Consider the following 288,358-nt stretch of genomic DNA (forward strand, 5'->3'; position numbering starts at 1 on the left):
GCAACCCCCTGCGGAATGTCGTGCCTACTCAACCTAACAAGAACCGAATGCGGGCAGGGGGCGGTGAGTGTGTAGCACCAACCGTGACTAAATGAAGCGTCCGCTGAGAGCTACAGACTGTCAATCGCGAGTGCGAGCAGAGATCGTCTTCTGCTCATCGAGCACATCAAGGGCGCAGACCGACGCTCGAATGATTATATAATCCAGTCACATAACGCACGCCCAACGATAACAGGCGTGTCGATGTAGCGCAGCGGTCTCGTTCTCCCTTCCGTGGTCCGCGCTTGGTTCGCGCTCTTGCTCCGTGAAGCCGCACTCTCCGACAGTTGGGGAGCGCACTCTCTCGCCTCCCGCCCCCTCTTCTTCCCCTTCCGCCTTTCCTAATCTCTGTCGCCGCCAAAGCGAAGCCTTCGTCACCTCGGCGCGTATCGGTGCTGCCTCCGTTCGACGCAACCGAGTGGCGTGTCGTATTGACCCGCGAGGTTAACGCCGCGGCGATGAGAACAGCGCCATATGCCACCCAGTCCCTCCTCTCCCGCGCCAAACGAGAGAACCCCCGACGCACCGACGACGACCAACGCGTCGCCGAATCTCCCCCTTTCCCACGTCAGCCCTCCACAGCGCGAAGAGATTCTGCGGCTGCGTTGGGCAGTGCCCTCCTCCACCCGCCGTGCTGCACCTCAACCGCAAATGATTTATCCACCCGGCCGGCCGGGCGACGCTCCCGGCTTCGCGGGTGCTAGCACAGAGAGGGAGACATTCGAGTGCGCCGGTGGTGCCACCTGACGCACTCCCAGAGAGCAAGGGCGCTGCTGTGTTCAGTACACGGTGTAGTTCAAGTGGGTGTATCTGCCCCCCCCCCCCCCTTAACTAGCGGCACCCCACAGTTCTTTATATGTCTCCTATTTCGGTGTCGTTTCTTGCCGCTTGTTTCGTTTCCATCGTTAAGCCTTGCTACGAGCTCTACAGTATACTGACATGCATTTAAATACAGGTGTTGGCACCTCTACGAGAAAGAGCGGAAAGCGTTTCCTTTCTGTGAGATACGAAGAAATGTATGGCGTCATTGAACTGGATGTGGCAGAAGGCCGAAGATCTCGAAGGGAGGAAGGCCATGTTTAGGTAAAATTTGTGTGAGCAAGTAAACGTTGCTGGTACCCTCTGTGGTTGCTTAGTGGTTATGGTGTTCGGCTGCAAAGCACGAGGTCGCGGGCTCGAATCCCGGCCACTGCGGCTGCATTTAGATGGGGGCGAAATGTGCAAACACCCGTGTACTTAGATTTAGGTGCCCGTTGAAGAACCTCAGGTGTTCTCAATTATTCCGAAGCCCGTCACTACGGTGTGCCTCATAATCAGATCGTGGTTCTAGCACGTTAAACCCCATAATTTTTTTAAAAACATTGCGCATGTTTTCAACGTCTTCTCAAGCCACCTCACGCTGGATCCTAAATGGGGAACTTCCAGGCCAAAAGCCCACAGCTCTTTTGTCTCCGGAATCAAGATTAGCCAATCTTGAGATACAAGTCTCTAGCACAAACTAACTCACCTGTACGGTTTGTTGGCAACGTGCACGTAGGAAGATTTCTGCATAAATAGCTGGAGTCCAGGGGTCTACACGTATTTATCCAGAATATCGAGACCTTTCTGCCGTTGTTGATATTGTGTCTCAGTGTCTGTGTGACTAGAGCGCAGTCGTACGTCTTATAAGAAATCTAAGAAATCGTATAAGAGTATGAGAAATCTTACATCAGTGATGTCCTGCAGTTTTCACGTGACAGACATGAATTCGATGTTAAGTAATAATGGGGGCCAGAACGGAGCCTTTTGATAGACCACGGCTTTGCGTAAAGGAACCAAATTCCTCTCTGTCCATCCGCTGAAACTGGTCACCTGATTCTCAGAATTGAACCAAGGTGGGGTGGGGCTCACACTGACGTATAGCTCGTTACCTCGTGCGCTCCGGCCTGCAGCTTCGCATTATGCAGGGCGTATTTCTAAACAATAGAGATTTTTATCGCGAAGCTGTTAATGGCTACTTTCCCCACTATCGTGTCGACGTGTACAAAAAAAGTTAGTGCAATGGCGGGCCGCCCCGCGGCGGAGATGACGCCGGCGTTAACACTGCCCATACGTGGGCCAATCCCGAAGATTACAACGCCGGGCCGACCCGGGGCGGACGCGCAGCTCGTCATTAAGGGGTCCACATACACAGCTTCGCTGGTCACTCTTCTTCACAGAGTGGAAGGGCGCCCAGTTTTTTAAATAAATAGTCTCCGAGCATAGCGAACATGGCGTTTTTGCATAGGAGTTCCTAAGCCAGGCGGACATGCTTTGCCTCTAATAACGTGAGCTTCAGGAAAGAAATAATTTATTTTATAGTAAGGCTCTGAGCGTAGCGAACATGGGAGTTCTCCAATGTGATCCAATGATTCTCGCATTGGAGTTTCTAGACGAGGTGGGTATACAGGGTGTTTAAGTGAACACTTTCAACAAACTTCAAAAATTGCCTGTGGCAGATGGCGCAATTCTAGTGTACTAGAAGAATCGGAGATTACTTGAAGAAAAAAATCTAAATGCACAATCGAATAATTAAAAAAGTCACTAAGTAAGTTTTCACCTACTTACCTTGTGGCACCATGTGGCAATTTATAAATTCTAGCGAGTGAGACTACAAGGCTCATCCACTTGAAATAATTGTGTGGAGGACGCCAGAACCACGATCTGATTATGAGGCGCACCGTAGTGGGGACTCCGGAAATTTAGACCACCTTGAGGTCTTTAACGTGCACCTAAATATAAGTGCACGAGTGTCTTCGCATTTCGCCCCCATCGAAATGCGGCCGCCATGGCCAGGATCGATCCCGCGACCTCGTGCTTGGCAGCCCAACACCATGGCCACTTGGGCAACCACGGCTGGTATTTACGAGACATGCGAGGTCGAAATTGCCGTAAAAATGCACTGCTGTTCCAATTACTTTCTTAACAAAACATCGTTTTATGCATTGAAGCACAAGATAACTGGAACGCCAATGCATTTCTCCGCAAAGTTCGGGAATTAATATCTCAAAACAGGAGTCATCCTGAGAATTCGCTCCAAGTGCATCTGCCTTGCGAACTCCCGAGTTCGAATTTGTAAATTGCAATATGTGCCATAAGGTAATTAGTCAATAACTTAATTACATATTTTTGTGAATTAGTCAATTAGGTATTTCAATTATTTGTGCAAGTAATGTCGCTTCCTCCAGTAGACGAGCTCATGGACTAGAATTGTGCTATTCGACACAGGATATTAAAAAAAATTGAAAGCGTTCGCTGAAACACCCGGTATATCTAATAAAGTGGATTTCAGAAGCATAGTTAGCTAAAGTTTGTTAATTAACTTTCTTATCAGAACCTTGGGGCAATTGATTAGATGGAAAATTTGGAGGCAGTCATATTTGAATCCCCCCTTCCCGCCATCCCATTGTTCGAAAATGTCGAAAAATCACATACAGTTCGAAAAATTCATCGTCGAATTGCAGCGCTCAATCCAGGCAATATTGAAAATGATATTGAAACCAGTATCGAAACCAATATTGAAGCGAATATATCAATATATAAAGCCACCGTCACTTCCCTGTCATCTCGCCGTAAAATAGCATTACTCTGTCTCTTTTTCAAGCTTTTACTACTCCAATCTAGGTAATTCAATCATTTCGCCGGGTCATCTTACCTCAACCCGCGTGGGTAATCAATGTGCAGTCTATACCCCCACCCGAACATATGCTAATCTATCGTAATTTTACGCCAGATACATCAAGGGGCTGGAATGACTTGTCCCCTGCAACAGTAGCGTTCTGCAACCTATAGTCTCAATAATTTCTTATCTGAAGACATCTATTGACAAGAGGCCCACCCGTCGTGTAATACCCCTTTATATATCCGCGGCCTTCGAGGCGTTTAAAAAAATATATATTGTCGTTCCGCTCAGACCGTTGTATACACACAGATGCTCGGCAAGAACGCCAGTGCCGCCGCATGCCAGCTCCGCCGCAGAACCGGTAGAGTGGAGCGTGATGGTGCGTCCACTTCGCTTCGTCCTTTTGGCAGCCAAGCCCACTGGACGTCTCTGAAGACCTCCTAACTCTCCGCGAGTAAACCGCGACGCATGCGACGTTCAGGACATGAACGCGGCGTGGTTAACGCGCCTCGAGAGTAGGTGTAACTGTTGTCGCAACAAAAAGGAAGGCTATGAACAGTTGCAACAACGATGGCTGTTGAAAGGAAGTGAACGTGCCTTTCCTTATACATCCGGAATTTCTTCTCAAGGGCTAATCAGGCTAACTGTAGACAGGTCTCGCACCATATTTTAGTGCGACCTTTCTATCTTTCTTTTTTACTTCCTCTTCTCTCTCTTTTCTTGTAAATCGCAGTGTCCGACCAGAGGATCGCACCTCATGATGATGATGATAATGATGATAAATGATTATTTCTATTGGCATCTCCTTCAAGGAGGAGTGGTGACAAATAAGTGTCCCATACCTGCTTAAGCTAATCACGTATTACATACATGTACAGCAGTCTAGCATTCTGCCAATATCTCCTTGATCTTTTCTCTCTTCATTAAGACATCTATGTCTATATTGTGCAGTTACCTATCTATGCCTGTGACGACGTCGGTTCGATCGACTTCTGTCCTGCGCTTTTTTTTCACCAATGCTCCAAGACGTCTCTGGGTTATCTCGACTGCTGACCAGTTAATTGTAACCTCCACTTTGAATCCCAGCGCTTCTGGAGAGTGGACGATATTGCATCATGATATACCGAGTCGATTGCGGATTTTTTGCTGCAGTAGACACACGCCTCATCCAGCTGCTGCGAATCTTTACTCCGGTATGTTTTTTTTCCCCTTCAGGTCCACTGCTAGAAAGGAGTTTACCCAGCCTGTTAGAGTAATCAGCTGAGTAAATTGCTTGAGTTGTGTCCTGCTGCGCAATCTCACGCCGCCACGCACCGAGGATGATAGGGGAGGGGGAGGAAATAAAGGGAGAAGGCAGGCATGTTAACCAGAAATGCGTCTACTTGGCTACCCTACTATGGGGGACGGGAGACTGGGAATAGAAAGATGATATATAGGGAGGGGAAGGAAAGCTGTGGTGAGCTCCGGCACGCACACGGAGGGCCTGAGTGGGTCAAAGGCGTTCACATAGGATGATAGGGAGAATCTATGGTGGCCAGGAGGGGGTACGGCCGTATGGCTCTTTGAGTGTGCAACTAAATAATGCTGACGACGTCCGGTAAGCATGTCGCGAAAATGACTCGTCACCTGTACCGATAACGCATACGTGAGCGTGTATATCAACGGTGTGGATATACACAACGCTTGGGCAACTGTTGCTATAGCCCGATGCCTCTAACCAGTACATGACCTGGCCATGAACATCCGCATTGTGAGAAGCACATGCGCTCCACTGTTCCAGCATGACGGTGCCGATTGAAGTTGCAAGCTAGAAACATCTGCCTAAAGATACGCGATCCATCTGCCGCGCGAAATCACAGTATAGGTGCTGTTGAAAAGTGCTTCCTCCGCTCGCTACAGGCCATGCGTTGCAGAGCTGCTGTTGGTAACACAAAGTTTCAGTGCTACTTACTCACTGATGCGCACGAATGACGGAGTGCTATGATGGCTTTACTTTCTAAAGAGACTCTATAGACAGGCTGAAACACTTACAACGTCCAGGGACCACAGGCACAAATGCACCAAAAGCTTCGTCACCTCCACCAGCTCCGTCGTTGATACGTCTGTTCCGGCCAAAGTATAGTACGATCAGGTTAGGGATTCACATATCATAGCTTTTGCAACTTTAGAATGCCGTGTATTCCTTAGCGGCTTGCGCACGCAAGAGATAGAGGAAGAGAGGGAGAGGCATGCGAGAAGGGTCTGAGCTTGAGTTTGTTGGTACGGCTTCATGAGGGCACAAAGTGCGACAAACGGGACCTGTCCTCTCTTTCTTGTCCCGTTTGTCACGCTGTCACGCTGTGATGGAGAGAAATGAAAACCTGCCCTACAGTCTAATCATTCCTTCCATAGATGCCCACATACACCGGAAGGTAAAATTGTGGATCATTGCGACGCAAAATTGCCACGAAATTTCTTTCCAGGCGTTAATGTTAACGCACTGCAGACTCTTTAAGCTATATTCGATCAAAGAATGACGAACGCTGCGACGCAGCTTCGGAATTCTTTACCCAATCCCAGATCAGTCAGATGGAATACGGTAAACTTAACATGCACCATACCACATTTTGCAAGAAATAAACTTACTAACCCTTCCTCTGAATGTCTGCTGTCCACTCGGATCATGACAAAGACGGGCAACTCCGTTGTTTGCGCTATATCTGGGAGCTGCCGCATATACTTTGATGCAAGTCTAGGATCTCCTAAAAATGAATTTGGTATTAGCAAGTTTTCGCCATTTTGTCATCTAGCCCAGTTCGGTTTCACTCTTGTTTCTAAACGACGCAACATTGAGTCCCTGGATCGGCGGCGCTCTCTGAACTCCTCTCGATACGCGTTGCCGAACAACTACCTAACACGTGCCAAATAATCATCCACAAGAAACAGTCACGAAGTAAACATATGTTCTTTCATTTTCGGACTGACTTTCTCCCGTACAATACAACTATCTAATCGAATACCTGGCAAAAACCGGTCAATACAGTCACAATTTGGAATGTCCCAGAACGTCCTCCTCTATTTGTACCTTGATATACATATTTATTTACAGGTGTATTTACTTTGAAACTGTTCATTTGTACCAGGTACTGACTTCTGCGATAGACCAGTTCAAAGGCTACAATGTGTGCAATGAATGAATGAAAGGGGCAGAGTGCGACGTCTGCGGTCGTAATTAGACTGTATTGCTCATGATTTTATCGCACAGCGACTCTCGGGCACATCACGGCGCTTAATCTCCTGGCCGAGTTGTCGCGCTTTGAGAACGAGGTTATGGGCTCGATTTCGCTTCGCTGTGGCCGCGCTTCTTTGGAGGCGGTATGCAGTTACAGTCTTGTTCGTTATGCCAAGCTTTGCGGAGCTGCTCAATGGGCCCATCCGCTGCGGAGTCTCTCATGGCCCCTGTGTCTCGTTGGTACGTTATACCGACTTATAGCGGTACGTTTTAAGGTAAGTATTTTTTGCATTCAGGTGTTGGTGTTTTTAAAGTTTGTTGGATTATTAACCTACTCCCCTCTGTATTGTTCCACCCTGAAGGTACAAACAGACAGACAAATAAATAAATAAATAAATAAATAAATAAATAAATAAATAAATAAATAAATTCAATCAAACAGTTAATCCGACCTTGGTGACCAACAAACTTAGGCTGACTGCTCAAATAGACACGCATATTTTGACCCATCTTTTCCTACTCACGCAGCTGCTTGATGCACTTGAATTATTGGAAGGCTTTAAGTGATGGTAGACGGACACGCAGTTTTTCAGTGTCTCTCGTATACAGCACTGCAGGCGGCACACTGCAAGAATACGGACGATGTGGCTTACGAGCACTTCATGCACATTAAATGATGATGATGATGATGATGATGATGATGATGATGCTTTCTTAATATAGGGATGGATTAATGTCCCACTAAGGGTAATGAGGTTGGGGAGTCGCAAGAGGACGGCAGGGCTAAAGCCCCTCCATCCACGCGCCACCGCCGGAAACGTGTATGGAGGGGCTTTAGGCAGGGCTGCTGGCTGTCCGTGAGACGTTACATGACGCACTAGAAGAATCTGCAGATACAACACAAGGGAGGCTATTTATACTAACAGACAGGGGGCGGTGAGTAAACGGTGGCCGTATTGCGCGCCCCCCTACATCAAAGGGCTGCGCCCGGCGCACGCAGTCGAAACTGGTGGGTTTCCGGCCACCAAAGAGCGAAGCGGCGCATATTGTTGTAGGTTCGAGACTAACTTTTGCCGCAGCGGCGTAGCAACTTTTTGTGCCCTCACAAAGTGACGGAAATGAAGAGACGTCTTTACTAGAACAGCGACAGAAATGAAGAGAGCTCCATGAACGCCCACGACAACATACGCCGGAGGAAGATCCGCTGCTTGCAGGCTTCACGCACGCTAGCCGAAGCACTCGTGCACAAGGCCCGCACCGGTACTGCATTTACGTCGAATTTACTTGCGCGCGCTGGCGTGCACAAAAGGAAAGAAGACGTTCAATAAACAATTCATAGGGATAAATGGCAGGTATGTTTGCAACTTTCAACACTTGGACCTCTTAATGATATTCCTGGTATATAGAAGTAGCGTTTGTGAGTTGACTTTCACTTTTAGTATTGTATTAGGGTACTTGTGTGGCTGGACTTTGTGATAGTATGATTTGGAGTGGACTTTTAAGTTTTAAAGCGTTGAACTTATTTCCTTCTTTTTTTTTCATATGTATATGTGAAAAGGGGTAGCCGGCGTCTATTAAAGGCGACATCATCTCCTAAGTACAACATAATAAAGAAAAGAAGCGCCTAATTAACAACAACACAAGAGAGAAACACACATTGTAGGAGCTGAACTAATTGCCATTTCAATTGTTAGTTGCGCGCCTGTCTTGTGTACTTTTATGCATTGCTTTGTAGTTATTTTTGCGCTGCTTTTACCATGAAGATCAACCAACTAGCCTACTTTTACACCGTATTGTTGTTATTGATAACTTGATTTGCTTTTCAGGAATGTCTACTCAGCACTAATTGGAATGGCTGACAGTCCTGCATGTGATGTTTGCGGATGCGAGAAGAACATTGACCATTTATTGTGCCATTGTCCTCAATTTCAAGCACAAAGACAATCTTTGTCCAACACATTGAGGAAATTCGATGATAGTGAACAGACAGTACTAGAGCACCGGCCCCACCGATTATCGGCTCAGAAGGCAGGGAAGGCACTTTTGTGCGTTCTCAGAACATCTGGTTTGCGCGAGCGGCTTTAACTCAAGTACTGTCCGTACACGTATCTACATCTGTCTCCCTTCTCTCGCTTCCCCTTCTTTTTTCCCCCAGTGTAGGGTAGGCAACCAGACTCTTGACTGGTTAACATCCTTGCCTTCCTATGTTCCTCTCTCTGTCTCTCTCTCTCTCTCTGATTTGTTTTCTTTATTTCTTTTTTTCTTTTTTTTTCCAGCAGGGTTCAGCGTCCCAAAGCAGCGCTGGTGCTATGTGAGATGCCATTGTCGAGGGCTGCAGAATTATTTCGACCACCTCGGGTTTCTCTGACATGCACCCAAACCTAAGTACGCAAGATGTTTTTTTTTTTTTTATTTGGCCCCCATCGAAATGCGGCCGCCGCGGCCGGGATCAAACCCGTGGGCTCGTGGCTCAATAGACGAACGATAGTGTGTATGCGGGGAGAACTATGCAGGCGCAAAGAGGCGTGGAACCACTGTCGAAAAACCATTGCGGGCAACTTCTCCTCTCCTGCTGATTAAAAAGAAAGAAAGAAAGAAGACAAAGATGACATATGGAGGTGTGGCGCAGAAGCATAGGCGATCACGGCGGCCATCGACCGTCAACGTTTGTTTGACCTGCGGCGGCAGCGGCGCGCATGGCGTGACGAGACCCACCGCCCTGACCTCGGAACGAGCGCCGCTGGTTGTACCCGCGAGAAGCTCCGAGGGGGGTATACACAAACAGGCGCGCGTTCGATTGCGTTCGCGAGTGCATGCCCTCCTCATAACAGTGCCGCAATTAGGCATTCCGTTCGGGCCCACTTGTTTTGCATCGCGCAGCCCACGGCAGCGCTCTGTCGCTCTGCTCAACCGACTGGCCGGAGCATGCCCCAGGCGCGCTGGTTGTGGCGATTCGTGAAATGCTCGCAATGATTTATTCTCTCTGTCACGTGCACATGCCGCGTCTCTGGCCAAAGAGTTACGACAGTAAAAGTGGGGGAGGGGGGTTGTGAAGCGATAGATGCGCGTATTATTTGCTTCTGGTGTTCCCTGTTGTAGGTTAGAAGTATCTGTCACAAATCCGATTAGTCCGCAACATCATTGCATGACCAGCGTCCGGTAGATCAAGTCCTAGTCGGTGGCTGTTGAGGTCTGTTACGGGGCTTATATTGTGTTGGAGATGTAACCATATGTTCTGAAAGTCGCTATTCAAAAGCGACGCAAGCAACGTTGCCATTGTCAGGTATTAGGATTTATTGAGAGGACGTCGATGGCTAATGCACATAATCGCAACTGTTTTCAAGAACTACCAGCCAATGTTGTTCCATTGCTGCGCAATATTACATCCGCAGTTTTACACTCCAATTTCAATGAGCCAGTGACTAGATGAGTAGCGGTTGTTATGAAGAACCAGCTGTAAGCGTACTTGGGTGTGGCACCCAAGCGTTCTTATGGTGCGGTAGCGTTTGCATAGTCATAGTTGCCGAGATTAAATGCTTGCTTTGGTGGCAATGTAAAAATATCTCCTCGTAATACCGCGCTAGTACCCCTCGCAATGTGTAGCCCCTTTTTTTCTTTTTTTCTTTTTTTTCTTGCCTGGAACTTATCCTGCTTCCAAACATAATATCCGGCTTTAGCGTGACATTTTTTTTTCGCGATAGCATCAGATAGTATGACGTTTCGGGGGTGTATATATAGCGACGAGAACTGGAAATAAATCTATGGTAGAAAGTTTGCGGTGTGTGCGTCAGATGGGCATTTCTGTTGTCCTTGTCGTTCAGCTTGTGCTACGACAAAAGAAGATAAGGTCATAACATCCAACAGCCTGATATCGTACCTCGTTCCCTTCCACTCCCCCTCCAACCGCTCTCCACACGCAAACATATACGTATTAGCATGCTACAACATTGCTGATCGATATTAATTACTACTATTATATATTATTAGGTACGGAAACATACAAACACAAAAGGAAAACAAAAACAGGGAGCGTGCAAGCTGACAATTGCCACCGAGAGGGGCACAACGCCTGCTTACTCTTTCGGGAGGAAGGAATGAAAGGAGGAGAAGAAGAGAAGAAGATAGGAAACAAAGAAATAGGAAAGAAAATACGAAATAGACAAATCACAGAGACACGGGCAAAAGAAAGTAGGAAAACGGAAAAATGTCTATAAACGGGAGGCCAAATCAGCTTTCTGCATGAAACTTAGCAAGGCTCTATAGGCCCGGTCGCGCTGAGCAACACTCCCTCTCGGAAACAGGCAATCATCAAGGGTCGTACACTTGAGTCCACTGAGTCCATATTCCTTAATTAGCAGTGCATGTTGTGTGACGAATGCGGGACACTCCAATATAAGGTGTTACAGTCCTGTGGCTCCTGTTATAATATACAGGAGCCACAGGACGTACACGACGGACTGTCCGCACGTCCTTGACGATATAAACGTTCGCGCACCAACACAGAGCCAACTCTTCATTTCACTAACAGTGCTCTGGCACTACCAGGCAAGAAGCCCCGACCACGAACACGGGGAGGGAACGAGCCGTTTGCAACACGCTGGTCTGGGTGCTGCTTTTTAAAGTATCGGCGGATTAACACACGGGCGTCGTCAAACATACAAGACATTTCTGGGCAGTCACTCCCGTTGTGAGCACAGGTTGAAGCGAGGCGATCAGCTTCTTCATTTCCAGCAATACCCCCGTGCGAAGGTATCCTCTGGGCAATGAAGGACACACCACGAGAAGTGATTTTGTCGGCGGTCTCTATTATACTGCGTAGAATTGGGCTATTGGAATCGTTTCTCAACAGCTTGCTCAGGGCAGCACGGGAGTCTGTAAGGATGACGACCTTCGATGTGCTCATTTCTTCCTCTACGTACTTCAGAGCAACATCAATCGCTGCCAGCTCCGCAGTTGTTGATGAGGATGGATGAGGTATTCGATACACCATTCTTACGTCAGTCGAAGGGCAGAAGAAAGCTGCTGCATGCGCCTTGAGCGTCACTGCTTACCGATGCGTCCGCAAATATGTTAAGATGATCTCCATATATCGATATTAAATGCTGTGGTGCTTAATTCATGAAAATTTTTTACTGCGGATGTACGGCTCAACTTAAGCAGAGCAACGGGCCAAATAAGTTATTCTGAGGCCTACAACGGAACGTGTTTCTTCCTTTGGCCATAGAAAGTTTTCCAGACGCTTTCCTCTTATACGATGACAACGAGGGCCTTTCTGACGCACTGTGATGGCACTTGGCGCCCCCCCCCCCCCTCCCGGCTATCACCCAGCGGCCACCGGAGGCCGAAAAAGCGCCATCCACCGTGCGGGCCGATTTTTCACGTTTCGATCGCCGAGCATCGTACGTGCGATGATACGGTGCAATACCGTCATTGTGGCCGCCCTGTTAGGGTACCAGCAAGGTCAGAGGCTGGGACGTTTGTGATCTCACGCTAAAACTGCCTATAGTGCTACCGGTGACGGACGCAGCTTGTGTAGTTGAAAATCTGCGGCCAACCACTTGTTGGCGGCGCGATTTCAGAAGCACTCCTCTAGATATTCATATACGTATAGCGAAGGCGAGTGTTGCACACGGCACCGAAACGATCTACTTGCCTTCGTTTTCCTTTCTCTGTTCTTTCTTTTCTTAAACTATACACTTATTTATCAGTTGTTATAAGACAATCTTAGTTGTTGCGTTATTATTTACTCCCTATCTTCTTTGTTGATTAAAACGAAGAAGCACCACATAAAGCATGCTATACTAAGCAGCTTGGAGGTGGCCACCCACATAACTGGCAGCTTGCGACAACGGTTACAGAAACAGAAATAGACACAAGCACCGCTTCACTGGAGTACTCGGGAAGGTATAAATATATAAGAATAATGAACCGCATAATGAGACTTGGAGACTGACAAAGAAGCTTGAGAACAAGTTAAGAACCGCGCAAAGAGCGATGGAACGAAGATTGCTAGGCATGCATAACGTCAAGGGACAGAAAGAGAGTGGTTTGGATCAGAGAGCAAACGGGTATAGACGATATTCTAATTGACATCAAGATAAATGAATGGAGCTGGGCAGGTCATGTAATGCACCAGTTAGATAACCGTTGGACAACTAGGGTTACAGAATGGGTACCAAGAGAAGGAAAATGCAGTCTAGGACGGCAGAATACTGGAGTGGAGCGATGAAATTAGGAAATTCGCGGGAGCTAGTTGGAGTTGGTTGGCACAGGACAGGGGTAATTGGAGATCGCAGGGAGAGGCCTTCGTCCTGCAGTGGACATAAAACATGATGATGATGATGATGAGCATGCGCGGATGTGAGCGCAAAAAACTACAGAATTACATGAATGTGATGGTAAAGATGGTAAATCATGTATACAAAGTACAGTTCTTCTTTTACAAAAAAAAATGGGTAGATAGCAAGCGGTCACTCGGAATCTTCAAAAGAATTTTGTACCAGATATATCACGTAAGTTCTTCAAGGAAATAAACGCAAGGTATACATGTCATCATTGCACATAAGCTCATTTAGCAGTGTGAGCATTGTAAATCAGAACATTTGGTTCCCATAATTCTTACAGCAACAGATAATATGTCAGTGTTCGGACGGGCAGTGTTGTATATTATTATATTCCCTGTATGCTGAGCTAACAGCGTTACTGTGTTATTATTGCTCATGTTCATCTGATGAACGCGACTAGTCTAAATCCGTAGAGCGATGACATACTAACTATGCGAAATTTTTCGAACCGCAGATAGCAACGTACGTTGCTATCTCCAATCGGGAACCGGCGCTGACCATAAGGCGCTACGGCAGTTTGAGTGTCCTACTAAAATACGCTGACGCCGTCCGACATGGACATGACGAAAACGGTACGATATACTGAACGATCACAGACGCGCGCTGGTATGAACACTCGCCAACACTCGGCGGGTCTGGGCAAGTTCTGTCCGTAGCGAGGCGCATTCCGAGGCGCGCATGCGCTCATACGTTCTAGCACGCAGTTGCACAGGCGCGCCAGACGCTGGACGCATTGTGCCTCAAGACGAGCGGTCAGTTTGCTGACGCTAAGTGAATGCATTTCCTGCTAAAGACGGCTTTCTCCGCACGCTGGTCTGTGTGTTATACGGCGCTGCCGTTGGTGCGCGAAGTTTCCGCGCTGGTTGCCTGCAGTCCGCCGGTCACCGCCGTCCGAGACATGCCCCGTAGGGGCGCTTAGGGATTCCCGAAGCAAGGTGCCGGAAATGACGAGACGTGGCCCTGACCCCGGCCGCATGTGGACCCGCGGTTAAGGAGCACGCCGCACGGGGAACCGGTGGCCGTGTCGCGCCACGCGGTTGCGCGACAAACTGCGGCGCCTGCATTCACGGGAGATTCGAGACTCTCTTCTCACCGCCGGGCATCTCGCCGACGCCTCCACCACTGGCGCGGTTAAGAGAGCGGGCGCCGCGCTGGCGGGACCCTTATTTAGGCAGGATACGGCTAATGGCTGCAATCAAACCCGCCGCGCTTTCTGGGGGGCGCGCAGTGTGGTGCGCCGCTTTTCCCGCCGACGTCGGCGGGCCTGTTCCTTGCGCCGGGCGTCGTGCACTTATATACTTGCCTCGCACAACTCGACAGGGTCGAAACAGCGCCTCCTCCTCTAGGCTGCCTCCCCTCTTTTCCTCGCTCGGTTTGTTTTCTTCCTCCTCTCGCCGCGCGACGCTTTTCTCCTCCGCCGTCTCGGCCCGTGTTTTCGACGCGACCCTCACCAGTGATTTACGCCGAGGCAGTAAAACAAGCAGCCACGAGGAGGGGAGCATTCCGTGCCAAAGGAGTTCTTGTTATTAAACCCTCGCTCCATTTTCTTCTTGGCCCGGCAGCATGCTAAGCTTTCGGGATGGGCGCGCCCGCCCTTCGACGCGGCCGTGTTATATGGGCGCCCAAGGATGGCGGCAGCTCTGTGCGATCCGCTAATTCGCTCTAATTAGGTAAAGATCCGGTCCAGTTTCCTCTCATTGGCACTGGCGCGCGCGGCATTAGCGTGGAAGCGGCGCGCGCGCGGGGCGCCTCGGCGCCAGAGTCGCAGCGGAAGGAGGCCAGCGCTGGAGAGGGGTAGTCCAAATCCTCGCTGCGAAAAGGAAAAATAAAATGTAAGGAACAGGCCCCGCACATGCACGCAATCAGGCCGAAAGCGTTGACGCGCATTCACCGCTGTCGCGGTCAAATTTCGAGCTCGGCAGTAGCGCTTGCTTTACGGACACGTGGGCGACCTAATGAAAAAAAAAAAAAAAAGATACAAGGATTCAATGGCAAAAGAAGAAAAAAAGATGGGCAAAAGTGTCTTTGATAGCGTGCACAGAGCCCTCAGAGCTTTTGAACAATGTAAACAACCCTGCACAAGCCGCAAAACAATCTTGACGCAAGCAGCGCGAAAAATATTACGATAGGAAGAAAGACGGACACAGTGCCGTCTTCTTTCAATTAAAAAAAAAAAAAAACATCAGATTGGGCGCGTTTAACGTTTCCAAACAGCACAGCACAACGCCATAGTCGTTGGATCAGCATTAATTTCGAGAACCTGCAATTTTTAAATGTTCCACCGATGCACGGTACACGATCGTTCTTGCATTTCGATTTCGTCAGAATGAGGCCGCTGACGGCCGCGATCGAACCCTCGACTTCGTGCACAGCGGCGAAGCGCCATTGACCCTACGCTATACCGCTGTGGGTCGACCTTCATTTAGGCCGTGTTATTTTTTTCGCTGTCTTTGCCGCAAGAATGTAACATAAATTCGTCCAGCAAGCCATCCGCAGAACACGATGGCCTATAGGCATCGCGTGCTGGCATTACACTGCGCGATCTGTCGTCACTTGTAGTTTGGCAGCGTGAAGGAATCACGCGTACGCTTACGCTATCTGACATCAAAGAAATGCAGACCGTGCAAGATACATGCAGCCACGGGAGGCAGAGGGACGGATGTAGCGACGAAATGTGTGTGTGTGTGTGTGTGTGTGTGTGTGTGTGTGTGTGTGTGTGTGTGTGTGTGTGTGTGTGTGTGTGTGTGTGTGTGTGTGTGTGTGTGTGTGTGTGTGTGTGTGTGTGTGTGTGTGTTTTTCACGCAAGACTGTAGAACATGCAAAAACTCGCAAGCTTTCACGGGGTGGGGGTGGGGGGGGGAGAGGGAGATTTTTCGTGTAGAATTATTACAAAGGACAATTGAAAGAATCGTAATAATGATAATGGATGATGATTAAATTTGTTACAAGCTCTAAATTCATAATAATACAAGTGAAAATGTGAACTTGATCGCAGATTTATCCAGCATTTCTATTTACTTGTAATTTAGACAAATGCAGTTCATTCCACCTGATGTTTTTTTTTTTTTCATTGTTAGTTGGCTTCATGTGATTGTCACCAAGAATCGCGCTTTTCGGCTGCCATGATTTGTTACTTCGTAATTGAGTTTTACATATAACATCGGCTTGTACTCTATACTGTTGTACCATACCACATGCATTTCATCGAGGCGACGGGAGCTCTCATTCACGAGAGCTCGAATTCACGAATCACGAATTCGACGAGGGTGACGTTAGCACCTGCCCCCACTGGTTCCTGCCGACGAAGAGTCGCCAAAGGGGACTTAAGAGAGAACCGGCCCATTGTGAAAACAGAGCGTCGCCTCCAGCCGCCCAGTCGGTCCGATGCGCTCTTACAGCTACATGTACGCTATCATCCACTATCTGTAAATATTGTATAAAGTTTTTCGATTCTTCTTCGTGTGCGGGAAGAGTCCGTCTCTCGTCCTCGACCCCGAAGTCACAACAATACCTGAAGGAAGGTATTATAATAAAGAACCTCTTCGTTAATTAGTAGCTAGCGGACTCATATATACCTATGTCCATCTTCTTATAGGAATGAGGACCACCACTCTACAGCTAAATATTGGCTCAGGATCGACGTTCTAAGGGAAGGTTTTGACCACCGGCTTTGCTGGCGTCGCATAAGCATTGCCTGCCTCCCGGGCGGCGACTAAGCGAGATCTCCCGAACTACAGAGTCACCCACTCACCGACTTTTCTGTTCAGGAGTCAGTCCTGCACAGCGGCCATGATTATCGGGCTCCCTTCTACTGCGAATACCATGCAGTTATGAGCTGGGGAATGGGCTCAACGTATCCGTCCATTCGCAAGACTATCAGAGGTTTCTCACACAACATAAAAAAAAAGCGAGGACACTTAAGCTCTTATGAGTTTTGAATGCGAAAACATTAATGTCTAACTTAATGCCGCTGAGCGGTCCTTCGAGTTTTGCGCTGCGAGCAATATTTTGGAGTTTTTCTGCTCGGTATCTTATCGAGTTTTGCGATTAAATTGGTGTCGGTTATGTATTTTTTCGTTCAGTTTCTACGTTAGCATGTTGGTTGTAGACCGGAATCACTTGGAAGATATTGCAGAGAAATCAAGGACGGCGTGTGCCACCGACGTCCTGCGCGACGAGACACGGAGGAAGCAGCAGCAGCCACCAAGGCTGGTACGCGCGGGCAGCAGCTAATCCCAGCGGAGGTGATAGAGGGAGAGAGAGAGGGACGGCGCGCCTGGTTCCGAGAGCGAGAACGCGGCATGCGCAAGCGCGAGTGACGCGACTGCCCCACCGATGACAAACCATCACGCCCCGCGGCGTCTCTTCACCGTATCTGCTCCGCCGAGACGTGCTGGTGACGTGGCGTCGCGGCATTGCGCTCGCCCCTCACGCAACGCCTGGCGCGCTAGCGAGCGCAGATGTTCCGATTCGTCCGCTGTGCACCGTCGAGGCGCGCTCGTGACGTGGCGTCGCATCCAATGGGAATTTAGGTGCCGTTTTATGCTACAGACGCCGGCTTTTTCACTCAAAGGGCCACTTGATGCTTTCGATTCAGTAATTGCGCGGTGGTGCGCTGAATAAAACCACAGCTTATTGTCTTCGAGTCGAGCCATGCAACGTCCACCATTTACTGCGATCAAGCCCTTGGTGAGGCTTTTGTAGGCCTGATTTTGGTGTACGAGAATTGATATGAATAAAAGTACTAACTGTTGTAAGCTATAGGAAATGAGCTGCTCAGAACGATGCGTAGTAGAAAGGGCTTCGGGTTAGTGGGTGTAAGGCCAGAAATGAACAATAAAAGGAAAAGAAAAAATTCACCGACCTAATGCGAAATTTGAGCGCAGCTCTATACGTGTTTTCATTCTGCGATATAATGGCTGGCGCGGACAATCTGTCTCGTACAGCACGTTATAAACGGAGTGAAGTGTAGCGCGACTGCATCGCTAATCTGGATATCGCGAGAGGCAAGCGCATGGGTGACGCGTGGGAGCGATTCACAACAGCCGCCGCAGACACACCTCCGCTCATACAGCGCTTTGTTTCCATATGTCTGACACGCATTACTCTAGCACCATCACGTAGTCATCGTCACTGCAGACCACATCTTGCCTGGTACTAAGCGTTTCTTCTCACGCTTTCGCCATACCCTACTCCTCCGCGTTCCCCCTCATGGTAACGCTGCAGACTCCTCCTCACGCTCTCTTCGCTATCGCCGTCCTTCATCACCCGCTGAGCTCCGCGTTCGCTCTTCTTTCGCTCTGCTCGTTCGGTCAGTTACGAGGGGTGCCGAGGCACGCCGAGACACGCCGACGCTCAACGCGAAACGGACGTCTAAGAGCTGCGCTCTTAAAAGACTTCGCGCCAGCTAAAGTTATGTGCAATATGTCGCACGAAGCGCCCGATTGGACTCGACGATAGAGAGCCGTATGGCCAGGGATTTCGCAGAACTGCTGTTGGCAGCATAGAGTTATGGCAACCGAAGAACAAATCAAGTTCTTGCCGTTCTTTTTATTCTACTTGTGAAAATTCAAAGGAACTTCATTGACGCCATCATCATTTTTTTCATTGACGGGGATGATGGCACCCTACAACCCTCCTTTCAACCGAACCCACCTAAGACGGCGCACAACTGAAATACAAAGCTTGAATGACCAAACTTCTTGCTCCTTTCTCAGAAGTAAAAAGGCCGCGGTCATGAAGCGGCTCGCAGAACAGCTTGTTTGATCCGCAGCCCCCGTGAAGGTGAAGTTAGCGTACAGGAAAACGTGAATGCAGAGGTATAAATGAAAATTTCGAAATTCTGACATAATCAGCAAAATTTTGCTGATTTGTGCTTATTCCAGAATTGAAAAATTCTGACCATAGCGCTACAGAACGAGAGGGACTTAGGGCACAAAGCTGAGATGGGTGTGGTGTGTTGCGCTCGCGATGGTCTAGCCCGGCCTCTTTCAGCCCTAGATGTGTGTGTAGCTACGATTTTTCTGCTACTCGCGCCTTTGGTCAGCGTGGTCATCGCACTTCTCGCCATAGGATACATGACTTGATGACAGGTTCATGGTCGTCTTGCGCTTCATCAGCGTCGTGAGAACACTTTTTCACGCTCAGATGGGGGCTACTGGTATAGCTTCGGAATCAGCAGCATGTTCTCAATAGCGCACGCTGGCGGTGACGTTCTCATGGCTTTGCCGATGCATGATTGTCGGCCTTGATACCGACGGGGTAAGAGTTCGACTATCGTCTCAACAACTGGCCTAGAGCTTCTTGGTGGATGTCCACCTTACGATACTGCTATACGTTCTACGAGACTAAAATAACTCTGCCTAAACCTGCAGGTAGCGCCGAGTATAGGTAATACAGGTGCTCCACACATAATATTTGTTGCTTCTGAGCCACATAGCGAGATTAGAGAGTTAAGATTCTATAAGACACGAAGCTGAATATGGACCGCAACATTGTAGCGTTGCCTTTTCCGATGCTATTCCTCTTCGCGCTTCGATCCTCTGTGGTCATAGTGACGCTCCGCCTACATTATCAATAAAATCAGCCGGCCGTGAACGAAGGATAATACGAGAAGCACAGTGACGAGCGGGAAAGCTTCGCTACAATATCGTGGCCCTGAACTGGATATTGTCCAGAAACTTAGCCATGCGGCTTTCCCCGACCTAAGTCGGAGAGAGGACGCATGTGGATTCTGAATGAACGATTAGCCAGACCATAGCGTCGTTGGCATCGCGCATGCGCGCAGCCATTTTCGGTGCGTGAGGGCGTGTGCGCGTGCCTGCATGCTCGCGCGAGCAGGGCCGATGGTAACCGCTAATCTTGAGGCCTCTATTTCTAAAACCATCCGTTGTCATGCACTAGCCTTACCCGGCAGCCTTACTCTGGAGCCCAATGATGCTTACCCTATGCACCCTGTCTTTTTATTATCGTTTTTGTCGCTTTGATATAACACCGTACATTACTAAAGCAAACGACGATTTGATAGAGCTCTGCCTCTGCAGCGGTCGCCTCCGTGTTCTTTGCGCTTCTTGTTAATCAATCAGCCCCGCCTTCGCATCGCCATTTCCGCCACCAATTGTGGCAGGCCACAAACTGACGTCCTTTCCACCATCGGTAAACAACAGCACGCTCGGTACAACAACCCCGGACAAATATATGTGACAAGGCCGCTTCCAGACACCACTCCAGACCGCGTCGGAGCCGTCGCGCCGCGTGCTCTAACCCATATTTTTTGTCACCCTTGCCCGGCCAAAACGAATAGAGACAGACCGTGGGAGCTACCCGGAATCGTAGCGCGGTTATTAATTAAGCGCACTTGACTCCGCACCCTTCCAGCCGCGGCCCCGTCTCCTCTCCGCTGCTGCTCGTCGTGGGGCTTCTGGGCGATGGGGCCGCAATTGGCGCACTTGACTGTGTCGCCTTTCTTGTCTCCGCTTTGGACCTCGCCGGAAGAAGAAAGAAGTGCGATGGAGGGAGAGGGGGGGTGACAAAAAATGCTGATCACCTGAGTCATCGGGCGGAAAATAATCGTCGCAACGGGTTATGCGCGCCGCGTGCGTCCCCGCCCAGCGATGAGAACAAATTGCTCGATCGCACCGGCTCGTGGCTCCAGCTCGGTGCCGAGGCGCGGCGCTGCCGCCTCGCTGTCGGTTCTCTCGCCGCGAGGAAAACGGGTGTCGTGGGCGCTTGAGTTCTGCCTGATTGCGTTCGCGTATACGTAATACGTGCGCGCAGCAGGCGGCGTCAATTGTACTCCCAGCTACGAAAGTGGCGCGGACATGGAAATGGAACCAAGTCGATGAGCATGTACGTACGTGTACACTGACGGAAGCCCTTTTCCTTGTTTCTGCCACTTATTGATGGCGGCAATTTCGGCTAGTTCTCCTTTCCTCGGGGTGATCGCAGTGGTGCTAACGCGGTCGTCCTTTCTTCGCGCGACTGTTCTTGCGTTAATCGGGAAAGGGCGTCCTCATCAAGCCCGTCACGATCAGAGTGACTGTAAGTGCGCGTGTGTCTACACTAAAGGCTGTGTTTGCTTAAAGTGCATGTTATAAGGGACTCACTCAGTATTTGAATTTTAAAGCGAAGCTGTCTTTGCGAACCCTCTCGGAGATTCCTGACCATGGCTACTCCATGCTGTCTCGCCGAATAGCTGATACCTAAATAAAGAACTTAATCCCGTGTCCAACGGTGGTATCAAACGTCGGTGCCCCAGCACAACGGCCTGATGTTCTAAACAGTAGACCCCAGTCACACAGATACTTCAGTCAACACCAGCTAGCTCCGTGAGATGATAGGCGCGTGTGTGGCCCTATTTGCACCATTCGTGCTCTAGCGTCAGTTTCCTTTACGCCACCACAGACCTCTTCCGCGGCAGCTTATATGGTACCTGGAATGGGGATCGCACAACGAGTCAAGATAGGACACAGAACATCGTCTACAGCAGCTGAATTGATCGGAGTTCGCGAAGCAATCCGCTGCATACTGTAATAAAGCCTCGAGAAATGAACAGTATTCTGTGACTGAAAACCAGCACTGCAACTCATCAGCAATTATATGAATCACAGAACCACATATAGTCCTCTGGTTTATACTATCACGTCTGTGCCTGCTGAGACGTCTCAATCCGGGCATACCATCGCGCTGCAGTGGATTCCTAGCCATTGTGGAATAGGTGAAAATGAACAGGCTGACACGGAAGCTAAAAATAAAAATTATAAAACTTCATTTTTCACGATATGACATCAACGCCTTGCTCCATAGCACGATCAAAACCTCTATGGCGCGACAATAGGACCACCCCGAACATCGGAAAGAGCCCCTCCATAGCCTTGATGCTGGTTTGCGACCCCGGCTTCCACATAGGTTGCGCAGAGGCAAGAAAGCACTCATCCATCGATTACGGCTCAGTGTGGCGTACACCGATACCCTCACAATATCGGACGAGAACGGGACCCTGACTGTAGCGTTTGTCACACTCCCGAGGTGACCGCTCACATACCTTGCGAGTGCCCTCAAAATGCGGCTGAGCGAAGAGCGCTTAAGTCAAGTGTTGGCGCGTGGAGAAAAGTTGACCATGCCAAAAGCACCATAAAATCACTCTTGAACTTTGTATGGAAGACTGGCTCAGGTTGTCGTTTCGAGGACCTGTGAGACGCGAAGATAGTGCGAAATGTGTGTGCGCGATAACGTTTCGTGCGGACAAGGTTACTCCTGCGTGTATTGTGTCTAAAGTCTGCATCCGCGTATTGGACAACATGTATATAATAGTTCATTGTTCCATATCATAGTCACCAACCACCTACCTTTCCCTGTATTTCCCACTTCCTCTTTCCCCAGTGAGCAGTAGCAGGCTAGAGGCACGCTCTCCGGGCCGACTTCTCCTCTCTTTTCTCTTCATTAAAATATACTTCTCCTCCTCCTTTAAGCGATAGACGCCTGAATGAATTGGCTAAATTTATAGCATTTGAATTACCACTTTATGAAAACTTCGTTCCACACCCGATTTCAAGATGCGTGCATTATATATATATATATATATATATATATATATATATATATATATATATATATATATATATATATATATATATATATATATATAATAGCGCGAGAGATTATATATATATATATATATATATATAATCTCTTGCGATTTGCCTCTGCAGGCAGCCGCATAAAGGTGCACGATAAATTGATCTCCGATGAAGATCGTCGGCGTCATATCGCGAAACAATAATTAGTTCAGTCCAGTTTTATTCGGCATCACTAGTTGGTTCTACGGGCGTCATGTAGTGGTGTTGCTAATGAAATGAGGATGCTAAGGCGTTGTGTAAGCTGCAACACCATACCGCGAGCAAAAATTTGCGTTACAGTTGAAATTTTATTTTGCCAAATCAGTTCTGCGAAAGCCCGCTAGGTGGGGGAAAGTTCGTGGAAGTGGAAAAATTGTTAAACCCGTATGGGCTGCCCAATTTAGACGAAACTCAAAAAATATTTGAGCGCGTTGATTTAGGTGCGCGTTTACGAAATCAGGCGGTCAAAATTATTGCGAAGTCCTCCACTACGGCGTGCCTCATAATCAGAATAAATTGAAGGGTTTTACGTAAAACCCCAGAATTTATTTGCTCTTTCATTCTTTTTTTCTCTCTCTTTTTTAAATTTTGGTGGTCCCAAACCAGAGACCGAGCGCGGCGTTGCGTCTCTCTACTGTTCTAGTTTCGTGCTTTTTCTCAGTAATATGAAAGACAGACGACAAAATTCGACCATTTTTTTTCTTATTTCGTTTGTTTTCGATGAGTGGTAGAGAACAATTATTCGAATCGAGCTCACACGACGCAATACAACTGCCGGAGAATGACTGTGAAGCAGCACGAAGTCTCAGTGACAGATTCCAGGGCGCGTACGGGAAAGGTCACACGTTGTCTTTCCTAATGAACAGATTTGGCGTACCACAAGGAAGCATACTAGGACCGCTTTTATTTAACGTCGGCGCCAACGATATTGTAAAAATTGATACTAAAGCTCAATTCGTTATATATGCGGATGACAGCACTGTCATGTTATCTGGAAACGATGTGCACAATTTAACAGTCGAATGGAATGAACTGCTATAAAGATTATCTACCTGGTCTCAGCTAAATCAGATTAAAATTATTCGGACTAAAACTAAGATAATTATTTTTCGCTCCAGGAATAAGTTGCTCCAGTTAAACAATACTACCAGATTTGAGGGTCAAAAAATATACATCATTGACAATCAAAACATTCTTGGAGTTCACTTCTCATCGCACCTATCTTGGGACGTGCACGTGAATTATCTCTGTAAAAAGCTTTTTTCCGTGACAGGGCTTGTATCGCGATGTAGTAATGTACATCGGATAAGAGCCAAAGTGCGGATTTATAATCAATTATTTAACGTACACTTACATTATTGCGCTTTAATGGGGTGTACAACCACCAAAACCAACATCCGTACAGTTTTTATGTTACAGAAGAAGATAATTTGCTATATTGTAAATGTAGGTTGCGATTCAAGCACAAGAGAGACGTTCCCTAAGTATAACGTTATTCGAATTGATAAACTATACACTTTTCTTTTATTACATATTACACGATATTCTTCAGAATTTGCTAGGAACTACATAAAACAATTAGGCTTCTTAGAGCGTCATCGCATTAATGCGAACACGAGAAATCTTGATATACGGTCAATTCTATACTTCTGAACACTCTATAAACATCAGTAGTTAATACATACCGTACAATTCACTTTGATCAAATACAAACATATTGGGAATATTAGTAGGAAAAAACTCCGCCGTACTTTGTTCACTTGTATCTGATGTGATTATTATTCTGCCTTTGTGTATCGTTATCAGTATATATTGTACAACCTGTTTCGTATATATTCTTAGCAAATGTTAAAGTACTGAAAATCAATCTCATGCTGCGTTGTGTAGCTGTTGTTAGATTATCTTGTATATCTAGTATGGCTATAGTAGTGTTGTGTGAAATTCATTGTGCTAAAACTTTTTTTCAAATACAGGTAACTCACCGTGATGGAAATTATGTTTTAGTATTTCCGTTCGTGAGGAATTCCAGCTCTCGCTGGAATTACATGTGAATTATTGAACATGTTCACACACTGTTTGCTGTCCTACTGCCGTGTCTGGTCTTTTGAGTCACGTCGAGCTACATATGTAGCTTTTAGCCCGATATGACCACCCAGCATGCAAAGTGGCGAATGAATTTGATTTGATTTGATTTGATTTGATTTGAATGTCAAGTGGCCATGAAGTTTGTTGGTGTTATCGAAGCACACGTGATTTCGCTTACGGTGCTCACGCGAGCGATTATCTCTGGGTGAAGAAATTCGAATCAATCTTAAAGCTTACATTGTGTCATTATTACTTTGTGAGTTCTTTATCTTGATTAATCGTCGTACCAGCACTAAGTCATGAAGTCTTTAGCCGACACGTGTATCCAATGAAGCAACAGGAAGCGCTATTTAAAGACACAACCCAATCTTTAAATTACGTGCTGTCACCGCTTTTCTATCGCTACCGAGCACCCTTCGTCAGACAACCACCTCCAAAGATTGCCATCTCAGAGAGAAAAAAAAATGACAATGAACGAATAGGTGAGGCATAGCGATCGGCGTCCCTCGCTGAGGGGACCCGATGACTTGAGTAGGAAAGAAGGAAGTACCATTGCGCTTTTTCTATCTCCGATAAATTTAGATACCTGAAAAAAAATTATATATATATATATATATATATATATATATATTTTTTTTTTCGGGATTGTATTCCTTGAACGTCATGGTACTCGTTCTTCGAGACAAGTAGGGTGAAATAGACGCAACAATGAGAAGTGTGGGACAGTGCTGTCGTGTTTTTAAAAGACAAAACTTTCTTTGTTTATGTATTGACACAAAATTACACTTAAATGCATGCACAATATTGGCAAGACTTTGGCCAGGAGAGTTTCATATCTCTCCCGTGAAATTGCCTTCTCAGAGAGAGAGAGAGAAACAAAAAGGGAAAGGTAGAGAGGTTAACCGAGGACGTGCCCGGTTGGCTACCCTACGCTTGGGGAAGGGGAAAAGGGAGAACAGATAAGAATAGAAAAGAAAGAAAGAACAGTCAGTCGCAGAGGAATCTCCACTGTCACAAGCGTTCATAAAATCCAGCGTCATTCAAGAAACGCAGAAGGGCTTTTGTGGCCTTTTGCATGCAATAACCCATGGGCCCTGGTCCAAGGATCTTTTGTTCTAAGAGCGCTCTTTTGTCTAGCACGTTGAGTTTCGCTTGTAAAGTACGTCGTTGAGTGACCTCTGACACTCAATGACGTACAGTGGCAGTGACACAGAAGGTGCTCTAGAGTCTCATCGCATCCGCACAAATTGTACGCCGCACTGTTGGCCATCCCTATCACGAATGAATAGGAATTTGTAAATGCGACACAGTAAAGTTGTTTCGCGAAGGGAGAGTCTAGGTGGCAGGCTAAGTCGCAAGTTGGGGTCGAGAGAGTGCAGGCGGGACTTTGTGAAACCCGGTGAATACCATCGTAGAAGTCTGATGTGGCGAGCAAGTGATCGAAGTTGTCACGCAGCATCAGTTCTTGAGCGTGGTACGGGAACCCGCTAATGTTTTTGGTGAACCGAACGCGCAGCTTCATCTGCGCTGTGGTTGCCGACAATTCCCCAATGGCTTGGAAACCATCGATACACAATGTCGTGGCCGTTCTCGAGCACGGGATTACGAGCGTGCCTTATTTCGTACACTGTCTGCTCGTATAACTCATGACGTAGGGCAAACTGCAGAGTTTGTAGGGCTGATTTGGAATCGCAGAAAATGGCCCAGCAATTTGGTGGCCGCTGGAGCACGCACTTGTGTGCACCTTGAAGAGCCGCAAGTTCTGCTGCTGTAAACGTTGTATTGTGCGAATATGTCATCTGCAAAGAGACGGCGTCTGATGGAACAACTACTGCCCCGGTAGAGCTGTTTGAATTAGTGGAACCGTCCGTGTAAATGTGTATGGGGTCAAAATAAGACTCGTTGAGGAGAAGTTGGCGCTGCTTGTCTGAATGAAATACAAACTCGCCCAGCAAACCACCCTTCTGAAGCGCCCATTCCAACATGTTGCACGGGATTCAGGAAAAGTTATTTCAGGGGACCATTCGAGAAGCCATGTAGAATATTGTTTGTTGAGAGAAGGCGTCGAACTTAGTGGCGAATCCATATATCTATGACTGAATTCCAATACTCGCCGTAGATGGCTAAATAGACAGCTACGCGGACAGCTGTCGTCTTAAGTCTCGTTCCAATGTTGCAATTCTGACGAAGCCGACAAGAGAGACAGTTTCTCTACGAATCAGAATGAGAATCAGTTTTATTTTTCCTCAAGGAAAAATGGACCCCAGACAAAAAGCTGCTCATTGAGCAGCTTGACGAGACCTGGGGCCCTACAGGCAGTGGCAACAGGGGGAAAACAGCAGTGTATGTCGTACACCCGTACAAGAAAAAAAAGCAACACGAGAAACAAATAAAAAGAGAAAGAAACTGTTCGCACCAAGCTATGAAGACAGCATAATATACGCATAAATATGGACGTAAACGCAGATTTACGACTGAGGTCGCCTGTCCCTCGCTGATGGCATCTACCCTCGGAGCTTTGTGGTTGACTCGGAAAGGTGCACACCTCTAGACTTCACACGAGAAATTCACAATTTGTGCAGTGTACTCGACCGATTCCTCTTAATGACGCTTGTGATCGCTTTACAACAGCATTTTGTTTTGTTCTTTTTTTGCCCTTCCACTTTGGTTCAGTATGGTCATCTTCACGTACATGCTGCAGATACAACATACTTTTTATCTTGACTGCGCCTTGAAGACGCTGCTGACCATACGTAGCTGGAAGTGAAAAAAAATTGCACTCCACGAGTTCATGTCCTAACCCATACGGAAGCAAGGATGTGCTGTTGGAATAGTTTCTCCTGGACAACCTAAAAAACTAGGCAAGGCAAAGCGCTGACTAACAACTGACAAGGTGATAACCCTCCCCCCCCCCCCCCCCCCCCCCCCTCCGTCGCACCATCGAGGCAACAATATTCACTTTGCAGCGATAGAGGTGTGCGAATGTTCAAACGTTTGAATGCGAATCGAATAGTCATTGCTATTCGATTCATGTTCCATTCGAGTATTCACTACTCGTAATTGTCAAACATTTGTTTATTTCGAATATTAAGGGGCCCAACAACACTCACTGTAGTCTCAAAGGAGAGAGAACGATGCAAGTGCGGACTGTTCCGAATGATTCTGCTGCAGGAGGAGCTGCGGACGCTGCATAGAGGCACGAGTTCGCAAGCCAACGCACGGCGGCGTGCAAGTTCAATTATTTTCGGTCATTAATGATGAATGCCTCACCTTTTAGACAGCCTAAATGCGAATTTGTGGTCTCGATTCAAGCAAAGCAATTTGTTAATCGGCCATTCGCACCATATGTTTCCATTCCCTAAAAAAAAAAAAAGAAAATGTGCAGTGCTGCAGTATCCCACTTCTTTCTTTGAACGAACTCAACATTCTACGTACATAAATGGTGGCACGCTATTTCCTTTTATTTTTTTTTATTGTCATTGTCGTGGTGCACAGGATAACTGCAAGCAGTTGTTTCTCGTCTACAAGCTACTGAATTGACCGGACGTCAATGTGTGAGCAGTATTAACCGTATTTACATATGCCTGCAAATACGCAATGTAAATAATGTCAGTGCGCTCTTTTTTATGTTTGTTGTTGCAATAGAACTACACGCAAACTTTGTATTTAACTGCGTTTAGAAAACAAATATTATATTTTAGATTCGACATTCGTAGGTTGTTTCTCTCTAATATCCCTATTCCATTTGATTGGGAATCTTCACTATTTGAACACGTCTTTATGAAAACATTACAACGTTCTTTGTTTAGGAAATTTTATATTGTCATATACCAATACCGATTCGCACTGAAGAAAAACACGAGATATTTTCCGAAAAGTGCTTATTCACACCTACACTCTCTTGAAGTGTTTCGGCAGAGAAGAGCAGATCTTCCCAGCTTTGAGGACACATATCGCCAAAAAGAAACTCCTTATACTCTTAGACTTGAGAACTGAAACACCTATAGAGTGCAGGAAAGATACCAAACACAAATACTAGACTTACAGATATCGTGTCCCCTAAATAATGACAATATTGTACGAGAAAAACTTCAATTACGCGGTAACTTATCCCAGTCCGAAAAAAAAATACAGAAGCTACCTCTTAATTGCTGATTAACTACGATAACAACTGGTTCCGTTGATTACCACTGTGCTTTCTACGATTAATTCGAGTGTGTGTGATGTGTTCAAAGATGCATTAGCCTCGCAGTGTATACGTCTTTCACAATACAAGTGCGAAAAGTGTCATTTCTTGTTTAGTCAGATTGTGTAATGTGTCCCAAGTGATTTTTTTCTCGACTTACTATATGACCTGTAATGATACAGCGGTTTATAATTTCACTATTTTTAAGTATACTTAATTTTTTCAATTTTCAACAATGCCTGTGCATGCTGCATTTGGTGCTACGGCCTGATACCTAATCTGTCCTTTTCTTCCACACAAAGAGACCGGACAACGTCGGCTTTCATTGGAAAGGACACAAATGAAGGCTCCCTGCGACATGCGATGTGAAGAACTGAGAGGAACCGAAGCACAGATGTGCAAAAAAATCTACTACCAGAGCCCATTTCTTAACCTGGCTTTCTTTACATAAAGAAAAGAAAGAAATCACCATCTCATTATACTTTTGCGTTTGCAAATGTTGTAGGCCAGCGACTAAATATGCGCGCAAAAGACGTTAACGCTGTTCGCTCGCGACACCCAGCACACGGCTCTCGCGACCCACGCCACGCGCGAAGACATCGAACGACGATGCCGCGGCGCTAAGAGCGAGGAGGTGCTTTGAAACCGACCGGGAGAGACGACGCTGCTGGCTGCAAGAGAGCACCTGAAAGGGCGCTTTCTCGGCAGTGCGCCGCCGTGATTGGGGAAAGTGGCGCTTAAGGCGGGACGCGATCCGCCGATGGCGCAGCGGGAGCCGACGCCCATGCAATCCATAGGCGGGTCCCCGTGCCGCAGGCGTCAATGGCCTGGCAACTCCACCACTTCCGTCCCCCCATCACCTCCTTGTCGAAGCGGAGACTCGCATTTGTCGCGCGCTAAAAGCACTCGCAGTAAAACAGACGAAGGGACGCGTTATCTCCCGTTTGAACAATCATTCTTTCCTGCTCCGATTTAAGCGCCTTGTGTGCAGCGGGACGTACTATATGTAGTGATCCCATCCTCCCCCTTCCCCACTAGCTTAGGTACCTGCTTAGCCTCAGTCTACCGTAAGATCGTTGGGCTGCATGCCTCTGGGTTTCCTAGGCACGTGCGAGGTAGGCCGATTTACGAGTGATGTTTTTTATTGTTATATGAATTTGCGCATACGGCATCTTCTTGAAAACGGCGCGAGCAGTAACTCAACCAATGTACTCAATTTATTCCACGTGTGCACTCTGCATACCGTATGGCTTACAACCAACGCACCAATCGCACCGTTTTCAAGGGGACAAATTGGCCGCTAATTTTCTGTACGAGAGAAACCGTCAGCCAGAGAACTGCCTCAAGCTGCAGAAAACAGGGAAGACAAAGTGGTATTCCAGTGAATCCTGGTACATACCGACATTGAATGAAAAGAAATCGCGGATTAGCTGGCAAGGGCAGGTAATAAAAAAAATTCGCTGACGATTACGATACTCCCTCATGCGAAACTTGAGCGCAGCTGCATAGGAGTTTTCATTTCGCGATATATTGAGGCAAAGAATTTGGGAGAGACATGTAGCAGAGTCACCAATAGTCGAAAACCTTATCTGTGAGTCAAGCGCATCAGCTTTCATACATGACTGGTCGAAGGTTCCAGTGTAATCACTGGTGCCGTTTGGCTTCCAGAAAGTACGACACAATTCGCGTCGCGCATACAATCATAATACAAAACAATCGCGAACCATGACAACCGAAACAAACGCGAACGAGAGCATACCAAACAAACGAAACAAGCGCGAGCGAGAGCTGACGCAAGCAGACGATAGTACGGAACGAGCGGTCCGGCTGAGACCAAGTAGGAGTACGCATCGAGTGGTCGGGCGGGTCCGCATGAAAGCATTTTCCCGCGCGATCGTCACTGAAGGGGCCGCTCTCATTGGTCTCCGCCGTTCGCGGGTCGCGTATTTCTTCTGCCGCTCCACGTTCGCTCTTTCATATTTCGCTTTTGCACTCGTTCACTGGGTTACGACGCCGCCGCCGCCGCTCGCCACAGGAACGGGCCCTTAGAGCTTCGCTCTAAATTTAAGACTGTAGCCTCGTTCCCCTATCACCAGACGGTATACGGGACACGTCTTGGAACGCATCGATAGGGCGGTTGTGTGCACGAACCTGATTTACAAACACAACGAAAGTGTCGATTCTTAACTAAGTGAGCCCACACCAGCACTTGCCTTTAGGTCTTGAGATACTGAGAGGCGGTGACAGCCTTCCTACAGCTTGCACAGATCACTTACTGTACAGCGTCAAGATGCTCTCATCTTCTTCTTCATGCGCTCACGACGATGATGAGATGCGCCAATTGTACTGCTATATTGCCACTCGCATCTGCGCACTAGCGACGTCTACAGAACATCAATTTAACGTCCGCCAACCACGCTGGCCTTCAACTGTTTCCAATGTACTTGGCCTATGGATGTTGCAACCAGCAGGGAGGAAATGCTGCGCACTTGCTTGATATGTTTTTTTTCCGAACAGTGGCGAAATCGTTGTATTTCAATGTACCTATGCAATGCACCCATGTACATCTTGCATATAAATCAATAAATAAATAAATAAATAAATGACTGCATTTGCATAAGTAATTCTCGTTATTTATTGAGTTCATAAAAACAGTGAAGACATGGCGTGTTTCTTTTTTAGTTTTTTTTGTCAAGTCCTATTGTCTGGTACTCTAGGTATTTATGTTTGTAAGGGTGTGTGCTTGTATGGTGTTTACTGGCCATCCAAATTTCGGAGCACATTTGGACTCACTATGCGCTTCCTTTGGTCTCATTGAGTTCGATCTCTTGCTGAGCTTGCCCACGTGGTGCGGGTCTGCATTTTTCTCTAATGTTTTCTTCCTTGTAACTTTTCATGCTCTCACTTTGTATGACTACATAGGAAAGGCGTAGCCGTCTCTACTTCAAAGTGATTACGCCTCACTGTTACGTTGATTTTATACTTTTTCAAGATGACCGGTAATTTCGTCATTCGCATTGGAAAATGTAGCAAAAAGGTTAATACTACAACGTTCTACGAGTGTTCAATAATATTCCTTACAGTGGCGTATAATGCAGAATGGCACCATTTATTTGGGCAACTGTGCGCACATCCACCTTATTTTCTTCAGCCTATTAACGAACAACGCCATGCAATCGGACCGCATCACAATATCTCAATATCTGCGTAGCGATAGTCAAGCTTTGGCAGCGGTCCCTCAACCCTGCTGTACCGTGTACACATTATTGTATAAAAACGTTTTTTTTTTAAATTTCGAAGCCAGCATCGCCTTGGCCATGGGTGACACTCGCTAAAACTCCCAAGGCTAACCTTGTACACGTAGACAAATGTCCAAGAAAGTGGCCAGAAGGACGGCCACCGTGGTAGCTGAATTGGTAAAACACCGCAAGCGTAATATGGGTTCGGCTCACAACTGCAGCTCCTTATATTTGCGTCCATTTTCATTTACCTTTACTTTATTATTTCTACACTTCAACTAAACGTAACAATTAAATTGCTTTCTAGCGCTGCACTGCCTGTTTGGTAGCATGGTTGTGACTCGCCCAAAACTGAGCCCCTCGGATCCCCTTGGTCTTCATGTTCATTTCACCTTGGTTACTGCAACAGAATAACTATTCTGCAGTAATGCATGTACTTGCAATGCCAAAAATGTACCCCCTCCTCCTTGTTTCTTAAACCAGTAATTTCATATTTAGAACACGTGTAATAAACTTCTTCTCACCCCCGAAGAACGTCCGTCGTTATCCTTAATAAATATTATGAGGAGAACGTGCTTGAATTAATCAGTCCTGAAAGAGCAAAGAAAGAAGGAAAATAGAGAGAACAAGACAAAAGCTGTAATGAACACCGTCAAACCATGAACACATGTTCGGGCTCCGTTCAATCAAATGCCGACTCTTCATCTTTTAAAAAACCGATTCAGTGGTTTGATTTAGATAAGCGAATTCTTTAAAAATGGTCATATGAAAGAAATTATGCGTTCTAAATTTTTTTATCCTATCTACCTAACATCAACTTCCTTCTTAATTACTTATTTATTTCTATTTCCTACATTGTCTCCGACACAAGTTGGTCTTATTTTCGACAAAGGTCCACAAGATTTTATGCAGACAATCATTGTCTGGTAGAGCCTATCCACCATTACAGTGCCGTGGAATTAGATCAGTGTTTTGGTCAGTACAAGGCCATCGGAAGAACGCAGCATGGAGTTTCCAATTAAGTGCCGCAAATGCGTATGTCATCAGAAGGAGTGCCCTCTCGACGTAGCTAACCGAAAATTGTTGAAATACGGCCGATCTTTTGAATTATCTCGTTTTAAAGGTGCTGCGAATTAAGTCACGCTGATTCATTACGGTAACGTCCAACAACTGGCCGCGAAGGGGCGGACGTCCAGAACTCGTGGACCTGTCTTAGGCTGAGCCCTCTCATCGGCTATTTGCTGCCCCACACCGAACGACCGTTAACTTCACTTGCAAATCTACAGCATTCGATAAAGCAACAGCCGCTCCCGCGGTATCTCGAAGCAGTCTGCATCTGCACGGCGTCGCGGCAGCAGCGGAGCGAAGAGCCCTCACGGCCCCAGCGGTTCGCGGCCATGCCTGGAGGGGGAGCGACTGCTTCCCTGCACGGCAGTTTCGATCGAGCCGCGAGGCGCGCGCAGGGGGGCGCCAGGCCGTGGCGAATTGAGTGCGCACGCCCTCTCGTTGGTGCGTGTTGCACGTGCGGCGACTACGAGTCGCGCTGCACGTGCCTGCCACGCGATCTCCGTGTGCTGCGTGCAGCCAAAGTTACACTGCCCCCCCCCCCCCAATCCCTCTTCCCCACCTTTAGGGGTACGCACCTGCAGGCCAGCAGGCGTCAGCAGTTGCTCTGTGGCTGCCCTCTAACCTAAGCGCCAGTGTAGACAAGGGGCACATGACTGCGCATACGACATAGCGTGGTTACCGACCAAGGGCCCTGTTGCTATAGCTGACGCAAAGCAGTGTCGCATAAAAAAAAAAACCGCAGCGCTTTCGTATCGGTTCGTGGAAGTTTCTGCTTTTCGAATTGATTTTGCATTATGTGTTTTTTTGTTTATTCTTGATTCGCGGTGTTTAACGTCCCAAATTATAATTGAAGCGTTGAGAGACACGTAGGTGAGGGCCCCGGATTAATTCTGACCATCTGGTATTCTTTAAAGTGCACCAAAATCTAAGTACATGAGCGTTTTTTGCCCTTCGCCACCTTCAATATTGCCAGTAATTAAACCCACGACCTCGTTCGTAGCGACAGTTTCTTTTTTCTTTCTGAATCCTAACGGATATTAAAAGATAAAGCAGTGGATGAGACGTATACATTATATGGACGACATATCACTGTACAGAGTTAGAGGGTAACGTTTTAGTAAGCAATATTTAAATAATCTCTTTAGTGTAGGTGTTAGTGCTGACGACTTTGAGTCAGTGAGTTCTCAAACACGCTTATCATGGGAGCCGTTTTTTTCGAAACTGCGGCACCAGTTTGCGGGAAAAAATGCAACTTCATTTCAATCACTCTTTTTGAACTGCTTAAGGAGCTTAAGCAGTTCAAAACAAACTTGAATATCAACGCATTTTTTGTCACGTAATTTGGGAGTAGCATATCTTGCCACGTTTATAATTTCGTATAACTGAGCAGTGTCTTGTAAACAACTAACCTACTACAATTCGTAAATTAGTATGTGTACCCTAACGGGATTAGTCGTAAGTACAGCGCAAAAGTTATGATACTTTGCTGATTAGTAAACGACGTATTTCGATTGTTCGTGTGAATATGTTGTCTCCGAGTAATGCATCTCAAGGACGGTATCTGCCTCGGGTTAAGCATTTCTGGTACTGCCAGTAAATTTAGTCGCTATAATGCTGCCGGCGATCACCCTGCCCGAGCTCCGCGTATTAAACAGTAGAGAGCTATAGCTGAGCGGGTTTACGGGCGAGCGGAGACGGCAGTTAGAGCGGAGTGAGCGGAGTGCTTTGCTGCGCCACCTGTCGAACAAGGTTGGACTTACTCTGAAAAGATCAGTACGCTCGCTTCAGGTTTTCGATCGCGGTCATCCACTTCACCTCGTCGCCAAACGGTCTCGTTGCTGAAACCTCTCGCCATTTCAGTAGTGAAGCACCTGTGATGCTTTTTCGCCTGCAAACGAGCCAGCGGCGCGTTTTAAGACGACACAGACGACATGCCGCTGTTCATGCGGGTGGTCGCCATGTTTGTTTCGCAAAAACGCTGGTCCACTGCGCGCGCTCCGATGTGGAGACTAGACCAGCGAGCGATAGGCCCGCTCCGCAAGCACCCTGGCTGCCCCAACGTGCCGCACATGCGCAGTGGCGCCTCCGCTCAGCCGCTAGACCCGCTGGCCCCTAAATCAGCTCAGCTGCAACTCCGTTGTTATAGGTGTGCGCCGCTTACTCTTTACGCTCCGCTCCGCGCGGATTTCACGCGCTGAGGCACTGCAGGGAACTGCGCAGAACTTTGCATTTGATTAGCGCGTCTTCGCGAGACGCGAGCTACGCTCTATCAGCTATACTGCGGAACGACCGAGAAGCCATGTGGAGGCGCACTCACGTACCGGTCAGTCGGCTTTAAATGTAAGCATTTCGAGAGAAGCGACCTTCGTTTCGCTGCCGGCATGAGCGTAGCGCGCAAGCGCAATAGCGTTCCCGCTAAGCGCGCTTGTGAGGAAATTGCTAGCAGATGACGGTCTGAGCAGGCTCGACCGTAAACGCTCAGCTAAAACACTGGATTAAGTGCGTTTACGTAGCGTCTGAAGCCCGTCACAATGCATTGGTAACACAACGCATCTGGCAATTAAAGAGACGAACACGGGGATTTTGGGGGCTCGACTTCTTGTTATTCACGAGCGCACGAAGCAACAGGCCTTGGAGCCAGGGAAATCGCAGGGGGAAATAAATGCCATGCTTGGCTGAAATACAGAAATAATGGAGTAAATGAAAAATGAAAGTGGGCGAAACGATAACATGCCGCTGGTGGGAACCGAACGCAGACCCTCCGCATTACCCCGTGTGCTATCCCACCAATTAAGCTACTACCGTGGCCATCCTCCCGTTCACTTTCTTGGTCACTTGTGCGTACGCACAAGATTAGCGCTGAGAGTGTTAGCCAGCGCCGCTCACGAACATGGCGGCGGATGTGAAACATTCTTAAACCGCTCACGTCACGTAGCACGTGAGCTTATACTGTAGTGCCAGGCAGCTTGGGCCAATAAGCCCTCATATTCTATACCTAATGGGAAAAAAACACTCTAAAAACAAAAGAGAGTTCCGGACACTCTCTTTGAGGGAGTATCTGCTTGTCCCATATTTCACTCTTTTCGAGAGAGATCGACACTCTTTGAGAGTGAGTAGGTCAACTCCTCCCGACAATTTTGTTACTCCACCGCATGGAAGTGCTAGTACTCTTCCGCAGAGTGTTAATACTCTCCCCAGACGGGTAATAGTACTCCCCCCCCCCCCCCAGACCGAGTTCTTCTACTCCAAAACGAGTGCTTCTACTGCTTCCAGCCGAGTGTTTCTACTCCTCCAAACAGAGTGCTTCTACACTTTCAGGACAGAGTGCTAGTACTCTTCACAATGATGTGAAAGCATGATGTAGATCCATGGTCACGTTTGAAGGGATTCACAATACTTACATGTGGGGAATATTTGATTCCTTCATAAGCAGCTCCTGCACTTATGGGATGTAATCTGTAGTCGCGGAGTTACTCAAATGAAACATTTTCTTTCTTAAAAGGTCAAAATCTTTATTGATCAGTCACAAGACAAACGGAATAATAATTTCAAAAACATACTAACAAACAAAAAATCACATTACAATGATGCCCATGACTTTAGAACACATCTTGTAATAAAACATAAGTATATTCTCTAAAGTTTCATCAGTATTACAGTGTAGAAATATCCTTTAATTTCAATTGGCTCCTTCTTTTCAAAAATAAATTATACAATGGAAAGTTAAACATAGAACAAACGTGTGCAAACTCACAAAGTATTGAAACTATGATCGAAGAAAAATATGCGCCACATTACTGGCCAGAAAACGCGGTTCTGGCACAAAACGCGTGTAGTTATATGGCAGAGGTTGCCAGATGAGTTGCTAAACATGGGGCTGGTAATGTAGATAAATTTTGCAAGAAACTTTTGTGTGCCATATTCTAAGACAGCAGCTCATTTGATAACGTCCTGTACAGCGTATGGATGTTCCTGACCGATACTACAGCGCATTTAGAGATGTGTTGTATATTCTCATGTGAAGTGGCACACTGTAAAAAATTTCCGTAATTTTACGGGGGATTTCTGTCATTATACGGAGAACTGCAGATAAAAATACGAAAAGTATGTCATATTTCAAAAATACGGCAAAATCTGCCGTTAATATACGGAAAGTGCTCTCCGTATTCAGCTTTACGGACATTTTCACTGTAATCATATAACGGCTATACACTGTTTTGGACGAAACAGAGAGAATTCCGTATTTTTGTTATCTCAACATCCGTATATTGTGAGAAAATTTAAGCTGTCTGAATGAGCGCTCGTACTCATAAAGTTTCAGCTAACAATACTTTATTGAACACGCAAACTGTACGCATTATGAAGTTGCGTACAAAATGTGAGAGCTAGCCTTCTACCAAAAGCTGCAATAACAGATCGTATAAATATATATACGCATCTTCTATTCCGGTCGCAGTTTGCCGCGCATATGGGCTTTGTAACGCTGATCATATGCGCAAATATATGCGTGTTCTCGCAATGTTCTCAAATTAAGCGCTTTTATAGTTAATAACACAGCATATATGTTTAAGTGAATGAAGAGCCGGGGACATACGTGCATACGTAAACAAGCTTGCGGCACTCAGGTGCTGGTGCATTTACGCCAGCATTTACGCCATATACGCCAAAAATTGTGCGCACTCTAAATCAGTACCGAAACGCAGGGAGTGGTATAATGACCGTAACTGCGTTTACATTTGGCAATAAATGGTCTCGAAGGGGACTGGCGGCCTATAGATCCAAGTACAACGGTCGGAGGAAATTTTCGAATGCGGCAAGCAATTAAACCAAATGTCAAAGGGCACTGCTGAACTGCAATGTAGTTGGTTGAACTCATTCCCATGATATTTACCAAATATCTCGTCTCTGACAATAACTGCCCATTCATTGAGACAAATCGATTACGCATAATCTTCACTGTTCATGTGTTAATTCTTGCGATAAGATGTAATCGCAAATATTTGGCGCTTCATCTTGAAACAAGACCGGTAAGCGCGCTCGTTCTTGTACGGTAGAATAAAGAACGCGAACATGCACCGACATGTGTGAACTACTGGAAGGTGACTGAAGATGAAGGACCTATTACCGTGCTAGTACTGTGTATACTGTCAAAAAGAAGAAAAAAATTATACGGAAAGACAGAATGCCCAGTGTCGAGATGTAACGATTCAAGCTTTATTTCTTTTTGACCTAGAATGCAACACCATTAGTTCCATGTGCTTTATGCATGGGTAATGTTATGACACAACTCATTATTTACCCGTTCATTACATGCACCAACCAGCCCAAATTATCACTGTACTAGAGCTTATGGACGCATCGCAGTGCACTGCTTTGCACTTTATTGTAGCACAGGGGTTTGCTATCGCCAGTAGCGAATGCTTTGGTTGACCTCCCTGCCTTTCAGCTTTTTGAATTCTCTCTCCCTTTGTATAAAACGCACTAACTTGTGGGAGAGAAAGCGTTCTCCTCTTTTAGAATTCAATTAATTGTCAAGCAATTATATTGCAGTTCGAGTAACTAGAGCACAAATGCGAAAACGAAACCGATTCTGTTCGGTTCTCCGCGCTCAGAGTGCGGCACCAGGGGGCAGCACGCGCTGCGCGTCCGTTGGAGTGGCGGACGGAGCTGCACATGTGTAGTCAGCCGGCATTTTTCGAGTCGTGTTGTAAGTGTTGTTAATTCGCCGTAAATATCTCTTGATTTGTACTCAAAAGTGGAGCAAGACCCCAAGGAAGAGAGATTGACGCATCGGGAGCGAAGAACAGAAACGATGGATGGTTACGCTGCTTGGGTCTCGGCACGTTCGAATTGGCAAAGTTCCGAATTTGTCGCTGTGTCGTGTACGCTTGTGCGCTCGTCATTTGCCGTCATCGCGCGGAGATATTTGCGCTGGATGTCTTTCACTTCGTGTACAAAACTCTGCACGCTGCGGCATCGAAGAAGTTGTCCTGTGTTTGGGTGCACGTATGCGCTTGGACACGGATAGCCTGCTTGCTCTCAACGGGTGTTCAACAGTCTACGCGCGCTCGTAACTTGCTCATGAGGTAAGCCCATTTTAATCTTATTTGGTTTGCATAACGTAGGTGTTAAAATGATGTGTGGTAAGCCGGTGTCGCGAACAGAAATATTGTTTCAAAAGACCACTATGCAACGTCTTAGGGCAAAAATGATTCATGAATGGGGAAAGGGATCACCCTATCTTTTCAGATCGATTCCAGTCGTAGCGCGATTGGCTCGATCGCAATTTCCGTGAGGTGCTTCTAACCTGTTGTTCACTCGCGTTAAAAGCGTAAAATAAAACTGCGTTCAGTTGAGCTCTTGTATTGACGCTTGTATTGGCTTGAGAGCATACTGTATCCGATACAAGAACTTCTGTTAAAATACGGATATAAATGTTCGAGGCAATAGCAGTCGCTCACTACCTGTGATCGTTACTTTCTTGCTTGGGTGCACGTTTTAATTGTGACCAGAAAAAAAGTTCTTTGCTCTGCTGTGTTTCCTTGGTGCAACTTCTTGCGGTGCAGCAAGACGTGTTCCTTCGAATGATGTCTGGGCAGTCAAGGCATTCGTGTCAGTAAGCAAGCAGTAAACGGGGTATCAGTGCGAAAAAATTTGGACCTACAAGAGAAGCGAATGGTATCATCATAGACTCTTTTATTTGACGAATAATTCAGTTGTGTTACTAAAGCGGAGAGTGGATATGCATGAAAGTCAGATTGTATTGATACTCAGCAAAAACAAGGTAACTTATCATTACTAATCAATCCTTTTCTTTTACTGAAAGGCAAGTTGCTGTTGTGCTGGAGCTGAGAAGAGGTCTGCTGCCTGCAATGGGTCCATCTCTCTCAAGTTATTGCAGTATTGTAGCTCTCAAGGTGAGTGGATTTTTTTTCTCTTAGCTATTTGCCACCTGAATCATGACCGTTTACTTAGCTGTGTAGGTGATCACTGTTAGTGACATTGGAGTGCTGGTGGACCAGCACTCCTTTATGATTGCAACGCATATGACAGAGTGCAGCTGTGGCAGTATGCAAAGGTGTTAATCTATAAGTCAAATTAGGTTCTTTGAGGTAATATGTTAATATATTGATGACATTGGATTGTGGTCTAGCAGGCAAAAATGCTAAACAAGAAGAAATTTTAATTTGCACTTGGTAAGATGTGCAAGCAATTCAGGCTGTTATACATGAAATGGGACATTTGTAGATGTCTTCTACAGTGCTGCAGTCCTGAATTGCTTCAGAGTTGAGTGATACCACTATAATTTCTCTGTAGAGCATGCAGCACAGTTTAGCATTGGGGGAGGCTGGCATCAACAGGCGTCTACTTACTGTGAAGTTCAAATGAGGTGTTACTGTTAGGGTGAATATATATAATTTATGGTTTAATTCTAATCTTGTGTCAGGCAGACATAGTTTACCCACTTGGTTAAACAATAGAGATGTAATATCTATGTATACAAGTATTACCCATTCATTTATGCCATTTAGACAATGGCATAAATGCGTGGGTAATACTTGTGTACATAGACAATACATCACTATTGTTTAACCAAGCGGTGCCCCTGCATGCTAAATTTTACAGGGATATTATTAAGTAATGTCAGCTTTTGTTGTAACATTAAGGCACCTTTTATATTATTACAGATTACCACCATTGTGCACCATCATAGTGTGATATTTACACTAAATGTATTTGACTTTGCTATAAAACCCTGCACAGCAGTGCATCATGAAATTTTTTTTTTATAGTTTCTGGCCTCAGAATGCACTTCACGTTATATTCTTGTTTGCAACAAGACTATAATGCAGGTTTCTCTCCTTATGTTTTGTGGCACTTCAAACTGCGGCGAGCTAAACCACTGGGCAGCAATATTGGATACGCTACTGCGTGTGGAGCTGTCTTCAAACACACACAAGGAATACATCATTGCTTTTTTAGCTCAAAACAACGGACACAAGAAAGACGACAGAACAAGGTGCTACTCTCAACTGACATCACTTTATTGCGTCCCTCCTTTGTAGACAGCAGAATCTAGAAGAACATGCGCTGTGAACACCCATGTGCAGCAACCACCAACATCTGATCAAAAAAGCACACTCATGCGACAGAATCCAAAAAAAACATATTGAGCACTGTACGAGGTTAAAGAAAGCACACTAATGCACTGTGACCCCAATGACTGTATGAAGAAAACTTCCGATAACTCTCTGGCGGAGGTATCACGGCTCTTTTTCAAAATCATAGCATCACGAAACATTGCGAACCTAAGCGATCCATACCAACAGGCACAGGTTCCCATTTGGCTCAACATTGTAAAATATGGAAGTGCAAAGCCATGTTTCGTGATACTTCGATTTTGAAAAAGTGCTGTGATACCATTGCCCGAGAGTTATCGGAAGCTTTCTTCATACAGTCATTGGGGTCACAGTGCATTAGTGTGCCTTCTTTAACCTTGTGCAGTGCTCAATATGGTTTTGTGGATCCCGTCGCATGAGTACACTCTTGTGATTGGTTGTTGGTGGTCTCTGCACATGGTGCTCACTGCGCATGTTCTTCTAGATTCTACTATTTATAAAGGAGCGACGCAATAAAGTGATGTCAGTTGAGTGTACCGCCTTGTGCTGGTCGTCTTTCTTGTGTCCATTGTTTTGCGCTTAACAAAGTATTTATGGATTCACACCAACTAGCCCGCCAACACATTGTGTTGCGGGCACTTCTGAAGTACTGTCTGTCCAATAACCTTGGTGGCATGGAAGCGCCGTCCACTTCTATGCGTTGCTTTCTGTTTCATTGTGGCATCACATTACATTATAATCATAATGTGTATGTACTTTTTCCAAGAGACCCATATTCCTATCCTTGTGTTATATTTGCTGTCGCATTATTTATGTGCAAATGACTGACCAGTGCTCCAAGCTCCATTTTATCGCAAAGTAAACTACTGGTACCTAAACAGTTCTGTATATCAGAAAACCAAAGCTGAACTGCCGAACAGTACCAAGCGGCAGCCTTAGTGCAGTGTCAAGTAGTCAGATTTTATTGGTCATGCAGAGGTGCACAGGATAGCTCTTTATTACTTGCTGAATAATTAAGCTGTGTGAAAACTGAGTATTTACGTAGCTTCAACCACATGCTATTGGCCATTGCTCCTGCCCTCATCAAATGTGGAAGATTATCAAGGCATTTCCTATTCTCTTTTTCCTTATTACAGTGGGATTACTGCATGCGTAAGTAGGAAACGGATCACATAGGCAATCAAAAGCCAACAATGTGTAAACATGGAACATTGATTGTACAGTTTGATGACCCAGAATAAGTAGAAATACACCATAAATGATTGACAATTAACTTTTACTTGACACAGGGCTAGAGCATACAGTAAGCATACTGTATGCTCATACGGTGTCACATCAATTTAAATTTTAGTGTAGCTTTACAGTGTACGCTTCTATTGTTGCATTCTGTCAGAGGAATGGTAATGTTTCGCGTGTATAGCGACTAGACTGTCTATATACAGTAGTAAAAATGTGTGAACTGTATTTTTTAATGATTTGATAGAATGTGTAGCACAATAAAGCCAGACAATCAACGCACAGTGATGTGACTTTCTCTGCACATGTTGCAGGTTCAAAAAAAGTATGGTGGAAGCTGTTGCCAAGGTTCCGACCAGGAAAGACAGCCAGTATAAAAGGGTACACGCCACTGATCTCTACTACAGGGGATGAACAGCACATCGAGCGCCCTCGACTGAAGCTGGCCTTGTCCCAGAAGTTGGTGCTTCACAACTTTGCGGCAGCACTTTGTTGCACGGGTGTGTGGCATTTCTTCCCCTAACATGCCTGCCTGATGTGCCATAACCTACCCAAGCAGTGTTTCGAGGTGTCCAAAATTTTTCCATTGTAGTGTCTACAGTGTCGCTAACATAAGTGGCTTGCAATGGAAACACTGGTAAATCAGAAAAAACTTGATGTAATAGAACACTATCGTATACGGGTTCAGATTGTCATAAAAGTGCTTACCAGACATGTAGAGACCTCCTAAAATGTGAAAAACCACAAAGAAAAGTTTTTCGGCAGCAATATTATCTGATCGCACGCACTAGTTAGTCCACCATATGCCCTGCTTCCAGGACAAGCGACTGCATGACATCGCATTTCCACTGGCTTCACCTGCATCCGGTGCTGTGTGCTGCATCCAGCGAAACATGTTAGAAATCAGTGGTGCACAGTGTTTTCTGTCCCCTTTCTCGACGCCTACTGAACACATGTTAAACTGTTTCCAAAGCAGACAAACAGAGGGAAAGGGCTCTGAACACATTGCATTTTAAAGTGGCTGGTACTGGGTAACGCAAGTACTGTGGCATAGTAGATTTGCACCAGGCAACCTGGGCGCCCAAAAAGGCTGCTGTTTACTTGCAAATGGCCAACATATTGTGAGCATGTTGAAGTACTTTTTTTATTCTCATCGCTTGTTTAGCTAATGGAGACAGCTTTCACAACTGAAGAAGCCTTGGAAGCATGAAACACTTCACAAAACCAGCTTCAATATATCGTGTCTGCATCACAATTTCATGGCTGCATGAGTGAACCCTCTGGTTAACATGTAAGAGAGTTCATGATGTTTGCCATGCATTATCCACTTTATTTAGAGGTCAACCCTATCTTGAGATTTAAGCTGATGTTGCGTTTAGAGAAATTATGGCCGAGAGCCAGCTTTTGAGAATACAGATTGAGCTTGACAGATTAAATGCCAGAACAAGTCGTTGAGGATTTCAGATCAAGAATCTTCAAAGGCCAGTTCATTTAGTGGTGTTAATAATCTGCTCGAAGTTGTTGATTGTTACGTTCATATGGTGCCCAAGCATTGCGGTAACAACTTCACTTGGAGTACATAGCAAGGGTGTATTCGATGTAAGCTTCTGGCTTTTTTTCTGTGTTTTCAAAAACTGGTTTCTTGTTCAGTTTAAATTTTCAAATTTTGCATTGTTGATAAGGTGTTGTGTCCTGTTTCCTTTTCCTGCAGCTTCTTAGTTAAACATCTGAATAGTGAACACAACTTGACCTTTTGCTTGATTGTCTAGATTACATGCCCTCGATGCAAAACAATTTCACTTCAAAACTGCTTGTACCATACTGAAAGAATAACTTTGAAGCAGCCATAGCCACCAATAACACGCAAGAGATGATTATGAAAATTTTAATATTGTTTTTGAGGGTGTCTTAACTATCATGCACCAAGATTTAGAAATATGTAAATGCGATGTAATTAGACAAAATGAAGGTGATGTTTGCCATCGCTTGGAGATACTCTGATTATATTGTGCATTCTGCCTAATTACATAATTCTTAATTAGTTATTAAATATCTCAAATAATTAAATGAAATGTGTCAACGAAAAGTTGTAGAGCAATATGAAAGCCTCCTGATACACTTTTTTGTTACTCTTACTCATTGTGTGCTACATAAAAGTGTTTTTCCAAGGAATAAGCCTGCGAATACACATAAAGTGTCTTGAGTGGCCAGTCATGTGTCAGTTTTGTGGTGCAAAGCCACGAATACAACTTAAATGGGTTCTTTTAAGAAATAGACTTAGCTCAGCAAATTATCTTTCTATGTGCAGCCTGTGGAGACAAGGTTTCTTAGACATGGCCATGGCCCTCAAGGAAGATGCCGAGGCCACAGGCAGTTCCTCCAGTGACCGTGAAAAGGTCCCCTGGGGCACAAGTCTGGTTTGGCACCCCCACCTTTCTCCTGCAGCTTTTCTGTCTACTTAGCTAACCAGGTGGGTCAATGATGGCAAAGGGAAAAAAGAATCAACAGCATCAAACGCAGAACTTGCTCAAGCTCAATGCATTTTTGGTGTGAAGTGTTTCCCTTATCATTTATCAAAAAACGGGTAATAAGTATATGATATGGTCTTCACACGGACACCTCTTTCCCACAGAGAATTAGCTGTAAAAAAAAGCAGCTTATGAAGGCTTGAATATTAGCGAAGATGATGTGGCATAGATAGGATAATGATTATGAATGTTTCTAATGAAGGTAGTGGTAGTAGAGTGAATAATCAGAGTTTATATATAGATTGAAAGACATTTCATTCCAATGCCAGAATTTTAAATCATCCCAAATAATTCTTGCATATTATAGTCTTCATTTTATAGTTCTTGATGCTTGCTTCTTGCTGACATCATTCTTATGCTGCATAATTCACCTGTTATAAATTCCCTATTTCTCCCGTTCAAGCAACTTTACATTCATCATAAGAAACCTCGTAGATGAGTTCCAGAAACTTGCTGATGAGATTAGGGGACGGCGTGTACCCCAGGCTTAGATATGCATTCAAGAGCCTCATATCTTGCAAATGTTAGAAATACTCCTGCTAAGCAAGTTCTTGGTGTCATACAAGGTTATTTGCGAATACGAATTTGCCTAAATTTAGGAAACAGTCAATATAAAACATGTCAAGCGATATCGCTGACGATACACACACATTCCAACTGAACTAAATACAAATAAATATAGCACCAAATGCAGAATCATTGGCATGATGCCATTCTTTCAGTGGAATAAAATCTGTCCTGCATTGTAAATCTGGAATCCTTTATAATCCAGACTACTAAATACTTATGAGGGTTGTGACGTAAAATATGCATGTATTTATTCCTCGTTTTTTTACTTTAGGACCCGATAATGCTTAAACAGCAGTGAAAGAACTGGGATCACAGTACCTAATACTTTATATTGCTCCAGAAACCCGTTTCTCTGCTGATCGCAGCATTCGACACTAACAAGAAGGCACATGACACTTAGGGTGGTGCTATTCACTTTGATTGTTTGGGAACGAAACCCATAATGTACATGTTATGGCCCTGCGTGTCATTACGTTTGAACAACAAAAAGGTAGGGGGTTTGCGTTTTGCAAAACTGCATGGAGGTTTTCACTGTGTGCAATTAAAATTAGGAACCTTCCCAGCTCATACTAAATGCATTCTCCAAAGCTTTAGGTTATACAGGTGCACTACTTTACACAGAACACACTCTTTTCCCTCGTCACAGCTCACACTCTTAGGCAGAGTTACACCCTTTGAAGTGCCCCTTCTTCCACACAACGATAATTGTCATCTGCCTTTATGCATTTCCTTTCTTTAACGCTGCGAGCCCTGTGCTTTCCAGTAACGAACGGCATGCGCGTTATCAGCATGATAGCATTCCCGACAGCAAAGTAGCGGGCGTGGCGTTTTCAAGAAAGGAAACGCATCAAGGCAGATAACGATTATTGTTGTGTGGCAGAAGGGGCACTCCAAAGGGTGTAACTTTGCCTAAGAGTGCAGGTGGTGATTCAGATTCTTGAAAGGTGTTTCATTGTATGGGATGGCACATCGCGCTTCACTTATTTGCAGAATATTGCATTCCAATTGTGTCATATGAGATAAATCCATTAGAGAGCTTTAGCTTGCCCTAAATTTATTACAGCTGTGTACTGGTAAACTGGCCGCAGCTTGCAGTGCTTGTGGAAAAACAATTGTAACTGCCATATTATATGTAACTGTTAGTGCACAGGCATCGGCAGCAGCAATGGTTAGGGTACACTTGTTTCTTCTATTCTGCGGTATGCATCCTCCACCAGAAAGTAGTTTTTTTCGTCTTCCTCTTCTACCATATTGGAATGTGAATAGGGGTGTAATTTGTAGGATATACTCTTGCATAAACTTCATGAGCATTTATTCTTGTCTGTGCCACAGATCATTGTTGCTACCACTTAAAAGCAGGGTGCCTGTTTACAGCACCCGTAGGGAACAATCTGTGAATCTTTAACGAACAGTAAGGATAATGAATAATCGAATAATTTTTAGTAATTTTCAACAAATTTAGCACTCTTTGCTTTCCACTATGGTGTTTTTAAAACTCTAATCTTGGCACAAGGTTTGAGTGCAGGATGTCATTTTGTGTGAAAGAGTACACTTGTGCGCATAACACCTCATCGTCAACATTCTGCTGCACAGAATGTCATTAGCTTTCGTATGCATTGGTCACTATCTCACAAACCGGTTGCTCCTTTGTTAGTTGGAATGTAGCATTTATGTAAAGCACACTTGATGTTCTAACAAAAAGCATTGTGCCCTCTTATCCCCTAATTCTCCTCATTTGATGCCTAGTGTTGTAATAGCATGGTTGACACCATAAGAGTCAGTGCGGTGAATAATTGTGTCTGGTGGAGTAGGGGGTGTACGTTAACTTAAGCAACTTTTCCAGATGACTTGAATCAGTATTGTGGAATGCTGTTTTTTTTGTTCAATCACTGTTACCAAGTTTCACTTTGGTTGTGGCAACAAGTATAATGTAGTTCGCTAGCACTCCTGTCAACACATATAATGTGCAGGCATCTGTGTTGAAAAAAAGACCAGCTAATGGTTTGCCAGGAGCTAAGGTCCATTTAGACCATTAAATTTTGAACTTACACTGGTGGAAATAACTGGTGAATGAAAGCACACCCAGGAGAGCTGACCATAATATTTTCTTTCATTATAACACTGCTGAAGCTTTGAACCGCATTTGAACTGGCTTGTTTAAAAAATGACCCATTTCCTTGTTCAAGTAAGACAAAGGTTCCACAGGAAGACAGAAACTTGAAGCCGTTAACAGCAGCATGAATATAAACAGCGTTCGACGTTTTGCAATCTTGCACCTAGTTATATTATCCATCCCATTTTTTTCCACAGGCTGTTCTTTACTGTTTTATGGTCATACCCAGTTTAATTTTAATGTCCCTATTTTTTAATATTTGGTTAATATATCTTTTCTTCATTGGCTTTCAACAAAATATATATTCATAATGTGCCTTCATTTACCATTTGCAGTGAACTTAACCAGATGCATCTTGATACAAAATTTATTTTCCTTAATTCTTCGTTTTCCTTTTCCAAAAGTGCAAACTGTTTATCTCAAAACCTATTTTGTCTTCTGGGAAGATTGGGTCTACTGGATTAATGACTGCTTACATGTGTACATCGTTTTCTGTTTTGGTCACCCCTACTCTTGGCAAGTACTGACAGCATTGCTCATACCCGCTCCATCACAATCACCACTGCTAAGCACACCCTTCCTTCCTTTATTTTAATACTTTGGCTTCTCTTGACCTATTATATGCACCAGTTACTTCTCTCCCAATGAGGCTAGGGGCCAGTGAGATATGCACAATCCAAAACAACACAGCCAAGGAAAACATTTGCTACCCTAATGACAAGCACCTATGTCGAAATGTTGGCTACAGCAACATCCCTTGTTCCAACAATGTTGATCTACTTACATGTTTTTCTAACACAGAAGTTACTGCTTTGTCATGTTCTGTGATTATACTTATTTGCCGCTTTCTTTAGGATGGATATTCACGAATACTATTTGTTTCTCCTAACAGCAGCAAGTTTATCCTTGCAAGCGTTTGGAGTCAAGAACAACTTTCACCAGGAAGAAGTGCAAGACGAGTGATTGAAGAAAATAAAGTTGCTTCTGTGATCTAAGAACTTGAGGACTGAAATGTTGCACCTTTTTGTATATATGCTATGCAGTGCATTCATATCACAAAGTGCAAAGTGTTTTATCTCTGCAGCCATGTCAGTGTGTTGGCAAGACAATTTTCTCAATGGTGACCTGCTGCTTTGACTATGAGCTGCCTTCATGACATTTGCATTAAAGGAGATGTACTATCGTGGACAAAAGTACCCTGGAAGTGCGAGCGTTGACCAAATTGCATTTCTGCTCAAGACTGCTGAAAACAGTGGGTCACGTATGCACATTCTGAACGCAGATGGTGGCACGGCTGATCCCAGCAAATAGCACACCTATAAAATTCGGTCAACTCTCGCACGTCCTGGGCAATTTTGTCCCCGATGGCACATTCTTCGAATAATGGATATGCTCTGCAAGATGAAATACGGGAAGCACCTGTACTTTAACGGATATAGTACAGATTTAGCATACGGAGTCTTTCGTTTTCTTAATACGGCAAGCACCTGTTTTTTAACGGTTATAGTACAGATTCAGCTTACAGTGTGTTCCGTTTTCTGAATACGAGAAGCACCGTACTTTAACGGTTATAGTACAGATTCAGAATACAGAGTCTTCCGTTTTCTGGATACAGAAGCACTCGTATCTTGTATTACGGTCTCTTTTTTACAGTTGTCCGTTCTACGGAAATGACCGTTCTTAATTTACGGAAGAGTGTTCGGTCACAAATTACCAGCAAATTTTCTGTAAAGTAAGGAAAATTTTTTTTACAGTGCAGGTCTAGCTAGCTTTGCTTATATTTTACATAAAGTTGTTCATGTATGGGCTGCACCTCATTGTTTCTAAGTGGGTCTTATGATGGTTCTGCAGCAATATCCTGCCCGGTCTCAAACCGGTACAGAGGCATATTATATTTCTTATTCGGTTGGCCTCCTCAAGAAAGTAGTTCCCTGTTGCTGTTGTGTTTCATCCGTTACTTTCTCACAAATAAATAAAATTTAATTCACAATTTTATCTAGTGTGTAGCAAATGAGTATAAAACTGCAAGGAGCATTAGCATTACAATCTTGTGCATCAAATTTCCTGTCATACATGGTAGCTCTTCATTCCCATTAGGGTAAGAATGCCATACTTCTGAGGAGCAGCTTTCATAATTACATGACCAATGATTGTGACTCATTGAATATGCAATCTAACTAAAGTATAGCACGGCTTCAGATGTGAACCAAAAATCAGATGTGATGAATATGGTGCATAAAAGGCGACATAAGCGTAAGTACAGGCCGGGAAGTGCACGAAAAAGACGAACAAAGAAGCAAAACATAAATTGAGAATGGCGCCATCCTGTTGCACATCTCTTCCATGCACGTGGATTTTGCATGCGACAATGCATATATACTTGCACAATGAACCAACTACCTGAAACCACAGCTTTTTTCCTACTGATGTTGTTAAGATGCGCTAAAGTAAGAAAAATTATTGTACTTCACAGAATCTTCGTCTCCAAACAAGTACATATGTGTCTAGGAAGTGTAATACATCACCTCACTCTGCACTCTATCTTAAGTCCAGAAGAATAATGTCTACAGAAGCCATGAAACTAAGGGGCTTTTGCTTAACACTATATGTTCACATCCGCCAATTGATGAACAAGTCATCTACTCAGATGCTCTCAGTTCTTTGCATGGAATGCATTTCTACCTCCAGTGGTATACTTGGTTGGCAAGTAGATTGGAGAAACCACAATTTTACTTTTTTTTAAATTTTCAATTCCAAGTGACTCTCCGGCTTCTAAGACGTAAGGTTTGCACCACGGTGTACACAGTTAAAGGCCCTAATTGCTCCCTGCTTTCGCTTCGGAAGGCATGAGTGGTTCTAATGAACTGGTTTTGTGAGCATGCACGTAAACGATGACTTCTTAAACATGGCATTCTCTTCCCCCAATGCTTCCCCTTTCTGGAAACTAAAAGGAAGCCATAATTCTAAAATTAGGTGTAAAAATAGATAAAAAGGAAGACATGAAAATCTGCCTGCTTCATGTCAGCATTTGAAATACAGAATCAGTGGTTTGTATTTGCACCCTTGCATTCACGTGCTGTTCAATGTAAGCTATTAACTCTGTTAAATGTATGTAAGCACCTAACCAAGTATGAGCTGTTGCTTTATATAGTGAACACAGGCACCGGGCTCATTGCAGGTATATGTCATGTCACTAAGTAAATATGCTATTTCATTGTACCACTATTTTTTATCACATGGATACATCCGTTGAGAGCTAAGACGAAAAGCAGTCACTTCTCCCAACTAATCAGCTTTTTTTAAACACATTTCTAACTTTTCAATGACACTTGCTCCTATGTGTTTGTCTCCTGAGAGCATACTTGATTTTAACTTTCCCATCGGAGGCATTACATAAGTATACCATGTTAAGATGACTGCCTAGAGCACATGAGAATTTTAATCTTGGTGTGACATAGTGTATTTAGATTTTGTTGACATTTAGTCAAATGGTACACCCCGTATACCCACAATCTCGTTTTCTTGTCCAAATTGCATCGCAATGTATTTTGATTATTTGGCGTGCGCTCCTCTGCACTACGTGAAGTCGCGCTGGGCTAGCTCTTTGACATCCTTGTGTCCTTGCAGCTGCCTTCTTGCGTTATATAAAGCGGGTGCCTGAAAAAGATCGTGTGCAAAAGTGAACACGAGGACATGGTGTAAAACAACATCAAGGCAGTCAAGGTCATGGCCCTCAAAGAAATTCTTAGCTCTTAGTCTTCCTACTGAAATGCATGCAAAACATCTAAATAACTGCAACAGACAACTGCTAAACTAACTTACATTTTTAGATATAAACAAAAAGAAATCACCGACAGTTTGTACTCGTTCGGCACCAATGTTAAAATACTCCTGCTAATAAATAGACTATTGGTCATTGTCAGATGTCATAGGTCTGTCATTAGTCTGGTGTGTCGCAAACACCATTTGTGACGCATCCTAAGCATGTGCCCAGTGTGCCCCCCGCACCATCTCTGGTTGTGCCACTGCTCAAATCATAATTTAAGGATCATATCTGCAAACATCATTTTCTGTAGGGATGAAAATAAGGTCCTCCAGTTCAATGGATATGACTGGATGTGCCTATAACAAAGAGCAAAAAGGCTTGTTATGGCAAGCTTACCCACATTTCAATACTAGCAAGAAAGTTCACTGCGGCCTGGATCGAAGCTTACTAAAAGGCATGAACTTATTTTCATTTATGAGGTGCGCAGTGGAGTTCATTTTTGACAGACTCGACTAATGCTGCATTTTGAAATGTAGCATTTTACATTCTTGAAGGCATGCAAAAGTTGCAGTTAGACCGCAGTTACTAGTTGTTAGACCAACTCTTTGTTTTGTGTACGACATACGACTGGCAACACGGAATTAAAGCAACGTTTTATTGTTACACTTTATTTCTCTACTAAAAATATTAAAGCACTAAACACAGTTTGATCTGCTATGCAGTAGCAAGATGCACACATAATGCCTGTAACCCCAAGAGGAAGGGTGATTTAGCTGTTCATATGACATAACTCTGAAACGTCAACTCATATTAGCAAATGCACAGGCATGTCCAAAACAATAAGCGTATGCAAAGCGCCCCTGCAATTGTAATTCCACACAGCAGCCCTTACATTCGATGCCGATGCATAACTCGCTGCTTGACAATTCACCGAGTTCCTAGACATAAGCACCCTTTTAGATTCGTACCGGGCTCGAAAACCACAACAGGAGACATAGAATCAGACATATAATCACACCATTTAAATACATGAGCAAAAACAGTTCAGTCTTAGGGCTAAACACCATGATATCGATTTTGTGCGCGACGGCGACGAGCGACGGCTTCGAGCGACAAAACAGGTCGTCGCTTGAACAGATAGCTCGGTTCTGGAAATCTAGAAATCGTCGCTCGTCTCCCGGAAGTGCTATGAGCGACCAGCCAATAGCGCGAAGCCGGAACTGGACGTATGTACATCGCTCAAATACTACCGATTGTCGCGCGGAACGAGCAGACGATTGAATTTTTATACCTGCAAGGATAAGAACATACTGCAAGACCTTCGAAAATATTTTATGCTACTTTTTACAGTGAAATACATGAACCTAAATTACTAAAGCATGCGTCACGCTATTTTCGACGCGTACTTGCAGCCCTCATACCGGCAACACCGGGGAGGAGTCGCTCAAGATCATCGCTCTCACGGAGTACGACTTGTAGGCGACGAGTGAACGCGACAGCCATCTCCATCGCATCGCTTGTAGCTGTCGCGCACAAGATCGGTTATATGGGGGTTTATGATTTATTCAGCATAAAACATGGATTCCTCATGCGTTGTCAGTAAGTTCAAGATAACGCGCCCAATTGACTTCTTGCAGCATGCAGATGAATGCCTGCGGCAAAGTTTCTAACTAGCACTGGTGCTGTACGTAACTTCAGTGGTCGCAGATTACCCATGGGCGAGACACCGTCAAGCGCGCGGCTTATTTATAACGAAAGCATGCCGCCAGCAAAATGACGCCTACTGTTATGTGCCTTTATGTGCCTCCTTATTTCAACAGCGTTCCGTACACAGTAGACTGCCAAATTGAATAAATTCAAACACACAAAACGTACGCTAAGCACGCTCCGCATAGGTGCGGAATCATGGGCTGGTGAACAAACCATTTTAAGCGTCCTCTCGCCTCACGTGTTATTGAACATACCATGGTTCTGGCAGCGTTTGCGATTTTCAGAGCTCTTACGGATTGTGGCAAGTCATAAAATCACATGCAGTTATCGCGACGACTGGCTTTTTCGGTTGACATCGAGCACGGTGCGCTTGCCTAGTCCGTTGTCAATGGCGTCGGCTAAGCGCCGCGACGACTTCCTGGCGATAGCATATCATATTCGAAGAATGTGGACCTAAGTCATAATTCACTTACCGTGGAGGATTTGTTGTTATATCCAACGAATGACGAATGACTGTCGTGTTTTCGCGGCGACGCGAGATGGCTGACTCACGGTCTCCCTCGGATGGCATCCGTTGCTGCTAGCTGGACGGATCACCTTTGTCCGGTGCTGTGCTGTTCCGCGATGTTGAGTGCGCCCGCGGTGGAGCAACTCCGAGTAAAAAGGTAGAGCGCTCGCTCCGCGTTCCTTTGACCTGTTGCTGCCTGTTCTCTTAGTAGCAGAAGGCTGTGTTCTTTGCTCAGCGTGCGTGAGTGGTACATTGCCATGTTCGGGGCCAGCTTCCTACAGTTAAAGCAGAATATTACTCTACGTTTTGTTCTCTATTGCCGCAAGAGTAGAACGGGCATTCTACTCTCTTTCAGAAGGACTGAGTGAAAAGCACATTTCACTCTTTCCTTGGTGACGGAGTGAACAATGCAATTCACTACACTCGACATTTTGCGAGAGTAAAACAATGCTTTGAAGAGTAAATCGGCCGTATCACTCCTGTGATACCCTCCCTAGATTTTAGAGTGAAGACTGCCAAATTCGAGACTGTCGAATCAGGAATCTGTGAAGTAACACCGGAAAAGACTAAGGAAGACCAGCCACGCTAGATCAGTGGCTATAACGTTGCGCTGCAGAGCCGTAGGTCGCAGGTTCAATCCAAGCCGCATTTCGACGGAGGCGGTAGGCAAAAACGCTCGTGTACCATGCATTGGGTGCAGGCTAAAAATCCACAGGTGGTCAAGCTAATTTGGAGTGCCCCACTGCTACGTGCCTCATAATTAGATTGCGGTTCTAGCACGAAAAAAAACCGGGAATTTAGTTTTAAATATTAAAATTAATGGGCGATAACCTATTTATGTCTGGGAGCAACGCACCGCGCCGTCCGTACAACGTTGCGCTGTTATCCCTCACACACGGTTCTCCATTCATATTGCAGCTCGGTATCGTGGGGATATTTGAGGACGAGCTCTTGGTAACGTAAACCCTTATTTGTTATTCTGACAAGAGTGTCATTAAAAGCATTTCATCACTCCAACGTTTGCACAGCCTATGCTTAATCCCTTAATCCCTGGATGCCACACATGCGCTTTATTCAAAACATTTTATTGGTTTATGACGCGTCCGCAAAATTACTGCTAAGAAGTGTAAAAAGGCAGCAGGCCCGCGCCCTGCGGGAACTTTTACTGTAATATTTATTTATTTATTTATTTACCAAAGTACCCACAGCGCCTTCAATAGGCATTACAGTGTGTGTGTGGGGGGGGGGGGGTCTGAGTGCATAAAAGAAAGAAAAAGATGCATAATACAGGCAACATAAGATAAAAGACCACATGTTCATGTCTAAAATATTACAGCATGAAGCGACTGTGAGAACACGTCCTTTGAATTTATTTTCACAATATCACTTGGTAACCGATTCCATCCTGTAGTTGAATTCGGGAAAGAGGATATACTGAACACGTTAGTTCTACATAAAGTTTCTTTCACTTTGGGTTCGTGACAGCTCTCACAGACCCGTAGTCGGGCATATGTAAATAGATCGTGTTATCGATACCTGTTCTTGAATGAACAATATCATGGAACAGTTTTAATCCATGAATTAAACGTCGTTTTTGCAGCATGTCCCACCCAATTTTCTTTTTGGCCTCTGTTACACTAAAATTTCATGTGTAATTTTTAAATACAGATCGCACAGCCTTCCTCTGTACACTTTCAAGTTTTTCATGCTCGTCCTTGTGCAAAGATACCAAACCGTGCTGGCTTATTCAAGTATTGATTGAACACTATAAAGACAGAGTAGAGCCTTAATTCGCTTTGATTAGAAATTGTTTCGCGTTCCTTTTCATAAAACCTGGAAACCTAAATGCTTTGGCAGTAATGTGATCAATGTGACATGTCCAAGATAAATCAGTGCTGAAATATACTCCCAAATATTTAAATTCTCACACAGTGAACAGTTGTATACCGTTAATAGTATAATTAGACTGAAATTGTTCCTTTTTCTTTTTATAAAAACAGATGTGCACTGTTTTTACGCTAAAGTCCATGTGCCATGTTCAACGTCACTGTGTGATCCTGTGAATGTTACCTTGCAATGCTGCACAATCATTTAAATGATTAATAATCCTGTACAATACCCAATCATCCGCGAACATGCGCACAAAAGAGTTAATATTACCACAATTTCATCCTCATTATTCAAAAGGAGCAGTGGACCAAGCACCGACCCTTGTCTGACATCACGTCAGCCTCACCCGATTTCTTCCCTTTTATAACAACCCTCAGGCGTCTAAGCTGCAGATAATTTTATATCCAATTAATTACTGTAGTGTCAGTACCATAAGATGACAACATTTCTATTAAGCAATCATGCTGCACAACATCAAAACCTTTCTTGAAATCAAGAAATATACAAGCTATCGTTCCGACCTTTTCCAATGCACTGGCTAGGTCATCAGTTAATTCTGTGAGCTGCGAGACACAGGAAAATCCACGGCGGAATCCATGCTGGCAATTGTTTAGTGGGAGCTTCTCATTTAAATGTTTAATTCTGTTAGAGAAAAGAACATCTTCCAGAATTTTGCAAACTGTACTAATTAACGACATGGGACGGTAATTCAACACCAAATTTCATGGTCCAGATTTGTGCACCGGTACTATATTTGCCCTTTTCCAATCAGAGGGCAGGCTGTCCTGCTCAATCGATTTCGTAAACAGCAGACATGAATATTTTGAAACTGAGCTCTCACACGATGATAACAAAGCATTGGGTATTTCGTCTGGATCACTTGTTTTTTGTAGGATTTAATTTCTTTAATATAGCTCCAATGCCGTGCAGACTAAACACAACCTTTTCCATAGTAACATCACTAGTTCTAGGAAAATTCGCGAGCGTGTGCGCATGACGAGAAAATACCGATGTAAAAAACGATAAAACATTCACCCTTCTGGACATTGTTATGCACGAATGTGCCGTCGTCATCAATAGTCGGTATTGTTAGAGGATCCTTTCCGTTTGTGTTGAAGATCTGTCACAGTTCTTTCGGGCGATCTTTTATTCTCAAGTCTAGGGTTTTAAGGTAATTGGCCTTTGCTTTTTACAGCGAAGCTATATATGGCTAGCCGATTCGTAAGTCCGTCCATCCGTCTGCCGCCTGTACGCGAAAAACTCCTGCGACGCCATCCCATGCGCATGCGTGAAAAAAAAAGAGAGGCGCGCGATTGTCGGCGCCAGTAGTGACATCGTTGCTCTCCGTCGCCGCCGAGCGCACGCGCAGTAGTTTCTCTCCGGCTCCGAAATGGGTAGGCCAATGTCGTGCGTAGTGCTGAGGAGCAGGCAGCTTTCGATCAGTGTTGCCGCGAGCAAAACCGGGAACGAGCTCGTCTACGCCGTGCGTAGGCGAGCTCGTTAATCCTGACGGTTCAGCTCGTAGACGAGCTGAACCGTAGGGATTAACCCAGCGACAAACACCGGGGCAAGTGGTTAACCAGCTTCGCTGGTTAACCACTTGCATGGATTGCTTGGGCGGAGATTTTTTATGGTGCCATTCATTTTAGTTGTAAGTATTTGCAAGATTTATATTGCCCTTCCCTCCTGTCTTTTTCTAAAATTTATTGTTTGCATTCTGCCTCTTGCTCACTAATATTCGCACACCACCTGTGAACCAAGGCTCAATTTTGCTGCGTCTAGCTGACATCAGCCATGAGGGAACATGTTGCTCACGTAATTCAAACAGTTTACTTTTGAACCTTACCCAGATATTTTCTGTATCAGACGTTTCTGACAGCGTCTAAAAAACATCCTAGTAACGGGCAAGTGCTTCTGTTATCACAGTATTCGCCATCTTATAGCTGTATATTCACCTTGTCCCACTATCTATAACTTTAACATGGCGCAAGTTCAGCTTGTAAAGGACAGCGTTATGATGCTTTACACCAGGTACGACTAGTGTATTAAAAATTAAATTATGTGGCTTTATTTGCCAAAACAATGATCTGATTATGAGACACGCCGTAGTGGGTGACTCCGGAAATTTTGACCACCTGGGGTTCTTCAAGACACTAGTGTATTCTGGTCCTCAGAAGGCAAATCAGTAAATAGTAAATCCAGCACATTATTTCCTCTTCTAGGTTAGAAAACAAGTTGATGGAGTGAAAAACAGCTACACATCCCTAGCAATTCTTTTCCCTAGCCACTATTAATGCGACAGTTAACATTTTCTTAGACAAATTAATTTTAGACAGGTTCAAGTCTCCTGCGAGTACAATATGTTCATCATTTACTGCCTCTATTTCCAGTTTCAAATCATTAAATAGTTAAATTTGGCTTCCCCGTGGCCTATAAAAGGAGCATACTGACACAGTATTTCCATTTCGCGATCGTAACTTCCCTAGATTGATTCAGGTGTTTGTGGCTGCATTTCTAACATGTTAGAAAAAACCTCCTGTTTAAGTAATATAGACGCACCGCGCTCCCGTATCGATCGCTGTCTCTCCGATAAGCCACATAATTTACGGGAAAGATTTCATTGTCACTAATTTCTCTGTTCAGCCACGACTCGGATCCGAGAGCGACAGTAGGTTTTTTTTTTATTACCGGCTTGGCAAAAGAAAATACAATGTGAGTATTACATGGCCATAAAAGACAACTAGTCAATGCCGGATCAGTGTGGTGAGATAAGAACGATGTAGGCTAGTCACTTTGTCCAAAGCACTTAGCCAATCAGGAGGATTACTCTGTGCACAGAAAAATTCGCGTATATATAACACACTTTCAATGAAGTATTCATGTGCTAGGGTCTGAACAATGCGCTCATGTCTAATATCCATACGCGTTCGCCACACACTGTGCATGCACAGAAGCATTAACAGATCGACAGGCACTCCCTCTGGTTCCGCGCATGGCAGGAAGCGTATCCCGAAAGCACTTAACGGCAATTCCTTTTTAAGGCTACGTTTTAGAATATCCCACAAAAACACTGCGTCATGACAGTCCAAAAAGATATGCTCAATCTTCTCCGGTTTTTTGCATATAAAGCAATTCACAGACCAAGGTACAAAAATGCCTTTGCTTTGCAGCCACGGTTTCACTGGGAGAGTGCCTGTATGTAGTTGAAAAAAGAAAGATTTAACAGAAGGTCTTACCGGCATTCGTTTAGCTCTCTTAAGAACATCTCGTTCTGAACCTAAAACAAATACTGTACGATACAACGGTACAGGCAAGAATACATCAACAAGATCTTTGTACAACTTCTTACCAGTAACAGATTGTAAGCAGGTTTCTTCTTTTGCGTGACCAAAAGGATGCTTTTCTGAGAACAATTATTCAAGCTAGACTGCGCGATTCTTTGCCTGATTATGTAGTGTCGTCCATGTATACGGGGCCAATGCCTTTAAGTGCTTTTTTGCGTATAGTAGGATTAGTCATGTGAAGAAGGTCAGCGAAATCATCAACTTTAATTGTGATGCTTCTGCAATTCACAAGCAATACTTTGAGCTTGAAACCATTGCCTCGCTGTCACCCTGATTGTATTACTGAACCAAGTGTCTCATCGTATGTGTACTTCATGTTTTTGAAAAACAAAGAATCATAACGAAGGCTTACTTTATCACCCTCTTTACGGTGTGCTTTGGCGTAATCCCATAACTCCTTTCTTTTCTTTCACACAGTCTCCGAAAAATCTTCCGAGACGCTAATGCTTGTGCCTCTAAACTTCTTTGCCAGAACTAGAATACTCTGCTTGTCTTTATAACTGGCAAATTCAGCTATTAGTGGTAGTTTTTTCTGTGAACTAAACCTGCCTAGTCGGTGCGCCCTTTCAATGCCAACTTGCTCTATCCTTAAATGAGACCGGCACAGTTCTGACACTCTGCTTTTATATTTAACTGCCCTCTCATGTTCATCATTATCTTCAACGCCAGAGTAGACCAGATTATTACGTCGGCTCATGTTTTCAATGTTGTCAACTTTAGCCATCAGAGCGTCTATCTCGGCCCTATTCTGCCCCACTGTTACCCGGCTTTCTGAAACTGCTGTCTGTAGCTCGTCAACTTTATTTATCTTCGCTTCAAGCCTACCCAAGCAGTTTCTTAAGTCAGCCATAGCAACCTCGTGTTCAGCTAGGAAGTTTCCTATAGATGATAACTTTTCTTTGATTTCCTTTCGGCTACTTAAAGCTTCTTTAGAAGTGCACTATCAGGGGCGGGATTCAGCTCATCACCGCAAGCAAACACCCGCCGTGGTTGCTCAGTGGCTATGGTGTTGGGCTGCTGAGCATGAGGTCGCGGGATCGAATCCCGGTGACTGCGGCCGCATCTCGATGGGGGCGAAAACACCCATGTACTTAGATTTAGGTGCACGTTAAAGAACCTCAGGTGGTCGAAATTTCCGGAGGCCCGCACTACGGCGTGCCTCATAATCGGAAAGTGCTTTTGGCTCGTAAAACCCCATAATTTTTTTTTGACCGCGCACAATCAATAACAAAATATAAAAAAATTACGAGAAGCACAAAATGACAACGCCTATACGATGAAGGCTTTTTCTGTTATTTGTGTGAGAACGTACAGGCGTGAAAAGGACTGGGGATGGAACCGGCAATGCAACAGTATCATTATTAAATTAAAATTAAATTATACTTTACGTGCCAAAACCATGATTATGAGGCACGCCGTAGTGGGGTCTCCGGAAATTTGGTCCACGTGGGGTTAAAAAAAAATTATGGAGTTTTACTTGCCAAACGCAATTTCTGATTATGATGCACGCCGTAGCGCTGGACTCCGGAAATTTCGACCACCTAACGTGCACCTAAATCTAAGCACACCGGTGTTTTCGCATTTCGCCCCCATCGGAATGCGGCCGCCGTGGCCGGGATTCGATCCCGCGACCTCGTGCTCAGCAGCCCAACACCATCGCAGCTGAGCAACCACGGCAGGTAACAATGCCACGAAAGCCATAGGTTTTGGGAAAACTAACCTGCATGAAATACAACGAAGTCGCGAACGGCACCGCCATCGCAGGGACGGCACCACGCCCCAGTGAGCGACTTATGTTCCACGGCTTTTGCAGCTCGGAGTGGTGTACGTAGGTCGCCCAAGGTTCGTTTGTCCAGAAGACCCCACCTTCCGAATTCGGTAGCCTGACATATTCCTCTTCCAGCTTTATCATCAAATCCGTTAGGCCGGAATGTTGCCGGTGATGGATGCGCGCAGTCGCCGTCAAGTTCGACATTGTGACAAAGCTGTCGAGAATCGCTTCTTGCGAACACCTGCATGAAATACAAAGTCGTGAATGGCATCGCCATCGCAGAGCCTTCCTTGTCGTGATGCATGTGAATGAGTGGATTTACCGCACAGAACTCTGCGTGTACCTGACGCGTGCAAATAAGAGCATGGTGGCATCTTAATATCAATCCGAGAAAAAACAAACAATCTTATAATGGAGCAAGCGGGCCGGTAGCTTGGGGATTAAATATGTCAACGCAAGCTCATATAATTGACAGACAATATGCACGTGTACGTGTCTTCAGCGTAAACAGCCGGACACACACACACACACACACACACACACACACACACACACACACACACACACACACACACACACACACACACACACACACACACACACACACACTTTTGATGCTTTTCACCGGTTTTCCACCGTAGTATATATAGCGTATCCTCCAACAATTTCAACGGCCGACTCCGAGGGCTTCACCATCGTTGCGCCACGCTCTATATATAGTATACATAAGTGCACCATGCTGGTGCATGCATAGAGCGAAGTGTATCTGAGTGGCACTGCCTTATACAAACCAGAACGAAATGTGTGTATGCGCATATGGAGTCGGCAGCCTCGCGTGTCTTGTTCCTATTAGGGTTTTTCTTCTTCTTTTCTCGCGCGTATAGGTGAGAGAGAGAGAGAGCGTGAGTGAAAGGTGTTGCCCGTTGCCACTAAGCGACGGCCGGTGACTTTATTCGGACGCATGGCCGAAAGGTGCCGGCGGGATTCCGACCGGCGTCCGTTGATTGACGACTCTATTGATCGGTAATCTGCTCGCGGAACTGCGAGCCGGGCTTCTTTTTCCCGGGGGGATGACCCGAAAGCCTGCGAGAGAAAACACAGCGAGAAAAGAAAATGGCACCAAGAAAAGAAAAAAAAAGTTAAAGGCAACGAAGGGTGGCGCGGGAATAAATGAAGGAAAGGCGAAGAACAAAGGGCCGCTGCGTGCTCTCCATTCTCCCGTTTTCCTTCACTGATCTCAAGGCGCACAGGCTCGGGCGCTCTCGCCTTCCTTTTTCTTGTCTTTCCTTTCTTTTTTCCTTCTTCTTCTTTCTTTTGTTCCCTCCCACTGCACTCCACGGCTCTCATGACAAGATTTTTAAGACGCACGCCCGATTGGAGCTCAGCTTTCTCGCGGAGAGCTCCACGCTTGCTGTATAATGTACATCCCACAGTGCGCGCACGCAGACGAACTTACCGCCGCTTGACAATGTATGCAAAATTCTCTGAGCGGCTTTTTTTTTCTGCTGTTTTGTATCTGATTCGCGAGGGAAATGCAAATCCGAGCACCTTCTGGCGCTGGTCGCAGGCAGGCGCTTCTCGTGATTTCATTGTTATCATCATAAGAGGCTAAAAGGTTAAACTTTGAACCTTCATCGTGTCACGGACGGTGTGAGGTGAAGAAACGCCTCCGTCATTTCATTTGCCCTCTTTGTGGAGACTCAATATGTACCGAGTGTTGCGCCGAAGACTTTAAGTAATGCTTAAATAGCATTGCAGCGAAGGTAAATGATCTATTTGTTCGGCTGAACATTAGTTGCGCCGGCGTACATCAGAAGCTGCGCGATGATCTCAGAATAACTCAATGGTATAATTCAATTTTTTAAATATTACTGCAAGAAACATGCTGCGAGCCAGTCATCGATGAAGACATGGGCATTTAGCAGGAATGCTGAGTTTCGAGCTATCCGTATAAGCGAGCTTTAGGGAGAAATTTGTTGGCTTCCAAATTATTGTGTTCAAAGAAAGCCGCCCGTTCCCACGGCAGTGGAGAACAGTGGCGTTACTTGAACAGTTAATTGAACATTCAAAGTTACCGCTGGACCCCTTTGGAGCTGCCCTCAGGATCCCCCGCCTGCTGACCTTGTCTCGCCATCCCCCACCGAGGAACAATGGGAGGCCCTCCTCTCCAGCACCGACCGAGACATCCAGACACGGGTCGGGGCACGAGCTGAAGAACTCATCGAGAAGCACAGCCTGTCAGCCTACGTGGATTGGCCTCCCTCACCCCTTCGATTAATAAAGTTGTTACTCACTCACTTACCGCTACACTTAGCGTTGTGTTGAACTCTTTCATTCCCTTTCATGTTCATCACTCCCATTTTAGGTGAAAACTTAGACATCATCGCGCATTCGTATACCTGTTGGGGTGCAGACGCCTCGTCAAGCAGATTGGAAGTGTTTTGTGCCAGGCGAATACGAAGCATTATGCACCGTTTTGAAACTAATATAGTAACGTGTAAAAAACATCGAGAGCAGTTTCTGGGTCGAATGATGTGTCTTTCATGATTAACTACAGTGGAACAGGGCGTTTCTGAGAGACAATGCGCAAGCTCCTTTATGAGATTAAACAGACAGACCGACAGACAGACAGACAGAGAGACAGACTGTTAAGAACGGCCTGCTGAGGTGCAAGTTTTGCCAGCCAGTTGCGACAGCGGCGTCAAACTTTTCCTGGAAGGCCACCGCAACCCTCTAGCCACGGCGTCATTAAGTCGACTGTGTCCGGAGGACAATACGCGCGCCCTCGACTCTTCGTCGCAGGAGCCGAGATGAGTTCGACGAAGCAGGCTTTGTGCCGGAACACGACACCGCCTACCCGGTCTGCTGCGAGCGGGGGAGTCCCCGAGGGAACGTAGTTCGAGGCCCCTTCCCACGCGCCGTTCAAGACGCAAGACAATGGGCAACTGGCGGCGCGCTGCGGAGGTCAGCTCGGGGAATAAAAGGCGCCTTTCCTGAAGTAAGCCCTGAGTTCTACGAAGTCCGTCTGACGTCGGTTGAGGACCGTGAACCTCGCGCAAAGAAGTGTGTGTGTGAGTGTGTGCGTGCGTGTAATCCCTCGCGCAGAGAGGAGTCTCGTATACGGTGCCTGGTCGAACGTTTCCCTCACCTTGGGATCGATTGAGGACCGAGTGTTTATAAACCGCTGTTGTGCGGCAGTCAGTGTACTTTCTCTCGCAGTCATGCTAGACTGATGAACTGCAACGTCCTTATGTAGATGCTGTAAATGAACCCATATTACTCGTTCTCGATGAGAAGCAGTCCTTCCCTTCAACAACGTCCTCAGCGTGGATAAGTTGGACGACGGCATGGGCCAGCTGCCATCTAATTCATGCCTGACTCAATCTTGACACCTGATTACGAGCGATGGGATTGACCCCCCAATCCTAACAACTGAATGTCAGCGCTGGGATCGTCCTACAACTCTAACAAGACAGACAGACAGACAGACAGACAGACAGACAGACAGACAAGACAGACAGACAGACAGACAGACAGACAGACAGACAGACAGACAGACAGACAGACAGACAGACAGACAGACAGACAGACAGACAGACAGACAGACAGATATTTTATACGCTTTCATAAATATTACTGGACATTGCGAAGTCGTATGCAAATTGGCGTCTTACGGAAGAATACTGAAATGGGACATCTTGTTAATAACTACACGAAACGTGTGACATTGGTACCCATGAAACTTGTGCAGTCAAAATCACATTTACGACAGTCGCGCGATAATCAACAGAGGAGACGAGCGAAAAATGAAAAAAAAAGAACATTTTTTTACAAATAGGTTACGCGCGAAATCATGCTGCCTACAGATTACACATCTCTAAAGAGCGCTCTTGAACAATAATAACGTGTTTCGTAGTGGTAAAACGACCATATCGTTAGCCTGTGGCTCAAAGCTGCTACGAGTTAAAGGTACTAACATGTTATGATGCGACGCAACTCTAGCATTATTGAACTTGAGTAAACTATTTCGACTAATAACGAAGCATAGACTTGGATAAGCTGTCTACACCACAAAGGGATATTTTTTACCTCGAAGGTCAGATCAGGGTGTGTTGTACGTAAAAACATCTCCAGAATTGAGGCATTCAATGTGGAGTTGTTCATACTGAGTTTCCACTGACCCTCAACCAGGCGGTGAACAGCGACGAACGGCGCATAGATGGCGCCTCGCTGTGCGTAAAGCTAGAGTTACTGTATATGCTACCAAAGGTAGCAGAGTTGCGCGTCTGTTTTATCACGCCGCTAGCGTCTCTATTGGCAAAGCGTCATCACGTGGTAGTCAAGCGACCGTGCATGGCGGAGAAGCAGATGCTCGGGCCAATTTTTGTATTTCCCGACGCCGCGGCTGCAGCAAACTGGATTGACACAAGTTACCTCCAGTCAAATTCAAAGCGAATCCGGCCGATCTTGGCGTTCGCTGTTCGCATGCCGGCTAGCTGCGGAGAGCTAGCTATGTAGCTATCTCAATCCTGTGAGAGCAAAACTTTCACTACACTCCCACAGAAGGTTACTTTTGGAATCCCTGCAGTGAAAAGGCACATAATGAAGTGGCACTTGCAGGCGTGGCTGATATCCAGAGTGGCTGATATCCAGTGTGGCTGATATCCAGTGCCTGCTAGTAGGTGGGCACGTTTCTACAGCAAGTCTAATGGGGTACCAGTGTCGAAATGCTAATGGTTGGTCATTGATTCACCAGTAATATTTTAGACTGCCTACACGTTGAGAGCTTTGGCACATAAGCAGGTATCCCTAATGCAAAACCCAGTACCCGGTATCCAGTGTTCAGTGCAGTGCCGGATTATGGGCCCAGTGCCGCACGCTCGATGCTGGGGCGCTGGGCAGGCGCGGCGTACTCGGAGGCGCTGGGTACTGGTGAGAAAAATAGCTCTAGCGCGTTAAATACACGGTGCCTGGACACCGTATATATTTGTTTGGAATACAGAAAGCAACAGAGAGCGTCTTGGTGCAACAAAAAAAAAAGCTAGCGTAAAAATAAAAGAGCTCCGACCACGATTCGATCATCGGACTAACAGATACCAAGCCCGGTTCTTTACCAGTACGCCACACAAGGAGGCGCACACCAGCGGATAATTTACCATGTGAAGGATCGAGGAGCAGTTTTAGTTTCACAAAGGTACGTCTCGCTCAGTCATGCTAGATGCGCTATCGCCCAGCAACTACAACTCACGCTTGTACCACAAAGAAAATTTTGCTGTCCGTATTCAGTAGCATGCTCGGAAGTGCCACAACATCGATTTTCCCTTGCGACGGGCATTTTAACTTCGAAAAAAGTCCTAAATGAACCGCCGACCCGGGACGCTGTATGGGATGTTACTACTGATTTGGATAGCTGTTTCTTGTTCTTCACGCGGAGGATATGCAACGTTTTCTTAGTTCAGTGATGCCTTTCAGTCGACACGTCTGTCTAGTCATATATCTTCGTCAGAGAAGCGCAGGCCTGTGCCGGAAGCCTTCGGCGACAGCAAATATATACCTGTGTTTATGACGCGTCACATCGGCGCTCATCGCTACTTGTGCTGGCACTGTAAACATGAAAAAAATGGTTTATTTAAGAACACCGATGCGAAAGCTGAAATACAGAGTGATTTATCCTTGTTAGACTGCTTGATTCCTGAGCCTAGGCGCGCCGAGAGCGTGCAGACGGACTCGACGGATACGCTAGGCCTAAGCTTCGGTGGGGACCGATCTCAGCTCCTTTTTCTTGACGATCTTATGCAGTCAGCTGTTTCGATGCGCTTTGTTTGCAATTAGGCGGAAAAGCAGTCCACAGGCGATGCAAAAGCGCCCACGGTCGATCGACGATACGGTAGGCATGCCGCCTGCAATAACGGAGTGCGGCTTCGCCGCATAGATTTGGTTGCTTCCCAGGCAAGATGGCGGACCTACGCGCAACTCTGCTACCTTTGGTAGCATATACAGTGACTGTACGTAAAGCCCAATCTCAAGGTCAACGGAAAGAACAGTGCAAAAGACGACAGCGGAATATGTTGTATCTTTCTTTCCTGGCTTCGTTCGTTTTGTAAAGTTTCTCAAGGAGAGTTCCGGCTTTATAGCTGCCGTGAATAATTGTTACAGTTAAAGTGTCCTTGACACAGCATAAATAAAGTGCAAAAGTAAGTGTCATAACTAAAGAAAGGAGCCACAAGCGTAGACATGAAGTAGCGGCGTTCGCCATGAAGCGCGGAGGGCAAGGCGATCTGGTGGTGTTAACGGGAACCGAGCTTTGCGCAACCGTCACCGAACTGCGCTTCCTCATTGTAATGGTGGAAGCCCACGCGGTGACGCGTGCGCTTCAATCAATGGAAGCGCCTTCTAGTGCGCTGTCAAGGCCTGCGCCTGCAGGAATGGCGCGACACTAAGCCACACAGCGTGGCATGCTCTTTCGCGCGCGCACCTCTCTCGCACCGGACAGCGCCAACAGCGCGAAACTGAGCAACGAGCTAAGAAAAGCTATCGCTTTAAAAAAACTAACGGGACGCGGAAGCGGTCGGAAATCCGGTCATGACGGCTTCAAATCAAACGTATTATTCCCGTTTCTTTCGCGGATTCGTAGAGGGCCAGGATTAGTCACTGGGTCCCTATGTACTTGCACAGTTATCCATTGTTCCATCGTTGGTATAGCGACGCAGGCGTTGGCTGTTCGATTTACGCGGGGAACCGTTGTCGCTTGCGCTGCGGTGACGGTTGCCCTGTCAACTTATAAGCGGCAGCACACCCTGCTGAATGCTATATTCGTTTGTACACGGAACGTTTAGGAGCACTGCAATCACGGCGCGGAAGCGGGCATGTCACGTGGTATTTTTTTTTATTTATTTACGGGCATCTGCAGCAAGCGGAAAACAACTAATACTTAGCAGATAGAAAGTTAGAAACTGCTTAATGAGACGTTTTGCAAACCGCTTTACAACTTTCTAATTGAATTTTTTGCCTAATTTCGTTGCTTCAGAAGTTGGTTATTTTATCTTGACTAATTATGAAATTAAGGAGAATACAATAAATAGTGTTACCTACGCCATACAGTAATAAGCAACATGCATTTGGTCACATGGTCGTAGAGTGCATAGGTATCATTTTTAGCTATAGATAAAGTTAGCTGCCACACCCTGTATATCATCATAGTTACCTTGCACGTGTTTTTCGCAAGGCGCCAGACGGCACCCTTATCTCCTAACGTATTTTTTACGTTTACGTTCCCATACGTTAAACCAAAAGCCTTCAACGGACGCTCAGTATAGCATCCCGGAAAGTGCTTGAGTTTAACGTTTTCGTAAATAGCTATATACGCTATTCTAAAACTCTCTAATATGGGGACGGAGAAAATGAAGTAATTTAGGAAGAATAATGCACCCTGCACTGAACGGCACCTTACTAGGCGACCAATGCCTAATGATTGTCGCGTATCTTTAAGCGCTGTTTACTAAGACTTCGGATATTGTATATATGCGTTATCGGATGATGACACTAAAACAAGTTTCTTTTTTTCTTCATGCGATCAGGATTCTTGAGCTGTTTCACGTACATTCCGGTATCTATGCGTCTCTGTGTCTAACCTCTTTTATGCCAATTTGGGTCACGTGCCGCACTTCAATGAAAAAAAGAAGGGAAACGCAAGAGAGGAGCCCCGCCATTCAACGTGCCTGGGCACTCTCATTAATAAACATCCCGCACTTGTGCGTAACACAACTCTGTGCATAGTTCTATATATTCGTCGCAATAATCATAACGTATATAAACACATCACAAACTAGACACCCTTGATAATACACACATATTAGTCATGCATATTGGTGACTTTTGTTTACGTTTTCATCATTTTGCGAACTCCCATCGAAACATTTTTATTTCCATTGTGCGGCCAATCCCGCTCGTGCAATAATGCCAGATATTACACACGTATAAATAAGTACCAGTTCTACTTATAACCGCAACTCGAGAGAGCGTAGAACCGGTACTCAAAAAATAAAAATAATTATAACTGCCTGAGCTAGCCGCCCTAACGCCAGTGTCTAAAAATGCGAATTTGTGTAGCAATTGAAAGTTTCCATCGCAAACATTCAATTTGTTGTCCGACATCCCCGTAGCATTGTGATCAATCGATAGCTCAATCGAAAAGGTCCGAGTGCGTTTGCTAGTCACGGTGCACTTCGTCTTCTTATGAGACTTTGAAGCAACCGATTCCCGATGTTCTTTGGCCTTGAATGTACCCTCCCCGGCATGGCAGTATGCATGAAAAGCAAGCTGCGACAAGGCCTATAGCGTCTAACGTATTGTAGCCGTCATGTGGGTGACGCGCTTTGTGTTTCCGAAATGCACGCCTCCGTGCACGCCGACGGACGCGCCACTGGTGGCGGCCTTGCGCAGAACACGCGGGAGAGGAGCCTGGCGCGCGCCGTAGTTTGTTGTGTGGTTGATCGTGCTTCTCTGTCTTATTCACGTTTTCAGAGCAAGATAGGCAACACCATTCGCACGTGTGGGGTGGCCAAAGCTTCAGGGAATGTCGAAGAAGAATTGTTGCAGGTTGGGGGGTGCAAATACCGGTGAAAACGTGCCGGGGATACGGTTCTAATTATTCCCGGCAAAGCCTCATTAGCGGGAGCAACGGTAGCAAAAATGGATCGTCGCTTCGAAGGGAAATTTCTTGTTCTCATCCTTTCCTTTGTCTCGTCGGTGTTTTTTTCCCCTCGATCATAGTTAGACGCGTGAGCAACGAAGCTCGTCTGCAGTGCAGCATGAGGTTTCAAGGCATTTCGCTAAACTTCGGAATGCTGTTTGCCGCTTATATTGTTTTCCGCTTCTTTACCGCGTTGCGCTGGCTAGGCAGCACGACTGCATGAGCGTATTGTGTTATATGTTAAAGCTACTGAAGTTTGCAAGAACTGAAATTGTTGGTTTCATGTGGCGCGGTAAATCCTCGCACCAGCTGTCGCGCACTTCATGTTTTTACATCGATATTATGTGTGGCTTTGCACATGTTTAACTGTTGCTAGTTGCTCCATGCAAAACTCCTGTCGATTCTTTTGAGCTGCGAAGTTTTCACCCTGCCTTGTTTGTAAAAGGTATAAATCACGCTGTGTCTTATCGGAATGATACCAAGGAAGTGCTTCTTTAACAGCTTTATTCTTTTCGCCCGAGGGCATCTTAGATATTGTTTGCGTTTTTGGAAATGTGTTTAGAAAATAGGTAGTTCAGGGCGAGAATTGCTAATTGCTGCTGCATATGGTATTTTTGTTCCATTTCTCGCTGAAAAGTTCGCGTCCCGTTTGGGAAGTCATCACACCTCGATGCTACCTGAGCAAACTTAACACGCCTTGTGATTTGTTTGTTTCACAACGTAGCCCCTTCTTGCATGTGAGTTTTGTACTCAACTGAATTCTTTCTTATACTTACGCTGCAGACGACTAAACCGGGCCTTGCCGCCAGCGCTCGTCTACTTTGACTGGCGCTGCTCTACCTTTAAATATATCATGTGGCACCTCTCTCTAGTAATATAAAAAAAGTACTGAAAAGTTAGTCAGCCTTTAGCTTTGTACGTTTCCAAGCAGCTCCCTTGGGGAATTTAAAATTGCACAAACTGCAGCGGGAACGGTAGTTCATCGGCGTATGCAGCAGAATTGCACTAACACGCGCTTTTATTAACCCGTGTGTTTGGTGACTTCGTTGGCTAATGGACGCGTTTCCATCAATAAATTGGCAATTATTCTTCTTGAGGCGACTTCGACTGCACTTATTCGGTGATGTCACATGTATTCATGAGCAAAAAATAATCACAACGGCATATGCAGCGATTACACCGTGCGGATTTGTTTGATATAAGTCTGCACTAACGACGGGTGCTTACTATTCAGGTACAGAAGCAGCAATGCGGCAAGGGTAGAATAAAAAAAATCATCGAGCGATCGCATCACTCAACAAAATTTATCGGCTAGTGAACCTGAGCTCCACGTCATGTAAATGGGGTTCGTGGCGTTTGTCTGCGGGACACATCTTGCACGTATGTGGACCATGTTGTCCCAAACACCGGTAACATCGTGTTCATACCCGCTCGCACAGAGGTCAGCATCTTCGCTACGGCTGTCACAGCAGAAGCAGCAGCCTGGCACCCGAACAAAGGAGAAATCGCAGCCGCGAACTTCAGCCATCCTTGCTGCAAAGGGTTGTCGTCTGCTACCGCTCCCGCGTGTACTGTTGGAAACGTCCGCTAGGTGGCTTCCAGTAGCGCCTCTATAGGCGGTGCACGAGGCGTTTTCGTTTCCTCCTGCAACTACTCACCACGCATTTCTCTCCAACTTACGCACGGATACGGCTGAGAGCGAAACACCCTTTTAACGAACTTCGCCCTGCGAGTAAACACGCAGATCTCTGACGCCTGGAGAGAAAAGCGAAGCTTAAGACAGTGAAGCATGAATAAAGACCGAGCCTTGGCCGCAGCCAAATCCACCACGCGCCTGGCCACACACGGAACGAAGAAAGGGGAGAAAATCAGGGCGTCGTTTGCACGGCGGAGGAAAAAAAAGAGTGGTGGGGGTCGGATGGGGGGATGAGACGGAGAAGAGGGAAGGCGAACGAAATCGCGGGCGCGCCTAAACAAAAACAGGCAGAGCCGAGATGGCGCCTGGCCGCCGCCAAGAGTGAAGGCGCGCAATGAAGGACGGACACGGGAGGAATCGATCCCCTTGGCCCCCCCACCCCCGTGCCCCGCGTGGAGTTCCTTTTTCCTTTCGATCTTATTAACATTCGCGTCCGCCATTGGCCCGCTTTGAGCGGCCCTGATTGGCGTGGGCGGGGCGTCGTGCGCGGAGCGGCGGGGCCATGCGGCGGCGCGCTGTTCCCCCTTCCGGCGGACCCCCCACCGCCGCCGCTCGACCGCCACCAGCAAGCACGGCCGGCGTCCGGAAAGAGGAAGGCGTGTGTGCACGCGCCGTGCCACTCGAACGCGCGTGCGGCTCGGCAGCAGCTGCGCGTGTTGGCCGCCGTGCTTCTTCCTCTTCGTCCTTGCATGGCCAAGTCTCCCGAGAGGATGACGGCCGCTGCCAAGGAGGACGGCGGCTCCTGTCAGGCCACGGCCGCGCTCGAAGCCGCGGCCGGCTTCGGCGGCGCCGGCCACCGCGGCAGCATGCCCCGCGAACTGGGAGGCTCGGCCTTCCGGGTGGTCACCCCCAAGCACAGCTTCACTGGTGAGCAGAGCTCTTCGAACAACGACGCAGTCTCTTGGCGTGCTCTATGCGCGGGAGGAAGTTGCACGGGCGCCGCTTGGCCGGCACCACTTAGCGTTTCAGCAATCGCCACTCGTTCGTTTCTTTCAGGGGGTGGGGACGACGGTGGGGCCGTTATCACCGCTGCCTCGGAAGCTAACTGATGAAGCTCATCATTTAGCTTCGAGACAGTGCTCCGAGCATGCCGCGCACTGCTTCGAGACAGACGGGAGTGTAACTTTTTCGGTCACACGTGTGCTGCTCAAAATAAATGTCGATTTTTCTTTCTTTTTTTTTTTAATTATACGGTGATTGAGTTAAGCTGATTTCTCCGAACGTATACCTCTAAGAATAGCGAATTCAGATTTGCGTTAGTAAGCCACGCCTCTATACCCGTTTTCGAAGGCGCGGGTCTGACGAGAAGTGGCGACATAGTATCGATACCATTCCTCTATGCCTACGCTTGCGAGGCAACTTAACTGACAGTCTGTGTTACGAATTTCCTTGCCAGACTCATCAAATACATGTTGACGACGAGTATAGAAAACAAAGCTAGTGAATAAATAATCCGGGAGAAGATCCACTGAAATGGGTTTCTGAATGTAACTGATTTTGTCATGGTCGCCCAAATATACCGAACAGCAAGGATTCCTCTCATTCATGTTCAGCAGGGATGCTGTACAGACAATTTCGCCAGTCGGTTATATTTCTCTTCATTTTATTTTAAACTCAAAAACAGTGGTGCGAAAGCGATTGACGAGTGATATCGGCTAATCAGTTTTATTGCCTGGCACACGCTATACGTATGGGAATTCTGCGGTGAGGGAGAAGCTATAACGGACAGATTCGCAAATCTTGTCGTTCGTAAATACTGCTTGTAATTCGCCAGCCGTCATCGTTTATAATATATCCAACATAACAACTGTCTGGCATTTGCTCTTACGAACACCTTTAGCGTAAGAATATTTTTGTCAATTTGAGTCCCGACCTATATAGTGCATACCCATGGCACAGGCAAGCCATGGCATGGCAAGCTATGCGGAAAAACAATACAAAGTCTCCTCTATTTCTTTGCATCCTTCGCACATCCGCCAAACTGATTGTGTAAAAAGAAATTGTATTTTTTTTCTTTCAATTGAGAGCTCTGACGAACTTCATCTCAGCTGCCAGCACTACCGCCGCCCGAGACAGCGAGCGTAGCGGGCCGGTAGTCACAGAAAAAGAAAAGGAAAAAAAAGTTAAGAAGCTAGAATTGTTTGTAGAAGTAGATGGGCCGACAAATATTATCTTAGATATACTTATTATTAATGAAGATCGCCAAGCAATGGTGAACAGCAGACAACGGAAAAATTTGCGTATTCTGCCCCGCATGCAACGTGAATCGCTGATGCGAATAAAAATATGAAGCATCGGAGAGATAAAATGATGACGACACACCACAGTCTCGTTAGATGTAGTTCCGATGTACATTGGGGTACCGCCCGATTTGATTTGCTCCCAGTTATCAACAATGGCTCACCTAAGCTTGTCACGGCCCCATTTGACGACGCTATATGTGTGATCGCCATACTGTTGTCCAAATGTCCCTCTCGCGAAAAAAAAAAAAAATGTTTGTTAAGCATTGTGTTACGTCAGTTAGAAGAAAAGAAGGTCTATTTATTCTTTTAGCAGTTGACATTTTTTTGTACAGGCGTACGTCTAAAATGTTTGGTTCGGTGCACTTTTCGGTCTCACCTGTTTCGGTGTGCGAGCGTGTTCCTGTATCAGTTTCTTTCCTGGTGGGTGCTTTCGTGATAGACAGTGCCTTTACTTTTTTTAACTGCTCAGCGAATGAGCCGTTGATATCATGAATACGAAATCTAAATTTTTATTGCCCAAGCTGAGTTGAGCTATCTGTAGAGTTTTGTAATTCTTTCTTTTTTAACGTTCAATACTAGATCCTCGCGCTAATCGAAGAAGAATGAAAAGGGGTAGTCGACGTAAGCGCCATAGCGTTTTGAAGAAATGTCATCTCTCTCGAGTGCTCTTAATAAAAGGGGTATCAAACAGTGTGATTATATTTCATAATTCTGGCAGTTAATCGAGCATTAGGGTCGGAAATTCGACGAGGAGATTAAAAAGAGAAATCCAACTGCGACTCAATTTAATTCTACCAAACGCCTACGTTGCGCGCTGCAGGAGACGATTCGCATGCGCAGCCTTTTTTTATTTATTTTAAGCTCATAGGATCGTAGATTTAGGTTAGGCTTTGAACGACGTTGAACGACTCGTTCAGGTTTGTGCACGAGGGGAAGTGGCGTTACAAGGGTTACGCAGGATATTTAGAACATTATGCATGAGCTCATTTTACGATTTCCAGTTTTACTGCAAAAGACGTAAGGTCTGATATAAGATGCTAAAGCTATCTCAACGTACTGTTTGTGCATTCACACAGAGCGGCGGGAGTTTTTTTTTTACTTTTCTAATATTTTTTCTATTATTTTTTTTAAAGTGCGGGTTTTATAGCCACTAATTATTCACTGCAAAATGTGATTAATTGATTGACATTTATCACTCTTGCTTAGCGTGAAGGAAAAGAAACATATCCTTACGCTATAGGCTTCTGCGAAAAGCCTGGATGCCAAATTCACTTCTACTTAATGGCTAACACATTACGAGAGGGAGGGGCTTGCTGGGGAGTGGGGCGCAGGTGAAACAGTTAATTAATTAATTAACTTATTTATTTATTTTATTTATCTTTATGAACGGTCACTTGACTAAATAATGCTACACAATGGAAAAAGTACATTACACGTGTCCTCCGCTAAGCGACCGCTCGCGCAGCGCATCGGACCTTTAACTGCGCGACGTGCATGTTCTCCCCTTGTGGACGTTTGTCGTTCTATTCGCGCATAGAAAGCAGCTTTGGTGCGGCAGGAGTTCAACTTCACCAGAGCAATTAAGTAACTCATACATGAGGAAGGCTAATATGGGCTATGTGGTGCACGTTGATCTGAAGAAGATCGCATTATGAAACACTCTGCCGAACAGAATTAAAGCCACTCTGCTCGACGCACTTCTCTGTTCACTTCTCTCGGGTTTATGCGACGGTGAGAGCATTGCGCTCTCTCGGTTCAGTCTCCGGCTCCTGCGTTCTGCGCGGGTACTTTCGCATAGAATAACGCTTTCACGGGAAACCTCTGGAAAGATGCGGCCGGTCACCTAAAAAAAAAAAAAAAAAGAGAGAAGAAACGTTTGTGGCTTTAGCGGTATCCTGTATACGCTTTCCCTCCGATGCGGGAAACGCTTCTTTGAAACAGGCAGATTCGTATTTATGGGTGGCCTTGTCATTATTATTGCCGTATGCAGAGCTAGAACATCCGTATAGAGAAAAGAGTTAGTTGGAGAGGATGGGGCACAACGCCTGCCTGCAATATAGAAGGGGGAAAAAATGTGCATAGAAAAAGGAGACCAGGGGAAGAATAAGAGCAACAGATCAAGCGAATAAAAAAAGGAGGTATACATGGTAGTGTGTAAAGAAGAGAAGAAAAAAGAAAACTTCTGCAGAGACACTTAAGGCTGCTTATGTGCGGGACTGCGAAAACATTATAGTCATTTTGGTAAAACGTTTTCTTTTTTTTCTGCGCGTTCCTTGTCCGCGCAACCTCTCGCCTCCGTTTTAACTGCGCCTCGGTCAGGCCAAATGAAAAACGCGCGAAGCGTCTCAACGCGCTCGCTTGCTCGCGAGGACTTCATAATGCTAAAAACCGCTCAGCGGCGTTCAATTGGACATGAATGCGTTTTATTTTATACACTCATCTTATACACTCGTGACGTGGCACCACCCCCTACCCATTGGCTGCGCCGCCACGTGCCGAATGACGGACGCACTGTGGGCCACGCCTTTAGTCAGCCAAATGGCTGCGACGTGACGCGCGCAATGACGCACACACTACGCACACATTTAATCAGCCAGAACCGTCGAGCAGCCGCGGCGTCGGGGAGGCCTGCTCGTCTCGCACCCAGGTGGCCCGGCTTAGATTCCCCTCTAGACCGAAATTTACCGAATATTCTTTTCAAAAGCGTTAGTTTGCTTTGTTTACAGGTAGTTCCCTGAGAAATTTGACGTCGATCCGAATGTTCTGACCTGTTTTTACTCTTTGCCGTCGGTTATATCTGGTACCATCATTCGGTCACGCCGGCGACCACAAAGCCGGATTTTCGCGTAATGGGCCCCTCATGTAATGCTTTCGCATAAAAAAAAAAAAACAGTGGTGGGAAATGCCTTGTGCGAAAGCGGGCGTTTGAATGTATAGTATATAAGATCCCGCTCAGACGAACTCGAAGGGACCACGAAAATCTGGGCAGTGTGCTCACCATCATCATGAGCCCGCATAGGCAGCTAGAATACCTCATCAATTACGTTTTTGTGTGTGTGTGTGTGTGTGTTAGCGCTGCAGGTTACCCCGCCGACCAACGGTTATCTGCTCTAGGCATTGCATGGCTGGCCCAACTTCACCTCGTAATCTTAACCTCTACTGGAATATCTTATACCAATATTTGATCTGGAATCTCCATAGCCGTCTTTAAGCTGTCTATTAACGTTGTGCCTAGAACATTTTGGTTCTGCGTTCGTTGCGTATTTAATTCTCAGCTTGTTCACATGTTTCTTCGCCATTGTCGAAGTTTTGCCCAGTAGATTACCACTGGCAAGATAGACTGATTACATATACTTTTTTATTCAGTGGTATCGGCGAGCTGAACGTTCATTCCCTCGCCCTCGCTTATGTTGCATAGCTTCCATAATACTGAGCGTGCCTTTTTTTTTTCTTAATGATAATCTTGAAGCTTACCCGTAGAGTAAAGCTTGAAGCAGCGCGAAGTAGACGAGGACAGGAATCGAAAAACGCGCTACGGGATGAACGCTGTCGTCGTCTTCTTCACGCTGCTTCAATTTTTACTCAAGATGAATTAACTCACCCAAATCAAGTTGTTGGTATTACCCGTTGGCTTTGCTGGTTTAGGTTGTCAACTGTTGGTCGCAAGTCCTTTGCACCGGTGCTGAACCGGACAATGTTATCTGCAAACCGGAAACTCACGCTGTACACCATTATTATTCCCCGGGTTTTGCTTCGAGCTTATACTATAACACTGCAGCCTTTGTTTGAGTTACTTAACCAAAATATCATTCACAGCAAGTATGGAAAATTTTGATACCAGAAGTCTCCTTAATGAGCTCAAAGGTCGTGTCAGAATTAGGCTTCTTTAAGTGCTAAAATCCGAAGAGCTGAATATATTTCATGTGCTTATGCTTGTCAGCTTACGTAGAGAGGTTCCTGACGCTCTTTCATTCGTTATTAGGTTTCTTTATGATAACAGGTCCTGTATGTACAATTTGGCGTGCGGTATGATGCTGACAGATACAAAGCTGGCTTCTCCACTATATAGGAGTATGTGCGGAGAAAACCCACTTTTGTAATTCCTATCATTAGTGATTACATTACAACTATATCCCCAACTTCGGAAAACAACATAATGCTTCGCAACGCATAAGTGCGGAGAGCAGCTAGTGCTGAATGCTCGTAAGTATTACAGCTCCATTAGCATGGCAAGAAGAGTGGTTGAAAAATCGGTGTATCAGGACATTATAGGCATAGTGGAGACTTGTAAGGCAGCGCGGAGTCTAGTGTGAAGTTTACCGGGAGTATTAGGGCAAACCAATAATTCGCTCCCCATCCCGCCTCCCCCATAGAAAACAGAAAAAAAAGAACGTGTCAATTGTAGCTGGGGGAAACAAACTTACGGGACGCATGGGAAGGGGGTGCTGCGATGGTGCTTAGGACGGGCTCGGCGTAGGACTGGATCAGGGTTGGGCAGGATCCGCTACAGGCATAGGTAACTATGCAATGTAGATATAGAGGTTTTAAGGCTGAGCTGAAACACTACGTACATAGACGTAGACGTAGACATAGACGATATTTTAGACTGATAAATATCTATAGATTACGTGATTAGCTCAAGCAGGCTACTTGACTATTTGTCGCCACCCCGTCTCGAAGGGGATGTAAATAAATCAGCATCATCGAACTTTCTTAAGAGTGTTTACTGTCACCTATCCAGTAAGCGTCCCTGTAGAGTGAGCAGAGCGTTAATATTGATTTGCACAGTCGGAACGAAACTAGCTTGCTTAAAATTAGGCGTTAACACCCGAGAGTGCTGGCTGTTCTTCCCTGTATCCGTTTGTTTGTGCCTTTGGGGAAGTAACTCACGTTTCAGTGACATGGTTACGCGGCGCCTGCAATTATTATTTTTCTTTTGTCTAGACACCTCCCCACATTTCTCGGTGCCGAAAAGCGCGCTTTTGTATTGAGTTTATGCTCCTTGCGGCGGCTAGCGGCTGCGTGAGGCTTATATGTAATAAAATAGCGGGCACATTCTTGTGTATACAGTGCCTGAAATATCAGATAAGGGGACGCCGAGAGCGTAGCCGAGGCATGTACTCTGTGTACCTTGTTCAGACTACGTTCGTACTGATAAGTGTGCGCCACTGCCAACATTATTGGCCGCGGCTCTCGCTGCGCGAGATATATATCGCACATCATAGAAAACCGCACGCGCTCCTTGACTGCACTGAAGGGGCGAAGAGGGCAGTCTGCTTCGGGACCTTAATCAGTGCCCGCAGCCATTGCACTCGAGTGCGTAAGCGCTGCTCAATGCTTCCGCGGCGTCCGTTGCGGCGCTCTGCGTGTATTTATTTTAACAACAGCTGACGCACACGAACCGTGCAGTGCGTATGCGGGATGCAACTTTCAGCTGTTTTAACGCCGTCCGTCGCGTCTCCTGCGAATTTGTGGGTGCTTGACGGCGCTTGCTGTCTTCGACTCCCTGCGAGGAACCAAGAGGGTTCGAAATCCGAAACAATTAAATGCGCAAGAACAGCTTGACGCCGCGCCGTCCCTTAGTTGCGATCTCGTTCGTCATCACCACTGGAACGCAGCGGTTCTCACGAACTGATTTGTCGTTTCCTTTTTTGTTGTTGTTTTTATTTATTTTTAAATGCGAAGCATTATTAGGCTCGATACTTGAGTTTCTTAGCATGCGGTGAGCCGTGTAGTGAGGTCTGATTCAGCCGACCACGTGGTGCGAGTAAGTGCAACTCTGATAATATTTCTTCACAGGGGCACAGCATATCAGGCATGGTGCCATCACCATCATACTATATCGTCGTCACCATCGTCTTGCTGCTGTCGTCACACGCACAAGTGTTCGCCTTACACAAGCATGTTCTCTCATCTGGTAACACTTTTCATAAGTCCAGTCGATGCTTGATAACCAGCTGCCTACAAAATGGTTCGCATGACATGTATTCCCACATGGCATGGGAGCTACAAATTTTTTTCTTTCTTCTTTCGCGGTAACCGATGGCCTCGTGAATCGGAGCTCCACGGCAGAGATATGTAAAAACTTTGGCGTACGTTCGGTTCATGGAACCGGATGCACGCAAATTGTGGTAGCGAAATAATTGGCAGAGAAGGTGACTGGCAGCGACAAATTGTTCTTGTCAGCAAAATTCCTGGTCCCATGTGTATAGGCATTGTTTCCGCTCGCTGACGCTCACGGACATTGATCAGAGAACGATTGTGCAAACTGGAACAAAAACAATGAATAATTAAGCAGAAGTGATGCACATGATACATAGTTTATGTTTGTAGTTAACGGAAACTTGCAAGTCAGTGCTCGGATAAGTTCGCTGTGGGCCACGGTCATATCGAACCTACGGGAAGTATCGACGTGGATTGCTTTCCTTAGAACTCTTAAACCCAGGAGGTTTCGATTTACGCGTATAAGTCATTTAGAGCAACGTACCTTTACCAGAGCCGCGTTCCAGGACGTACACGCGGCGAATAAAAAGCAAAAAATAAGCGCGAGACTGACTTCAACAGACGACCGTTACAAAAAACGTTCGCATCGCCGTGCCACGCACTGATCGACGTTATTTTGTTTTGGGCCGAGGAAACACTTGCAGTCCTCAAATGTCTGTATGAAAACGCTGGAGAAACAGTTTCCCGTGGCTTTCTTAAAGCTTCGCAACTGGTGGCCTGCACATTGATCGCAACAAAAGCGGCATTAATTATTCAAAAATAAAAAAAGAAAAGATGTAGGAATATTCTTGCGTGCTCATTTCGCGCACATTTAAAATGAAGCTTGCCTCGTGGAAACAGAGGCCGACATTATTCCAGAATTCACTTCGGGAGACTCATTATTCGTTATTCTTGCAAGTCCCTTTATATTTGACATCAGAATAAAATATCATCGGAGAAGCAGGTGCCAGTGTTTAGGAGAGGTTCCTCCATCAAATGCAGGTCCCATTTTTCACGTATCTCCAAGAAGAATCCCTGCCCACCTGAAAGCCATATATGACTGCTTGCTGCAATACCCGTTAAGGAACGTAATCCAAACTCAAATAGAGACTCATCGCAAATTATGCGGGCTTTCGTGTACCTAAGTTATCGTGTGCCTGAGTGGCAGCTGAGACAGCTGAGCTTGTGCCGTTCCGAGCAGCAAAAGCGTGGTGCGGCTGTTTTAGGAAACGCAAAAGTAAGACTGGACCGAAATAATACTGCTCTGAAATGAGAGACAGTTCGTGTCACTTTTAATAAGAAAACAGAGCTTCGGTATATTGGAAGAAAATGGTAGTGACACCATCTCACGAATGTAAAACTACACAGGCCCAGGATGGATGTGATGATTCAATTTCAATTCAAAGCTGGTAGGAGGCCGATACGGCATGCTGGGATGGCAGTACGGTTTTGCTATTCTGAAAGAGGCTCTAGTGTCTTAACACCTGCACCATGGCAGACGAGAAAATGATTCGAGCCATAAGCTAGATAGCAGGCCTAACACAGGAAAAAACGCGGAGAAACGCCTGTGTCCACTGTCCCGCTTCGCGCTGTAGCACACAGTCTAAAATGGAAAACCAGCTAGCCCAAACCATCACCCTCCTAAGACGTGGAGCACCAGCATTTATATTCCAAATGTTATATTGCTGCGCACGTTAACGTTCTCGCGTATTGATCATGTGAATACGATAAGAGTAAGAAAAAAATTCACCGAGGATCTATGAAAAATGTGTAAAACACATACCACTGTGTATGTATCCATGGGGCCACTGAATATATATGCCCCAGGGGCCAGCGGGCACCTGCCGGTCTTAATTGAACTTTCTTGACGTCAACTGAACTTTCTTGACGCCAACTGAACTTTCTTGACGTCAACTTGTGTCACTGCAAGTATCATAGCAACATCCTACCTACGCAGTGACGGTCACGTAATGCGATTTTTCTTGCAAACGTGGGTCGGCCTTGACACTGCGTTCTTTTGTTTTTCAGCTCTCAGAAAGCGCGTTCTTCCTAAATATGACTATGAACATCGCGTTTGCGCTCTTTAAGGGTTTTGCATGGGAGATATTAAGCTAAACGCCTTTTGCTACTACCGAAGTGATTTGCGAAGACTGTTCTGAGTTCCTCGTTGATCATACAATGACGAAGTATATGACACAAAACTACAAAGATTACCAGAGTAAGTGGCGCGGTTATGAGCGATAACACACAGGCTTATATATATAATATAATATATGTGTGATATATATATATATATATATATATATATATATATATATATATATATATATATATATATATATATATATATATATAACATTTCGTTTCGTTCCTGGCGTATGCTTCTCACTTGCAAAGTCAAGTACAGTCGAGCACCTCTGTAACGAACGCCATTAGAACGGAATGACCTGTATAACGAAGGAATAACTCTGCCCCTGTCCTTGTTTAAGCTGTGCGCTGCGTGACGTTTACAATGAAGTGACCTGTGTAACGAAGGATTTCGGAGGTCCCAAGCATATCATGATAAAGGCGGTTGACTGTATTGCACTTCTTTGACACGACTGGCACGTATACGCCACGTCCCACATCGCACGAGCTAGAGCACTTGCTTGCGCTATAGCTTGCGTTCGGCCACTAGAAGTAATCAGTTTCTTCCTTGCGCAATGAGCGGGAGCGTGTCAGTTTGTCCCATCCTCGCCTTGTGGCAGCTAACGCTTTGGGACGCTGTTTTAAATGGCACCCCCGCCTTCGGGGTCTGCTCTCATTCCCCAGTCCATTCCTCGTAGCGGAACGCTACGAAGACGCTGCGAGACATTGCACCGCCTTCATGTTCCGCCCAGGTTGTACCCTGTCTTTCGGGACTAAAAAAGTTCGCCGTCGATTGTGATACTCCCTAAATGTGGCGCGACTGCCTCGCTAATAGGGAGATCGCGAGAGGCAGCCCGCGGTTGACGCGTGGGTGCGATTCACAGCAGCCGCCGCAGACACATCTCCGCTCACGCAGCGCTTTGTTTCCATATGTGGTATCGGTTGACGCGCCCTCCGCGTGCCATCGGTGAACAGATGACGGCGCGCTACTCTGGCGCCATCTCGTAGCGATCGTCTCTGCAGAGTCCGTCTTGCGCGGTAGTACGCTTTGCTTCTCTTGCTTTCGCCATACCCTCCTCCTTCGCTTTCCGCCTAATGGTTCCGCTGCACCCTCCTCCCCCTCCACTTTCCTTCACGCGCTTTCTTCACTATCGCCGTCTTTCATGCCCCGCTGCGCTCAGCGTTAGCTTTCATCCTGCGATGGGCTCGTTCGTTTGGTTACGCCGACGCCGGCGCTCGACGCAGGAACGAGCGCCTAAAAGCTGCACTCTAAAATCATGGACAAAAAAAAAAGGAAACGTATGCCTCCCTTTTTTTTTTGTTCCTCGCGCTGCTTTGCCAATCGCACATGTGCGGTTCCCGTTCTCTGTCCGTTGTAATTATGTTTATTTTTGCAATGCTTCGTCATTTTAATGTCTTAGAAAGTATAGCCCAATTTTCAGTCATGGTTCATTTCAGACAGCTTACCGCGACAAGAGCCGTCGGTGGCAGAAAGTGTGAACAAGCCGGTGCGTTTGCGCACACCGTCGATGCACAGCAAACAGTCATGTGCCGGACACAACCGGAGTTGGGAAGCGAGAGGAATGAAAATATACGCTAAAAGGAAGACTGATGCAGTGACAAGACAGCAAAATGGCGACTGTAAAAAATATTAATGCTCGACTTCATAGCCCAGCCTCTGGAGCCTTTATAGCTGCGGAGGCAAAGAGAAGCAAATCCCATGGGACACGAAGTTCTTGCCTACGACCGGCTCCTTTAATGTTAGAACTACTAAACCATAGCAAAGAGGCGTCGGAAATGTACAGTGGTCAGCGATTGAAACGCAATATTTGGAGCGCGCGGCTGGCAGCGTCTTTCTTATTTAGCTCTAGATGATCGCCGTGGGACCAAATGGCGTCACAATGTGTCACAAAGGTTCTCACTTTCACTGCATACCACGATATACCCACTGTATATTTTGCTGTATACCCCGATGTCCCCAGCGCTTACAGTCGGTGTAAAAAGCGCCGGCGCCCATGTGCTTCGAGTATCGCGTTTCAATCGCTGAGCACTGTACATACTGTTGTCTGCAGACTACGCGTATCCAGTCTTTCCGCCGTTCCATATGGCGAGGCCGCGATGAAAAAAGATTAAAGTGAATAAAAAAAATTAAATTGCGGGGTTTTACGTGCCAAAACCACTTTCTGATTATGAGGCACGCCGTAGTGGGGGGCTCCGGAAATTTTGACCTCTTGGGATTCCTTAACGTACACCTAAATCTAATTAAAGTGAATTGCTGAACCAGCTTCAACCTTGTTTCAGTGACTGTTCGTGCAGCCAAAAACGCAACATGTTTGGTCAGATTTTGTTTCACGCGTTATATTGTGACGGAGTAGTGACGGTGAAGAAAGCAGCAAAACTGTAAATGACGAAACTAGCGTTTTATTGGGCGAACCTGCGCCCTCAAAAACTAGCTACATTCAAATAACAACGATAGCGGCGAGCATAGTCGGCGATACTCGAAAATCTCATCCGCGAGTCAATCATGTCGGTTTTTTTACATCAGTCATCGAAGGTTCCAGAGTAATCGATAGTGCCCGCGTGTCTTCCAGAAAGTGCTGCACAATTCACGTCACTCATACAGTCAGATTACACAAGCTTCGGTGACAACAGACAACGGATAGAACCATCGAGAACATTCGAGAAACTGCCGATACAAGCAGGCGCGTCCTGCGCTGAGCGATAACGTTGAACATTTGTTCTCCGGTGAAAACCGGTCACCCGAAAAAGATAAACAAGTATACGCGTGTTAATATATTTCGACAACGCAAACGAAAAAAAAATGACGTAATACATTAAATCAACGTAGGTGGTGGCGGCGCCTGCTGAGCCCGGCCTGGCCGTCACATGCCATTACATTCATGACGTCGACGCGTAAAGGCGCCACCGGTCCAAACTCGTCCCACGGCCGGTGCCTACAGAATGATGCGCATTGCTTCGAGCACATAGCAGCGAAATAGATAGCGAATTCGCTATCTATTTTGCCCGAGCAGATTTTTCATGAAAGGCCGGACGCAGCGTTACCGAACCTAATCTGGTCGTCTCTTAAGCGTTCATGACTGTTGGGAAAACGTAATCTTCCCAAGAAAGCTCGTTCCCATTTTTACCTTATTTTCCACTTTTTTTTCTCCTGTTTACAAAACTTCCTCGGAGAACTTGACTAATTGGTACTGCCAAAAAGAGACATTTTCAATTACAAGGACGGCAACGTCGGTATAAAGGCTATACTTGAGCTCCGAGGAACGCCTCAAACCAAAACGCCATGTGCTACCTCAAGGAAAGCCCCTCATATAAGCCGAGGATGCAGCTAAGAAATGAAGACAACAAAAAACGCCGAGAAATGAGAACCAACCCATGCGTTCTCCGCAGACAATAATACTGCTGCCTGACGGGTAGCGCATACGCGCATAGCATGCAGCCTACAATCACACTTCACTTGGTTTTGTGTACGTAACTCTACGGGTCGGGGGGTCTCTTCGATCGGCCTCTGGCTCTTTCGCCCGAGTTGTTTATGGGCTGCCGAAGGAGAACGTTGTGGCGATATACCTCCGTTCATTCTCGCGGCTTTTCTCTTGCTTTTCTTCCTTTCTTTTTCTTGGGGGGAGGGGGAAGGCGTGAGTGCCTCTCAAGCCTCTGAATTGAGTGATTACAAATCGACGCCCCGCGGACGACAGCAGTGACGCAGAGGCGTGGATGACTCTGGCTGCACCGTCGATCCGTGGAGAGTAGGGGTGAAAGCGGGGCTGCAGGGGGCGAGGAGTTTGTCTCGGCGCCGCGGTGCGCCACGCTTTCTCCTCGGTGCTCGCACGGGTGCGCGGCTCCGCAGTGGCGAGATTGGTTCGTTCGCGTCGTCCATTCGATCTGAATGCTGGCGTGCGGTGCCCAGCAGTTCCCGACCCCGGCCATTCGTCGGCGGCAGCCGCGAGAAAAGGTTTCGACAGGGCCTTTACACGCCGAACGATTGCATAGGCGCGCACGCCTGCGCGCTGCCCGTCCTTGCTCCCTGCGGCGTTCGATGTAATTGCCGGGTAATAGCGCTCTTCAACCTTTCCCCATAAAGAAGCGGCTTTCCCCGCCGGTCGCCCCTTCTTGCGCTCGTTGTGCTGTACTGTTCTATATAATAAAGCGATCTCGAAGCGACCGACGATTTTGAGACGTGCCTCCAGGAGCTCGCCAGTTTGTATCGATTCGCGCGTTCTCCCCCATTACGCTGGTGTGAGCGCGTGTGAGGCGAGATGAACTTGTCCGCCGCTTCATGCCGGTCATTAAGTCGGTGCAGAAATACGCTTCAGCACTCTTCTTACTTTTTCCTTCGATCTTTTCTTGTCAGGTTTCGAAGCAGGCCTCAGAATTTACTTGGGTTACTCGATTTCTTGATCACCAGGTCGTGTGTTAGCGTTTTATTTCTGAAACTAGGCGTCTGCCGGAGAGAGAGTGAAGGAAGGAAAATTAGGGAGGTTAACCAGAAACGAGCCTTGGCTATACATTTGGAAAAAGAGAGGAGGGGACACGAAAAATGAATCAAATTAATGAAAGACAGAAATTCACTACGCGTCCTGTCAATGAATTAAAAGGCATTCGTGGAGTGCATATCTCTTCAAGAAACGCAGTAGCGCTTTTTGAAGGCAGCTTCATGAACTCCGCAACTGCCTTATAGCTGCACTTCAGGGACCGTATAACGTAAAACTATCATAGTCAGCTTTTATTCCAATCTCCTTATGTTAAATGTGCACAACCATCGACGCAAGTATGTGGCTGTAACCCGCAGTGCTGTTTGAAAAGCCAAATGAAACGCTCTCCTCGTTTATAGCAGGTCACTTTTGTTTGCTTTCGAAGTTACTAGCATATTGCCTACATTGATCGATTTTTCTTATGAGATTGGCTGGCAGGAGGAAAGGAGCACGGTCAAGTGAAGAGGATTTCGATGGCGCCATGTCAGCAGAGTGAAGCTAGATAACCGGATAAGGAGGGTGGTGCCGGCGTCCACGATTGGTCCACTTCCCCTTTCTTAGCTTGCAGTGGCTGGTCGAAAATTGCGGCGGCGTGCAACGGAAGGTTAAAAATGCCCTGAAAAGGATCCTCAGAAAAGAAGAGTTGGCAGAGTGATTGATGTCGTATACGTGCCTAAAGAACTCGATAACGTTATGCTGCCACGCAAAAAATTGTATTACGCTCAAATGAACCCGTGCTCCCTGGCAACTCCGAGTAGCCAGTTGCAGAGCAATCGGCGGGCAGCCATCTTCTATTTCTTTCGAAGTGAGGCAGTCAACGGCTATTCAGAAAAAAATTCAGTTATGTTCGGCATATTAAGCGGACCCTGAATAACTTTTTATTGAAGTCGAGAAATGTATTTGAAGTTAAATTAGACCATTTCAGAAATGTTTTGGCGCAAGAGGCTCTTCAATGGGCTCAGCAGAAGCGGAGTTATTGGCAATTAAACACACCATTTACGGTGCTTTCGCTCCTTCAATAGAGAGCTTTAGTTTAGGGGACGCAAGCGGCTTGCGCACGCAAGAACTAGGGGTGCCGGTAACGCGCATGCGCATTACCGTCGCCCCTAGTTCTTGCGTACGCAAGCCGCTTGCGTCCCCTAAACTAAAACTCTCTAATGATTTGTCCCTGCGAAGGCTACGGCGGAGAGGGGTGGGCCCACAACGCTCCGCCTACTTAACGTCACCGTGGCGCGCAGTTCAAATTTGATCTTGGATGTCCACCTAGACGCCACTATTTCCGATTTTGGCGCCCTACGACGCGCCAAACGTTTGCCAAACGTTGTCCTCAGCGAGCCGCAGTGCGCTCAGCCAATGGCCTCGTCGCGGCACCCCGCGGCGGCCGCGGTATCTACGCTACGTAGCAGACTGCAGCTACATGCAACTGTAGTGCGCAGCGTTTGCTTTGTGCATGGCAGGGCTTGAGTGTGTGCTCGTCTGGCCGTGCTGCGTGGTGCGAACCGGCTTTCTCCTGCACCAGCTTGACCGACGGATAGTAGCCACATCCAACTTGCGCTTTTGGAAGCGCTATCAATACGAAGTCTGCCAAGGCGCCTAACCAGGAGTGGCCAGGAGTGAGCGAGCGCTGCCAAGCGTGCGCGTGGCCTGACCTTAAGTTTCGCGTGGTTCGAGGCTAGTTGAGCGTTAAAAGCTAGTTGAATTTAGCGAGACCCGACGGCTACGACACAGATAAGCAGAGTGACCAAAGTTTAATTCCTGCGCGGGTAGCCGCGGCCGAGCGTCAGCAGGCGAGAGTCGGCTTGCTCCGGAAGTACGTAATTATGATCGAAATTTGAAAGCAAATTTTCGCTTACTTCAGCCTGTTTATTAAATTGGGTCAATAAATATGCAGACTTACAGTAGGAAGAAGCACATTTATGCAAACACACTTTTTGATTGATGCCAGCTATCGGTCAATAGCAGCCGCGTATTCGAATCCGCTATATTACGAAATAAAGCGTCCAGAAATGAGTGAGGAACATGCTTCTGCTGAAAAGGGAGTGCTTGAGAGAAAGGTGACTTCGCGCTCCGCTTGCGATGTCCGCACGCCATTTGCGGCTGCAAAATTTGGTTGCGATGTTCCCAGCAGGGTGTGCTACCCACTGACTGTTTTTTTCACCAAGCCCGAGGGATGGTTCAGGGACCCTTTAATGTATCTTTAACGCGTACACGTCACTTTGACGCGGGCGGTGAGTATTCGCAGTTTTGTGACGTCACGTGACAGAGAGGCGAAGTGGGAGCAGCGCGAAAACTTTTGACCAACAGCAGAGGGCTAATGGCGAAAAAAGTTTGGAATCTTAAATAATCAGTTTAATTTTGTTCGGTCTAGTCATGCATAATCATTGCGCGTGTATCATATCACATGGGGAAATTATATCAGATGGGGAAATTTTTTTACCAATCGTGGAAGGCTGAGTGCACAACTGGAATAGAAAAGCTTGGAATAACTTTACGTTATAGCGTCCCAGCTATAAATCAGTCATGGAGCTGCTCTCCAACTGCCTTACAGCTGCACTCTCCGAATACCTTATACATGGTCTTATTCCTCGGTCTTGGTCACAGTGCTTTTCCTGTCGTCTAAACGACCGAGCCGGGCCCTGAGCGGAACTCGGTCGGCTATAATGAAAATTAAGGACAATGGCAGAAGAAGTGGCGCATTCTTTTGCCTCATTTGAAGGAGTTACATTAAAATCGAACCATGCTGTCAGTTTTTCTGAGCTCGAAAGAGCAGGAGATATGCTTGGTTGACGAGGAGTTTTGACCTCGACATCACAGTCCATCAGGCACGCTGAGCGCAGCATGAAAAAACTGTCGGACAGCTTAATGTCAGGCACCTGTGCCTGTTGAATGAACGCTACTTACCGAGCTTATACGAAAGCCTCCAAACGGGGAAAAACAAGGGGAGTTTGACGACTGAAGTTTCCAGTATAACGTTTGTCTCACCTGTTGGTCACCTACGGCGAGCATGGAGTGAAAGTCATCCAGTGTTGTGTGCATCTACTCTTGTTCTTTGCGACCAATGCAGCTTTCCTTTTGGAATGGTTCAAAGCTGGTCTCCTGCGTCACGGACGTAACTTGATTCTCGGGTAGTGACCTCAATTAAATTACTTTTGTTATCTGCATACGACTGACATTTGCCACAGCCTACGCCATTCGCACATTTCGAGCGAGGAGAAAGCTTATAGCTGCAAGCCCCATTGAATATAAAAATTTCCGTGGTTGAACGCGGTTAAACCAAGTTTATCGAGCGATAGATCGGTTCCGCTTGCTTTGTGAAAGGACGGGACAATTCGTTTGCAGATATTTAACTTTACTGCATGCCTTAGTTTAGGCAAGCAGGTGCCTATTGTTTTGCAAAGAGTTAATCATGTTGCGTGTCTTTTTGAGTGGAGCTGACAGCTTGTTTGTCAGCGATGCACACAAAGATAGTCTTGTGGCCGGTGAAATAGTTGGATATGGAAGCCACACCCGTTATTGTAGCAGCAACTACCGCATCTAAAATGGCACCGCAAGAGAACACACAGACGTTGTTCGGCGCTGTCTGTGTTCGCGCCGCGAACGCGCAGTGACCTTGGACGCAACCAGCGCCTCTGGTGGTGGCGGCACAAAAGACTGAACTTGGCAGTTCGTTTCAGTTTACTCTCCGGGCTGCATCGCCGACAGCTGCTGTTCGTTTTTACTCCGCAGCGCATAATGCAGGATAAGTCCCAGGTTGACCTCGGCTGAGCTTGAAGATAAGCCTGACGGAAAGAGACGTTTTCATGGGCTTGTACCTGGAATATAGCAGAGCTATCGCTCTGAAATGGTGCGGTTCGAGGTGGCGTTTGGGCCAGGAATCCACCAAGCACATCGACGAGTACGTCCGGTAGTAGGAATGAAAGAGAAATGTTTACCTTGCATTATTTACACTGGATCCAGATACAGAAGCCCGTTCCATGCAGGAGCATATAAAAGGTCTGAATTCACATCAGCAGACGTCATCCACTCTCACTGCAACAAAAGACTCCGCGTTTAATGTCGTCGTTATCCCTAGGTGACTAGACTAGGGAATCTGATGACTGTATCGCGGTCAATCACAACCGTCGAATCGGTCGTAGTATTGCTTCCATGATATCGCACGGTGCCTGCGGTGTTGTACGTTCGCCCCCGCATACTTAGCAATCTGGGAGTCCAAGGTCGAAGCCGTTGCCATGGTAGCATTCGACGTTCTCCCTTTTCACAAATTAGTTCAGGTGGTCAGGTTCAGGTTGAGGGGTCTTTTGTTGGCCCGTCAGCAGTCGGCGTCAACGCTGCGTTGACGTCTGGATAGGCGCTGACGAATGGGTGGAGTTGCCTCGTGGTAAACATTGAGACGCAACAATGGTCACTAAAGGCGAGGGACAGGTTTGACCCATTTTAAGGCGCATATCATGACGCAAAGCTGTGCCTTCTTCTATCTTATTCATCGCTATTTTCTCTATTGATATGCCAGCTTGTTTTAACCCTTTAACTGGCAGCTCAACAATGCTGTTGACCTCACAAAAATATCTGCAAAAACCAAATATTAGTCTGTGCCTTTCAATTTACCTTAATTTCTGTACCTGCTTAACAGTGTTAGTCACAAAAATGTCGACCGTGAGCAGCACGCGATGTTTTGGTTGCAAAACTCGAAGACCTTGTCGGTATCGTCATAGCGAACTTGGTGGTCGCTAATGCAAAATTTTTTCCTTCGTTTAAGAACGGGATTATATTTTTTCTCCATTGAGGTCCATCTCAAGAACACACATTTACTTTGCCAAAACAAGTGCCAAACACAAGTTTTGGACCATACATTTGCCTCTAACCAGGTGGTCAGGAATATTTTCGACCTGCTGTACCTCATTTAGTTTTCAGAGAAACCCCTTCATATTTCATTTTGTATGTATTTTAATAATATTATTACGATATTATCGGTAGATACCCGAAAGACGAGCCGCCGCGAGAACGACGACGAAGTGGGTCTGTGCCCTTGGCGCGAGAAAATGTCGGCCTGGTGCTCTGGCTCCAGTCCAGTGTAAATAGCTTGTAAATAGCCTCTTCCATCTGTGTCTTTCTACACGTAACATTCTGGTAAAGGTGAGCGACCCCCGTCCTCGCCACGGAACTCCGGAGTGGTCGGTACATCGAGCTTGTCACCATTGCGCCCGCTGACGAGACCACCTCTGCAACGGCTTCGGTTTTACCAACTGCTCCCGTCGTCACGTTTGCCCAACATCGCGACCCTGGTGTGTTCTCTGGCCTGGAGGGACAGGACGTTGACGAATGGATCAAGCTATATGAACATGCCAGCGCTAATAACACGTGGGACCCAACCATTATGCTCGCCGAAGTCATCTTTTATCTCGGCGGCACCCCACGCGTGTGGCACCAGACGCGTGACGACGAGATAACCAGTTGGGACAATTTCAAAGAAAAGCTCAGGGAACTGTTCGGCGACCCCATTGGCCGCAAGGTTGCCACGAGAAAGGATCTTGCGTCTCGTGTTCAGACATCTACAGAGCCGTACGTTTCATACATCCTCGACGTCTTGGCTCTATGCCGAAAAGCTGACGACGCTATGTCTGAACCTGATAAAGTGTCACATGTTCTAAAAGGCATCGCCGACGACGCTTTCAATTAGCTTGTTTTCGGCAACGTCTCGACAATCGACGCCATCATTAAAGAATGCCGTCGCCTTGAACAGGCTAAGAGCCGCCGTATCACACACCACATCACGCGGCTACCCAACACTGCTGCTACGTCGACATGTGAGGGTCGACCACGTCAGGATGACGTCCTCACACCTGTGAGGACGTCATCCGTATTGTTCACCGCGAGCTCGAGGCCGCCTGTTCGCCAGCTTTCGCCGCGACGCCTCCCGATCCGCCAGCAATCACGATTGCGATGATTAAGGCCGTAGTCAGACAGGAATTTCAGAACATGTGTCTGAACTCCGTGTGTACAACGTCTCAACCCAACGTTCCCCAGTTCTCTACCGGCCCTCCTCGTCCCCGGCAGTCTTTTCTGCCATATCTCGCCGCAACCCGTCCGAATGGCGTACCCCTGATGACAGGCCGATCTGCTTCCACTGCTGTCGCATCGGCCACGTCGCTCGTCACTGCCGCAACCGATGGCCACCACCTCCTCGGACATACGCCACCACTTATTCCCGCACTTTTGGACCTTCTGTTCCTTATGCCACACGCCATGAACCCACTGTTGCTGATGCCCCTGCTTCGAACCTTCGCTACAGCCGCTCGCCCTCACCTCGACGCCATCAGTCTCGTTCGCCCCAACCCCGCCGCTTCTCTTCGCCGCCTATCGCCTCCCGGACCCAGCCGGAAAACTAGGCACGGCAGCTTCTGGAGGTGAAGCTGCGTTGTCGACCCTGCCCTAAAATCCTCTGCTCATGTTACCAACGAACCAAAACCTTCTTGACGTTGACGTTGACGGCTATCCTGTCACTGCACTCATCGATACAGGCGCACATCTTTCTATTATGAGTGCTGCCTTCCGACGATGACTCAAAAAGCTCCTCACCCCAGCGTCGGCACGCGTCGTCCGCGTTGCGGATGGCGGTACTGTGCCTATCATCGGCATGTGTACGGCACGAGTCAGCATTGCCGGCCGCCACACCCCTGTCCTCTTCACCGTGATTGCCCATTGCCCCCACGACCTAATTCTCGGCCTCGACTTTCTCTCCGAGCATTCTGCCCTTATTGACTGCTCTTCCAGTACCCTTCGCCTTGAGTTGCCGATTCTCGCAGAACCTTCTGACGCACCCAAGTGCCGCTTACGCCCCACCGGCTTTCTTCGCCTGCCGCCAAAATCAATCGCCTTTATTGAACTGTCGTCTTCCCCACCAGTTCCTGATGGCGAGTACCTCGTCATTCCTTTGCCCGACATTCCACTACATTATGACGATACCGTGCCTCACACTATACTTACTATTACTGCGAACCGTACTCGCATACCTATCTTTAACTTTGGATTGGCAAAGCAAATTCTACCGCAAGGTATTTGCCTTGCCAACGTTGATTGTCTCGGCGACCATCATGTGGCAGCGTTATCAACCGATGGTTCTTGCGAGCTTCGCAGGCCCCTCGAGGCAGCCTCGAGCGCCGATCCCAACATAAAGAAAATGGTTGCGACGGACCTGTCCTCTGCGCAGGCTGAAGACCTTTGCCAAGTATTATCGTCCTACCGAGGTATTTTTGACTTCGACGATCGCCCTTTAGGCCGGACGCTCGCGGTCAAGCATAGGATTCTTAGTGGCCATGCTACGCCTATTCACCGACGACCGTATCGAGTTTCTGCGTCGGAACGCCGAGTAATTCAAAGTGAAGTGCACAAAATGCTAGAGAAAAACATCATTGAGCCTTCTTCAAGTCCCTGGGCGTCACCTGTGGTGTTGGTTAAGAAGAAGGACGGCACATGGCGCTTCTGTGTAGACTACCGTCATCTGAACAACATTACTAGGAAGGATGTCTACCCTAACAATATCAAGAAGAAATAAAGCAATAAAAACATTCTAGGTCAGGTCTTTCTTATCTTGCCAGTTAAAGGGTTAATGAGTATCAGTACGTTTACCGTCGACCAACACACATCAAACCAATCCGCTGTACATATAACATGCATAAAATTACTCTGCAAAGAACACTTGAGCCAAAATTATGCTGGAATGGTTTTGTACGGTGTCACAGGTTTACTAATATCCAAGCTCCAGGCGCCTGGGGCACTAAGTTATACATCGTGCTTTCCCCCGAGATTTCTTGGCTACATCTTACCGGCGTGAGTTTACGGGTGAGATGAGATCCAGTACCATGGCGTTACGCCACAGCAGCGCTCTTCACATTTTATTTGTAAATTTTTGCAAAGGAGTGAGTCTGCACTCTCTACTGTAAGCACAGCGATTCTACACCCTGGAGATAATCGCAGATAATCGGCATGGCACCTGCGGCAATCAAAAGCGGCCGCAGCGAGGCCACCGGGAAGCCGAGTGTGGAGTTCTCAAATGTGTGTGCTTCTTGCGATGCACCGAGCTATAATATTTGGCAGACATAACTGGGAATAGTTTTTCAACGCAACAAAAGCTATTTATACCGGTTTAGATGACTCCATGAACAACTTCAAGAAGCGCTAACAAAGAAGCTGTCTCTCTAAATAAAGGGGGTGGGGGAGGGGAATGCAAATTAGCCTCACTTCAGACCCAAAAGAGACGAAATCCGTAGACTACGCAAAATGTGTTGAACGCTTGTGCGCGGATTTTGAGGACCAAGTTTGCTTCGTGTATGTAGTGTAACCGAGCCTCCTAGACATCTTTATATTAGTTGCAGCTGCATCGCTTTTGCTGAGGGGGCCGTTGAGAGACGCGTTCTACACAACCTCATTAAGGCACGCGTCGCCTGCTGACGGTGAGAATGATTGATCGACATGTTTACCGACGCGTTCGCTTGAATATTAAAAAAAATGCACGTTTTGCATCTTCGAACTGGAGAAAAGTCTTTCAGTGAGGCTCGAACCTCTTTTTCTTATATAAATGCTTGCCGACCACAGCCATTTGCCGACCACAGCCACAGACCACAGACCACAGACATCATAACATCTGGTCAATGTTATTGCTGTATTTTGGTGTGGTTCGTTAAGGCAAGAATGTAATTTAGAAAGACGCGGAAACCCAACCTCTTAAAGCTTTAGTAGAGGCTTCGGCCCTCTCTCTGACGTTAGAACATCTACTGTAATACGGCGGCACATTATTTCTGTTCCATATCGGACCCAGTGGAGTCCTACTCCAAGTGGTAGACAAAGTTTTGCTTTACTCCCCCTTCTGGCTGCCCCCCGCGCGTGTTGCCGGTATTCTCATGTACCTTTCGATATGTTGCCACAACTTAGATTCTCCACTTCTGCCTTGAAGCCGTTGGATATCATACGCTCTTACACGAGCGGGTCTGTTTGCTTTAGAGGCCTGCGAGGTGAATATGTATACTAAGCGGGTATTATGCTGCGACTCGTTGCTTAATTATTTAGAACACACATGGACTCACTGGCACCAATGATTAGGTCAAAATGTCCTTCTATATAAGCCAGTATGCAGAGACTTAGATGGTCCGCAGCGCGATAAATTTAGTTGTGGTGGTGGACCATGTTCTATGTTTCTTTACGCCATGGCGATCCTGAAGCTCCGGATGACGAGGCGGCCTGGTCACGGCACAAAAGCTTCGATGATATTTCCGCCCGTCGTCAGCGTAACCGAGTGAGCGGAAGGACGGACAAAGCTAACGCTGTTTCCAGTTCTGAACTGCTGTAGCGGAAAAGCAAATTATCTTTAGCTTTGCCGCTATATGCCACCGGGAAAAAGAGTAATTGCTCCTGACGCACATGTATTTCCTCAAGCGCAACAACATATCTTAATGTGATAGCACTTCAGGCCACCTTCACCCAATTTAGAGGTATGTAACAGCAAATACGGGCCGATCCTGAAGTCAGTGTTGTCTAACACATCGCCTCAAAGCGCTATAGCTGTCACGAGAGGAGAATGCAAGAAAGTTGCACGGTGCGCACGTGCCAGGCGTTTTAAAGTGCGACACTGGCACGAGAAAAACTTGCGGGTGATCGTGGCCGAATCGTTGGAGCATTGGACTGCCGTGACGGAAGACAGATGTTCGATCCCTCCATTGGTGAGGCATTTGTTTATAGCATTATAGGCGAACTTCACCTGCTTTGGAGGTATCTCAGCCAAAACTGGAGGCGTGTTGAGCGTACTCGATGCGCCAGAGTGTGCAAAATAATCGGAAGTTCGTAAGAAATATACCAGGGGAAGGCGCGTAACTTTGATAAATGAGAGCCCGCGTAGCTGTCGAGACTACTCAATCATCTCAATCTAAGTATGCGGTAGCATACTTGGAGAGGTGCCAAGTTCTGGCCTAGTTATTTTCTGTAGCTGCAAGAAGTATTTCAGCTGGAGGTGTTCCGGAAGTGGTTAAACAGATTAAACAGCTTGATTTGTGTTGTCAGGCGTTTAGCAACCGTCACTGCTACGAGTATTTGCTTCATTAAATCTCCAGTCACGCCAAATGTCCTCTGCCAAATCAGATTCTTCATTGAAATAGAACCGCCGCACGCAACCGACACAAGGGAAGAGGACACTAAATTCAAATTTGAATTCATGAAGGCCTGCACAACTTGACTGACTATATGATAAGAGACTAATGGTTCCCACGAAAAAATCGAACGTCTCTCACGGCGTACTCGAGTAGCTTCTTGTGCACAGGTGGTCCAAGTTACACATGCGAGTCCAGGCTACATCTGACAGCAAATAGGCTGCCTGTATAGCAGATACAAGGCCTGTATAATGCAGGGATTCATTTCATGTGACTATGCTTCTTTATTATCATCCAGCGCTCATGACAGGGAGATCCTGGTGGCAACGCAAGGGGAAAGCGCCCCTCGAATCACGGACGAAGCGTAAGAAGGGAAAAAATATTTAACAGCATCTTTAGATTATTCTGGACGAGGGGCCGAATTCCCATAGCTTTACCTTTCCAAGGGCGGCAAGACAACGATGTCGCAGAAGACCTTTGTGTGCGGATCGTAGACCAAGCGACTCGTCCAGATCCTCCAGCCCGAGCTGACGTCCCCCATTCCCGCGATTGCCGCATCGACCTTCCTTTTACAATGGCTCGAGGCGGCACTAGCTCTCTGCAGGCCCTGTGACTCTCTACATCTCCGGGTCCAGATGGTATCTCATACCCAGCCTTGTGCTATCTCGGAGAATCCGCACGGATAGAATTGTTGAGTCTTTACAACTCCTCATGGCAGGAGGGAAATGTTCCTGACGAATGGAAAGTAAGCCGCCTGGTGCCACTCTTGAATCAGGGCAAATCCCCACTAGAGCTCACCTCTTACCGCCCAATAGCGCTGGCCAGCTGTGTAGGAAAGATAATGAAACGGATGATCCTTGGCCGCCTGGAAGGGTACCTTGAACACTACAAGATTTATCCGAATTCTATGGCTGGTTTCCGACGTGACCGCTCTTCCATCGACAATGTAGTTGATCTTGTTTCATATGTCCAACACGAAAGGTCCCGTAAGCGGTTATCTGCAGCTTTATTCTTAGATGTGAAAGGGGCATATGATAACGTATTACATGAGGCCATTCTCGATGCTCTTGCGACGGTTGGCCTAGGTGGTCGAGTCTTTTTGTGGATTGCAAGTTACCTATCTGCAAGATCATCCTATGTGTTAACTGATGATGGCCCAACTACGCGACGCTATGCCAGCAGGGGTGTTCCTCAAGGCGGTGCTCTCAGCCCGACGCTATTGACCCTCGCTCTTGTTGGACTTGCTGAATACTTGCCAACTACCCTCAAAATTTCAATATACGCTGACGACATCTGGGCCTGGACTTCGGCAGTCAGACGTCGTCAGATACGTACGCGGCTTCAACGAGCGGCAACTTTGACAGCGAGCTACTTGTGTAAACAAGGTCTCAGCATATCACCAGAAAAATGCGCACTAGTGGCATTTACTCGCAAACCAATGACGCCTTATGGCATCTCAATCAATGGGCGGACCATTTCCTATGTCAGAACCCACAGATTACTTGGCGTAATTATGGACCGAGACCTCTGTTGGAGCCCACACGTGGCCTACAAGAAACGGCGCCTGACAGCAACCTCCCAATTGTTTAAATACTTGACAGGAAAGACGCTGGGGATGTCAGTAGACGCAATGCTGAAACTCTACAGAGCTCTCTTTCTCGGTTTTTTTAAGATATAGTCTACCTGTACTGAACAACACTTGCTAGACAAATATTCGCGTTCTGCAGGCAGCACAAGTTCAAGCACTCAGAGTTTGCCTTGGTTTGCCCAGACGCACGTCAACAGAGCCAACTATTGCAATTGCTCGGCACCATCCAATGCAAACCCGCATTACGGTGGAAGCCCTGAGAACGCACATCAGACATTTTGCACGTGCCCCCTATCACCACCTTGCAACACTACCTTCAGACAGGCACCAAGCATCATTCTCGAAAACTCTCGTCAAGTACAACGACAAACTTCCCTCGGGCTTCACCACTGAATCTAAACCATCGATACCCCCTTGGTGTCTTATCAGCCCCACAGTCCATCTCAGTGTACCAGGAATCGGAAAAAAGTCTGAGCTGTCGTCGCCTGTGCTGAGACAACTGTCTCTGCTTTTTCTGCACGAGAGGTACGCGGACAGAGTACATATTTATACTGATGGTTCCACTAACATCCAGTATTCGTCCGGTGCTGCGGTTGTCCCAGCAAGAGCTATTACCATCAGCTTTAGGGCTGACCACTCAACGACATCGACATCTGCGGAACTAGCTGCTCTTCGCGCTGCACTTTGTTTCGTCAATCGGGAACCACCTCGACAATGGTCAGTCTTCAGTGACTCAAAGGCAGCCCTACAATATGTGCTATCAGCTCTGGGTCGCGGGCCATTCGAACAGCTCGTGTTCGATATTAGATTCCTACTCCATACATCACATGAGAAAGGACATCACGTGACGTTTCAGTGGCTGCCAAGTCACTGCGGCGTCATAGGAAACGAAGACGCCAATAAAGCCGCTCGGGCAGCTCTTCAAGACACAAAGGAAGAGGCCATACCACTTTCACGGTCCGACGCAGCCAGCAGACTTCGAGTGCTTGCACGGGAGATCACGCTCTCTCTGTGGTGCACTTCAAGCAGCCAGACCAACCGGAGCAATCGTCAATACGATCTGCCCTCTTTGATGCATCTCTGCATACCAACTCGACTCCGCTGAAGAGAGGCCACTCTGCTTTATCGCTTATGGCTAGGGGTGGCTTTCATTAAATCTCACTGATTTCGCATTGGAATGGCCGACAAAGCTCTCTGCAATGCCTGTCTTTGCGAGGAGACGCTGGAACACATTCTGTGCGACTGTTCTGAATATAATGTTCAGCGGCAGTCCCTGGCATCCGTTCTAGCGCACCTTGACACTAGACCATTGTCCCTCGAAACGATTTTCACATGCCGCCGACAGAAGAAATCGCAGCTGAAGGCGAAGAAGGGACTACTTCGGTTGTTGAAAGAGACGGGGATTGGACAAGCGGCTGTCACAGTGATATCACGTACCACGCTATCGTGATGGACTCTACCTGATGATGTGTGTGCTGTGCTATGTGCTCTCACTCTCCCTTCCTCATCTTTCATCCCCCCATACCGCTCCTACGTGTAGGGTAGCAAACCGGTTAAGCTAAACTGGTTAACCTCCCTGCGTTTCCTTCTCCACTTTTTTTTTCCTTCCTTCCTTAGTAAGTGTCGTTCGCCATTGAAAGCCCACCTTCGCTATTATGCCCGACATGACCATTAGATGTCAGCTAGACTTTCGAACAAGTCTAGCGTAACAATATTTTGGCGCAGATTCAGTTTTCTGGAAGTCAACCGCAAATTTCCGGCATCGCCCGACATGGCTCAACACCGGAGAGCACACATTTAACGAGTCGGCGTGTACGTAACATGTACTATCACTACAAATGCGCTGATCGCCGCGGCTTTGTTGTCTACGAAATTACGCAATGAAACAACAAACGGTACCTAAATATCCTGACTGCAACTAATACACGTCGCCAGGCGTATATTTATTTGTTCTAATAAACCTAATTCCTTATTAAGTTGAATTCATTTTTTTAATATCTCCCCCGTTTTAAAGCGAACGGTTTTCCTAGTTTCTGCCACCTCGTTTACGTACTCGGTCTTTCTGCGCAAAGGGCACGCGCTCTCGCGCAACCGTGTTCGTCGCCGAACATAAACTATAGCTCTTCGAGACTCACTTGCTATCGCGCGAGAACTTTGTCGACTCCCAATTTTAATGAGAAAGCATTATATGCCCCATTACGCTAAAATCCGGTGTCGCAGTCGGCGGCGTGACCGAGCGATGGTACCAAAAATGGCCGACGACGCAAAGAGTAAAAACAGATCACTAAAAAAAAAAAAAGCTCGGATTGACGTCGAATTTCGAAGGAAGGTTTCCGTAAACAAAGTAAAATAATGGACTTGCAAGAAAATTTGTTACGCGGCGGTCTAAGTGGGAATCGAACCTAGACCTCCGAGGTACGGGACGACCACGCGCTTCCCCGACGGCACGGCGGCTCCGCGGTTGTTGTTGACTAAAGGTGTGCCTGTAGTGCATGCGTCATTGCACACGTCACGTCGTAGCCATGCGCCTGACTAAAGGTGTGGCCTAGAACGTGCGTCATTGGGCACGTGACGGCGCAGTCAATGGTTAGGAGGTGGCGCCACGCCATGAGTTTATAAAATGAGCGCGTTCATGACGATCCGAGGTCTACAAACGGTATGATGCTTTCGAATTTCCACACGTAAGGAGTCTTAAGTGTCTCTGTCGAATGTCCTCAGCTGCTGTGATCGGTGTTATCGCTGTGTCGCGTTTCTCCGCCGCTCTGCTGTGGCCACAGCCAGTGCGGTAACCTAGTTTGGATCAGAAATCAAAAAGACCTAAACTTTTTTTTAGAATAAACGCTCAGTTCTATTGGGGAACGCGTGGTGTGTTTACCGGTGTGTTTAATGATACGTAGCTGGACAGAACCTAGGCAGTGTTGTTTGCCGTCGCTTAGAGGTAGACAGATCAGTTTTTGCATTTTTGCCTAATTACACTATTCGTCTTAATTAACCAATCAACTCCTCGAATATTATAGTTAGATGAAAAGTGTCAATGAGAAAATTGTAGAGCAACATGAAAACTCCCGATACAGTTTTCTGTTGCTCAATACGTGGTACATAAAGGTGTTTTTCAAAGCATGAAAGAAGTCCGCGAATACACGGAATATTGCCGCGCAGCTGGCCCCTCGAGGCACTTTGCGTGTATTCGCAGGTTTCTCTCATTGTAGGAAAACACTTTGATGTATGACGTATTAAAATACTGAAAGCTGTATCGGGAGTGCATGTCCGCTCACGATTGATTCCAGTATAGTGCTGCACCATGTCGTCTGCTAGCTCGTGCATTCACGATGCCTGCACTTCCAGAGTAGCGAGTGCAGAAGAACCGCGTGCAGAACTTCCCTTGCACGAAGTCAAATCAGAACGTGCGATGCAGCTGGAGCGCTTGCTGCACTCTTATATCGGCGAGAGAAGTACTGCGCCCCCTGAACTATAGTGCAGAAAGTTCAGCCAAATCACAGAGACCAAATAGGATGCACCGACGCCATCGTGACCCCCATGTTTGGCTACTAGCACGGTGAGAATCTGCGCCCGCGCGCGACGTCACTTGAAAACTATCTATGCGTTTTGTCACTGGGTGGACATGTACACAGCTATGCGCACGCTATATCCTCGTACACGGGTGCGAACCTTTTCATGATATGCGCTGCATGCAGACAATACAAGTAAGCCTCACGGGCTTCTTCCTTAAAGTCTAAGCACAATGGCAGGAGTCCTTCAGCAGCAGACGCGGCCGGCTCGCTCGGTCCGAAACGAATGGGCAGAGATTAGCGGGCGCGTCGGGGCCAGTGCACGCAGGCGCGCCCCTTAGTTTCGGACGATGGGCATGCGAAGCGCGTCTCCGAATCCCGGCGTTTGGGCCCTCGCGCGCGCCCGGTGAGTGGCAGCCTGTCGCAAGGTTGCGCCGCCGACATCCCGGCCGTAACCCGATTAGGGGCGGCCGAGACGAGCGCCGGCGTTGTGCGACCCTGCGCTTTAATGGCTGTCTCGGATGGCGCTCGCTCGGCCCAGCTCGGCGGATTGCTCCACGGCGATCGGGCTGCTCGCGGCACCCCGGCCCTCCCCGCTCTCTTTTGTCAGACAAGCTATTCGTACACAATCCATGCTTCGCGAAGCACGCAGCCGTCAGGTGCAGCGACCTTGGTCAGCGAATAGGCCCCACTCGGTGATCTCTGCCTCTTCTCAATGGAAGTCTAGTGGCTTTCCTGACTTCTTTCTTCTATATACCGTTTGCATTATTTAGTCCACCCTGTTACATTTCCTTCCGTCTCCTTTCTCCTTCCCTTTCTCTCCTGAAGCACCTTCTTAACCCGGCAAAGGATACCAAACCAGATGCCAATCCGATTTGAGATCTTCCACGTGGTTGGCAGACGCATATATATATATATATATATATGGGTTGAAGGCGACCACGCAATGGCAAACAGCACTGAAGAAGGAAGAGTTCTGAGAAATTGGCTTCATATTCTATTCAATTAATTATGTTTTCGTAGCCTCTTCTACTGTTTCTTTTTCGATAATTTTCCGTTTTTTTTCATAAAAGCATTTTTCTGTTTTGTTTTTGTTTTTCGCATGAAAGTGTTAATTGCCTGTCTTAGCACACATGCGGCTCGTTACGAAATGGGGTCGAATTCGCAAAGCTTTTCGTTCGTAAGTGCCGACTTTCAATGGCCAGTTGCATTCACTGATAGCATGCCCGTAGTCCTCGTTGGCTCCTCTTACCAAATAGTTTAGCTGAAGTTCTGCTTTGCGAATACGGGCCCCGGTCGATGCTCAAGGGATGTCTACTTAAATGTCTAAGACATGTGCGAACTTCATAATATAGGACACCAAAATCACTGGCTATACATTTCAGCCTTTCAAATAGCTTGCAATATTTTTGCCGCTAACGCGCTTATAGTCTGTAGCGCAACTACCGCGACTATAGTATAGCGACTATAGCTATTGTAGCTATTATAGCTACTATAGCGACTATACTATAGTATAGCTACTATAGTCGACTAAGTCTGGTTTATGTGGCTCATTCGCGGGAACTTTAAGCTAATTGTTACAGGATAATAGGCCTGAATTCCATGGTGACGAACATTCACCTCAAGACAGTTCCATAAGTGCAGTCTATCCTCGGTGGAACGACTGTTAGTAAACGTCCCTCTACATATGTACAAATCGGAGATAATTTCACAAGGTGCAAAAGATTTGCGGGGCTGCCTCAATTCGCAGGAGACGTTTCATCCAACGGAGGTGCAACAGCAATTGAACTTAATAAAAATATCCGCCAAAATGTTTACTGCCCTCGGCGACTCAAAACAAACCACGCACCTATACCTTTTCTTCCAGTGTAAACACCTCAGAATAAAGCGTCAGTTGCAGAAATAACGTCCCACGCATGGTACTTTTAAACGTGAACCATATCCGCTATGGATGCGCATCCTTCCGCTTACGCAAAGAGAATACTTTATGTGCATACTTTGCAGCGCGGTATGTTTTGAGGCCCGCGAGGGTCACCCGCCGCATTCGCGAGGCTCAGAAATTATCTACCGCACACATTACACTACGAAAAATATGGGGGCTCCTAGTCATGAGCACGAGGTACAGAGCCAGAGAGAAACAAAAGAACAGAGCCTGGCGTTCCACCGATGTACTCAGAATTGCGCCCGGCCCCGCGAGCTTTTTGGTCGCGAGAAAGCAACACGCAGCAACCGAAAGAAAAAAAGGAGGAGGTAAAGAAAAAGCCCGGCAGCAGCACCTCGAGCGATCGCGGCCGCTACAGCAGGCCAGCCAGACGGCGCAATCGGACCTAAGCGTCCGCGCGCACCGCCCGTGTTACCAATCTGCTGCGAGTAATAAGCTTGTTAACGCCCTGCTTCCCGGAAGCCGCCGCCGCCGCGTACGGGCGAGCAGTGAGTGGGCTGGACCAGGAGAGCGGCCGAATTTAATCCTGCGCCGCTCGTGCTTGCTCGGCCACCGGAACCACTGCAAGCCAGGAGGAACTGCACACAGCCATCGCCGCCGCTCATCGGTCGCCGTTGCCTGCCGCCGCCGGGTAGTGCGCGCGCACAAACACACGTACTAGGAGCGGTATAGAGAGATAGCTCAGGCGCCTGCCAGTAGCTTCGCCCACCCCCTCATCTTGCGCACCCTCCGCGGTCTCTCTTTTCTTCGGCTCTCCTCATAGACCGCAATTAATTTGTGGCCTGGGGGGGAATCCCCGAGCTCAAAGACAAATCATTCCCCTCTCTTCTTAAGCCCTCGGCGGCGGCGAGGTGAGAACAACGGAACCGGAGGATTTTCGCCGTTCGTGAGAGGCGCCAGACGAGACGGGGAGGAAAACCCGCGGGTGGAAGAGGAAAAAAAGAATAAAAGAGAGTAAACTCTAGTCCGGGCGCCTCGGCACAGCCGCTATCTCGCCACGCGTGCCTGTCTCCTCGGCTTGGCCCCCTCTCTCTCCCTCGCTCAATCCAGCCTTGCGCTCTAGGTGCTTTGCTTTCCTTCGCCTCCTTGTGTTTGCCACCCGTCTTCTGGTTCGCTTCTCCGCACAACCTTTCTTTTCTATTTTTTCATCGTATTTTCCCTGAAGTTTCATTGTTCTTCGTGGTTTCGTGCAAAAGCCGCAAAACACAGAGGAGGCGCGTAGAGAGTGCTTTCTTGCGCTTGCCTGCCTCTATCCGTCTTAAGCGTACTTGCTTTCCTTTCTTTCTTTGTTTCTTCTTTGTTTTTTGTTTTTTAGTCTCCTTCGATTCATCGGCTCCCAGCTTGCGGTTGCAGCTCTCGCTTGCCAGGGTGCATTTCGACGCTCCATGCTTTGAAGCTCTCGTTTCATTACGGGTACGCCAGCATGTCTTCATTCTTGGCGAAGCGACGTGTGTATTCTCTTTTTTCCTCCATTTCTTTTTATTTTTTTTTTTCACTTCTCTCCCATTTACACCGCTTCAACTGCGGAAGCGGTAGCATTCTAAAATATACACCGGATGAATAAAAAAAAAAAAGGAAGAACAAACAAGTATTACTGTTACAAGATACATCGCGGTGCCCTTTTCCAAAGTTCGCCGCTACCCGATGGTGCGAAGATTTTCAAGCCTGACCACATATCTGTGCTCCATAATCTCTGCTCCTCTCGGAAAGTCGTCTGCACTTTATTATACTTTTCCCCCCTTATGCGGCTGCAGCTTTATCGGGGTCTCGGGTCCCTGCGCTCTTGTTGTGTTGTTCTGATGTTGTACGGAAGGTAGGATTTGAAATGAAGGTACGCTTTCTTCTTTCTCGTTCTTCTCTCCACCCTACTGCCTTGTTTCTGAATGTAAACCTAAGAATGGCCTCGCTTCCACCGTGCTGCTGTCGTGAGGTCTCTAGACGCCGCTTTATGGAATTCTTCGGCGTGAATTCTCAACTTGCATGTAAGTTTTCAGTCTAGGAACGTCAGGCGAATATTTTCCCCGTCAGTAAAGAATGCCCGCTTTCTCTCTGTATATACGTAAAAAGAGAGAGCCTACAGCTGCAACATTTGAACTCGGGGGTTGTGACGTATGAAGTGCGCGCATGGAGCAAGATTGCGATCCTCAAATAAGTGGCACAAAGCCGACGTGTAACAGCCTTTGTTTCAAGTTACGGCGCGTGCAGACTCGCGACAGGTGTGAGCGGCAGTAGTATAGCAGTACAACATGACACCCCCCCCCCCCCCCCCGCCCCTCTTTTCCCTGCCATTGTCTGTCGGCCCAGCTCCAGAGCCACGGAAGTGTGTCGCAAATGAGGGAACCGTCTCTTGCCGGGATAAAATCTGCTGTCGTATTACACCCGCGGCTCGCTTTTCAGTCGTGTTCCTTCAGAAAAGGAGACAGACAGAGAGAGGGCGAAAAAAAGAAAAGGAGGAAGCTCAAGCATCTAATTGGCCTCGTCACGGAGGTATCATTCAGAATATCCCTAGTCCGTACTATAGAAGTGTCTTTATTGTCTATCATTTCCAAGGAGAAAGTTCGCTCTACTTTTGATGTCGAATAATATATGGAGCATTGCATAGATCCAGAGAATACCAGTCGTAATCGAAGCTTGGTGCGTTGAGAATGCGTGTTTCCTGCATCGGTACGTACACAAGATTTTTTTTTTTCGGCTTAACCCGACTGTATAGAATTTAAAATTGTCACATGGTTTAAGTTCTAATTGAAAGCTGCGCGTGTCGCAATCCCAGAATAAAGATTGTAGAATATAAATTCCGTTGCGCTTATATGTTCCTTCGCGCGTGCATTGAAACAAGATTTCATTAATAATTTGCCAAGGAATAGGAGTGAAATAGCCGAACCACTTCGGGGCCCGTATTAAAAAAAATGTTCCTACCCTAAACTTGATGGCACAGAGCAGATTCTGCAGCCAGTCGGGATGTTGGACATGTCAGTAGCCAAGTCGGCCAGCCATTGGCAAAGCTTTGGCAATTCCGTCTTATGGGCGGAATCCACGAAACCACAGAAGCGATATATATATATTGTTTGGATCTGACTGCTGGTACGATCTGTTGGGAACTCGGCGCTGACGCCCGTGGTTGTACCTGGGTCGCAAGCCCCAAGGGTAGCGTTGGCCTGGCGGCCTGGGGTACAACTGCAAGCATCCGAAGGTCCCGGCAAAGCATGAGTCGACAGGTAACAACGAAACAACTTGTTTATTTTAACATCGCAAAGAGTTGGCGGTCAGGTTTGACCGAAGTAGAGAGACGGGAGAGCACTTCACTCAACAGAAGAAATCGGAGCCCCTCCTTCTGGCGTCCGGGGGCAGCTGTTTTTATACTCTCGCAGTTGAGGGCAAGAAGGAACCCCTCAAAAGACGAGCACGTGAATGTACAATGGGCTAATGGTGACGCACACTGTCGTAGCGATGCCGTAGCACCATGTCGTGGCGCTGCGCACGATCTCGTAGCACCTGGTCGTGGCGCTGCGCAGCACACTGTCGTGGCGCTGCGCAGCATACTGTCGTGGCGCTGCGCAGCACACTGTCGTGGCGCTGCCGGTCGGACACAATGACTGTAACGAGAAGATGGTCCCTGCTTTGGCATCGCCTGTTTCGGGCACAATGACTGGAACGAGATCCCTGCTTTGGCATCGCCTGTTTCGGGCCCAATAACTGGAAGGAGATCCCTGCTTTGGCCTCGCCTGTTTCGGGCACAATGACTGGAACGAAATCCCTAGTCGGTCGCATCGCCGCAGACGCGCCTGGAAACACCTGGCGATGAGTGTTGCGGTGACGACGATCGGGCCAAAATGTCCGCCGCCCCGCCGCCGTCGCGCCGGCAAAACCACGTGTCGCAGGCGAAACGCAACAGACCGCCCCGCCGGGGAAAGGAGATCCCGATGGACAGGGGACTGCATCCGCTGTCCGGAGGGATGTCGCTCGATGATGCTCATAACCGAAGTCGGGCGTCCCTTGACGTTTCTTGAGCGCAGCGCACAGAGAAGGCCTCGTTCTCTCGTTCAGGTTCGCACGGGACACTGCAAAGTGACTTCGGGAGAGTTCACATTTTTGTTCTCGTTCCCGGCAAGCGTTAGAACTACGCTGAAAACTCAACCGCTCAGTCAGCAAGCACGGCACAACCCTCACTAAGCCCTGCCAGGCTCTTTCCCCTTTTTATACCACTGCCTAGTTCCTTACAGTAGTCTAGCATCACTCAGAACGCGTCCACAAATTGAAAAATTGCACTAGAAAGCATATCATCACTTTGAAACACTAAACAAAAGCAATATGTTAAAAAAAAATCCTGCCTCAGGAAGAAAAACATCAGTAACAAACAATTTTGAGGCTGATTCCTACGTTAGGGGCTTCGACTTAAGCCATCGGCGTTACCGTTGAGACTCCCCTTTTTGTAACGCACCTCAAAGGAATATTGTTGTAAAGCGAGGCTCCAGCGCAGGAGGCGGCCATTTTTGGGAGAGATGGTCTGCAGCCATTGGAGAGGGCAGTGATCTGTCTCAATGATAAACCTCGAGCCGGCTAGATAGCATGACAATTTCTGAACGGCCCACACGAGACATGCACACTCTTTCTCGGTGGCGCTATACGCCTGCTCACGACTGGTCAGCTTACGACTAGCATACAGGACGGGGTGTTCTACTTCTCCATTTTCCCGTTGGCACAGTACAACGCCCATGCCTCGCTCACTAGCATCGCACTGAACAATGAACCCTTTTGTATAGTCTGGCGATCGTAGCACAGGCTGGCTTGTTAGGGCACTCTTTAGGGCGCTAAAAGCTCTTTCCTTTGTCTCGTCCCAGACGACTGTTTGAGGCTCTGTTTTTCTTAGAGCATCCGTCAGGGGAGCCGCGATATCAGAGTACCTAGGGATGTACCTCTGATAGTAGCCGGCGACACCTAAGAACGACCGAATATCGGTCTTTGTGCGCGGTTGCGGAAAGTCTCGCACAGCGGCCACTTTTATTTCAGAGGGGCGGCGACGACCCTGACCAATCACGTGACCGAGGTAGACAACCTCGGCCTGTGCTAACTGGCACTTAGGAGCCTTTACTGTCAAGCCTGCTTCGCGCAGGCGGGTTAGCACTGCCCGCAAGTGTGTCATATGCTCAGACCAGGATGCGGAGAATATCGCTACGTCGTCTAGATACGGTAAAGCGAATTCTTGCTGTCCCCGCAACACTTTATCCATGAGACTTGAAAAACAGTATGGCGCGTTCTTCAAACCAAAACTCAACACTTTAGGACGGAATGTTCCCATTGGTGAAATGAACGCCGCATACCTACTAGCCTCTTCTGTAAGTGGAACCTGCCAATAACCCCTGACAAGATCTAGGGTGGAAATAAACTGAGCGCTACTAACTTTCTCAAGGCGCTCCTCGATGTTAGGGATCGGATAAATTTGATCCTTAGTGATGGAATTAAGCCTGCGGTAGTCGACGCAAGGACGAGGTTCCTTGCCCGGTACCTCAACTAAAATCAAAGGGGAGGTATAATCACTCTCACCTGCCTCAATAACACCGAGCTGTAGCATTTTCTTTACCTCAGCCTCCATAATATCGCTCTGGCGGGGTGACACCCGATACGCCTTGGATCGTACTGGCTCTGTGGAGGTAAGTTCTATATCATGAGTAAGTACAGAAGTCCTACCAGGCCTCTCAGAGAACAGACCTTGAAACTCTTGTAATAGCTGGTGTAGTTCGGTTTTCTGCTCAGGCGACAGCGGTGCTTTACTGATAAGGTCACTAATGACTTGACCGGTGTCTTCCCTGTTCGTCACTGAGCCTAGTCCCGGAAGCTCGACCGGAAGCTCTTCAGGAACGTTTACCATCATGCACACCACTGCTTCCCTTTGTCTATAAGGTTTGAGCAGATTACAGTGGTAAACTTGCTGTGCTTTCCGCTTTCCTGGCAGACTTACCACGTAGTTAACGTCCGACAGTTTCTGAACAATTCGCGCTGGGCCCTCCCACTGCACGTCTAGTTTGTTGTTTAGCGATGTGCGCAATATCATGACCTCATCGCCAACCTCAAAACGACGGGCCCTGGCTGTCCGATCATAATAAACCTTGGCCCTCTGCTGGGCCTTTGTCATTGCTTCACCTGACAACTCCTGTGCCCTTCTTAAGCGTTCGAGGAGCTTAAGCACGTACTCCACCACGACTGGGTCGTCGCCCCTACCTTCCCATGATTCTCGAAGCATGCGAAGCGGAGATCGAAGCGAGCGACCGTACACCAGTTCAGCTGGCGAAAACCCCGTAGCCGCATGCGGCGCGGTCCTTAAAGCAAACATCACCCCAGGCAGACACAGCTCCCAGTCAGTTTGATGTTCAAAACACAAGGCTCTCAACACGCGCTTCATGACGGAGTGGAGCTTCTCAACGGAATTCGACTGTGGGTGGTACACTGAGCTGTGTAGCAGCTTTACCCCACACCTTTCGAGAAAAGTTGTCGTCAAAGCGCTAGTAAACACTGTGCCCTGATCTGATTGAATTTCTGCAGGAAAACCAACTCGCGCAAATATGGACAGTAGTGCATTAACTATCTCAACTGAGCTGAGTTCTTTAAGCGGCACTGCTTCAGGGAACTTTGTCGCTGGGCAGATCACAGTCAAAATGTGTCTGTACCCCGTGGCTGTTACCGGCAGAGGTCCCACTGTATCAATAACGAGCCGTCTAAAAGGCTCCGTAATGATAGGTACCAATTTCAACGGCGCCCTCGATTTGTCCCCTGGTTTGCCCACCCGCTGACAAGTGTCACATGTCCTCACGAAATGGTCTGCGTCCCGAAAACACCCTGGCCAATAGTACTCTTGCAAGAGACGGTCCTTAGTTTTCTTAACTCCTAGGTGTCCGGACCACGAACCCCCATGTGACAAGCGCAACAGATCCTGACGATAGCATTGAGGCACGACCAGCTGATCGAACTCCACTCCTCGGCGGTCTAGATACTTCCGGTACAGGACTCCACCTCTTTCCACAAAACGCGCATTTTTCCTGGCGATACCTTCTTTGACATTGCAGCGCACGTTTTCCAGGCTGCCATCCTTTTTTTGCTCGGCTATCAAAGCCGTCCGGCTGACTTTTAGCAACCTATCAAGTCCGTCTGACGTAGGCGCGATGAGCAAATCAGTAGATAGCTCTTCTAACTTTCCCGCGTCGGGATTTTCCTCTCCAGTATCTGGCGCCTTCAACGCTACAGACTCAATTTTATTCTGTTCGGGCGTGCTCTGAATATCAGCTTGCTGCGCCTCTGACCCTTTTTCGTTGTTTGATAACGTCGGCCCCGCAACTACCGCCTTTGCAGCGAGCTCTCGAACCTTCGATCTGGTTAAGGCCTGAACACTAGCTTCACCAAACAAAAGCCCCTTCTCGCGCAGGAGGTGATCGGACCTGTTTGAAAATAGGTACGGGTACTGGGGTGGCAGCATAGATGACACTGCCGCCTCTGTCTCAAGCGCTCCGAAAGGTCCTTTAATAAGCACCTTTGCTACTGGCAGACACACGCTATGAGCTTCCACGGCTTGCTTGATCCACGCGCACTCGCCCGTGAACATATGGGGTTCTACGTAAGACGGGTGAACTACATCCATCGTAGCTGCGGAATCGCGAAGCACTCGGCACTCTTTCCCGTTCACGAGGAGGTCTCGCATGTAAGGCTCGAGAAGCTTCATGTTCTCGTCAGTGCTGCCTATTGAAAAAAACACAACTTTTGGTGTCGTTTGCGGACACTGCGCCGAAAAGTGACCCGGCTTCTGGCACGTATAACACAAGCGCGCTCGCCTCATCTCGAACCGCTTTCTGCGTTTGGCTGCCGCCGTCTCTTTACGTTTGGTCGGACTGCTTTCGCTCGCATCCGCACTACGCGTGTCCCCTTTTAATCTCATGGGTGTGAGCTTTGGCCTCTCAAACTTCGAGCCAAATTCACCCTTTTGACCGTCCTTAGCTCCGCGAGCTCGACGCGTCACAAACTCCTCGGCTAGCTCAGCGGCTCTAGCCACCGTACTCACGTCTGGCCTATCCAAGACCCAGTATCGCACGTTCTCCGGTAACCGACTATAAAACTGTTCTAGCCCGAAACACTGCAGAACTTTATCGTGGTCACCAAACGCTTTCTCTTCTTTGAGCCACTCCTGCATGTTCGACATAAGCCTATACGCAAACTCTGTATATGACTCACTTTTGCCTTTCTCATTTTCCCGAAACTTCCGACGGAACGCTTCCGCAGACAGCCGGTACTTTTTTAGCAGACTCGATTTTACTTTGTCGAAATCCTCTGCTTCCTCTCTATCCAAGCGAGCGACTACGTCGGCCGCCTCGCCGGGTAACAAAGTGAGCAAGCGCTGTGGCCACGTTTCCCGAGAGAACCCCTGCTTCTCGCACGTTCGCTCAAAGTTAACCAGGAACAAACCAATGTCCTCTCCAAGCTTAAACGGCCGCATCAGGTCAGTCATTTTGAACAATACGCGTTCTCCTGCACCGTGTGCCTGACTTCCATTACGAGCGCGTTCCATCTCTACCTCGAGACGCTTCATTTCCAAAGCGTGTTCGCGCTCTTCTTTTTCTTTCTGCTCTTTAAGTTCGCGCTCCTGTTTTTTTGACCTCTCCTCAATAGTCTCAAGGCATTCCGACAGCTCGTCATCCTCAGCCTCTAACTCAAGAATAGCCTTTAGCAGTTCTGGTTTTCTGAGTTTGTCCGAGACATCCAGACCCAACTCTCTTGCAAGCTCCAACAATTTCGGTTTGCGCAACGACTTCAAATCCATGGCTGCTCTGAATGCTGCTTTCTCTACTGCTTATTATTGTCTTGCCGCAACACCCGGCAGCAACGACAACCACAATTACCAGCTCTGTTTCTAACACTAACAAAAGCCTGGCAAAGCTCAGAAGAAGAAAGTCCCGCACTCACCAAACCTCGCAGGCAGGAATTCCGCGCAGTCGTTCCGCTGCAGGCAACCAGTCGTCACACAGGGCTCGTTGCACTGCTCCCGGATCGTCGTTGAGCTGCTCAGCATACTGTCAACTGCATCGCTTTGCTGCTGGCCTCCGTTGTCGCTGTCTCACCGCTGCCAACCAGATGTTTGGATCTGACTGCTGGTACGATCTGTTGGGAACTCGGCGCTGACGCCCGTGGTTGTACCTGGGTCGCAAGCCCCAAGGGTAGCGTTGGCCTGGCGGCCTGGGGTACAACTGCAAGCATCCGAAGGTCCCGGCAAAGCATGAGTCGACAGGTAACAACGAAACAACTTGTTTATTTTAACATCGCAAAGAGTTGGCGGTCAGGTTTGACCGAAGTAGAGAGACGGGAGAGCACTTCACTCAACAGAAGAAATCGGAGCCCCTCCTTCTGGCGTCCGGGGGCAGCTGTTTTTATACTCTCGCAGTTGAGGGCAAGAAGGAACCCCTCAAAAGACGAGCACGTGAATGTACAATGGGCTAATGGTGACGCACACTGTCGTAGCGATGCCGTAGCACCATGTCGTGGCGCTGCGCACGATCTCGTAGCACCTGGTCGTGGCGCTGCGCAGCACACTGTCGTGGCGCTGCCGGTCGGACACAATGACTGTAACGAGAAGATGGTCCCTGCTTTGGCATCGCCTGTTTCGGGCACAATGACTGGAACGAGATCCCTGCTTTGGCATCGCCTGTTTCGGGCCCAATAACTGGAAGGAGATCCCTGCTTTGGCCTCGCCTGTTTCGGGCACAATGACTGGAACGAAATCCCTAGTCGGTCGCATCGCCGCAGACGCGCCTGGAAACACCTGGCGATGAGTGTTGCGGTGACGACGATCGGGCCAAAATGTCCGCCGCCCCGCCGCCGTCGCGCCGGCAAAACCACGTGTCGCAGGCGAAACGCAACAATATATATATATATATATATATATATATATATATATATATATATATATATATATATATTGTTACATCTCCTAGCCCTGGTTAGCTGCCGACGATTTATTAGGTCAAGGAAACAGGTACATAGTAGCAGAAACTGGTTTTCAGGCGTACGAGCCAGCACTGGCGAGGCGTTCGTTCTGTGAGGCACGCTTGTGCCACATCCGCCAGTGCCGTCGCACGCGCACTTCAACGATGTCGTCTTCTGGCGACATGTCAGTTCTTCCTCCCTTAGGCGAAGTCTCCATAGCGGTCTGGAGGCCGCCTAACCTCTGGTGGCCGCAGTTGCCGCGTCGTTCCTGATCGTGATGTCGAGGTCGATGGTTGAGAGGAAGCGCTGTCTTTCGTATCCAGTGAGTCCGGTACCGGAAGAATAGCAGAACTTGTTACTTTTGGCATTGCGTCCGATAATTAGTCTGCTATGCTCCAATCCGTCGACGCTTTGCTTGCCTATAGTCTGACTCGTTCTTTTGATGTGGTTGAGATGATGCTGAACCTTTCCGAGGACGCTTTTTCTAAGCCAGGATCGTTGTCCGACGCGGCTGAATATTACAGCTTCAATTCAGTCTGGCTTTTTTAAAAACTGACGGATAAGCACTTTTTTCCCTACTGAGAAGCGACGTGATTGCTTCAGTGTCTCCTGGCGCTCATGGATCTGTGTTTACGTCTCAGGCTTCAGTAGGTTGATAGGGCACAAAAGTTCGCGTCCAAACATCGCTCTCGCAGGTGTCATTCCTGTAACTGTGTAAACTGTCGTGTGTTTCCGATACAGGAACCTCGCAAGCCGACACTGTATGGACCACTTTGTATCAATTATATAGGAGCGCTCTCTTCAGTTCTGAAGAGCGCTCTTCAGCTCTCTTCGCTCTCTTCAGCTGTGTGTGCGCTGGTTCCAAAATTACAATCAGCTGCTAGTTTCTTCAGTGTTGTCGCGTAATCATTGTCTGTTTGGCCGTGGAGTTGGCCACATCGTTGGAAGCGTGCCCTGCCGAAGACTTCAGAAGGCTGTGGATCAAAATGCGCCATGACCATCTCAACTATGTCCCCGTAATTCACTTGGCTGGGCTGCTTGGGTTGTTCGAGAGCGCACACAACGTCGTAAGCCTGTTCCCAGCACAACGTTAGCAGATGAGCACATTTCTTGTAAGCGTCCGTAATGTCGTTAGCTTCGAAAAAGAATTGAAGCCTCCCGTATCAGGATCTCCAGGAGCCGGAGCTGCCACTGAACTCGGGTAGCCGACTAAAGTCAGCCATCGCCATGTTGATCCTTGACGTCGGTGAAGTGCCGGCGGGTCCACAGTCATCCCCGTCGCCAATTGTTACGTCTCTACAAAAGTGGTGTATATATATATATATATATATATATATATATATATATATATATATATATAGCTCCTATAGCATTCAGTTTAAAATTGTGCCGATCCCACACACTCTGGAAGCCGGTCTAAGCAAAACTGTGGCGAGTCGGCACGACGTATTGCGTTCGTCGACGACGAATGCGCCCAGCAAGCCACGGGTCGGAGAAACGGTACACAGCGCCAGCACCAGCCGCAGCGTCTAAACCTTTGGACTCCTCGAAGTTCTCGCTGGAGAGCACGTGCTTCTCAAAGAACCGGTTGGAGTTCAGCGGCGAACGCGCCCCGCACCTCTGTTAAATAGCTCCCGCTCCCACCCACTCCGCTTTCTCTCGCAAAGATACCCGGCCAGCGGCGAAGATTCACGGTAGCGAAAGAAAGCCATTCGCTTTAAGGCTTGTGTCGTAGATAAGGAGAATTTCTTTACTTGAGAAGCTGAGGAAAAAAAAGATGTCCCGGTTTCACACACTGTAGGAATAGATTGCAATTACGCGAAGTATTTTGCAGGTTATCCGGCAGCTTATCCGGCATCGTTTGCGGTTCCGTAAAGCGCTACCAGGCGGACCAACGTGCTTGCGTAAGGCGAGGAGATCAGTGCGCGGCGCGAGCGTGTGTGCGTGTGATGACAGCAGCGAGATCACGACAACGACGGTGACGACGATCGTGTAATGGAGGCGGCATGATTTCCGTTCTGGCAGTTTGATGCGATTTTACGACATGCCGATTGTTGGATCCTACATATACGGGATTTGCTAAGCGAGATAGACCTGGATGGTGGCATCACCTGCGACAAACAGTTATAGAATGATACGTTACCTATATCTATATGTAATGTGAAGTATGTTAAAACGATGATGGCGTTGGTACTCTGGCGAAGAAGCGTTAAAACCTGTTCCAGTTAAACTAATCATGGAGGCGGTGCAACGTCGCACATATTATTTGTAGGGTTTGCTGCCACGGTTTAAACTACTGGGGAATGTGGGCCATTCTCGAAGGCGGTGCAGTCTAAGACAGCAACTCACAACGGTCGCTGCCACGAGAGAAGCATGTGAGAATCAGGAACGTGACGCACGCGCAAACGTCAAAGGGATGGTTGGTTTTGGCGTAGAGAACTATGCGTACAATCAGGGAGTGTTTAGACCATCGAGATTCTTTGTTGGGAGACAGAATTAAGGTCAATCTCGCTACCGGTTCCGCATTAGTTCTTTTTGTGACGCTTTCCTCTGCCGCCACACCGCTTGTTTCGAGCGTCGGAAAGCGTATCTTTTCCAGATCACTGTAAAAGACGGTGAATGTTTCGGTTCTTGTCTTTGTTCTCGCATACAGCTAACAAAACAGACGAACATCAACCAAATCGAGTGGGAGCTCCTCTCTGAAAGTGATTGTGTGGAATAGAGAAGCTGCCATTATACACATTCTTGAATCAGCTCACTGTTTCAGGTGGTATATCCACAGCCGTATACTGTTCAAGAGCTTGGAAGCTTTCAGTCAATGGAAAAGGAGCGGATTTGGAGTTGTGGGGGGGGGGGGGGGGGGCGGGGTGTCACTGTTTCTATCTATCCCTCCAGGAACGCATATACTCATGGACAACTTTCTGCGGCCAATGAAGGGAAAGCTATACGGAGGCAACATGTACACATGTAACAGCTCTCCTGAGTATACTATAGTTCTAAGTCTCTATTGCGCTAGATTAAGCTGGGAAACAGAAAACATAAACGTCATATTCGCAGCAATTGTTATACTAAAATAAAACATAAAATACACGCTCAGTGTTAAAATTGACTTCTCTCTCTTTTTCCTCTCTCTATATTCCGCGTTTTGGAGAATGCGAAACCATCGTACGTGGTGTTACGTTAGCTCAAGCCTCTGTTCCAAGAAATCTAAAGCACTGTGTAATCTCGCTGGACTACCTGGCGCAGTAGCACTTGTGCAGAAGCTTCGCCCTTGTATAGGGTTCGCTTCATTGCAATAGAAAGTTGTACGCAAGTATAGAAGATTTTGTTGCTTAATATATCTCCGAGTGCAACCTTGGTAACATTATACAAGCTTGGTTAAATGCGAACGATGTGCCTCGCGTTTGTGCGGTATTCCACTGCCGACGAAAACAGGACCCAGAGTACAAAAAGCTCAATCAAAGCTGAAAAGTGGCAAAATGTCAAAAAACACGTCTTGATATGGGGCGCTCGCGCTTCCACGCAACGTCTGAGCACAAAAAGAAACGCAACATTTTGTACACTCACCTTAGCGCTGCCACCTTATTGCTTGAACTACTAGTTTCATACCTAAGGTAAACAGCAGCAATAAAGCCAAATAATATTGGTGTACATCAGCCAATAGCCAATCTACTTACGACTCCCGTGGTCCTCCTGATGCGATGCATATTTGTTTACATTAATATGGCAGCATCTAATTAGGGTTTGTAGTCATAGGTGGTATGAATAAATGAGAGCTTGGTAAACATCTCAAACGTCTTCTACGTGTGAGATATGTAACAACCTAATTACGTGTAAACGTGTCGCGCTTCCTTTAACACATTGTGCACGCAAGTATTGCACATTGGCAGCCACAAACGTACACAAGGAATATGTTGCTGTCACAGAGGTTAAACTCGCAATTTTGACGAGAATTTCCCAGCAAAAGACGCACGGAGCTTTGAAGAACGCACCCCATGAAACGGACCAAATAGAAACGACGACCAGAAACCAGCGTTGCACAAAAACAAACACGCAAGCGAACAAAGAAGAAAAAAAAGCAACAGCAGAGAAAAGAGCGACAAAAGCAGGTACACACAACCCTAGCGCTCTGCCAAAGCTTCGCCGACGGCGGACTCTGCGTGCTATGAGCGATTTGCTGCATTATAAAAATAGCGTTTGCACCGAGCCTGCGTCCATGCAGGCGGCACGCTTAGCGAGCAGACAAGTGGACTCGCCGTCCCCCTTCCGCCAGTGCCCGCGTGGCGTACACACCCCGACAACGGCGAGCGAAGCGCCGCCAGGCTCCCCCTTCGCCGCAAAAGCGTCGCGTCCTGTTACCGGGACAATCTGTTATCAGCGCGAGCCGGTGCGCGCCGATAAACAGAGACGTCGGCGGTGTCGGCGGTGCAGGAGCTCGCGGCCGATGTTTAGGACGCCGGACGGACCCTGCGGCGGCAGCGCTTACCCTGATGGCGCTGAATATTTGATCGGCTCCAATACGCACGCTTCCGCGTGTGTTCTTCTGCGATCGTCTTTTTCCAAATGCCATTACAGCCGCAGGCCGCGTCCACCCCCACCCGGCTTGTACGCATTTATGGCGGGTAGCCGGCACGGCCGGTCCACCGGCGCTGCCGCGAAGAGGAGAGGAGGAGGGTACGCGCGGCGGCAACTTCTGCACGCCGCGCGAGACGCCCCGGCGTCAACCTGGCTCCTCCATTCGGCCGATGGGCGCTCACAGGCCGCCGGAAGACCCAGAGCGTTCCATTATAAAACGCCGTTACTGCAACTCGGAGGCAGTAAGAAACCGAAGCGAGCTGCTGAGCTTATTGGGAGTTCTTTCGGCTTGCGGGAGCATCATCTCTTTTTGGGGGAGACAAAGTGCGGGAGCCCCGAGATAGGAGAGGCACGGCAAGACTGTCTTGTCTTGTTAGCGGACTTCTCTGCGTTTCTTTTTTCTTTTTTTTTTATCCACCAGCAAAGGGGGCCCGACGGTCATTACAATTTTGCTGACAAATGAATTTGTAATGGCGCCGAATGTTAGCTTACTTGTCGTGGTCCATCTTGCGCGTTTCAATTATTTTTTTTTTCTGTCGAGTCTTTTGAGTATCCATGTACGGCACAAGGGCTGTCGTATTAGCTTGATATATTACGAGGTAAAGCGATTAATGATGGAGGCGATAGCAGTGGGAAACAGATGCGCAGGAATAACTATTAACCCTCGTGATGGCGCGTCGGCAGGTTAAAGAAAGGATCATACAACGCGGGGAAAAAAATTGCCAGTTGTCGTAGTGCGTTCGCAAGTAAAACAAAACGGAAGCCAGTGCAGTAAATGGACGACTTCCGACAAGCCTCGCTTAGGCACATAAAGTCCCCTTGCAAATGTTTTTGACACTTTCCGTTGGCACTCTATCTTTTCTCTTTCTTCTTTTTCTTTAAAAGAAATGTAGCAAAACGAGGCTACATTGTTGCATGAATATGAATAGAAATCGCAGGGAAAAAAATTCTGGTGTCTTACCTGTTAAAACCACTATATGATTATTCGGGACGCTGTAGTAGTGGGGACCCTGGAGTAATTTTGACCACCTGGGATTCTTTAAACGTGCACCTCAATCTAAGTACAAGGGCGTTTTTGCATTTCGCCTCGATCAAAATGCGGCTGATGCAGGCGGGATCGAACCCGCGACTTCGCGCTTAGCAGCGCAACGCCATAGCCACTAAGCTACTGCGTCGGGTCCGCCTGAAAATGATACCGATCATTCCTCGCGAGCGCCTGCTTCCGCTTATAGTGGCTTCGGCGCAAACGTTGGTTTGAGGAAGGTAAATATGCATCTCGCCCGAGCCTGAAATAATAATGCTTAACAGTCACGCGTGGAAACGTAAAAGCGTTGAGAATCAAACACTCCACAGTAGCCGTACCCCCTTACTTCACCTCCCACCGAGCTCATCCCGCCAATAATGGGCAAAAAGAAGTCATAAAAATATGTTGTAGATCTAAATGAAATTTGTAATCTATGTGAAGCGAAGCTTAAGTGTTTGTGGATGCGCTGTTTGTGGATGCAATAAGTGTTTGTGGATGCGCTCGAACGCGCAAGCCCAGACGCCTGAGCGGAGCTCGGCGCATAACACTGGGACAAATAATGAAGCATGTGCGGCGCCTTTTTGGTGTTTTTCAGTGCCATTTCCTTCCCAGCTTTGTGTCAGCGACGCTGATGGCACAAATAAAAGTGTCGCAGTGCCATATGCATGACTGGTGCTGGGTGCCCATGTGTTGCGCAGCTGTAAGTGGGAATGTGTCAATCGGAATCTCACAATGGTGTCTATATAATATGCTAATCTTCGGGAATCCCAGCGCATAAAGAGGCCCTCGGCGTAAGCATGAATTTCACACATTCTTTTCTTTTTTTGCCTCTTGAGCGGGTGAAGCGGTGCCTGATACGACGGATGGCGCGTATACTAAAAGATGGCTGTTCCAGCCGTTGGAACCTGCTTAGGGGTGGTGAAAATGCCTCTATGAATATGGATCACCTCGAGGTCTATCAAGGCATAGGCGAAAGTATAGCACACCTCATATCATATTAACGGGACTAAATTGACCTCTCGGATGAAGAAGTGGAGCATGCGCTCTGATGCACAATTTAACAGTTCTTGTAGGCTGTTTTCGTCTCGAGTGTTCCTCCCGGCTTGGACGGCGGCCGGGCAATTCTATAGCGGGCGTGACAAGAAAGTTTGGTAATAAACTACAGCAGTGCTTTTTGAACGGGCCACAAAGTGTAGAAACAGACGAACTCTCGCATGTGCAGGCCACCTGTTTGCATGCCCCGCTAAAAAACGCCGTTTTATTTTTCATTGCCTAAGTGGGTATACCGATCAGCGCAAAATAAAACAAAAAACAAGTTTTTGAGTGGAAACTTCTGGGCTGCGGTTGTCCATACAACTTATAGTCGAACTGTATCGACTGTACATCGGGCCGCACGCGCAAACGTACACCATTTGACCATATGCGTCCTGCCATTACCGACGCGTGCGGGCGGCTTGCTTTAAAAGTGACGTCTGCCTGGTGTAGGAGGCCTGCCGACCCTGTCGGGCCTTCCCCGTCCGGGCAACTGGCTTCTGGACCCACTGTTGCCACCGCTGTGGCCGATCGGTCTGCGGGCAGACCAGCCGCCTCCGCTGTGGCCCTTCCTGCACCTCTACCCGCCTTCGGATGGCCACCTGCTCTCTCCCGGTGAGTGCATGTGCTCGTCGCCTGCGCATCTGGTGTCGCTTCTGCGGCGCGGGAATTGTAATGGTACATTCGATAGGATCCTATGCTGCGCTCCGATTCAAATCACAACTATGCGGAGCACGTTCGAGATCGGAGCCAGAGGAAGCGATCTCGATCCGAGCGGTTCGCCACTTGCCGAAGCATTCGGACGCAGTAAAAGGAAACACGTCGGCGCTGCATGCGTTGTAAACAAACATGGCGGACACGCAAAGCGCATTGCTTCTACGCTACCTATGATCCTTGGCTAACGTTAGTTGAGAACACAGGGTATATGAATCATTCAAGTTAACCGCAGCAAAGATGTCCTCGTGGTCGCCTTTCTTATCTCAGTACCGTGCGTCTGCTCACTTCGGGAAGGTTAAGGGCTCTTCAGTGGCCAGGCCACCGCTGAAATACTTGTCTCTGTGCTCAATTTGAATATAACGTGCGAGACTACATATGTATGCTGAGCTTCTAATGCCCCGTAAATGTTTACCGCTGTCGACACAATATGCGTATAGACGTAACTCTGCATCATTCTTCTTTCTGCAAAATGAATTTAATTTCTTCTTTGTAATCGGAATAGATTTTCCTCGTATAGGATCTTTCCGCATCCGAATTATTGGCGTATATTTTTTTTTCTTTTTAGCCTTATGTTTACTATGTTTGTCCGCTCAAATTTTCCTGTGCTGGCGGGTCCGCACACCAAAAGCATGACTTCAGTCGTTTTGGAATAAAACCGGGCAAGTTTGCAGTCGTCAACATGATGCGAAGGCTGCTATTATTTCACTCTGCTCTTTATTCCTGACAAGTGTAACGGCGTGGAATGTCTCGGGATTTCACAATGATTCTCTTCTCGCTCTCTCTTTACGTATAGATATATACGACGCCTCAAAGCGCGGCTTGTCCGCTTTTGCTTGAGTCGTAAAATATGGCGCAATAAACAGTTCGCTCCGCTGCAAGTGGATCAAGCACGGCTCAAGTATTACAGGCACGACTGCCTGAGATAAGCGCTTGCGAATAAATCTGTCTCGCTTTGAGGTTCGCCACATCCTCTTCAGTCGTCGTTGTGAAGGAGACCGATAACGACATCAAAGACCAGCGCCTTAAGCCGACACCCGTAATCTTACCGGTATTTGCACATACTGCATTAGAATAACCAACAGAGTGACGACGCGCAGCCTCCGCTATGCTCGCCAAATCTTGCTTTACAACCTTCGCGCTGACTCAAAAGACGCCAGGATAGTAGCTTGTACTAGTTGGTTCGGTATAAGAAATGCTAAAGCAGCCCGTAAAGACACGGACAAAGGCAAGACGTAAGACACAGCGCCCGTGTGTGTCCTTGTTTCCCTTTCGTTCGTGTCTTAAACGCAACTTTACCGTTCACAAGCATGCGTCCTCAACAGCAAAATTAAATTCCGTCGACGTGCCAAAATCACGATCTGATTATGAGACATGCCGCAGTGGAGGACTCCATATTATTTCGACCATTTGGTTCTCTTTACGATGCATCTAAGTCTAAGCACACGCGCGTTTTTCCATTTCGTCACCATAGAAATGCGGTCGCCGCGACCGGGATCGAACCCGCGACCTCGAGCTGAGCACCGTCGTAGCCACTAAGCCACTGCGGCGGGTAAGATACGTCCTTGACTGCAAACATCGGGCCTTTCTACTTGAGCGCATGGAAGAATACAGTGAACGAAGTTTTGTAGTCCGCTAGCGCCACTGACAAATAACAGTCAGCCCACTGCAGTGGTTATAAGGGGTTTCGGCATCATGGTGCTAAGCAGGAGGTTGTGGGTTCGATCACCCTGTGATAACGGCAGCGTGGCTTCGTGTGAGTCAAAGACTGATGGTAAGACGGATAGAAATGTTGCAAAATGCAGCCCCCCTGGTGTACTCTGCACTATGCCGATGTCTAGCATATTGTCACGAAAAAAAATTTGCAGCCTTCAGAGATTTCTGTGGCCCCGAAGAAATGTGCGTAGAAATAAGTATGAGCTCCCACAGCGGATACCGCCATTGTCTTGTTCTACGGGATGCGCACAAAAGTAGTTTTCGTCCAATGCTGCATTGCCTGCGGCAGCCTCCGAAATACGTGCAGATGCGCCACCACTCTCTGAGTCTGCCTGGCGCGCTGAATTCCGCGCAAGTTGCCAGGTGCCACAGCTCCACGACAGTAATTAGCAGGTCCGGCTCTCATCTGCACATGAAATGCGTTTTGTTTGTGGGTTGCCCTCTATTATTATTATTTTTTATTGACGGGATGTAATAAGAGAGGCTGGTACCTTTACAAGTAGCACCGGTTACTTGTCTTCGCTTGTTAAAGAAAATTAAGTCGTTAAACGTGGCGAATAACACTGAATAGACTTCCCCCTGTTTGCAAAGAGCGTGACGTGACAGCAAGTGTCCCTCCTATCTGCGAACCTTTGAAGTGGGGGCTGGTTAGAAAAAAAAAAAAAAGGTTCATGCGACCTGTTCTCTCTGCGTAAGAGCGCTGCTTGTATATCGACTGCCGCGATCGTAATTCTGGCATATTGCTATTTTTCAAATGACAGCACCTATGACCTGCGCTACGAATTATGTCCCCGTTTTATCGGCACAACAACGTAGTGCTGTTGCCGAGTGCTTGGCTCCCTTAAATCAGTGTGTAGTGACTTCGTATGAGTGCGCCTATTTCGTAGATCAAGGGGACTATAACGCAAAACTATTCCAAACTTTTCTATTCCAATTCTGCAATCTGCCCACCGCGATAGGTCAAAATCTTTTGTGGACCACCCCCACTTCACCTGTCTGTCACGTGACGTCACGAAAACCGCGATAACTCCCCATCTGATATGATGTGTACACACTGATTATGCATAATTTGACCGAAAAAAACAAAAACAGTTATTCCTGATTCGACGCCGTTTTGTCATTAGCCCTCGGCTATTGCTAAATAGTTTTCGGGCTGCACTCACTTCACCTGCCTCTCACGCGACGTCACGAAACTGCAAAAAGTTACCGCGTCAAACTGACGCATACGCGTTAAAGATGCATTAATATGCCGAACAAAACTGCATTTTCTTCTGAATAGCCGCAGGCTGCCCCGTTCCGAAAGGAATAAAAGATGGTTGCCGCAGATCGCTCCGGCACTGGCTACTCGCCCCTGCTGGAGAGCATGGGTTTATTTGCGTGTAATAAAGCTTTTTGCGTGGTCGTGTAACGTTTTCGAGAACTTTCGGCACGTTTACGACCTCGTTCTGCCAACTCTTCTTCGCTGAGGATCCGCTTTAGCGTCATTCTTAAGCTCCCGTTTTATGCCGCCGCGATTGTCGACGAGCCACAGCAAGCTAAGTAAGAGAAAGCGGACCAATTGCAGACGCCGGCACCACCCTCTTCATCCGGTTATCGATATTCAGTGCAGTGGCTCGGCCCCATCGAATCCCTCTCCACTTGGACATGCTCCTCGCCTCTTGGGAGCCAATTAGATAAGACAAGCCTCTCAGTGTAGGCAATGTTATTCGTTTTTCAAGCAAACAAAAGTGACCTCCTGTGAACCTGGGGAGCATTTGATTTGTTGGTTCAGACAACCCTGCGGGCGACCGCCCGGTGCTTGCGTCGGCGGTTACGCAAATTTGACGTCATGATATTGGAATAAAAACATATTGGAATAGTTTTACGTTATACGGCCCCAAATAGCCACAACCATTTATTACTCTTCGAAAGCGACTATTTTATCACATATTATGCACATTTTCACGAGGCCGAAATGATAATTCCATTAAATCACTAGTTATCGGACAAAAATACCATTGCATTGTTGCGAAGACATTCATTTGCGCCCAATTTACACTGTAGTTTTAAATGATACACAAGATAACTTCGTCTAATACTATCGGGCATGCCCACCACGGCGGCTCAGTGGAGCCGTACCAAGTGGTGGCGCCTAAATTCGGATGAGTGACGAATGCAGAAATACTACTTGTTACTGTGCTTTAGGAGCACGGTGAGATACCTCAGGTGGTCAAAATTAGTCCGGGGCCTTTCTTTACAGTGTCCCCCATAAGCCGCTGTGCAGCTTAGGTACGTTAAACACCATAATTTAATTTTAATCATTTGTGATGATATGTGAATGTACAAAGCAGGAGGAGGAGAAGGAGGAGGAAAAGTAAAAAAGGAAAGGTAGGGAGGTCAACCAGACGCACGTCTGGTTTGCTACCTTACACAGGGGAAGGGGTTCAAGGGAAGAAAAAAAAGGAGAGGGAGGGTAGAAGGTACTATCAGCGTGAATACGTGCGGTTCTCCATAACTTCACGCCTATAATCGGTCACTGAGGCCAGTCGATTTCATGGAACGTAGCAGTGCCCGTGTCGCTTTGTAAGCCTTGCGCCACGTGGGGCACCAGAGTCTTAGAATCTCAGTCTCTGAAGATGGTCTGCTATATAATCGATTTAACACTCTCCGAAGAACGTCGCGTTCGATTTCATAGAGATTACAAAAACACAACACGTGCTCGATCGTCTCTTCACATTTGCAGAAGTCCCAAATAGGTGCGTCGGCCATTCCAATAAGGGATGAGTCGGCTTTCGTAAAAGCCACCCCTAACCAGAGGCGGCGCAGTAAGGTTGCATCACCGCGGGAGAAGTTCGATGGAATCTGCAGCTTCAGTGTAGGATCCAGCCGGTGGAGACCGCAGTTGGGGAAAGTCGGGGTGTTCCACAAAGTTTCAGTCTTGGTTTGAGCAAGTGAACGAAGACCCCTCGCCGCCTCTGTCCTTGATAAGAATATAGGAAGTGTCAGGGTTTCTTTATGGGCTGACCAAGCGGCATCATCAGCCACGTTATTTCCGACGATTCCACAGCGCCTCGGAAGCCATTGGAAGATGATTTCATGTCCGTTTATGAGGGCCTCTCTGGTCTCAAACACCAATTGTTCATGGGTCTTGCGTCGTAAGGCTGACTGCAGACTCTGAAGCGCTGTCTTGAAGTCACAAAAAAACGACCCACTTTCGTGGTTGGCTTGTGCGATGTAATTACCAACTGCACGTAGAGCGGCAAGTTCTGTTGGCGTAGAGGTCGTTATATGGGAGACTTTGAACGTAATTGTGGCTTGTAAGACCGGGATGATAACAGCGCCTGTGGAGCTGGTGGCTGAGGCAGATCCATGTGCATTCTTTATTTATATGCCTCGTTCGATCAGTAATGACAGTGTGAACTTACGTAGAGTCACTTTTCAATGACACGTCTTCGCCGTAATTCCCGGAATCGTGAGGCGTACTTGTGACTGTGGTAGGCACTAGAGGGGTTACAGTGGTGTTGCTGCTGGTGTAAAGCCCGTCGGAAGGTAGTCTTGATGCGTCGCAACAAGTATGTAAAATGTGGCTTGAGGTCTTTGTGCTGGCAAAGAAGCAATATAGTGACTGGGTACGCGACACAGATGTCGAATGTGTGCTCTAAGGTTGTCAGTTGTCATATATACGTACATAAATACATAATCCGCTGCGTCTGCTTCCTTCTTTGCTGCTCTCAACTTCATAAGACCCAACTTTTGCATGTTTATGTGCATTATCACAGCATGAAGTGCGTACTGTAAAGGTGAGTTTAAAAAAAAAAAGAACAGAAAGAAAGACAGATAGAACGAAAGAGAGAAAGAAAGAAAGAAAAGAAGAAAGAAAGAAAGAAAGAAAAGAAAAATAAAGTTCAGTTTTACTCAACACCAGTGAGATGTGCGTTCACACGCGATAATTTTATTGGTTTGCCATTTGGGCATTCCTCGTAGTGAAATATTTACACACAGCTTCAGCAGCGGTCAAAAAATTGAGGTTTTCACTTTTTTTTTTCAGTCCACAGTCTCGCAAGCGAGATGTCTGTGTGTGTGTGTGTGTGTGTGTCCACACACATACACACATATACACACAGCTTCAGCAGTGGTCGAAAAAATTGAGGTTTTCACTTTTTTTTCCAGAACCAGATGCATTTCTGGTTAATAAACCTGCCTTCTCCATTTATTTCGTTCTCCTCCATCAAAAGTGATGAAGGTGGCACTGTCGGATATAAGCGTGCCGAGTTAAGCTATTCGCGCTTGTACCCGCTTCTGCATAAAAGATAGATAGTCTTATTGTTTCCTTTTACTTCTAATTAATATTAGGCATTTGAAAGTATTAACAACATTGCATTTTAAGTCACGAGAAACTGCGATTTACTATTATGAATCCCTTAACCAAAGCCTTTACGAGCACATTTTTTATCTGTGTTAGACATTGCAAAAGCATCGAAAAAAGCAAGGAATAACAGATATTAACAAGAACAATATGTAAAAGTCAATGTTCGGGCTACGAGCTAGAACGAGGGCCACCTTGCCAACTTCTCAGCTCCACCCTCCGCTTCACTGTGCGTAATATCACTTGACCCTAAGCTTTGCAGGTTTCGTCCTATTATTTTCGCACACAAGCGCGCGCGTCAGGCAATTGCACGACCACACATATACACACACAAATGCGCGCACACAGACAAACATGAAAAAATATCTGCAAGGATGACCACACGTATTTCAACGTTCATCCCATAGGCATCGTAAGTTACGAGAGAAAATGCAGCGTTTCTAATGCGGTTACATGGCGATAGCACTTCCCCAAACAAGTGCGTCACCCTCAGCTCGTCAGGAACTGCGGGGAGCCACCCGAGCTTTCGAATAATAATGAAAAAGCAACCTTTATAGAACCCCGCACGTTTACCGCAAGTCTTTCGTAGAGGGGGCAAAAAGCCGATTAAAATGGCCTCCTGCTAGCTCAAACCACGAGAAAAAGGCGCACTTTCACCCGAACTGCGAAGAATCGATGTCAATAGCAAATTAGTAGAGAGCTATACGAAGTAAGGCTAGTGTTTTTATTGGCCGTATAAACTTGGAAATATTTGCTTACTAACTAAATTAACAAGCATGGCGTCACGCGTGCACAAGTAAACATGAACACATATCACTCGATGAGTGCGGAAACTCGCTGTCATAACGATGGAGGGAAGAGGAGTGAACATAGCCGAAACGCTGCAACAGCAACGAGCGAATTGACCTTCGTGCTGGCTCTCGCTTCAAGGCGAACGAAGATGCGAAACCAGGAGGAGGAGGAGACAAAGGAGAGGAAAGACAGGGAGGTTAGCCAGTGTAAGTACCGGCTGGCTACCCTGTGCTGGGGAAAGGGGTAAAGGGAATAAAAGGAGAAAGAAGAAGAGGGAAAAAAATGGAAAAAAAAGAGAAAATTCACACAGTAACGCGAAACTACGCGCTACAACGTTCAAAGGCGGTCGCACAATTCGCAGTTCCTTAAAAACTTCAACAAAGCCCTTAAGGCCTTGAGTGCCGAAGCCCGTCTGGACCAATGTCCTAGAGCTTTTTCCTCTGTAAAGGGGCGATTGTCCAGTTTTGCGAGAGCGGTCGCGAGCACTTTTCTTCGCACTGCGTAACGGGGACAGTCACATAGGAGGTGTTGAATCGTCTCCTCGCAGCCGCAGGTAATGCGAAACCAGAGCGCACACGAAGATATGCTCCGTATAAAGCCCACGGGCGATAACATCCTCAACGCGCGCCGTATGCTGTATGCGCGACTGAAAGCGCGCTAGGGTGAGCCAACGACGGCGGCTCAATCTCGCGCTTGCAAGGGAGGAAGGCGGGGCGGAAGCGCGCCGTCAGCCGTCGCGCGCAAAGCACGGGGGGGGAGAGAGAGAGAGAGGTGAAGGGCGTTCTACTCCGGCAGCGTATGGCGCAGCCGCGCGCGGCCGCCCAGACCTTATCTCGAAAGCGATCTGCGATGATTACAGAGTCTAGGGTGCTCAGAGGGCTAATATCTTTGCGAAACCAGAGCGCACACGAAGATATTAGCCCTCTGAGCACCCTAGACTCTGTAATCATCGCAGATCGCTTTCGAGATAAGGTCTGGGCGGCCGCGCGCGGCTGCGCCATACGCTGCCGGAGTAGAACGCCCTTCACCTCTCTCTCTCTCCCCCCCCCCCCCGTGCTTTGCGCGCGACGGCTGACGGCGCGCTTCCGCCCCGCCTTCCTCCCTTGCAAGCGCGAGATTGAGCCGCCGTCGTTGGCTCACCCTAGCGCGCTTTCAGTCGCGCATACAGCATACGGCGCGCGTTGAGGATGTTATCGCCCGTGGGCTTTATACGGAGCATCATGGTGACGACAGCGACGACGACGGCAGAAATGTGGCTGGAGTATCTATATAATTGCCATCGCAATGAAATACCATAGCTTCCAAGCTCAGTACTGTATCGAAAACTAGTCTCTCAGGTGCTGAGCAACTGCAAGTTTTTGTGCGGCCAATTGTAAATGAATACAATATCGCAATATCAGAAGGTCTGAAGCTGGAGCTGTGTTCCTTCGGCTTGAGTACTAAAATTATTCTGTGCGAAAGCGCGCAAGCCTACCCGTTATTTTTTTTTTCTTAAGCAGCACATGGATCATACTGAAAATTTAAATATTCGCCGCAGTAAACTATTATGTCGCTGTCAGTGGTACTACAAGGAAGCTCGATAAAGCAGCGTGTTTTTATACTGCAAGCTTATGACGTTGCAGTGACGTGCTATGAAATGGCTGCCTACAGATGACGCATCATCTCTCCCATTTTAAAAAGCATAAGGTTAACGAAGTTTCCTTGACCGTGTTGATCTTCGCAAGGTTGGCGGTACTGCTTCCCCTACGGTTTCTTCTAGACTGTCTTGCGCCCTTTTCCCAGTATCTTCAGCTGGTTCCTGCTTGTTTTTCTCGCCGAGGGAGCAGTCGTCTGATTCATCTCGGCATCTCAGCTGGTCTAGATGTCGCTGTTGGAGGCCTTGCGCACAATCCACGGTGACCATTCCGGAACCTTGCTGGTTCTATACTACCCCTGAAGTCCACCTTGACTTGTTCCAAAACTGCGCATTCAGACTGGTTCACCTGTATTAAATTTTCTCGTCCCTGCTGTCGCCGAGCCATCTGCTGATTTTTCTTTGGGCGCGATGCAGTCTATCTTCGTTCTAATCTGGTAACCCAGCAAACGTTCTGCCAGCGACTTGCCATCCTCTCCAGCTGTTCAACGGTACCAGCCCGCTGGTACCGTTATTCAAGCCAGCACGGTGGTCAGATTCGACAGGAACTGGCCGTAATAATTCACGAGACAGAAGACTTTCAGCTCACTCACCAAAGTGGCTTCTGGCACTTCGAGAACGGCCTTTATGTTCTCGTCCTTTGACCCCATTCCGTTAGCGTCCATACGATGACCGAGAAGTGCGACTTCGCCTTGCCAAAATTTGCATTTTTCTTTGTTAAGTCGGAGACCATATTCCTGGAGCCTCCGGAGGACTTTCCGTAACCGTGACATGTCGTTCTCCTTTTCCGCGAGGATAATATCATCCAGATATACCTACCCACCTGAAATATCACCCAGCAACCCGTCCATCCCTCTCTAAAATATGGCTAGCGTGGAATTTACGCCAAAAGGTAATCCTTTAAAGCAGAAGAGGCCCTTTTAAGTGTTAAAGACCGCTATCTTCTGGGCGTCCTCATCCAACGGTAGCTGGTTGTATAGGCCTGGCGTAGGTCCAGCGTCGTGAAAACTCCCCCGCCGTTCAGCTTCGCAAAAATATCATCCACTCGCGGCAAAAGGTACTGGTCCGTCACTGTGGCTGCGTTGACATTCATCCGAAAATCACCACAAATTTTGAGTGATTCATCATTCTTTAGAACGCATACGGTTGGTGTTGCCCACTCTGCGGTTTTCAGCGGCATAAGGCCGTCATCTGCAACTAGCTGGTCCAGCGCTTGCGACACCTTATCCGTCAAGGCGCAAGCTACAGTAGGGGCCTTGAAAAACCGCGGACACGCGTTGTCTTTCAAATGAAATGTCACAGATGGTCCCTTGCAAAGTCCGAGACCTCGAGCAAAGACGTCAGCATAATCACTGAGTAGTGCTTCTAATTCCGTGTTGGCTTCATTGGACTAGATCGGTTGCACGCTTACGACCATGTTCGTCAGCATGGTAACGTCGACCTCGTTAAGCGCTTTTATCGTGTCTCTGCCACATTACCACGGTCCCGAGCTGTTGACCACTATGGCCACATGGCCATACCTGAAACATCTTGCCCTACGTACATGGCCGTCATGTTTAGTTCTTCAAACAGTGGAAGTTTGCCCGATAGGCAGGAAAGCTTTAGCAGCGTTTTCCGCGACGACGGCCATTTCATTTCGTACTTCCGAAACACCACTACTGGAATGATCCTTACAGGTGATCCCGTGTCCATAAGCATTGTTAGAGGGACGTTATTCCAGCTGAAAAGTTGGTAAATTGGGTTAACCTTGCGGATACTGGCCTCTCGATGAAGAACAGCCTCTATTATGTACAGGGCATCGTTATCGTCCGAAGTGGCGCTGTCTTCAGCTGTCGTTGCGTACGAACCCTGGCTCCATCCATCCGTGTATGACTTCTGCTGTCGGCGGGCAGATGAGATGAGGTTTACGGGCACGTTCGGCTCAGGTGGCCTCGTTTGACGCACCTGTGGCACACCGTGCGCAAGTGTTTACATTCATCTTCGGCATGTCTTTAACAACCACCCCGTCCACACTGGCCGCGCCGTATCCGGCTTTGTCCGCAATTTCCCCGTACAGCTCTTTTGGCGTGCAACATTTACAGCACTTTGATCTGTAGAGTGCATCATCCTGGCGTTCTCGGCAGCTTTTTGTGCCACAATTGCTAAGCATTCCGCCTGTTCCAGTGTGAACTTCTGTTGCGTTAGAAAATGGCGCCTAACGTCTTCATCGTTTGATGGAACATGGTTATAACGGCGCGTTTGCACGACAGGACACATAAAGAATGTATACAGGACAGTCGCCTAACTTCAACTGAGCTTTAGTGCGGAAAAATTACACGAGCAACTGCTGCGCAGAAACATTAGAAATAGCATTGCCACAGCGCACTTTGTCTGGACAAAAGCAGATCATGTCTCACTTCGCAAGATTAAAGGCACATTTCTAACCACGCTATAACACATTTTAAGCTCTTCATGTCCTCGGACTTTGATACGTATAGTTCAAATATATATCTTCTTTTGTTGATAAATCAAGTGACGCGGTGCTAATGCAACCTTCATTTTTTATACAATATGCCTCCAACAATTCTTTCCCTTTGTGAGCCTTGAAACTTCCGCGTATACAAGTATCTCTGTACACTGGAGTACACGGGAAGCTTTGGCAATGGTCCCAGTGACCCCCCGCTACGAAAGTCTGCACATTTGCTCGACGCTTTCTCAAATGGTCATTAACACACAATTCACTCTTTTAGCATGCGCTCCAATGATTCCCAGAAATCGCACTTCTCCGCCAGCAGTCTAATTTCACCAATGAAATCCTGAACAGTCGCAACGGCTTTCTGTGTGCGCATGAAGAACACATAGCTTGCAGTGATCTCGTTGACTTGCGGGGCGTAATGTTTTTACAAATGTGCGGCGACTTCATCGTAATTAAGCTCGTTGACCTCTTTCGGGTGACATCGCCCCTGAACCACTGCGCTGTACGTGAGCGATGACATGAGCAGTGCTCGTTTCTTCGCTGCGTCTGTAGTGTTATCGACTTCAAAGTAAGCCTCCAGACGAACACGATACGTCGGCTACGTGTAGTACCTTCCATATCTCCAAATTCTGGCGGTCGCCCGGAACTGATATTTGCGTGGGTCTACTCGTCTAGCGTGTTTGGATCTGACTGCTGGTACGATCTGTTGGGAACTCGGCGCTGACGCCCGTGGTTGTACCTGGGTCGCAAGCCCCAAGGGTAGCGTTGGCCTGGCGGCCTGGGGTACAACTGGAAGCATCCGAAGGTCCCGGCAAAGCATGAGTCGACTGGTAACAACGAAACAACTTGTTTATTTTAACATCGCAAAGAGTTGGTGGTCAGGTTTGACCGAAGTAGAGAGACGGGAGAGCACTTCACTCAACAGCAGAAATCGGAGCCCTCCTTTTGGCGTCCGGGGGCAGCTGTTTTTATACTCTCGCAGTTGAGGGCAAGAAGGAACCCCTCAAAAGACGAGCACGTGAATGTACAATGGGCTAATGGTGACGCACACTGTCGTGGCGCTGCGCACGATCTCGTAGCACCCTGTCGTGGCGCTGCGCACGATCTCGTAGCACCCTGTCGTGGCGCTGCGCACGATCTCGTAGCACCCTGTCGTGGCGCTGCCGGTCGGACACAATGACTGTAACGAGAAGATGGTCCCTGCTTTGGCATCGCCTGTTTCGGGCATAATGACTGGAACGAGATCCCTGCTTTGGCATCGCCTGTTTCGGGCCCAATAACTGGAATGAGATCCCTGCTTTGGCATCGCCTGTTTCGGGCACAATGACTGGAACGAGATCCCTGCTTTGGCATCGCCTGTTTCGGGCCCAATAACTGGAATGCGAGGATGATCCCTAGGCGGTCGCATCGCCGCAGTCGCGCCTGGAAACACCTGGCGATGAGTGTTGCGGCGACGACGATCGGGCCAAAATGTCCGCCGCCCCGCCGCAGTCGCGCCGGCAAAACCACGTGTCGCAAGCGAAACGCAACAGACCGCCCCGCCGGGGGAAGGAGATCCCGATGGACAGGGGACTGCATCCGCTGTCCGGAGGGATGTCGCTCGATGATGCTCATAACCGAAGTCGGGCGTCCCTTGACGTTTCTTGAGCGCAGCGCACAGAGAAGGCCTCGTTCTCTCGTTCAGGTTCGCACGGGACACTGCAAAGTGACTTCGGGAGAGTTCACATTTTTGTTCTCGTTCCCGGCAAGCGTTAGAACTACGCTGAAAACTCAACCGCTCAGTCAGCAAGCACGGCACAACCCTCACTAAGCCCTGCCAGGCTCTTTCCCCTTTTTATACCACTGCCTAGTTCCTTACAGTAGTCTAGCATCACTCAGAACGCGTCCACAAATTGAAAAATTGCACTAGAAAGCATATCATCACTTTGAAACACTAAACAAAAGCAATATGTTAAAAAAAATCCTGCCTCAGGAAGAAAAACATCAGTAACAAACAATTTTGAGGCTGATTCCTACGTTAGGGGCTTCGACTTAAGCCATCGGCGTTACCGTTGAGACTCCCCTTTTTGTAACGCACCTCAAAGGAATATTGTTGTAAAGCGAGGCTCCAGCGCAGGAGGCGGCCATTTTTGGGAGAGATGGTCTGCAGCCATTGGAGAGGGCAGTGATCCGTCTCAATGATAAACCTCGAGCCGGCTAGATAGCATGACAATTTCTGAACGGCCCACACGAGACATGCACACTCTTTCTCGGTGGCGCTATACGCCTGCTCACGACTGGTCAGCTTACGACTAGCATACAGGACGGGGTGTTCTACTTCTTCATTTTCCCGTTGGCACAGTACAACGCCCATGCCTCGCTCACTAGCATCGCACTGAACAATGAACCCTTTTGTATAGTCTGGCGATCGTAGCACAGGCTGGCTTGTTAGGGCACTCTTTAGGGCGCTAAAAGCTCTTTCCTTTGTCTCGTCCCAGACGACTGTTTGAGGCTCTGTCTTTCTTAGAGCATCCGTCAGGGGAGCCGCGATATCAGAGTACCTAGGGATGTACCTCTGATAGTAGCCGGCGACACCCAAGAACGACCGAACATCGGTCTTGGTGCGCGGTTGCGGAAAGTCTCGCACAGTGGCCACTTTTATTTCAGAGGGGCGGCGACGACCCTGACCAATCACGTGACCGAGGTAGACAACCTCGGCCTGTGCTAACTGGCACTTAGGAGCCTTGACTGTCAAGCCCGCTTCGCGCAGGCGGGTTAGCACTGCCCGCAAGTGTGTCATATGCTCAGACCAGGATGCGGAGAATATCGCTACGTCGTCTAGATACGGTAAAGCGAATTCTTGCTGTCCCCGCAACACTTTATCCATGAGGCTTGAAAAACAGTATGGCGCGTTCTTCAAACCAAAACTCAACACTTTAGGACGGAATGTTCCCATTGGTGAAATGAACGCCGCATACCTACTAGCCTCTTCTGTAAGTGGAACCTGCCAATAACCCCTGACAAGATCTAGGGTGGAAATAAACTGAGCGCTACTAACTTTCTCAAGGCGCTCCTCGATGTTAGGGATCGGATAAATTTGATCCTTAGTGATGGAATTAAGCCTGCGGTAGTCGACGCAAGGACGAGGTTCCTTGCCCGGTACCTCAACTAAAATCAAAGGGGAGGTATAATCACTCTCACCTGCCTCAATAACACCGAGCTGTAGCATTTTCTTTACCTCAGCCTCCATAATATCGCTCTGGCGGGGTGACACCCGATACGCCTTGGATCGTACTGGCTCTGGGGAGGTAAGTTCTATATCATGAGTAAGTACCGAAGTCCTACCAGGCCTCTCAGAGAACAGACCTTGAAACTCTTGTAATAGCTGGTGTAGTTCGGTTTTCTGCTCAGGCGACAGCGGTGCTTTACTGATAAGGTCACTAATGACTTGACCGGTGTCTTCCCTGTTCGTCACTGAGCCTAGTCCCGGAAGCTCGACCGGAAGCTCTTCAGGAACGTTTACCATCATGCACACCACTGCTTCCCTTTGTCTATAAGGTTTGAGCAGATTACAGTGGTAAACTTGCTGTGCTTTCCGCTTTCCTGGCAGACTTACCACGTAGTTAACGTCCGACAGTTTCTGAACAATTCGTGCTGGGCCCTCCCACTGCACGTCTAGTTTGTTGTTTAGCGATGTGCGCAATATCATGACCTCATCGCCAACCTCAAAACGACGGGCCCTGGCTGTCCGATCATAATAAACCTTGGCCCTCTGCTGGGCCTTTGCCATTGCTTCACCTGACAACTCCTGTGCCCTTCTTAAGCGTTCGAGGAGCTTAAGTACGTACTCCACCACGACTGGGTCGTCGCCCCTACCTTCCCATGATTCTCGAAGCATGCGAAGCGGAGATCGAAGCGAGCGACCGTACACCAGTTCAGCTGGCGAAAACCCCGTAGCCGCATGCGGCGCGGTCCTTAAAGCAAACATCACCCCAGGCAGACACAGCTCCCAGTCAGTTTGATGTTCAAAACACAACGCTCTCAACACGCGCTTCATGACGGAGTGGAGCTTCTCAACGGAATTCGACTGTGGGTGGTACACTGAGCTGTGTAGCAGCTTTACCCCACACCTTTCGAGAAAAGTTGTCGTCAAAGCGCTAGTAAACACTGTGCCCTGATCTGATTGAATTTCTGCAGGAAAACCAACTCGCGCAAATATGGACAGTAGTGCATTAACTATCTCAACTGAGCTGAGTTCTTTAAGCGGCACTGCTTCAGGGAACTTTGTCGCTGGGCAGATCACAGTCAAAATGTGTCTGTACCCCGTGGCTGTTACCGGCAGAGGTCCCACAGTATCAATAACGAGCCGTCTAAAAGGCTCCGTAATGATAGGTACCAATTTCAACGGCGCCCTCGATTTGTCCCCTGGTTTGCCCACCCGCTGACAAGTGTCACATGTCCTCACGAAATGGTCTGCGTCCCGAAAACACCCTGGCCAATAGTACTCTTGCAAGAGACGGTCCTTAGTTTTCTTAACTCCTAGGTGTCCGGACCACGAACCCCCATGTGACAAGCGCAACAGATCCTGACGATAGCATTGAGGCACGATCAGCTGATCGAACTCCACTCCTCGGCGGTCTAGATACTTCCGGTAAAGGACTCTACCTCTTTCCACAAAACGCGCAGTTTTCCTGGCGATACCTTCTTTGACATTGCAGCGTATGTTTTCTAGGCTACCATCCTTCTTTTGCTCGGCTATCAAAGCCGTCCGGCTGACTTTTAGCAACCTATCAAGTCCGTCTGACGTAGGCGCGATGAGCAAATCAGTAGATAGGTCTTCTAACTTTCCCGCGTCGGGCGTTTCCTCTCCAGTATCTGGCGCCTTTAACGTTACAGACTCTAGTTTATTCAGTTCGGGCGTGCTCTGAATATCAGCTTGCTGCGCCTCTGACCCTTTTTCGTTGTTTGATAACGTCGGCCCCGCAACTACCGCCTTTGCAGCGAGCTCCCGAACCTTCGATCTGGTTAAGGCCTGAACACTAGCTTCACCAAACAAAAGCCCCTTCTCGCGCAGGAGGTGATCGGACCTGTTTGAAAATAGGTACGGGTACTGGGGTGGCAGCATAGATGACACTGCGGCCTCCGTCTCAAGCGCTCCGAAAGGTCCTTCAATAAGCACTTTTGCTACCGGCAGACACACGCTATGAGCTTCCACGGCTTGCTTGATCCATGCGCACTCGCCCGTGAACATATGGGGTTCTACGTAAGACGGGTGAACTACATCCATCGTAGCTGCGGAATCGCGAAGCACTCGGCACTCTTTCCCGTTCACGAGGAGGTCTCGCATGTAAGGCTCGAGAAGCTTCATGTTCTCGTCAGTGCTGCCTATTGAAAAAAACACAACTTTTGGTGTTGTTTCCGGACACTGCGCCGAAAAGTGACCCGGCTTCTGGCACGTATAACACAAGCGCGCTCGCCTCATCTCGAACCGCTTTCTGCGTTTGGCTGCCGCCGTCTCTTTACGTTTGGTCGGACTGCTTTCGCTCGCATCCGCACTACGCGTGTCCCCTTTTAATCTCATGGGTGTGAACTTTGGCCTCTCAAACTTCGAGCCAAATTCACCCTTTTGACCGTCCTTAGCTCCGCGAGCTCGACGCGTCACAAACTCCTCGGCTAGCTCAGCGGCTCTAGCCACCGTACTCACGTCTGGCCTATCCAAGACCCAGTATCGCACGTTCTCCGGTAACCGACTATAAAACTGTTCTAGCCCGAAACACTGCAGAACTTTATCGTGGTCACCAAACGCTTTCTCTTCTTTGAGCCACTCCTGCATGTTCGACATAAGCCTATACGCAAACTCTGTATATGACTCACTTCTGCCTTTCTCATTTTCCCGAAACTTCCGACGGAACGCCTCCGCAGACAGCCGGTACTTTTTTAGAAGACTCGATTTCACTGTGTCGAAATCCTCTGCCTCCTCTCTATCCAAGCGAGCGACTACGTCGGCCGCCTCGCCGGGTAACAAAGTGAGCAAGCGCTGTGGCCACGTTTCCCGAGAGAACCCCTGCTTCTCGCACGTTCGCTCAAAGTTAACCAGGAACAAACCAATGTCCTCTCCAAGCTTAAACGGCCGCATCAGGTCCGTCATTTTGAACAATACGCGTTCTCCTGCACCGTGTGCCTGACTTCCATTACGAGCGCGTTCCATCTCTACCTCAAGACGCTTCATTTCCAAAGCGTGTTGACGGTCACGCTCTTGTTGCTCTCGCTCTTTCTGTTCTTTACGTTCACGCTCTTCTTTTTCTTTTGCAATCTCCCTCTCTTCAATAGTCTCAAGGCATTCCGACAGCTCGTCATCCTCAGCCTCTAACTCAAGAATAGCCTTTAGCAGTTCTGGTTTTCTGAGTTTGTCTGAGACATCCAGACCCAACTCTCTTGCAAGCTCCAACAATTTCGGTTTGCGCAACGACTTCAAATCCATGGCTGCTCTGAATGCTGCTTTCTCTACTGCTTACTATTGTCTTGCCGCAAACTAACCCGGCAGCAACGACAACCACAATTACCAGCTCTGTTTCTGACACTAACAAAAGCCTGGCAAAGCTCAGAAGAAGAAAGTCCCGCACTCACCAAACCTCGCAGGCAGGAATTCCGCGCAGTCGTTCCGCTGCAGGCAACCAGTCGTCACACAGGGCTCGTTGCACTGCTCCCGGATCGTCGTTGAGCTGCTCAGCATACTGTCAACTGCATCTCTTTGCTGCTGGCCTCCGTTGTCGCGATCTCGCCGCTGGCAGACCGTTGTTTGAAGTCGTAGGCGATCTCACCGCTGGCAACCAGTTGTTTGAAGTCGGAGGCGATCTCACCGCTGCCAACCAGATGTTTGGATCTGACTGCTGGTACGATCTGTTGGGAACTCGGCGCTGACGCCCGTGGTTGTACCTGGGTCGCAAGCCCCAAGGGTAGCGTTGGCCTGGCGGCCTGGGGTACAACTGGAAGCATCCGAAGGTCCCGGCAAAGCATGAGTCGACTGGTAACAACGAAACAACTTGTTTATTTTAACATCGCAAAGAGTTGGTGGTCAGGTTTGACCGAAGTAGAGAGACGGGAGAGCACTTCACTCAACAGCAGAAATCGGAGCCCTCCTTTTGGCGTCCGGGGGCAGCTGTTTTTATACTCTCGCAGTTGAGGGCAAGAAGGAACCCCTCAAAAGACGAGCACGTGAATGTACAATGGGCTAATGGTGACGCACACTGTCGTGGCGCTGCGCACGATCTCGTAGCACCCTGTCGTGGCGCTGCGCACGATCTCGTAGCACCCTGTCGTGGCGCTGCGCACGATCTCGTAGCACCCTGTCGTGGCGCTGCCGGTCGGACACAATGACTGTAACGAGAAGATGGTCCCTGCTTTGGCATCGCCTGTTTCGGGCATAATGACTGGAACGAGATCCCTGCTTTGGCATCGCCTGTTTCGGGCCCAATAACTGGAATGAGATCCCTGCTTTGGCATCGCCTGTTTCGGGCACAATGACTGGAACGAGATCCCTGCTTTGGCATCGCCTGTTTCGGGCCCAATAACTGGAATGCGAGGATGATCCCTAGGCGGTCGCATCGCCGCAGTCGCGCCTGGAAACACCTGGCGATGAGTGTTGCGGCGACGACGATCGGGCCAAAATGTCCGCCGCCCCGCCGCAGTCGCGCCGGCAAAACCACGTGTCGCAAGCGAAACGCAACAAGCGCCAGTGCGCACTCTCGTCGCCACTGTTATGTCGCTGTCAGTGGTACTACAAGGGAGCCAGTTAAAGCAACGAGAACCACGACTTATTGAGCTGCGTGTTTTTATATGGCAAACCTGTGACATTACAGTGACGTGCATGAAATGACTGCCTACTGAATACGCATCATGAACGCGTCTGCGAAATATGTTGTTTCCAACGTAGGTGAGGGCTATAAGAACGACACGCGTAATAGGTTTCGCGTTAACTTCATGCCATCCGGGATTTGTCATCATCTGGTTCTCTTTTTCCTTTCATAAAGGAGCAGCATGCATAGGAAGCTGGGCTTCTGAACTGCGCCCTTCTGGGGCTAAACTCGATGCTAGAGACAACGGCATCATCTTTGTCACCTTGCGATCAGTGTCAGAGCTCTTCAGCCGCTGCGCCACCGTGGTGAGCGCCTGTGTACGAAGTCTGTGTGATGCCTTTCGAATTATCTTTCCCTACTAGGAAAATTTTGAAATCTCAATTGACTCGGGATGGACGCTTACTGAAAGTGGTTGCAAGTGGGTAGTACTACCCGTGTGTCGTTGCAAACGACACACGGGTAGTAGTTGTTTCGTCTCGAATGCTCTGAGAGCAAAGCATCAAGCATCAGTAATTAAAAAAATTAAATTAGGGGGTTTTACGTGCCAAAACCACTTTCTGATTATGAGGCACGCCGTAGTGGAGGACTCCGGAAATTTCGACCACCTGGGGTTCTTTAACGTGCACCTAAATCTAAGGACACGGGTGTTTTTGCCCCCATCGACATGCGGCCGCCGTGGCCGGGATTCGATCCCGCGACCTCGTGCTCAGCAGCCTAACACCATAGCCACTGAGTGACCGCGGCGGGTGTCAGTAATGCTTGATGCTTTGTTCAGGGGAAGGTTCGCTAGCCGGACACTTGAGACAGAGTGTGTGCGGGAAAGCAAAAGTCTAGAAGCTCTCAGAAACAGTGGAACGAGGGGTGCTGTGAGGTCAGACTACGCCAACATCGCGAACGTCCTAGCTAACAATATTTTGTATGAACAAAGCTAATTGTATTGTCTGCCGTGATGCGTGCACACTTTTCCTGCATTGCCTCTCAAAAGCATCTTACCGCGTCTCCCGAGTGAAACTCGAGTGCAGTTTGGGCTGGTCGCCGCGCGCGCTGGTCGTTCAGACAGCGACAGCGGGGGATCTGCGTTCGCCGAAGATCGAGAAAGAAAAAAAAAAAGAAAGAAAGAAGGAAAACAAGCCGGCACTTGTGGGGATCGAACACCGAGATCAGTTCTTCGTGCAACTCCTCTTCAATCTCCGGCCGCTCGCTCTACCTGGGAGGGGAAGCAATAATATTATCTTTCGATAAGCGCGAAACGGGTTCGCGGAGATCAGTCTACACATCCACGCACTCGATGTGTGCGCAGACGCTTCCTTTTCCTCCTTCGCATCCCAGTCGAAGCCCCCTCGCGACCGCGTTGTAGAGATGGGGTAAACGCGTAGAGGACCTCTCCACCCAGCGCGCGCAGAGAGGCAGCGGAGTACGCGGAACGTTGTTTTGTGGCGCCGTCTGGCTCAACGTGAATTTGATTGCTCGCTGTCGGCGCTTGCTTCTCGTTTTCCGTTCTTCGCCGTTCACAACACCCACGTTCTGGTTCTCCTTGACGCCGGAGTTAAAGCATATAGTTCCTGCGGTATACCCACCTTTGAGTTCGAAAGTTACCCTTACGTGCTTCCCCCGCATTCATTATTTTTTTACGTTTCTTTCCCCGCACTTGCGTTCGATGACGGTCTCATATCCAGCGCGGTGGATATGTGTTTATCACCTTCAAAGGTCGAGACAGATAATTTTTTTTTTTTCAATTTAACCCTTCCTCTTTCTCTCTTTTCTCTTCCTTCTTTTTTTTGCGGGAGTTAGTGAAGCGTTCACGCGAAGAGCAATTCCACCCGACGACGCGTGCCCTGCTGCTGCCATCTGGTCGCTCGCAGAGCCTCAGCCCGAGCCCGGCGAGACACGAGTCTCGCGCCCGCTCTCGCCACCCCGGGCTGAGTGGCGCGGCAGCCTTGGCGACGCACCGAGCGGCGCCGCGGAACCCCGACGCAGCGGTCTGCGCGCGCGCGCGCTCTTTTCTAATGTTGTGTCAATAGCCCGGGGCAGGCCTGTGGGACACAAAGCAGGCGCACGACCAATCCAATCAATCTCTTCCGTTACATAGCCGCGTTCCCTTCTCCGGCCGCACACGAGACCCACGCTTTGGTTCTTTAGGCCTGCCTTGAATACACGCCACTGCGTTGCACTGCGGCTGGCGAAAACCCGCTGACGACGGTCGCGTCGCTTCCGAGCCGGGTTCGCGAGGAGCTTCGTCTCTTTTGTTTTCTTTTCATTAAAATGAAAAAAAAAAGAGGAAGTAAATAAACGGCGGGTGCGGTGTATGTTGAGTAAGTTCTTTAGCTTGATAAAAAGCCTACAAATAGCAGTATATAACTCAGATTGATCATTTTTGTCTCACACAAAACACGCGGCTCGTAACGTATTTGCGAGAATTGTAAGCATAGATTACTAATTGCCCCCCCCCCCCCCCGCAAGTTTGCCCGAGCCATTTTCGTGGTTGGGAACAGCACAGTATAGTGTGCGACGCCTTATGTAGCGTTTCTGCGGCCACATTCTCTATGTTTTTCGCTCGTAGACAGACAGAGAGAGAGAGAGAGAGAAAAGTGACATGACAAAGGCAGAGAGATCTTTCGCCTGTAACAGCTGTTTGTCATGCAGCTTTGCTAAATAGTACTTCCAACAGGACTTAAAGACTGATCCATATTATTACGAATGGTTCTAACGTAAGGATTTTGTGAATACGATCACGGGTTAACAAGATTGCTGTTTGTTGAATACGCGCGCGTTCACCGTGCGTGAGCTTTCTACACCCGTCACCGTTTATTCAGCTGCCTCGTTAGGTACCCGCGTTGTAAATTGATTGAAGGAAAACTTTTCCTATGTTGAGCTTAGGGTCAGCGGCATAACACTTTCTTATCATGGGCCCAGAGCACGCCTTCACCGGAAGCCGGAGCTTCCTTTATTTTATTTTGTCGCACTGTTGGGTATACGTACCATAAGCGCCGGACAAATTAAAAACCCAGTGTTCTCGACTACCAGCTTCATATAAAAACTCAGAATAATAGCATAAGAAACGTTTTCTCTCTCTCTCTCTCCCCCCCCCCTCTCTCTCTCTCTCTCTCTCTATATATATATATATATATATATATATATATATATATATATATATATATATATATATATATATATATATATATATATATATATATATATATATAAATCATGTTCAAGCAAGAATCAGCACTGTATGGATCACTCTCATCTTGCTCTCAATATAGGTGGTGACACAGCGTAGTGAAATGAGCTGCTTTTAGATAAAAAATTGGGCAGCACACATCATAAAGAAAGAAAGAAAGAAAGAAAGAAAGAAAGAAAGAAAGAAAGAAAGAAAGAAAGAAAGAAAGAAAGAAAGAAAGGCGGCTGTGCACTTGTGACGAAAACACTAGTGCATCTTGTAAAGAATACGAGCCGATTGTGCTCCTCATTTATAGTTGTAAGCAAAATGCACAACTGGAGCCGAATGAACCAGCCAGGAAAACGCTTCAGGTATGTTTATACAATATCGACTACGAAGCGTCATTCTACAAGGGAAAGCAGTAGTTCCTAACGAAACAAACATAGCGAGATGTTTTTATCTGTATTTGGGCCTTACTTCATAATAAAGGCCCTCGAGGTCGAGTGCGCTAGATAAAGTTCTCGGTAATGAAATCCCATAGCTGACCCTCGCCTCCCATGGTGCAGCAAGGCTTCACGCACGTACCCGTGAGACTCAGATTGAGAGCAAACGGGGTTTGCTGGCGAGCCCTTTTGACCTTTGCACTGTTTACTCAAGCCGCGCTATTCCTGTATGTGTGAGAAAAAAAAGCCCGCTTGTGTTTGCCTGTGCTACTTGTTAGTGTGATATCAGCTTACGGTGAGGCGTCATAGAGGCACGTGACAGTCACCTACCGTGTTTCTTGCTTTAGCAGGCTTCGCGAATAATTCTGATTTTGCTTATTTGATACCACTTTTATAGAGCGTGTTCTCTTATTTCCCAAGAAAAGAGGGCAGGAAACTGTGTTACGTGGTATAGGTACAGCAATAAAACTATCGCTACAATCAACAAGATGTCATCACCCCGAGACTTTGCGAGTGATTTCGATTAAGAAACAAAACAAAAGTGCTTACTTCTGTTTGACATTCAGGAAATACCTTTGTCTTTTGCTGCCATTGTTGCGATAAGGAAGCGTTTGCACTGCACAGAAGTATAAACTATCTAATTGAAAAAAGTTGTTGGTTTGTTAAAATGTTTAGTAATTTCAAAACAAATTTCCATTGCTTTTTCAACAAACGCAAAAGTTGCGTACTCTAACGATCTGCATTTCCTTATGTGGCTGCTTTCATAACTTATATGTAGATAGCAATCACATCCATGTAAATATACCGCAGTCCTGACGTTTCAATAAAAATTATTAGTTACATAAGCACTATTGGTGTGGAAGCCTTCCGCACCCACCCGGCAGCAGTTTTTTGGCAGTCCGTCCAGCCCACGTCCCGATAACAACTTGCACGTCGTGGCTTGACCACAAGATGAAGTGGGGCCAAAGGATTCCTCCCCACAGCCGCGAATAACGCCTGTAGACACAAAACTTCTCTTATGTAAAAAATGTTTTTCATTGACCGGTGTAAGGCCTCCCGCACTCATGCGTTATGGATAAGGGTTATAATAAAACATGGTCAGAGTGTGGCGACGGCACTAAACGAGGCGTTTTCTGGATATGTGCTTACTTCTATGCCGGGATGCCACACGTTGATGGAGGCACCCTAAACGGAGCGATTCTGCTTCGCGAGACCATCGGGGGTATGTAGTGCGACATGGGGTTGCTGGCACTTTTATGAGAATACGATTGGTGCTGAAGCATTTTGAACAATTCGCGTTCACTTTATTTATTATTTTTTGACTGCTATGTTTCCAGGCACTGGCACATTAACCGATGGTTTTTTTTTCTTTCGTCTCATCGCTCCCTTTAAAATGTATGGTGTGATATTCCGTCAGACTGTCAACAAGCGGGTCATTGGAAACGGTGGCTTCTACGTCCCGAAGGTACTTTTGTGCAGTGGTTGCGCATTGCTACCCGCTGGTGAGTGGAGCATGGTTCAGGGTTCCCAAATACGAACCACATTTATTTCAACTCGATTAATAATGTGCCCGGTCGAAGCCTGCCGAAAAATGTCCCCGCTTTCTCCACTTCCACCCCCAGGCGTGGCACGCAGGTAGCCTATAGTAAGCTCGTCAGGGGAATCGCACATTTATGTGAGCAACTGCGTGCAGTGACGTGACAAATTGTATGAACGTGCGCGAAAAGTGGCGATGGCATGCATTCCTGCAGCTCCCACTGTTTCTTCAACCCGTCTACGAAATACTGCTCACACGCTACTCTTGTTGCGCTGATATGCTGTCGTTCCCGTTTCACAGAAGCAATCAGAATTTCGATCTAAACCAGTAAAAAATTGATGCACCTAGGACCAACGTTGCCCTCGCGTTATCGCGACCAAAATGACGGAACGCGAAGATAAAATATTATCATCAGGAAAGTTGTTGTTTCCCAAGTTATTCACATCTCACCATTAACTTGTTGAGCTCCTTGCGGGTATACTGCGCTCCACACATAAAAGGCAAACCAAAGCAAACTTTGTTGGCCTGAGTTCTCTCATCATCCCTTCCCTACGCTTAGCAATCTAGAGCGACCCCGTGGTTTACGGTGTCGAAAAGGTACAGCACAGTTTCCCTACCCATCCAGACTCGCTCGCTGACTGCGTCGCCGCTCGTGAGATGTAGGCCGCGGCGTTTCGCCGTTTGAGCTGCTCGCAGCTCCGATCTCGGCGCTCCCCACGAGCTCGCGCGAGTGCTCTCGCTGCTGCAGCATCGTCGGTGGCAGCGCGCGTCCGTCCCCCTGGTCCTGAGGGACCCCTGGGCTGAAAGCGATACTGCTTTTTGCTCTCCCCGCCAGACAGGGCGCTAATTTCATTGCACGCCGGTCGAGGCCTCCCCCAGCGTAGCCCGTTTCCAAGCGTAGCACGCTCGCGCGAGGGGGAGAGCGAAAGGCGCCTGTTGCTGGAAGTGTAGCGCTCGCGTGATTAACGTGGACGTGTGGACGTCCCGGCAAGCGCCAACTTTTCGCTCCGACAACCTGCTGCTGCTGTTTCTTCTGTCGGGCCGCGGGGGCGACTCTCTTTTGTTCCACATCCCGTGCTGCGCGCACTTCCCTCGATCGCGCTGTCTCCTGGGGACGGCGTGGACGCTGCCTGCGTGCGCACTGCTTGATTTCGCTCCTTCTTTTTTTCCTTTTTTGTCCAGATTGTCGTTGCGTTTCTCGCGTCTTCTTTACTTTTTATATGCCTCTCAGAATACTTTTTTTTTCTGCTTTTGTCACTCCTGCCATGTTCGCGGCAGCTACGCGCGACATAGTGCACGCGAGGTTGTGGCGGGCTCTGTGTCCTAGGGGCGATTGATCGATTATACACCTGACTGGCTGCCTTTAAAAGAGGCGAGTGGACCGGTCTTTTTGCAGCGTTCTGTTCCTTAGCTTGTGCTCCATTTCTTGCTGGGTTCTTTTTTGTCCGAGAGGAGGGTGGTGGTGTTGCTGCAGGCAATGTTAGCCTGGCAGTCTGGGGCGGCAAGTGCTCCGCTTCAGCATCTCTTTCCACTTCATGATGTGTCACAATGTGTCCATCAATTCAGTCTCCCGCAGAAATGTGAGCAGAATGTGTGACACCTCTTTGCGCACTATGTGCAGTCCTTCCGCGAAGACTAACAGCTGCACACTCGCGTGAGCGAATGCTCTTCTCACCCGGTCCAGAAGTCTATTAATGCGATGCAGTATTTACCTTTTCCAGCCAATTTGAGCCCGTGGTCTGTCTGGCCTTGTATGGTGCCTCATAACTAAATGAAGAAAAAGTGTGCGGGGTGGGATTTAAAGGAGTGTCCCTCAGCGCAACAGCCGGACGCCTAGGTCTAGGCCATAGAGGCATGCAAACTTCCCTTGCGCCAACTAGCGCTTTGAGATGATTGACGGGCGCGTTATGTCGCATAGCAACAATTTGCTTAGAGAGAGAGAAAGAGTTGCAAATGAGAAAAGGGTACGGAAGTTAACCAGAGCCTAGGTGCTTAGAAGCTCCAAAGCACCTAGGCAAGCGCAGTTTTCCCCACGTTTCTGAGGCGAGAACTTAGAGTGGTGGCACGCCGAGCATATGTGATGCAACCACCATCGTCCTCGCATTTCCCCATCATTGTTGAAGTCGTGCTCATGCCTATTCCGTGGTCATGCCATCGTCAAGCTGTCGTCGTGATGCCATAGTCGTCCTCGTTATGCCGTAGTCGTCGCGTCGTCGCCGTCATGCTGTTGCCGTCATTCTTTTGCCGTTAGGCCATCATCGCCATCATCACTCTGAAGCCGACCTAGTTTTGCAGTTGTCTTCTCATCGTCACACACGTGGTAGCGTCACACACACGCACAAATGCTTGCCATACGGAAACACATAGTGTCATTTGTTAATACTTTGCTCAACCCCATTCGAGGGTAGATAGACTGCTGCCCGTAATATGCGCTGCAAAAAGTTTATTCTCACACTGGGTGGGTTCTGCATAATTTTAGAGTGCAACTCTTAGGCGCTGTTTCCTGCGGCGAACGTCGGCGTTGGTGGCGTGGGCAGCGTAACCGAATGAACGAGCACAGCGAAGGATGAAAGAGCGAACGCGGAGTGGCAGATTAAAGACATGAGCCGCGAAGGGCGCAGACAAATGAGAACGGCCACTTAAGTGAAGTGCGCACGGGAAACTGATGTCATGCGGACCCGCCAGACCGCTCCATGCGTACTCGTATGCGGTCTCAGCTGGACCCTCGTTTCGTGTTATTGGCTGCTCGCCACAGCTCTCACTCGCGCTTGTTTCGTTACCTTGGTTTGGTCGCGTTCGCGCTTGTATCGATTGTCACGGTTTGCGATTGTTTTGTAATCTGATTGTATGCGCGACGCCAATTATGTGGTACTTTCTGGAAGGCATGCGGGCCCCAAGGATGACGTTGGAACATTCGACGAGTTATGTATAGAAGCCGACGCGCTTGACCCCAAGATGTCATTTTCGACGTTCGCAGACTCTGCTACGTGTGTCTCTCAAATTCTTTGCCTCAATATATCGAGAAATGAAAGCACATATAGAGTTGTGCTCAAATTTCGGATTAGGCAGTATCAAAATCGTCGGGAAATTCTTTTTCTTTCTCACTCTACAGCTGTCTTCACATTCGCAACCATGCTCTTCCACGATGTAATATTGTAAAGCGTGCTCTGCCTGCATGTACGGCTTGCCTAGTGGCAAAGCCTCATTAAAAATGTATGTGGTTTAAAGAAAGAGCCATAAAGGATACAGAAAGAGCATACATATATACATATATACATACATACATATATACATACATACATACATACATACATACATACATACATACATACATACATACATACGGCTTGCCTAGTGGCAAAGCCTCATTAAAAATGTATGTGGTTTAAAGAAAGAGCGAGATTAACCGGAGGTAATTAAGGTTGGCTACCCTGAACATAATGAGGGAGGTACAGGGATAAAAAGAGATCATAAGGGGAGGTCATAAATATAGCGATAAGCAAGCGGCGTTTTTAAAGTCTTTTTTGTAGGCCTCCTCAGGACCTTCACCAGTGCAGATACAGACGTCTGCACGGAGCTTCTTTAGGAGCACTGGGGCCGAAACTATCTGTTCGGGTAGTGAGTGACCGTACGGTCTATCAAGCAATGTGCATGTCCCTAACCTCTCGACACTAGCCTGGGTAAAGACAGAGTAGACAAAGAGAAGGTGGGAATATCTCGTCACTCACTGACACTATAGTTTTTTTTATACTATTACCGTTTTGGTAGTGCTCTATTTGTTTATACGCTCTCGTGTTTAGTATGTGCAATTTTTGTGAGCAAATTTATTTTAGTTTGACGCTACAGAGAGACGTTTGTATTGCCTGGAAAAAAAGTTGCGTCAACTTTAATGGGGGCGCGGCGACACTCGTGTACATACAGCAATGCGCTTCGACATACATACATACATATATACATACATACATACATACATACATACATACATACATACATACATACATACATACATACATACATACATACATACATACATACATACATACATACATACATACATACATACATACATACATACATACATACATACATACATACATACATACATACATACATACATACATACATACATACATACATACATACATACATACATACATACATACATACATACATACATACATACATACATACATACATACATACATACATACATACATACATACATACATACATACATACATGTAAGGGATTACAGCACGGTTGCACTTGATTGACACAATGGTCACACTCAAACGAGTATGCAGGAACGGAAAAGTGTAGCGCGGAAAAAATGCAGATGTAAATCAATGAGTGTGTTCAATAAAAAAGGCATTGCATAAAACGAGAAAAATGGAGCCATCCTGCTTGTTTTTGGGGTTACAATAGACTTGCTTACGTGCATTGTCATTTGTTAATGGCTTCTCATTAATTAGCAATCACGCTGGAAGTTCTTTGTCGCAATTTTACTTGCTGGATAGTTATCACAGTCCGCCGACGTGCGGCAAATAGCTTCTGCCCCTCCCTCCCCCCCTTGAAATCAAAAAGAAATAAAGATAGGAGTGCCAATAAATACATGCACAATTGACAGTGTGTCGTATTCGTATGCGTAAGTTGCCGAAAGCATGGTTTTGATATCTAAATAATGTGTCGACGCAGATTGACCCACTGCGCCAAGGCCGGCTTGAATCGGCCTATCTGTATCAGCTTTTATGAGCCTAATCGGCCTATATCACTCTTATCTAACACATCCCATTCCTGATTTACTCATAAATTACTCATAAACGTCCTGATTTACTCATAAATTTTCTCCTACAAATCATATCTGGCTGTTTTAGAACTCAATTCGCTTATTGTAAATAGAAGCATTCGTGGAACACTATCTATCAGCCATGAAATACCTTCTACGCCTCAATAAAACGCGTGTGCAATATGGGCAGAAAATTGCCTGCGAAGTATAACAGTTTAATTGCTTATCACATGGCAAAACGATCATTTGCTTTGTGACGCACACTGTTATAAAACTCAATTCATTAAATACAAAAAGCATCGCTCCAACTAGGTTGTAGCAGAAAAAAATCTTTAGTTCGTACCTCTGTCATGTGGTTTCGCTCATTAGTAAAATATCAACAGTCGATGAGTACGAAAAAGCACGAAAAAAAGCAACAGCAAGTTGCTCTTCTTTTACGCAATTTCCGGCTACTTTACTATACACGAGTTGGTGGTAGAATATTCAAATAAATTGTTGCTGAAAGGTTTGACCTCATCACCTAACATGCTTAACCACTGCTTTTTACATGATGTCATAATGGCTTAGGGGAAATAAATTATAATTTAGCATTACGAAATAAAGCAGGCTATGGTTCGACTGCGTAAAAAGGAGAATTGTTGAAGCTGTTGGGGGAGGCGGGGGGGTACCGCATAAATTCCTCCAGGCTGTTTTCTCCAAAGATATGGTTTGCACATAATCTCAGCATACCGTCTGCTTTCATGCGAGTATTTGGAATGTGATTAAGTAAAGGCATAATTTAGGCAACAGAGCTTAAAAAGAAATGGTCCCGCTAAACGCCACGGCGGAGGGGGGACGAAGTTGGTCTGTCGCCTGTGACCGCTTCCCCTACACGTTCGTAGATGCATGCGACGCATGCGTAAGAGAGGTAACACACATGCACACAGCACGAGCGCTGATACCATTGGCGGAATAAACTTGCTAAAGTTCACTGGTTAGTTGACAGTCAGCGGCCGCGTTGCGCCTGTATTTGCCCTCTTTCTTGCATAGATATAAACTTGACACGGCCGCGGCGTCACCGTGTTTTTACACAGGCGGCGGCAAGGCTGGGGCGGCAGTTACTGACTCGTCCAAGCTGTTCAGCGCTGCGGCGGCGGCACAGGGTCTGTCGGCGCTCCACTTGCGGCCTTTCGCCCTGAGCTCGCTCACATGCGACCTGCGGCTAGGCGCCGTCAAGCCGTGGCTGTTCGCCGACGCGGTCGCGCCACCTCCGGCCGCCCCGCCGCCCCCTCCTCATGGTATGCCGCCGGCATCCACCACCACCTCGAGTCCCGCACAGGGTCCTCTGGGACTCGGCAGTGCGGCCTCCTCGCCGCCGACACCAACGCCCCAGGCGGCCAAGACTCCCAGCCGCCAAGCCCTCAGTCCTTCCTCCGGCGAGCCCGGTGGAGGACTCATATCCTCCATGGTAGGAGCCTTTAGCTGCAGCTCCACGATGACCTGGGACAATACGTGGTCGTTAGTTAGTTAGTTACTTAGTTAGTTGGTTAGATAGATAGATAGATAGATAGATAGATAGATAGATAGATAGATAGATAGATAGATAGATAGATAGATAGATAGATAGATAGATAGATAGATAGATAGATAGATAGATAGATAGATAGATAGATAGATAGATAGATAGATAGATAGATAGATAGATAGATAGATGCAACTAACCCTTTGTTCCTGCAATGTGTTGTCTGCGCAAGTACATGCGTATGCTTTGCCTCTTGTTTTGTTCAAGTACACGAAGGGAATACAAAACTGGCTACATTCTATAGCATGCAAATGTCTCCGTTTAGGGCCGGTATTCACACTATTTCTCTTTCGTAAGTGCTGTTTGAGATTGACCATCGTCGAGGCAGTCATCTAGCGATCGCACTGATTGCGGTCATCAATGGCGGACGCCTTAACACCGGCCAATGTGAAAACGCTCTTGCGTTACGGAAGGCTTGTGAATACGGGCCCTGACTACAATTCGCTGCCTTCAAGGACTGTAATAAAGCAAGGATACACGCGCGGCAACAGTTGTTGCCAAGGGTAAAAAATTATTATTGAGTACACTGCAAGTTTCGCTAGAAACATTTATATCTTGTGAGGGAATGTACCCTGATTTGTGCAGTCGAACGTACACCGCTAAGACAAAGACAGCAGGACATATCGTGCATCATCAGATACGAGTAATATAGTTAACAAAGGAAGAAGTAAGGGAAGTCAGCATGATGTATCATATGATACATACTGAAATATGCCTCCAAGAGTATCATATGAACTGTAAATACTTCACAAGACAAAGCTGAGCTGTGTGTCCATATTTTTTTTTTTTAATTACGTGAGCACTTGTGCGAAATGGCTGTTCTGTGAGGTGGAGTATATACTAGTCCCATTAGAAGCTTGTACACGAAGGTATCTGTCGCATTTTCAAGAATTTTATCACTTTGGAGGACATGTCATCGCAGACAAGAAGCAGGGCACGCGCACATATCTTAGAGCAGAGTTTCTCAAGCTCACCAACGTTGTCGCAAGATGTAAAGGGTAAAGGCGAAATAACTTGCCTTCCGATTACGCGTGCGTAGTTTAAGACGAGCTTGAGTTTGGGGCCGCTCTCCTGCGCAGTCACCGTGCAGCCGGCTCGACCTGGGTCCTCGGCTGAGCCCGCAGTCCCTGTCGGCGGCCGGCCTGCTGTCGGCGGTGCACCACCACCACCACCACCTGCACCACTTGCCCCACCTGCACCACCAGCACCCGCTGTCTGACGTGTACTCCTGCCTCAAGTGCGACAAGATGTTCTCCACGGCCCACGGACTCGAGGTGCACGCGCGGCGCTCGCACAGCGGAAAGCGGCCCTTCGCCTGCGAGCTCTGCAACAAGACGTTCGGCCACGAGGTCAGCCTCAGCCAGCACCGCGCCGTGCACACGTCCGAGCGTACTTTCGAGTGCAAGCAGTGCGGCAAGACGTTCAAGCGCTCCTCGACGCTGTCCACGCACCTGCTCATCCACTCGGACACGCGGCCCTACCCGTGCGAGTACTGCGGCAAGCGCTTCCACCAGAAGTCGGACATGAAGAAGCACACGTACATACACACCGGTGAGTGCTCGCTCGACTGTTGCGCACGTTTCTCGGTGACGCGCCCGCCCCTGTTTTGAAGGAGGCCTACTTGAACTACGTCGCCCGCGGCTTTTGCGAGCAGGTCTCAGGCAACTACACTTGCCGCCATGACTCTTGCTGTAGGCCGCGTAGTGGTGTTCTTGTAGCAGTGCTGGGTGCAACCTGCTACAGGCATAGGTAACGGCACGAGGTAGGTAAATAAGTTTTAAGGATGCTAAAAATATTAAGGAGATGTACAGAAAATATTAGGCTGAAAAGCATGAATAGCATGGATGATTAGACCTAGCAGGCTAGATGACTGTTTGTCGCAGCGCCGTTACTAAGGGGACGCCAATCAACCATGATCACCATCATCATGGCGCTCAAGAGTTGTGCACGATGAAGCCCCAAGAGTTCCTGTTAGCCTCTAGAACCACAAAAGCGTCTAACAGCGAGGTTCACTGCATGGCAAACTGTCAACAATGATCACGCGCTACTATTGGTATCGGAGCCTCTCACAAGGACGACACGCAGCATAGGAATTGCAGAGAAAAAAACGGCGGAATTTGATACGTTCACGTACATGTAACTGCTGACTCACGTGGAATCGTGGATGCATTCGTTCGCATACATTTCCGAAAGTTACTTTGATACACAGGGATCATTTCTTGGTTCATCCACTTCAGCTAGCTACAGGCAGAATTGCAAAAATGATAAAGATGACAGTGGTGGCACTGTCATGTTTGTCAGTAATTACAGTGTCAGTCTCAGTGGCGACAGTGATGACACTGTTTCTCAGAGGCGACAGAACCAGATAAGCGTTCAATTGAAATCATCAAGCTATACGAATTTTATAGCTTGTTACTTCCCAACTTGCCTCCCAAACTGTGATCACTGCAGACTATTTTCACCCCCTATAATTTGACCTGGACTGACTGGCCACAATGGGACACGATTGAACAATGTCATCTACCTGCGCCTCTGTACATTTTCTCTGACATGCATCGAGCATTGAGAACTTTCATAGTTCAAATATTTGTCGCAGTTGCAAGCACGACACAGAATTAGATTTATTTATTTGAAGGCTTGCTTTTCCCTTGCGCTTTCAAATTTTTTGTAAGCGTGAAGCGCGTATGCGTGCGTAATACTGCAATGTCTTATTCTAAGTAACGACTTATGATATTTTATAACAATGGCAGGCCACCTATCTGACGGCACTCGCGATTTCGCTGGCATTCCGCGGAATGCCAGCGAAATCGCGAGTGACATTGGTCTCGTAAAAATACACTGTTTGCGATATGGGCACTCAGAAGTAGTTTTCCAACGGACAACGTAATTTGCGCAAATCTTTTACCGCGTTAGTTCTCAAGAGCACGCTGCTGAGCACGAGGTCGCGCAATCAAATCCCGGCCACGGCGGCCGAATTTAAATGGGGGCGAAATGCAAATACAAACGCGTACTTAGATTTAGGCGCACGCTAAAGAACCCCAGGTGGTCAAAATTAATTTGGAGTCCCCCACTACGGCGTGCCTCATAATCAGATCGTGGTTTTGACACGTAAAACCCCATAATTTTATTTAAGTTTTTCTCAAGAGCACTTCAGCCAATTTTCATAATGCCTGTCGCAGATATTATTCTCACCATTATTTCTTTGGAAGTAGTCCCCACAAAATAAATAAATATAAGGTCTTACCGTTGGATAAGCCGTTATGTCGCCTTTAAGTTTGCTGAAGTAGTTGACACTGTCGTCGTACATTCGTTGTACGTTGATCGTCGTTTTAATGATGCGATCATCTTCCAAGATCGTCCTATCATCACGGTGCTATCCTTATCGTTAGCACACAGTCATAGTAGCGTTCTCGTCGTCATTCTCGTCTTACGGTCATAGTTCCGTAGTCATTTCGTCATCGTGCCTTTGTCGTGCTTTTGTCATTATCGTCATCGACACGAATGTGTAATCGCCGCCATTGTCATGTCGTCGTCGCTTCATCATCGCTGCTGTGGTCGAGCCGCCTCGATCGTTGTCGTCGCCATCGTGCTGTTATCTTCGTCCACCCAGCCACCGATTAGAGTGGCACACGGAATTATTTCTTTCTGTCTATCTTTTTTTTTCAGGTTTTGCGCCAGTAGTCATCTTCTTATCCTAGTATCCTTGTGATCGAAGTTCTTAGTTCGATTTCTTTCGCAGCTGTTATCAGAGCTCGGTGCCTTTCTCAGAAAATGACTATTCGCACCATGTGAATTGTTGTAGTTCGTATGCACTCATACGCAGTATGCAGTTTATAACCCTCCAAGACAAACTTGACGCGCGCGCATTTTACGAAAAATTCTCGCGCCTTATAATCGCCACTTTGCCCTCGCTCTATCTCATCTGGGCTCTTCTCTTGTGATAGGAGCCTCTCTTCCGAGACGAATACCAGGCTCAAAATAAAAGTTACGCGCCAAACCGAGAGAAGCTGAAAGAAAACGGGGTGGAAGGGGCGGCGAAAGCTTTTCTCGCCTCCTCCACAGCTTTTCGTATTTCCCGGATTCTTCTCATTTCTGCCGTCCCGAGAAAGCTGTAGAAAGCAATCTACTCCCGCCATGCGAATAAAGATGAGGGTCGAGCACGCCGGGAATAGAATCCCCCAGCACTGTGCGAGATGAGCGGGCACGAGACAATCATATTCAGGCGCCCTCCGTCCGTATATTCGCGCCGGCGTTGAACTGTAGAATACGGCGAAGCTCTCTCTCTCTCTCGGTGGTGGCAAGAGAAAAAAAAAAAGAAGAAAGAGGGACGGCGAGCAGAGCGAGAGAGATAAGGATCGGGCAGCTCCAGTGCGTCTCTTTCCATCACCGCGTCAACGGATTCTCGCTCGCTGCATTCTCCTCCCACATTGAAGAAGAGATGCTCCACATCGCGGCGGCGACCAGAGTGCGCGATGTAGGTCCGGGCACTGAGCGCGCCGAACAAAAATCCCGTCGGTCTTGAGGAACTGAATGAGAAAGGAGAACGCTGAGAAGGCGAAAAAAAAGTTTTCCGGCACTCATATCAGCAGCGCTTGATGCCGCTGCCGCCGCGAAGGCGCCCTTTCGCAGCCTGCCTCTATCATATACAGCGGACGGCGCGGCGGCAAGGCTATTCCCGACCGACGAGCGCTGAAAAGAAGCGGCGGTCCCAGTCGGGGGCCCACGCGAAGCGGAGCAATGACTGGTTCATTCGGAGACGCAGTGAATCGGTCGGCACCATGCAGCTATGGGACCGCGGCACTTTCCGAGATAGCGCCCGCGGAGAGAGAGAGAGAGATCGCGGCCGAAAACGCCGCGCGAAAGCGCGCGTGTGCGTGATGATGGCCGGGAACGAATGTGGCGCATATCGTTTCTTCGGAATCCAAAGGGGAAGCCTTGTGATGGTGCACTTCGCAACGCGGCGGTGTCCGCGCGTTTCTCGGTGCTGGAAGGAGGGACACTTCAGGTAACCGGGGACGCGAGTATACGTGTCGCCGCAACTCGCGGCCCGCCCACGGGGACAGCTAGCGCTTCAATTTTTTTGACGCGTCAGCATTGTATGGGCATCGTGGACGTTCACAAATCACCGATATTGTCCAGTGTTGCCCGTAGTGTGAAAGTTGCAAAGCCATCGCTTCAGTTGCAATTCAATGAACACTTCACCTGAGCCGTAGCGATTTTTTTTTGTTTTTGGTCAGGGCCAACGCTCAATTTGTCACGTTGTAGTGACAGTGAAGACTAGGAAACTGCCAATAGCATGTCTTAAGAACCAACTTGTGCCCAAGAAAGTCAAATAATATTTAAAGAATAACGACATCAGAGAGCACAATCGTCGGGTCATTGAAATGGGATCTGCGGCAAAGTCCATCGTCTTTTTATAGATGACTCATCGTACATTCCAGCGTAATCACTGGCGCGAGCGTACGTTCCAGAATGTGTACGCTGCTATTCGCGTCGCTCACGCAGCCTTATAAGACAAAGTTCTTTTGCTATAGAATCGGCGGCAACATTCGGGGAAGTTCCGACACACGTAGGCGCATCTTGCACCGAGCGATGACTTGTTTAGCCGTTGAAAGACTGTCACACAAAAAAGCTGAATAGTGTATGCATATGAATGCCCCGCTTTTAAATAGCACCGTCCTGATGCGACAAACAGAGCGTGAAAGCAACGAAATAAAAGTAGAAATAGAACATAATGAATCAAGTAACAATTATAGTTTCAGTTCCTTGAAGGACGTAAAACGGCTTACCATGCGGACTTCAGGTCGCGCATGCAGCCGCTGTGATTGCGTAACGCCGTCGAGCGCAACTTCATAGTCAAACGAACCAAGACGGCGAAGTATATTGTACGGCCCATTATAGCGGTGTATTGCCGTGCAAACCTGAAGATGGTCGCCGGGCTGGTATTCTTCATTGTAGCCGCGTAGAAGATTGTAGGGTCGGCTGTCGGTTCTTTGCTGGTTCTCGATGCGCATGCGTACGAGTTGTCGGGCTTCTTCGGCGGGCTGGACGTCGGTGTTGTGGTGAGGAGGGCTTCTTGCGTAAACTAGCTTGAATGGTGCCATGTGCGTTGTTTCCTGCACTGCCTCAGTGTAGGCAAAAACGCAGGTGACGCCATGTAAGGCAGCCTACACACCACCGAAGACAAGCATTTGAAATCTCATGTTCCTTCATACTGGCGTACAGGAGTTAACTAATGATCTAATGTTTGAATGTTCTATAGTGCGTGCGCCTGTGCGTGCGTGCGCGTGTGCTTTCCTATATCGACTGGTGCTGTCGGTGGTTCATTCATACTTGAGTCAAGTTTGACATGGGTGTGCGATGACGTATTATGTGAAAGCCCACAGCAGTATATTAATCTCCATGGAAAGCCTCTGGTGAAAGTTATGCCCTGGCCCACTTCCTACCGCATCTTTTATATTTATTCTTTACATGTCGGTTGCATAGAATGCCGCGTCAAGGGCGGTTGTCATTCAATGCGCTGCTTACGATACCTTCAAGCATACCATTCAATTTCAATGCAAAAATGAAAGTCCCGCCTCATACGTCATGCGGTGTGCTTTCGGATTGTCATTTATGGAATATGAGACTGTTTCCAAAGTCTAAACAAGATAAAGATTAACACGAACATACAGAGGCTAGAAGCGGTTCATGGCAAGCGTCCACGAAACGGCACCACCTCGTTTTTGCTTGTTTGTTCTTGGTTTTTTTCTCGAAGAGATGTAAGCCAGTTATATCAATTGCCAGTACCACTTCTTATAAGACTGCAGTGCAGCTCACTTTATGCTCCCAGAAAATGAAGCACTGCTATTAAGTTCGTCAAGGTGGCTACACAGTGATTCCCTTCAACGTGACACGGAAGATCACTGTACTTTAGCTGCTGTCATGATTATATCTTACCTACATACCAATGAATCATTCATTTGAATACTTCGTGTTTAATCACTATTCGCCTCGCCATTCCTTTTCAATGCGTGACGTGCTTTTTTGGGGGAACCGTCATGATGACCTCGGGCACTGGTGCGTCAAAGGAAGAGTGTTAATTCTTCTCAAGTTATCTGCATAAACTGCTGGCTATTGTGCCAATTTCAGTCGCATTGGAACGAGTGGAAGGTTTGGGAAAAGCATCAGGAGAAAATACAATGATATTCCATTGGAAGCTGGTATAAACCGGATAGATTAATTCGGGTTTCTTCTAGTGGGTTTTAATCAGTGTCACACGCGTCGTGCCTATTATTTACAGAAGGCGGGTTACACTGTTCCCGAGAACATTATCAACTCAGAGCACAGGTTTCCTTTTTCTTTCTGTCCTCCTGATTACATTGCTGCAATTGTCAAACAGCAGCAGCATTAATTTGCTCGAAATCCACGTAGCTTGATGCTTCATTAAGTTAGGGTAATCGATTTGCGGCCTGCATTTTTAAGTATGTACGCTGATATTTCATGAGGGTGTCAAACCATGTAGTATTAACACGTATTAGTGCGTAGACGCATCAATAGCCTGGCCATAGTCAAAAGTTGGAACTTTGTTCTGTAAAGATAAACAGCAATATTCCTTATTTATTTCCTACGAGCATTTATCAAAATGCAGGTTCTCCTAACCAAGTGTATATATATATATATATATATATATATATATATATATATATATATATATATATATATATATATATATATATATATATATATATATATATATATATAGATATATATATATATATAAAGGAGAAGAAAGGGGGTTAACCGAAGGGCCCTATGTTTATTAGTCTTATCACAAGAGGCCAACAAACACTGACACCAAGGACAACATAGGGGAAATCACTTGTGCCTACTAAATGAACTAAAGAACCGATAAATTAACGGAAATGAAAGGGGATGAAAAAAGAACTTGCCGTAGGTGGGGAACGATCCCACAACATTCGCGCGAAGGTGGAGATGGTATGGCAGTATGTGATATCTATACGAGCAGAAAAAAATTACTAATAATAACCTTCCCAAGCATCGCATTAGTTTTAACCCTTGGGCTAAGGAAACAGTGGGCAGCAACAATCCGCCAGAACATCAACTGTTGGCGACTTACCACCGTGCTGCCTTTTACATGGAATGAGTATCACATTTTTTGTACTGTGACTTTCAGATTTCCAGTATTTCGTTTGTTATAGTTGATGAAAAAAGCTAAACTTTGCTTTTTCAGGTAACAGAGAGTGCTATAAAGATGAGAGGCAAGTGTTAGTAGACATGACGCAAGACAGCGATTGCGCCGTGTTTAATATGTAAATCTTGTCCTTAATTTAGTGCGTTATTCACCACTGGCCATATGGTTACCAAGCCCCTTAACCTGGATGTTCACTACTTCTCAATTAGCTTACTTTCGTAACGCTTCCGTTTCATACAAAAATAAGAAACAGACAGTCGAAGAAAATGGGCCCTGACGGCAGCCAAATTTTGCTGCGTTGGTGTGAGGCTGCTTTCACAGTCCATCCTGTTTCATTTCTCAGGGAGGCAGGGAGGGACGAAGTAGGAAAAGAAAACGTGTACCTCAGAAAAAAGAAAAAGAAAAGGGGGGGGGTGAAAGGATGAGGGGGTGGGAGGCGTATCTACGCGCTGGCTTCTTTGTCCCAATGAAGCAAATAAAACAAAAATTATGACACGACTAGACGAGGTCGCTGCAAAGCAAGTGTTCGTCTGGGGAGGAGGCGTAGCAATCACTTCTTGCAATGCGGCAAGCATTGCAACGTTGCAAAAAAGAAAAAAAAAAAAAGCCCGCTCCGGAAGAAAAGAAGTCTCTCAGGAGAGTGCTGCCCCGCAGTGCAGAAACGAGCAGCGGAAGCCGGATTCAACGAGAGGCAAACACGGCGCCGTGCTTCCCTTCGGATGGCGACTCTCGCAAGAAGCAGGAACGGAATTCCCGCGCGCGCTGGTTTCGGCGCTGGCAGGAGGGAATGGCAAGCAAGTTACCAAGCACGCATGATGAACCCGGGGGAAAACAAAAGCGGCTGCAAATTGTAGGGAAATCCGATTGCGTGTGCGCACGCCGTCCGAGAGAGGGACCTCGGGGAAAAGCTCGCTTGGCGGCGGCTGCTCAGCAGCGCTTGGCGGCCGCCGCCAGCTGTGGGTGGAAGGCGGCCGGCTTTAAAATTTGATCAGACGTCGCGCCCGTTTTCTCGGCGCGGCCCTCTTGCTTGTCGGGCCGACGGCAGCGTCAGGCAACGACGCGCGCGCGCGCGGGCACACAGACAATAGCGCTCGCCAACGGAGGCGGGGTCGCCCATTAAAAATTCAGTGACCAATTAAGGTCCGGAAAAGTGTGCTTGGTGTCTCCCCCACTTGCCGGTGTGAGCGCCCGACAGACCGCGTTACGGGCTAACCCACAGGCGCGCGTTTGTGCGCGCATCCGAGGGGGAGACGACGCCAGCTCTGATTCTGCGAGCCTGCCGCGACCGGAGTCATCCACCATCCTTTTACTGTCGCCTCGCGTCCTGTCGCCCCTGACGCACGCTGCGGACTCCGCTTTAAACCGCCCCTGCGGCGCGCGCTTCTCGCGCGCGCGACACCCCACCCACCCACTTCTAGGAGCAGCGCGGGCATTCCACTTTCGAAACCGGGGTTCGCGGATGCCCCCCTCTTCTCTCTCTGTCGCTCCCTGAACAATCGCAAAGAAAGCGCTTACGTGCGTGTGTGTGCGCGCGCAGGCACTGGTAGAGGGCGCAAGCATCGCGCGCTCCCGTGGAGGGGGTTGCGTGTGCGCCTCGTGCGCGCTTTCCAGAGAGAGGCGCGCGCGCGCGCACACACACAATAATCGCGGCCGGAAGTCATAGCCCGGCCCGACCCGAAGCGCACACAAATCCAATTTGGTGGGCCATTTGTCTTGCAATGGCTCCCCTCTCCGGAACATCGCGCGGGCTTCCCTCGGGCGCGCAGGTTGGCTCCCCGTCGGAGGTTTGAGCGGGTCGTTTAGCCCCTGTGGCACGCGCGGCCCGCGCCGGACTCGGGCTTTTAGCCCCGGTATAAATTATACAGCGCCGCTCGGGCCTGGCCCCGATTGCCGCGGCAGCAGCCCGGTTGGCGAGCGCGCGCACCTTGGAGCGCCGAATTCCGAAATCCTTCTTTGCGAGCGCCCCGCCGCTCCAAGGTACACACGCGCACTGGCAGGCCAGGCCTATTTAATAAAAGCCAGCAGTCCGGGCCGGACCCGGGAAAGAAAGTGGTGCAGTCTCCCTCAGCTCTGCTACTCCCCTCCCCCTGCGTCCGTGCTCGTCGGGCAGCCGCTTAAGAGCCCATCGGGCCGATATCGCGCGCCGGACGGTTTGTTGTCTCTGACAGCAACAGCGCGGCCGGGGCCCGCCGCGACGCCCCCTCGTGGCTGACTCAAAAGGCCGCCCCCGACCGCCGCCGAAATTGCGGGTGAGAATTACGAGCCGTGTTCTGTTCTGGCCAAACGGATCGCTGCCTGTTTTCCGCGGATTTATTCTGCGATTCGGACACACACACACACACACACACACACACACACACACACACACACACACACACACACCCACCCACACACACACACACACACACACACATATATATATATATATATATATATATATATATATATATATATATATATATATATATATATATATATATATATACCGGTCTTCCTTCTCTATTACTTTTCTTTTTGATCCGCCTTTCGCGCGTGTACCGCCCTCTATACTCTAGGGTTGCCTTTACTTTCGACCGCCTCACTCTACTTTATTCCTTTCCTGCTGCTAACCTCGTTATCTGACATTGCTGCGACTCGTTGCCGCCAGAGTTCTGGTAGCAAATCGATGATGCGCAGAGGCGACTGGACAGTAGAGAAGAAGATAAAAAAGGAGACTTGGGGCCGGACAAAGGCTACGCTTGTCAGGCGTGAGCTTTCTCGTAGCAACAAGCATGCCAATCGAGCGGTGCATGTCAAGGAGTGCGGTGTGTTTCCCTTTGCTTTTTTTTTCTCAGTCCAACCGGTCTCTCTGCTATAACATCACCTCGGCGTCTGTAAAACGCTCTGTAGCGTTGTAAAGTAGCGGATTTTATGTGTCAAGTTGTTTTATTTTGAAGCTTTAGAAGGACACACAAGTAGAAGAAGAAAAAATAATAATAAAGAGACCGTTTGTGAGCTAATAGTGTCGGCCTTCTATCCTTTCTTTCTTTTTCTTCGGTTATATGTTTGAACTTACGTGCACCACATTTGCAACTTTTTGCTCTGCATTAACTAAAGACACTGCGGTCTTTAGATCGCAGTGTCCATCAGGCTCTATGAGGGAGATGCTTGAGAACTACTTCGAAGTTTTTTTCGCCCGACAAATGGCGCGAGGAGCCTCAAATGTCAGGTTGAGCGTGGCTGGTATACTACAGGGTTAAAAAGCATACTAAGTTATGGATGTTACTCAAGAACCTTCTTTTGCTACTATACTGCTAAAAATAAACCGTGACCCTCTGTTTCCCAAGCGAAATTTCACTGCCGCTGTTCAGCTGTAGTTCAACCCTAGATGCAACTGGAGTTCAGCCAGCCCGTCCTCTCTTCACCATCAAGCCGGCAGGGGGCCACGGTTACTAGACACTCGTAGATTAAAGGTATTTCTCCACTTGTGACAGCGGAGGCTTGCTGCTTCGCTCAATTCTGTGTGTGCGCACGGAGTGTCGAAATCGAGACCGTCGAAAACGAGACACGTGTACCATGGTGGCTGCGGGGATATGGTAATGGATACCGTTAGCTATTTCGTGCGTGTTCAAAAGTTGAAGCACTATGGCAAGCGAATAAGAGAGCATTTTCGCTCAGCGCAGTCGCAAGTGCCGCAAACCAGTGCCACAATGCCGGTGCGTACAACCTTGATTAACCTGGATGGTCTAATCATAAAAATTTCGGAATTGCCTCGTATTGCATGCGTGGTATCTCTCTTTCATCAAAAAAAATCAAGGGAAAATAACGTAGTCATGGTTATGAAGTCATAATCAACGCGGTTACATTGGCAGAAATGTGGAACGTGTTCACAATTAAACTGCAATAAGGAATTCTACACGTTTTTGTTTCAACACAGCGTCAGGTTTCAACGGATCATTGAACGCCATGAATTCTCCAGTAAAACTGGGTAAATGCTGGGGTGCTTCGTTGATCTCGAATTTGGGACCACGATCATTTCACTGCCGTAACAACTCTCACGAAAATATTGGCTAAATATCCCACTCTCACGTCCATTTCTCTGCGCTCATGATATCTGAGTGCTGATATAGTGCCACACTGGCGCAGTGCAAGGGAAACAGCAAGATAGTTTTACGAATTTGGAGGGCTTAAAATGCTAATCATGGTGCGACATCTAAAAAGCAATAAGAAGAATGGGGTACGCAATTACACTGCAGATGGTCACTGGTATACACGGCGCGCATAGCCATCATCGTGGCTTAGGGTTACTTCACACTACATTGACAATTGCTGTTACTTGTATCCGTTTATACAGTGACTTTGTCAGGAGTCTGACAACATCCCAAGGTCACGAATCGGAATACACAGGTTATGATGGTTGCGTCCATCGCAAGAGTGTGACCGTAAGTATCCCGTCAAGAGTGTGACCATCGCTTGAGTCATTTCACGGCGTTTGCGATGGGGGCACTTCAGCGACGAAAGCATGGAGGCCGCACCATCATAAACAACACTGTTTACACACTGCAATCGCTTTTTTTTAGTGGGCCGAGGGCAACGGGGTTCGCGAAGAGCCGTCCCGGAACGAACCACGCGGGGAAGGGGGTTCGTGCAGCTACAGGGAACGGGGCCCGGAGCATGTCGTGCGTGTGTGTGGGGGGGGGGGGTGCAGGGGGGGGGCGCCGTGACGGCTTTGACTCATCGCGTGTATCGACGTTGACGCAGGAGAGCAAGCGGCCCGCAAAATGCGCGCAGCCGGGCAGCAGGTTGCGCCGAGCAGGACAAACAACGGGAGTCCAGATCCGTTAACTGGATTACAAGTCGCAATTTGCGCGCGCTCTCTCAACCCCGAGAGCCTCGGGAAAGATTGAATTTCAGCGGGCCCTTGGAACTTGATTCAAAGGAGGGGCCTCCTCCACCTTGCCTTGGGGGATTTTGACCGCACACGCGCACACACGACGAGACAGGGACGATGCTGCTCACGCCCTCCCTTCTTGGCCTTTCGGGCCTTCGCGCTTGCTTTGTTTTGCTTGGTGCTCTCGCTGCCAAGGAGGATAGGGAAAGAATGGAGGGGGTCGGGAAAGAATGGAGGGGGTCGGGGGGAGACGGGGAGGTAGAGGGCGCGCTTGTTGTGGACAGCCGGGCGCGAGCGTGGACCGCGCTTCTTGCAGGTCGCTATAGTGACCGCCGCGACTTTGTTTGCCTGTCTCTCATATGCCCGGCGCTTCGGATGAAGGCATGATTATGGCGACAGCTTGAGCGATCCCTTTGTTGATGTAGCATCCTTCTGTTCCTTGTTGTTTTATTTAGCAAGTTTTTTCGCCGCGTAGGTGAATTATGTTGAAACTCATCGGTGTGGCCACAGAAAAGAAGTAAAGTGGCTGCGTTCAAGCGTCTCTGTCTGTGAAACGTAGTTCTTGAGAAATGGAGCAAAATGCCTCTTTTATTTTTTTCCCTAGAAGAAGTAGTAACACTAGTAAATCTCAACAAGTTGTAAACGCAAGAGTGTATCACTAATGAACACGGTTAATTGGTTATTGAAGTGTGAAAGCCCTTCTGGAGCACCAGTGGGTTAGACCAGCGAAACGGGCAGAATTATCTCGTGCGAAATGATGTGGCGTTGTGCTGGTTGGTGATCGTTATAAGGAAACATGCGTGCGAAACGGACACCACAAAGCAGAAGGGGGACGCAGCAAAGTGCTAGTACTAGCTGATTTTATTATTTCTTGATCAGCACCAATATCAAAACAAGAGAAACAGCAACGCCCAAAAACCAAGATTGGGCGCCTTCTTTCACATCGCGCGTATGGTGCAGCTAACGTGGCCATATGCGACATTGTCATTCGGAAAAAGCGAACGTCACTGGTGAACACTTCCCAAGTTATGCATGCGGCTATCAGAACTCACGAATTTTTAACTGCTTTGTACACAGAACGGCTACATAGACCTTCTTCAGAACATTATGCACCTCTTTTCTAAAGTTTCCTCTGTCTTCTGAGTTGCCAAAGTGATACGCACTACCTTACAATAAATACTAACGCATTATGTAGCAAGCTCTTTATGAAAAAAAAAATTAAGTGTCCAATGGTTTTACAGTGACAGTTGTTATGGGTTCACTCCCCTAGTCGTTTTGATGTCCGCCGGTGTGCGCCGCCATCCGCCACTGTAATCCCAAAATCATTTGCGAGAAAATAGCAGAGGATGAAAACTCTCCTTTCGTCGCGACGATTCGAAGTGACGCCCAGGAGATTGGTAGTCCAGGATTCTAACTCTCAGCCACTCTCCTGATGCTCCGACAGCGAATAAAACTGATCCTGGAAGCGCGATCGCCCCAGCAGGTGCCTTAATTGGCGAACGCCCGCTCAACACCTGTATGCTGAATAGAGCTGGCGTCCGTGCCTGCTTTGTGTTCTAGCACGTCGCCTTCCCAGTTGCGGGGATGTTTCAAATGCGAGTTTCGTCTTCTGCATCTAATATCAGTGATTTAGAGTGCTTACTTCGTCTTCATTAGTCTTCTTGTTCTTCGGTAGATCTCGTCTTAGCCTCATGGTCACTGAATGGCACTGACGTCGTCTTCTTTTGCTCAAGGATATATATCTGAGGCGTATTAAATGGGTGCCCAAAACATCAACTCAAGAAAAGCCGAACAAATTCAGCAGTAAAAGCTAAAGGGTTGTTAACAAATTGCTAAATCTGGATAGATAGGAAGAAGCAAAGCCGAATCTCTCCGCTTCATCACCGGAAAGTGCGTCTTCCACAAGTGAATGCAGCTCACACTTCTTTTACTTCTCGGAAGAAGGTTGTTCGCTCGCATTTGCGAATGCTCACTCCAACAAATACCACTGTAAAGAGAAAAGGCTTTATATTTCGCCCACCTATCTCGTCACAGCTTCGCACGTTACGGGCGAAACTGTAATTTTAATGCGAGTAGCTTTCTTAGGGTACTTGACGCACTTTCCGGGGTCTGTCTGCCTGCCTGTCTGTGTCTCTAGTCGCTTTCCCGCCATCTTGTGTCACTGAGAGTGGCTAGTCCATGGTCTAAAGGGCATGTATCAGGCTGCTGCGCCGAGGGAACAGGGCACAAAACCAACCGTCGGGCCAACTTGGGTCACTGGCTGTGTGGCGTTAGGTATGGAGCTCTGGGTATGTGCCAAATTTGGTCTGTGCCGCTCTTCAACGAACCTGATGCCAACTTTGGCCACTGGGTATATTCCATCAGGCATGTGCCGCTTTTCAAGTTATCTCCGTGAGACCGACTTACGTAACTGGGCATGCGTCACTACATATGTGGTGATCTTAAATGAAAAAAACAAAGATCCTTTAAAATTTCTTCGGTGCTCGGCGGAATCGAACCCGCGCCATGCCTGCATTTAACGGCGGCGGCGCTAGATGTCGCAGGCTGTGCATTGGGAAGCGCGAGAGCTGTAGGAGCCTGGCAGCTTGCCCGTTTCGGCGCCGGCAGTACCGTGCGTTACAACATTGGTTTAGTGCTAATCGCATTAACGTCGACATTCATCGGGGAATGGGTTCTGTCGCATTTCTTTTTCCATTCTTCTCGCTACATTCCATTCTTTTGCACAGAATATTCCCGATAGAATAGTTATCTCAGACACTAGCCCTAAATAAGAGGCTTTCCATCAGCAAACATGCAAGTTTCGAGGCCACGTTTCCACTATCGCACAAAGCACTTTTACTACTCTAGAACTGTTCCTAACAGCAGATGGTATAGCCAATCGTGATGCTGGTCCTGTTAGGCGGTCGCAGAATAGCGAACAGAGCTTACGAACGAAAGGCTTCGCGAATTTGGCGTTGTACGAAATAGATTAACGAGGCTTTGTTCGTTTCATTAAATAAAGCAAGGAAGAAATATCCCGGGACGCCCACTGCTCGGGCCTGGTATTTTAAATGCTGAGCTTTCACTGAAGTATTCAACCAAATTCATTTTATCCAAGACAGTGTGCCTATAGGCATACTGTCACAGTGTCGCAGTAACTCGTATACGAGCGTGCGATTGCTGCCTTTGAAGTTGTTTCTTTCTAAAATATTTTTCTATGTAACTCACTAAACAGAAGAAGCAGTGAATAGGCTTAGTAAAGCAAAAGTTATCTGCATAAAAGTACTCTGTATGAGTTAGGCTTATCCGCACAAGTTGGAGCTAGAACCACGGCGAGAACGTTTATAAATGGACAAACACTGCATCTTTGTGTTTGCACGTACGTTAAGGTAGCACGTTAAAATAGGTTATGTGGGACCAAAATGTGGACGTTTGCAGCATCAGCACGTGTCGCGACCCGCTGCTCAAAAATGGTGCGTCTAGCCAAATCAAGCAATGCATCGTGTGAAGTGCTCTCATTTCTCCGCTCATTGCTGATTCTACGTGCTTCGGAAACTGACTCAAACGAGTGATTCTTCCCGAACAAATATCTAGAAATACTTAACCACGGAGTGGCGAAAGGGAGATCAGTATGTAATTTATAGAACGCATCCAAATTTGGCGGCTATAGCGGCAAGCGTGCTATTGGGATGAGAGTGAAACCTATAGGTCAAGGAGTATGCTACCGGGGTAAAAGCACGACTCTTACATGCCACTATTATGCGGTAGAATCCGATGTTTCAGATATTTAGGAAGCAGAATAAAGAGGTGAACTAGTTGGTAAGCGGTCATCGTGTAAAAAACCGTACGAAAACGAAAAGAAACGAGGACACCTGAAACGAGGATCTCCTGTTTTACGCGTGTTTTTATTAATTTTTTTTAATGTGAAGAATATTTTCGAAGATCAGAAAGAACTAGTATCACACTAACTTCATATGATCCGTAAGAGACCACACTCACAGCGCCGAAGTAAAGCTCAGACAATCTTGTTTTTGTATCTCCTTTCTTGTGGGAAAGAGGGAAAAGGGGTGGAGGGATGGGAGAGGGGCTGAAGAAGTTATTGTTTCTGAAGCTTTAATCTTTAATCACGAAAAGCCCTTAAGCTAGGATTGTTCGTAAAGGAAAGTTTTGCTAACCCTGATTCCCCTGATGCTAAATATATTATTAGCAAAAATGGCCGCCCTATGACAGAAAGCGCTTATGAACAAAACGTTTATTGAATTTGGGCCCTGCACATTTGTGCCCTCAAATGTTTTACTGTTATTTATTAAGTGTGACAGTATGAGAAGTGTTATTATTCAACAACACGCTATTCTAAAATTGTAGCTAAATATGAAGAAACAGTACTTCACTAAATTAAACAACAATAACAATTTTGAAACAATCCAAACCTTTCCCAATACCTTATGGTGACGGAAACACACTACGTGCACTGTCTAAAGTCACCAAGGTGAATTTGAGGTTGCAAATGTATACAAATCAAGCCTAACGCAGAGTCGAGCTGGACCTGTGAGAAGCACGAACAGAGTCTGTTCATGTTGAAGTAGTTCAGTTCACAGCAAAACGCACTAGAAGTCACTAACGCAGGGAAAGTTATCATGTGATTAAACTGTGGTGAAAAAAAGAACACGGGTAAAAAGCCCATGCCATTAAGACGTGAAAGCCATCGTGACGTTGCCTTGTTCCTTCAAAGCCCTCAAGGACACACACACACGCGCGCGCGCGCGCGCGCCCGTGAGAAATTTAGGTGCTCACCAATCCAGCAAATCGACCATTGGCTTCCATCAAGACGATAAGCCCATGGACGCATCGCACTCGCTGTGGCCTCGCCTGTCTAGAGCCTTCTGTGCGATTCTATGGTGAGTATTTTCATTTTCGCGCTTCCTCAATGGCCCGAAGGGCGCTCCACCTGTATTATCACCCGGATGCGCGAGTAGTGAGCGGTGGATACGATATGAAAGGAATTGAATCGAACGAAAGTTATATGGTTACGTTGTAAAGCCCATGATGAAACCGGCCTGCGGCATGGCGAGACGCATCTCTCTGACAACTGCTTCTCCGGTTCACACTCCCTGATTTGAACGGGTGCGCGAGTCAGTATTTTTATACCATGCCCTTATAAGCCTTGAAGAGATCCCCTGGGCAATAAAGGCGCCTTTACTACTACTTTTCACTTCCAATAATTTCATTCAGTTTCATTCGGTGCCATTCAGTAGGTTTATGATTTCCGACTTCGGTTTACCTCAAATAGCGTTTCATGATTTCTTTTTTTTTCGTTTTTTCGTTTTTTAATCGTATTTCCTACTGTGGTCGTTCGAGGGAGCTTCACAAAAAAATGAAGCGCACGATGTATGACTGACAGCGTTGCTTTAACAGAGACAATGTCAGGGTGAATGACGACCCGACTTGATATCTTCGAGGCTCTCTAGCTACAATCACACTGCTAGCATATAACAACCATGAAAGCCAGCCTTTCCCTTCCGTCTCTAGGCGCGCGTCAAAAAATTGGCCGCTTGAAATTATTTCATAACATATACTACCATACCGTTCTTCACGACAAATTTATTCTATCATCGCAATATATGCCCCATCGCATTGATCATCGCTATAAGTTAGGTATCCATTTAGCAAAACGAAAAAAATTTCGGAATCTTTTCTTCCGCGCAAGGCAATCGAGTGCAACCACCTTCCGGCTGACATTGTATAAATCATCGATAACCAACGTTTTCGAGAGGCACTAACCACCATTGTTTAAGTACAGGCCTGTTTGAAATTGTTATTATAACTCACTGTATCTTGCTGTTCTCTTTATAATTGTATTTTTTCCCACTCTGTAATGCCATTGGCCTTGAGGGTAAATAAATAAAAAAGAGATCATACGCGCACATAATACCCCACGCAAGCACGGCACAGCTAATCTCGTTATGCTAACGTGAGTACTAGCTTATCAACATGCGTGAACAGGCATATGTGTTCACACAGGTCACGTGTCGGCATTTTCGTTCTACAACAGATAAACTCACATCTCTGCTGGCAAAATGGCACAACCGGCACTTTGCAACTGTAAAAGAGCCGCAACGGTGCTCGTCGTTCAGCGTACGTTTTACTTTCATTAGTCATTTCGTCGCTTCTCGCACCAAGCAAAGTCCTGTCTGCGCCTTCAAAAGAAAGAGTAATGGCACGTCCTATGAGATTTTGTGCTTCACAGTAGTCCGGCCTGGATGCCCATCTTCGCACACTTTCATTCGCCAAACGAGGCTCCTAAATTGTTCGTCATTGAAGCTGTGCGAGCGTTCGCATTTAGTATATAAACGTTACGTATGCAGTGCTTGGCTAATTTAAGTGCAGTGAACTGCAGAGATCCGCTTCACTGCGCATAAAGAGTACGCCAAACTATCACAGACGTTTTTATTACTATAAGGGACGGGGGGGGGGGGGGGGGTGAAGCTTTTCGCTAGCCGAGAGCCAGAGAACAAAATAACAAGAGGAATCGCGTGAAGCACAGAAGCGGGAGACATGGATAAACGAAACAAAAAAAAAGAATAACGGTACAACGAGGCGGACGAACCCGAGGCAAAGTGCACGCGATGAATAAACGAAGGGTCCAGCGCGGCGTTACCGGCTACGCGTGTGCGTGAGATTGGAGAACTCGCTGATGAAGGCGGAGAGAGCCCGCTCATCATCATAATCATCACCGCGGAGGCGTCATTAGCCGTCGAGGGCCGCTGATTAGCGAACATGCAAATGCACCGCGCTAGATTTCGGACGGCGGACTCTCGCGCTGCCTGGCAGAGGCCAGAAGCGGCGGAAAGAAATATGCACAGATGAAGCGAGCAGCGTACGGAGAGAAAATGGGTTGGGGGGAGGGGGTCATTTGCATGCAAGTGCGCCCGGGAATTGACCCGCACGTTCCGGTGCCCGCAGCTGCAACCCCGGAGCCGAGAGGCTCTCGCTCTGCGAGGCGAGAATCCGTGGCCAGCTGAAACGCGCAACGTGCTCCCGCCGCTGCATGCTGCACTCCGGCCACGGAGACTCCGGCAAAGGACACTCATGGAGCCGTTTTCGAAGCGCGACGCATATATGTCCACGCCGTGGGCTGAACACGGTGCTACAAGGAACAAATCCAGGCTCCAGAGTCTCTTAAGGGTGCACTAAAAGGCCGCGGTTGTCGCCCGTGGTAGTAGACATTTGTAAGCTGGCCACTCGGTGAAGCACGTCTTTTTTTTCCCCCTTTTGGGTGCTCTTGCGCGTGCGCTTACGCGTGCGCCTCTGCATACTATGCGAAAAAAGTTGGCGCGAACGCAGTTTTTTGCGGTGTCATTGTTTTACCGGCAGTTGCCCTGGTAATAAAACAGCGCCACTGTTTACAGACTATTATGCAGTGCTTGTGGGCCTTTAATGCTGGCTTAATTAAACTTACAAGTTAGCAGTACGTGCAAGCATACAGATAGCAGCAACTATCTATTGATTCGTGTCATTTAATGACCCAAGGTTACACTGTCGCTGTCGGGGACGACGCAGTTCAGTGCTCCAGATTAGTTTCGACAAACTGGGATTTGCGGGCGTGCATCTCAGTCTATGTGTACACCAGCGTTTTTGCGTTTCAGCCGCATCAACATGCAGCAGCCGCTGCCGGTAAACGAACTCGCAATCTTGTGCTCAGTTACAGAGCACCATAACCACTGAGCAAACGCGGAGGGTGCTCTTTTAGGTATATGAGGGTGAGGTAATCACGCAATAAGCAGACGTGCACAGAGCAGTCGCTATGCGTTTTCTTGTGATAGGGGTGTTACTGGCAGCACACAGTGCAAACGTATACACATCGTAGGACAGACGTCACCTTTGAGGAACATCACAATAGTCATACTGAGTCTACCTTGTTTTATCCCGAAGCTTTGGCAAAGTGGCTGGAATAACTTTATTTAGCTTTATTTATTCCAAGAACATTTGAAACTACTACATTCCCTCGGATGCTACGGCTAAAGGCAAAAAACAAAAGATGCTTGAAAAAGGTAGCAGCACCGTAAATAATACATTCACACTAAAGTGGACAATAGCAGAAACAAGGCAGTCAAGTATACATATACGCATGTAGGAAAAAAATAATATAGGAGAGGCCCTGACGTCACGTTTTTGAAGCTGGAGGTGCAGCTTCAAAACCTTCAATCTTCAATCTTCAGCTTCAATTTGCCTTTCCCCCTCCAATCAGCTCGCCGGAGCAGATAGGCGCGAGCCTTGAACTTGCATTCTTACGAGCGGTCGGGAGTGTGTGCTGCTGACGGGCGTCACAACAAAGCATATGAAACTTCTGTAGCAGTTTTAGTGAAGCAGACGCGTTCCTGTATTTTTTCGGGGCACGTTGAAGAAAATGACGAGGACCCGCGCCATGGTTGCTTGAGTGTCTCTATTGCTGGCTAACAATTACGCTCAGAGACCCAAAACACAACTTTCAAGATTACACACCGCACTCCAAGGTCGGCTTGTCTCGCGAACCGAAGGTGTTGCGAGAAAGGCACGGGCAGAAAAAATCTGATCTCACTTTTCAGAGACTGAGATCATCAGCGAGAGCTTCAGGAGCGTTGTTGCTATGGCAACGCTGATGTTTTTTGTCACATCAGTCCCAGCACTCCTTTGCGAAAAACACCATGTGACTTCCGCCACGCACATTTCAACTGATCCGGGCTGGCCAGGGCCTCTCCTAAGCTCTCCTTCCTCCGTGCATGTACGGTATAAGTTAACGCTCCATGTATACTGTAGTAGACACATAGTAGAAATATGCATAGCGCTTCCGATTAAAATGCGGTATAATGTCAACATACGGCGTAAGTCCAATAAATACAGGGAGGTCATATACACATGGGGCACTCAACCTTAGAAAATCTAAACGCAAAGTCCACGTCTACTCCCCCTACCACCCCAACTGTCAGAATGACTGAAAGTTGGGCTGGTTGGTATTGGGTTCATTCTGGTGTAATGGTGCCAAGAAAAGAAGCGAACATAGCTAGATGCTGGACACAAGTGCGGACTGTGAACGCAAGCTTTAATGAGAAACAGACAGAATATATGGTAACACGTGGCAAGACCAAGTGATGTTGTCCAATAAAAACAGAAATAATTTTTACGCTAAGCAGTTGATGGATGACTGAAGCATTTGTCTTTTTCTTTATGAATGCGCCAAGCCTCAATGATCTCACGTGTCGTCTGATCATAATGCCCGGCTATAGCGTGAGTTTGGTGCGTGAAACATGAGCGCACAGCCACATTTATTGCACTGTGTTGCGATGTGTGATTGAGAGTTCACATACTGGTGAGTTGCGCACGGACGATTTCTGCTCCCTCAAGCTCAGATTAATGCAGCGTCTCACCAGCCCGATGTATGCTTGACCCTCTCTCCTGGTTCCTTATAACGCCCCCCCCCCCCCTATTATTGTGCCTAATTGAATTGCATGAATAACTTTTTTCACTGCCAATTGGGAATACATGATCCCGAAAAGGCAGCACATTTTAACCCGTTTACTTGTCGGGACACACCACACCCTTTACCATCAGGGCGTGGGTTGTTTGAATCGCGGAACTTCACCACGAAACACGACACGGCGATGCCTCGTCTGTATAGGTCCCGCTGAATTCTGGTATCCTACAAGGTGTCCCAGCTAACTTTAGCCAAACTGCTAAAAAAAATAAGATTTCGCATCGCATCCGTCCTTTAGTGATGGTTGGCGACTTTAATGCTATTAGCAAACTAAGTTATGGTTGCTAGGTAATTGTTGTTCGCATGTTTTATATGATGATTACTATGAAAGACACTTCATAACCCAGTGACACATGCCCAGTCACCCAGTCACCCAAGTTGGCGTGAAAGAGGGTCATAGAAGAGCGGCACATACCCAGTCGTATATACCCATTGAACAAGTTGGCATAACAGTGGTTTATTCAAGAGCGGCACATAAACAAAGGCGCATGCCCACTGACGCAAGTCGGCGGGAAAGACAGTCATGGAAGAGCGGCTCCTACCAAGTGGCACATACCCAAAGTCACAAGCTGGCATCAAGGAGGTTTATTGAAGATAGGCACATAACTACTGGCCCATACCCAGTGACGGTAGCTGGCGTCAAAGATGTTTATTCAAGATCGGCACATACACAGTGGGACATACCCACTGACGCAAGTTGGCGTGAAAGACAGTCATACCTAGTGGCAAGTATACCCAGTGACACAAGTGCGCGTCAGAGAGGTTCGTTGAGTTGCGCCACCTACCCAGAGCTGCATACCCAGTGACCCAAGTTGGTCCGACGGCCGGCTGTGAAAATATTTTGCCCAGCACAGCAGCCCGATGCTCTACCCATTTGACTACTCAGTGAGTTAAGTTAGCTGAAAAGTGGTTATCCGCGGATTTACATATATACATAGATTTTGACGTCTCAACACGGAAAAGTGCTTCCCACGAGGCACCCCCCCACCCTTCCCCCGCCTTCATCAGCGTCCGTCCCTACGTCGACGCAGCCCTGGCGCCGACTGTTTCCGGGTCAACAAAGAAACTCCCCACAAGGTGAGAACGACCACCGGATTCTGTAGAAGTGGTAACAACCGTGAAGAGTCGCTGCAAGCTGACCGTCCCAGAGAGCCCCCTAATTGATGAAAGGGGTCAACGTCGAGGATGACGGTGGAAATTGCGTCGACTTGAGTCTTCCAGATTGCCACGCGGCTGCCTTGTATGCGGGTGTGGTAGCGCAACATTGTCCGGCGCAACGTTGCGACGTCAGAGGAGGGATATTGCAAACGGTTCGACGATTATGATTGGCCGAGATACAGTCATCCGATTCCCTAGTCTAGACTCCTAGGGAAAACGACTGTTTTAAAAACGGAAACTTTTGGTGCAGTGAGGGACAGTCCTGATGTGTCCTGATGTGAAGTCAGACATTTAATGTGCTCCTAAACGGAGAGGGCTTTCATATCTGGAGCCAGCGTAAAATATCTAAAATAAACCTCTTTTCCTTCGTTCCTACTCCCGGATGTACTCAACCTTGTGCCTGGAGGATTCCTGGCCGAAACGCTACCGCGAGACGCAACAAGATACATAGATACATAGAGACACAGTGGCATACAGCAAACTGGCTGAATTTCTCTAAGGATGCTAATAGCATTCAAAGAAAAAGCTGGTTCGATATACGATCGTGAGACTTACGGTGTGGGATCACCACACCTCTTCCGCCGCCAAGATAATTTTTGTATGCTAATTATCCATATAGTTAAAGAAAATTAAGTAAAAACATTTATTATTTCAAGTCGGAGCGTGGCTTCCAATGGGAAAGCCGTTATTACGTCCTAAAACAACCCATTCAGTCGTCTTCATGGCGCTACATCCTGCGCAATTGTGCGCTTTACTGGGAGCGCGTGAAAGCCGCTATGTGACTGCACGCCCGCCTGCCGCGACACCCACAGTCCCAATAGCGCTTTGAAGGAACATCATTCATTGCCTGACTAAGCAGTTGCCTGCTCATTGTGCATGTTGCTATCGCCACGAGAAACACGCAGATCACGATAAGTGGAAGCCATAATTTTGCAGCGTAAAGCTACACTACGCGGGTGGAAACCGAGCTTCGCGTGCTTCTGCGTCTGCCATACTGCGCATGCGCGAGAGCCGCGTGACGTGACGAGAGGCGCAGCTGCGTCGCCCTTGCCGCCGTCGCGGCCGCAGCCAGCGCGCGCTCCTCGCCCCGGCCGACCGCGGCAAATTCCAAAGGTGTGACGTCGCAGTCTCCGCAGACGCGCCGGCGCCGTGAGCACCCGCTGCTGCATTTAAGATTGCGGCTCCGCGCGGCACTGCGCATGCGCGAGGAGGGCGCACCGTGCGTGTAAATGCGCGGGAGAGGCGGTTGATGTTGGCCAAACAAGGCCATAGCCGGATAAGCTAAGGTTAGCAAGCAAGGCAAGAGATTAACCAAGCATAACCGTACCTTTACGCTACGTATATCCTGGCATAGCTGAGCTAAGCCACTGCCAATTTTTTAGCTCGCCACTTAGCAGATGGTGCTGAGTCGAAGGATGAGCAGAGTTACGCTTTTTCGAATTACTTTTCAGACCATTGGTGTTCTCGTATTTATCGTAGTTCGCATGCTACGAGTCAAGCACAGAAAAAATAATTTCGTAGGAGACAGCGCAACGCAAAGCACTGCCCGGGTTGTTTTAGTACTTTTCCCTTCGACTTTTCCCTTCGACAGCCACGCCCTGAAATCAAAAATTGAAATGGCATATTTACTGATTAGCCGGATACTTAAAAAAAGAAAGAATTATCCATGTGGCGAACAAGACGGATGGCCGAACACCATACGTCTCATAGTCGTATAATGCACTAGTCCTTTTTTTAACAGCTTGGTTAAAAAATGGGACATACTGTATAACTGTACAACTCTCCTTTCGAAATTATTCACCTGTGAAACTATAGATGCGAATGTTGAGTCCACCATTTTGACTAGTTAGCTTTATCAAAATAATGTAGCCTCAATCAGACCTTTGGTTTCGCTAGCAGGGCTTCTTGCTTCTTAAAGCATGTCCTCCTTTGGGTGATTCGGAAGACGTACGGAAATTTGTTTTGAAATGTAAATTCTGTTTCATACATTTTACAAAGACTGCCTCACTAGCCGCACTGAATGTTTCCCCCCTGCGAGGTGTTTTAGCGACAGCTGACTCCTGTTATTAAAAATATACTGCACACTGCACCGCAACCGTTACGTGGATTGTGTGCAGGGGGCTGTGTACAGAATTCCCTTGAAATGCGGCGCACGCTACGTAGGTCAGACAGGCAAGTGTCTGAACGATCGTCTGCGTGAACACGCGAATAATGTTAACAATATAAAAGAAGGTTTCTTAGCCCTGCATTGTAGCGCATGCAGTTGCACCCCTCTGTTTGTAAAAGCAGAAGTAATCTTCACACACAGGGATGATCGAACGCGCATCTTCATTGGATCGGCTGCCATGGCGCGGAAAGAATGCCGGTGCGTAAGCAAGCCATCCCTGGCCTTATCACGAAGGGATTTAGCATCCTTAGACTGGGGCAGCACTAACAGTGAGCGGGGATGACATATTCAAAATGTTTTTATTCATGGTTTTTTTTTTCATCTTTATTGTTTGTTTTTTACACATATATATATTTATGTCGTTTTCCCTCTGCTTTTTTATATATAACACCTTGCACCAGGCAATAAAATTTCAGTTAGCAGTAAGCGCTTGTCCTCGTTTTTTTCTCGCGTCCCTTGTTCCTGCTTCGCGCTGTACCACATAATCTCAAATGGAAAACTAACTAGCCGAAAGCATCACCTTTCTAAGTTCCATAGAAGCCCGCATGTCAACAAAATGGCGGCTCGTTGCAACCGTCGCCATCTAGGTTTTTGGCATGCTTTTCGTTCCAAGCTTCGCGACCTATTTATGAGGCACACCGTAGTGGAGGACTCCGGAAATTTTGACCACCTGGGGTTTTCTTAACGCGCACCTACATCTAAGTACCACGGGTGTTTTCGCATTTCGCCCCCATCGAAATGCGGCCGCCGTGACCGGGATTCGATCCCGCGACCTCGTGCTCAGCAGCCCAACACCATAGCCACTGAGAAACCACGGCGGGTGGTGGGGAAACAAGGAAAGCCTGATGCTGTAGCCAACGTTTTCACAAGACTTGTATTTGCCGCGGCGCCATATTCGATAACTCTGAGTATTGGTAAACTGTTTGGAAAATATTCCATAATTGCTCTATTTGCCTTCAGAGAACCAATATTTGCAAACTCCTAACTTTTAGTAAGTGGCAAACAGTTTACAAACAATTCTTAAGCTTGTGCATGACACCAGTGGAGGCTGATTGCTGAGCTACTGAATGCTATGGTAAAAAACGAACTAGAAGAAGGCGAGGGAAAGAGCGATCTTTGTGAGCCGTGGTATTATATTGTGAATATTATCTAAGCAGAGTAAAATAATTTTGCTCAACTAGACAAGAAACGGCTTGAAAGTTTCAGAAGCAACAACAACGCGCCACAGACATTGTTCCGTCAAATTAGCCTTGACTCAAGGGGGTGCAAAGGGCACAAGGTATCAAGCCTTGCGTTGGGGCTAATTGAATAGCGTTGGTGCGCACTAACACAATGAATAAATCGCAGCGGCGCAGCGTGGAAGGTTAATGTTTTAGCGGGCGTAGCGCCTAGGTCATATATTCTCTGTCAAAGGTTGGTTCCAGCAAGTCGCCTGTTATTGAGGCGGATTGGTGTGCCTGGTAGGACTGGAGCCTGATCCACGCAGCGGACAAGCTTCGCCGAGGCATGTGAGTGATATGAAAAGGGAGGGCGAAGTAAGAGGAGAGGGGTTGGGGGAGGCACGCTCTTCGCGCCTGGAGCCCTCAATCACCACCGCGTTCGCGGAACGATGCGTGCGCGCTGTGTAATAATCTCGCCAGCACCAACGACGACAGACCCCGACCGCAGGCGACGCCCACGAAAACGTCGGTGGAATCTCGCCCACTTTCCGCCGCACGTCAGCCTCCGACGTGCATTCGCCAACATCCCCCCCCCCCTTTCTTCAAAGCGCCGCGGAGTTTCGATAAAAACTTTCCTCGAGTACTGAAAAAAGAGTGAGTGGGAAGGGGAGAGAAAAAACGCGAACAGAAATATTACACTTCTTGATTTATTGCCAATAAGATGCGCCAACTTTGGCGCCCTCAAATTGTCCCCATTCTAGATTTTCCTTCACATTCTTTTTTATACTTCGTAGTGTGCCTATACGTATTATTTTCTTTCTTCTAACTTTCTTTTGGATGATTTCAGTTCGTACTCTTAAGCTTATCTTTCTTCTTGTACCGGCATAGGGGAACGCACAGAGATGTTGAAGAAATGCTGTGTGACGAGAAAAAAAATAAATAAAAAAATAAAAAGACAAATTCTGCAGGCACGAAGAGATTCCCCAAGTTATAGGAGAAAGGAACTCTCTTTCGTTTTGCTCTTTCATTCCTTCATGCTCTTTTCGCTATCACCTCCTTCGAGAGACGAGGATATAGAACGCGCCGCGCTCGCACACAAGTGGATCCCTGGCTGCAGATTATGTTTTATTGCTTACTCTAAACGCGCACCAACCGCATCCTATTCCTCAAAGAGTACTCGTCTAAATGTCGTCTGGAATCTCATTTCGACTCTCATCCTTATCGCGGACTTATAACACTGACGCCTCAGCGCGGCTCGGAAAGAAGCGAAAGACGGAAGATAGCGCAGCGTGGCGGAGGTATTCACCGAGTGCCTCTTTCTCGTTTCTGTTTCCGAACGTTCCCGAGACGAAAGAAAACAAAACAAAAACTATTTGTTCCCCTAGGCATTGCCGCTACCATCTTCTCCCTGTAAAAGTGGCGGTCGCTTTCCACACTGTGGGCTTCACTGCGAGGTGATTCGCGGTGCGGCAAAAACCGCTTTCTGCGGTTGAAAAAGACCCGCGTTGCGGCACGGAATGGCAGAACATTGGGGCACGAGAGCGCAGCTACGGTCGGCCGCAGAAGACGAAAGGTGAAAAAAAAAAAAGGCAAGTGGTAGACGGCGCGGAGAATGGAATTTCCGCGCTCTCGTGGAAGGAAACAAGAGTGTGCCGAGAATTGTCTTCAAATGTCTCCTCCCGCCCCTTTCCTCTACACCTCGGAGGTCATTGGCTGCCCTGGCGCCGAATCGAAGGCACGCACGGTTGCATTCCGCAGACCGCCCGAAAGTACTTCTCTTCTCAGCCGCCCTCTCTCGAATTCCGAGCGAAAACTGTCGGCTTCCTCACACAAAGAGTAGCATTTTTTAATAGTACTACTGCTATTATTCAGTTCTGTGGCTGGCGCTGTTAAAGTATGCGTTACTTATTTCCTGTTATAGCTACGCACACGTATACACAAGAAGGCTGTTATGCGAAAACTCTTTCTAAGAGCTGTTGCCAAATAATCGTTATGTCGACCATGTTAGGAGCGAAGGCGGCCTGCTGATGGCAAATACGTTTTTCGAACGGAAATATTTGTGAGCTTAGTCGTTGAAGTAATCTGGGCAGCATTCACAAAGGTTTTCGATCGTAAGTCCTCTATGCGATTGACCAACGGCCTTCGCTAATAATATGACATAATAGTATAGCATTAGGATTGCCTAGAAGTTCCCCTTACGAATAATTCTAGCGTAAGAGTTTCTTTTTATGAATTTCGGCCAAGATTTCCGCGAGCAAGTGGTCGGTGTGAGAATACCGAGCTGTGCCAGCGTAAATGAAAAATTAAAGAAATATTCTCTGTCATTTTGCCTTGTTGCACCAAGCACCGGAGCTGAGGCTTGGAAGAGAGAAAAGAAGCTCGTGTCGTAAATCTGACAATTATTTTATTTGAAAACTCAGACGGATATCTTGAATGACCTATCTACGTAATTCATGTTAACACATCAAACAAGAATTGGGGCCAATCCACTCTGTAAAGGTGAAATGCCCGCGACGCTGTCATTATGCTCCCAAATTTGCCCCCAATTCATAGTGTGAACGTGGTTGGACAGCAAAGCCAAACGTGTGCACGAAAAAAAAAAAAAACTGACCAAGGCGTAGCCCAAACGAGTGCACGAAACAAAACAGGTTTGCTTGTAATTTGCGATTGAGCATACTTCTTTGTTAATTACCTAATGAAATTTGGAAGGACTGGAGTTTTATCCTAGCAGACAAACATTTGGCGGTTCGTTTCCCTCCCGTGGAAGCCCATGTACTGACAGCAGACGGCAATTCTACAACTATTACCATTCGTGGTCATAGCGGCCAATTGTCATATAATTTTGGGGGGATAGTTTTGATAAAACAAGAGTGATAATAGGTGCGCACACACATTCTCGTACCACTTTCGTTGTTAAATGTGTAAGCGTTTCTATGCCTACCCAATGAGAAATTTGTCTGTCACGTAAGAGAATGAATGGCTTATAGCCCCTTAAGTAATGGCTTATGCTCCCGTAAGCAAGAAAAAGAAATATCTACCTGAGAGGCTACTGATCTTGAAAATAGTATCCATTGATAACAAATCTAGTGAAAATTAATATCCAAGAAATGAGACGTATGAGCTTTTGCATAGACTGGAGCAATTTCGCATCAAATTTGGGAGTTCACTTTTTGCACACGCGGATTTGTTGACAGACATGAAAAATACATGGAACCTTAGCCATAAGCAGCTTCGCTATAACAGCAAAGAGAAAAAAAACCAGAGTAATTATTATACCTTGTACAACACAGCACTATCATCATCACCACCATCATCATCATCACCATCATCATCTTCTTTTTCTTCTTGAGCTACCTATTTTCATTCCCAGTGTAGGACGGAGGCATCTCCCAATGATCCCAAATTACCCCTGTATTGCGCTAGCCGATTCCAAGTTGTGCTTGCAAATTTCCTAATTTCATCACCCCACTTAATTTTCTGCCGTTCTCGACTGCGCTTCCCTTCCCTAAGCACCCCCTCTCGAAATCTAATGGACCACCGGTTATTTGTCTACGAAGTACAAGTACATTCTTTCCAGGTACATTTTTCCTCTTAATTTGAACTAGAACATCCGCTAGCTCCGTTTGCTCTCTGACCCACACCGCTCTGTTCGTGTCTCTTAAAGTTAAATCTAGCATTTTTCGTTCCATCTCTCGTTGCGAGATCCTTAACGTGTTCTCAAGCTTCTTCGTTAACCTCCAACTTTCTGCCCCATATGATGGTACCGGCAGAATGCAATGATGATGCACTTTTCTTTTCAACGAAAGACATAACACATTACTCAATTTCTTTTCACGAAAGTGCTATGCAAGCAGCAGTCGCGTGAAGTTTCTCCAGAGGGCGAGTTTCTGATGCACAAGAATGTCTCACGTTAGATTTGTTCGTAAGAAAATATTATGGTCTATCCTGATCCTGGATATATTATTAGCGATGGTAACCGGCCAATGGCAAAGAACACTTACGAACGAAAAGCGTTATCCCTTCGGCCCCTGACTTGGGTGTTTTAGCTGGGATATTACCAATAACATAACTACAATCGCTGCAGCGAAAGCCTACAAATGCTTTGGACAGCCTAACAGGCGTTAGGATAGGACTTACAGAGCCTAGTGTTCAGACAGAGGGCTTAAATAGATCATGCCACATCAGACAGTGAGACCGCACGCAAGGCTACACTGTATTCGTAGAGGAATATGGTATCTTGCCTCTGCATTAGACTTCTTGTGCATTCTCAAAGAGTTTACTTAGCTTGGCAGGTGTATAGGAGGATCACCTTAACGCCCGCATGGTCGCCTATTTTTTTCAAGTGACGCGAGCGATGCTGACGAAATTCACCAGAGCATTAATTTTACCCATTTTTGGTACTTATCTCGAATCAAACGATTTTAATTACACAGAGCCGTCATGTCTTGTCTAGGTGAGGATTGCGCAAAAACAAACTACAGTCCAAAAATTTTATTTCACAGCCATATTTTAGACGCCTCGCAACACCTGTCTTCTTCATTGCTTGTGTTTCAGTCCCTCGTCGCGACATTCTTGTCTCACCGCGCACAGCTGTATTGTTATAAATGCAAGACACCACCACTTGGAACACAGAATGATCAGGTTCAACGACATCACCAACCATTACAAGATGCAACGATGTACTTATCCACCACCCCATGCACAACTCAGCAGATCGCAAGCTGCCCTGTGGCGACAACTACTAACCAAATCATACAAGAGTCCGACACTAATGCGCGCTATTTATCCAGACGTATACACAACAGATAGATGCAAAGTGTGTGGCACCAGAGCCGCGCTAGAACACATGATATGGGAATGCCAGGGACTAATACACGACAATGAGAGCGAGACCTCCATCGACAGCCTCCGCGTGCCATGGCAGGCCGCGCTGCTCAGCTCGAACCTGGAAGACCAACTCTGGACAGTCCAGCAGGCCGAGGAAGCCGCCGGGAGGCAAGAACTCTTGGCCGTAACCTCGGCGGGTGCCCCAGCCCACTAACTCGCCGGACGCGAATCGTTCTGATTCGAAATGAAGTTTTCTGACTCACTCACCACTGGCACGATTCCTTCAGCTGGAAAGCAAAACAGGCTGATATACACATCTGAGAAATATATGAGAATGATTGACTCCGTAACCGAAGCTCTCAATATGGACATGCATCGCCGCCAAACACGATTTCTTTAAAGCTGTAAGACATCTTTTCATAACGCCTTTGTTTTTCTCTCAATTCCGTCACTTGTGAAATCTCGTTTTTGGCGTTGTTGTTCTAACACATCTGCAATTCTACCTAACATTAAATTAGTCGGTATGCCTGCTGTATACACATTATAAGCGCTCTCTGTGAAAGGCTGTTAAGTGGTGGCGTCAGTGATTGTAAATTATCTTGAAAAAGTTACAGAAGGCTTGAACACCGTCTTTACATTAGGGATCTATGCCGCGAAAAGATAACAAGACAGACGCGATGTGTAGATGTTTGGAAAACCGATTGGAACTGCAATTTCGCTGTGCCATTTTCTCAGCTGGTGCTTGAGGTGAAAAAAAGAGAAAATGAAATCCTATAACATAGGCTTTACGAAATGATTTTACGCTACATTGATAATACCATGGTCCTATTCATCGATTCTCGACGTCTTCTCGGATTGGCTAGAAGATCTTGCGCCACCTATTTCATCATTCCTTCAGAACTGCTGCTATTTAATTATCTCTCTCTATTGTACCTGACCTAGGCGACCACGCCTTTAATCACCCGGCTTCGGAAATGACGGGAAAAAAACGCCGAAAAGATGGAAAGAATCCACTAAATAATTGATTTGACACTAATGAAGACCACTGCGAAAAAATAGTCAAGGGTACACCTCCCGGGTGAAAAACGCAGTGACGCGTTTCAGACCGGTTGCCACGCGACCACAGCGCGAAACTTGCGTTGCCCCTCCTCCTCCTCCCCTCCCCCCACCGCCCTACGCCCCCTACCACCCACACCGCGCCCAAAAAGAACCCGTCCCATCTCCTCACCATTCCCTCACCGCTTCTCCTCTCCTAGTCGCGTTGTACATACCACGTGTGATTGAATGCAGATGGCCAGATTACTTAATTGCCCTGGGGACGTGTTGCGCCCCGTAAGGGCGCTGCGCCGCGCGTTCTTCGCCGGCCAACCCCGCTGTGCCCCGCTGCTATTACGCCATCGGCGAGGCACACACAATCAGGCTGGCCATTAACAATGCACGCCACCAGGGTCGCTGCCTACCAAGGCCCCTGGAGGAAAGGGACGCTGTGAGAAGGAGGCTGGGGTGGGGGGGGGGGGGAGTTGCCCCTGTGAATAGGCACGTGATTCCTCAGCGCTGGGACGTACAGTCACGGGACCATCGTCCAGAGCTAAAGCCCTCGGCGGGTGTGTGCACCTTGAAAACGGAAGGTTGTACCATAAGCTTACTGTGGTCATTACTTGCGCAATGAACACTTCCTCAGCACTCGTTGGCGGGTATCACGTGTTCTGCCCATGGCTTCTTTATCATAGAAATTGTTTATTCCGGGAGATGCGAGAATACTTGAACGGGGGGAGCACCGGCTTGTCTCTTCTCGCTATTCTCGATGTTATTTTCATTTCCAGAATACTACACAAGCCTACTGCTGGTAGATGGGCGGAGAGTGAGGTAGCAAGAAGCAGCAGAACCTAATTTTATATTTAGTTTCATACACGGCATTGCGGACGTTGTGCTATAGCAGACCTGGGCAAACTAATACTTAGAGGTAAAATATGATATCGGAACCTAGTGAACGAAACATAGCATTATCAGTTGAGACTACACCTATTGTTCCAAACAAAAATGGAGGTGAGGCTGAAATTTGTGGAGGCGGTTTTTCAGGGATGAGCTTGAATAATATTGGTTCAAGAAGTACTGCCTGTATTGAATTGAATTAAAATTTTATTAGTCAAAGTATAAGGTCATACAAGAAACATGTTGAGAAGAATCTGGATCAGTAGCATCATGCTAGCATGAATCCATGCAGAAATAGTAAAAAATAGATGCTTAAATACACAGATTGTGGACGCCTTTATAGATCACATTAGCCGCATATCAGATTAGCCTACAAAACAGAGTTTGAACAACTAATACAGTTCTTCGTGATAGCGTTTCAGCAACGCAAAAAACAAAAACCTTTATGTTGGTTTAACTGAACAGGAAGATTGTTCCGTAAAGAACAACCAACACTAGACATATAGGACCCCCCAAGTCAGGAGCCTGCCCCAACAAACAAAAGGCTGTGTCTTTTCATTTGAGGTATTCTATTTGTGTATGAGATTAAGCACTTCTCCCTCAATCAGCCTTACCAGTGCATGTGCACTCCATCAATTTTCACAATTTCGCTGTGAAGAAGCTTCGAATGGTGCGTTCTATTTTTTTTCCTTGTCAACATCAAGCGCATTTATCGTGATTGTGAAGCAGTGCATAACTCACGTAACGGAACTGACTAATAACCTTCAATTCGTTACTACGCACTTTGATATTACACTACTTGAACTTAAAGCTCTAATAAGTTTCAATGAATGTCGGAAACACGGGTCACTTCTTTACTGGCAGTACCTAGAGTCGCAAATGAGAGCAGTAAGCTCATGTTCAAATGTTCAGCCAATATCTCAAACAACGTCACGTACACTGTTGTTTTTCTTTTACTTCTTTAAAACAAGAATGCATCCCATATTGGCCGATTTAAGTTTACTTTTGCTTCCGTCTAGAGAATGACAATGTACGTGTATAAGTGACATTGAGTGGCATCGTCGACGGCATTCCGGAGTTCGTAATGGCATAAAAGTAATACCTCGAATTGTTGGGCATCATTATACTGAACCTGTCCCATGAATACAGAGCCTCTTATTTATGTGATTTTAAGTAGCTCAGCATAATGCACCTCTTGAACATAGAAAGTGATTGTTTGATAAATCATCGCGCAGTTAATCCAAGCCACATTATGTGACGTGCTGTCGTCTGCACCAAATGGAGTGGTATTTGTTCAGCTGATGTGAAAATCGGCCTTCATTTATAGGAAACAACTGAGGCCGTAGCCACCTAAGCTGCTTTTCTTCCGTATACGTGATTTTCGTCTCTGGCCTGCCACCTTCGATAACATTATACCCAGCATCAAGGGTAGCGGGAATTGATATTTTTACGAACAGTTATATCGTGTACGGTCGCTCACTGCAAAACAACGAGGAACGCGGTACAAAAAACATGCGTGCCACCTCACCTCCCTTTGCGCTCCTTCGACATTCTGTGATAGCCAATAATTTTGCGGCAAATGTTTCTTCTGGCTGTTATGAGCACCACTTCATTACCTCCAATCGACGTTTCTTCCCAATAAAATGAAGCGCTGATATGACAGGGGAGCCGAAGCGACGCAGACCCCGCGGTGCTGTACACCGTTTCGCGTTCCCGGCACCCGAAGCGGCGTGACGGCGCGTTTTGCTCGCTCCCTCCTCACACGGAACGTGGCTCCACCACAGGCTCTCCCAGTCCACGCTCGCGAGCCTTCCTCGTGGCGCGCCCCCGCTAGGGTTCACTGTCGATAGCTATTCACTGAAACTGGGCCCATTCATCTTGGGAGCCCGCGGCTGAACACGCCGCCTGAAAGACCCCGAGGGGGGGCCTCCCCGGAGTGTCCCTCTCCTCGCCCTCGGGGTCGCCGGCGTAGCCGCCGCACAGAGACGGCTCCCACGAAAAATTACTCGCTGATTTAGTCATTGAGAGCAAGAGGGGCTGCCGCCGCCGCCACCGCACAAAAGAGCAACAGAAGAGCAGCAGCTCGACATATTGAATGTGTTACGCGATGGGTTCGCTGCGACGTGACACGTCGGCTGCGTCCCCCCGGCCGCACGCGTGCGCGGGCGCGCTCTCTGGAATAAGATGGGGGGGGGGGGAATTTGGGTGCCCCCCCTCTCCCTCACCCTGTCTGCTTCATGAGGCGCACTGATCGCGGCAATCGTCGGCCCAATTGCTCTTTTACATGCCGCAGAGCGGGAGCTGGCTGAGGGGAGCATTTGGGGGCTTTCTCGCGCGCTTTTCTTTTAATATTACCTTCTTTTCTAACAGGCGCTACGTGTTGTACGCATACACTGACGAAGTGGCGACAGTGATCGCCGGAATAATTTTAGTTGCCGCCTCCGGAAGACCGGAGACTACTCGGTATTCATGGTGTATACGTATGCACTGCCAAGTTGTCTCAGTAACCCTGACGGCAGGTATTAGTCTTGACTGACGCTGCGTTTTGTGGCCGTTCTTTTTGCCGTTGTAGTTGTCGGTATGCACTTTCTTTATTCTCGCTCGACTTTTAACTACGTAACTGCGTAACAAGTTATCAGAGGGCATAAGTCAACCTGCTTTTTCTTGGCCGGATTTATATCTGTCCTTCTGTTTTCCTCAGCTCTTTAACTACCAAGTCCAATCTGTAATCGTCCTATAGCGGTTTGTATACCAGCATTGGAGCCGTACTCTTCCAGGCTTCTCGTGCTTTGCTTGTCGGAGACGAGCTGTGCTCGTGAATTCTGATCGCGCCATTCGTTTGAGTTTCGCCAATTGTGCGCGTGCTTGGTACCTATAATGTAAAACTATTCCAATCTGTTTTTATTTCAATCGCCTGACGTCAAATTGATGTATCTGCCGACGCAACACACCAAGCGGTGACCCGCAGTATTGTTTGAACAGTCCAATCAAACGCTCTCCTCGTTTGTAGGAGACCACTTTTGTGTGCTTTCAAAAAGCGAATAGCATTGCCTTACTTGACAGGTTTTTCTTATCTAATGGGCTGACCAGAAGCGAGCAGCACGCAGAAGGGGAGAAGGTTTCGGTGGGTTCGGGGCTAGCGAAGCGAAAGTAGGAGCGCTATAACGCAATGCTATTCCAAACTTTTCTATTCCAGTTCTGCAATCAGGCCTCCTCGATTGGTCAAAAACTGTTTTGGGCCACCCACACTTCGCCTGTCTGTGACGCGACGTCCCGAATATCACGACCGCTCCCCATTTATGACGTGGCGCATTGATTATGCATTGTTAGACTAAACAAAAGAAAAATAATTATTTCTGATTCAACACCGTTTCGCCATTAGTCCTCTGCTATTGGTCAAAATTTTTCGGGCTGCGCCCACATCGCCTGTCTGCCAAGCGATGTCGCAGACCGCGAGAACTCGCTGGGTCAAAGATTCTTTAAAGATGCATTACTACGACGAACAAAACTGATTTGTTTTCTGATTAGTCGGAGACTGTCCTGTTCCGAAAGGGATAGAAGATGGCTGCCCGTCGATCACTCAGATACTGGCTACTCGCTCCTGCCGGAAGGCACGTGGCCGTTTTTGCTTGGCCGTATTACGTTAACGAGCCCTTTCGGCACGTTTATGACGTCGATCTGCCAACTATTCTTTGCTGAGGATCCGTTTTAGCGGCATTCTTAAGTTTCTGTAGCACGCCGCCACGAATTTCGACCAGCCATTGCAAGCTAAATAAGGGGAAGCGGACCAGTCGCAGACGCCGGCACCGCTCTCTGCATCCGCTTATCCATTTTCACCGCGCTGGCTCGGCTCCATCGAAACCCTGTCCACTTGGACGTGCTCCTCGCCTTTTGTCAGCCAATTAGATACGAAAAACCGCTCAATGTAGGCAATGATATTCGTTTTAAGAACAAACAAAAGTGACCTCCTATAAACGAGGACAGCGTTTAATTTGGCTGTTCAGACAACGCTGCGGTTCACCGCCTGACGCTTGCATCGGCGGTTACGTAAATTTGATATCAGGAGATTGGAATAAAAAGATATTGGAATAGTTTTACGTTATAGAGACCATGTTTCATTATATTTTTAGTTAATTTAGTTATTTTTTAGTGAAGAGTTAAACAACACATGCATTCTATTTTTTGAATAGGGATATAGCGAATAATAGTTTGCTCGAATAAAACTTTGTTACAGAACTTGGTTAGAGGGTTATTGAGTTGGACTTTGATAAAAGTCAGCCTAGGGAATTTTTTTATTGCTTTAGTATATACTCGATGGAAACCTTCTGACGGACACTGTCTACTGATGGCATTGTCGTAATATTGGTTTTAATTTTTTTCTAGCATGTTTATGCATCGTAAGTTTGTGTTGCACATTATCTAGATCATTAACGGCCCGATTAGAACAAAGCTTGAAGAACACATACATTGATCAAACAGCGGCAAACGACCGCCGTGAACTCGCACCTTGTAATAACTATTTGCGCTAGATCAGTTGAGTTTTTATAAACACAGCGCACTGGCTTACTCGAGATAATGCAAAAGAACAGTGTATATGTTCGAATAATTTTTTCTCTCGCTCCCTCTTCGACAGGAGCCATTAAAAGCGGCACACTTCAGGCTTGGTGCATAGGGAAAATTTTCGATGGAGTCACCCAGCATTCTTGTGTTTGTTACTTGTGTATTTGCAAAGCAGTTTTAATCTTTAGAGGAACTCGTAACAACAGACGCAATCATGATAGCGAAGGAATTACTTGCGGAGCGGGCCCCCAATGGCGAAACAAATAAAGTCTCGTAAATACAGTCCCAGGTTCACTCGTCCAATATTATGCTGTGTTTCCACTGAAACTTTCAATGCTTGAGGAGTCGATTGCGTCCTGTTCTCGTGTAAGCGGTTTGCTGGTGAGTTAGAGAGGAAATGGGGGTAGCCATTTTTCTAGTTGACATTAAGAGGAAGAAATGGCGTTTGGAAGGCCATGTAATAGGTATAGAGCCGATAACCGCAATTTAAGCTACGCAATAGGTGTACTGGCGCAAAGAGAAAAGAAGCGGAGTCAACGGCGGCATACCTCGGTGGTGTAATGAAATTAGGAAATTTGCAGGTGTAAGATGGCTTCAGCTGGAGCGAGACCGGGGTAATTGGAGATCGGTATCCGGGAGACGCATTCGTTCTTCAGCGAACATAAATATAATGATGGTGATGATCATAATGGGGGTGGTGATGATGAAGCACGCTTTCAGCCCCGGCTTTGTTACATGCAAAGGAGAAGAACGTATTTAGCGCGGTTGCCTCATGCTTACATGCGCCTGTCCTCTTGTCATTTCGCAGGTGAGAAACCGCACAAGTGCGCTGTGTGCGGCAAGGCGTTCAGCCAGTCCTCGAACCTGATCACCCACAGCCGCAAGCACACGGGCTTCAAGCCGTTCGCTTGCGATGTGTGCGGCCGGGCCTTCCAGAGGAAAGTGGACCTGCGCAGGCACAAGGAGACACAGCACGCCGACATCCGGCCCATCTAACAGGCCGGAACGGCGACCGCCCATCGCCGCCGCTAAGCGTCGTCTGATGCTGCCGCCACTGTGCTGCTGTTGTTGGTGCGGCCACCACCACGACGTGCTGCGTGTGTACCGCGCGAATCAGCGCGGGCAGCCATGTAACGGCGCGGATTGGGACAGCTTGGAACGGGAAACAGGCACGAATCGCCGACAGAGACACCAGCGTTCGCGAGAAGGGAACGTCCTTAGCCCCGGCGGGCAACGCAGGAGACCCCCCTCGAATTGCGAATGCTTCACGACGCGAATAGGGGACGCTAGTATAACGTGTCGGTGTGCGCCACACATGTCCGTCTTTCTTGTGTGCGTTCTTGCGCGTACGCGGTGCGGATTTGCTTCGTTTGCCGCCGATGTTGCGCACTGCTGCTTGTGTTTGGAAAATGAAAGGATCTGGTGTACAGAAATGGTGAATCGTGCATGATATAGTGAGCGCGAGTGGTGCTTAAAGAAAGACGTTGTTTCAAGTGATGGGCAAGGGTAACAACTGAGTACGAAGCTGCAACCATTATTGATTCGTTATAGTGCTGTCGATTTAGCGGCGCACGTTATAATACCGGTCATAAATTTCATGTTTATCTATATTCTGTCGAGTTATGGCCGCTTTTTTGCCACACATGTACAGATAGCTGCCCTTGCGTCTTTTCAATGCAACCTAGCAGAGGTCGCGGCGTGGGTCACATTTTTTTGCGTTCGTGAGACGCCCTCGCAAGACTTCGGATTCTTGAAAAACGCGCGATCGTAGTGGAGCGAAGCTTGTCATTGTGTTGTTCTTTAATTATACTCGCTGCTAAACTGAGATACGAAATCCGGCCAATAATAGCGACCAAGCTTTCAGACGCCTTGCCCCCGTATCCTCAAGCGAACCTCGACTCGAAGCTCTTCCTCTACTCCATTAAAGTGACCGCAGCGCCGTTCCTCCGGCTGAAGCTGACGCTACGCTTTTGAAGAACTGTCGCGGGACGTTACTGAAGCGCAGCGGCTATCTGTGCCGTTGTTCGGCACTGCCCTCCACTTTCTCGTGTCAAGGTGGAGTGTTGAATGAACGAAGCTTCTAGAATATGGGGGTTAGAAATGCGAGCCGCCTATCAGAAATACAAGGTGTTCTTTTTTTAGCTGCACCAAATTTTTAAACTTGGAAAAATCATGTCACGGTAACGTTATGTTTGCCATTTGAGTGCACGGATAGGCAGCTTCTAGATACCGAGCAATTCTCGCAATTAGGTGTCGAATTAGCTAAGTTACAGTAATTAAGTTTCTAATTATCAACACTAGGTGGCTACAGCAAATGAGTACATCGGGGCCCGTCCTCGACACTACCTATCCCAACGATCAAATTTTGAATAGCGGATTTCATGTGGGAGCTGCGCGAACAATTAGTTGCGCTTGGCAGGCTCCTTGAAACCGAAACTGGCTGGAAAAAGAGCGTCTGTGTCGTCGATGTCGCCTCCCCCCTGCCTTTCGTGACGTCTCCGAGGTCACCACCGGTGCGGCCCCGCGAGCAGCTAGCGTTATCTCCTTGCTGTCTGCGGCGTTGGCCTAGCGCTCCAATGCCGGTGGGCCGCCAAATTTACTTCGTCATTCCTTTGGGCCCCTGAAATGGCATTTTGTCGGTGGGAGTGGACACGTGACGCCCAACGGAATGATGAAGTAAATTTGGCGCAGCTCCCACATGAAATCCGCTATTCGAAATTTGACCGTTAGGATAGGTAGTGTCGAGGACGGGGCCCCGATGTACTCATTTGCTGTAGCCACCTATCGTTGATAATTAGAAACTTAATTACTGTAACTTCGCTAATTAGACACCTAATTGCGAGAATTGCTCTGTATCTAAAGGCTACCTATCCGTACACTCAAATGGTAAACATGACGTTACCGTGACTTATATTTCTTCCAAGTTTAAAAATTTGGTGCAACTAAAAGAAAACACCCTGTATAGTCGGGCAGGTACACCCCGCGCCTTGCCACGGGCTAAATTTATTGGTCCGCCTAATATGATGCTCTATATGCAGACCTCCACATTACTGACCAGTAAACTTGCTGTTTTGTCATCATAGACTGCGTGCGCAGCATCACAACTTTCATAACTCGGCGAGTTCTCGCCCCGTGAAACCTTGTCACTGTGAGCATGTTGACCGTGTCTGTGTGGTGACCGGTATCAAACTATGGCGTATAGTACTTCGTAGAAGTGCACGAAGCGTTTCAAAGCACGAAAAGGTGTCTTAAACAGACGCCAACTTGCATAGATTGGTGTATTACACTTTATTAACACCGAACCGGTAAGTCTTATTGCGTACGTCGGCTTGCTATAAGCAAAAAGCACGAAAAAGCTAAAAACTGCGGTCGACACCACCTCGGAATTACCGCAATGGTTCCCAGTGACGTCAGAGATATCAATAGTGTCTGCGCGCTGCCCGATAACTATTTATGAATAAAGTATAAAAATATCGCCATGAGAAAGCAAGCAAATGATCAAGCTGACAAGCTATGATAAATTTAAAAGGGTATGAATGCGAGCTATAGTTGGTACGAATCCATTGGCGAAAAAACAGCGAGAAATAAACACGGACAAGGGACACAGGAGAGCGGTTGTCCTGTGTTCCTCCCTTGTCCGTGTTTATTTCGCGCTGTTTCTTTCACCGTCGGGAAATTTTATCGTGCAAAAGGCGTGGAATGCGCGAGAAAGTCCTGAAATCGGCGACATCATAATGACGACAGTGAAATCGCGGCTCCTGTGCGAAAGTCAAAAAGACACATTGTACTTCAATTTTCGTGGTCATATAATCAGCCTTTGTCAAAAAATATGAAATTGAGCTGCTAAACAATAATGTGACCATCTTAACTGATCTGATGTTTTCTTTAGTGTCCCTTTAAACGACCGGTAAGCGTCCTTCGACTCGCCGTTGATTCGACCAAATTACGCCTGGGAAAATATCAAAAGCACTCACCACGTAATGAAGCTGGAATCAATAGCGTCACTTATCAAGAGTGCTTGCCTATCCCCTTTTCGAGGGTAAATAGATTGAGAAGGTAACATCTGTAATAATTACAAACCAAATGCACGGGAGTGCTGGAGAGCACTAAATATCTGATGCTGCGTGGTGAGAAACATTTGGGGAGTGATAATGCCAAATCATATTAAATAATGATTGGCATTATTGCCACATGCACCAGAGCGTGTTAAGGAATTATAATGTGTAAAGTTGGCTTTCTTCATAACACGATTGGTGATTTTTCTGCTCTGTTAACACATGACGAAATGAGCATTTTCACTCCGACGAGTACGTGCAATGTGGGCATCACGAAGGTAACAATTACAGTAGTCCCGTATTTCGCCCTGCAATGCGCCAATGTGACTTACGTTATGGGTTATTCTAGTCATATAAAGTCAGGTTGTCGCCAAAAATAATTTCACTTCTCGGCATCGCCTTAATCAAATCCTTGCGATTCACTTGAGCAAGTGTCATTTCTTTAGGGAGATCAAGAACAAAGTTAGTGGTATCTCAACATACCTTACAATTCGCAATATTGCGTTCTAGAGCAAACTACTTAGACGAAAGGAGTGTTTTCTCATGTAATAATAGTAGCGGAATATAGCAGGATGTGTCCAGCGTGTGGGATAGCTTACATGTAGGTAGCCGTTCTTCAACGTCCATGCGCGCTGTATAAAAAATACATAAATATGGCGTCTTTCTGAACATTGTAGAAGTCTGCGGGGTCATAAGGCGTCGTGTGATAGCATATATATTATAACATGGATTACATATTGAAATTACATATATGGGAATACGGCAGAACACGCGTGAACCGAGCACACGAGCACGAACAGTGGAACAAGTTCGAGAAGCGCCAGGCAATGTCTTGCGCTGAAAAGGAGAATTGTTCCAAATCCCAAATTACTGCAGGCCTTCAATAATGTCATAAAGGGCTTCTGAATCTTCCCTGAAAGGACCGAGATATTACTTCGAAAGGCTGTGATGATTGGTGTTGATAAAGACGCTATTGTGAAATTTTACAATACACAGTATTGCTCCTAAACAATGTTGTACTTAATTCACAAGCCCTTGTGGTTAAAAATTCAGGGAGCTCAAATATATACTTTTTTTGCGCCATATTTTTTTCTTCTATACACTAAGACCAAGTTAAAACCATGTGCACGCAATTAAAAGTGCAATAGTGTTGTAACCGCGGAGCTTTAGTTAGCATGATATTTCAAATAACACTGACGTGAGAAAACATAGATAATCCTCGCAAGAAAAGGAAGAAGGTGAAATAGGAGAGTAGCAGATGCTTTGTATCTTCACCATCCACCACAGCATATTTTTCAGGCAGAGAAGATAATTGCAGGAGCTTCAATTAGGTCTTTTGTTCTATTTTTACGTTTTTTTTTGAGGGGGTTATGTTATAGCAGTCAAAATTTTGCTGTGCTGAGATCTAAAACTCGGCTTTTAATAAATGCGACTGCATGAATACACGTTGTAAACCGTTCAGATGAAATCGCCCAGACGCGGCGCTGAATATATATATATATATATATATATATATATATATATATATATATATATATATATATATATATATATATATATATATATATATATATATCGCGGTTGTTTCTAAGGTACAGTTCATCGCGTGTTGTTGAACCACCCTCGGGTACAGCACCTGAGTTTTGACGTGTGACTAGTCGTGACTTAAACTAATTGAAATGTCAGCTCCACACATTTCGAACTTGACAATTTGAGATTGGAGCAACAACGATGTGCTCAAATCTCGTGCTTTCTGCGATAGCGTATTGTGGCCTCCATTGCCGACTAAAAGTCAGCTTTCACATAGTGTCGTTAACGCGATCCTAATGTGGCTGTAATAATAAACTTTGCGCCTACTTTGAGATATATTTGAAACGAAAACTTTCGGAGGTGAACTCCAAAGCTCGCATGTAGTAGGAGAATCAGTGAAAGGGGCCATATCTAAGGAAACAAAATAAAAAAGTACTTCTTACGCCAGAACTGTTTGCAAGAGCGGTTGCCGGCCAGTAGTGATGTTGGACAGAATATTAGCGAAGGTGGCCCGCCAATGGGAAGCAGCACTTACGAACAAACTGTTTTTGAGAATGCGGCCTCAGATACGCGAAAAAGCGGGTTAGTTGGGTGCGATGCAAAAAAATAAAGGGATGCCGAACACGGAGCAACGCAGAAGGAGTTTGGACGAACGCTCATTTGCGGTCAATGTATCGACTATTATTGCGTCATTCACAACGATGGTGTCGCCAGTGCAATTTGCCAAACTTGGTTTGTTCTGGAGGGTGCATGCCACCCCTTAAGATCGTGTAATGGCCAGCGGACGGTCTTCATTTCTCGCCATGCTGAAAGTAAGCTCCTTAGACGAGCATGTGCGCGTCGGTGTAGATCGGCGTCCACTTGTGTAATTTTTCGCAAGCGTCCATCATGGTAGCGGATGAAATTGCACTTTCAATAATAATAAAAAGAGTTGTCGAATTGAGCGCTCGTTTCATCCCCTTCACGAAGGTCCTGTTAAGCTTTAAATCGTATTTTGCAGACTCGTACTGTATATGTGACATTGTCCGCGACAAGCTCGTTCACGAACGACGACACGCTCCAAGTCAATGCTTTGTGCCGGAATCTGCACGCTTTGCTTAACTGACGCAGCAGCTATTATGAATGTGTAACACGTTACAGTCAACAGGCAATGCGTCGCTTGATTTCGAGCCGCGGAGATACAGGCGAGCTGAGACGGCGAGATGCGCATGCGCCGCGTATCCAGCAGCGTCGGTATACATGCGTAACAGCGCGCATCCCGTCCTTGTACATAGCCTCTCCCATGAACGGGTTCCGTGTTTTCACGTGTACAGCATGCGCCAACGTAGTTTGAAAACTTGCTGCTGTTTGTCATTGCTGTCTAGTCTTGCTTTAGTACACGAATTGAAAAAAAAAAGTCAAAATGGCGCAGCACTTCTAAGCAACACCAAAGATTGTGAAAGTCAGCGACTACGGCTGTGTGTCTACTGTAAAGACGCGTTGTTTTTGTTTTTGTTTTATTTTCATGGCGACCATGTTACTGAATAAATTTCCTCGGTGTTTGACAGAAATATCACGGGCTTTGCTGTCTTCTTGCTTTCCCATGGCACTTGCCTATTGCAGTCTCTGCCAAGCTGACTGGCCGGGCCCGAAAGCCTCGCAAGATGCTACTATAGTTGTCTTCCGCCTTCTGGCTCATCTGGAATGAAAGCTAATACGCTGCCGCAGGGGCGGAATAAAGGTTGTGGCAGGGAGGATGCAGCCAGTGCAGCCAGATTTTTTGATGAGCCAGACCACTGTCAATATATATATATATATATATATATATATATATATATATATATATATATATATATATATATATCGTACATATGAGGGTGTACGTTACTTATTTGGATGAAATTGTAAATGTTAGCAACTATTGTGTCGGCAGCTTCTCCACAAACAGAAAAACTGCCCAATGATCAAAGGACGATATCATGAGGTCATATGGAAAAGCGTTCCGGCAATAGACAGATTTTCTAAATATGCTTTAACAGGCGATATAAAAACAACAAAACAGCACATTCTGCACTTTCTGCAAATAAACACGTCAATTAATGAAGTTAATCGAATAATACAAAATAAATAATTAGATACACAAGGACATACTGAGTGTTAATACAGAGAGACAATGCCACTTTCAGTAAAGAAGCTCCCACAGCTGATCCCTGCAATGACATGTCATCCCAGGGCCCAAGCAAATTTTTCTTGCTTAAAGGACGATAATCAAAAATCGTAACTGATGTCCACCTTTGCTGTTCAAACTTGGAACAGCTTATCAGAACGCGTTCTACATTCTCCAATGAGGTCAGCAACCAAGAGTATTGCACCGATCACTGCTGCCATTGATGACATTCCATGTGAAAGACGCCAACTTTGACGCATTCAGAGTGCTGGAGTTGCAAATGCGGATGTCCATCCCGACAAAGTTGTTTATTCGTCAGTGTAAATGTGTATACTCCGATTGTGATAATCATATAAGTGACAAAGAGCTAATGTTTTCGAACAAAAGATTTAAAGAGCATGCTTGTTTAGACCGACAATGTCGGCCTTTATCTCCAGCCCAGCAAGAAAGCAATCTGGATAACGCGAATCGACACTCCCGTGCGCACGACATGGAATCGTGAATGAAAGACTGCCAAGTAACCGGCAGAAGAAGCTGTCGTGTTTTGTAAATGTGTCACGCATTGCATCCGTAGAAAACATTTGAACGGATGATCTCCTTTCTGCTGAGATCTCTCCTAATATTCACCAGTTCACAGCCGATTGTATAATTTATCGACGCACAACTAACGATTCAGTTATGAACTTCCTTCGAAATGACATCAAACGCATCGAATTATGGTATAACGAATGGATGATGTCTTCAAATACTAAAAAAAAACCTCACTAGTTTTTTTTCCATCGCAGACAGCATCACCAAACAGGGAAATACACCATATACGGATATATACGGATATATGCGGATACGGATATATACACCATATACGGATATACACCATCCAAAATGTCATCCGTTGGATCATATAAATACCTCGGCATAGCCTTTCGAACTACCCTAACTTCGTCACATCACGTCCTTAACACAGCCAGTACCACGAATCGAAGCCTCAGTTTTGTGCGCCGGTACCTAAGACATCGCTCCCCGATCAGTAAAATTATGACGAAGAAGCCGACTAGTGTGGATGCGATGATTTCGGCTTCTGGTTTTTTCAATGATTTCGGTTGGTTTCTTTCCTCGAAACCGAATAAATTATGCGTTAATCGACGCAGCAAGTTGTGAGGACTTCACCGGTACCGGACGTTTCACGGTGGGTGACTTTTTTTGACGTTTTACGAGTGTGTGAAGTTCCGACTACGCCGCGGCGCAGCCAACCCTAGCGCGGTAGCTAGGCCTAACCTCGGCGAGCAGCGCGGGTAGGCCTGGGCCTAGCCCTGCGACCACGGGCCAAGATGGAGCGCAGGATGGAGATCGTGGAGGGAGAAGACATCTCTCAAGAAGAAGCAAGAAGCCCCGGACGGATGACGGCATATGGCCGCAAGAACGGCAAGGGGATGAGAACGGCGACTACTACCCGCGAAGGCAACCCAAGACGTGGCGAGCGAAAGGACGGAGGCCGCACTACCGCCCCATGGAGCGCGTACCAGCGCATCGTCGCCACCTCAAGGCTCCCTCGACTGCCGAGGGACACGTATCGCATCATCGTCAGGCCAAGGGACGGCCTGAACGTGACCAAGGTTGGCCAAATGCGTTTCGAGCAAGCCCCAGCCAAGGCGGCGGCCCTGGCTCTTGCCAAAATTGAAGAGGACACCATTTGCCTCAATGGTACCCAAAACATCTATGTGGTGGGTACTCCTAACGAGAAAAATGCGTGCGCCTACGTAAAGGCACGGCAAGTCCGGCTAGGCGAAAGCACGTACCGGATCTCTGTGTACCTGGCTCCCCCCGACGACACGTGTAAAGGAGTAATACGGGGTGTCGACGTGGATGTCAACGAGACTCAACTCCGAGCAAGAATCATGAACCGCCGCAACCCAGGAGCCATCGAGGCCAAAAGAATCAAGAACACCACGACTGTGGTATTATTCATGGTGTTCAAGGGTATGAAGGTGCCCAGTTATGTGTCTTGCGGCGCGAGCATGTTTCGCTGCACGCTATACAGGAGACACACGGATGTTTGTTACGGCTGCGGAGGTTTAGGACATCGTGCCGACGTTTGCCCTAATACAAACAGCAAGTGGTGCCACACGTGCGGACAGAAATCACCAGCGCACGATCATCAGTGCATTCCAAAGTGTTTGCTATGCGAAAGTCTACATCCCACTGCGGACCAGAGTATGCAAACACAGATTTCAAGTCCCCTACATCGTCAGAAGGAGAAGACACCAACGCCACCGGCGAGCCGAGAAGACGCAGGTGGCCCGAGGAATGCTGTCACGCGACTCCAGCGTATGTACCAGCGTCGCCAGCACCCTCGGAAGAGGTCGCTCCAGGACGCCATCTACGCGGCGGCGCGACGCCAAGCGGAGCCGCTCCCGTTCCAGAGGGCGCTCGGCGTCTCGAACGAGATTTCAGGTGGAGCTCACCTCGGCGGATTGAGTGGCGAAGACGCCCAAACCCAGAAAGGTAACGCGATCGGTATCGCCAGAGCATAGTGCACAGCGTGAAATTCAACTACTACGTCAGGAGATTGCTAGTCTCAAAGAAGAGTTATGCAAGCAGAAAGTTGCGCAGGCCATTCAAAGCAGGGTCGAGGGTGCGAAAGCGGCGGATAATGCCGGCAGAAAAGCACGCGGGAACCCAAAGTCGAGGTCAGAAAAGCCAAACGTAAGGCCCCCCCTCCACTTGAGGACGACTCGGAGATGAGCGAGTCGGGGATGGCCGGGGCGGAAAGCTCGCAGAACAAAATGCTCGAAGAGTTACTTAGGATTTCGAAAGAAAATTAGGCAAGCATTAACCAGCTCGCGCAGCGCATGGGAGCACTTGAAAGCAAAGTAGGAGCGATAGAGAATAAAGTAGTGGCAGTTGAAAACAAGATGGCGATAAAGGCCAAGTCAAAGGTTCGTAGGCAAGCTGCAGCTAATGACGGTACTGGGACGGCCCCGAAGGGTCATCAAAATCTAAGCTAGCAAAATGGCGGGCACTCAAAAGGATCTAGCAATTTGGCAGTGGAATTGTGCTAGCTTTCAAAGGCGCAAGACTTCGCTGCAACAGTACATTACAGCTGAGGCCAAAAGGCCGCATGCAATTTTGCTACAGGAGACACTGTGTGTTACACCCACCCTCGACGGCTACAAATCGGCAGCGGCAAGAGGGGAGTCCAAGAGAGGTATAGCTACGCTAGTGAGCATAAATCTCGCATACGTTGAACGTGACATTCAGCCAGGTCGCGGCGGAATGGAGGCGCTTCTCATTGAGGTTATCCCCAACAGCTGGTTTAAATAAAGCATGTTCATCCTCAATATTTACAGCCCACCATCCGATCATAGACGGTCTTTCCACTCCCTGTTTATGAAGGCGGCTTCGCTTGCTAGAGAGTTACCGTTAGTAATCACGGCAGACATCAACGCACCGCACAACGCATGGGAGTACATCAGGCGGAGGGCTAAGGGAACAAATCTAGCGCGGGCCGTCGGTGACCTAGCGCTAACAGTCATCACCGATCCCCGTTTCCCCACGAGACTGGGCACGTCGGTGGCTAGAGACACAACCGCCGATCTCGCCCTTATCAGAAATGTAGAGCAAACAACCTGGGATAACAAGCAAGAAAACCTGGGCAGCGATCACTTCATCATTAGTGTTACCCTTCAGGTCAGAGCCCCACAGGCCAGGGAATTTAAAGTGATGGACTGGGATGCTCTCCGTAAGCTCAGAAAGGAGGACACAGGCGAACACGCCAGCTTCAGCGAACTCGTCCAGACACTCAGAGCAGATGTTGAAAAGGCTACAAGAACTATTCAAACCGAGCTCGAGGTTTCCAGGATGGACCCACACCTCGCACATGTCTTGGAAGCTAAAGCTTCTATTTTGAGGCGATGGAAAACCCAAAGGCTTAACTGGAGGTTGCGAAAGAAGGTTGCCGCACTTAACAGGGAGTTTGAACAGTACTGCACCGAGTTAGCTAGGCTACAATGGGATGAAATGTGTGCAGCAGTCGATGGGCGCATGCGCACAGGCTGAAAATGGAATCTCCTTAAACACATGCTAGATAACACGCAAACCGAAAGCAATCAAAGACAGACATTGTGCCGCCTCATTCACAGGCACAAACAAGAAGGAGGAACCGAACAAACGCTCTTAGACGAGGTAACCAATAGATATCTCCTGCTAGGCGCAGAACACTCAGAGGAATATCCCAACATCGAATGTGACACGGTAAAGGAGCTCGATGGCTCCTTCACGGAGTCCGAAATCAGAGCAGTACTTCACAACTTAAATAGCAGGTCGGCCTCAGGTCCGGACGGCATCTCAAACTGACTGCTAAGGAACCTGGATGATAGATCAATTGAGCTGGTAACGAAAGAGCTCAACAAGACTTGGGAGAACGGGTGCGTCCCGGACGAGTGGAAAGCAGCCTCGGTTGTGCTTATCCCGAAACCGGGTAAGCCCCTAAATCTTGACAACCTAAGGCCGATATCGCTAACATCTGGTGTAGGCAAGGTAGCGGAGCATGCGATCCTCCACAGGATGGAACGCAATGAGCTGTTCCCGCACAACATGGTTGGCTTCAGGCCTGGCCTTTCCACACTGGATGTAATGCTACTCCTTAAGAAGCAGGGTAGCCAACCGGAACTACCTCTGGTTAACCTCCCTGCCTTTCTCTGCATTATCTTCTCTCTTTCTCTTAAGAAGCACATTTTCGATAACAGCACTAGGGATGTTAGGGGCATCTTAGCCCTTGACCTGACCAAGGCCTTTGACACCGTATCTCATCGATCTGTCCTGCAGGCCACGGCCAGCGTAGGTCTGGGAGCAAAGTTTCAGGTTTTTGTTAGATCATTCCTCATGAACAAAACAGCCACCATCAGGATTGCGCAACTCAAGTTAGATGAGTTCGCACTAGGGGCCAGAGGCACTCCCCAGGGAGCAGTCATCTCCCCCTTACTGTTCAACATAGTCATGAAGGGCTTATCGGAGAGGCTCAGATCCCTTTCTAATATAAGCCACTCGCTATACGCGGACAATATCACGATTTGGTGCCCGGGAGGATCACTCGCAGAGGTAGAGCACGCGCTACAATCAGCCCTAGACGCAACGGAGTCCTACCTGGAAGACACAGGCCTCCAACCATCCCCAAACAAATCTGAATTGTTACTGTACAGACCAGCCACGCAAGGTGTTAGGGGGCTCACCCCCCTTAACCAACTTCCCATATCCCTCTTTGCAAGAAACGGGCAGGCCATTCCTCAAGTCGAATCTATCCGAATCCTAGGATTACTGACTGACGCGCGTGGATGTAACGCCAAAAAGCTCACGCGCATCACGGCCAAAACCGAGAGCATGCTGAGACCCGTTGCTAGAGTATCCGGACGAAAGAAGGGACTAAGTGAAGACAACCTCCTCAGGATCCATCACGCTTTTCTAATGAGCCACATCAACCTCGGCCTTAACTGGACCCCGGATGTAGCCTCGGCCCTTAACTGGACCAAAACCGAAAAGAATAAGCTTAACATTCTCATGCGCAAGAGCATCAAAAAGGTACTGGGGTTACCAGTAACCACTTGCTCGGACAGGTTAAGCAAATTCGGTATGCACAACGACATTGATGAAGTGATCGAAGCGCAGGTCACCGCTCAGGTAGTCAGGCTCTCGTCAACCAAGGCAGGGAGACGCACCCTAGACGAGGCCTGCATGGCTCCAAGAATTCTCAATGAACGGAAAATCACCTTATCCAGGGAGGCACAGGCAACCTTTGTGGTCAGCCATTCCCTCGGAATATGCACCCGCAATACAATGTAGGGAGGCGAAAAGCCCGAGCACGGGCGATTTTACAGAAGGCGAGCGAGAATCAAGATTCGACTGTCTTTGTCGACGCGGCTCAGTACGGCAACTCTAGCACATTCGCGTTGGCAATCATTGACGGCAAAGGGGAATTACGCTCCTCGGCCTCGGTTAGGTTAGCTACGAGCGGAGTCGCGGAACAGGGGTGCTATGCAGGATGCGCCGAGTTTGGCGAAACTCGGGATCTTCACGAGCTCTGGCGACACCCCAAGATGAAAGCACAAATGGTACCGAGACACAGTTTATCTTTCGACAAGCCTCCAGTTTCATTGGTTTATCTAGATTCACTCTGGGTGGCTATCATTCCTTGGGCGTTGCCTTCTGGACGGTCGACAAACTGGGGCTCACGTGATCATACCGTCGGTGCATGGTCGCGCCTTCTTTCACTTGTTTGTCGTTCCACCGAGTGCATTACACGCACAAGCGAGTTATAAAACAAATGCATTTAATACAATATTATTAGTTAATCTGACGTGGTTTAAAAGCATTTTAAAGCTTACAAGATGTACACTGAATGTGTATTCGACTAATTTGTAATTTAGTACGCTTCGAATTATACCACGAGGGAACGCTGTGGTGGCGTCATCACATACATTCATCGGGCGAGCATGGCGGCTAAACATCGAAGAGGCCCAGTGTAAACAAACTCGTACAACGAGCTTGCAGTGCGCGACGTAGTGATCAGGCTCGACAATGACCACTATTTCTTGGATAGTTCTGTTCATCCGTGAACAATCTTTCCGTGCACCCCGAAAGACTGCGAATAGCTTAGGCGATTTTACAGATCGCAACGCGTACCTACTGTTCACGGCACAATCCTGAACAAATAACTTATCCGGTGCTGCTTCTGTGAGTGCGCCGAGTTCCTCCACTCTGCGTGACTGCGAGCGTCACGAATATTGCATAGTGCGTGCAAAAGGAAGACAGCCGATATAGCGACGATGCGACAAGGAGGTGGTGCCGACGATGGATCTCGCAACCAACACAGTGACGGAGGCATCGACAAACTGCAGATAACTATATTTCTACTGTTTCATATTTAGCATAATAATAGTGCACGGATTAAGTCACTTTCGTAGTAACGAACTAAATGTCCAGCAGTTTAAAAAAAGGCATTGAGAGCCAATGAGTGTTTGTGCTTTTACATGTACGTGGGCCCGCGAAAATATGGAAAAGATAAAGGTAACCTTCACTAACTTAGTGATATAACAGAAATTCATCAGTGACATTCAGCCCGCAGAATCTATGGAAGAGTATCTTTATCCAGGTAAAATATCAATAGCAGGTACTGATATAAAGCAGGAAACTTATACAAAAATTTCATGGGTTGAACAGCACATGGGAGGCATCCCCGAATCGTGATCGCCACGTTACCGATATCCTTGAAAAATGTTTAGAATCGTTGCATTCTACCGGTTATGCAATATGGGACAAAAACCTGGAGGTTAACAAAGAAACTTGAGAAGTCGAGGACTGTGCAGAAAGCGAAGTAACAAAAATTGTTGGAGATAGCATTAAGGCAGTAAGACAGTGGCGTAGTAAACCGTGGCAACTGATATGCTAGTTGAGATTAAGAAAAAAAATGGAATCGATGGGCAGGCCATGCACGTCTTCAATCACTTGTTGCCAATTTATAACAGGTGATTACATAAGCGTGACAGAATGGATGTCAAGGAGAGACAACTGCAGCCGAGGATGGTAGAAAATTACGTAATGAGACAAAAATATGATGTTTGTATGCATAGGATGCAATCAGATCGCATAAGACGGGATTTTAGGGCGCGCCATTGATTTTGCAGCGAACGAAAATAGGTTTGTGGTGCTGACAGTAGAGACTCGTAAAGGTTCGAGGACACCTCAGCTGTTGGCACACTAATAAACATTACAATTGTCTCTGAAAAAAACAACCCGTTATGAAAAATAAAGCACTGTTGTCCCGACAAATTGTTTTATTATGCATACACTAAAGGCCTCCACAGTTATGGGCAGTTAGTACCAATAGTGCAATGAGCATTTTTCTTTGTAAATAATGGTTTATATGCAGTTGATTCATTCCAACAATCCACTTTTTTTTGCAGCAAAACATTCTGCTGCTGGAGGCACTCAACCGCCTGGTGGCAGTAGGCGAGCACCAGGCACATGCTCTTGAGAGTGTGGCAAGGTCCAGAGGGCTGCTCTGCAACAGTAGGATCAGTGCCCTCACTGCTTTCCAGTCGAGCCCCCAGAACACACCTTATAAAGGAGCTTTCAGTTTATTATTTTGTTTATTATTCAAGAACATGAATAAAATTATTGCAGTAAACATTGTGCTATGCATATTGGGACACTTGTAACATGCACTTGATGTCTCTTCAAACTGGGCAAACACGTAGAACCTGGACCGTGTAAATGAAAAAGACACTAATGCAGCATATACGTCATTGTGCTGTTAGTTCTTTCTATGTGCAAGAATACAGTGGGTGTTGATTAGCCACAAAATAAACGGTATGTGCATTTCGCAATGAAACGACAGGAAACGGCATGACCTAAATAATGCTATCACCTATAGACTGTGCACATGAATGCAACACTCCCCGATTTAAACGTGCCATTACATGCATGTTCGACACCACATATTCTTTAACAATGTAATATATTTGCATGTACTAATTTTCGCACAGCTTAAGCCCATGCATAGCTCACTTGTGATGTATTCATTTCATAGGCCAAATAATTGTACACTTTGTCCTTTTGTGTTGTATGAAAAGCAGCATCCTCTAGTCGGATACAACTTCACAAGACAAGAGAGGCCCCACCCAGATGACCAAAGCGCAGCAGCCAATTGCCTCCACGTCTAAAGAAATAGTCCCTCTCCAATGAGCAGGTATTAGTGCGTCCAGCGGCACAACGTCAGTGTAGAGTGTGTGCCCATTGGTGCAGGCTTGTGTTCACCTGCCATTGAAGTGCAGATTCTGCGGCCTCCTAAAGTTGTATCCGACTATAGAATCACGTAATGCCTTGCACTGGTTGCATAGACTTTAGCAACTTGATAGCACACAATGATCAGGAACAGAAATCTATAAAGGCACCCAAGTAAAGCTGGCTGGCCACACTTCCATTATGAGGGGCTATAAACAGTTCTCGCCAAATATTCCCATGACATCCTTGAAAAAGAGGTGGTGTTTGGCACTTTAGAATCAAAAACAGATTACAGTGAATGTTGTGTACCTCATTAAAACAAACTGAGCTTGGTTATCTGCACAGCATGTAATGAAAGCATGTGCTTCACATAGGAAACAAAGTGCTCTGTCCAGTACAATTGTCGAGTTCGCTGTAGCACCTGTTATGTTATTAGTGTCAACATACAAATTTTCAAAGGCCATTCATTTCACCATTATTTTTGTATGTTGGTTCTATCAATTAGTGCTTGTATTACATGAACAGGTGGATTTGAAAGAAAAGCTTTGTTTGCAAACCTTCAGACTTCCATAATTGTGTGGCAAGGCACTGGCATGGTGTCGAATAGCTCACACTTCCTCAGTCCTGCACCAAAGAGGCCCAATGCTCTATTTGAAGTTGGATCGCGCAACGATTCGACTGCACACAAAGAAGGGTAACACACACAGCAGAGCGTTCTGCTGTCTGTATTTCTCTTCCTCGGTCCTGCACCAAAGAGGCCCAATGCTCTATTTGAAGTTGGATCGCGCAACAATTCGACGGCACACAAAGAAGAGTAACACACACAGCAGAGCGTTCTGCTGTGTGTATTTCTCTTCTTTGTGTCCCGTCGAATTGTGGTGCAATTCAGCTTCAAGCTTCTATACCGATACGAGTCTTCAACCTCACCAATGATCTAGTTGAAATGTCCCAACACGAATTAGCTCTCCAACAAATCACCACAAGCATAACATTTTGCTGCACAGGTGTATGCACGTGCCATATTCTGTACCACTAACCTCGCAAGAATCAAAGGGGCAAGCATTAACCAGCCTTACTGCTGCCGTTACCATCATCATCATGACACCAATAGAAAGACAGTGCTGCGTTTCAGTAAAGGGAGTGCCGGAGGGAAAGGCGTGATAGCGACGCTTGAGGCTTACAATAAAAATAGCATAAAAAAGACATGTTCAATGCCAAAATATGCTGCATATCGCTCATTCTACTTTGGCATTGCGGCAAGCTTTTACTCGTTTGAGCATGTCACAGTTTGTGTAATCATTGCTCTAAAGCTGTACAAAAGGTCTATTCGCTCTGCAATCTTTATTTTTATCATGGTGGGTTAAAGACCCACTTTTCATTGGCATCTGCACCACATTTCTCCCGATATGTAATTTTGCCTTGGTGGTTCACGACATCTTCACGCACACTGAGTTCTGCAGAGCATTGGATCTGCATTGTTCTACTGCTGAAGAATTAGAGCCCCATTATGAGACGAAAATATACGATTTGTCCATACAGAATAACGCTGACCCCCCCCCCCCCCCCCCAGAAATAAAAGAAAAGAAAATACACTGAATCACTGGCACATGCACCAACAGTGAACACAGCAAACACTCTGAAGTATTTTATTCATGCAAGCCAGCACACTAAGATTCTCAATGCATTTTCATTTTGCCATAAATACATAGGCACAACAGGCTTGGCGCGACATCCGCATCTCACACTGCAACGAATTGTGCAATGCCTTGCTGTTTCATAGTGCGGCCGATACATGACACATGACCAAAATTCACCATTATGCATACTAAGTAATTTGTGCTACGTACTAAGTAATCTCATAAAAAACCCCAAGTTCTTTGTGAGATTAGCATTCACAGGGTACTTCACACAATTTGTGATATCCATTTATCTATTTATACTTCATTAACCTCCTTCCCCAAAAAGTGAGCCATATGGAAGGCACCCTGATAGACAAGTAGAACAATCGGTAAAAAGTCAGCAACCAGCGAAAAAGTCAGTATCATAGGCTGCCGCATGTGTGACGTCGGTAACACAAAATTTAAGTCGGCTACACAGAAGTGACAAATTTGGCAATATGGTGCGTCTAGACATTGCTTCAATGCTAATCACAGTAACGCTGACATTGAAGGCACCTTAATTCCTACGTACGTTCCGTCGACATACCCGACTACGTTCATAATGTTTCCGCGAAGTAAGAAGCGTCCTTTTATAAATGCCCGCTCAGCCGCAGTCTTCGGGAAAGCCAGCCACCGCTTCCGCACTGCCGCATCAATAAGCGCATCAGACATCTCTGACACAGAGGCTCACAGTAGTTTGATGACGTCCAATGTAACGCTTGGCGCCGATGCTTCCCTGAAAACTCCCAGTCCCGTAGAAATGGAGGGCGCAGAGGACTTGCTCTTCAACGGTGAACGAATGAAGCCCGCCACGCTGTCTCCACAGAAGAGAGTCTTCGCCTAGCTCGTCACACAGCCAGCACACGTATGTCTTCGACAGGCCAAAATGACGCTGAAACTCCACGGCGGTCTTGTACGCGAACGGGTCCAGACGGTCATACTGACGCTTGCTGCCGCTGGCTGCAATAACACAGGCTGCTGCTGCCGCCGCCATGTTCCCGAGTTGAACTCGGAGGGGGTTTCGCGATGTACGAGTTTAGCACGAGTTCGCCTGTCAATCAAAGCCAGAGGTCACGCCCCGCGCCAGGCACGTAACTCTTGTGCGCGCACCCACCACGGTTGGACCACGCCCAACTTATCTTTCGGCAACAGCGACGCGGTGCCGAGCTGAGAGGCGTCAACAATATTCACCACCGACATAAAACACGCACAACACACTGTCATCGGTGATGTACTGCGCACTATTATCAAAAACAAAGCGTTGACTGTCGCTGGCTTATGCATATATCTTCTCGGGCTGAGAGGGCCCCACAGCACGGTTTCATTGCCTGCATTGTGGCGACGTAGCGCACAGTAAATAATTATCGGCACGTCACTGTAGCTGCTTGCAAGGCGTCGATGTGCCGAGGGTGACGACGATGCTGAGGAGTGCGTATCGCAGCAGCCGTTTGAGATGGCTGCTCCGTCATCGGAGATGTATCGGAGCCGCAACGTCGTAAACACGATCAGCGTGCGAGAATCGCTCGCTCTTCTAGACCCAGTGCAATGGCATTTCTTCATCACAAGCACTGCGCACTCAACAGTTCCAACACCTTGCTCAGTTCGACGTCTCATTTCATAACCGCACATAAGAGCCCTCACCTGCCAAAATGTGATTGCTACGGTGTCGTTACGATATCCTTCTGCGATCGCTGCAGGCTCAAGCATAACTAATCCGCAAGCACCTTGGTGCGCACAAAACACTCAAATACTGCGTACATGCGCTGAGAAGCACTTTCACTGGGCAAGCGATGACAAGCGATGAATTGTGCCGATGGGAAGCACGCACTTCTTCGCAATGCATCGCCGAGGCTTCGCGCACACAGATAAACTGGTACATTTTCACTAAACTGCGTCACTACGGGCACTACGGACCGCCATTTTGCATCGACAGCCGTTGCTCCCGTATTTATGACTAGTGCATCGTTTTTAGTTGGTAAAGTGGAGGCCTTACGGCGCCTGCGATGAACAGCCGTACCACGGCGCTGTGTTTCTATTCCCCTAATAAAGAAAGAGTGGTGATCACTGACATTATTGAGAATAGCACTGTAGCGCCCCTAGGCGACTTCTCACCGTATGAACTGCCTCGTGCGTGCGACCCGCTTCAATGTATCCGCTTCTAAGCTTTCGCCTCACTGTCGCCACTCGCGGCAAGAAGTGCAAAATTTAATAATTTGCTCGATCTCCGTTTGTCACCACAAATTTCTAGTATTCGAAACGAAAAGCAGACGCTTAAAGAAATAAAAATGTTCGTTATTTTATTTGCTGTATTTTAACGTATTCGTTTGAGCGAAAGCGTAGGTGCAAGAATGCTCCGCATGTACCCTGTTCGCATTCGATGGCGGATAGAAAGATAGTTGCCAAAAGAGGAGGCACGCCCTTGACGCGCCCGGGAAAGGCGTGGCAAGCGGCTCACGGTAAGTGTGCAGACAGACAGCGGGACAGTCACGGTATCGCTAAGTTGCGATAATCTGTTGATAACAATACGCGGCACTGGCGCGTTTCGTTGTGCAGCCTTCTGCGCTTGAAACGTGGAAGCAGCGTGCCGCGCAGGGTGCGCTCATGTTGTCATACGCGGCTTTTTGTCTACATATTTTTTTCCCTGCACCTTCGGCGCGTTCCGCGCTATCTCCGTTCACTGACTGCCGTCGAGCAATCTCGGGTAAAACTCGGATGAACGAGAAACTCGGCGCATCCTGCATAGCACCCCAGGTCGCCATAGCCCTGGCCATGACCGACCCCTCGCGCACCAATGTTTTCACCGACTCACGTGCGGCCATCAAAGCTTTCGAATCGGGTAACCTAGCCCAAGAGGCTGCCTCCATTCTGGAAAAGAGAACAAACCCTGGCGCTCACTTCATCTCTTGGTTTCCCGCCCATATGGGTGCGGACGTTCATCAGAACATACCTAACCTCAACGAGCTTGCCCATGACCGTGCGCGAGATCTAACGCGCCGCGGCGGCATGGAGGCCTTATGGGGACAGGATGAAATCCAGCAGAACGATCCGTTCCTCACTTTTCACGAGATAACATCTCATTATCGGCTTAGTAGAAGGCCTATCCTCTTCCTCACCCGAAGTTAGACAGGTCGCAGTCAGTTTCACTTAGAATTCTCCAGACGGGCTCATTCCCCTCGCTGGGCTTTCTCAGCCGTATCTACACAGACGTCGATTCAAGCTGTCCGGACTGTATAATGAGATTTATTGTTCCTTAGCGCACATGCTCTGGCAATGCCCCGCGTTACCTAATGGCCCTCTATCCAGCGAAGCCGACTGGGAAGAGGCACTCCGGAGCCTATCGCTCCGGACACAACTAGAGGCAATCCAGAGGGCCCAAGAAAGGGCGGAACATCACGGTACTCCTGCCTCGACTTGGACGCGGCCAGCGGCTTCCGCGGGTCCCCGATAGGGGCCCTCGCTGAAGCTCTTCAGGATCAAATAAAGTTCATTGTCTGTCTGTCTGTCTGTCTGTCTGTCTGTCTGTCTGTCTGTCTGTCTGTCTGTCTGTCATATATGACCGCCCTGAATTAGAATATGCATAGGTTGTCTGGAATCCTCATCAACATATCCTATCTAATACACTTGAATCAGTTCAAAACCGTGCAGCCCGGTTTATTTACTCTGAATATTCTTATCAGGCAAGCGTTTCTGAACTAAAAGCCAGTGCCGGTCTTACTAACCTAGAATCGCGAATTCATATTTCAGGACTGTCTTTTTCCCAGATTATGTCATTCGTCACTTCATATTGCAGCTATATTACCAGCTAGTCGCCAGTCCAGCCACGTTAACATTGAAAAGCCGTGCATCCTACACCGGCACAGACTACCTCCCATATCTACGCACTACCTCCCACCTACGCTCATCTACGCTCATACGGCTGTCAGCGGGCCACCGGTCAACACCATGACAAAACCATTCCTGCTTTTTGCGCACATTCCACTCAGCTTGACTGGACCGGCACGCATACCCGATGGAGCAGCACGTGTCACCACTTCCAGACATAACGGAGTCTGCGCGTCAATACTGCCGCATTACGTCGACGCTTGGACGGCACCGCCCGCAAGTTCCACGGCCACGACCTATATAAGAAGCTCCTATTACGCTGATCACTTCAGTGGGCATGTCAGCGGGCCATCGCTCAACAGTATGACAAACCCGTTCCTGCTTTTTGCGCAGGTCAGTAATAATTCTTCCACAGTAAAAACAAGGAACCGGTCCCTGGTCCTGCTGGCATGCCCCAATAGTCCCTGTGTGGTGTACCTGTACGTACAGGATATTTTGGTTTCATTGCTCTGTGGTGATGTTGAGGTTAATCCTGGGCTGAACACTGAGAACTGCTATTGCAACTTCTAGGTGGTCAGAAGAGTATGCAGGAAACACTGGGCGCTATTGAGGCAAAGGTTAAGTAGGTGGAAGAATCAGCAGCGATAGTAAAGGAGGTAGGCACGGAGATCGCTGATATGGAAAGAACAATTAAAACTCTGGAAAGAAAGTTGGTTGACATGGAAGACCGAAATAGCAGAAATAACCTAACTGTGTTTTGCATTCCTGAGCGCCCCCATGAAACGTCTACGTCATTTATGCAAGAAGTGGTTGATGGCTTGTTCCAAACTACACTCGGCGTGCAGGTATCTTCCGTATAAACGATACACAGAATTGGCAGGAAGAAACCAGATAAACCGAGACCAGTAATTCTTAACCTATTGATCACCGTGTTAAAGTGAACATTATTCAAAACTGTTTCAATATTTAAAAAAAAGAAAACAACGTATCTGTTGTTGAAGACTTCTCGGCAGCCACTAGGCAAGTGAGAAAATACTTGTGGGACCACACGGCTAACATTAGAAGGCAGGGAGGAAAGGTCAAGTTGATGTACGACAAAGTTCGAATTGACAAAGAAATCTTTCAGTGGGACAGTACCGAAATAAACATAGTGCCTATCGTTGTACCTATCGTTGCAGAATTGACGAAAGTTTCAAACCTGAAACAGGCGAACACCTTTGTGCTCGATTTTTCTCGCGCCAGTGATGTGGATGTACTCGATTCATTGGACAACTCATTACGTTCCTTTGTTGCCCAATATGAACGCAATAGCATATCCGTTGATACGTTATGACTGCTCTTCAAAGATTTAGTCATGCACTGCACAAAATGCTTCATTCCATACAAAAATGTCGTAAAACGTACTTCCAAGCCTTGGATGACTAAAGAAATAGCCAGTGCAGGCCGTAAGGTAAAAAAAAGCAAGGAAACAGTAACTACAACGCCCTTCCCCTGCGGGCGCACGCCAGTTATCTGAACTGCGACTGTTTCTGAAGAATGCTTTAAAAAAAAGTAGAGACCACTATAAAGTGTATGTTTGAGCACTTCTTGTTGCGTCGACTTCAAAATTTTGGCGCCACTTGTCGCCAAAGAAGTAATCAGTTTCTAACCTTCTGATAAATGGCACTGTCGTAACGGATCAAAAGGACGTAGCGGACGCCTTAAACCTTTACTTCTGTTCCGTGTTCACCAGGGGTGATGACGTAACTCCAGAATTCGATGCCTTTGACGAAATTCCTTCAATAAATACTCTATGTGTTAGTGAATAGGGTCTACTGACACTTCTGCTCAATCTAGATATCAGAAAGTCGCCGGGAATTGACGGCATTCCTGCTTCCTTTCTCTTCCGTTACGCTGAATGGTGTGCAAAGTACTTATGTTTGATATTTGACAAATCATTGTCGCATGCTGAACTTCCAAACGATTGGAAACACGCTAAAATCACACCGATACCGAAAACCGAAGACCGGTCTCTTTTCTCTTCCTACAGGCCTATTTCCTTATTGTGTGCTGTCGTGGACAAATGAAATGCGAACAGCGGAGCGCGTGGCCGATAGTGCAATCAGCGCAACCTGCTGGCCATGCTCAATTCAGGCGGTTAGTGCGACAGTACGTGTCCGACTGCGATATGGAGTGCTATTCTCGACACGCATGGCGGCTACACGGCCGCTATTATCCGCCATGTTGATTCTCTGATTTGCTGTGGAGAGCTCACGTGCCTTGAAATTTGTGCCGGGAAACGGAAGTTTCACAAAATGCAATTTTGCGTTTTCATCAAGATGACGAAACGTGACGTGGAGCTGCAAATTTTATCGACTAATGCATTTTTTTCCCTTGGCAGGTATTTTGCGACGTTAACGCTTCAAAAAGAAAGTGAGCGGTAGAGCACAGATGCCAGTGCAATGCATCGGCAATTTCGCGATATGTGGTGGCGATCCAAGATAGCCGCCATGCCAGTTTGCTGATTAGCTGAAGGAATGTGCTGCGGGGAGCGTCATAGGAAGGACCATTTCGTAAGCGCCAATTTCACGTTGCGTGACGTTGCGTTGGGCCACCATTGCAGAGATTTTCCGCCATAATTTGTGGTTCAACGATCCGCGCGAATTATGCTAATGAGCAGCCATATGCAATGGTGGCCGAGAGGAATGCGTATCGCCACATTTTCCCCGTCGTTTGGCACCACGAAAATCTTTTGTTCATAACGCGTGCTCACAGTATTTCCATCGCTCTCGGGTGGTGTTGGCATTTGCGTTTTGGGCCATCATTTTTTAAAAAGAACGCGTTTATATGAAATAATATTGGTTGAACATAGGAAATTTTCTGCAACGTCGTTCACTTGTCGCTGCTGCGTTTCTATTGAATCAAGATTAATGCTTTTTCGCATGATCAAGTTATGACAACAAGGTCTTTTTATTTTTTATGAAAACGAATGTACAAAAGGGGGCGCCTTCAAGTTTCCTCCCGCGGTGCGAGTAACCAGCGTAGTGAACAAGAGATGCCGGCGCTTGCGTCGCGCTAGCGGATATCTCTGGCGCACGCAGCGCCATCGGTGATATTCTGCATTTCTCAGCCAGCCGAGTCGGGCTGAGTCACTTACGTTTCACGAGATAGTGATAACGTGGACTAGAACGTGCGCGCATCACCACTGGTAGGTCGCGTATGTTGTCTCAAGGAAGAAAACAAGCGCGCTCGCGCCAACGTATGATGACTCATTCGATTTCCCGGGGACACGCAACCTAGCTAATGACGCAGACGACGGCTTGTATGCAGCAGGCGACGGAAGCCTGCTGCATACGCGTTTTAAACAGAATAATCATGCGCTTTGAGCTAGCTGCTTTATTTTTAAAGCGGAGGAAAACTGTTTTGCTTTACCGTGAACCTTACGTTCAGTAAGGTAAAATTAAAAGGTAAAAATTATAGACCGATCAGCTTACTGTCCGTTGCCTACAAAGTATTTACTAAGGTAATCGCAAATAGAATCAGGAACACCTTAGACTTCTGTCAACCAAAGGACCAGGCAGGATTCCGTAAAGGCTACTCAACAATAGACCATATTCACACTGTCAATCAAGTGATAGAGAAATGTGCAGAATATAACCAACCCCTATATATAGCTTTCATTGATTACGAGAAAGCGTTTGATTCAGTCGAAACCTCAGCAGTCATGGAGGCATTACGGAATCAGGGTGTAGATGAGCCATATGTAAAAATACTGGAAGATATCTATAGCGGCTCCACAGCCACCGTAGTCCTCCACAAAGAAAGCAACAAAATCCCTATAAAGAAAGGCGTCAGACAGGGAGATACGATATCTCCAATGCTATTCACAGCATGTTTACAGGAGGTATTCAGAGGCCTGGAGTGGGAAGAATTGGGGATAAAAGTTGATGGAGAATACCTTAGCAACTTGCGATTCGCTGATGATATTGCCTTGCTTAGTAACTCAGGAGACCAATTGCAATGCATGCTCACTGACCTGGAGAGGCAAAGCACAAGGGTGGGTCTGAAAATTAATCTGCAGAAAACTAAAGTATTGTTTAACAGTCTCGGAAGAGAACAGCAGTTTACGATAGGTAGCGAAGCACTGGAAGTGGTAAGGGAATACATCTACTTAGGGCAGGTAGTGACCACGGATCCGGATCATGAGACTGAAATAACCAGAAGAATAAGAATGGGCTGGGGTGCGTTTGGCAGGCATTCTCAAATCATGAACAGCAGGTTGCCACTATCCCTCAAAAGGAAAGTGTATAACAGCTGTGTGTTACCAGTACTCACATATGGGGCAGAAACCTGGAGGCTTACGAAAAGGGTTCTGCTGAAATTGAGGACGACGCAACGAGCTATGGAAAGAAGAATGATGGGTGTAACGTTAAGGGATAAGAAAAGAGCAGATTGGGTGAGGCAACAAACGCGGGTAAACGACATCTTAGTTGAAATCAAGAAAAAGAAATGGGCATGGGCAGGACATGTAATGAGGAGGGAAGATAACCGATGGTCATTAAGGGTTACGGACTCCATGGATTCCAAGGGAAGGGAAGCGTAGCAGGGGGCGGCAGAAAGTTAGGTGGGCGGATGAAATTAAGACGTTTGCAGGGACAACATGGCCACAATTAGTACATGACCGGGGTAGTTGGAGAAGTATGGGAGAGGCCTTTGCCCTGCAGTGGGCGTAACTAGGCTGATGATGATGATGATGATTACGTTCAGGGCCATCATTTCAGTTTTAGACAAAACGTCAAGTTGGCGTTATGTTACGAAAGCAAAATGGGGCCATCAGCGCCATTTTATTCGCGTCGTGTCTACGTCACACATTGAAGAAAATGGCGGAATGTCCAGAGGCCGAATCTATAACGGTTCGGTTGGGGAACCGTTCGTTTGGCCTCACCAGATTGGCCAAAATTTTGGTTACGTCACTGATCGCTAGAAGCAGCGGGGCGGTATCGCAATTTATGAATACGTCACGCATCTGTCAATCATCTTCAAAGCGAACCGGTGAAGGAGTAGTCCGCTTTGGGTTCCGTTGCTGTGGCTTGGCTGTTGGCTTGCGACCCTGGCCGAGCGCGCCGGTCGCGCGACCTCGGAGACATGCGGGCGTCGCGCGCGCGTGCGTTGGTTGCTTCGGAGGCTACTTGCCTTCGTCGTCTGCTTGGCGTTGCTCTTTCGGTGTCGACCACGGCTGGAAGTGCGATACGCGTTCGAAGAAGTGACGGATACTGAGTTGCACCGCCCCTGCTTCTAAGTAGAGATTTTGCAGGCTACGCTATCAACAGGAGGAGACTCAGGTGCAAGCGTACCAGTGGTCATTCCACGCAGAGGAAGGAATATTACGCGCTGCGGTTCATCGCCACCGGCCTGCAGCTCCCAGAGGTCGGTCGGACACGAAGCATTCATGGGAATGGCCTAGATCTCTGCTGCCGACATTGTCCACAATGTTGCTCTCGCAATTACTGTATTGGCCGGTAGAAGGGCTGGGTCAGCTTTCCCGTGACCTCCGCTTCAAAGCCAAGGCCAAGGAGATGTTTGCATGGTGAGATCGAATTCCCAGTGCTATCGCCAGCGTGAATAGCTCTCAGATCGCCGTTCAGCAATCCGGAGGGTTCAACTTAGGCAGGTTCAGCGCTTCCTTCGTTCGGCTGATAAAACTATACAGTCAGGATGGGAAGATATTGGGGAGATCTCTTATTTGGCTGCCCTTTTTTCTCTAGTTCGGGAGTGCCACACTTTGTTCCTCGATTTCACGGCACAGCGCACACCGTCAGCACCACACTCTTCGATTTTACTTCGCGCAGGCAATGCAGGGCCCGTATATCGTAGTGTTCGATTTCAAGTTCTATTGCTTCTATCATGTGACGCGCCGTGGGCCAGATCGCAGGGATAGCGGCAGCGCGGCGGCGAGCGAGTCATGTCCGAGCCGCTGACGAAGGGCGAAAAAAGAAAAAAAAATTGATATAGTCGGCATGTAAAGGTGGCCCTAAGAAGCAGTTCATGGTTTTGTTGCGCTCGCTACTTAAGTGCTGGCAGTGCGTTCCTGTTGCATGCATCGTGCGAGCTCCTGGTAGCAGACGACATAGCGCTGCGCTCTGCCAACTCATTCAGGCTTGCGATACCACCTGTCGGCTCAGAATGAAAAAGGACATTAATAAATTACTTCTGCATTGCGTAAACGCCCGACACCACACGTTTATCCAGAACTTGTTGTGTAATATTTAATTTATATTTTACATTTATTTAGCAAGGAGAAACATTCTGCATTTCCTCGATTCGCTGGTCATATAGTGACGTACACTTCAGAGGTGGCACCCTCTCATCTATCGGTTGCGTAACCTAACTTCTTCCACCACCGGCTTGGGAGTGGCACATCTAGTGACGTAAGCGGCGAAGCGGGCGGTTCGTATTCCGAACCGTTCTATGATTCGGCCCCAGAATAGCGCCGATGTTCGACCACAGCATCCTGTGTGCTAGTTTTGTTATACCGCCGGACCGGCGCACCAGTGACATTGCATCGAAGCAGCTGTTCGTGCCACGTTTGCTTTGTTAGCTATCAAGCGTGGCTTTTTATTTATGTATTTATTTTTGTCACCATCGTCTCCTCGCTATCACCGATACTTTAACTGCTGGAATTGTCAGCACTGCTCCTGCCACTCAATTGTATCGTTAAAACCACCGCTTGCACAAGAGCCACATCTTAACGGGGTGGTGTTGCCGTGTCGGTGCTGTTGTGTATAGTTGCAGGAACCGGTGCTCCTAAGGCCAATAGAACTCAGCCATGCCTAGTGTGTCGACAGAAGACAAACTTCAGATTATATTGGTCTTTACCGGTACAATGTGCCGCAGCGTGATATTGCCAGCATTACAGGCCGCCAGTTCTCGACTATTAATCGGATACTGCAGGCGTACCGTGACGAGGGACGGCTTGGAAATCTACCTCGTGGACACAGACGTCGAGCTACGACAGAAGACCAGGATCTTCAAATCGTGGCATGCGCAGCTGAAGTCTCATTTTTAACATCGAGGAAAATAGTGGACGAACTTGGTGTGGACGCTAGCTGAAAAACAGTGCGAAGACAGCTGCACGAAGCAAACCTCCGAAATAGGTTGCCTGCACAAAAACCTCTGCTCTCGGAGGCCAACAGGTGCGCACGGCTTTTATTTGCTCAAGAGCATTTGTCATGGACGGCTACGGGCTGCAGTTACGTCATGTTCACAGAGGAATCCACATTTTCCTCGCGATGAGACCAGCACCAGCGCATATGGAGAACAGAAAACACCAGATACATTTGTTGTGCGCCGAAATAACACCCTATTTATTTCAGACACTTAATCCTTTCGTAATCTAGTTCCAGCTTCTTTCTAAGCCGAAATAAACAAACGAATCGCACATCATTATTTGGAATACGGGGCCATTTTTCCGTATCAAGTGTTTCCACTTGCAAAGCATCTTCCAACGCTACCCAATGCACCAAAGAATTTTCTTTTGTAGGTTCAAACCACGTAACCTCCAGCGTGTTGTCAGCGGTCGCCGGTGCGCTGTCATAGTCTAGGAAGCCCTTTCCAAGTATGGCCTCGGTCCACTCATACGCCTAGAAGGCCAGTTAAAAGTCCGAAGGATCATTGAGGACGTTATTGTTCCGTATGCTCCTGAAGGCCCGTTCTCAGATGGCGTATTTTACCTGCCAAGGTTGAAGACTGGTCGTATTGGCATAGCATATTAGAGGTTCGATTAGTGCAAAGGAAATATATTTCCTCACGCGCTAATCTAAAATTTTGTATCCTGCTTCCTTTTTTTTTTTTTGCGATGTCAAGTGCAGCAAAAATGATCACATGACAAAGCCGGCTTGGCATTGGCGGATGGCCGTGTTTGTACAAAAAATTTGTTTTTGTCGTAACCTCCCCCCTCCTCCGAGTATCTTCCTGTATTTATTCCATTGACAAGGAAATGAAGCGATAGTTGCAAGTAGCGCTCTGTGGTGTGTCGCGTGTCTCTCTTCTGTATGTGTCGTCCAAATGTTGCGCAATCGAACCTCTAATATACTATTTTACCTGCAGCATGATCGCAGCCCAATACACATGGTCCGATCAGTAAGCAAACTGACAAAAGAACTGGACGTGATGCTGCTTGATTGGCCCTCTCAACGGTGGCGACATGAACCTATGTGAGAATATCTGGCGCGCAATGACAAAGGCTCTCTCCCGCCGATCGCTACAGAGGGGCTCGTAGGATGCACTGTGGGGAGCTGTTCAAAAAGAGTGGGAGCGCCTACAGAGCTCTGATATAGCTGTGCGGCTCTTCGAAAGCTTGCCCCGAAGAATGACGGCAGTCGCTGCGCTCCGAGGAGATGTCACAAAATATTAGAGCCCTGTCGAAAATTCTACATCTCCAATGGAAATGTCTTAAGCACGAGCGAATTAGTTCTACCACAAGTTCACCTTTCATTTCATCAAAGTCGTGAGATAGAAATAAATGCGTTTTCTTTGTTGCAGCTTTTCGCCTGCTATGTTTCTTGCAGCTGGAAGCTACGCCACGTCAGCATCTTCTAGCACATTTCACAGGTTTCATAGTGTCGCTTGCGAATAAGGAAAACAGCGTTAATCACGCCAAATTGTTCTGCGCTGCTCTTTCAATAATTTTTTTTGTCTAATACATGAGAAACTGTTGAAAAAAGAATGTCGCTGGAATTCTTGTATTATCGAAGCGGACGTCTATAACGATACAATTGAGGGGTACGAGCAGTGCCCCTTTCCAGCAGTTAAAGTGTCGGTGATAGCGAGGAGACGATGGTGGCAAAAATAAATACACAAATAAAAATCCACGCTTGATAGCGAACAAAGCAAACGTGGCACGACCAGCTGCTTTGACGGCAATGTCAGCTGCGCGCCGGTGCGGCGGTATGACAAAACTAGCGCACAGGAAACTGCGGCCGAACATATCGCAGTCGGACATGTACTCTCGCACTCACCGCCTGAATTGAGCATGGCCAGCTGGTCGCGTTGATTGTACTATCGGCCACGTGCTCCGCTGTTCGCGTTTCATTTGTCCACGATAGTGCATGTGCCAAGATACTCGAGCACATCATATTCGCACATATTTCGACTTTTACTGAGGAAAACTGCATTATTGATAGCCGACAGCACGGTTTCCGTCGCAAACATTCCACGGTAACCGCAACTATTAGAAATTGTCCATGACCTCGCAGCAGCATTAGATAGGGGTAATCAAATAGACATGATATTTCGGGATTTCGAGAAAGCTTCTGATAGAGTGTGCCACCAAGAACGGCTTTTGAAACCTAAATCTATTCTTAAAAACGATACATTGCTCGCATGGCTAGCGGCATAATCATCATTCAGGCATCAAACAGTATATATTGATGGAATCGGTTCGGACTCTGCGCCTGTGGAGTCCGGTGTTCCTCAGGGTTCCGTTCCGTCCTGGGACCATTATTTTTCTTGGTTTTTATAAATGATATTGCTGCCAATATATCAATTAAAATATGCCTGTTTGCCGATGACTGTATACTTTACGATGAGATTTTGTGCCACGACGATCAGGAATTTTTAAATATGTCTCTACGTAAAATTCGGGCCTGGTGCTCAACTTGGAAAATGAGCATTCATTATATATAAAAAAAACGGTAGCTATGACTTTGACACGCAAAGTTAATCTTTTGAAGTTTTGCTACTCCATCGATAACAACGCCTTATCTTAGGTTACAAAATACAAATACTTAGGAGTCATAATTACATCAGATCTGAAATGCAATGACCACATAGCGTACACCGTAAATAAGGCAATGAAGCAACTTGGATATTTAAAAAGAACCTTTAGTAAATCCTCAACAGAAATTAGACTACTCGCGTACAAAACCTACATCAGATCAGTTCTAGAATATGCAGCAGTCGTTTGGGATCCACACAAAGAGCAATATTACCAAACTTGAGAATGTCCAACGCAAATGTGTCAAGTTCATATATAATTGTTATAGTCGAAAAAAAAAAACACCACCAGCCCTTTCGCAAACAGCCAATTTAGGGACCCTACAAGTAAGACGAAACCAGCAAAGAATCAAACTGTTCTACTTAATTTACCATAACCAACTTGGAATAATCAAAAATGCATATTTTCATTCAATTACCCGGCGACAAACCCGTTCTTTTCTTTCAAAGAAGGTGAGCGAGTTCTTGTGCAGAACAAATGTGTTCAAAGCCTAATTTTTTTTCCGAGCACAATTCGCACGTGGAATAACCCACCTGCCAATGCGGTTGAGTGTTCGACGGTGTCTTGACGCACGTATTGGTTTCCATCATGAGGCTGCACCAAGTGGGGAATGTAAGTTAGTTCTGTACGGATGTGTTTTCGAGAGAGCTGGGCTTTATTATGGTGTGGGGAAGAAACACCAGCCAGAACAATAACGTGGGAATTACAGGATCAAAAACAGTTTTTCCCGCGAGTTCTCAAATATTGGACCCCATGCCCGGCTTTGACCATTGCCGTTTTCAAATTTATCGAGGCACTTTAGTGATATTGTCTGATGTACCGACCTATGTTTAAGTTGACTTCAGAGGTGCAATATTGCGCTTGTATTCGCCCTAGTTCATCCAAGCCCTCAATAAGGCTGAAACAATTGAAATAAATAAGTAATTAAGTAAGTAAGTAAGTAAATAAATAGGTATGGGATCGTCCTTCGTGCTAGGCTGCTGAATGAACTTTTGTTCCCTCAGTATTGTGATATCCGACGGTCGCGCCGTCGGGTGTGACGGCTACAGATGTGAACTGCGTCGCGAACTGCTTCAAATGTATATTGCAGATAGGTCAACGCGTGACACACTGCAAGCGCGCGTTTCATCTTGGGCTAGCTTTCGCTGTCGCTCATTCACACATTGGTCGAAGCTGTATTTGTGAAAAAAAAAAAAAACGCTCGTGTACTGAGATTTATGGGCACGTTAAATTGCCCCAAGTGGTCGAAATTGATCCGGAGTCACCCACTATAGCGTGCCTCATAACCAGATCAGGGTTTTGGCACGTAAAAAACACAAAATTTATTTATTTATTTATTTATTTATTTATTTATTTATTTATTTATTTATTTATTTATTTATTTATCGTGCAGTGGTTTCTCACTGCGGGTCACCGTCGTCTATTGAAAAATAACATTGAGATGCACACAACGCCGTCTTCGTCTGCTGCAGTATTGGCAGCTGCGGCCTCCGATGTACAGGCGCAGAGTCCGCCACTCTCAAAGTCTCGAGGTCATGCAAGGAGACACCGCACAAATTGCCAATCGCAGATGCTGCGCGGTTGCTCAGTAGTCAGTGCGTATGGCCACAATCGCACATCGCCGCTGAGGGTGAAGCTGAGAATGAGGTGGGGGAGGCACATGGAGGAATAAGGAACATGGAGGGAAGGAAAGAAGGAGAAGGGAGCATTGCGCAACACGGTTGGAGCCAAACGAGCCGGACCAATGCGAGATCGCCATGTCAGGGAGCATGTGGTAGGTTTTAGTGCTCCCGCACTGCAGGCAGAGCTGTGGCAGGGCAGCCGAAGAAGTGCGCATTGACAAAAATTACCGGGAACCGAACATTCTCGACCATTACGTTCGGTCTCAGAGGTCCTGCATAGGTGGAAAACAGCTAAGGGAATGGCTTTACGGAGAGTTCGAGTGCCAAAGAAGCCTGCGTGGCGTAATGTCCCTCATAGTTTATTTCCTTGCTGCGCCGGTGGCCTAACGACAGTGTAACAATGACTCCATAACGCAGCGGTGGCGTAGAGGAAAGGACGGACACAGCAGACGCTGTTTTGAGCTTCTTAAGGGCCCCCGACCCATTCCGAGATCGTATGGGTGGGCGAGTGGTTTCTCACTCATCTTTGTTATCTGTCCTACGGGTGTTATCTCCTCCTCGCTGCATAATGATCTATACTCCATCTCACAAGCTGGTTGCAGCACTGCCGAAGGTACGAGACACGAAGGCAATATCCTTGCGCAGCGGTATACAGGTTGTCCGACATAATTTGAGTCAAAGTTTTAAAAATGAAAGGCACTCCGGCCGAGAGTTGAATCGAATGCATAATGGTGCCACTGGCCTAGAGTTACTCAGGCTATTTTTTTTTATTTTCCCCTTAACTAAAGGATTAGTTATGTTTAATTAATCAACTTTTTATGTATTGGCTGCAGACCCCAAGTGTGATACGCAAAGTTGTGGAGCACGTTGAGAAACCTTTCAATGAATTGTTTCCAACACAGCATATCTCACGTGGTCATTTTTCTCGCGTTCCATAGAGAGCCCGCGAAATATTAAAAAAAACATACCAGGTGACGGGGTTCTTGCGCACTGTTATTGTGCTGCTCTCAAGCATGCGATGGATGAAGAAGGTCGGCCGCAGCAGGACTGGCCTGCCACAGGGCATTATGTCTGGTGTAGGTATCTTGGCATGCGGCTCTTATCGCATGACGGTGCAAATTCATACGAGCATTGCCGACCTTGTTCATCCATCGCCCGCTTCAGAGCAGCACAATAACAGTGGGCAAGCGCCCCGTCACGTGGTATTTTTTCTTATTTCGCGGGCTTTGAAACGTGGAAAAAAGGACCATGTCAGATATATCGTGTTAAAAACAGTTTATTGAGAGGTTTCTCAAGGTGCTCTACAACTTTGCATATCACACTTGGGGTCTGCAGCCAATACTTAAAAAGTTGATTAATTAAACATAACTAATCCGTGAGTTAAGGGGAAAATAAAAAAAAAATTGCCTGAGTAACTCTAAGCCAGTGCCAACATTATCAATCCGGTTCAACTCGCGTCCGGAGTGCCTTTCATTTGTAAAACTTTGGCTCAAGTTATGTGGGACAACCTGTACAGTTCCAGGCGTAACTGGCTGTTTGTTGACTACACTAGAGAGTTTTATTTTGCTCGCTACCTGATACGGTACGACGATAAGTGACAGGTTAGGACCTTTTCGCATGCAAGTCGTATACCGAGAACACATCCTCTGGATGAAAAAAAAAAGGGGGGGGGGGAGGGTGCAGCCTGCACGTCAGGCGGGCTGCAGTGGGAGCGAACGTGACAGCCGTAGTTGCATTCTCGGCCGCTTGGAAGCGTCGGCTTCCAGAGATGACGGCGTTCCAAGCGTGCTCCTGGCGCATTTTCTATGCCAATCCCAGAAAACAGTCCCCTAATTGTGGCGCCGAGGCGGATCACATCGTTTTTTATGCATGCGGCAGGCAGCACCTCTTTTTTTACAGCGGCAGGGCCGAGAATTACTATACCACATGGAGGAAAGAAACAAAATAGGAGAGGCCCTGATGTCACAGCCGGAAGTGCAGCTGTGTTGGTGTGCCACCTCCCTTTGCGCCTTCGGTCAGCTCACCGGAGAAGATAGGCTCGAGCTTTGAACTTGTATTGCCAAGAGACGCCGGAACTGTGTGCTGCTGGCGCGCGTCAGAACGAAGCCCCCGAAACTTCTCCAACAATTTTAGTGAAGCAGACGCGCTCCTGTGTTTTTCCGTGGCCCGTTGAAGGAGACAACGACGACCCGCGCTGTGATTACTTGAGTGTCTTGAAACAACAGCCCTCGTCCTGTGTCCTTCTAACTATGTCTCTCCCGTGTCTTTTTTTTTTCTTTTTTTTCGCGCTGATTAATAAGTAAGCTTTCAAGCTACACCACACAGGGCTCTCCCCATCCTGTCAGCAAACGACGAGCGGCAAAATACGTCATCGCTAAGTCTCATCTCAAGCTAAGGTCAAATCATTAAGTATGTTTTGTTGTAGTTATTGAGATCGTTTTTTTTCTCACGCTGCTAGGACTACAGAGACGGCACCAAGCCGCAAAACTGGTTCGATTTCTAGTTAGGAAATGGTGCCACTGCATTAGCATTCGTGATGCGTTGACGATGCAGAACGCCATAAAAGCCTAATTGTTCACTGCATCATTGATTTACTACCCCACTCTAGCATATTACGTGATGACGGTGGCGAGAAAACGCCAAGTAGACGCCGAGCAGACGCTGTGGCGCAGGTGAACATTTGTAAGGACATTCGCCCGTACTACTTGCTAAGGAGGCTGACGACCCGCCGTGGTTGCTCAGTGTCTGTGGTGTTGGGCTGCTGAGCACGATGTCCCGGGATCAAATCCCGTCCACGGCGGCCGCATTTCGGTGGGGGCGAAATGCGAAAGCGCCCGTGTCCCGTGCATGGGGGACATGTGAAATATTCCCCGGTTGTCAAAATAATTTCAGACTCCCCCCCCCCCCCCCCCCTACGGCATGCCTCATACTCAAACCGTGGTTTTGGAATCTAAAACCACAGAATTCATTCATTCATGCCAAAGGAGGGCTAGCACATTGATCGGAACTTCCTGATGTTTAGTTTATGGACCAATCGATTGGCAGCTTCTATCCTGTTGGCGTAACGTGCAAATGCTGTTAGCGTCACAAAGTGAGAAGAAGGGACCCGGAAAGGCGGTTGTCGTTTTTCTTTCCTTCTAGTTTATCAGTAGTGCTTTAAGAGCCCTTTAACCGCAATCGCAGTCAAAATAAGAAGAGAGAAGATTAAAAAAATACAGTCGCAAATGCGAAGCACTGGCACATGCACAAACGCCAGCGCAATTCCACAAGAGCGACTCGGGCAGATTGGCCGGAACGACGTGGCGATCAGTTGTAAATCATTTATATTACCGCGCACACTCATTGGACCAATTCTCGCCTACGTCATCATCAGTATCTCCCAGTGAAATAGAATATGGTCTTACATAATGGATACGTTGTCCCGGCTCTGATAACCGACGCGTGGAAAGTTCAGGCACACCCACACTAGACCATCCGCGCTGCACAGCAAACACGAAATAGAAGTTGCGTGCGGAAGCTCTGAGAGGGGAGTGAAGGGGGCATCCAATTTTGTTGAGACGTCTTCTGTATATATGCCTTCAGCGCTGTCGAAACCAATGAAAGGAAAACACATCACTTTGTGAAAGACAAGTAAGAGAATGTTGTTCCGTACTCTAGATGTCGGCCATCTTGTTTAGCGTGTCTTCGCTTGAACACATGCAGACTGTGTTATATATATTTACGCCACAAATTTTGTAGAACTGCGCGTGTACAAGTGTCGAACACTTCGCGTAACACGAATCGTTTCAGACGCGTATGCCAAATTGCGTAGAACTCTGGTAGCCGCCGACATTCTGTCTGATTATCTTTTTTTTTGTAACACGAGGTATGAAACAACCTCACCAAAACGCCATGAGACGAAATTCCGCTTTCTTTGGCACATCATACCTGCAGACATTTGTAGCGCATCGCCAAAGATGCAAGCATTGCGGCGCAGCTTTGCTTTGTGTCCGACTACTCCAGAGGAGGTGTCGCGTATGTGAAACACGTATCGTGCAACTTGCCCCAAGTGATCTGTAGCTCAAGAGCTGGTATGCACGGCACTGCAGTGAAGGAAGCGAACGCAAAATGACGAAGAAATGTTCTAAAAAATAATAAGAAGAATGACGAAAGAAAAGAACAACCATCACGTCTATATGCTCCGTACGAATAACTTCGGCGCGTTCTGCTTTCTGGCCATGCGCTCAAACTGCCAAATCGACAAACAAGTGAAGGGTGAATATCTGCACTCTCGCCCCTCCAAGTTCCTTGATGCCGCGCAAGAGAAGGGTCAAAAAAGTTCTGTATGTCGTCCATGCACAGCTGCGAAGCGTTCCGGTCCCTCAGATGTTTATACAACATGTCGAACTCAACGAAGCTTGCCCAATATACATACACCATTGGCATCGCGTCCCAGCCATCTGAGCCCGCCTGTGGCTATCTCCACGCTTTCCCTTTCTCGGCACAGTACAGTCGTACAAAAGCCAATACAACTCGCCGGCCGCTGTCCATGCTTGGAATCCTCGTCTCGAGAAAGAACACGCAGACTGAACTTGGGATTCCGAAGGTGACTCAAAATGGTATACTCAAAGTGATAAAGGAAACGAACGCTCAAAAAGTCGTAGAATCGAGACTGCACGTGCCTTCCGCTTTTTTTTTTTTTGCCTACAAGCTCTTGTTACAAAACTCCTATCATGTTCTTAGAGGCTATGACAACAACGAAACTTCAGTGTACCGCTATCTCTCTTTGTCTTATTGCACGTGTTTATCGTTGTTCTTTTTGTTGTTTTTTGACAGAGAAATGGGTGACATTTGTCCCCCTAAAACGTCTTCTGGCAATGGCTGTTGCCAAAAAGCGTGCGTTTTCGTTGAACTTTGTATGCTGCTGAAACGGAAAGATATCCGCGAAAGAAATTCGTTGACTCTGCTGTAATTTCCATAAGACAGGACGATAACATCGATAAGATTAATGGAAATGGCAATTGTACTTTTTGAATTATTATTTCAGGAATCGATATAAGTGCTTAAGAATACAGCCTTAAGTAAAACCGCTGAGGAAAGAAGAGTCTTGAAGACAATTTATGGGCTTAACCTAGCCCACATACTTGTTCGTGTGACGATATTTGTAAGCACTAATGAATCCAGTTTGCTTGATACTTGTGCTGTTTTTTTTTCTGTTGCAATCATAAATACAGTAATAACGATGAAAACTCCGAGACGATGAACTATTTCCCAGCGGACACTACGAAATCTTGTAGATTTGTGCCAAGAAAACATAATTTTGCGACCAATGCAATCTCTGAAGGAAGTCCTCATAACAGAAATGGTTGCAGCAGTGTCCACTAAAGCCTGGTGTTAACAGTGCGAAATGTAGACGAGACACGAGGCGAGAGGACGACACCACAAGCGCTGACTTTCAACGTCGTTTATTGGAAAGAAACACGGCTTCTTATACCATTGCCAACACGTGTCACAGACACGTGATCGCACATCATGTGAAACACGCACTTTTTTTCTTTTTTTGCACTCAAGATAGTGATTGTACGTGGAAAAGCTCAAATTCTTTTTTTGACAGTAACAAGGACGACGTGCTAACGCACTGATCACGAAGTCAGGTAATCTCGGCTGCCTCAATTATCTCCCGGACCAGCTGGTCATTGTGTTTCTTCAGCACTTCACAGCGTCTGAATTCTGCGGTGCAAGCTTTAGAGGGGCAATCCCTCACATGGATACCTAGATTCCTGTTAGCCTGCTCGACGTTAAGTTTATGTTCCTTTAGTCTTTCGTTTGTGCATCTTGAAGTTTGCTCTATATACTTTTTTCCGCATTTCAAAGGTATTGAATACACCACGGCTTCTGTGCACTCCACAAAACGATTCTGGTGATTTATTGTGCACCCTTGTTGCTTTATCGGCTCTTCAGCATTGACGCGTCGGCAGAGGCTTTTCAGTTTTTCCGGGGCAGTAAGCACTACCTTAGCTCCAGCTTTGAGCCCAATCTTTTTCAAGCGATGAGATAAGTTGTGCACGTATGGCAGGACCACAGTCCTTCGCTTTTCTTTCATTCTTTGCTTCTCGCCACCTTGCTCATCATGGACACGCTCGAGTTTTTGGTTCTTGCTCATTTTTTCTGTAACAGACGCAAGAAGGTGTGACAGGTAACCAGCCCAAGTAAGGCGGTCAACCTGCCGACGAAAACTTTGTTCCATCGCGTGGATGCACGATTTTTCAAGACCATTTGTTAGACAAAGGTTTGCAATTGCTCTCTTCAGTTTAATTACACCAGTTTAATTAAGGTCGGCAATTGCTCTCTTCAAGAGAGTAATTGCAAACCTTTGTCTAACTAATGCTCTTAAAAAGTCATGCATCCACGCGATGGAACAAAGTTTTCGTCGGCAGGTTGACCGCCTTACTAGGGCTGGTTACCCGTCGCACCTTCTTGTGTCTGTTGCAGAAAAAATAAGCAAGAACCAAAAACTCGAACGTGTCCATGGCGAGCAAGGTGGCGAGAAGCAAAATATGAAAGAAAAGCGAAGGACCGTGGCTTTTCCATACCTGCACAACTTATCTCATCGCTTGAAAAAGATTGGGCGCAAAGCTGGAGTTAAGGTAGTGCTTACTGCCCCGGAAAAACTGAAAAGCCTCTGCCGACGCGTCAATGCTGAAGAGCCGATAAAGCAACAAGGGTGCACAATAAATCACCAGAATCGTTTTGTGGAGTGTACAGAAGCCGTGGTGTATTCAATACCTTTGAAATGTGGAAAAAAGGTATATAGGGCAAACTTCAAGATGCACAAACGAAAGACTAAAGGAACATAAACTTAACGTCGAGCAGGCTAACAGGAATCTAGGTATCCATGTGAGGGATTGCCCCTCTAAAGCTTGCACCGCAGAATTCAGACGCTGTGAAGTGCTGAAGAAACACAATGACCAGCTGGTCCGGGAGATAATTGAGGCAGCCGAGATTACCTGACTTCGTGATCAGTGCGTTAGCACGTCGTCCTTGTTACTGTCAAAAAAAAGAATTTGAGCTTTTCCACGTACAATCACTATCTTGAGTGCAAAAAAAAGGAAAAGTGCGTGTTTCACATGATGTGCAATCACGTGTCTGTGACACGTGTGGGCAATGGTATAAGATGCCGTGCTTCCTTCAAATAAACGTTGTTGAAAGTCAGCGCTTGTGGTGAAGTCCTCTCGTCTCGTGTCTCGTCTACGTTTTGCGCTGTTAACACCAGGATGGAAAACCAACAAGCCCAAGCTGCTATTCCACTAAAGCCATTGCACATACTCCGTCTATTAACACGTGTGTTTTATTCTTAAGAATCGTAACTGGCGGAGGAATCTGAGGTAAATCATTTTGTGCGACCTCACCTACATCGGTTGCGCCGGCTAGTTTCCCCGCGGTGGCGGTGATGAGAGCCGCCGTCGCGGTGAAGGCGAGCGGCGCAGTCGGGTGGACGGCGGTGCCAAACTACGATCAGAAGCGGGAGAACTATTGCGCCGACTCGCTTGTCGTGAGGACTGGAATAGGCGGACCAGGGATCGTTGTTATGATCATTGCCGGCGCGAGGAAACACTGATGGCGGATCGTATCGTGATGTTTCCCGGCTCCAACGACAGAACCAAGCTATGCGCCTGGTAGCACCACAACAATAGAGAATTTAAGTGCGTCCGGTATTCCGGCAAGCGCCGGCGGTTTGCCGGATGAGCGGAGGCGTAAGCGTGAGCGGCCAGATTGGTGGCGCCAGCTAGGGGTGCAGAGCTGAACCACATAAACACAGAGCCAATTACTATATTCTTCTTGCTGCTGGTGTAAATTTTCTACAGCGGCGTAATCGTGTTCACAATCACGCCGCTGCCGGAAATTTGCACCATCAGCGAAGCACAATATAGTAGGTTGCTGCAGTTTTAGCTCTGTGTTTGTCTGGTTGAGCTCTGCGCCACCAGGCGGCTACACCACTCCGGCCGCTCACGTTTACGCCCCCAACCATCCGGTAATCCGCCCAAACCATCCCTGTTTGCCGGAGAAGCAGACACGCTAAAAGTCTCTATTAACCCACAGGATGTTGGCGATATGCATTGTACTCTTGAAAAGCATTGTTGCGGTGCTGGGGAACGAACGCATATTCACACGGCTCCTGATGTGCAACGGCCTGATGACGAGGATAGCTGAAGCGGCGTTCGCACCTCGACTCTGGATAGTGATTGCGCTGCGGCCACAGTGGCGAGCGAGAACTGCAGCAGTAGTCCTCGACGCCAGTTGCAGCGATAGAAACATGATGAGAGGGTCCCGCAATTGGCGCAGCATCATAACGTGTCGAGTGCGCGTGTCGGGTGAGCTCTTCCCATACAATATTGCGTATTGTAGACGCGAGATCAAAGGACGTGTAGTCGTCAACACCTGCAACAGTTGTCACATTTGGTAGTCGTCGTCCAAATTTAGGCGTGATACGCTGCATCTTCAGGGCCTCGAACGTATGACAATGCCACATGACGTCAGCTACTGTAAGGTTCTCTTTGCCAATGAACAAATTATATACATCCTCGGCGATTCCTTTTAACAGGTGGCCGACCTCATCTTCCGCTGACATACGAGGGTTGACGGTCTTGCAGAGCTTCAACATAGCCTCAATATACGTCGTGCTCGTCTCGCCTTGGACATGGGCTCTTTGCAGCAGCGTTTTTTCCACCTGCTTCCTCTTCACGACTGATTCCTCAAAACACTCCGCTATTTCAGACACGAACCGTTTCCGCGTCCTGAGGGTGTCCTCATGGTTGTCAAACCACACAAGCGCCGTGTACGTTAAGAAAAACACGACGACAGACAGCTGAGTTACCGCATCCCAAGGGTAATAGTTGCTCACCGGTTTGTTGTGTGTGAGCCACTCATCCACGTCCTCACCAGATTTACCTCCGAATAGGCTCTCAGGAACGGAGGAAGCCTAAAAACAGTGAAGAAGAAACTAGGAATAGGCAAGAATCAGATGTGTGCGTTAAGAGACAAAGCCGGCAATATCGTTACTAATATGGATGAGATAGTTCAAGTGGCTGAGGAGTTCTATAGAGATTTATACAGTACCAGTGGCACCCACGACGATAGTGGAAGAGAGAATAGCCTAGAGGAATTCGAAATCCCACAGGTAACGCCAGAAGAAGTAAAGAAAGCCTTAGGAGCTATGCAAAGGGGGAAGGCAGCTGGGGAGGATCAGGTAACAGCAGATTTGTTGAAGGATGGTGGTCAGATTGTTCTAGAGAAACTGGCCACCCTGTATACGCAATGCCTCATAACCTCGAGCGTACCGGAATCTTGGAAGAACGCTAACATAATCCTAATCCATAAGAAAGGGGACGCCAAAGACTTGAAAAATTATAGACCGATCAGCTTACTGTCCGTTGCCTACAAAGTATTTACTAAGGTAATCGCAAATAGAATCAGGAACACCTTAGACTTCTGTCAACCAAAGGACCAGGCAGGATTCCGTAAAGGCTACTCAACAATAGACCATATTCACACTATCAATCAAGTGATAGAGAAATGTGCAGAATATAACCAACCCTTATATATAGCTTTCATTGATTACGAGAAAGCGTTTGATTCAGTCGAAACCTCAGCAGTCATGGAGGCATTACGGAATCAGGGTGTAGATGAGCCATATGTAAATATACTGGAAGATATCTATAGCGGCTCCACAGCCACCGTAGTCCTCCACAAAGAAAGCAACAAAATCCCTATAAAGAAAGGCGTCAGACAGGGAGATACGATATCTCCAATGCTATTCACAGCATGTTTACAGGAGGTATTCAGAGGCCTGGAGTGGGAAGAATTGGGGATAAAAGTTGATGGAGAATACCTTAGCAACTTGCGATTCGCTGATGATATTGCCTTGCTTAGTAACTCAGGAGACCAATTGCAATGCATGCTCACTGACCTGGAGAGGCAAAGCAGAAGGGTGGATCTGAAAATTAATCTGCAGAAAACTAAAGTAACGTTTAACAGGCTCGGAAGAGAACAGCAGTTTACGATAGGTAGCGAAGCACTGGAAGGGGTAAGGGACTACATCTACTTAGGGCAGGTAGTGACCACGGATCCGGATCATGAGACTGAAATAACCAGAAGAATAAGAATGGGCTGTGGTGCGTTTGGCAGGCATTCTAAAATCATGAACAGCAGGATGCCACTATCCCTCAAAAGGAAAGTGTATAACAGCTGTGTGTTACCAGTACTCACATATGGGGCAGAAACCTGGAGACTTACGAAAAGGGTTCTGCTGAAATTGAGGACGACGCAACGAGCTATTGTTGCGTTTCGCCTGCGACACGTGGTTTTGCCGGCGCGACTGCGGCGGGGCGGCAGACATTTTGGCCCGATCGTCGTCGCCGCAACACTCATCGCCAGGTGTTTCCAGGCGCGTCTGCGGCGGTGCGACCGCCTAGGGATCCTCCTCGCATTCCAGTTATTGGGCCCGAAACAGGCGATGCCAAAGCAGGGATCTCGTTCCAGTCATTGTGCCCGAAACAGGCGATGCCAAAGCAGGGATCTCATTCCAGTTATTGGGCCCGAAACAGGCGATGCCAAAGCAGGGATCTCGTTCCAGTCATTGTGCCCGAAACAGGCGATGCCAAAGCAGGGACCAGCCTCTCATTACAGTCATTGTGTCCGACCGGCAGCGCCACGACAGGGTGCTACGAGATCGTGCGCAGCGCCACGACAGAGTGCTACGAGATCGTGCGCAGCGCCACGACAGGGTGCTACGAGATCGTGCGCAGCGCCACGACAGGGTGCTACGAGATCGTGCGCAGCGCCACGACAGTGTGCGTCACCATTAGCCCATTGTACATTCACGTGCTCGTCTTTTGAGGGGTTCCTTCTTGCCCTCAACTGCGAGAGTATAAAAACAGCTGCCCCCGGACGCCAAAGAGGAGGGCTCCGATTTCTTCTGTTGAGTGAAGTGCTCTCCCGTCTCTCTACTTCGGTCAACCTGACCGCCAACTCTTTGCAATGTTAAAATAAACGAGTTGTTTTGTTGTTACCAGTCGACTCATGCTTTGCCGGGACCTTCGGATGCTTCCAGTTGTACCCCAGGCCGCCAGGCCAACGCTACCCTTGGGGCTTGCGACCCAGGTACAACCACGGGCGTCAGCGCCGAGTTCCCCACAGATCGTACCAGCAGTCAGATCCAAACATCTGGTTGGCAGCGGTGAGATCGCCTACGACTTCAAACAACGGTCTGCCAGCGGCGAGATCGCGACAACGGAGGCCAGCAGCAAAGAGATGCAGTTGACAGTATGCTGAGCAGCTCAACGACGATCCGGGAGCAGTGCAACGAGCCCTGTGTGACGACTGGTTGCCTGCAGCGGAACGACTGCGCGGAATTCCTGCCTGCGAGGTTTGGTGAGTGCGGGACTTTCTTCTTCTGAGCTTTGCCAGGCTTTTGTTAGTGTTAGAAACAGAGCTGGTAATTGTGGTTGTCGTTGCTGCCGGGTTAGTTGCGGCAAGACAATAGTAAGCAGTAGAGAAAGCAGCATTCAGAGCAGCCATGGATTTGAAGTCGTTGCGCAAACCGAAATTGTTGGAGCTTGCAAGAGAGTTGGGTCTGGATGTCTCAGACAAACTAAGAAAACCTGAACTGCTAAAGGCTATTCTTGAGTTAGAGGCTGAGGATGACGAGCTGTCGGAATGCCTTCAGACTATTGAGGAGAGGTCAAAAAGACAGGAGCGCGAACTTAAAGAGCAAAAAGAGAAACAGGAGCGCGAACTTAAAGAGCAAAAAGAGAAACAGGAGCGCGAACTTAAAGAACAGAAAGAGCGAGAGCAACAAGAGCGTGACCGTCAACACGCTTTGGAAATGAAGCGTCTTGAGGTAGAGATGGAACGCGCTCGTAATGGAAGTCAGGCACACGGTGCAGGAGAACGCGTATTGTTCAAAATGACTGACCTGATGCGGCCGTTTAAGCTTGGAGAGGACATTGGTTTGTTCCTGGTTAACTTTGAGCGAACGTGCGAGAAGCAGGGGTTCTCTCGGGAAACGTGGCCACAGCGCTTGCTCACTTTGTTACCCGGCGAGGCGGCCGACGTAGTCGCTCGCTTGGATAGAGAGGAGGCAGAGGATTTCGACACAGTGAAATCGAGTCTTCTAAAAAAGTACCGGCTGTCTGCGGAGGCGTTCCGTCGGAAGTTTCGGGAAAATGAGAAAGGCAAAAGTGAGTCATATACAGAGTTTGCGTATAGGCTTATGTCGAACATGCAGGAGTGGCTCAAAGAAGAGAAAGCGTTTGGTGACCACGATAAAGTTCTGCAGTGTTTCGGGCTAGAACAGTTTTATAGTCGGTTACCGGAGAACGTGCGATACTGGGTCTTGGATAGGCCAGACGTGAGTACGGTGGCTAGAGCCGCTGAGCTAGCCGAGGAGTTTGTGACGCGTCGAGCTCGCGGAGCTAAGGACGGTCAAAAGGGTGAATTTGGCTCGAAGTTTGAGAGGCCGAAGTTCACACCCATGAGAGCAAAGGGGAACACGCGTAGTGCGGATGCGAGTGGAAGCAGTGCGACCGAACCTAAGGAGACGGCGGCAGCCGAAGCCGAACGCAGAAAGCGGTTCGAGATGAGGCGAGCGGGCGTTTGTTATACGTGCCAGAAGCCGGGTCACTTTTCGGCGCAGTGTCCGGAAACAACACCAAAAGTTGTGTTTTTTTCAATAGGCAGCACTGACGAGAACATGAAGCTTCTCGAGCCTTACATGCGAGACCTCCTCGTAAACGGGAAAGAGTGCCGAGTGCTTCGCGATTCCGCAGCTACGATGGATGTAGTTCACCCGTCTTACGTAGAACCCCATATGTTCACGGGCGAGTGCGCATGGATCAAGCAAGCCGTGGAAGCTCATAGCGTGTGTCTGCCAGTAGCAAAGGTGCTTATTGAAGGACCTTTCGGAGCGCTTGAGACAGAGGCGGCAGTGTCATCTATGCTGCCACCCCAGTACCCGTACCTATTTTCAAACAGGTCCGATCACCTCCTGCGCGAGAAGGGGCTTTTGTTTGGTGAAGCTAGTGTTCAGGCCTTAACCAGATCGAAGGTTCGGGAGCTCGCTGCAAAGGCGGTAGTTGCGGGGCCGACGTTATCAAACAACGAAAAAGGGTCAGAGGCGCAGCAAGCTGATATTCCGAGCACGCCCGAACTGAATAAACTTGAGTCTGTAACGTTAAAGGCGCCAGATACTGGAGAGGAAATGCCCGACACGGGAAAGTTAGAAGAGCTATCTACTGATTTGCTCATCGCGCCTACGTCAGACGGACTTGATAGGTTGCTAAAAGTCAGCCGGACGGCTTTGATAGCCGAGCAAAAAAAGGATGGCAGCCTGGAAAACGTGCGCTGCAATGTCAAAGAAGGTATCGCCAGGAAAACTGCGCGTTTTGTGGAAAGAGGTGGAGTCCTGTACCGGAAGTATCTAGACCGCAGAGGAGTGGAGTTCGATCAGCTGGTCGTGCCTCAATGCTATCGTCAGGATCTGTTGCGCTTGTCACATGGGGGTTCGTGGTCCGGACACCTAGGAGTTAAGAAAACTAAGGACCGTCTCTTGCAAGAGTACTATTGGCCAGGGTGTTTTCGGGACGCAGACCATTTCGTGAGGACATGTGACACTTGTCAGCGGGTGGGCAAACCAGGGGACAAATCGAGGGCGCCGTTGAAATTGGTACCTATCATTACGGAGCCTTTTAGACGGCTCGTTATTGATACTGTGGGACCTCTGCCGGTAACAGCCACGGGGTACAGACACATTTTGACTGTGATCTGCCCAGCGACAAAGTTCCCTGAAGCAGTGCCGCTTAAAGAACTCAGCTCAGTTGAGATAGTTAATGCACTACTGTCCATATTTGCGCGAGTTGGTTTCCCTGCGGAAATCCAATCAGATCAGGGCACAGTGTTTACTAGCGCTTTGACGACAACTTTTCTCGAAAGGTGTGGGGTAAAGCTGTTACACAGCTCAGTGTACCACCCACAGTCGAATTCCGTTGAGAAGCTCCACTCCGTCATGAAGCGCGTGTTGAGAGCCTTGTGTTTTGAACATCAAACTGACTGGGAGCTGTGTCTGCCTGGGGTGATGTTTGCTTTAAGGACCGCGCCGCATGCGGCTACGGGGTTTTCGCCAGCTGAACTGGTGTACGGTCGCTCGCTTCGATCTCCGCTTCGCATGCTTCGAGAATCATGGGAAGGTAGGGGCGACGACCCAGTCGTGGTGGAGTACGTGCTTAAGCTCCTCGAACGCTTAAGAAGGGCACAGGAGTTGTCAGGTGAAGCAATGAAAAAGGCCCAGCAGAGGGCCAAGGTTTATTATGATCGGACAGCCAGGGCCCGTCGTTTTGAGGTTGGCGATGAGGTCATGATATTGCGCACATCGCTAAACAACAAACTAGACGTGCAGTGGGAGGGCCCAGCACGAATTGTTCAGAAACTGTCGGACGTTAACTACGTGGTAAGTCTGCCAGGAAAGCGGAAAGCACAGCAAGTTTACCACTGTAATCTGCTCAAACCTTATAGACAAAGGGAAGCAGTGGTGTGCATGATGGTAAACGTTCCTGAAGAGCTTCCGGTCGAGCTTCCGGGACTAGGCTCAGTGACGAACAGGGAAGACACCGGTCAAGTCATTAGTGACCTTATCAGTAAAGCACCGCTGTCGCCCGAGCAGAAAACCGAACTACACCAGCTATTACAAGAGTTTCAAGGTCTGTTCTCTGAGAGGCCTGGTAGGACTTCTGTACTTACTCATGATATTGAACTTACCTCCCCTGAGCCAGTACGATCCAAGGCGTATCGGGTGTCACCCCGCCAGAGCGATATTATGGAGGCTGAGGTAAAGAAAATGCTACAGCTCGGTGTTATTGAGGCAGGTGAGAGTGATTATACCTCCCCTTTGATTTTAGTTGAGGTACCGGGCAAGGAACCTCGTCCTTGCGTCGACTACCGCAGGCTTAATTCCATCACTAAGGATCAAATTTATCCGATCCCTAACATCGAGGAGCGCCTTGAGAAAGTTAGTAGCGCTCAGTTTATTTCCACCATAGATCTTGTCAGGGGTTATTGGCAGGTTCCACTTACAGAAGAGGCTAGTAGGTATGCGGCGTTCATTTCACCAATGGGAACATTCCGTCCTAAAGTGTTGAGTTTTGGTTTGAAGAACGCGCCATACTGTTTTTCAAGCCTCATGGATAAAGTGTTGCGGGGACAGCAAGAATTCGCTTTACCGTATCTAGACGACGTAGCGATATTCTCCGCATCCTGGTCTGAGCATATGACACACTTGCGGGCAGTGCTAACCCGCCTGCGCGAAGCGGGCTTGACAGTCAAGGCTCCTAAGTGCCAGTTAGCACAGGCCGAGGTTGTCTACCTCGGTCACGTGATTGGTCAGGGTCGTCGCCGCCCCTCTGAAATAAAAGTGGCCGCTGTGCGAGACTTTCCGCAACCGCGCACCAAGACCGATATTCGGTCGTTCTTGGGTGTCGCCGGCTACTATCAGAGGTACATCCCTAGGTACTCTGATATCGCGGCTCCCCTGACGGATGCTCTAAGAAAAACAGAGCCTCAAACAGTCGTCTGGGACGAGACAAAGGAAAGAGCTTTTAGCGCCCTAAAGAGTGCCCTAACAAGCCAGCCTGTGCTACGATCGCCAGACTATACAAAAGGGTTCATTGTTCAGTGCGATGCTAGTGAGCGAGGCATGGGCGTTGTACTGTGCCAACGGGAAAATGGAGAAGTAGAACACCCCGTCCTGTATGCTAGTCGTAAGCTGACCAGTCGTGAGCAGGCGTATAGCGCCACCGAGAAAGAGTGTGCGTGTCTCGTGTGGGCCGTTCAGAAATTGTCATGCTATCTAGCCGGCTCGAGGTTTATCATTGAGACGGATCACTGCCCTCTCCAATGGCTGCAGACCATCTCTCCCAAAAATGGCCGCCTCCTGCGCTGGAGCCTCGCTTTACAACAATATTCCTTTGAGGTACGTTACAAAAAGGGGAGTCTCAACGGTAACGCCGATGGCTTAAGTCGAAGCCCCTAACGTAGGAATCAGCCTCAAAATTGTTTGTTACTGATGTTTTTCTTCCTGAGGCAGGATTTTTTTTAACATATTGCTTTTGTTTAGTGTTTCAAAGTGATGATATGCTTTCTAGTGCAATTTTTCAATTTGTGGACGCGTTCTGAGTGATGCTAGACTACTGTAAGGAACTAGACAGTGGTATAAAAAGGGGAAAGAGCCTGGCAGGGCTTAGTGAGGGTTGTGCCGTGCTTGCTGACTGAGCGGTTGAGTTTTCAGCGTAGTTCTAACGCTTGCCGGGAACGAGAACAAAAATGTGAACTCTCCCGAAGTCACTTTGCAGTGTCCCGTGCGAACCTGAACGAGAGAACGAGGCCTTCTCTGTGCGCTGCGCTCAAGAAACGTCAAGGGACGCCCGACTTCGGTTATGAGCATCATCGAGCGACATCCCTCCGGACAGCGGATGCAGTCCCCTGTCCATCGGGATCTCCTTCCCCCGGCGGGGCGGTCTGTTGCGTTTCGCCTGCGACACGTGGTTTTGCCGGCGCGACTGCGGCGGGGCGGCAGACATTTTGGCCCGATCGTCGTCGCCGCAACACTCATCGCCAGGTGTTTCCAGGCGCGTCTGCGGCGGTGCGACCGCCTAGGGATCCTCCTCGCATTCCAGTTATTGGGCCCGAAACAGGCGATGCCAAAGCAGGGATCTCGTTCCAGTCATTGTGCCCGAAACAGGCGATGCCAAAGCAGGGATCTCATTCCAGTTATTGGGCCCGAAACAGGCGATGCCAAAGCAGGGATCTCGTTCCAGTCATTGTGCCCGAAACAGGCGATGCCAAAGCAGGGACCAGCCTCTCATTACAGTCATTGTGTCCGACCGGCAGCGCCACGACAGGGTGCTACGAGATCGTGCGCAGCGCCACGACAGGGTGCTACGAGATCGTGCGCAGCGCCACGACAGGGTGCTACGAGATCGTGCGCAGCGCCACGACAGGGTGCTACGAGATCGTGCGCAGCGCCACGACAGTGTGCGTCACCATTAGCCCATTGTACATTCACGTGCTCGTCTTTTGAGGGGTTCCTTCTTGCCCTCAACTGCGAGAGTATAAAAACAGCTGCCCCCGGACGCCAAAGAGGAGGGCTCCGATTTCTTCTGTTGAGTGAAGTGCTCTCCCGTCTCTCTACTTCGGTCAACCTGACCGCCAACTCTTTGCAATGTTAAAATAAACGAGTTGTTTTGTTGTTACCAGTCGACTCATGCTTTGCCGGGACCTTCGGATGCTTCCAGTTGTACCCCAGGCCGCCAGGCCAACGCTACCCTTGGGGCTTGCGACCCAGGTACAACCACGGGCGTCAGCGCCGAGTTCCCCACAGATCGTACCAGCAGTCAGATCCAAACACTATGGAAAGAAGAATGATGGGTGTGACATTAAGGGATAAGAAAAGAGCAGATTGGGTGAGGCAACAAACGCGGGTAAACGACATCTTAGTTGAAATCAAGAAAAAGAAATGGACATGGGCCGGACATGTAATGAGGAGGGAAGATAACCGATGGTCACTAAGGGTTACGGACTGGATTCCAAGGGAAGGGATGCGTAGCAGGGGGCGGCAGAAAGTTAGGTGGGCGGATGACATTAAGACGTTTGCAGGGACAACATGGCCACAATTAGTACATGACCGGGGTAGTTGGAGAAGTATGGGAGAAGCCTTTGCCCTGCAGTGGGCGTAACTAGGCTGATGATGATGATGAGGCGAGGCTCTATCAGGTACTGACGCTGCCAAGGATCAGCCGCAGCTGAGGCAGGTACCGAAGGGGCCGCTGTGACCAGGGCAGGGACTGCAGCTCCAGGAAGTGGGCCATTCCGGGTTCCGTCTTCACCGCGAGTCATCTCGACCACCAGCGGCAACGGGGGCAGGCCAGCAAGGTGGCCGCTAAGATCAGTTGGTTGCAGAACCGTGCTGCTTGGTTGAGTACCCAGCACTTCCACCACAAGACTGTTACCGAGAAGGTATGTTTATTTACAGATGATGGGTGAGATGGATGAGTATAGGAAAAACAGTCCAGTGCCGGTTTCCTCCCGCACTCCGCACCAAAAGGATCCGTCGCTCTCTTCTGCTCCCTTTCGCCTCAACCAAGCGTTACAATATGTATTGCACTCAGTCCCACCTCACAATGACAACCAGTACTTTGCATATATGTAAAAAGGAAGGAGCTTACGTTCACTCTTGTCGCTGTGTACATTGCTCCTTTAAGTCGCTTCGACTCCAAACGACTGCACGCCATGTTATGAGCGACACCTGGCATTTCGATTATCACCGGAGATTTTATTGCTCACCATCCGCTTTGGGGGAGTTTGAGGAAGGACTCCAGGAAAAGGAGACTAGCACCCTTTGCCACGCAGCTCGATCTTCATTGCCTATACGATGGTAACCCGACATATTTTTGAGGGTCTACATGCAGCAGCTGCCTATATTTGACCCTGGTCTCTCACCGTCTTGAAAGAAACGTGCAATGGTTAGCAGTCATCGAATCACGTGGAAGTGAACATATTACCACATATCTGAGGATTAAGGGATCATTTAAATACTCTTCTACGATTCTCCAATGAATTGACTGGTCGGCGTCTCGTTCACACAAGGAGAAAGTATGCCAGGAAGCGAACCATTCTAGTCTGGAACACAATATTAAAAAAGCCTTGCAAGGGGCTACGCGCGCTTGTCAGCGTTTCCTGAAATATGAAGAATTTGAAGCTGACCTGCACCGACTAAGAGTGATTCGTCGGCGTGCTGAAAGAAGATACAGGCGAAATAAATCCACCCACAATCTCAGACAAGCAGGGTGAATGCAGCAGAAGATTCAGTGCCACATAGATGTACTACAATCTCAAAGATGGAAACGATTATGTGAGTCACTGAATCCATGTCAGCGCTTATCTCAGATATGGAGAACCATGCATGGACTTCGCGTATCACCGCAACAGCGTGTTCCTCTAAAATCTCTCGCTTTGCACCAAGGTACACGAGAGATTGAGACTGCCGAGGAATTTAGCTCAAGACTTGCCGGCTTGCAGCCCCAGCGCACACTTATACCATGTGTCACTCCTATGTATCGGGACTCCCGCATGGATGTAATGTTTTTGGCGGAGGAGCTTGAGTGAGCTCTGATGACTTGCAAGCGTTCTTCGTCACTCGGGGTCGGACGGAGTTACCTATGAGGCGATTGACAATGTTGGGCAGAAGGCACGACTCGTGCTGCTAAACCTTTACGAGTTTTGGCGCAAAGGTTTGATTCCACGTGAATGGAAACACTGCGGCCTGGTTCGACTTGTCAAACATGGTAAATCACCGTTAGCTTTGTCATCGTACCACCCCATTGTTTTGGCCAGTTTCATCGGAAAAATAATGGAAAGAATGGTTTTGACGAGCCTGGAATGGCACCTGGAAAATTAGAACGCGTACCCAGATGCTATGTATTGCTTCCGGCGTGGGCACCGCTGTCTGCAGCTGACTATATAAGCGCTGTCAGCTTGGCTAGATCCTGCAGTTCGGTGGTGGTGCACCCAGGTTGTCCGGCTAATCTAACGTAAATAATGTGATCAATTTGATCACGTTTGCTGAACATTAAAAAAAAACATCTGAAAAGACTCACTGAGGCCTTGATCCTTGAAATAAAATGCGCCTACGACAATGTAGCACATTATAGCATTATAGAAGCTCTCATTGAAGCTGGAATCGGTGGCCATACTTTTCAGTGACTATGCAGTTATTTGACCGACAGAAATTTCTTCGTGATGGCCGAGGATGGCGCCACGACTCGCCACCAAACATTCCGTGGAGTACCGCAAGGCGGGTGTTGAACCCGATACTATTCACCTAGTGCTCGTTGGCCTTGCCCGATATTTTCCCAGCACAGTTCAAGTATCAATCTATGCTGATGACATCTGTATCTGGGCATCTGCTGTAACACGAGTGCAGGTACAAGCAAGGCGCGATGCGCGATGCTTGCCGAAGGAAGAATCTTGACAGGTGTATGCACAAAAAAGGTACGACACCTATCAGGCAGCATTTAAGGATTCTGTACAACCTGTGTCCCAGCGGGACATACCTGTTATACAGGATGGGCCAAGAACGGGCACACCCCAAGTGGCACATTCCGGATGGCCCAATAAAAAAAAGTAAATGAAAGCATCCATTAAATATAATTCGCCATTTCACTAAGAGATCGGTGTGCTTTAGAAATGCCTGTGAGATGACATTATATGTATGAAGTTATTTTTTTTTATGCTGGACACCACAGACTGCTGCATACTTCGTCAGCAAGCAAGGGTTATATAAGCACTTCAAGGGTATTTTCATGTAACTGTTGCGGGTCCCGCGTAACTTTAGCTAAACTATAAATATATGGAAATGCCACGTAGCTGGACAGAACCAAGGTAATTTTGTTTGCCATCGCTTGGAGATACTAAGATTATTTTTTGCATTCCGCCTAATTACGCAGTTAGTCTTAACTGATTAATCAACTTCTCAAATAGTATAATTAGATGAAAAGTGTGAATGAGAAAATTGTAAAGCAACATGAAAAACTCCAGGTACAGCTTTCTGTTGTTCAATGCGTGCTATATAAAAACGTATTTCCGAACATGAAAGCAGCCCGCAAATACACGCAAGTAACTCGAGCGGCGAGTCCACGACAAGAAACAAGTCTACGTAACTGCTGACGTAGCAGCCAGTTTCTACGCCGAAGGTTGGAGATAGCAGCCCCTGATTGCTGCTACAAGGGGGCACCGCGCAGTCTGCAGCTCACTACACAAGCGCTGTCAGCTTGGCTGGAACCTGCAGTGCCTGCAGTTCGGCGGTTATGCACCAAGGTTGCGAGGCTAATCTGTCAGCCCTTGCAGGTTAGACGTGTTCAGCATCTTTTTTCCTGTGTTGTATAAGGGTGTGCACCGCTGCCGAATTGAGCTGCCTCATGTGATTACTATTTTTTCTGTGTTTTCAGCTAAATACTTGACTCTATGGCTAAGAAGGCAATTGAAGAATTGGCGTAGTGAGCTTTAAGAAAAACTCGATGAAATCATGGAAGCTTTGAACAAAATCAAAGCTTAAGAAAGATGTCGATGTTCTTACGTGCACAAAGCACGAACTCGCTGAAGTGATTCGGCGAGAACAGAGAGCTGAGGTCTCATTGTGCAAAGCTATCGCAAAGGCAGGAAGAACTGGAACAGTATCCACGTTCAAACAACATATAAATAAAAAGGCGCACCCCACGATGTTCACACACTAACTATGGCAAAGGAAACTGATTATCTGATTAATTACGAGATGTCAGACTCGGATATAGATACATGTCACAAGGTCCCTACGGCTGATGACCAATTTAACATAGTTTAATTGAGCAATTTAACATGACCAATTTAACATAGTTGAATGCTTTGTACGACACAACAAAAGAAATCATTTCCTGTCCAAAGCAAAGAAAGCAAAACTTGAAATACGAATGCTAGGCATGGACGTTTCTCGTCCTGTTTATGTCAATGAGCATCTAACAAGGCAAAACAAACACTTGTTAGAAGCAGCTATTAAACAAAACAAAGCAGTAAACTGGAAGCTTGTATGTACAGTGGGCGGTAAGTCCTTTGCTATGACACACGAAACGCCACCTGTGTTGCGCATCTGCGCTGTGATGGACACTGAAAAAATTGCGAGATAAAAGCGCTGTGTGATCCATACGTATGCTATACAATTCTAGTTTGCATAATGTTCTCATCGTATTCTATGCCAACAAAATATTTTGAATGTAATTCTTTTAGCCAAGTATTTTCAAGCCTAAACCTTAATACGCAACTGTCCCTCATTCACCTTAACGTTAGGAGTGTCCGTGAAAAACAATATGACTTACATGAATTATTTGACAATATAAAGGTTCAATTCGATTTAATAATGGTCACTGAAACATGCTTATCTATAGATGACAACCCGCCACACTTCCGCGGTTACGATTTTTTTGGTCGTATTCAGGCTGCTGGTCGTGGTGGTGGTCGGGCTATGTGTCTACTAGAACAATCCTACCATGAAGTGTTCCCAGAATTTTCTTTTATTGATGATGATTTTGAAAGCCTAACTGTCTTTTTAAAGAAAGTTACAGTAGCTGTGGCCTACAGGCCACCTTCTGGAAATAGACAAAAATTTGTGATGTGTTGAGAAAATATTACATTTGATGTGTGATTCTAAGGCTACATTTGCAATAATGGGAGATATGAATATTAATATGCTAGCAAGCTCTAAATATACAAGGGAACTTAGCAGCATATTCCAGTCCTATGCATGTACAAACTTTGCATCATCGGTCCCTCGCATAAATGATGAAATTGCAATACTATTGGACCTATGCACCACAAACGTCCAGTCCTCAATGACATGTGGTATTTTATCATCAGATATCAGTGATCACCTTCATGTATTTTGTTTTGTATTCATTGCAAGCAAGAATAAAAAAATGTACCTACATGCAGCTCCTATCGGGATATCAACTTCCACACGCTGAATGCGTTCCGAACACTTCTATATGATATAAATTGGAGAGACGTCATAATTCAATTGGATTTCCAGAAAGCCTGTAGAATATTTTTGAAATATTAAAGGCGTACTACGAGCTTGCATTTCCAAATAAAGTGCGAAAGTAACATAATAAAGCTATAAAACCGTTGATAACGACCGCTCTTATTAAAAAAGTTCAACGGAAAAACAAAATGTTCCATCTTTTTGTCAAAACGCGAGATCCCCGTAAACTTAAGGAGTTCAAACAATTCAGAAACAAATTAAAAATCAACTTAAGAAAGTACAGTAAGAATATTATAAAACGCTGTTTTCACGTATTCGCAACGACCCCCCAAAAATCTTGCATGAGCTTAATAATCTTACCCATAGGACCGCTTCCAATCATGCAGTACAGCTACCGACCGCCCACGGTACTGTTCCTGCAGCCACTGAATTAAACGCGCATTTCATAGCTAGTGGCGAACACATGCCTCCCACCGGTAACTTAACAGACGATACATTCATCCTTAAGAAACATAGTGCAGTGAACTCTATTTCTTTATATCCAACGACCTACATTGAGGTACAAAGATTAATAAGAAACTCTCAGAATCATACATCTGTAGAGTATGATAGCGTTCAAGCTGAAACGATTAATCACCTCTCGGATATTATTTGAAAACCTTTGGCACATATTATCAATTGCACGCTGCAGTCTGGTGTGTTCCCAGAGGACCTTAAGATGGCGAGGACATGTTTAACGATGAAAAAAGGTGGAGACACAAACGTTAATAATTATAGGCCAATTTCTGTACTTCCGGTGTTCTCGAAATTGTTTGAAACAGTTATCAGGAACTGTTTAACAAGTTCTCTTGAGAGACATAAAATCTTGTCGGAATCACTGTTAGTTTTATGTAAAAGTTGTTCTACTGAGCTAGCGCCACTGAACGCGAAGCATACGATAGTAAACAGCATAGAAGGTAGACTATACACAATGAGTCTATTTTGAGACCTTGAGAGAGCTTTTGATTCTGTTGATCACGACCTACTGCTGTCCAAAGTCGGTTGTTATGGTATTCGAAAAATTGTACTTGAGGTTACGAATATTGCCTAACAGACAGAGTACAGTATGTAGCCCTTAATAACGATGTGTCGCAAACATTGGAAATAATCAGAGGGGTACGCAAGGATCAATACTTGGGCCATCATTATTTAATTTATACATGAATGATCTAGCTGAATTACCGAATTGACAATAATTAAATTATGTATTCTGATGATGCTAACGTCTTTTTCGTGGCCAAAATACTTTCGTACACACAGTAGTTAGCTAATGAGTATTTAAATGTATTATCAATTTGGCGGTGTACGAACAAACCACATTCAAATGTAAATAAAACTAAATATGTTATTTTCAGACCAAAAAGTGAGCCTTTGAATGAAGACATAATACTACTACTTAATGGCACTAAGGTAGAGGAGAGAGAGGTACAGAAGTTTTTAGGTGTCTGGTTTGAGAAAGACCTGTGTTGGCGTACACATGTCGAAAAGTTAACGGCTGAACTAAGTAAAGCTGTGGGCTGCCTTTTAAGCTTAGTGAGTTGCTGCTATTGTGGTTAAAACAGGTGCTCTATAATACGCTATTTCATTCCAGATTATCATACTGCTGCTTCGTATGCAGCACCCCCCCCCCCCCATTAAGAACCAGAATTCATCTAAAATAACTATTACAGAAGCGGGTTCCGCGAAAATTTGAAGATTATCACGGACGATCGCAGGGCTTACGTACTCATCACTTGTTTCTTGAGCACGAAATACTAAAAGTAACTCAGTTATATACCTATAAACTAACGCACCACATGAAAAAAATAACTTACATAGAATAGCGTCAATTAAACCTTCACCCCAGTATTGCCTTAGGAGAAACATTGTAAGAACACCGCCAATTAGAACTAATTATGGCAGACAGCATACAAACTACCAATTTCCCATTTTTTGATGGAATAGGACAGAAATTTAATCTTAATGAAGGCATCAATAAAAAGTATCTTGGAAGACAGAACATAGCACTGTGCAAATTAAGGTTTTCGTCTGTGTATTCATGGGAATTTAACTTCTATGTGCGTTTTTAATACGTTAAGTGTGTGAGTGAATATATTATACAGGGTGTTCAAAATTAAGCTTCATGATTTTGTTAAAATTAGGCACTGGGAGGCACACGATGACGACCTGCGCAAATAAGTTATGTGGTCAGGGGGGGCACAACGTGAGGCGATAATTATCGTTGTCAGCAGCCCAATCAACTGAAATTGAATAATTAACTTTTTGTTGACTCCAGTAAGCGTGTGTTTGTATTAAAAAGTTAGAGGAAGTCATGTTTCTACGCAGTATCAGTTGGAAGGATTCTTCTAGCGTGTCTGTGCTCCGAGACATCCGACTCCAAATTTTAATTGTAGTTCGCATGATTACGCATGCAAGAGAGTTAGGATCGGCGCAAAGCTTCTCCCTGGTATGACGTGGCTGTTGCGTTCGGCGGTTAGTCTGACAACGGGCTGGAGGCACTGGCAAAGGTAATAACTGTCAGCATCACTTTCTTTTGTATTCGGAAAAAATGAATAAGCTTCAAACTTCAAACTTATTGACACTTACATCTTTGCTATGCCGGCCACAGCTGCTGCAATTCGATGCGTGCGAAAAGCAGAAACGTTCGTGTACTTAGGTTTAGGTGCACGTTAAACAAGCCCAAGTTGCCAGATCAATTCAGAGTACTCCACCCCGGCGTGCCCCATGATCATATCATAATTTTGGCACGTACAGCGCGAGAATTTTCTTAATTAATTTTAAATTAGGCTGGACCATTTGTAAGACAAGGCGACATGTCTTCGTCAGAGCAGCAGCAAAGGCAAGTGTCCTTGTCTTCGCTGGCACGAATTAGAGGCTAATTTACAGTGGTCATCGAAACATAAAAAAATTGTAATGGCAAATTAACTTCAAGAACATCAAGAACAGCGCCACAAGGACGTCTGCCACTCACATATCCTGCCTTGGACCGTTGTTAATTACTTTGTTGTGCATTGCATGTTCTTGCATTGTGGCGATAGCGCGACGCCTGGTGTATAGGCACTGCTGCTTGTCGAGTTCAGCTACCTGCGCATTATTTCATGTTTGACTGGGGCTAAATTGAACTTGTATTCGCGTGTAGCTGTGGAACAACTCATGAACTTTTCGCAAGAACTCTTTCTTGTCAAGTTATTCTTGTATTGTGCGATGTCTTTATCCTTCGCAATTTGCTTTACCACACATCTGAGCACATGATTAGCCAGCACATCTACAAAGTTCCAACGTATCATTGAATGAATATTCTTTTTTGAAATTCTGTCTTGCACATTAAGGTTTATTTTCGCGCCCTTGTCTCGAAATAGGTTATTTAACGTATAATAAGGCATGCTATTCTGAAAGCTAATTTATTTTGCGACATTATTCCCGTTGAATGCATGTATCACAGCATATGAGCGTATGCATGTCGCTATATTTACACATTTGCACAGAAACTCACCCCTGTGATTTAATTGTTCCAGGTATTTCAAGCACTTCGTTTTCTATGCAGTGTAGTGAAAACAATCGAATGGCACGAATTAGAGGCTTATTTAGAGTTGTCATCGAAACATAAAAAAATTGTAGTGACAAATTAACTTCAAGAACATCAAGAATAGCGCTACAAGAACATCTGCCACTGCCATGATAGCCATTTATTGTTCTCCCCTCACTTCCTGCGGCCAATTATACAGCTGGCACATAAATGGTTGTTGCGATTTGTGTTTTTTTCACTTGGGGCTTGATAAACGAACTGTCCATTCAATTACGCCTGTGTGTAGCTTATCCTGAATATTGCACTGCTGTGAATATTCAAGCGCCTTGCTTAATATTCGTGAATATTCATGCAGTGTTCTCACTGGTTGAAGCAGTGAGAACTGCTTGAAGGAGTGAGAACGCAGTGAGAACGCAGCGAGAACTGCGTTCAAGCAGTGTACGCACAATAGCTCATCCATGTTAGGTAGTACTGTGGCCCTACTGTGTAAGGATTCATTTCGTCCGATTCCATTCATTACTTATAATTCGTTACTCCGAGCGACTGGTCCTGCCGAAAGCCGTGGCGCGACTTCAGGTGAACCAGTTACGAAGGGCAGAAAGCGCGACAAAATGAAACGAGTTGTTACATGATACGAACTCTGAATTATTGCTGGGGCTGCATAAGAGTGGTTGGTATAAAACGCTTGAACAATCAGGCACGCATCTTCGTTCGTCTTCCACAAAAAGAAGGCTCTTGTATAGCGAAATTATAGCGGCACAGCCGTACGGATGACGTGAAAGACCCGTTCCAAATGCAGCTTGTATAGCGTGGTATTTCATGTTACTGGAACACCTATGTGTGCGATTACACGTCTTTACTATGTAAGCTGTATATATTGCCTCACGTATTCCATATACAAACTTCCACTTCTGTCCGTACCCTCCGCGGTAGCCCAGTAGCTATGGTCTTGCGCTGCTGAGCTCGAGGTCGCCGGTTCTACACCGGCCGCGACGACCCCATTCCGATGTGGACGGAATGCTAAAACGTTCTCCTACCGTCCATTGGATGCACGTCAAAATAAACCCGAAGTCCGCCCACTAATGTGTGCCTCATAATCAGATCGTGGTTTTGGCACGTAAAACCACCATTTTTTTGTTTAAATGTCCGTCTTTTTCTTTTATTCTTTTTTTGCGCTAGTGATTCCTCCAAAACTATACCCCACCAGCTCGCCCAGCATTTCAGGCCGGAAAGAGGTGGAGTGTGCATTTAAACAATAACAACGCTTACTTTATTTTTTATTTTATTCTTTCTTTTCAAGACGGTCCCTAGACCAGGAGTTACTCCCAGCGAACAGCTATGGCCACACCCCTTGGTCAACACTCGAGGGGCAGGCCAAGTCCCGCGCGACCGCACGGGGTCGGGTACGGGACGGCTGGTCTCGGCACACTTGGCTCGGCCGCGGCGGTTTTCCCTAACAAGCTCGTAGCAGTCGTGAGGACGCGCGCGTATCCGCTCAAACCAACAATCGGCAGCAGCAGCGGACCCAATGAAGAAGGACAAGGCGGCCCCGCGTCTCTCGCCTGGCTGGGCTGCCCCCCCCTGCTGCGCTAGCTGGCGGCTCGCGCGCTCGGCTCGCCGTGCAGGGCCCGGGCTAATGAAATCACAGGGCCCAGCTCTCGTGGGATTTGCGAGCGGCGCTGGCTCCGCGATGCTCGAGCTTGTTGGCCCGAGCTCGCTGCGCGCGAGGCCCAGCGGCGGGCGCTGCGCCCTCCGCGTTTATTCAACTTGTGTGCCCGAACGCGATCTTGCCTCCTCGTTGGCTCCCTTCGCGTCTTCCTCTTTTGATTTTGCTTTCTTCTACGCTCCCGAGTGTACTTCTCGTTTCGCACTCTCTCTTTCTTTTTTCTCCGGGAAAAGGGGGAAAAGGCGAAAGACAGAAGGAAACTGAGAGTTACGCATGCATAGTACTCATTCTCGCAAGTAGTCACTCGCCCCATTTCGACCATTGATCCTTCACGTGCAGAACAATGGGCTGTGACCTTCTGCTGCTGAGCACGAGGTCGCAGGTACGATTCCCTCTCGAGGAAGCCGAATTCGAGGGCGCAATTTAATACCACCCTTGTACTGAGACGTATGTGCACGTTGAAAGGACCGAAGATGCTCGAGTTAATGCTGACCCCCTCGTTATGGCGTCTGTCATAGTCCAGATGCTCTGTTAATCGGTTATTTTGACGTGCATTTCATTAACTGCTGCCAAACAAGCCAAATATCTTTCAGTAATCTGATGATTTGTCAAGCTTAAGATATACCGTACTATTCAAGTCCTTCTTTCAACACACAATGAAGAGTGACGTAAGCAAAAAAGGAAGACTGCACTTGCCAGGTAAGGCATCTACTGTAGTAACTTGGAGCCGGATTATCAACCTTTACATTAGCAAAAAAGTGTTTCTCATTGCCCCTCGCCCTCACCAGCGTCTTGTTTGCCATCATGAGTGCCGTATGCCACATATATATTTTTTTAATCTGAGCACATTTTTAGCGAATTGCCTGCAGCAGATAGCGTTGTTCTGTCTTTGCAGGCATATTTACGGGACAGGCAAGAAGTAGTTTAATGATTGGAAAATGTAGAGAGGTCGGTCGGAAAATGGAGCATCTGGCCTGCTTCTCTACGTAAGGGAAGGGGAAGAGGGGAAGAAAAAGGGTCACAATGGGGGATGGTAATGGCAGGAGCGAGGTGAAGGACACATTGCATAGCTGTTATCACAAGCGTGAGTCCAGGCCCGTGTCGCCTAAGAAACGTGAAAGAGCACGCATTGTCTCTATCGTCTGCCAACTCTGTGGCCATGCGCCTAGCAAGAGGTCCTCCGACAGTGGTCTATTGTACAAATGTCTCAAGGTAGCTGCCATTGTCAGTCTTTCGTGCGCATACTCAGGGCACACCACGAGCACATGGTCTATCGTCTCTACAACGCCACACACTGAACCGTCCGGGGAGTCTGTCCGTCCAATGATGTGCAAGTATTTGCGCCTGAAGGCGACGCCTAATCGCTGTCTGTGTATCAGGCATGTATGAGAGCGTGGAATTCCACGCACAATAGGAAATTGGATATCGGGATCCAGCCATTTAGGGTGGACGAGACGAGCGTCTGGCTGGGCCCAGTATCTTCTCGTTGCACTCCTCCTTAATTCCGACAGGAGGCTTGTGATGTCCGGTCTGGAGAATGGCACTCCAGTTCGCAGGCCATTGCTGAGGGCGCGCCTTGCTGCAGCATCGGCCATCTCATTACCATTGAGCCCACAGTGTCCCGGGATCCATTGGAACACTATGCGGTGATGTTTTTCTTGAGCGCATGAAAGTAGCTCGGTGATCTGCAGTGCCGGAACCTGATGTGCGGTGTGGCGCAGGAAGTATCCCAATATTTGCAGCGCGGGTTTTGAGTCCGTGAAAATGCACCACTCTTGAGGTCTTTCCCCGCAGATGTGGCGAATCGCTTCCCGAATAGCCACAAGCGCTGCAGCGATTGATGTAGAATTATGATCTAGCATGAAACCTCGAGTCATCTGTTTGGCTGGTATCACCACAGCTACTGTCGATGCCTTTGGTGACGTGGAGCCGTCTGTGTAGACATGAACATATGTCTGGTATTCTGACCAGATGTATGCCACAGCAAGTTGTTGTAGTCCGCTAACGGGATCCAATGATTTCTATAGTATGCCGGGGACATGCACGCATACGAAGGGTTGAACTATCACCCACGGCAGTTTAAAGGGGTGATATGGAAGGGCATATCCTGACCTTATGTGGGGTAGATGGCAGCGGAGTCCACTTGTGAAACTACTGTCCGGCCGCTCATGCAGAACCGACGTCAATGGATGACAATGGTGTCGTGTCGGTAAGCGTAAATATACACGAAGTGCTTCGTGGGTGAGCGAACTTCAAGCTCACATCCACATCAGTGCATGCATCTGGGCTTCTGGTACAACACGCCCACAACTACGTGCGAGATTACAATGTGCTGTGTTATCTACTTCACGATACATACGGCGTCAGGGTTTGCTCTTAGCTGCTGAAAAATGTGCTGCGGTTGCATTCAAGCGCAAATCCGTCTGCCGCTACCTGATCTCCATTAACGGTGTTATAATACCTGATGTTTCCCACCGCAGATTCTTGGGCATTATAATTGACCGCGGTTTGTCATGGTCGAGGCATGTTAATATGTTGAAGCAAAAACTTAATTTGCTTTGCTAGGTTCTTCGCTTCGTAGCAGGCATGAAAAGAGGCCCCACGGAAGGCCCATTACTACGCCTTTATCAGTATCTATTGGTATAGGCTACATTCGATACAGCCTGCCAATACTCTCAAACTTGAGCATTTCCTGCTTACGGACATTAGAGAGCATTCAAACGCAAGCACTCAAAATATGCCACGGCGTGCCTCCAACAAAGGCCCAATTGAGGAAGCCCGCGTATGCCCATTATCGGTATACCATGGAACAGGCAAAAATCACTTGTAAGAGTAATCGCAATATCCAGGTAGCTAACTAAAAATATTAACTAAAATTCAAGGCCATTTCCCCCTGCGAAATTGGATGATCAGCAGGGTAGTAAACATGGTGGTAAGAAAACTTGTGGTAAAAACTTTTATTGCATTCCTCATCTTCACTTAGAAACGACGGTCACACTGCCTTTGTGGTCGCTATAATGTATACTGATCGCACATGTAGGCACATTCTTAGATAATGTCAAATCGATGCACGTACGGCGCTAGTTAGTCGGTTAGGCCGGATTGGCGTGGCATCGCAAGCGAAATGTCTTCAATAGGAAACGTGTAAGCCATTCCCTTTTCCGTCCCGACACATCCACATCGAAATCACCGACAACTACCAGAGGGGCAGTTGACGCAAAGTGAGTAGCCATGAACCATTCGACATCGCATTTCGACATTAAAGAGACGTTTGTGTCTTTTCGACCGATTTTTCGATTCGCGACACGCCTAGTCCCGTCCGGCCTGCCGCTTACGGTCGGCCTCTCGGGTGCGATCTTCGCGGTGGTGTTTGCCGCGCGCCGCCGTCGTACTCTTGTCTAAGGTCACGCCGTTGCACTTCCTAAGCGAGCTGCTCTTAGGAAGCCCTAGTGAAGTCTAGGAAGTTCACGCGTGACCTCCCCATCACAATTCAAACTCAACACAACCAAACTAGGTTTATCCGAGGCAGCCGCTGACAGTTTTCGACATGCTGTTCTGTAACTTGTATGCGTGATTCCAAAGAATGTAAGCATTGTTCGCTTCACTTTGCTGAGTGCTTGTAGTCTCTGCCTTACGATGAGATGAGGCTTACGATGAGACGTGGCTGTAACAGTGGGACCCGGAAACAAAGCAGCAGTCTATGCAGTGGGGGCATTCGAGGTCCCCACCCCCGAAAAATTGCAAGACCCAACGCTCAGGGAGGAAAGCTACTGCGAGACTTTTTTGGGACGCAAAGGGGATCCTGCTCATTCAGTATCTTGAAAAGAGTAGGACTGTTACAGGCGAATATTATGCCAACGTTCTTCGAAAACTGCGTAATGTCATCGTGGAAAAACGCCGAGGATTAGTGACAAGAGGTGTCCTCCTCCTGCACGACAACGCTCTGGTTCAGAGGTCTCGTGTTGCCCCGGCTGCCATTCGAGAGTGTGGTTTCGAACAGCTAGACCGCTCACCCTACATTCCCGACCTGACACCTAGTGACTTCTATTTACTTCCAAATTTGAAGAAACACCGAGAGGGAACGAGTTATGATGACTTGAGCTCGCTTCAAGCTGCCTCAGAGGAGTGGCTTGGCAACCAGGAAGAAAGTGTTTCTTTGCAAGGTATCAAAAGCCTTCCAGGAAAATGGCAGAAGTGCATTAGTGTTAGGGGAGATTATGTTGAAAATTAAGTTTTTTTTCCAAAATTTGACAGTTTTCCTGATATGCGAGTTGCAAAACTTTTTCAAACCATTTTGCAACTCGCATAGCAGGAAAACTGTCAGATATATATATATATATATATATATATATATATATATATATATATATATATATATATATATATATATATATATATATGTAGAGAGAGAGAGTCGGGACCCGAGCAGGACAGGCCTTCAATGGACACTGACCCTTGCAACGTTTAAAACCCGAACCCTCTCGAGTAAAGCTAGCCTAGCAGGACTCACTATCAGGCATTGTTTGGGACGTCATTGGCCTAGGTGAAGTTAGAAAAACTGGTGAGACTTATACACTGCTGACAAATGGCCACGTCCTTTGCTATAGAGGACTACCAGATAAGAAGCAGTTCGGAGTGGGATTCCTAATCCATAAGGACATAGCCGGCAACACTGACGAATTCTACAGGATTAATGAGAGGGTAGCAGTAGTCGTAATAAAGCTGAATAGGAGGTATGGAACAAAGGTAGTCCAAACCTACACTCCAACCTCCAGTCACGATTATGAAGAAATAGAACAGTTTTATGAAAATGTTGAATTAGCGATGATAAAGTGCAAACTCAGCATACTGTAGTCATAAGCGACTTCAATGCAAAAGTGGGGAAAAAGCAGGCTGGTGAACAAGCAATTGGCAACTACGGCGTGGAATCGAGGAACACACGAGGAGGGATGTTGATAGAATTCGCGGAAAAGAATAAGCTGCGAATAATGAACACCTTATTCAAGAAGCGTTGGAACAAAAATTGGACCTGGAAAAGCACTAATGGTGAAACAAGAAATGAAATTGATTTCATATTTTCTGGCAATCGCAGCATAGTGTAGAATGTAGAAGTTTTAGGTAGGGTAAAGTGCAGTGATCGTAGCTTAGTGAGGGCTAGGATTCACCTAAATTTGAAGAGAGAAAGAGTAAAATTGGTCAAGAAGAAACAGGCCAACCTAGATGCAGTAAGAGTAAAAGCAGACAAATTCAGGTTGGTACTTGCAAATATGCGGCCTTAGAACAGAGAGATGGAGATGACAAAGAGGTAATGAATGAAACAGTAACTAGGCTGGCTTCAGAGGCAGCAATTGAAGTGGGAGGCAGGGGGCCAAGGCAACCAATAGGCAAGCTCTCCCAAGCAACAAAGACCTAATAAATAAACGACAAAGAACGAAAGTGTCCAACTCAAGAGAACAGATAGAAATTGCGCATCTGTCAAAACTAATCAACAAGGCGAAAATAAGGGATATTCGAAATTATAATGTAAGAAAGACTGAGGAAGCAGTAAAAATGGACGCAGCCTGAAATCAGTGAGAAGGGAACTTCGCGTCGGATAAACCAAGATGTATGCACTGAAAGATAAGCAGGATAATATCATCAGCAATCTCAAAGATATAGTAAAAGCAGGGGAAGAATTCTATACTGACCTGTACAGTACCCAAAGCAGCAACGATTCAAAGTAGTAATGAACAGGCTACAGAGGCTCCTTTTATAACTAGCGATGAAATTAGAAGGGCCTTGCAAGACATGAAACGGGGAAAAGCGGCAGGAGAAGGTAGACTACCAGTTGATTGAATCAAAGATTGAGGAGACATAATGCTTGAAAAATTAGCGGCCCGTTATACAAATTGTCTATCGACTTCAAGAGTCCCAGAGAACTGGAAGAATGCCAACATTATATTATTTCACAAAAAGGTAGCCGATAAAGAATTGAAAATGATAGGCCCATTAGCTTACTTCCCGTATTATGTAAAATATTCACCAAGATAATCTACAATAGAATGAGGGCAACACTGGACTATAGTCAACCAAAGAAGCAGGCAGGTTTCAGGAAGGGATACTCTGCAAGTGTATAGCAGCTGTGTCTTACCAGTACTAACGTACGGGGCAGAAACCTAGAGGCTTACGAAAAGGGTTCTACTCAAATTGAGTACGACGCAACGAGCTATGGAAAGAAGAATGATAGGTGTAACGTTAAGCGATAAGAAAAGAGCAGATTGGGTGAGGGAACAAATGCGAGTTAATGACATCTTAGTTGAAATCAAGAAAAAGAAATGGGCATGGCCAGGACATGTAATGAGGAGGGAAGATAAGCGATGGTCATTAAGGGTTACGGACTGGATTCCAAGGGAAGGGAAGCGTAGCAGGGGGCGGCAGAAAGTTAGGTGGGCGGATGAGATTAAGAAGTTTGCAAGGACAACACGGTCACAATTAGTACATGACCGGGGTAGTTGGAGAAGTATGGGAGAGGCCTTTGCCCTGCAGTGGGGGTAACCAGGCTGATGATGATGATGGTGATGATTATGATGATTATGATGATGATGATGATGATGATGATGGCTCTACAATGGATCCCATCCATGTCAATAATCAGGTAAACGAGAGATCCCCAAAGTACAATCAGCCTTTCTATATGGCTTTCATAGATTACGAAAAGGCATTTAAGTAGAGATACCAGCAGTCATAGAGGCATTAGGTAATGAAGGAGTACAGGACGCTTACGTAAATATCTTGGAAAGTATCTAAAGATATTCTACAGCTGCCTTAATTTTACACAAGAAAAACAGGAAGATACCTATAAGGAAAGGGGTCAGACAGGGAGACACAATCTCTCAATGCTATTCACTGCGTGCTTGGAAGAAGTATTCATTCTATTGAACTGGGAAGGCTTAGGAGCAAGGATCGACGGCGAATATCTCAGCAACCTTTGTTTTGCCGATGTCATTGTCCGAGTCAGTAACAATGCAGACGAGTTACAACAAATGATTGAGAATCTTAACAGCGAGAGTGTAAGAGTGGGGTTGAAGATTCATATGCAGAAGACAAAGCGATAATGATCGATAGCCGGGCAAGGGAACAAGAGTTCAGGATCGCCAGTCAGCCACAGACTGTAGAGTCTGCGAATGAATACGTTTACCTAGCACAATTGCTCCTAGGTAAACCCAGCACCTACCGGTGCTGACATATGTGGCAGAAATTTGGAGACTGACAAAGAAGCTGGAAAAGTTGAGTACCGTGCAAAGAGCGATGGAACGAATAATGTTAGGCATAACTTTAAGAGACGGGAAGGGAGCGCTGTGGATCAGAGAGCAAACAGGGATAGCCGATATTCTAATTGGCATTAACAGAAAGAAATGGAGGTGAGCGGGTCACGTCATGCCTAGGTTAGATAACGACCATTAGGGTTACCGAATGGGTGCCAAGAGAAGGGAAGCGCAGTCGAGGACGGCAGAGGAATAAGTGGGGTGATGAAATTGGGAAATTCCCAGACGCTAGCTGGAATCGGTTGGCGCAGGACAGGGGTAATTGGAGATTGCCGGGAGAGGCCTTCGTCCTGCAGTGGACATAAAACAGTCTGTAACGATATATATATATATATATATATATATATATATATATATATATATATATATATATATATATATATATATATAACGTGTTTGTATTCCGTAAATTTCTCTATTATCAAATTGATGACGTGAGATCATTGTGCCCGGTGACTATTTGTCTTAGATAAACATATTCTTGCTCAGAAGTTGCGGAATGAAATGCCGTCTGATATTGATGACCGCGATGGTTAAGTGTAAGCGAATTTACATCCTGTGAAGATAAATATTACAGGTTTCATCTTCTTGCTTGCCAGTCGTTCAAGGCATTTTTATTATTATTTTCTTAAACTCAAATGAAATGCGCGTCCTATTTGGTACACATTGTTTTTTACCATGAACCGATTAAAACTTGACCCACATTAGATTCGGCAACGCGCTAGAGTATACGGTGTCGCCTGTTGTCAACCCAATGCTCTCTGGCACGTACTTAGTGGTCCTTGCATTTCCTGCGTTTTATCCTAACCATATCGTAAGACCGTCAGCTCACAGAAAACAAAACATTGGTACTCTAAACTTGACCGTCGTTCTAAAAGAACGCTATTATAACCATGCTGCACATCCTCAAAACGACTGGTTTGTGGCCCCTCCATTGAGTTTGCAGGGATACATGCCATCTATGTCCACGCGTAGCCTTTTGTAACCTTCATCCTGCCTTCCTTTTTTTTTTCTCGTTCCCCATCTGCCTATGCAGAGCAGTTCACAAGGTGCGACTTGCTTGCCCTCTCTGCCCTTCTCTTTGTGTCGTGTTGCTCTCAAAGACATATGTAGACGTAACAACGTTATTTTTCTTAAGTTCCGGGGAGTGAAAAAGCTGAGCAACAGTTTGATCTACTGCAGAATAAATTAGGCTCACTTAGAAAACGCACGTATTTGTAGAAACTTGTATATGTTTCTTTTCTTCTGTTGTTTGTCTGTGACAATGGAGGCAATTTTTATGGTCTGTGAGGGGCATATTATTTTCAGTCTTTTTATTATGATCCTCTAGTTGACACGAGACGTACCCGTGGCAGATGCTGGAGCTGCAACACGTGAGCTGCTTCCAGTGCTGTGTAATGCGCAGGTTTTGGTGTGGCGTAGAGTGCCTTTAGCGGTAGGGGCCAGAGCAACTTCTGGGTGCTCTCTGTCCTCGCGCCAGCCACCTACACCGGCTCTTGCTTCTGCGCTGTGTGTAGGCTTGGGAGCGCACAATTCGGCGCACTTTTAAGATATACCACGTCGTACTCTTTTGTAGGGGTTCTGTACTACCTGTTCCGTGCGCGGCCGTGAATCTTAGCGTGCTTGTGCTAAAACAGTTCAAGAAGTTTTACTAGCCGTGCGGGACCAGTCACCTATAACTAATATGCCAGCAGTGACAGAAAACATCATCGACGACCACTTCGGCGCATCACACCACCAACTGGATAAAAGTGGGACTTTCGAGGGGAAGTGTTTTCGGGGGCTCTAGTGTTGATGATTTGGGACTTTAATTGCGCAGCTTCCATGCAGGCTATAATGCGCCAATGCGGGTCTAGTGCTACAGCGTCATACTTATGGCATTGAAGTGCTTGTGCTCAGAAGCATATGCCTGTTCTTTGTGAAATCCAGCCACTAAAACACTTCGTGCACTTTGTGAATCTAGCAACCCATGTGGTCCCAGCCGTGTGCGACTACGTTGCAAGGTAATTATTTTACAAACGCGTTTCAAAAACTGCGCACAATGAACGTCATGAGCTTGTACGGAGTCAAGGTGGAGGGGGGTGATCAACCTATAAGCACATTTGTATGCACCAGAACATTTATTTGCTCTAGCATCTGCGTTTACAGCAAATGCACCTAATTTCAGCCTTAGTCAGGACCTGACGGCGCGGCTGTCGCAGGGGCTGCAGGATTCATGAGGTGACTGCTGAAGGCAAATGAACGCTGGCTGCCAGCATTCAATATGAACAGGCTGAGCGCTATCGCGGCCATTCGTTCCGCCGGTTCCAGCAATCCCCGGAAAAAGATGACTGACGCGCTGAAAATTCTGGTCTAAAGAGTGGTTGTCAGATTTCCACGAGCTTAAGCATGGTAGTGCATATTTTGCTGCTGTTTTTAATTAGTGAAAAACCGCGCGTAAAGTTGGCTCATGATGCATAATTCCTCGTATTGGCGTCGTTACACAGAAACGGCTGCGCTCCTGTAATTTGCTGTAAGTTATCGTTAATCTAACAGATGATTCACTTGCAGTGTAATGCAGTAAAACTGGGTCCTGTGTCTATGATAAACAAGTAGAAAAATGTGTTCATCGTGACGGACAATTCACGTACAGATTTATTTATTTTATTTTATTTATTCACGGCACCTTACAGGCTACTTGTCGGAGCATAGTGCAAGGGGGGCACTCACATGGTAATTATAACATCTCCTTCACTACAAGATGGTTCACTAGATCTGTCACAGGCAAAACGAGAGGTGCCGACACGTTACTGCTCTGCTGTTTACTGTCCACAGCATTGGCTCCAGCTCAAGACGTGCATTATTTGGACTACCTAAGCACAAGCTGCCTACGCAAGCTGCCTACTGGTGAAAGAAGACAAACGCACGTACCGCACGTATGGACTGTGTACAACGTTACAAAGTTAAAGAGTGTGACAGCGGTGATAAAAGACTGTCATGGTTATTTTGAGCTGCTTATCCCCATAACAACTTTTTATTGCTTTCTTTTTAGCATAGCACTATGACCACAGGTTGTCGCATACATTCAGTACATAGTGTTTGATCCTGTGGTTGAAAATCACCTAGAAAGAGAGGGAAAGCAAGCAGTTCACGGGTTTATGCACAGCGTTCATAATGCCAATCAAAACAAGTACAGTCATTTCGGGTAGCTCAGATATGACGCATGATACCGCTTTAACTTTTCTTCAAGTGTTCAATTTTTTCTTTCAATGTCGAAACCTTTTGCCCAGCAAATCCGTGACAGAGGTTACCTATAGAAAGCATGCAGTGAACAAGACTGTGACTCCGAAGGTGATAAATACGCTGCAGAATGCTTCACCATCACTTCTACACAAAGGGTTTGAAAGCTTTCCAAAGAACATAGCTAATGATGTGGATCGTCTGGTACGGAACCTATATAGCAGATGGAAACTGGCACAATTGAAGACTTAAGCCTCAGCTCACATACTTATACCAAAGACTTGCCTTCAACAAAATGGTTGTCAGGCTGCAATGGCTACTTTCACAAGTTAATGCCACTAACAGTCACCCAAACACAAGAAATTTCTGAAAAAACACGTGGGCAAGGGCAAAATCAAGTGTCGGTTACACAAAGAGCGTAAATTTCAAAGCAGAATGCTCAGCGTAAAGACCGAGGGGCTTCCGAAAGAAGTGCTGTATCCCAAAAAGCACATATTCAGGCAAGATTCAAGGTATTGCGCGCTTCAATATGAAGCCAATGCTGTGGAGAACTAAATACGCATTATGGTGCTGCATAACAAGGACATCAAAATCTACAAACAGGTCTTCGCGCGCACGACACATACCCATTCATTGCGACCTCACTAGACCACCTACTGTAGAATGGCGATGAGCTAGGCTTCCTGCTGGTCAAATGTCCTCCTTCAAAAGCGCGACAAGCACTTAAGACGCATACAATCAGAAAGTGTTCTGTGTAGAGCTTGTGAATGCTGACGTGACCATAAAAATTAACACGCGTACTCTTATCAGGAGCAGATAATAATAATAATAATAATAATATTTGGGGTTTTACGTGCCAAAACCGCTTTCTGATTATGAGGCACGCCGTAGTGGAGGACTCCGGAAATTTTGACCACCTGGGGTTCTTTAACGTGCACCTAAATCTAAGCCCACGGGTGTTTTCGCATTTCGCCCCCATCGAAATGCGGCCGTCGTGGCCGGGATTCGATCCCGCGACCTCGTGCTCAGCAGCCCAACACCATAGCCAGTTATCAGGAGCAGAGACAGCTGGGAATAACTAACAAAGTTTGGCGAGATTTCGCTATCTTAACAAACCATTCCGATTTGCAGCCCTTGATCTAAGTGAAGCGCATTCGTTTTCGCAAGGCATCGTGCGACATAATTCTGTGGGACCTCTTATACTGCGGCATGGTGGCAGCAATTGCAGAATTAGTGACACGGCACTTGAAGTGGTTGTGTCATCCATACACAACTTTCGTCGGATATGTGCCATTTCTGAAGTAGTGAACGGCTTTTACGTTGCCGACGAGTACAATGACACAGACTTGAAGCTGAAGCTCTGGACAATCAAATAGACAAGCAAGTGCTGAAGGTGGAAGAGGACTTCCGCTATCCAAAAAAGTCTTCTGCCAAGTGTCTCATGCAGTAAACCCCAAAAAAGCTTTTCGCCAAGGTACTCACACAGTAATTCAAAAAATCCTTTCGCCAAGTGCATCATACAGTTCCCCACTTACAATGAAGTGACAAACCGCCCTTTTTAGGGCCAACCAACGATTTGAGATGATGCTCACTGAAGCTTGTTTATTTCGGCCCATTCCCTCAATCGTCTTGAATAAAAGCAGGTTTCTTTTTTCTGCCCTGCAACCCACCGCAGTGGTCGCTGAGCGCGAAGTCACGGGCCTTATCCCTAATGTGGATAGGGCCCGTATGACAGCACGCAAGAATGGCCGCATTTCGATGAAAGCGACCGGCAAAAAACAGTCAGGTACTTATAATTAGGTGGAGCTACGGGAATATTAAATGATAAAAAGGGGTCTCCCTCTACTGCCTCCCTGGTCCCATCCTCCAGGTCCACATTTGGAATGCAAAACCCAATGACTTCTTTCTGCCGCGTGTGTTTCACGGCATTAGGTCTTTGTTTGGTTACACCCGCTTTTTAGGGTTCGTTTTTCACTTGCACTTCTTCTATGCCATAATTTATTAGCGGTCCTCTAAGATTAGACAACCTAGCACATGTTGTGAACACCGGATCTGCGAATGCCAGCTAGTTGGTCGGAAATGGCCTGTCGAATACATACAATTATGATTCTTCTTATCGCTATATCGATGTCCACTCTTGAACTAGATGTATGTTTTGTTCGTTCAACATCACTAGCGCTGATTAGTGATTCGCCAAGAATGCGAAGCGTAGGAATAATGACATTAACATGAGGAAGCAACCAGTCGTGTACCCTAAATTACCTTTAGGCCCTACTCCTTCACAGACTTTAATAGATCAAGCATTACATACTGCTGCAAAACAGCCCTATCACGTGTTTTTCCCCCATGAAATGACGATATAAAGCTGAAGTAGCAGTCATGTGTGGAAATGAAGTTTCATTGTCTCTGTGTACTTTTATAACTCTTGCTGCGCAAAGTAGCTTGAAGGCATTTGTATACGAATCTCTCTCGTCTCTAATATAATTGGAGTGTTTGGGTATCACCTGAACATAGGCGGCATGTGCTGTTGTACTTCTGCAAGAGTTTAGAAGCTTGAGAGTTTAGCACCTTCTGCATGATAAAAACTAATTCTGTAAAACTCCACTGAATGTTGTCATCGAGAGGGAAACATTTCAGCAAATTTTTCTTCATGCCAGTACGTAACGGAACTATTCCCGTGTATATTTTTCTTGTGCAGTGTGCCATGTCATTGCCCTTTTTTCAAGACGATATTATTTTTGATAAGTAAATTTAGCGTAAGATTAAAAACAATTACTGGTGGCAACCGGGCGTAATAGAGCATGCCCCTACAGGTTTGCATGTTTCCAAAGCAAAGCGTTGTAGATTTCAATTTATAATAACATTTCTCCCATTGTTCCCCGCTTGCTTTCGTCACTATAAAATCAGAGTGTAAGTGTGAAATTATGTAATGCTGACCACTTAACTGCTTCTCCAGCTGTTGAATGCGATAAGGAATGAGGCCATCTGCTTGGTAGATTGGCTTAAGCTCACCGAGCTGAACGTTAATGTCAGTTCCAGCCATTGTGTCGTGGACCACTGGTGCTGCATCTATAGACAGTTTCACGCGCGTGATAACAGCCGCGAGCGCGTGACCAGAAGAAGCTTCCGGTCACGTGCCTTATCAGTCTACTAGGCCGGAACATAGTGTTTTTAAGTTGTTTCAATGTGCGGAAAGTATATTTTTAAGTTTTCATGTAAAAGACATGCGGCATTACGCCTCAAGACTAATACCTAAAATATTTCGTATAACTTACGGCAACCTTCATTTGTAAAATGGTCGTTATGTACAGAGGAAATGTGTTGAAAGTCTGCGAGCTGCTGTTTTATCGCAATGCTGCTACACGATATTGCCGCCGTTGCATTTCTTGCTCCCTACATTTAGCGGGCTACGTCAGTGAGCAAAACCAGAAGTCATCCAGGGCCTATGTTTGTAAACAGAGAAAGGCTTTGTATGTTGTAGGGTACACTGGCTGTCGCAGCTCCTTGAGCAGGTGTGGCGAAAGACTCGCTCCTGCCAGCAGCTACATCATTCGGGACTACAAAATCAAATGACCACATTTAATATAATCTAGTGCAACTGCACGATAGCATGTAACTTCACATTATTAGGACATAAAAAATATGCATAATGACATGCAGTAGAACTACTAGAGTGTAGCAGGCAAGAGATGTGGCACTGTGTCTACTCTGACCGCAAAAACCGACCGATTAGCTGTACCTGCGCCGCATTTTCAAACGAAATATTAACGATAAATATTTCAACAACAGCGTAGCAAAGCCGTTATATTAATTTTGCTCGCTCTCTGACAGCGACCGAAAGTCCCTCCGTGACTCGTGCTCTACATTTGGAGAGTGACAACGCGTAGTCTGGATGGCTGTACTGGCGCAATGAGCCGCCTCCAAGATAAAAACATAAATTGAGTGCATTCTTGTTATTATTATTTCTTATTGGGGCATACTGCGAGTCCTTTCGGACCCGAGCTGGAGTGAGAACTCGTAAACACGACAAAGTACACAGATACAAGAACTAAGAATGGGCAAACAAATCAGGAGCCCTGAAACAAGAAAAGGATTACAGATAATCGCAAATCCCTAATTTAATTCAGGGGTTTTATATTCCAAAACCATGATACGATTATGAGGCACGATGTTGTTGGGCGCTCCGGATTGATTCTCACCAGATGGGGTTCTTTAACGAGCGCCCAGTGCGCGGTACATAGGCATTTTTGCATTTCGTCACCATCGAAATGCGGCCGCCACGACCGGGGCGGGATCCCGAGACACAGTGCCCAACAGTATGCACAGCCGCTGAGCGAACAAGGCTAGTTACAAGTTGGAAGCACGTTTTTACACTTATCCGAATCACAGTTCGAGCTGGGAAAGAATGAGGTGCGAAAATGCTAAAGCGTAACCCGTGGACGCTACCTTCTGCAGGAGCTACGCCACGTTGGCGTGTACCCGCTGTTATGGCGGCCGCGAAAGATATTAGGACAATGCACTTTTTTTTTAATGTAAAGATCGAACGAACGAATGAAACGCATAAAGGAGACAGGACGATCTATTCGTTGTGATTCTCGTTGAGTATGCCATGTTTGTGTAACACACGCTCACATGTGATACACGTGCTCACGTTTTAGCCAGGTGCGGTGCAGTACACAAGGTGATGCAGGCGGGCCGGTGCGCGCGAGCTGTGCGCGTATGTTTCTTTTGGCCTCGTAAGCGTTCCGCAGTCGGTAGGAATATGGACTTGCTATTTATTCCTGTCCGAAAATGGAGCCTCTATCCAGAGCACGTTCTGCGGCGATCATTTTGCGTGTCCACAGGCCGCTCGGCGATTTGGAAGGATGGGCGATTCGTGGGCAAAACAAAAAAGCCGCACGTTCTCCGAAGTCATGCAGGTCTCCGGCAGAGAGTGCGCCCAAGAACTGCTGGTCCTCGCTGCGCCTCGTCCTAATCACTCATTAGCCAGCTCAGCAGCGGCCTGTTAGTGTCTGCGAGGCCCCTCGCCGGCGCCCGCGGCCAGCGGCTGCCCGCGCCGAGCGAACGCGCAGGGCACAGCGTCCCGACGGCGCGAAAAGCCCCTGGGGACAAGGTGGGCGAGCGCGCACCGCTGCGTTCCTCGGGCTTCCTCGGAGCGGCGGCCGCGAGGCATGCCGTGCGAACGCGGGCCTTTCGCTCTGTGTTTGCTCTGTGTGATTGCACGCGGCCCGCAGGTCCTAGGAAAAATCATTGCAAGTCAGCATGCGCTGCGAGGCCTGCGATTGCTGCAGTGAGCGCTCGGCCTGGTCTGTTGTGCGCCCGGATGCCTATTATCTTTATTTGTTATTTCGCCTCCCTCTTGTTCCTCTCCATTTGATATTTTCATTCGTGTTTAAAGGGCCGCTTTTGAAATGGGAGGGTTCTGCTGTTGAGTGCGTGGTCGCGGGTTCGGTTCTCGGCCGCGACCGCCAACCCCCGATCAGGGTGTAGTCCGCAAAACGCTCGCGTACTTGGATGCGCATTGCAGAGCCCCAGGTGGCCGAAATTATTCCTGATCACCGCCCAGCCCTCTATATTCCCTGCTCCCGTCCATGGCTCTATTGGTGGGTCTATTTTGCTGTGTCGCATTTGCCTGCGAAGTACAAAGTACTAACCACTTTTGCGATTACGAAAAAACAGTTACCTGTATGCTGGCGCTCCTTTGCGAAGGATATTCAGCGAACGCCCTTTTATGTTGTTGCGCGAACCAAGGATTAAGAACTGGAGACAATTTACAATGCATATTTACAAAGAATAATTGCAGCGCTGGCCAGTTCAGCCGACAGCCCGAGAGCCAGAGAGCGTTCCTAGTCTTCGTCGGGGCGCGCGCGTGCAACGTCCACAAGAAACACGCAATACGCATGTGCCATTATCCCCGGCGGCAGAAGCACCATACCAGTGAGTCTGAAGATCGGTGAGCACAGGAAAGTAGTATGGCTTGAGGCGTGTGACATGCACAACGTCAGTGGAATTCGGAGCAGATGAGGCACTGGTACTGACTGGGCGATTTCGTACGTAACTGGAGTCACGGCAGGCAGCACTCGATACCGAGACAGCAGTTTTTCTGACAGGCCAATGTGACCCGGCGGGGACCACAGGAGTACCAGAGATCCAGGCGAAAAGTGGACGTCTCTGTGTTGGCGATCGTACAAACGCTGTTGCTTCTCTTGGGTGGTCAGGAGGCGAGCGCGGGCAATTTCGCGTGCTTGGGCTGCTCTAGTGACGGCGTCAAGTGCATACTCGCTGGTCTCTGCTGCGGCGAATGGAAGGGATGCGTCCAGTGGCAATGTGGGTTCTCGGCCGAAGAACAGAAAGAACGGAGAATAACCGGCAGTGTCGTGACGCGAAGAATTATATGCAAAAGTGACATAGGGTAGGGCAAGCTTGGTCCAATCAGTATGGTCGGACAAGACATACTTTGCAAGAATGTCTGTTAGGGTGCATTTCAAGAGCTCCGTGAGACCATTAGTCTGTGGATGGTAAGACGTAGTCAGGCTGTGCTTGGATGAGAAGGACTGCAGGCTGTCGGCGATGAGTTTAGAAAGAAATGTCCGACCACGGTCAGTGAGCAGTTGGTGTGGAGCACCATGCTGCAGAATCACGTCGCGTAAGAGAAAATCGGCGGCATCTGTGGCACAGCTTGTTGGAGGCGCTCTGGTGATGGCGTAGCGCGTGGCGTAATCTGTCGCCACAGCGACCCACTTGTTGCCAGACGTGGATAGAGGGAAAGGGCCAAGTAAGTCCAAGCCAACGTGAAAGAACGGCTCCGAAGGAATGTCGAGCGGTTGAAGGTACCCAGCAGGGAGCGTCAGTGGTGTTTTTTGGCGCTGATATTTCGCACATGTCGCAACGTAATTCCGGACGGAGTGCGCAAGGCCTGGCCAAAAGAAGCGCCCGCGGATCCGGTCGTAGGTGCGGGAGACGCCAAGGTGACCTGACCGGAGGTGCTTAGGAATGATGAGGAGTAGGGCAGGACCGTCAGGGCGTACATTGTGGCGGTATAATACAACATCCATAAAGAAACCAACAAAATCCCAATAAACAAAGGCGTCAGGCAGGGAGATACGATCTCTCCAATGCTATTCACAGCGTGTTTACAGGGTGTTTTACAGCGTGTTCACAGCGTGTTTACCGACCTAGATTGGGAAAAATTGGGGATAAGAGTTAATGGAGAATACCTTAGTAACTTGCGATTCGCTGATGATATGGCCTTGCTTAGTAACTCAGGGGACCAATTGCAATGCATGGTCACTGACCTGGAGAGGCAAAGGAGAAGGGTGGGTCTAAAAATTAATCTGCAGAAAACTAAAGTAATGTTTAACAGTCTCGGAAGAGAACAGAAATTTACAATAGGTAGCGAGGCACTGGAAGTGGTAAGGAAATACATCTACTTAGGGTAGGTAGTGACCGCGGATCCGGATCATGAGCCGGAAATAATCAGAAGAATAAGAATGGGCTAGGGTGCGTTTGGCAGGCATTCTCAGATCATGAACAGCAGGTTGCCATTATCCCTCAAGAGAAAAGTGTATAATAGCTGTGTCTTACCAGTACTCACGTACGGGGCAGAAACCTGGAGGTTTACGAAAAGGGTTCTACTTAAATTGAGGACGACGCAACGAGCTATGGAAAGAAGTATGATGGGTGTAACGTTAAGGGATAAGAAAAGAGCATATTCGGTGAGAGAACAAACGCGAGCTAATGACACCTTAGTTGAAATCAAGAAAAGGAAATGGGGGGGCGTGGGCAGTACATGTAATGAGGAGGGAAGATAATCGATGGTCATTAAGGGCTATGGACTGGATTCCAAGGGAAGGGAAGCGTAGCAGGGGGCGGCGGAAAGTTAGGTGGTCGGATGAGATTAAGAAGTTTGCCTTTGCCCTGCAGTGGGCGTAACCAGGATGATGATGATGATGATGATGATGATGAATACACCATCCCGGAGAACAAACAGGTGAAGGGACGAATCGGAAAACGAAGATTCCACACCATCAATGATGGCGCGCAAGGTGGCAACACGGCGTTGCTCGTCGGCAACGTGTAGCAGCTGAGAGACGGAGAAAACGCAAGCGTCGGCATCGGGGTCAGGGTCGGCGGGTGGTTCGTCCATTGGACAGCATGATAAACAGTCTGCGTCTTGATGTGATCGGCACGACTTGTACACTACTGCATAGGAATATTCTTGCAGCCGCAGAGCCCAGCGACCAAGCCGCCCGGTAGGATCCTTGAGTGAGGAAATCCAGCGGAGCGCGTGGTGGTCCGTGATAACAGAGAAGTGCGTGCCATATAAGTACGGGCGGAATTTGCAAACCGCCCAGACGAGAGCCAGGCATTAACGATCTGTAATCGAATAGTTGCGCTCCGCTGCTGTGAGGAGGCGGCTAGTGTAGGCGGTAACACGATCTTGACCTTGTTGGCGCTGGGCTAAGACGGCTCCAATACCGTGACCACTGGCATCAGTACGCATCTCTGTAGGATAGGATGGGTCAAAGTGGGCCAGTATAGGTGGCGTGGTGAGAATGTTGGTGAGGTGGGCAAACGCGGCTGTTTGAGCGGGGCCCCATGCAAAAGGCACGTCCTTCTTCAGAAGAGCAGTAAGGGGTCGGGCAATCGCTGCGAAGTCTTGAATGAAGCGTCGGAAGTAGGAGCAGAGTCCTACAAAAGTTCGGACTTCTTTGACAGACTGAGGTACAGGAAAAGACATGACAGCACGAATTTTCTTCTTGTCTGGTTGAATACCGGAAGCGTTGACGAGGTGGCCCAGCACTATAATCTGCCGACAACCGAAGTGACACTTCGGTGAATTTAGTTGGAGCCCAGCCTCGCGGAAGACTTGAAGAACAGCTGATAAGCGCTCAAGGTGTGTCTACAATGTAGGCGAAAATACGAGAACGTCGTCTAGGTAGCGGCGGTACGTTGGCCATTTGAACCCTTGAAGCAAAGAGTCCATCATGCGTTCGAACGTTGCTGGGGCGTTGCTTAGACCGAACGGCATAACTTTGAATTCATATAGACGCTCAGGGGTGACGAACGCGTTCTTCTTTCGGTCTTTTTTATCTACAGAAATTTTCCAATAACCAGGCCGAAGATCTATTGATGAAAAGTAGTTGGCACCGTGGAGACAATCGAGGGCCTTGTTAATGCGAGGCAACGGGTAGACGTCTTCCTTGGTAATGCGGTTTAGATAGCGATAATCTACGCAGACACACCATGTGCCATTTTTCTTTTTAACAAGCACAACGGGCGCCGCCCAAGGGCTCGACGAAGATTCAACAATGCCTTTGGCAAGCACCTGGTTCACTTATATTGAATAACCTTACGCTCTGAAACAGAAACGCGATACGGCCGGCGATGAATAGGACTGGCGTTACCAGTATTTATACGATGCTTAACAATTGAAGAGTGGCCCAATTGGCGATTGTTGAGGTCGAAGATGTCGTGGTAGGAAAGAAAAAGGTGACATAGAGCTGCTGCTTGTTCAGGCAATAGGTCCGCAGCAATCATGGGACGAAATGTTGAGTCAGGGCAAATAGCAACCTGTGGACATCGTGAAGAATCTGAGCAGAAATATACTGAAAATGTCGTGACGTGGTCATCTCCCATACCACGCAACGTTGCAACCGATATGCCTTGGGGTAGAACTTCCTTTGTCAGGCCAAAATTGACGACGGGGAGGCATGTCCGGTTATCGGTGACGGTGACGACGGAGTGGGGCACAGTGACATTGCGCATCAAAAGTACATCAAGAACAGGTGTGGCGACGTAATCACCATCAGGCACAGGAAAAGGTGATAGTAAATCGACGAAAGTCAAGGCTTTAGGTGGCAGGCGGATGAAGGCGGTCGTACTAAAGTTGTTCGGCAGTTCGGCACGAATATGCGCGAGTAGAGGAAGTTCGAGGCAAAGGGTACCGGCAGAGCAGTTGATCAAAACTGAACGCGCCGTAAGAAGGTCGAATCCGAGGATCAGCTCATGGGGACAATTGGTCAACACTGCAAAAAGAACAGGAAAGTGGCGGTCGGGGATACTTATACCGCAAGTACACATTCCTGTGACGGCAACAGTGCTGCCATCGGCCACGCGTATGGCTCGTGTAGTAGCTGGCGTGAGAACCTTCATCAGTCGCCGACGGAGGTTACGACTCATTCAATTACGACCCTGGGCTCCAGTATCTATTAACGCCGTCAAAGGGACACCCGTCGACCTGAACATCAAGTAAGTTCTGGTTCGTTGGAAGCGTCAGTGGAGGATTTCGACACGACGAAGATACTGCAGCACTACCTCCAGGAGCTGCATGGACTAGTTTTCCGTCCGGGCGGGTCCATAATTGGTCGGCGAAGAATAGCGGCGTGGCTGGGGCGACGGGCACCGACGGCGCTGAGGAGGCGGCGAGCGAGCAGGACGACTGTCATCGACAGACACGTCAGAGGTAGGAGGCATACAGCGAGGCGAGTAACGGCGCGGGTCGGCATATGGGCGAGGAGACGGGGAAAAGGAGCGCGAATACGGCGGCGTCCACGAGGTGCGGCAGTGGCGCGTGACGTGGCCAATGCGGAGGCAACGGAAGCAAAAAGCAACGGAAAGCAAGAGCGACTTCGCCTACCTTTCGCCCGTCATTCTACCGACAGCCAGGCAGCACATGCGCACATTCGTGCACGTGCACAATGTTCACGACTGCGCAGCTGCAACATCGTGTACAGCATTGGTGGCGAAGGATATAAAACCAGGCCCGGCTGCATCGCTTGTCAGTGGGCATGGTGGTACGACAAGGAAAACAACGATGGGCTTGCACACGCTTTTCTTCATTGTCCATGTTAGTAGGTTCCCAGAATTACCTCATGCTTCTTTTAAATCTGATGACCTGTTCCTTGTCGTGCTTCCATGCCCAAAAGCCTTGGTTGATCCTTTCTATTCTTTGCTGTTATTATGTGGCGACGTTGAGAGCAATCCCGGTCCGGGTGCAGGTTTGCAAAAAGCGGAATCTTCGAATGGTGTGGAAGAAATTCTGAAAACGGTTAAGGATCTAGACGAGCGATCTATAAGAATGGGAACCCTACAGAAATCTACGGCTACGTCAATATCAGACCTGAAAGAAAAACAGGAATCAGTGTGTCAGGTGATATCTGATATAAAAGCCAGATTAGAAAAAGTTGAACAGCAAACTTTTGGAATTGAGCAAAAGCAGACTGATCTCGACGACGTGTGCGATTTCGTAGTCCGCGTCGAAAAGCACACGCGCACACTCCACTCAAGACTAAACGACGCCGAAGAACGCGCTCGCCGGAATAACTTGTTGTTCTACGATGTGCCTGACTCCACTGATGAAACGTATTCCAAGTCGGAAGAAAAAATACTGAAAATTTTCGCCGATACTTTAAAAGTGGATATTTCAAGTAACAACATAGCCAGAGCGCACAGAATCGGGCGATTCACCACAGGGAAAGCACGGCCACTAATCGTAAAATTTGAAACATACAAAAGTAACGACTTAGTCTTTTCCAAGCGCCAAGTTCTAAAAAAATGATAAAAAATTGGAGGACGCTTAAGCTTCGCCTTCAAGAGTTGAACGCGACAGCGTTCCCGTCGACCCGCCAAGGGGTGTAAGACAATGGGCTACGGCGCAGCGACTACGCGCCCCGCATCGGACGCGGTGAGCGTCGAGCAACGCAGCGTTCGGCGCGACAACGAAATGTGAGCCTGAGCAAGCGACGCACGCCTGAGCCTTAGAAACAGCTAGTTTCTAAGGCAACACCGCGTTCACTAGAGGCGCTTTTGTACCGCTTTGAAGCATCGAACTCGTGGCTCAGTGGTAACGTGTTCGTCTCACACTCCGGAGACCCTGGTTCGATTCCCACCCAGCCCATCTTGGAAGTTGCTTTTTATTTATGAAGCGCCTGCCGTGATTTATCGCTCACGGCCAACGCCGCGGACGCCGACGCCGACACCGACACCGACGCCGACGACACCGGCTTTTCTGCGACACGAGCTCCTTAACGCTATCGCGTTAAAATATATCCGTAAGCGAAGATTACTGCCCGGCAACAAGACACTGCCGCAAAAGGTTGATCGAATTTGGAAAAAAAAACACAAAAAAGTCATTCAAGTTGCATTACAATAAATTGATTATTGGTGGAAAAACGTATGTTTACAATGAAGCTCATAATACTGTAACTGAAATAGAAGCTTTCGATAGCACAGAGAACGACCTCAGCCCTCGTACTCTTCACTCTGGACGTGAATTACCATTGAAAGAAATATATGGGAACGAACGGGGAGGCGGTTCTCAGCTCTGTTCTTGCTCAGTGCTTTTCTCGAACATGCGTAGTCTTCTACCTAAGAGGGACGAACTGTGTGCCATTATTGATGACTGTGACGCTGACATTATTGCATTAACTGAAACCTGGCTGTCATCTAGGGTGGCCAACTCTGAGTTGTTTTTTTTTTTTTGCAGAAATAAATACGCTGTTTTTCAGAGTGATCGCACCGGGAAAGTAGGCGGTGGTGTACTTATTGCAATCAGTGACCGATTTGAGGGCTTTCGTGTGCCGGTTGTTTCAGATTTAGAAATCATCTGGTGCTGCTTTACAATAAAATTTAAAAAACGACTAATAGGGGCTTGTTACTGATCACCCTCAAGTCCTTTGTCTTTTTGCAATGACCTGTATGACAACTTGAACCAGATAACTATACGCTATCCTGGAGTGCCAATATATCTAATGGGCGACTTTAATTTTCCAAACACCCGCCGTGGTTGCTCAGTGGCTATGGTGTTGGGCTGCTGAGCACGAGGTCGCGGGATCGAATCCCCGCCACGGCGGCCGCCTTTCGATGGGGGCGAAATGCTAAAACACCCGTGTGCTTAGATTTAGGTGCACGTTAAAGAACCCCAGGTGGTCGAAATTTCCGGAGTCCCCCACTACGGCGTGCCTCATAATCAGAAAGTGGTTTTGGCACGTAAACACCCCATAATTTATTATTTTTATTAATTTTCCAAACATCGTATGGTCCCACATAAGTCCGTTTTCTGACCCCTCATCTACTGAATGTATTGAGTTCATTACACTTTGTTCTGACTTCGGTTTCTCACAAATGGCCATGTCACCAACGCGAATAACTCGGCACTCAACCTCACTACTTGATCTGGTGCTCACATCTTCACCCGACAACGTCTCATCGATAACTCACTTACCTGGTCTCAGTGATCACATAATTTTGCACTTCACGCTTAAATTCCCCCCAGCAGTATCACGGCAAACAACTAAAGACAATCAGAAGCTTCAAAAAAGCCAATTTTTCTGCCATAAACTCAAGCCTATGTTCATTTCTTGACCACTTCTTACCGCAGTTCTTTGAACGATCAGTCGAACGAAATTGGTGTATGTTCAAGAATAAAATTTTAGAATTAATCCGTCAGCATGTTCCACTCCAGCGCGTTCATTCTCATAATCAAGCCCCCTGGTATAACAGGTTCCTTAATACGCTCTCAAACAGGAAAAGACGCCTTTTTCGCAACGCTAAACAGACGAAAAAGCCTGCGCATTGGCTTGCATATAAAAACGCTCCCTCTAACTACTCAATTACTGACAAAAATACTAAGCGCACATTTTTTAGCAAAACCCTGCCATTACTACTAAAAACCAATCCAAAGCGCTTTTGGAGCGTAGTAAAATGCAAACGTGAAAATAAGATTGCATTAACACAGTCTGGTAGTCAGGTTTCCAGCTACCTTTGCGCAGACGTCTTGAACAGAGCGTTTGTGCAGTCAAGTTCGTCTCCCGCACCTAACAACGAACGTCCCACCCTACAGGGCTGTAACGTTCCTCCTATGGACCCTATTATATTTGATGCAACAGGAATTTTAAAAAAAATAATCGAAAATTTCAAAATTACTTCTTCCTACGGTGTCGATGAAATCACCACCAAATTCTTAATTAGCACAGTTGAATATTCGTCTATGATATTGCAATGTCTATTCTCGCAATCGTATAACTCTGGCATGCTCCCGATAGATCGGAAAACAGGAAAAATCATTCCCATACACAAATGAGGTGACACTCATAATCCTTTTAATTATAGACCAATTTCTCTTACCTCAGTACCTTGTAAAATTATGGAACATGTAATTTACACGCATCTCATTAACTTCCTTGACGACAATAATTTCTTTACTCCTCACCAGCATGGGTTTCGAAAAAACATCTCTTGCGAAACGCAGCTTCTAACATTTACAAACGATTTACCCTCTAACCTTGATGCAGGCTTCACGACGGACTGCATATTTTTGGATTTCGCTAAGGCATTTGAGAAGGTGTGTCATGCTCTGCTCTTACACAAACTAAGCATTTTTAACATGTCATGAGTGGCTTTCGTCGCCGCCGTTCGGCTCTGGACAGCGTATCAGACCTTGTCTCAGCACTCGAATTTGCTAAAGAAAAGCATTACGCCTACATGCTCTTCCTAGACATACAGCAAGCTTTCGATTCAGTTCCGCATAAGGCGATTATTTCCGCTCTTGCAACCGCGGGAATTTCGGGTCGTCTGCTCCAGTTTGTGCATAATTTTCTATCGGAGCGCCGGATGAAAGTGCGTGTCGGAGGAGTAACTAGTGAATACCGAAATGTGAAGTGCGGTGTCCCACAGGGCAGCGTTTTAACGCCGCTTTTGTTTAACACCGTACTCGCCGCGCTTCCAAGCCGTTTGCCTCGAGACACTGACTTCCCTGTGAGCATTGCTGTCTACGCAGATGACATTGCTCTGTGGATAAGTGGCCCTTCGCACCTTGGTCCGCGGCTTCGTGCAAGCTTGCAAAGAGCTCTCAACGCTACTTCGGAGTACTTGGGTGAAGTTGGCCTGTTCATATCACCTACTAAGTCGGCTGCAATAGCATATCACCCTAAACAACGCGCTCGTCGAACAATGAGCCGACTGTATATTGACGAAACGCCTATAAACTGGGTGCGACAACACCGTTATTTGGGGTTAATTGTGGATGATCGCATCTCTTGGCGTCCTGCCGTTAAATCTGTACGACGCAAATCGCACTCCCTTCTTAAGTATGCGGCCGCCTTGACTGCTAGAGGTGCTGGTTGCGACCAAACAACGGCTCTTCAGGTGTACCAGTCATCTGTACTCTCAGGCATGCTGTACGCATTACCAATTTTGAACATACCACCTAGTTTGATGGCCCAACTGGAGCGAGATCATCGCATTGCCCTTCGACTGATGCTTGGATTACCTCGTGAGGTGCAATCTATTGCTTTACTTACTGAAGCGCATTAGTTACCCCTGAGGCTACAAGTAGATCAGAGAGCTCTGTATCATATTGAGCGTCTGCACCGCACATCGAATGGTCAATCGCTCCTTGATCGTCTGATTCACCGCCCATTATCTCGCATGGGAAAAATGGCGGCATTATTTATGGATATCACTACCATTTCTGAACATGCTGCTTCAGATACGTCTCCGCCTCCAAAAGGTATCACGAAACACGTATTCCCCATTTTTCTCAGAATCCCTGACATGCACAAAAAGTCTGATATGGCTGTTTCGGCAATATTTCAATTGGCTCAGTCTCACTTGTTCGAAAAGTTTCCAGATTATCTTCAAGTTTTCACAGATGCATCTGTACACAACGATGGTCAAGGCGCCTCTGCAGCTCTTTACTGCCCTTCAACTCAAGTACGACGTATCTTTCAAATACCTCATCCAACTTCGTCAACAACTGCGGAACTAGCAGCGATTAATGTTGCACTCAAATACGTGCAAGAGGAGTTAAATACGTCCAAGGTTGTCATCTTTACGGACTCCCGTGCTGCCCTTAGCAGGTTACAAAGCAGTGAACTTGATTGTCCATTTGTGCGCACCATCAATGACTCTGCGAGCAAAATTACATCACGTGGGGTATCTCTCGTTGCTCAATGGATACCTTCACACGTAGGAATCGCCGGAAATGAAGAGGCTGATCGGCTCGCTTCAAGTTGCGTTCATAACAACTGTGACTGCCCAGAAATTATGTGCAAGCTTGATGACGCTCGTCTGCTGATTCGTCGCCACTTCGCAAGCAGCATCCAGATCAGTGCGTCGCAAATGGAACGTTCCCGCCCTGTGTTCGTGGTCGAGGCTTGCCTCGTCGCGCTAGAGCACAACTGCTCAAGCTGAGTGCTGGTTGCGTGAACGTGCACGAACGTTTACACAGACAAGGGCGTGCGGAAAGTCCATTGTGTACGTCTTGTGGCTGCTACGAGACACTTCAGCACCTTATATTGAGTGTCCCGCTTTCAGTGCGCAGCGCATGTCGCTAGTGAGAAACTATCACCTCCTTGGCCTGCGGTGTGCGACACTCGAGGAATGTTTATACCCCAGTGGCTGCGCATCTAAACGTGATCAGGCCCATCGCGCCCTACTAAGCTTTATAGACCTAACTGACTTAGGTTCACGTTTGTAGCATGAACATTTAACATTCTGTAGTAGCGTGACCTTTAGTGACCGGCCCTACTGTGTGTGATCAGTACTGTACCCTAATGCTTCTTCCTTCGAAGATGGGAGGTGGCGGGTTCAAACACCTTGTAGTGTATATTGTGAACCGGTGATTACGTGCAGGTGATTACGTGAAACGGTGACTACGTGCAGCTTTACTTGGCGTCTCATCGTGGAGAACACAATTAGCCCCATAGCGAACTAGCCATGGATGTGGTTGATAATTGTGAAGGCTGTTCGACGCGGCGTCACTTTAATTCCGGCTGCAGAGTTCTACTTCAGTCTTTAGATTTGTCCTGTTGCAGTGTTCTACTTTGGTCTTTAGATTTGTCCTGTTGCTCTCCTTTCCTCTTTCCTTTTTCCTCCCCACCTTCCTATCTTCCATTTGTGTGTTGCTGTGACTTCCCTTCAGAAGAGTAGGCAGGCGTTGTGCCCCTTCCGATGGCAGTTGCCAGCCTGCTCCTCACTTTCCCTTTCCTGTTACCTGTGTATATGTGTATATGTGTTCAAAACAAATAATAATAATAAATACTTAATTGGATCTGTAGCTTTTTTACATCGCGCGTTCAGTTTGTTTCTGCTAATAAATCTAATTCCTCTTTAGCCCCTGTCTGCTCAGGCGTCTCTCAAGGATCTGTCCTGGGCCCACTTTTGTTTCTTATATACATTAATTACTTACCTACTAATATTTCATCAAAGATATGTTTATTTGCAGACGATTGTGTGATATACCGCAAGATTTCCAATGACTAGGATGTAACAACTCTGCAAACTGACTTAAATGAAATAACTGATTTGTGCAGCACATGGAAAATTGAACTTAACATTAAGAAGTGCAAAAGTATGAGGGTTTCTCTTACTAACTCTAGTTCTCCTAATTACTCTCTCACTAATATATCACTCCAATGTGTGACCTCGTATCGTTATTTAAGAGTGACCATAACTAACAATTTGCCTTGGAAATCGCATATAGATATTGTAGTGCCCAAAGCTAACCGCACTTTAGGGTACCTGCGCCGAAATTTTTCTCATGCATCATCATCATTAAAAAAATTACTCTATACCACTTACGTTCGCTCGCAACTTCAGTATGCTGCATCAATATGGGATCCCTGGCATTCAACACTAACACACACGCTGGAAGCTATACAAAACCGCTCAGCCCGTTTCATTTCAAATAACTTCAATCGGACAGCAAGCGTAACACACATGAAATGTTTATTAAATCTGCCTCTCTTATCCGACCGCCGAAAGCACTCACGCATTTCTTTTTCACAAAATCTATTATCATAACACCTTTTTACACACTCTTTGGATCAGGCCAGCACCTTTCATTTCTTCTCGCCGTGATCATAATCAGAAGGTTAGCATATCGCATTTCGATACTATCATGGGTGCGAATTCGTTCTTACCAATTACTAGCAAAGACTGGAACAACTTATCCCCTTCAATAACAGGTATGATTAATCCACTTATGTTTAGAAACGCACTTGAAAACGAACTTTTGTAATATACTTACCATTTGTCTTGCCTATTTGTATGTAGCTTTCTCTATTGCAGCGTTTTCATCAGCATCACGATCAAAAAGTTAACAATGCATTTTGTAAATCTACTGTACATAATGTTTTTCGAACCTTTTTACCATTGTGTACATCACATTTGTATTTGTATCTTTTGTACCTCTGTTTGTTATCATCGGATGTAAACTCAAAATTTGGAGTTATTACTGCTGTTATTTATTTTGTTTGAGTTTTAGCGCTGTTTACTTTGTATTCTCTTAGCCCCTCCTCTCTATAATGTACCATGCACCTTGGGGGTAAAATAAATGCAATGAAATAAATTGAAATGGGTTTGCCGTCCGGAGTTCTCCACTCGGCAGGATTGCGGTATCCGGGAGGGGAATACTGATCGCTGTGAGGCGTAGCTGTTGGCACCGGTCGGGCGTCAGGTCGGGTGACGGAGCAGGCAGCAGGAAAACCGAGGTTTGCAAATTCTTGCCGCACAACTGCCTGTTTAAGAGAGATCGCTGGCGTTGATTGGTCAATGGTGGGGTGCAGTTAGCATGGATGGAACGGCGCAGGACTTGTAGCCTCGAGCTCACGACGAACAACACGTGTGACGTGCTCATTTAAGGGCGGTGAAACGGTAAGGTCGACGCAGGACGACGTCGCAGCTGGGTTAGGGAGCCGGGAGAACTGTGGAATGACGCGGAGGCTTTTGGCGAGATTAAACCGGCGGCATTACTTGACAGTGACGTCGATGGTGGGCACATTGTTGAAGACCAACAAGCTGAACGCGTCGTCCGCGATCCCGTTGAGTACGTGGCCGACTTTGTTAACCTCGACCATTTTCTCGTCGACTTTTCGGCAAAGAAAGAACGAGCACGTCTTGAATGTACGAGACATACGATTCAGTAGAACAGTGAACTCTGGTAGCAAGCTCTTTTCTAGCAGCCAGCTGCCGACCGGCGGGATTTCCAAAGAGGTCGCTGAGGTTATCCTTGAAAGCATCCCAGCTAAATACCTCGTCCTTCTGTGTCCGGAACCAGACACGAGGAGTTCCGCCCAAGTAGAAAAGGACATTCGCTAGCATAATGGTAGGGTCAGAGCGGTTGTTTCGGCTAACACGCTCATACAGGCAGAGCCAGTCCTCAACGTCGACATTATCTTGGCCGGAGAAAATGCCAGGATCGCGGGTATTGGTAACCGTAACGTACGTTGTTGTCGGGGTCGCAGGAGCAGAAGCAGATGAGGTGTCATCACCGGGAGCCATGGCAGAAAGCAGGAGGGTGCGGCCGCTGCGGAGCTCCGTGGGGAGGACGGGGAACGGAACCCTCCACCAAAATGTTACGCGAACGAAGGATTAAGAACTGGAGACTGTTTACAAATTATATATTTACAAAGGATAACTGCAGCGCTGACCAGTTCAACCGACAGCTCGAGACCCAGATAGCGTTCGTCGTCTTCGTCGGGGCGCCCGCGTGCATTGACCACGAGAAATACGCAACATGCATGTATCAATATCATTTAAGCCGGACAGCCGCATTACTCGCATATAATTGATAGCATGTAGACATACTCTTGCCGTAACACGTGTGCGCACTTCTGCTACAATTTCACCAGGAGACAGTGCATAAAGCCCATCGAGAATATGCCTTAAAAGGGCACAACGTTCTTTCAAGTTTGTGAAAGATGAGTGTGAGTGCATTCGTTTACGCGACGTCGAGCTTCGATTCAGGGGCGCGGGGTGCGAGCAAGCGAGCTTACACTGCGTGCCGACACGAGCTAATGAAAGCATGGCACTAAGTAGGCGGCTGCACGGCCGCCTTATTGGCTTACCTCCCCAACTCTCTGCCTTGCCAGCTGCGCACCGCAGTAATGCTCTCGACGCCGAGGTCGTTTCCATACATAAGTGTGCAGTGCACAGCAGGTGCGAGTTGCCTGTTGGCCTTGTTTATAACTTAGTTGACTGGAAACACAGATCCGGAAAAGCAAAATCTAGGAATTCCTTTCTACCTAAGTCGAAGAGAGCAAATCGAGGGCCCTTCTTTTATTAGTCATATCACAAGAAGCCAACAAACAAAGACACCAAGGGCAGCATATGGTAAACTGCAAGTACTTATTAATGGGATTACAGAAATGATACATTAATGGAAATGAAAATGGATGGAAAAACAATTTGGCCGTATGCTACCAGAAGGCATTGATGCCTTCAGGTAGCATGCGGCCAAATTGTTTTTCTATCCATTTTCATTTCTGTTAATTTATCATCTCTGTAATTCCATTAATATATACATGTAATTTCCCACATGCCGCCCTTTGTGTCTTTGTTTTTTGGCTTCTTATGATATTCCTACTTAAGTCGTGTCATGACTTGCATTAGTACAGCGCTCTCGGCCTATGTGAATAATGGTGATGCAGAAGCGAGTGGTTTGTCACGGCTGAACCCAAGGAATCATGCTCCGCAATGGTCATTTGAACAAACGGGAACATTGACCCTCTTGACCATTTAAGCCGAACATTTAGCTGTTCTTTGCGGACATTCTATATATTCACTGTGATCCACGCTAGTCCCCGGACGACATGGCAAACGGCGAAAGCCGAATTTTGGTTACCCTTATTTATGATCCCTTTAGAGAAACGAGCGAAAAGCTTTCCAGGTTTTGCCGAAAGCCAGACATGGAGACTAACCAATATACAATATGTTTCACATAACTAGAAGCAAACTTTAAAGATAAAAGGGCACACTTTAGACGGACGAGGCCAACGGTATATTGTTCGGAGTCGTTCTCAGTTACTCGGACAATTTTTTTTTTAAAGTGCGATAATCGAGCTGATTAGTTCAGCTTAATCATGTGAAATTTGAAATATTCGTTTTGGGACCCAAGTCGTATTTCAAAAATTGTGGAGCGCGCTCAGAAACACCAAATGAAGTTGTTTCGTTGACATTATCTTTTCCGTGGTTATATTTTCGGGCTATTAAAGAAAGTCCCGCGAAGGGTGCGAGAAATCACGTTATTGCGCCTGGATGATGCCAGCGCTCTCAATCGTGTTCCGAAAGAACGAAGGCCGCATACACGCAAAAACAAACAAAAAAAAAACAGTCACAGGCCTGCGCGGCACGCGCAGCGCAGTGACAGCGTAAGCTGCAGGAGCGGCTTCATCGGTAGGAGCGCCATTTTAGGCACCACGCACTACAGGGACTTCGCGGCGAAATCTCTTCGATCACGTCGTTTTCACGAGAACGATCTGAACTGTGCGCCCGGCATCGACTGCGAGCTGTGGCTTTTGTACTGCGACTGCGCACAGCCTGATGTTGCCTGGTTGCAGCCGCTGGCGTAGCTCTAAGATTCGCTTCTTCGGCAGCGGTTCGAACCTTGGGAGCAGGCGCCATAACGTGTATCGAAGAGTAAACACACGGTATCCAGACTGCGTGACGCACATGTCACATCCCTTGACCCGTGGCACGGTATGTTGCTGTTGCTGTTGATGATGATAATCATGGCTCATTGGCATACCCTTCCAAACGGGGTGGTCACATACAGACACCAAACCTGCCTGAGTTAACCATATCCAGCTACATGCAGCGTGCAAATGCTAAATGCAACTACTAAATGTCGGGACACCCGGTGGAATATCACGGAACTGCAATTCAATGCTTGTACGTATCGACGCTACGCGTCGCGCATGTCACATCACGTGCCTAATGGCACGATACGATGGTAATGATGATGATAGTTATTTAAATACATCCTCTTTTAAATGGGACGGTCACCTAACTTGCTTGAATTAATCAAGTATGCCATATATGTTCTTTTTATTACATCAATATCTATGCATCTCGATAATCTCGTTTTTCTTCCGCAAGACTTCCTTATCTACCTCGTACCGCTACCTACGCAACTGCTACACGGCGTGCCAGCTGGTGTAAAATTATGCAACTGCAATGAAAAGCTTACCGGCATAATGTAGCGCGAAGACATAATTACACAGAAGGGACACAGAACACGTCACAGGCGCCATGTAGTGCCTGTGACGTATTCTGTGTCCCTTCTGTGTAATTATGTCTTCGCGCTAGATTATGTCGGTAAGCAAACACCAACTACCCCGACAACAAGTCCAACTACAGAATGCAATGCACAGGGCGCAAGTATAGACGCTACGCGGTGCGCATCTCATATCGCAAGGCAAGTGGCGCGATAAGATGCTAATAATGATGATGATGATGATTTATTGACATCCCCTTTGAAACGGGGTGGTGACATACTCACCTAACCAACTTGATTTAATCAGGCACAAAATATGAAATTTTTCTAGCATTCTTGTAAACATCCCCTTCAACTTTTTTTCTTTCTCAAATCTTCCTTCCCTGCCTTGTACCGCTCGCTACCTGTGCAACTGCTACTGCTACATGGCGTTCTAGCTGGTGCACAACTGCAATGCAAAATGTGCCCGTCTCGACGCTACGCAGTGCGCATGTCACATCCCGTGTCTTCTCGCACGCTAGAACGCGTTTATAGGACATATTTCTGGTGCATACTAGCAAGCGCTGGAGCGCTCGGTTCTGGAGTAGCTGGCTCCCACGCAGCGGGCCCGGGTTCAATACCGGCAAGAACTGGGCATCTTTTTTCTCATTCTCGGCGATAGCTGCACGGACACCATCGCCAACTGAAAGGGCTATGGGAATGAAGCCATAACAGCTTAAGCTGCAAAAAAAAGAAGAAAAAAAAAACTAGTGGCTACAGCATTCCGTGTACATATATATCAGTTCCTTCGTTTTAAAGATCGAGATACGCCACGGGGTGTTATTCTGAACGCTGTTACATTCCGCCATATTGTCAAATTCGCCATACCTGTTGCCAACGTTTCTTCAAATGTGCCGCTGAGACAAAAAGAAATCACTAACATTGTCGCTCAAACTGTCAGGTGAAATTTATGGAATAAGCAAGCGTTTTCAGAACACTGTAGTCTGTAATTTAGGCGAACAACAGCGCAACGCATCTATTGAAACGTTTCAAGTTCGTGTAGTGTCCGTGAAGTGTCGGTGCAAATCGGGAATGAGCAGTGGATTCAACAGCAGGGTGTTGAGAACTTTTACTTTACAAAGTGTACTTTAAAACAATTCATCATAATAGCCAATGTTCTGCATTTAGCTTCAGATTTTAGTACTACAAATCCAGCACGGTTCCAAAACACTCGGACCTCCCGATTTTCCGAGCACAATGACGTACTTAGTCTATTTTATGCCCGCAAATTTTATAGTTTTCGGCACTCCTGAAACGAGAACGAATTGACCAGAGAACGGCAGTGGCAATTACGTGACTTTTATGGAGGTAAGATACTACATTGGCATCCCTTGATCTACCGAAAGCTTCTCGCAGCATTCATTTGCCCAAAAGCCGAAGCGGGGCCTGTGCGTTGAGGTTCACGTGAACGAGCCCATCCTCTCTAATGGCGCCTTTCCAGTACGCATTTCGCCTTAGTGCTCATCTCCTGCCTTGTAAACCTCACCATACGATTTATTGCAATAACTTTTGGAAAATTAATTCACTGCTACGTTTGGGAACGTCCGCAAATCGAACGCACTTAGCGACACTGCAGCACCCACAGCTTTAAGGCGAATTCTAATTGGTGCTACTATATAGAACGAAAAAGGAAAAAAAGGAAACGTGCATTTTGTGAGCACATTGTGAAGCCTGTTTGCATGGTCGCAATTGACTGCAGCGTATGGACTCCGTAAGTGCAGGCCACCGTTGTTTCACCGTGGTCACAGAGGCCATGTACCGTAGAGCCGAGTTCAGCCGCGTTTTGTAGCCTTTGCATAATAAAGCACCTTCCATCAAGTAATTTAAAAAGTAAATTTCTTAATTTAGAAGTCGCTAAAAAAGAATGTCGCCAGTTGCTAAGTAGAAAAATGTGTCGCTGAACAGACCAAGAAGTCGCTAAATCTACAGCGACAAAATCATTAAAATGACCACATTGTTCGCCATCTTACCAGTTCTGATTGGCTGGGAGGGTTGTTACGGCTTCTCTGATTGGCTGAGAACTCCGCCATTACACAATTCCATAATATTATGGAATTTGATAATGTCCAGAAAAGCACCCACGGTCCCCAATGATAACCCATAACCTGAACAAGCATGCAAACACACTTGTAACTTTTTTTTCTTTTTATGATTGACGCGTGGGCGTGTTTTCAGAATCACAATTGAGACTTCTGCCATCCAGACACGCAAGAGCTCAGTGATGTGTTTTTTATATATATACTTCCGCGGCGTTTCTTAAGAGCTCGAAAGAAGAACCACACCAAAAATAGCGCAAGGGAAACTACTTGATTGGATGCTTCTGAGCACGTTCTACAACTTTTCAAATACGAGTTAAGCGATAGAACCAATTTTTTGTTTATGCATAAATAATCAGCTAAAAAATCGCCCTTCAAAAGAATAATCTGAGTAACTCATGACGACAGCGAACAATGTACTCTTGGTATTCATGATTGTATTGCGCTTTGTATTACACTGATGGGAAGAACTAAACAACGAACATACATACTGATAATGTTAAGCTCAATAGAATCATGAGCGTCCACCAACAAGCCCCGTTCATTGGTTTACTAATCATTGCTCTTGTTTGTCTAAGGTTTCATTTCATTCTTTTTAGTTTTAGACTTTGAGTCTATGATTACCCACACTTCACTTATATTGCCCACCTTGGTCTTAAATATTCAAAATTCCCGCAATGACTTGGGTGCGGTGACAGATTAACGCGTGTAACCAATCGGTAAGCTGGGCTGAGTTGCGGCGAAAGTAAGAAGAATACGCCGCATGCCAGACTTCTATGTGTTCATGAGATTTACTACCCCTACGCAACAACTTGTTTTATATATACTACTTCACAACCTCATTTCTCCACAAGCGCACTTTATTTCCGGTGAAGGAAACATGCACTATGGGCTTGCTGTCCACGTTCACAAAATAGTTTTAACTGATCAGAATGATTATAGCATTTGAACAGACAAACTTATTCTTTTGTGGCTGAAAGCAAGCCTTACATGTACCCTTATCATGCCAACAGAGTAAGCAACACTCTTTCTTGTTGTCTTCTCCCAACCAGCAAAGAAAGAAAATTGCTTTATAATGTTATTGCCTTCTACAAAACATACTTGTTCGCGCGCATTAAAGATAACATGGAAGCATTTTAATTCCTTCGTTATTTTTCCACATCATATTTTCAAGTACACAAGAGCGGAATAAACAATCAAAATCGTGTCTCTTCGTCTTCTTCCATTCAGGCATCCCTCCATGGTTCATTGTCATGTGGCTGCCTGGTCAGTGAGACAGATAATTTTATACCTCCAAATATACCTGTAAGGAATGATCAAGATTGCCCCCCCCCCCTTCGCTTCATACTTCCCATTACTAGGGTTCTAACCAATAAATGCACTGTTGTGGAAGTCCTGGTGAATTAAAACGAAAGTAACTAAGCAACTAAACTACCACATTGCATTGTCCGCAGGAAAAAGAGAGAGATGGAGGAGTTGCGTTGCTGCGTTGCAAGTTAACTTTTCCTACATCACAAATGGTGATACAAAAATATGATAACTGATGCTATGATTAAGAGCAAGGCTGTATAGTATTTTTAAATAAGAAATTGGTGTGAACCATCAAGAGGAGAGTAAAAAAGTATTAGCCAACCCCATGGCTTCCGAGATCTGTGACAGCGCTGTTTGTTGCCTCGATGCTCCCCTACGAGCTCCGGTGCGCCTGAAAAGTATGCACACCTTATACGCCTCCGTTCGAGCCGAAGATTTTGAATAAGAAAAAACTGCAGCCGCAACAATCCCTCCTGTTTTATCCTGCTGTCGAGGTGAACATCCTCGGAGGAGCGGTTCCTGACAGTGCAGTGGCTTCTCACGGAACGGAGGACTTCAAATTTTATCTTGTCACCGATGACCCGAACAGCAGCCCACAGTGTCTTCCAAGTGAAGACTAGCATTGAGCATTGTTTATCTAAACACACGTTCGGTTGTACGATTGATGTTACTAGGTCATGTGAAGGGATACATCACATGTGGAGCTGCTTAGTGCAGTCATTGACTCGGAAGTGCGGCACTCGAAACTCCCTCCTAGGGACTTTCAATCTCTCATCCCCTTCCTCATGCATAGTAGCATGTAGACGACTGTATACACACAGGCAGAATTGCCTGCCTTTCATTAAAGAGCATTCTCTCACTCTCTTTCTGTTTCTACACTGAGGTTTACAAGTGATGCCGTAGTGGAGGGTTCCATATCCGTAATGTGCACGTACATTTAATTACATGGGCATTTTTTGATGACAACTCCGTCGAAATGCGGCAAGGGAGGGGGAGGGGGTCTGAAATACCGTTATGCACGAAGGCATCCATATACGAGCTAGTCTACACCTTCACTTTTGCGGTGGACTTTGTAACTGTTACGAAACGGCATATTTGAAACCTGCTGTCACAACGAGCTGAGCACGGAGTATCAACTTCGTAACAGACCCACAAACACTCCAGTCAGCACTGCAACGTTCTTCGCAAATCGCTTTTCTCTACTAAGTGAAGTGTCCCCCCAAATGTGGACTATTTCCATATACTCATATACTTCTAATGCTGCATGCAATATATAACACCGTTTTTTTTTTTTGTCCTTAGGAAACCATGCTGCTGATACGTAATGCGCAGCTACATGCATGTAGTGTTTATTTCCTTGGGACAACTTCCTCGTTGTCTGTGTGTATCGTTAGTTGTGAAATGCTCCCATGCACGCTATTTTCTTCACTATGCCTTTCTTGTTAAGTTGTGTGTTACAGTGACCGCAACCAACATCTGGAAGCCGGTAGTGGCCTCGTGGAGGACAGTTATGAATGTTTATGAGCATAATGTTGAACTTTCCTTCACCGTTGTGCATGCTTCTTCTATGCCATCGTTATCCCTCCCACCTTTATGTCATCCCGCCTTTAAGTCCCCGTTCCCCCTTCCCCTGTGCAGAGCAGCAACCTAGAGCGCGCTAGCTCAGGCCGACCTCTTCTTTCAAATAAGTTATCTCTCTATGAAAAACTATGGTGCCACGAAACAGTTCTTTTGAACGGGCAATAGGAGACGACAGACACGAGTGCTGCCTTGTCCCGTTCAAAAGTGCTGTATCTTCGCGTAAGTATGCACCAACCGGCCTAAGTTAGCACACTGTTCTTAAACTATGTTCTCCCACAGGAATTTCTTTTCTTTCCAGCTCGTAGCCATTTTTGCGTTCGTGGCTGTTGCATCTTATTCCTCGACTTGGAAAGAAAATATGTTTTAGG

General features: G+C 47.2%; 1 protein-coding gene and 1 long non-coding RNA gene across 2 annotated transcripts; both read left to right on the plus strand.

The window, feature by feature from the left end:
• Nucleotides 1-38,606: 38,606 nt before the first annotated feature.
• On the plus strand, nt 38,607-48,994 carry LOC142576626 (uncharacterized). Its single transcript, XR_012826902.1, has 5 exons — nt 38,607-39,515; nt 40,256-40,346; nt 43,193-43,285; nt 45,094-45,255; nt 48,889-48,994. It is a non-coding gene; the product is annotated as an uncharacterized LOC142576626 (long non-coding RNA).
• Nucleotides 48,995-71,986: 22,992 nt separating this feature from the next.
• LOC142572162 (uncharacterized) lies at nt 71,987-190,926 on the plus strand. The gene is made up of 5 exons (XM_075681123.1): nt 71,987-72,240; nt 120,435-120,596; nt 150,471-150,844; nt 152,038-152,509; nt 190,125-190,926. The coding sequence occupies exons 1-5, from the start codon at nt 72,063-72,065 to the stop codon at nt 190,310-190,312; spliced, it is 1,374 nt and encodes a 457-aa protein (XP_075537238.1). The 5' UTR covers nt 71,987-72,062; the 3' UTR covers nt 190,313-190,926.
• Nucleotides 190,927-288,358: the final 97,432 nt, after the last annotated feature.

The sequence above is a fragment of the Dermacentor variabilis genome, chromosome 1 (assembly GCF_050947875.1).
Source record: "Dermacentor variabilis isolate Ectoservices chromosome 1, ASM5094787v1, whole genome shotgun sequence".
In the NCBI taxonomy this organism is placed as follows: domain Eukaryota; kingdom Metazoa; phylum Arthropoda; class Arachnida; order Ixodida; family Ixodidae; genus Dermacentor; species Dermacentor variabilis.

Coding starts and splice junctions, on each gene's coding strand:
- LOC142572162 (XM_075681123.1), top strand. CDS start 72,063: ATGGCCAAGTCTCCCGAGAGGATGACGGCCGCTGCCAAGGAGGACGGC. Junction 72,241..120,434: donor CCCCAAGCACAGCTTCACTG/GTGAGCAGAGCT, acceptor TGCCTGGTGTAG/GAGGCCTGCCGACCCTGTCG. Junction 150,845..152,037: donor GAGGACTCATATCCTCCATG/GTAGGAGCCTTT, acceptor TCTCCTGCGCAG/TCACCGTGCAGCCGGCTCGA.